Source organism: Sycon ciliatum, chromosome 8 (assembly GCF_964019385.1).
Source record: "Sycon ciliatum chromosome 8, ocSycCili1.1, whole genome shotgun sequence".
NCBI classification, from domain to species: Eukaryota; Metazoa; Porifera; class Calcarea; order Leucosolenida; family Sycettidae; genus Sycon; species Sycon ciliatum.
In genome coordinates, this window is record NC_088650.1 from 8669209 (window position 1) to 8881750 (window position 212542).

The following is a 212542-nucleotide window of genomic DNA, read 5'->3' on the forward strand; positions in this document are numbered from 1 at the left end:
TAACACTACTACAAGTAGAATACAAGTAATTGGAACACATTTCTCAGCCGACAGTTTTGCTTTTTCGTGTCCGAAGATAACTGCATGGCTATGCGGTTTTGTTGTTCTTATTATCAGCCTTTTCGCGTTGACATCGGAGAAGCTTGGCTACTTTGCTTAGGCCCGGCAAATGGAATAAAGAATGAGGAATTAGCAGGGTCAATGAGGTGCTAGTATGCATGCAACTGCAAAATAGGCAACAAAGAAATTAATATCAAAAGAGTCCAGAACAGAACAACAAGGACAATCAAGGCTTGTTTGGCAAGCCTGATGATCCCGAGAGCATGAAACTTGAAGTAGCGGCAAACAAGCCTTGATTGTCCTTGTTGTTCTGTTCTGTATTGCGCTCTGCCTTTGTGGTGTTGAGCACTGTCAGCACACTGGGTACATCCTCCGGGGTATCAAAAGAAAAACTATACTGCGCAAAATTATTCACTCCACAGGACAGTAAAAGTGAAGAAATTCATTGCAGTATGCTCCATATGCATACCTCTAGTGCACCTGCCTAATAACTTTATCCTTGTATGCACCCCAGGTAGCCCTTTCCCAAAGATGCCAAAATATTTCACAACTTATGCTTTTCGCAACCATGCCAAAACAAGCGAAAGTTGCTGATAAAGCATCCATATTTTCAGAAAAAGCTCGAAAGTTGCTTATATCGCAACTCAAAATGAGCGAGTTCTTGTGCATAATATCATAGCAGCTCAGTGCTTACTACAACCATCCACCATGTCCACGGTTGGCAGAGCCAGCTCAAATGGTCGCAAGACTGGGGCTCTGCCAACCGTGGATGGTTGTAGTAAGGTCACTGTTTCCAAACACAGTGGTCATCCGCCTTGGAACATGTTGTTGTTGTTGTTGTTGTTGTTGTTGTTGTTGTTGTTGTTGTTGTTGTTGTTGTTGTTTGAATTCTTTATTCTCACGATGTCACCATCGCCAATAAGAGATTTGTTGTTGTTGTTGTTGTTTTTGTTGTTGTTGTTGTTGTTGTTGTTGTTGTTGTTGTTGTTGTTGTTGTTGTTAAATGTTGTTGTTGTTGTTGTTGTTGACTTTTATTTTACTTCACCAATGGCACAGGCATGATTGCCTTCTCACCGTCCCATACGTCCGGTTCTCACAGAAAGATGAAGGATGCTGTCAACCAACAATGTACATGTACATGTATTATGTACATGTACATGTATTATGTACATTGTTGTATTTTTCTACAAAAAGTAAAGAGGACCAAGGAACTACAAGTTACACTATAATGTCCACTAACACCACCAGTTACTAAACAATCAGCTATACGATAACATTGCATGACCCTGACCGACGGTACTGACGTTCTACAACCAACTGGCTAACAGCTCTAGCACATGACTTTTGTCACATTTTTGTACATGTATAAGTATCATGTACATGTTCTTCGAGAAGTACACTTGTTATGATGATTTGATGCAATTTTCCAGCACTTCTTCTTGAAGCGGAGCATCACGGACACTTCAATGGTCTCCTCCAAGGCGCTTCTCTGCTCACGGTTGCGGAAAGTTGCGAAGTAGTTCGTGAAAATGAAGAAAGTTGCGAAAGTTGCGATCTCTTCCAAAACAACCAAAAGTTGCGAAAAAAGTGGCGAGCATCTTTGGGAAAGGGCTAACCCCAGCACAGCAAACAGCAAAGAAAACACTGCAACGCGCGCATGCGGCAAATTTGCACCGATCCAGGCACGGATACGGGGAACCAACCTTCGAATATCGCTGCAGGAATAGGCATTATGCACTATGGCTTGACATAGGCATATGCGGATAATGCCGGCAGAAAAATTGGCAGGATTCGGTACTTTTTCTGGTAAGTTTCATGCATGTTTGGTATGTGAATAAAGAAATGGAGCAGAATTCGAGGAATTGCCCGCCATAAGGTTTGTATGGTTCTGCCAATTTCACTGCTTTTCGAGAAGAATCTGCCAACTTTTCGAGCATTATCCGCACACCCCTAGCTTGACATGCCGATTCAGAAAATGTATACTTTTATATGATTGTCAAATTATTTGAAAGACCTGCACAGGAAACTGCGCGGAATGCGGAAGAATGGCTAAAAGTCACAAAAAAGTCACTGAAAAAATACACACAATCATACCACGACACGGAAAGAGTATGTCATCACCAGGACTAGGTAAATACCTCTCAAGCCTGTCCTCCTCTATAAGATACTCATTCTTGCTCGCCTCCTCCAACTCTCTGATATCATTTTGGAGTCTCCATCTCCAATGCAAGTGGTGTACATCACGCTGCGCTTCTCCATTGACCATTTCCAAACATCACTTGCTGCTTCACACTCCATGCCGGGTGCAGATGCTTTCATGTTTATCTTGCACAAGTGCTGCTCTTTCCACTTGCCGCATTCTTACTGACAAGGAATAGCATGCGTTCGTGATTAAAGGGGAAGTTAAGGCAAAAATTAAAATTTCACCAGTTGTAGTCTTCGGGGTGCTGAGTCGAATGGTCTTGGTCCGAGGAAGCTGAGACGCTCCCTTCCTACTTGAATCCCAATCGAACTCGCGCACTTCCACCGAAACTGGGTGACTGCGCCCTACGAGATGGGGATTTGTATGCAAAATGTCACTAAAAGCGCCATTTCGTTCTTATAAAAGCACGGATGACCGCGATTGGCCCATATGTTGTAGTCTTTTGGACGCTGAGTCGACTGGTTTTGGTCCGAAAAGGCTGCGATGCAGCGTTCCTCCTTTATTCCCAATCGAACATGGTTGAACAAGTGGTCACGTGCTCCTGGGTGCCCAAATCACCTGGTCACCACGCCAGCAGGTGACAACTTTCACACCAAGGTTCAACTCGAGTGACAGGACTGCACCCAAAAAAGGTCAAACAGGCTAGTAAGTTGTACCCTGCAGGCACGGTGACCAGGTGACTGGCGTACGCAGGAGCACGTGACCGCTTGTTCAACCATGTTCCATTGGGAATAAAGGCGGAACGCTGCATCGCAGCCTTTTCGGACCAAAACCAGTCGACTCAGCGTCCAAAAGACTACAACATATGGGCCAATCGCGGTCATCCGTGCTTTTATAAGAACGAAATGGCGCTTTTAGTGACATTTTGCATACAAATCCCCATCTCGTAGGGCGCAGTCACCCAGTTTCGGTGGAAGTGCGCGAGTTCGATTGGGATTCAAGTAGGAAGGGAGCGTCTCAGCTTCCTCGGACCAAGACCATTCGACTCAGCACCCCGAAGACTACAACTGGTGAAATTTTAATTTGTGCCTTAACTTCCCCTTTAATTACATGCATGCATTACCTCAACCCCTCAAGGACCAGGTGACCAATGGGGTAGCTTCGCTTTTTTAACGTTTTAGACTTTTAGCTCCGATCCAGGTCTCAAAATAATTTAATGCACATATAAAATAAGATTACAAAGGTTGCCCCAGCGTGTCTGCTGAGGGTGCTCGGGTACTGAGAAGGCAGAGCGTAGCACTCCGGCCATCGTCAGTTGTACTGTATGCAACAGCAGTACATGTACAAATGATTGGCGAATCGTTTGGGGCAAGATGTACCACGAAAGCCACTGGTGCATATATTGCATATAGTGGCGCATGGCCATGTTCCAGCAGGGCAGAAACGCCCGGGTAGCGAGGGGGGGGGGGGTAGCAGGGGCAGGACGCTTTGTGCGGCGTGTGTGTGGGGGGGGGGGCATAGGAGGATTGCTGTGGGAGTTGAATCTCAGATGAGGCAAAATGTTCAACATTTTTGCGTCACGTTAACATTTCTGATTGCAAAATAACGTTACTACTATGCTATTCCTGCTCTTCTCTACATTATGAAAAAGATGGGTGTGTGATGGCAGGGTCATTATTAGCTTTGGGCCTGCTAGGTGCATGTGAAACTTTGCAAATAATTAAACTCTCTAACTTTCACCTTTTATGGTCATGATTCGGTTTGATAAAAATGTTCAAATTCGTCTACTCAAGGGGTTCTGGGTTAGATAGTTCTGGCTTCTCAAAGGCAAATACATTGTAGCTGGTATCATAAATATCCAGAATTCGTTTCTGCATGGTTGTATTCAGCTGGTGGTAATACGAGAGCACACGGCTACGCGGCGAGGTGTGGTAGTACGTCTGCCGGCCCGGATACGCGACTCTGCCGCCGGCTTTCGCCTGCCGCAGGACATAATTAGACTCATCGGTCAGCTGCTCGTAGTGGCCAATAAAGTCATAGTCGACTAGGCACGGTTGGCACAGGTCCTCGTACGGTGCCCAGTGCTCATTGTACATGTAGCGCTTCGTGTCCGCCACGTAATTGACAAACTCTGGAAACGTCACGTCGTTGCCGCGCGTCTCCTTTTCTTCGGCCAACGACAGCGGCGGCTTACGGTACTTCTTCACGATGTACGTGCCGTAGTGTTTGTGAAATCCCTTGTCCTGGCCGTTTGGATGGAACTTGTCCAAGTAAGCCGAGACCAGGCGGTCGAGCGGGTCGCGCACGAACATGAACTTGTAGTAGGTCTTAAGACGGTGGAGTCTCTCCTCTTTGCTGTACGTGGAAAGCGGCACAACGTCACGTATGAAGCTAAATGGGTAGCAGCCTGGCCAGGCATCACGTTCGGACAGCACTTTCAGCACCTTCTTCCAATTGGTACAGCCGATCTTGGGCACGTAACAGTAGATCACTTTGTAGTTGTCGTTCACGAGCAAGTGCTGGAAGACGCTCTTTCTCTGCGTCTGCGTCAGCCTCGTGTCGGAGCCAGTTATTTTTGGGCTCTCGCAAACCTCATCCAGGCGTTCTTGTCTCCGCTTCTGTTCATCCTGCATGTATGGACGAGAGGAAAACAAAGGAAATCCCACGCTGCTTCTTTCCAGTAAAGTCAGGTAAATGTTGAAGCGCAGTCTTTTGCTATTTCAGGCGAGGTCTTCCCACTATGGGGATTTTCTTGACGCCTTTGTGCATCTTTTTTCTTCAAAAGCTGCTCACGTATGCCCGCCTACTCCATGGACAGAAACTTACGGACTAAACTTGGTTTTATCATTACAAAAGGCCGAAAGGTTTTGTCACTTGTTGTGGTGTTCAAGCTAGTGCCGTGGTTTGCTAACACCCTCTCTCTTTGTATTGGCCGGTGTTCTCACTGTGCTATGAAATGCTGTAATAAATAAATAAATAAATATTAAAAGTACTCGGTATCCGTTCACACATACATTTGACATACTCTTGGCAAGTATTGTACAGTCCAAGCACATACACTGTATTATACTGAGTGCTTCTGAAGGGTAGGGGGGGGGGGGGGGACAGTCCCATTCCAACGATCTGTCTTATGAGACCGGGCATTGCAGGACCCATACCATATCACCGCATACATTTCTGAACCTGTGTTGAGTGTTGAGAGGCCACCGGCCAATGACTCTGAGGACACTTCTACCACCTGCCACTGAGGACACTTCTACCGCCTGCCAATGAGGACACTTCTACCACCTGCCAATGAGGACACTTCTACCACCTGCCAATGAGGACACTTCTACCACCTGCCAATGAGGATACTTCTGCCACCTGCCAATGAGGACACTTGTCTGCAAAGACCGGTATTGTGTGCACCCTGGCCGGACTGGTCACATAACACAGGTTACACTGTACAGTAGCACACCGGCTGTAGTAAGTAGGTAGCACAGTGATTCACTTGTGTGCAGTCACTGGTGGATGAAGAATACGGGGATAAAACGTAACTCAGGACCGGTTTTATGAATATATTTACCAGACATTTCTTTAGGTACGCACGCCGCGCCTCTCCAGCCACCTCATTATATGAAAAACCTTCCTCACACCACTCTCAAATCAAGTGGTCTCAGTTTGCTGCAAATTACTAACATCTCAATCAAATGTTTGGCCAGGAGCCATCCAGACCACTTGATTTGAGAATGGTGCATGTAGGGTTGTTCATATTACAATATTACAACACAACACATAGTCGGTGTAGTCTTACAGCTATATTGGCGTCTTTGCTGTCGTCGTGAAAGTTGGGTACGATGTTGACATACGCCCGACGCAGCCGGTTGGCCTCCCAGTGTTTGCACGGTGCAAAACTCATATTGGGAAGTCTCATCAGCTCCAAGATCCTTTCCTCTGTGAATTCGGGGTCGCCTGAACAGTGGTACGGGAAGTGAAGTGTACCGACACACAGACAAACACACATACAGTGTACATTGTATTCCGCAAAAGCTTGATTTTTCATACAGGTCCAGATGGACATAAAGACACTCAGATGAGACAATCGTAGATAGGTGTACTGAAGACTGACAGACGGACAGACAGAGAGACAAACAGACAGACATACAGACAGACAGACATAGAGACAGACAGACATAGAGACAGGCAGACAGACATAGAGACAGACAGACTTAGAGACAGACAGACAGACAGACAGACATACAGACAGACAGACATAGAGACAGACAGACAGGCAGACAAACAGACAGACAGACAGACAGACAGACAGACAGACAGACAGACAGACAGACATAGAGACAGACAAACATAGAGACAGACAGACAGAGAGACGAACAGACAGCCAGACAACCAGGCATGGAGACAGACAGATAGTCAAACAGGCATATTGACAAGGAGGCGCAGGTGCGGAATGAGAGGAGGAATTTGCTCGCAATACAAAGCAGATGCACAGTGTAATACAGCATGCAGTGCCTATTTACTTTAGAACTCAGGCACGGTAGCACTCAGGCTCACTTGCATGGGCACTGGGGAAGTTGATCACGAATGGGGTCATGCTACTCAAGGCTAGGGTAAAACACCGCGACTTGTTCCAATTTATAGTGTGGTCATCCAATTTGTAGTGTGGTCGCAAGCAACTTAAGCATAGCGTTTTGAAAGCCACGGCTTAGCTGACACATGTCTCTGAGCATTTCAGGTATAAATTCCCCGTTGAGGAGGCTATGCCCAAGCCAACGCATAAGCCAAATGTAACCCACTAGACGGCATACAGTGAAGGATGCAAAAGAGAATGACCAGGTTGATTTCACGGATCTACATTTCAGTGTACATGTAATACTGAACTAATTATGCACATTGTTGTGAAAGTCCTGGCTCTTTATCTACTTGTGGTTCCATCCCCAGTATACATGTGCGTCGTGTGGCATCTGTTTCACCACATTACTATGAGTACGGCACAGAGCGGACACCCGAGTCTTCAGCAGACCCTTCCTGGTGTCAGAAACCGCCAGGTAATTGACTGTCAGGAAAAAGTAATTTACTTTTTGACTATACATGTAGTTTTATATGTACATGACTACATTGTAGTTTGAGGGAAATAAAAGACACAAACGGGAAAAGTCTGAAGAAAAAATTGACTGTCACCACCAGGACTCGAGCCAGGGACCCTCGCTTGTAGCTAGCGATGCTCTAACCACTGAGCTATGGTGTAGTCATCCCAGCAGATGTGTACATGAGTAGCAACAGTACTTGTATATAATTGTTGTCTTTTTGCTTTGCTTATAGCTTTCAATGTGACCACCGGTACATGTATAAAGTAGCTACCTGACTGCAGCTGTCCCATAAGCTTGTCAACTGCGAGCGTTCTTTTCTTTGGTCTCCTGCTCGTCTCGCCATTGTCTACGGAGAACAGAAGAGGGTCGTCCATGAGCCTCGGCTGACCTGGGGCGAAGGAGGGTAGACAAACAAATGTTGAGCGATTCTGAGACATCACCCGGTGCCGACTGGATATTTGCTGTCGACACACCAGATTTGCTGGAATAAACAAACTCGGACTTTTGGATTTTCTATCAATGCACTCAAAATTCGAGCACTTTTGCACCCCAAATACTGATTAAAAGGTTTGCAATTTGAATATCTAATCCCTAGCTTTACTTTGCGCTGCAACTCATATACATGTACAGTGCTGCTCAATGAAATCCAGCCGCATCACCCAAGTTTGCACCTTGCATCCGATGATTCCGCAGCCCAGTGTTTGCATGTCTAGGGCTGCACAGCACCCGGGGCGCGTACTTGGGTGATGCGACTGGATTTCATCGAGCAGATCCCTCCCCCACCTCCCCCCCCCCCTCGCTGCTCTCTCTCTCTACCGGGTTATTATATTCACGGGGTTGGATTTCACGTATCACCATTGTCCATAGTAATTATTTCAATTCTACTATAAAAGCCATATATATATATAACGAAGTGCTAACTCTAACAAGTTAACGAGGAGAAATCTGTCGTTAAAATAGAAATCGTTCTACAGAAATCGATACATATACTGTCCTATTGAGCGTTGAGAATGAGTGAGAATCGTTACCTTTGGTACACGTAAACCAGTCAATTTTGGGAAATCGTTACATATGCGCCTCGTTAGAATAATGGCTTTCACAGTATATGGACACTGCGCATGTCGAAGATGTGTGTGGTAACGTTACTTTAGACTTCAAAGAAATGCCAGTACAAAAGAACAGATGGCTGCAGCCCCACACCCTTTACATTATGGCAGGGGAAACCCTCTTGTAAGTCACACTAGCATTGTGTCACTGAAAAGTGGGTATCAATTGGGACAGCCGGAGGCAGTTTTTGGTTGGTCCGGTAGTATCTCTGAACATGGCCTTTCCTGCTTTGTGTATGATATGGCAGGTGCACATGCCCTCCTCAGCAGTAGACATGACTTGTGTTGATGGTCAAACACGTTGGTCCGGTGGTAACCTGACCAACCGGACCAGTTTTGACGGGTATGTTAATTAATGGTATTGATAGTGGGTGGCACTGGATGCATGTGATGCCCTGAGCAGCCACGGTGCTCTAATCCCGCATACTGCACTCAGTGAGAACTGAGGTAACGATTATCACTCATTCTCCACATTCATGGCTGAGCAGGGAGTGGTATTTTAGTACTCCCTGGTCCATGGTGCTGAGCAGGGAGTGGTATTTTAGTACTCCCTAGTGCTGAGTACGAGTGAACTGTTTTCTTCGCCATGCATGTTCAGGTGTTAAGGAAAACTGTGTGGCAAGGCTCCCCGGTGCACCTTTGCAGTTTACTCTAAAAGCCTTATAATTATATAACGAAGCGCCAAATCTAACAAGTTAATTGACGAGGAGAGATCTGTCGTTAAAATAGAAAATGTTACACAGAAATCGATACTTATACTGTTGGTGCTGAATGTGGAGAATGAGTGATAATCGTTACCTTTGGTCCACGTAGCCCTGTCAATTTTAGGAAATCGTTATATTTGCGGCTCGTTAGAATAATGGCTTTTACAGTATTGTGACTACATTTCCCGGAGCGCTGGCATCCAATACTTGAGGTACCCGCAAGTATGAACATGCTGAATGTTCACAACACACAGTGAAGCTTCAGTACAAAGTACCCCGGATATTACTGGGGCGGCGGCCACGCTATGGTCACTACGGTATTGACCGTACCACCTTTTGGCCCAATTAACCACCTTTTGGCCCAATTAACCACCTTTTGGCCCAATCACCCATTGAACCAACAAAATGCACCCATGTGGGCTCTGAATTTCCAAAATATTCGTCTCAGCCACCCTTCCCTCACGCGTAAATTGTATTTCACATGGCTGACCGTACCACACTAAATTACCTTCCGATGCCCCTGTAAATACATACTTTTCTCTTGCATTGGATATAAAGATTTTTTCTGAAGGCACTGCATATCCTTTTCCAGATATTTGAGCTTGGATAAAAAGTAGCTGGGATAAAAAGTACTGATTTTGCGTCATGGCTTGGAGGTACTATGTACGTTATACTGAAGTTTCTACGTGCATGTAGCCTGATTTAATATGGTGAAGAACATGAACCTCGGAGTTGCAACCAAGTAGCCTCCTCTCTCCTCCCCCCCCCCCCTCTCTCTCTCTCTCTCTCTCTCTCTAATGTGTACTAGTATTTGTGCACAGCGTAGACTACCCATCTATTTGGCTTACCCATGAAGTGGCTTGACAGCGATCCCTTCCAGAAGAATGGCAGGAGACCGAACAGCGCAGCCAATACGACAACACCAGCGGCACAGGCCCGTCTTCGTGGAGACTGTGTGGCAAAGCCAAGGCGCATCCTGCAGGTGTAGGTGACAAGCCCGCTACGCAGGGAGCAAGGCTCCTGAGCACCTGTTTTCCAATAAGGCTGATGTGTCGTGCAACGATGATGGCTGTTGGTAATGTCGGAGCGAGACACCTACGCTACAGAATAGCTTGTCGTCACCAGGCCAGTATGGAAATGCAACATTCAACTCCACCCTTGCGGCTTCGTTCCGGCCACACACTGCAGGCATGGAAAACTCGCCACCACCATGAGGTCGTCGGGCGGTAATATTTGAAGGAGCCGGACCTCGACGAGCGCTGTTTCAGTGTTTGTTCGGACGTAGATCTACGCAGATGTTAGTCTCTGCACAGGCCTGCGATTTGCTGCGCGTGTGTCGATCACTTCAGATTACGGTAGTGCAGGATCAACAACAGAGCACTTGTTCGCACACTTTGATCCGCTCAAGACAAGGTCACCGTTACTTGTTTGAGTCTTTGGGCCCGCTTGGCACTTCAGTCGGAGTAGGGGGTGACCAAAACATACTGTAGCACGGGTCCAAACTCTTCTCAGCGCCTCGACATTGGATCATCCCGTGATCCAAGCTGCAAGCGCCACCCGCCGGTACTGCGGTAAAGCCATATATGGAGTACGGTATGGTAAACATAACGTTTTCAGTTTTTACCCTCGTCCGATCCGCACAGCTAGTACAGCGAAGTCCTTAGAACGTAAAGTGGTTAGCGAAGAGATGGCTATGCTCACCTGGAAAGTAGACCACTTGATACATCCGAGTTCCAAACTATGAGTATGACTATGAGTCTATTCGAGTAAAAGCATCCGCATGGACCATCATACTTGTAAGTTGTAGTGATACTTTGCATCACGTCGAGTAGCAGAAATCCATGGTGGCACGAGATGTAGAGATATGGAGAAAGGCCGGCGTGATCATGGACACTTGGACTTTGAGGGTACTACTACTACATGTAGCAGTAGTGTTACTACTTCGCGTGCTGATAGATCTTCAGGGTACGAATGTGAAGATCGCAACATGGAATCCAGCTACAGTACCTAACTAGCGCTCTTACTTTCCTCGGTTCTGATACAAGACTGACCTTGCTAGCGCTGCCGGTTATGGCGCTCGGAAGTGAAAAGGCTGTACTGGGACCGCATGTGGGCCTGGGTCGGTGGCTCGCCTGATACCGCTGCGGCTCAGCACCGCCACTGCCAGACGCATCGCTTGCTGCTGCACAGAACACCTGTTCCGTGCTTCTTTCCCCTCGCGACACACGTGGTGGATGCATTGTCTCGCTGGGCATGGGGTGCGGAGTGGAAGATTAGGCTTGAGCCGTCCAAACACACAAGCCATTATCCCCCCCCCCCACCAACGCACATCATCGCCAGCCTTGGCAGCTCCCAGGAACAACTTTCTACATCACGCCATGCGCCCGGTAGTGAAAAAGCCACCTGAGGATCCGGGGGGCATCTTTCATTCCAAACTGACATCCCCCACTATAATTATTATTCAATCAAAAAGAGAGGACCAAGCGTTCACATAAACCTATCCGTTGTTTGTCCGACACTAACAATAATTATTATAATCAAGATACTGAAGCAGGATACTGGTGATTTAAAACGCGCAACAATTAGCAGGTTCTAATGTATGAAATAACGCAGGAAGGAGGAAGGTTGTCATTGATAACATTCTCAGTTCACTGTGCTGTTTTAATAACTTGTTTTCCTCTCCAGTGCGCTCACCTGCCCCGTTCCAACGTCATTTCATAACGTAGAAATGAACTTTTCTAAGTTGGAAGGCTGTGGGTATTACGCTCCTCGACATTCGTCTTGTTGAGCACTCTCGGTAGGCTGCTCTAGTTATGCTGCATTGCATTGCTCGCTACGTTTTGTAGTCAGAGCACTCGGGCGCTAGAGCGACGAGTTATTTTAATGTCAGTGGTGCCTCCTTTGCACCATGGCTGGAAGCTCGGCTTACTTAAAAACTCGCAGCTGTACTTATGAGGCGGGTATATGGACGAAATAGCTTTCCGTCTACAGCATTGTGTAGTATCTTGCCTATGATTGTTAGTAAGAAAGTGGTGGACATCACGCAACTGCATCATAAATAAAAGGGGGGTTGTCAATGTTAGTTGTCAATGTCAGTTGACAAACCCCCCTTTTTTATGATTGTTAGTGTTGGACAAACAACGATCAGATGACGTATCACCTTTCATTGGTCCTTTCTTTCTAATTTTACCTTGGCTCTCCATCCGAGCGTATTCAATCAATCCGCTCCAGAGCCCATCAACGTCTAAACTTCCTGCGGAAGGCCTCTATTGTTCTATCCCAATGGCCAGCTCCAAGCCTACATTGGGTTCGTCCGACCTGTGCTAGAATACTATCTTCTGGTTTGACTTGGTGCGCCACTTTCGCACTTGGCCTAGCTAGACCAGATAAAGCGACGATCCATAAACATCATCCGATCGGGCTCTTGGTTCTCCAGTCTCTCTCTCTCTCTCTCTCTCTCTCTCTCTCTTCTATCTCTCTCTCTCTCTCTGTCTCTCTGTCTCTCTCTCTCTCTCTCTCTCTCTCTCTCTCTCTCTCTCTCTCTCTCTCTCTCTCTCTCTCTCTCTCTCTCTCTCTCTCTCTCTCTCTCTCTCTCTCTCTCTCTGTGTCTCTCACTCTCCGTCTCGCTCTCTCTCTCTCTCTCTCTCTCTCTCTCTCTCTCTCTCTCTCTCTCTCTCTCTCTCTCTCTCCCGCTCTCTCTCTCTCCCGCTCTCTCTTTCTCTCTCTCTCTCTCTCTCTCTCTCTCTCTCTCTCTCTCTCTCTCTTTCTCTCTCTCTCTCTCTCTCTCTCTCTCTCTCTCTCTCATTATTGTATCCCCGGTCCTCGTCCAGCTAGCTGATGATATCTTCGGGGATCTGAACATCAAAGTAGCCACATCCGCCCGTTTCCTAGGAGGCTGTATCAGTGAACCTGACGGAATGAAATCGTTTGTACAGGGGAGAGTGGAGACGTGGGTGAGCAGTGTCAATTGCCTTGCCGCTGCTGCCAGGAAATATCCCCAGTCCGCGTATTGTGCGTTGAATCGATCTCTATCATGTGAGTGGTCATACCTTCAGCGTGTTCTCCAGGGTCTTGAAGAGGAGTTCGCTCCGCTTCGAGACGTCATCCTGGAGCAATTTGCCCCAGCCATCCTTGGGTGGGAGGTTCTTCCTCGGGAACACCAGCTCCTCACCTTGCCTGTCAAGTATGGTGGCTTGGCTTTGGCCGATCCTGTCCACTCAGCACCCCAGGCTTACCAGAACTCAAGAAGCGCAACTGACATCCTGCGCAACTCCATCCAATCTGGTAACCCCGTAAACATAATTAATGATCACAGCGCTCACTGCCGTCGCATCGCAAGCCAAATCAACAGGGAACGATGCTGATTTGGCGCTTCTTGTTGAAGCGGAGCATCACGAACATTTCAATGATCTCCTCCATACCTTTCTCTGCTCACGTTCCGGAAAAGTTGCGAAGTAGTTTGTGGAAATGAAGAAAGTTGCGTTGCGAAAGTTGCGATTTCTTCCAAAACAGCCAAAAGTCGCGAAAAAAGTGGCGAGCATCTTTGGGGAAAGGGCTAGCCGGAGGGTGATCGGACGGGGCAGCCTGCTCTTCGGGCAGATTGGCTTGCCCGGGGTGTGTGGGAGGATAACAGGGTGGCGTTTTTTGATAACCGCATCATTGATGCCAACGCACCCAGTTACTCCCATTCATCCTGGGAAGCTACTTCCAACCGCGCTGCCAACGCGAAGAAAAAGAAGTACCGTCTGGCCTCCGAGGACCTCCGTCGGTCTTTCACACCACTGGTGTGTTCCACGGATGCAGTGCTGCATCGTGAATACGCCAGCTATCAGAAGCGACTTGCTGGTCGCCTCGCCCTCAAGTGGGACAAGCCCTTTTCAATCATCATATCGTGGGTGCGAATTCGTACCCAATTTGCAGCGTTCCATGCAATCAACCTCCGGTTACGCGGGTCCAGAAGGCGCCTGACAGGCCTGTCGACGCAGGATGGTGCTGGGGTAGGCATCGGCCATTGAGAACTGAATTTCGTCTGTTATACGTGGGATTTCTTGGAGTTTTCCAACGTGTTGTACTGGAATAATATTCTATTTTACGTTTTCATGGTATCTCTATTTTCACATCTACATAACTTCATCGCGATAATTATCGTGCCCGTAAAAGAGGCCGTTACCCCGAAAAAAACTCGCTCTTCGTACTTTCGTACTCACCTTCTAGTCTTTACTGCTACCAAGAGAGTACCTATTTGTAGTACCTCCCGGGATCAGTATTTCCACTTGAAATAATATTCACCAAAATGCCTCATTCTTAGCATTCTTTAAATTATTCGCTTCCATGTAATTGGGCGTATTGCCCGTTTGGTATTGCGAATTCAAAAATAAAACAACAACAACAACAACAACAACAACAACAACAACAACAACAACAACAACAACAACAACAACAACAACAACAACAACAACAACAACAACAACAACAACAACAACAGCAACAACAACAACAACAACAACAACAACAACAACAGAGTACAATCAGTCATACATGTAACCCCCAAGCGTTATGTACTCTTGCTGCTACCGTGCCAGGCACTGACTGCCCTTGCCTTCCCCCTGGAGCGGACTATTGCAACGAAGAGCAGCACCGAACGGATGTCTTCAACAGCGTCTCTCCCGACCTGCAGCGGTGCATGGGGCTTGCGGCGGAGAAGGGCGCATCCAACTGGCTAACCTACCGGCCTTTGGCACGGTTTGGCTTTGCGCTCTCCAAGGCCGAGTTCCGGGATGCCCTCTGTCTGCGCTATGGCTGGCAGCCCAACAATCTCCCCACCAAGTGTATGTGCGGGCAGCAGTTCACAGTCACCCATGCTCTGTCTTGCCCCAACGGCGGCTTTCCCAGCATTCGGCACAACGAGATCAGGGATGTGTTTGCAGAGTGTTTGGTGAAAATCGCTCATGCAGTGGAGATCGAGCCACATCTAGAGCCCCTTAGTGGAGAGCACCTTCAGCCACGCACCGCGGTGAGAGGCGACCAAGCTCGATTGGATGTGGTGGCAAATGGCGTGTACGGCGGTCGTTTTGAGCGTTCATTTTGGATGTAAGGGTTTTCAACCCCTATGCTCGCTCCAATTCATCGTCGTCCATTGCCTCTGACTACCGCAAACACGAGCAGGAGAAGCGCCGCTTATACGAAGCACGTGTGCGAGAGGTGGAATGTGCCTCCTTCATCCCTGTCATCTACGCTACATCTGGTGGAGCAGGTGGAAGTGCTAATGCTTTGGTGAAGACGATCGCAAGTCTCATGGCAGAGTTGCAGCCCTACGCACAACTTATGGCTTGGCTGAGGTCGAAGATCAGCGTCTCTCTCGTCAGAGCCTCTATCCTATGCCTGCGCGGTTCAAGACGTCCTAGGGCACGCATCCATCTCAACCCAGACAATCTTGGTCTGGAGGTGGTTGGGGCTCGGCTTTCCTCATAGACGGACACGGATTCATCTTCTTTTGTGATCAGTGTGCAATTGAACTGTCTTTTCCGTCCTTTCTCATTGATTGTTATTTGCCACGGCATCATGGTAGGGATCGTATCATGCGTAGCACGACATGCACCTTTCTTTCTTTTCTAGGACTATTACCGGTATTAGATCTGTAGTGTTCGGTATAATCGTTTCACCCCTATAAAAGTGCCTGCGTGCACGGTACGGGATTTGCGTTTTAAAAGCGTTGTGCTTCGTTGTTGTTTTGTTCTTTGCTGAGTTGAGTGGTCGTTAACAACTGAAAAAAAACTGCCCTTGCCTTGACAGAGTCTGGTGCAGTGGCAGTGCGCCAGTGCAGCGTAGTCTACGTAGAATGCCTGGGATCAAAGGCAGTACCTGGGATCAAAGGCGGTACGTGGGATCAAAGGTGGTACATGTATGAAGTACTAGTATGCGACTGTGCTATACAGCGGGGAATATTGCCAATAATATTGGAGGGGAATTATTATCGGGCGCGTATTCCCCGCTGAGGAAGGCTACTGATAGTAATATAGGCGGAAACAGGGATCTCGTACCGCACTTCGGCATAAAAGTATCCCAATTTTTATCGTTTTTTATACTGGATTGTAGTCAACTGCATCGTATATACGCGTATGCCCCAAAAGCCAAGCCATGTATTTGAATTTGTAACTACATGTAGTGGCTGTGTCAGACTGTGGAATTGGATAGGTAGCATAGTAGATCTACTGAAGCGGGTCTTTTTCGTTCTCACAGAGTGTATTCAGTTATCTACGGCTCTTCATAATTATTGTCTTTAGTGATGGCAAGACGGCTTGACCTCGTCCAAAGGCCCTGCGGAAGCAATTCACTGCCCTCCTCGTCCATTCAGGGGCTGATTTTACAGATTTTACACAAATTTGCAACACACCCACCAGCATGTATACCGACGCTGCATGGAAAATGAAATTTATATACATGTACACCAAACTTTCTGGACAATTGATCTACGATAAACTGGCCCTCATTTTATTTGCCAACATCTATGTTTTGATACAGCCTTCAAACGACCCACGTGCCCTTTGCTAGGTTACGACCAATCAGCAGCCTCGGAGAGCGGGCTTTGATATTCCATCAAAGCCCGCTGCCATTGGCAACTGTACGACAAAACCATCAAAGCCCTGATCATGCCCAATCTCAGTCTTTTCAAGGTGATCTGGCTATAAGAACAAGAAACCGATAGGGGTGGTGGTCGGGGATGCGGTGGCTCTCAACTTGTGGAGTTGGAAATCTAGCTCCAGCACCGCAGAACTCTCAGCAGTATGCAGCGTGAGCAAGGCGTGTATGGTGGAAGTGAAAATATCACTGACATTACTTTGAGTTTCCCTTTGCTGTAATCTCTGTGTGAAACTAACTTGTGGAGTTGGAAATCTAGCTCCAGCACCGCAGAACTCTCAGCAGTATGCAGCGTGAGCAAGGCGTGTATGGTGGAAGTGAAAATATCACTGACATTACTTTGAGTTTCCCTTTGCTGTAATCTCTGTGTGAAACTTACGAACGGGACGAAAACGACATGCACTTTAGACTTCAGGCTGCTCTGAAATCCCAAAGGAAAGGCCGACATTGTCCACACTCGAGATCACCCAAAGAATGAAGCGAGTTTGATTAAAAAAAAAAAATGTTGGGGATCGTCTGAAGCATATTCAAGCGAGGTACAGTCGGGCTTGATGACTGATCAAGCCCTCTGTACCTCGCTTGATTATCTACATCCAGAGCAGAGAAACAACCAGAACAAAAGCAAATAATTTTACACATTTGTTAAAAATAGCCAAATCACCTCGTACTGGTACTCATGCGCGCACGTGTTTTCCTTTACCGTACACCATTCGTGCCCTTTGCTAGCCGGATATTTGTACTTTTTTTTTTTTTTTTTTTTTTTTACTGCCGCGGCTGATAAAGCCTCTTGTACGGGCAAAAGCGACACAATGATGAGAAACCAGGGTATGATAGGAAGATAATATTAAAAATACTACACAGGTGTGGACAATATGTCTCCGGAATGGCGAGAGTCACACTAAAACACAAATGGTTTTAGATCCGGCTTTCAACCACTGCCAGCTCCCTGAGCTCGTTAGCTGGACGATGGTATGCCGACCGAGACCCACGGACACACATGACAGCGGACCGGAGCAGCGCGAAAGACAGCCTGCAGCGCACATATGCAACATGGTGTGCATAGGGCATGCTGGAATCAGCCCTGGCAAGCAAGCCACAGAGGCGCTTAAGGAACCTTTCACATTCAGGGGCGGCAACACCAGAAGTTGACAACACCAGCGGGCTGAATGTGCCACGATCCACATTGACGATTCGCTCTCCGTACTGCAGCTTCTTCTGGCGCTCGTGCTGAAGCAGTAGGGCATCCAGTGGTTGGGCCGAGTAGGACGCCGCATCAGGATGGAAGACGCGTACATCAAAGAAAGCATCCTGTGCTCGGGTCCAGAAGCCACGGGCACGGACATCAGCGCGGGCATCCTCGGCGGTGTTTGTTGATGCAGCCATAAACACCTCTCCAGAGAGCGGGGCTAGCTGAGGCTCGATTGCCACTGCGTGGCAGACCTCCGTGAGTAGCTCCCCTACCATGTCACGGACTTCGTTATGGCGGATTGTAGGGAAGCCACCCCGGGGGCAACACATGGCATGAGCAGTGGAGAACAGAACTCCGCAGGCACACTTCGTGGGGACATCGAGGAGAGGCCAGTCATACCGCAATGCAAGGCCGTCCCTGAACTCCTGCTTCGAGAGGTGGAACCCATGTTCCTTGAGAGGAAGAGCAGTGAGCCAGGAAGAGGGGCCTTTGCGGGACAGCTCATCCATACGACGGGCCAAGGGGCGGTCCGCAGCTTCTCGGAGAGCAGCGAAAGAGGCAGCACTAGCTTTCTTGGAGGACTTGGCAGCAGATGCTCTCTCACGGCGGGCTAGCTGATCCACAAAGTCGCAGGAATGATGCTGCCACTCTCGATCGTGCTGGTAGATGATCTCGTCAACCTGGCTGCTCGTGATGACTTGGGAAGCCTGCAGTTGGGAGGTAGCAATTTCTTTGAAGTATGGCAAACCGATTCCACCGAGCCGGCAAGGTAGCCGTAGAAGAGAGAGGTCATCCGCCGTGAATGTGCGTTTCCCTGTCAGAGCCGGAAGGAAGTGCTCCGTGACCGTGTCATCCAGGCGCTGCAGCTGTTCAGCTGAGAACTCCAGTGTACGAAGGAGATATGTCCATCGACCACGCAATCCGTGTGTGAGGGCGGCATACGCCGCATGAGGTTCGGTAGTGGCAATCTCGGACAGTCGCATAAGCTCCTGCTGCCAGTCTTGTACTTTCCCAGCTGTATAGCCAGCGATGAAATCCGGTGTCCCTATAGCGGCACCCAGGTAGCGTGCTCCATCCGTGACCACTTCAATGCCAGTTCCTGCAAAGACACTGTGGGCCAGGTTGAGCAGGTCAGGCTTGACGAGGAGGAGAGTCTTCGAGGCGTTGACATGGTAACCGTAAGGTTTCCCGGTCTCGTCCACATCATCCCACCAGCGTCGAAGGGCCCGTAGCTTGCCTGCACCACTTGAATCATCGGCATACCACAATTGACGGATGTTGGCGTGGGTAGTGCGGAGGTGCCGTACGAATGGTAATGTAGCGAGGGCATAGAAAACCATCGACAGAGGGTCACCTTGTGTGGTACCCTCTGCGGAGGAAAGCTCACCACCGCCAGAAACGAAGAGGCGGGCATCATCTTGGTAGCAGTTCAGCAGTGTGGTAGCCAGGGAAGGACACAAGTGGCGAACATTGTGAAGAGCTGCTTGGCGGTTCAGGCAATTGAAGGCATTCTTCGCGTCAACTAGTAGGACTCCTTCAGTTGTGGCGTCCTCATACAAGCGCTTCATGGCGTGGACCGCTGCTTCTATCCCAGCTGGCAATCCAGAACACTTCTGGAGAAAACCACAGGCCTCCATTACATCGTCTGACGTTACTCGGAGAATGGATTTGGCTAGAATGCGACGGAGGACCTCAGACACCCCAATGGGCCTGACACCTGGGTTCTTGTCCAGGGCAATTAGACGACAGGCGGTGAAGGGGGTAAGAGAGTCTGGCGGCAAGGTTTGTGTTGCTAGCAAGCGGCCGAAGGACGCCATCGCCGAGCAAAGGTTGTTGGAGGCCCCTTTGTACGCCGAGCACATACGTCGCCATGCTGACGAGTCGAGACCAGAGGGACCGGATATTTGTACTCATTTTATTGGGTGTACCGGTAAAATTAATACACTACCACTTTCATAATTTCTCCATCCTAAATTTTCTAAAGGCACAAGGCCTTGTGCCTTTAGAAAATTTAGGATTATGTTCTTTGCAATTACCCGGGTATAAACATTGTATTCTGGGTAATTTTGTAATTTTCCTGTGGATTCCTGGTGGATTTTAGAATTGAGGTGCGGACGCATCATTCTGTAAATCATTCTGTATACAATTATTTGTGGTTTTTACCGAATAATAGGGGATTCACACACACGGGTAAAACTATGGTACTGGGGGAAGGGAAGAACCTCTCGGGAGGCAAAGCCGTGGCCGTGGGCCTCAGGGCGTTTGTCAAGGGAAAATCCCATGGCTAGAAGACGCGCATGCGTAGATATTGTCTTTGGCGAGAACTCTGAACGTGTGTAGTTGTACGAGTGCATCGCAACTTGCATTTTCAGACAGCGGCCATCGGAAAATCGTGCATGGCGAATGCAAGATACAGTAGAGAATGTACTACAAAAAAGCAGTACAGATTATTTTTTTAGTTGCCCCGCCACAAGTTCATGGCCAAACGTGCGGCCAAGGCAAAACTGACCACGGGTGTCACTCCGTTGAACTTCTGGGTCTGGACTTTTACCTTGTCCCGTTACCTCAGGTTTACCCGTACCGTGTGTATGAATCCCCTATAAAGCTTTGGGATAATAGTACCGTTTATTAATTAAGTCCGCTGCAAACGCCCACCCCATTTTTGCAAGATCTAAAGACATGTGCATGTGTGTCTCCAGTCTTGGGCCACTCTTGCCAGTCTTGGTGAGCTTTTCGCCTCCATAATTATTACTTGCCCCTTATTATTTCACGGAGAAGGCGGAGAGCCCGAACGTGCGCATTTATATTTTTATTATTTGCCATGGCGACCCCGTAAGCTCTCGTAACCAGTAACTGGCAGGGCCAGGGCAGGGCAGGGTTGGGTCTTTTTTTCTTTTTTCTTTGACATATCTACGTCTCGTTTTGTTCGCCCGTAAAAGAGGCTTTGGATATTGACCTGAAGAAAGAAAGAAAATTTGCAAGATATGCTGGTACATGGTCTGTACACACTGGGCCCATGCACTGTCACCCCTAATTGAACTGTCTTTTTCGTCCTTTTTCATTGATTGTTATTGGCCATGGCATCATGGTACAGTTTATGCACTCTTGATGGTACGGATAGTAAAAAAAAACTTCTTATGAGGCCAAACTAAAGAAGGTGTGTGGTTCGACTAACATGGACATTTTTTTTACGGGCGGGCGGGCGGATTTTTTTTTTAAATATATTTTTTAGTACATGTAAATACACTGTATACGCGTATCGAGTAGACTCTACTACCAGCACAAGGCAGCAGTCACTGCACTGCACTGCAGTACAACTACAAGTCAAGTCCAAAAGGAGCCGCCTGCGTCCGCAGACTCACGCCGCACAGCACGTAGACGTGGACGTGTTCAGTCCACGTACGTCAGTCACACGACAGCCCGCCGAAAAAAAGTTACGGTCGGGCTGAAATTGTACGGTCGGTCGGGTGAGTCGAACCACACACCTTCTTTAGTTTGGCCTGATTCTTTTCTTTTCTCTGTTTATTCTTTTTACCAGGCGCGCGTGGGCCATCCCCTACACGTAGGCCTAGGCCCTATCAAAATGGGTGCCTTATTATTTTCTGTTTTATTAGCTTGGTTTTTTTTTACACTTCTTTGTGCGAGTTTCGTACGTACGTGTGTGATCGTATCAGATTAAAAAACGTAACCACTGTGAAAAAAAACTGAAAAAAACTGTCACCCCTACTGTACGAAAGTGCATCTCACACCGTAGTGCGAAGACCGCTTTGCTACGGTAAACTATGTCCATTTTCTCGGTTTCAAAATCTCTTTGGGCACTTGCCACGAGCTACACTGTACATGTAGCTCGTTGTGATTTTGTGATGACGGTTGTTTTATTTCGCAAATCCAAACGGGAGTTTCTTCCGAATAACAAGGTAGCGAAGAACAGAGTATTACAGGAACCAAAATACTTCTGAAGGTGTTTAACCCATCATTTCCAAATCACACAACGCTCAAAGGCAAGTGTTTTTCTCGAGCACTTCAGAGTTTTCAACAAGTTAGCAGCGACTTAGTAGGTGTAGCTTCTGTGACATACCCTGTTCGACTTGCAACTGCAATACTGCGACCAGTCAAGTCGTTGAATGACGCTTCGTCAGAACAATCACTGTTCCGTTCTGAAAGCGCGACATCGTGGCACTGCAGAAATTTCATGAAAATCAGATGGATTCTACGGCATTATCACATGGAGAGTGAACTACCACAAAGACGACTCATTTATCGAATAAAAGGGAATCTCCACTACATCGAAGTTTTTTTTTCTTTGCAGCAAGATCATGACAATCGCTTTTGCAGAGCAAGAGCCTCCGGAGCTCCTGGTAAAGACGTACCAGTAGGCAGTTTTGTAAGCATTACAGCCGTTTTCGTACGCATTCGACCTTCATGCCAGTTTTCTACAACTATATTGACCTGAAAAAGACGAAAATAGTATGGACCCGCTGGGGGCATGGGGTGGGCGTTTGCAGCGAAGTGGGCGTTTGCAGCGAAGTGGGCGTTTGCAGCGAACTTTACGGTATCGGTACCGGTTTGTACGAGTACTCGTAGTGGCTTGGATCACTGGACAAAACTTCAAGTCGTCATGTGGATCTACCAGCTGCGTCCGTCCGTCCGAGCAAGCAGGAGTCATCGACATCTGGCTCTTTCAAAGCAAGCAGGAGTCATCGACATCTGGCTCCTTCAAATAATACCGCCCCAAGACCTCGCCGTGGTCGGGAGTTTTCCATGTCTGCAGTGTGTGGCCGGAACGAAGCCGCGAGGGTGGAGTTGAATGTTGCAGTTCCATCCTGGCCTGGTGACGACAAGCTATTCTGTAGTGTAGGTGTCTCGCTCCGACATTACCAGCAGTCATCATCGTTGCACGACACATCAGCCTTATTGGAAAACAGGTGCTCAGGAGCCTAGCGGACTTGTCACCTACACTTGCAGGATGCGCCTTGGCTTTGGCACACAGTCTCCACGAAGACGGGCCTGTACCGCTGGTGTTGTCGTATTGGCTGCGCTGTTCGGTCTCCTGCCATTCTTCTGGAAGGGATCGCTGTCAAGTCACTTCATGGGTAAGCCAAATAGACGCGGACCTTGTGCACAAATACACATTAGAGAGAGGGAGGGGGAGGCTACTTGGTTGCAACTCCGAGGTTCATGTTCTTCACAAATTAAATCAGGCTACATGCACGTAGAAACTTTAGTATAACGTACATAGTACCTCCAAGCCATGACGCAAAATCAGTACTTTTTATCCCAGGTACTTTTTATCCAAGCTCAAATATCTGGAAAAGGATATGCATGCAGTGCCTTCAGAAAAGTACTTTATATCCAATGCAAGAGAAAAGTATGAAATATCCGGTGTACTTTATACTGAAGTTTCACTGTCAATTACACATTAGAGAGGGGGTGGGTGCTTGGTTGCAACTCCGAGTTTCACGCTCTGCAGCTCTTCACGATAATCAGACTACATGCACATACCGTATTGACGCCCATACGAGGGCATGCACTTATTCGAATACAAGGGCACCTCCACGTATAAAGGCATGGAAAAAACTTTTAAACGACCCAAGAGTGTATTCTCGTGTAGAGCTCTTTCAAGGTTGTACCAACAGTCACTTTTTGGGGTCACGTGCAAAAAAATCTAATCGCTGGTGAACAGGCGAAGCCCGGTTCACGTTCACACTGTATGGGAATGGATGCGTGGAGGTGAAAGAAGCAGTTGAATGGCACTCCACTTGATGTCGACTGACTCATGTTGAATCAGAGCAGTTGCCAGGAAGCCCTTCCATGGCTTGGGCGAAAAAGAACAAGCTTCAGAATCGCTCCAAGCGCTGGTGGAGACGAACCTGTCACATTTCGTATGTACTTTTCAATGCATTTTGACTTTCGACCTGTCCACCACAATCTCAGATTGATCGCCGGGGCGGTGTGGGAAAGGCGTCCTTGAAAAAGCTCTATTGAAAGACATGCCCTTGTATCCAGAACATTTGTTTCCAGCGAAATGGGAAAAAACGCATTTTTCGCATTCAAGGACTTGTATATGGGGGGGGGGGGGGCATATAATTATAAAGTACATTTTACCTGCAAAATCAGTACCTAGTTATTATTACGAAGTAGTGGTTGCGACTTCGGCGATTATTTGTAAGAAAGGGTTTGCTCCCCACACTGGAGCTCGCGCTATTCCGCCGACTTTACTTGACACTGGACTGACTCACGACTGCCATCCAGAGCACACGAGAAGTCCATCGAACCTTCGACTCGGCAAACCTGCAAGAAAGCACCACTCCCTGCTCAATACACAGTGTTTCGGGGAATTCACCCCTCATCAGTTGAGCTTGAGCAATCTTCCTCAGCCTACTCAAGCTCAACTGATGAGGGGTGAATTCCCCGAAACACTGTGTATTGAGCAGGGAGTGGTGCTTTCTTGCAGGTTTGCCGAGTCGAAGGTTCGATGGACTTCTTGTGTGCTCTGGATGGCAGTCGTGAGTCAGTCCAGTGTCAAGTAAAGTCGGCGGAATAGCGCGAGCTCCAGTGTGGGGAGCAAACCCTTTCTAGTTATTATTATTATTAACTCGTATCCATATTTCCTTTTCCTTTCTACATTAATGTATGGCTCAACATCCGAGTTTCAAATTGCACACCTGATGAGCCGTCACGAACCATACAGCGAAACGTACGTCGTGTGAAACAACTTGTTTTGTAGTCAACTAGTCCATCACAATGTCATGCATGAGGAATACTGTAGGAGTTTGGCTTTCGACTTGTACAATTCGTTTTCGCAAAGCTTCCCCTTTCTTTACTTATCTTTGATATTTATGACCCACCCAAGTTGGGTGGTGTGCTGCTTTGCTGCTTCGAATTGTAGTTAGACCGCTTTGTCAAATATCGTACTGGTCTCGTCATCATCCAGTAACAATCGACATCTTTGTTCCGTTGGGACTGTAGCTTTTGCTCGTTTTCGTTGCGCTTGCCTTCTTCTCTTTGGTCTTTCCATAACCTTGAACCTTCCAAGTTGGAAGGCTGTCGGTTAGCGCTACGGAGATCTGTTGAAGCTAGGTGTCAGGACGTCGAATGTCTCAGTACTCTGTCAGTTTTGTGCCTAGTTATTGCACTTTCTGACTGTACAGTCAGTATCGCCTATAGCGTTGGTGTTTGATTTTAAGCATTTTATCACTATAAGCGATATATTACTATGACCGATACTGCATGCAATGCATGCGAGTGGGGTGTCAAACGACTCAGCGCGCCGTGCACATACGCACTACATACATGTACAATGTCATATCTGGCTGTAGCTCCTGACGCACAAAATCAGGATTTCCTCATGATGGAGGCATATTTTTGGCAACTTGTACAAGCAAAACTCACCAAACAACACTCACTGGACAAGTAACTTAGTTCTTCACGAAGAAGTAACACCCTGTTCTCCTCTGACATCGCTTTATTTTTCATCAATCACTATAACCGATGCAAAAATAGTGTAATAAAGGTCTTTTGAAATATGAATTTGATCACTATAGGCGATATATTACTATAGACGATTATTACTATACGCGATAACTGTGTATACTTAGTTATGGCAAATGAAAATGAATTTGAAGAATTGATCACTATATCCGGTATATTACTATAGCCGCCAACCTTATAGGCGATACGGACTGTATATAGTATCCAGTTACAGTGATGGAGAGTTACTCTTAACTCGTATCCATATTTCCTTTTCCTTTCTACATTATTATTATTATTATTATTATTCAAACAGTAGTTTGGAGGCGGTGGGAAAACAGTTTCGTAATAAGTATTCGCATGCAACGACGCAAATCCACACAATTCAGTAGACACTTCTTTTCTATCAAACGTTTTCTTTCCCTTCTCTTCAGGATAGTACAGGGAATGTTGGAAATTTGGAAAAACACATAACTATATAGAAAAATAGAGAAAAAGACCATCCCGAAAACCGCCCAATGTGACACCGGAGCTCACGGACACCGGAAGAGTTACCAGAAGCAAGGTGAAGAGACGAAGTACTGGAGATTTGAATACGTCGGTACTGGAAGTGACAACAACGATCAACAAGAGGAAACGAGGAAGACCGAGGAGTCAAACGAAAACGACCATGAATTCAAAGGACGTTGGAGGTGTCAACAAGCCCAACGGAAGAGAACAACGGCAAACGTCGAAGGTGACAGAGCTAAATGATCGGACATCGTCCATCAAGCGTCATTTGTCGGGAAGTGCTAATTGTCGTGAGTTGTATAGTGATGATGTCTTTTCGGTTTTAACTCGTGGAAGGTCTAAGTTACATCTTGCTGTGTTAGAAGCTCTGTATATTCGTAAACTAGATCCAGAACTATGTGTACAGAAGGAGAATGTGTTATCGTTGCAGTTGTTTGGTGTCACACCTCGTGAAAGTGTGACAAGTGCTTCTTGATGTGTTCAACGTGTTTGTCTACAACTTGCTGCTTTTGTTTTCGAGTTTTTTTTTTTTCACACTTTAGTCATTTTATCGCCTATGTTGAAGTGTTGACTTTTTCTCTATTTTTCTATATAGTTATGTGTTTTTCCAAATTTCCAACATTCCCTGTACTATCCTGAAGAGAAGGGAAAGAAAACGTTTGATAGAAAAGAAGTGTCTACTGAATTGTGTGGATTTGCGTCGTTGCATGCGAATACTTATTACGAAACTGATTATTATTATTATTTTTATTATAAAACTTTTGATAGGGCAATACCCACAGGCCTAAGGCCTTTTGACAGGTTTATCCAAGGTACGTTATATCCGAGCTCAAATGTCTGGACAAGAATATGCCATGTCCTCGAAAAAGTACTTTATATTATATTATCCAATTCAAGAGAAAAGTTTGTAATATCCGGGGTACTTTGTACTGAAGCTTCACTGTGTGTTGTGAACATTCAGCATGTGCATATTTGTGGGTACCTTAAGTATTGGATGCCATCGTTCCATGAAATGTAGTCCCGACTACTGTGCTGCTCACTGAAATCTAGTCGCGTCATTCGAGTTTTGCGCCTTGCATCATTTCGCAGTTAGCCCTTTCCCAAAGACGCCAACATTTTTCGCATCTTTAGCTTTTTGCAACCATGCCAAAACAACTGAAAGTTGCCGAAATCGCATCTATTATTTTCAGAAAAAGCTCATAAGTTGCTAATATCGCAACTCAAAATGAGCGAGTTCTTGTGCATAATGATGCCAAAAAGTCAAAGCAACCAATAAATGAGCGGAAATGGAAAACACTGTGGCGCAGCACAACTGCCTGAGTAAAGTCATGCCGATATGTATGCTAGATGCGGGGGGGGGGGGGGGTGGGGAGCCTGTACTGGTATTCCCACTACAGCACTTCATATACATGCTAAGTCTACCAAGGGATCAGGCAGGCACAATGGGTTGGTCAAAGACCATGATTGAGATACGAGAGGTACCCGGTTCAAGTCCTGCCTGGTAGCGGTTTTTCCAGCCGTGCTGCTACTCACAGTCAACTGGGAACTTGTGGCCAGGCACTAGGCCCAGACAGATCCTGCCGGCAATTCTTTCAGCAAAATATCGAAGAATAGAAAGAGCGGAAATTGCCGGCAAAATCAAAGCAAAATATCGAGATGTTTGGTAAAATCGATGCCTGATACATGTACTTGGATTTCCTTGTTTCTTACCCGTTCAGCAGGACACACTGCCCAGGACGAGATCATGTCACCGAAATATCACCGGGATTCACTGTGGATCGACTTGATTTTGGAAGATCTCAGGGACACGTGCGTGCAGCGTGGAAACCCGTGTTGAGAAATCGACCCTGCGATTTTTATGAAACATTGTACGGGATTGTACGGGAAGTGGATAAAATACACGTTTTTCCGGAGCAAAATGGAGCAAAATATCGAGTTTCTTGTTCCAGGTTCGGCAAAATATCGAAGATTTCGCAGCAACATTTTGCGGCAAAATATCGAGGCGAGCGGAGCAGAATCTGTCCGGGCCTACCAGGCACAAGGGGTACATGGATGCGGCTAATGGGGTTACTCGGCACTTCTACCAGTGGTTGTGAGACTTGTCCACTCACCCCATCATTAGGCGCTGCATCTGCCGCTAGGGTTTACCGGGTGTTAGCGGCCACCGTGAGTTCCCTTTGGGAACGGACACGATAATTTACTTACTTACTTACTTAGTTGCCAAGGGATCAAATGCTGATGGATGGAGTCCGGAGAAAAATAATTATAGCATTAGAATAAACGGCAGGGAGACAACAATCTTAGGGCCGCCGCGGTGAGGGGACGAGCTGAATTAGCATTTGGTTGCTTTATTCGACTTTTCCCGTTCCCGTTGGCGTCTTTCCCTCAAACCAGTGAATAAAATAATTAAAAAATAAAATTATTCAATACTTGCATGCAAAAGCAGTCGAATCGTGATTGCATCTACAGACTAGACAACAGTCGGAGTTTATTGATTGATTCCAGCACATCTACATGTACACTGTAGTGCCGATGGCAAGTATTCAGTCGCCTCCTCAGAATCACTCAGAATCGTTTTGCCTTGTCTGTAATCTCCATTGACCCAGGTCGGTTGAGGCACACGAGCGGCACGCTAGTGTACGTGCTGGACAATGCAGTTGACAAGATGAGGAGACCACTGCAGACAGGTAAAGTTTCTTTACACTAAAAGGGGTTTGTCAACTGACAACCACTCTATTTAGTTGCAATTCACTCTTGGCGCGTGCGCTGGATGACAATTCTTTTATTAATGTCGAAAAAATTATTGACGTTTCGGGCCAGTCACCCATCGTCAGAACTTTCTGAACGAACGTTACTAGTTTACACTTGACGTATTTTCAAACACTCCACCACTCCACACCGCGATCTTGGCCCACATTCACAACACCATATTCTATAGCAAGGAAAGAGTCGTTCTTGGGTAGATGTTGCATATCCTCCAGACAGCTGCAGCGCAGTGTGGAGGGTGGAGCGTTTCAAAAATTCCAAATGGCCAAGTTTGTCGCAGCTTCTACGCTATAAATGAAGTAGTGTATACCGTACTGGCAATATATGTTGCCGCGTAACGCAGGGGGGTGCGGCGTAACGCGCGACCAGGCTAGTGCGACACATTTTCGTTGAGTTCGTAACGCGCGTCCGGCGGGGTGCGGCGATCTTTTCATTGCAGTTTGCACTGCACAAGAAAAATGATGTGGCAAAAGCAAAAAAAATGATGCGGCAATAGCAAAAAAGTGATGCGGCAATAGCAAAAAAAGGACTGCGGCAATATAGAAACCTGTGTAACGGCTCCTGTGCGACTTTGCATGTAACGCCCTGCGTGCGGCAAACATGTGCCAATGTAACGCTTCATGGCCTCACTGCGGCAACATATATTGCCAGTACGGTAGTAATGTTTCTACTCGTGTGCCCATATATGACTCCCTCGATTTAGGCTGAGGCCTGTGGAGAATCCATAAAATACAAAATACAAAATATTACATGTATACATGTAGTCTATAATCCGGGGATGATCCGGACGCAAAGGGTTGTTGAAGGCTCGGACGTTTACTCTAGACACGTACCACAATCATGGCAAGAATGGTGAATTGAATGCTACGATGTATACAATGATGATGCTGGCTGTGTAGATATGCTGGCCCTGTGCTGGCCCGGGCAAAGCCTCCTCAGCGGAGTTTTTCACATGAAACGAGACTCATGTCAGCTACTGAGTTTCACTGCTATGCTTGCTCTCTTCCATGCCACAATCTGACATAGTACTTTTTTTTAAGATAAATGTTGAATCTTTCACCCAACACTGTATACAAATTGAAACCCATCTGGAGCATTTTTTGCCCTGCCGCTGAGCAAACTTTACCCCGTATTTCATATAGAATATGGGTATGCTTTGCTTTGTATTCCATACTATTATTCAACTTTCTCTCACTCCACGCCTGCCTGCTTTCTGTCCGTCACGGTTTTAGTCTGTCTGATCCTCTGTCTGCAGTACATGTATGTACGCGTGTATACATGTATCTGCATGTCTGTATGTACATCTGCCCAAGTCTCTATGTCGGTCTCGATCAGGAAATACCTGTCGAAGCGGGTTAACAAATATACAGCCATGTACGTCTGCATGTACATGTGTGTGTGCATGGATATTGTGGCTGGATCGAGCAGCACTTGTACATGCACGTCCATTGTGTGGAACCTCAAGCTTTTGCCGAATATGTCTGTCTGTCTGTTGGAAATATGTGTATCCCTGCATTATTCCCCTCTGCGTGTGACTACTCATCCAGGCGACCCCGAATTCACAGAGGAGAGAATCCAGGAGATGCTGAGACATCCCAATATAAGTTTTGAAGCGTGCGACAAATGGGACCCCGACAGGCTGCGCCGGGCGTATGTCAACATTGTTCCCGGCTTTCACGACGACAGCAAAGACGCCCAGATAGCTGTAAGGTGACAGGCTATATTTGTGTTGAACGTTTGAAGCAGTCTTTGTTCATAAAACCGGTCCTGAGTTATTTTATGCCCGTATTCTTCACCCACCAGTGATTGCACACAAGTGAATCACTGTGCTACCTACTTACTACAGCCGGTGTGCTACTGTACAGTGTAACCTGTGTTATGTGACCAGTCCGGCCAGGGTGCACACAATACCGGTCTTTGCAGACAAGTGTCCTCAATGGCAGGTGGTAGAAGTGTTCTCATTGGAAGGTGGTAGAAGTGTCCTCATTGGCAGGTGGTAGAAGTGTCCTCATTGGCAGGTGGTAGAAGTGTCCTCATTGGCAGGTGGTAGAAGTGTCCTCATTGGCAGGTGACCTCTCAACACAGCTATGTACTATTAATATAGGTGTGAAAGGATAGCAAAAATGAAAATAACTTTCGAAATGATAAAACCTGGCTGGAAGTCCACATTTTCTTGCCAGGGAGTAGGCATACATGAATCAGGGATTTTGAAGCAAATAAATAAAAGAGATGCCCAAAGGCGTCAAGAAAAAGTCCCCCATAGTAGAAAGACCTCGGGTGCGTTTGGTTGGTACGATCTAGAACAGGATCGAACAGCTGGTGCACATGGAGCAGCCTCATGCCAACCAAACGCTACTCCAGAAACAGAGCACATTTTTGTGGAAAAATGTGCTAAACTTGGTGCATTCTTCAAAATGTGTATGGATCACCATGGTCACTTTGTACGGTACGACGAGTCCAACCATTATTAACCCAAAAGCGTATGCACGTGATCATTTGGGAACAAAATCGATGTTCCCGCCAGGTTTCACTGTGAAAAAGTGAAACTGCTCGGTCTGCTCCGGCCTCGAGGCCGGAGCAAGCAGAACATGTTCTGGCCGACCCAGAACAGGTGCAGTCCCAACCAAACGCGCTGTTCTGGTGAATCCTGTTCTAGTTCGTACCAAACCAAACGCGCCCCTAGCCTGAAATGGCAAAACATTGCGAGTCAATCATTTGGCTTACTTTACTGGCAAGAAGCAGTGTGGGGTTTCCCCTGTTTTCCTCTCGTCCATGCCTACAGGATGAACAGAAGCGGAGACAAGCAAGTCTGACTGAGGCATGCGAGAGCCCAAATATCGCCGACTCCAACATGATGCTGTCGGAGGCGCAAAGAAGTACTATCTTCCAGCACTTGCTGGTGAACGACAACCACAAAATGATTTACTGTTCCATTCCGAAGATCGGCTGTACCAATTGGAAGAAGGTGCTGAAAGTGCTGTCTGAACGCGATGCCTGGCCAGGCTGCCACAAACTTGAGCATAGGATTGACGGTGTTCAACTTTCCACGTACAGCAAAGAGGAGAGAATCCACCGTCTTAAAACCTATTACAAGTTCATGTTCGTACGCGACCCACTTGACCGCCTGGTCTCAGCTTACTTGGACAAGTTTCATCCGAGTGGCCGGGGTTATGAGAAGGGCTTTCCCAAGCATTATGTCCCTCGCATCGTAAAGAAGTACCGTAAGTCACCACTGTCGGCGGAGCAAAGAAAGAAGGCACGTGGCGATGACGTGAAGTTTACCGAGTTTGCCAATTACGTGGCGGACACAAAGCGACATATGTACAATGAGCACTGGGCACCGTACGAGGACCTGTGCCAGCCGTGCCTAGTCGACTATGACTTTATCGGCCACTACGAGCAGCTGACCGAGGAGTCTAATTATGTCCTGCGGCAGGCGAAAGCCGGCGGCAGAGTCGCGTATCCGGGCCGGCAACAGTACTACCACACCTCGCCGCGCAGTCGCGTGCTCTCCTATTTCCACCAGCTGGATGCAACCATACAGAAAAGAATCCTGGATGTTTATAATACCAGCTACAACATGTTTGCCTTTGAGAGGCCAGAAGTATCCAGTCCAGAAAATACTCCCCATACGCTAGTGGGCCCACTCTTTTAGACCGTACCCCCACATAGCCATATTTTATGTTCAAAAAAAAAAAGGAAAGTTCACACGTCCGCGTTACCACCGGCTATACAGTTGTTGTATTGAGAAACACAACCAGCTTAGGAAGTTTCGCTTGTGCCAGGCCACCACCGTGTCTGTGATACCAGGGTGGCAGATGCAGCTCCTAACGGCGAGGGTGAGGTGGTAAGTCAATGCCCGACAAAGGGGGCTAACCTCGTTAGCTGCATCCAAACTACCCTCACTCTGAGCGGTGAGTACCCAGTTGACCGTGGGTGTCGGCGCAGTTCACGCATGCATCACCGCATTTGCTAGCACAGTGCACGCAACCCTGCTCCCAGCGCGGGTCTCGAACTCGGGACCTTGTGATTCGCAGGCAAGCCCACAACCACTCAGCCAAAGCGCTGGTTTCATGTATACGAAAAATTACACACACTTGAGAGGGACGAAAAGCGTTTCTTCTGTAACTCTGAGTTTCACGGTTTTAACCGATCATCAGACAGCAAAAGTTGCTGTCTGCTGATCGGTTAAAACCGTGAAACTCAGAGTTACAGAAGAAACGCTTTTCGTCCCTCTCAAGTGTGTGTACTAGGCTCTGCACCTTGGTGTATTGAGCACTCTCACGAGCAACCACAACTCCCTCCGAGTATACGAAAAATTATATAATAACCTGAGGCCACTACATTTATAATGCACAATATTGACCATCCTATTCCAAAAGAATAAGCATCTATTCTATTTTGCTTTCGGAGGTTTCTAAGGTGTGCAAGGCATAGGCATAGTGGTGGCCTGCGGAAGCGAAGGCTAGTTTGTGTGTTTCTGAACATTCAAGCGATGCCAACGCGAATCCCGCGAAATTTTTTTTCCGGAGGTTTTAAAATAAAGAAAAGAAACAAAAAAGGAGCAGTTTAATGGCAAAAAAGATATGATAGAACAAAAACACTTCCTCTCCTATTGTTCTAACGTCTCACCGCTGCTAAGAATACAACTTACTTTTTCGAGTTTGTTGCACTTACTGTTTCTCTACTTGACTACATTATATGTGAACGGGCTTGTAGGTAGAAATCAGGGAGTCGTAAAATACCGGTATTTTACGACTCCCTGGTAGAAATGGAGACTTCGGTACGCATTGTACTTTCGAGGTACAGGCTTTCGAAGCGTAGACTGTGTGCTGGAGGGGAATCCCCTAGTTGTGTTGAGTCCTGGGTTCAGTGCAGCACTCACAGCTCTGATTCTGTTCTAGTTGTACAACACTGTGGTGATTGATTTCTGATGAATGCCGCAAGAAAACATTTCAATCCTAACTCGACTGTTACTTTGTGACTGCCGATGAGCGCGTTTACATTCTTCATTTGAAATTTTCTATACTACGGTTTTTAATAGTTTTGTGGCTGACTTGTACCACCCCCAAGAGTGTGCAACTGCCTGCACAACCTCTATGCTGTGCTGCGACGGCAGAACTTCACATCACGTGACATGGCTCAAAAGGTTATGCTGGCAAACAGTGCAAAGTGACCACAAGAGAGTTGTACCCAAAGCTGGGCTGCGTACAACCCTGTATCTATCATGCACAGAGTGCAAATAATGTGTACGGGCTCATCACGTGATGTGAAGTTCTGCCGTCGCAGACCCCATAGCTGGAGTTGCACACTCTTGGGGGTTATGTACTCTTGACTATCTCTTAATTTGCTGGCCGAAAATCCTATATATAGGATTTGAAAATGTGTGCCTTTTATGCCGTTGTTATTGGTCATCACGACCAATAATAACGACATAATGGTTTTCATGGAAGGTATTAATATGTTCGAGGCATGAATGTTTACATTTTAGATTCATAGGGCGATAATATTTCTGATGAATACCCATTTTCAGCAATTGGAAATTTGAGCATAATTGTTCAGCTGCTGTCATGGAAAGGACTGAAGCAGTGAATGTGCAGACGAACATTGCAGGTGTGGCACGGGGTGGTTTCATGACGACATATCGCACATGCCGTCATCAAACTACCAGTTTTAAGGATAAAACAAGGTCCAATAAAATCTCAAATCCTATATATATAGGATTCGAAAAATAGGGCACAGGCCTTAGTAATATTGGGCAAGGAGATGAGCCTGAGATGGTAGTGTTTGAAAAAATTATCTTATTCAACTCTCGATATCTACTAAGGGCATGTTCGTTTGGTAGGATCGGGATCCAGATCCACTGGATTCGCACCCTTTCGATTGCTCGAATCCGGATCCTTCGGATTTGGATCCGGTCAACCCACCTCGGGGAGCAGGGTTGACCGGATCCAAATGTGACCTTTGTGCGTATATGGCGGGTAAAACTCGTTTTTGTACACATTATGGTACGCACACGTGGATCGAGATAGAGCTTGCTGACTTTTTGTACAACTGGCGCTGTGAGTACGACTTTTTATTACTTCGTCCACATGGCAACAGTCAAGGCTCAAAAAAGTGTCCAGTTGACTCTGAAGGATCCGACGGATCTGAGATCTGGATCCCGATCCCGATCCTTACCAATCGAACATACCCTAAGACCTAGCAAGGAAGAATTGGTCACATACTTTTTGCTATTCTCATGCCACACCCATTTTGAGTTGAAAAATATGACCAAAATCCTATATATAGGATTTAGCAAATTAAGAGATAGAGTACATAAACCAGAGTGTGCAACTCGGGATGGTTCCTGTGGGAGCGTAATTCATGCACTACGTCATTTCTGACAGCATGGTAAGCCACAGGTACGGTGAAAAGTTGCGTAACCAGTCGCGGTGGTGCAGGTCACTGAGTTTGTCCTGATTTCGGTTTTTTGATACGGATAGCCTGGTGACTTTACTTGTCGGTGGATGTACGCAGCGTACACAGTCACACAAAACACCGAAATACTGAAACTGGACGTCTAAAATCAAGCAAACTTGGCTGATTTCCGGGCTATGAAACATGAAAATTTGAGCTGTACGCAAGTCGCGGCTTGGCTGACCTCATCAGGGTGACGTAGTGCACCAACTGCGCTGTTTCAGATCTGATATGCAGAGTTGCACACTCTGGTTTATGTACTCTTGACTATACAAATAATGTGTTTCACTTTCATCATTCTTCACTCTGATGGTCTGTTTGATAACAGTGAAACCAGTCAGTCAAAAAATGAAACTTGTGTATGGAATACTCGTGTCGGAGATCTTCTCCATTCCCAAATATCTGAGAGCCCCTATAATTCTAGCAAACCACCTATATACAAATGTTAGCAGGTTCTGGAAGTGATCTGAGAACCTCAAAAAACTGCTTTTAATAAGCACTGGTCGCCTGTACTGGCTGGAGTCAACACGATAGACCACCCAAAAAACAATGGCACGGATCTGTCTCGAACGCGTTTGGGAATGGCGCAGACTGCAAGCCTAGCCCTGGCTGCACCGGCTGGCGTGCACACTCCAAAGGGTTGCTTTCCACTTTGGTGGCAGCAGGTGGCGTTGTACCAGCTGCAAAGCTGGCCGTGGGCATTTGTTGGTGGCAGTATGCGCCGTGCCAGCCAGCGATGCTGCACGGGGTTGAGCCACAGATGGGCAAAGCCAAAGATGGACAATGCAGCATGATCACCATAGACGGAGTGTGGACACACAGCAACCCAATGCACTGACCTGCTGCATGCAGTGAACGACCACGTACGAACGGGTCAACTTGCCGACGGGATGGTGGGCAGGAGTTCACACGGCATGCGCCGCAAGCGTGCGGGCAACTAGCAATCGCTTCCACGTCACAAGTGCTGTCGCGTCAGATTCTCGACTTTGCTCTGAAGCTCGCCGGGCACGAACACACCGTGCTCCGTAATTATACCGGTGATGAGCTCCGCGGGAGTGACGTCAAACGCGGGATTCCAGCAGTCGATGGCGTCCGGAGCAATGGCCACGCCGCGTATCGACTTCAGCTCCTGCGCCGGCCGCTCCTCAATGACGATGTCCTTGCCGGAGGAGAGAGACAGGTCGATGGTGGTGAGCGGCGCCGCAACGTAAAACCTCACGCCGTGATAGCGAGCAGCGACCGCCAGCTGGTAGGTGCCGATCTTGTTGGCCGTGTCGCCGTTGGCTGCCACGCGGTCAGCGCCCACCACGATGCCGGCCACGCTCCTGCTGGTCATGAGCGACGCGACGGCCGAGTCCGGGATCAGGGTGCCCGGCATGCCCTCCACGACGAGCTCGTAAGCAGTCAGTCGTGCACCCTGATATCGGGATAGTGACAGTAATGCAGACAGACAGACAGACAGACAGACAGACAGACAGACAGACAGACAGACAGACAAAATGCAACGGTAGATGGGCGGATTACACAACAGCAGCAAGACTAGACTGATTGATACCGGTATACGCATACAGCAGAGGCGAAAGGAGGCATTGCCACGTCTACACTTCACACATGGTTTTTCCCAATTCAGTGCTCTTGGGGCAAAACCTGGCCGAAATCCTATTCTTGATATGGCTTGCCTTTTGGAGAAATTGACTTCAGAAACATAACTGGAAGAGCATTCCATGGGGAAGGCCAACAAATTGTGAAAACCCCCCAAAATTTGACACATTTACCGCCAAAAGCTAGGATTATGGATATCATCTTTTTTTATGAATGGCCTGTAGTCGCTTATATTTCACTTGACGAGAAATTGTTTGAGTCCTCGAGTCCTAATGATGGTGGGGTAAAGAGTTTAAGTTGTGTACTTGTTCTCGCTGTGATAAGCTTCCTGTCTTCTAGAACGTTGTTCAATAGGTAACCAAATACACTAGTACACTACAGGTGGAATCCTGATAATTTGAAATTCGATTATGGCTTAATTAGAACATACCGTATTTTCCGGTTGTAAGTCGACCTCTTACGACTACAAATAGAAGGAGAAAGGGTGGGGGTCGACTTACAACCGGGAACTATCAGTATCTTACAAAAAAAACGACCGCAACTGCATGCACGAGTGCACCATCTGTACACATTTTTGCCAGTTTATTGGCCTTTTTCAAGGATTGGGACGTTATCCTCCACTAAGGAATGTTTACATGATTTGTTGTTGTGTTAGTAGAAGGGAGTGGTTAGTAGTGCTTCGTTGGGTGAAAGCTTTAAAACGCAGAATTAAGACCTCCGGATACGGGGTCGACCTATAACTGGGGTCGACTTACAACCGGTAAAATACGGTACTGCTCAATTAGAAGTTTCTTCTGGGACCGATTTCTATTTTCTATCAATACAATTTCCACATAAGGCCACCCTAGAATTAATTCGTTGTTTCGGGTCACTTCACTCATCCGTACCAGGGTCGGTCGGGTTTATTTTTTATTTTATTCTGTTTTTTTATTTCGGTTACTGCGGTGTGCATACATGATTATGCATATCCAATGGCTTTTGTCCATCAAGCCAGTCGATCAAATCTGACTGTACATTGTTGTAGACGATCCAGCACGCGCAGTCATTGTCCCATTACTACTGGCATTAGATCCAGGTCCCCTCCAGGACCAGATCTTTGCCACGCTGGCAAACGAGTCTGACGAGCAGCTCTCACCAAAAGTCCAAAACCTTTGTCAATGAGCGATGCGGTAGCGGAGCTGAAGCCATTTCAGGACCGATTGCGGATCAGAGATAATAGAAGACAACCTCGTCACCAAGCGCTGCATCCTGTCATTTGGCTGCTTCTGAGCATGAGGTCGATGTCTAGACTGCTATTATAGGATCGCGTGTGTGTGTGTAGTCGACTGTACTAGTCGTACATTTGCATGCACAATATTAAAGAAACATTTTGCGGTCGGGTGAAAAAAGACGGTCGGTCGGGTGACCCGAAACAACGAATTAATTCTGGGTGGCCTAACAATATTCTGATAATTCGAACCTCGAACTGGGTACATCCAGTTACTCAGTAATTGGAAGTCCCGCGGAATCCACTTACATAGAAAATGTGTGGGATTTGTGCTGATAATTCAAAGTTAGCAAAGCACAATTAGAAGTTCACTTTATGTTCACCTGATCAGTTTGGTTTGCATGCGCAGACAGTTCAGTGTCCACTAAATCTGTGCCTGACGTGCGTAGTGCAACTCTGCGTGTCAACGCGAGCATTTTGACATACATAATGTGTTGTGGGTACATGTTTGGATAATTAGAAGTTTTCCCCTGGAATTTTGGGGTTCGAATTATCAGGATTCCACCCGTATAAATAAAAAAAAATTAAAAAGCAGGAAACAGACTGGACATCTGCAATAGCCAGGTTTCGGAGCACCGCTGGTTGGCAACTAACCCCTCTTACTGCCCTCTCTGCATGACTTACCTGCAGATAGGGTCTAGTTTCCGTGCAGTAGCAACGCTCCAGTCGGCCCTGCTCGTGCAGAGAGCGCACCACTCCCAGTGCAGTGCCGTAGCCGGCACACGCCAGTGACCCGGTGTTGCAGTGCGTGACGACGGCCACTTTCGAATTCCCCGACGCCGCCGCCGCGCCGGCCAGAATGGCGCTTGCACCCCATCGGCCGATAGCCCTGTTGTCCTGGATGTCTTTCTCCAGCATGCCCTCGAGAGCCTCGATGATCGTCTGGATCATGACGCCGACGTCACCATCGCCGCTAGCCTCCAGCCGATCGGTCAGCGAGCGAACGACGTCGGCGGCGCGGAACAGATTGACGGCGGTCGGGCGGGACGTGCAGAGGTAGGTCCACGCGTCGTGCACCAGCGTGCGCACTGCACCGGTTGACGTCAGCGTTGCACGCTGCTCGTGCAGCTGTACGGCAAGGGTTAGCGCCGCCACAATGGCGATGGCCGGAGCACCGCGTACCTAGACACAAACACGAAAAGATTGAAAGTAAATTATTCCCTGTGACATTGTTTCCTTTTTAGGCCATCATTTTTTATAGCTATGTTTCGCGTCGTCCGCACGCATACGTTTTGATTTTTTTCGGAAAAAAATAAAAAAATCGAACATGCACAGTGAGTGTACGATCATGCGAGTCATCAGTGTGGACTGGTTGAATACGGCGAAGCTGGGATTCAGAAATGGCCTCTAGGCCAGCGTTGGTAAATCGTTTGTTCGGCATCTGGGAGCAATATTCTATGAGCTTACACCAGACCGCATTGATCGTCTCAAGCTGAGAGGATGCGTCGTTCCGGAGCTCTTTACACCGCTGCTGAAGTCTAAGTACAATAATCCAGCGAAGCATAGGCACCAATGGTTGCCTCCTCTGTCCAAAATGAATATTTACTCATGCTGATAACCCAGATGTTGTGCTTCGATGTACGATTTTTCTTTCAAATGTACACCATGCACGAGCTATTGTGCTATGTACAGTGCATACACCTCTGATGAGTCTTTTTATTATTTTGCAATTTATTATTTTTTTCCACCTCTCGCATATGATTCTGGAAGTTGAACTGACGCGAAACATAGATATAAAAAATGATGGCCTTATTACGTCATATGTATGCATTCATCTGGCCGGGCGCTGTCTGGCATGCCAGGTGTACTGAACACACTTTATCTGTGCCTGCCTGCTTGGCTTTCCTTCGATCTCTCTGTCGTTCTCTATGTTCACACACACACACACACACACACACACACACACACACACACACACACACACACACACTTGTTAGTTTTTTGTCGTCCCTGAAACGAACATAATTCGTTTGGGGGGGGGGGGGGGAGCCAAAATCGCAAGTCGACCGACACTGTACATGTGACATGTACATGCATGCGAGTTTCGTCGTCCAGCCTAGCAAGCTGTGTTCGTTTCAGAGGGAGGGGAGGGGGTCCGAGTACGAAATGAACGATGTTCGTTTCAGGGACGACAGAAAACTGTTGCGACGACCCCTTAGGGGCCGTCCAGACTTAACAATCTTTTACACGAAGAGAAAAAGCTTCGTATATGGGTGGGTGGGTCAAGGGGAGTTTCATTTTGAAAAATATTGATATGAGAGACATCCAGGCATTCTTGCTGTCAAGTCAATCTATATTTCGTTCAGGGGGGGGGTGTGTGGGTGGGTGGGGGAGGGTCCTAACTAAACTTTTTCGTTTCGTGAAAATTATCAATAATGCCGGATAGCCCCTTAGTTGTTGTAAACAAAGCTCGTCACAAGATGTTTTCGGTGCGTTTGTAGAACCACTATAACACATACTCACATATGCACATGCACACTCAAATATACGTGCCGCTACAAGAGCACACGGTTTATTCCCTAGTCGACTACATTAACCATGTGTACGGGAAGATAATGGTCATAAGCTTGCGGGGTTGAAGAGGGAACAAAGCCTGAAGAAAAAAAATTGACTGTCCCAGCCGGACTCGAACCAGGGACCTTCAACAGAATCTGAATATTCGTATCAGGTAATCCCAAAGAGTGGTGCTACAAATTACTCGCGATGTTCCATATCAGGGGTGTCGGAAGGTATTTTAGTGTGGTACGGTCAGCCATCTGAAGTACAATTTACTCGTGGGGGGAGGGATGGCTGAGCCGAAAATTTTGGAAATTTAGAGCCCAAATCAGTGTATTTTATTGATTCACGGGGTGCTTGGGGCAAATAGTGGTACGGTCAATACCGTAGTGACCGTACCGTGTGCGACGCCCCTGCATATTATTTGGGCACCCAAGTAGGGATGTCAGCGAACGCACTGCGCAGGCCTCTGCGCATGCATTGCGTCATCGATTTTTTGAACGTGATCGCGGCCGACAGAGAAAACATGGCCGCGGTCTGTTTGCACCGCTGGGAGTCGTAAAATTACTGTTCTTCTGTCCCCGCGACCATTCAAATCATACGCGATACTCGAGGACCCACGAACTCACCACGTTCTCCCCGGTCGATTTCTCTGAAAGTTTGCACATCGTGAAACACCAGTATGAGAGGTGTTCAGGCCAATTTTCAAGGAATTTCCCTGGTTGGATCGTTCCAAAATCGGACTTCCATTTCTCACTCGCGGCCATTTCTTGCGCGATGGAAGCGCCCTGCCCTGGTGAGTAACCAGGATCGCGCTTGGTAGAGAGTTGCTGCAATCAGCTCCCTGATGTCTTCGCTGCCATTGTCAGAAGCGATGGACCATGAATTTGTTTGAGAGTCTCTGGATGCTACTATTCCTCAGCCTAGTTTTCAGCCATTCCGTGCATCTTCTTCGCATGATTTATTTTGCAAAAAAATGAAAGTGCTCATGAGTTTTCTTGTCGGCCGCGCGTAGATGGGCCAGGCTGACCTGCACAGATGGGCTGCGCAGTGCGTTCGCTGATATCCCTAACCCAAGCACTCGGAGTGTGGAGTTGTACTGTCTGTAAGCGAATTGGGGGCGAATCTGCACCCACGCCGTCACAGTTGAAAAGTGCTTGTCCCACTTGATGCGAGGTGACCAGCAAGGCGCTTCTGGTAGCTTGCATACTCCCGATGCAGCACGGCGTCCATTTGATACACCAGTTGTGTGAAAGACCCACGGAGGTCCTCGGAGGCTTGACGGCATTTCTCCTTCTCTGCGTTGGCAGCGCGGCTGTACTGTCTACTGTAGTGCTTGCAGTCTAGTTGTGTTCAAGTAGGTTTCACTACTTGGCCAGTGAAAACTGTGCATGCATACAACAGGCCAAAGATTTGGGACAATAATCGTTAGCTTAAAGTTTAGGTCGCGAATAATCAGGGACACTAATCTTTAGGATTATCACCATGCAACGGCCCTATGCTACATTTAGTGCTGTACACTTTACCTTCATCTGCCGAATAGCTTGCCATCCGTCTTCGAGATTCTTTACGATTTCCCATTCCTCTTGGTGAGGCAGCAGCAGTTGGTTCAAAACCTCCAACCGTCCACGTTCATACTTCAGGGGAACAAGTGTTTGCGCCATATCAAGCCTGCAGAAGCTACTAGTACTACCACCTTTTTAGACAAGAACACGAAGTTCTAAGTAACTAACTTTACTGACCAGAGACTGATCGAAATACATGTACATGTATACATGTATACATGCAAACAAGCTAAAAAAAGCTATTTTTTGTTTTGTCTTTTCCTCAGCTAGCTAGCTGCAATCAATGTCAATGATTATGTCATGTACTGCTGCACGTGACCTCCGCCTTGGAATCGTCATTCTTTTCTTTTTAGTGATTGTGCAAGCAGTTTTGCATTCTTATTCCAGAGATAGAGACAGTGAGCCCTGGCCATGCAAGGAATCCCAGTTTTGGCAAGAATAGTCTGTGGGATTTTTATTTCCCCTATGCCTTTGATTCCGATCCCGCTTTGTTGATAGTCTTCCCAGCCTCCCCAATGTTGGTTTTCTGACACCAATGAAGACTGTACTGTGAAGTTTGAATTTGTCACAGTTTTCTGATATTTTCACCAAACACAATAATTATTAGATAATGGTTCTCGCTTTTCCAGCGGGAAAATTGGCCTATTTGGCCATAAAGCAGGTTTCTAAGCCAGTAGCGAAAGCAGTAGCGAGTGGAGCAAAACGCAGTGACTTCTTCAAGAACTATGTTTGCATCCCACCCGCACGCAGTAAGTTTGTGACCATAAAAATATTCTTTTTTTTTATAATGGGTGTGTATATGAATGAACGCAGTATGGTCATATGTAGGTCATGGGTAGATGAACTTTTCCTGATGAAATTACATAGTACTGTAACAATGTAGTACTGTAAATAGCGCCGGTCAAAAAGGAGACACTTGCATGGTCCCGAGCATTCACATCAAAGATACTGTAGAATCCCGCGGATAAGCCCACCTGTGTATAAGCCCATGCTCGCGCGTACGGTACGCCCAGGCCAAGTTTAATCAGCGCGAAGCTTCGTAGTACAAGCCCATGGGTAGGGAGTTCAGTCGAAAAACCAAATTCGTGAGTTTCGAAACGCTAGCTTTTCTAAACCGGGAAGATGTGAGAAACAACCTGTGAAAATTTGAACCCAAAATTCCAAGGCAAGTCGATTGAAGATCGGAAAATGGGGTGAAAATAGTCACAGAAGTAAATGCCAGTATGTATGTGAGCCGTGTGGTTTCCGTCCAGCACTGCACTATCTGGTGCATGCATATCGGTACAGGATGTGTGCATGCATGCAGTGTGCACGCATGCCGTGCGCGCCTACTTGCACAAGTCACACATTTTCACCGTCACTGCTTCTACAGTTCACTCGATTTTTTTTCGTCAACCAGGAAATCGCCGTGGGCTAGTTTCTTTGATCATTTTCCTTCTACCGCGATAAAGCGCGAGCCTAAATGTTCTAGAATCCTCTTGTTTTAGACTAATCCGAGGCACACAAAACTCGGGTGTTCCTCGCGGGGCCGAGTACGGATCTGGTCGAAATCAGTACTTCGAAGTGCATCCACGCAAAGCGCGGAGGCATTATTTTTGGAAGCATGGCATGTGTGGCACCATTGGAATGGTAGTGACCTCAGCTACCTAAAATAGCATCGACAAGGCCGCGGGGGAAGATACATGGGCCTCGAACTGCATCCCAAACTGCTGCCGCGAGGCGCCCATTCACTTTGTACAGGCGGGTTGTGACTGCATTTTTCCCTTTTCAGCAACCGGAACTGAACTCCCTACCATGGGCCTAGGTCGTACCAAGAGTTCACAAATTATGGACTCTTGGTCATACCATGTACAGTACATGTTGTTTTTTTGTACATTTCAACACAATTATCGGTTGTTTCTGTTTGCACAGTGGCTTTCAGCAATATGCTTCTCACTTCCTTGGTACTTTTCAATAGCACAATTTTGGTGTCAGCGTATAAGCCCATACCCGCGTATAAGCCCATGTTCTTGTGTAAGCCCACCGAAATGTCCTTGTGAAACAGATAAGCCCATGGGCTTATCTGCGGGATTCTAAGGTACTGAATACTCTTTATCCAGGGATGAATTTACTGTCAGGTTTTTGCATAGCAGTTTTTGCTATGCAAAATCTCAATTGTGGCGTAAGCTACAAAAAAGCATGGATAGCATGTACATGTATGTGTCACAGTTTTCTGCATGTCACTGTGATTTTTTGAGTAGCAGTAGGTCGATTTTGAGTAGCAAACTGCGATGCGATACCGGATAGATTCATCCCTGCTTTCTCACTGTGCATCACAGAACACATCAAACAATCACATGCACTATCAGTGCCTACAAAGCGTCTCATGCATGTATATACTATGCTGTTGGTTGGCAGCATGTGACAAGGTGGAGCTGTCAACCAACAACATATTTGAACAAAACAGGATCGAATGTGGCGTTGTCCACCATGTACCACAGGTTCAGGATACGTCTGATAATACGAGTTCCGTGCACATTACATCATAAAAATGACATCAACTTGAAAGTCTGTCGGGACAGCACCCGTAGTCGAGTTGCACACTCTTGGGGCGTTATGTACAGTCAGTCAAACCTCGCTTATCCGGATCCCTCGCCATCCGGAAGAAAATCGTTGGTTACCGATTTACAGCATTTGTCATGCATACATACAGTATATGTGTTCGATTATCTGGTTCCCTCGCCTAATCCGGACATTTTTGTGGAAAACAGATGTGTGCGGTTAAGCGAGGTCTGATTATGCTCTTACTACCAGCTATGCGCCATGTCTCTTTGCAAGCGGTGTACTACTCGTATCTTTGTGCGTGTGCAAGCTTTCGCCCGCCTGGTCACTCACGCTGATCATAAAGATGTCTGTTGGGTGCAATGGCATCTTTCCCTCAAACCAATGAGTATATTTGATTCTGCTATTCCTCTTCACACATGCAGTCTACAACTGGTCGCAGACGCAGATCAAGATGCGCTTTCTGGGCTCGACGGGGAAAGTGAAGGTGCGGGAACTCAGCGAGGACGTGGCTGTCGAACTCGGTGCTCAACTTATCGGCGAGACGACGATCTTCGCCGTTGCCGCTGGCACTCTCATATTCGAGTACACGCGGAATGTGAACGCAAGCGAGCGCAAGGAAGCCGCCAAGGCAGCCGAGATGCAGCAGCTGCATGACCAGATCGGTGAGATGGGTCTGCAGCTGGAGCAGCAGAGTGCGGAGCTGCGAGAGTTACGCCGCTATCAGGGCACACTGCACACCGCACTAGGAAAGAAAGGCGTCAAGGATTTGCCCAGCCTTGACGAGCAAACTAGACTTTGAGACTGTGCTGGGCACATGCTCCCATTTTAGAAACTGTTTTAGGAGCCCGTTTGGGCTTTTCCAGTCTTCGGTCCAACTGGAAAGTCTCATCACACATTACTTCTTGTTTGGCTGGTCCAATTCAAAACAAATTCAGCCTTTTATACAATGTGCGTCAACAGATTTCCCTTGCAAGTACATAGTAGTTATAACTTATAATTCAGGAGCTGATTCGCAGAATTCTGTGAGCCGGTGGTTATAGATTGCGCCGATTCTGCTGTATCTCAAATTTGCAACATGACATACACGCAACTACTGATGTCGCTGACGGGTAGAATGATATTATGCAGTACGATACCACACACTTGTCGTCCGGCTAGCCGGCTGAGTAAACTAAAAACTAATTCTGAATGAAAGGTTTTGTACAATGGCAGGTGGTGCATACTCGTTCTTGAATTTGGATGACCTCCAATGGTTTGGAGAGAAACGTCTATATTGCGCACAAGAAAGAGGCGACTTTTGTAGCCAGAGTACTTTTTTTGTGGTGTTGCTACAGCCTACAGGCGATAAGCCTGACACTTCCCAGCCCAAATGGCATGTTGCCATATTTTGCATTTTCGCAAGCCTTACGCATGCTTTCATTGGAGACATGCCTTTATCGGAGACTGCTTTTACCGACGTATACCGGTAATTTCAAGCCCACTTTGCCATGCATGTTCCTGTTCGAAACTCTCTGAAAAGTTCGAGTGCTGTTTCATGTCCTCTCTGAATTTTAGGAGGCTCTCCAAGCTTCAGATGTGGTTGAAACTAGGAGATTCCCACGGTATGGGATCAACTTCTACGAGAATCTAAAATTCTAAACTCTCCCTCCAGGAATCCGCGGCCGCGGTAAAATTCGCGGAATTCATGTTTTTTTATCCCGCGGAATTCACAGTTTTCACCGCAGAATCGTGAAAAATCACGGTTTGGGGGGCAATGCGAGCATGCGCTTCATATTCATGCACATGAACAGTGCAGTGTCCTGTCGCTATTTTTGTTGCATTCAAAGTCGAGGGAGTTGTCTTCGTTACTGTATTAAGCCTATCGTGTGTTTTCGACCGCTAATTTTTTTATTGATACTTGTACATAGCATATAGCCATGTCTTTTCGCTGGTGCAGCGCAGAATTCACGCTATCCGCCTCATAATGTAGCGATTTGTGCCGCAGAATTTCAACTTTCTGTCCGCGGATTCCTGGAGGGACAGTCTAAAGAATATAATATAATAACAGAACACCTTTAGACGTGTTTCGTTGGATAAAATGCAGTGACTACCGTCATGTACATACTCAATGACCCAGTCTCAATCTGCACTTCCTGGCTGCAAAGGCTTACAGTAGAGCCTGTGCCCCGTGAATTCCGCGGCAGAATATCAAAAATTCCGCGCAGAAAACAGTAAATGCTGTGCTAATTCTGCAAGGGAAATGAGTATAAAACCAGATTAAATTTCCGCAACCCAATGCTTTACCTCCCAAATTATAGAGTGTTCAGGCTCAGCTCAAGGAGGGATCCAAACCATCTTCAGCAACCTACAACAGGTCGATCACCTGGTACTTTTGGACACCACCTGGTCACTTGCAGATCAGAGAAATGCCAAACCAGCTACGTGCTCATGCACCAAACAATGGGAAGCCCAGAGGGGCAAGTCCCAGTTATGGCATGGGACAGATGTAGCAAGATTTGTGTTTATACAGTAGAGTCACACGAAGAACACGGGAAAAACTGCAATGCAGCCGACATGGTCTGATGATGAAATCCCTTGCATTGAAGCTTACAATATTCCCCACGCAAGATTTTAGAACCACCTTCCATTCTTTAGAGGGAAATCATTCGGGGCTGACCTTTTGATCTTCGTAGGGTGACTCTATTGTAGTACAAACAAGCTAAGACACATCAACTGGACTACAGCAGAGAACAGAGTATCTTTTCAGCCATTTATTTCCCAAATCTGTGAACAAGAGGCTACACCAGGTGGGCGGTTAAAGTAAAAAACGTGTGAGCACACAGCGTCAATCTCTATGGTCTGATGATGTCCCTTGCATTGAAGCTTACAATATTCCCCACGCAAGATTTTAGAACCACCTTCCATTCTTTAGAGGGAAATCATTCGGGGCTGACCTTTTGATCTTCGTAGGGTGACTCTACTGTAGTACAAACAAGCTAAGACACATCAACTGGACTACAGCAGAGAACAGAGTATCTTTTCAGCCATTTATTTCCCAAATCTGTGAACAAGAGGCTACACCAGGTGGGCGGTTAAAGTAAAAAACGTGTGAGCACACAGCGTCAATCTCTAAGCGGTAGTGGCAGCAGGTGCACCGAAGCTGCCAGCTGGTGCGCCGCCGAAGCTGCCAGTTGCAGCGGGGGCGCCTGTTGCGGCACCAGGTCCCGAGCGCTGCTGTTGCTGGTCACGGGGAGGACGCGGAGCATCATCACGCTGCAAAACAAACGAAGAAAAGGACATACACAAGCACAGTCATGATCGAGACGACAAGTGACACACAAAATGCCAATAGCCACGCACTATGGACAAGTGTACAATAATATAGCATACCAAGCCTTGCAATGGTAGTTAGCTATAAACTTCTCCACAAAAGGAAATGTTGCACGATAGTTTAATGGGTATCCAGGCACGTGGATGCCTCCACTTAAGTGATCTGTGACGGTATTGACTCATTCAAGCCACTCGCATGTGGAACGCAGCCCTATGTCTCCGCCACTGACATAACACATTACAAACCGGCTGAACACCCATCGCAAGCAGGGTCTGATTCATACATAAGACCTCAGTAGCAGCAACCACAGTACACTAATTGCATAATGGAATAAAGAGCCTACCTTAGGACGGAAGTTGGGTGGAGGTGTGCGGTCACGACGAGCCTCACGAGAGCGGTTACGCACGACCTTGCTGTGGATGGCGCAGCTCACACAGTAGTGGAGTTTGGCATACAGCTTGGGCAGGGCAAACTGGCCTACACACAAGGACCAACAAAGACGGAACATACGGACATACAAACAGAAAAGAGGATTAATACAGTGCTCGCCTGGAGCAAATTGTAAGCATGGTGTTGCATTTGTGTTTCAAAACTACATCGGAACGATACGGGAAATGCTACATGGTGACTGTGCACTTGACTACATCAGCATGTCTGGATTCTCGAGGCCAAACAATCAACGGCTATCCGTTGATGCAAAAGGCCAAAATATGAAATGGACTGGGCACATTCCACAGGGATCAAATTCAGCATAGACCGCCACAGATACTCCACTCCGCTTTCGATGAATGTGGCAGTGGCCACTAGATGGATGCACTGACATCCATTCTGCAACCAGAATTCGCGATTTTATCAATCGCATAATTTTTCGCAATTATTCAATTTAACCTCCAGAACATCTCCATTCTCCGCCAGAAGGCTCCAGATCAATGCGCCCACTGCTGTGGCCATCAAGGCAAATACTACTTAGGAACAAGCAATGTGACAGTCCTGACTGACTGAACTTCCATCGAGCTGTCTGCAGAGATCCACGATCTAAGAGCTAGCTAGAAAGACATAACACAGTAATATCAAATTCTCCAGACACAGCGCTGATACTCCACACATACACATACACATCAAGCAAAATATTTCGCTCATCCTTACCCTTCTCTTGGGCATACACGCTGGCCTCAGTTATGTCACGAACAGCTGCGGACTCCACAATGTTCCTGATCACAAACTTTTTGATAGATTTGTCCTTTGGGACGCATCTGGCGCAGTTTGTGCAGCGAACTGCACGAACATGGCCACGGCCGTGCTTGTTTCGTCCGTTGTTCCGTCTCTTTTGCGTCTGCAGAATGGCAAAAGGCCAGAGTCAGCGACAGCACATGGCAAACAAAAAAAACAAGGCCACTCACCATGGTGGATCGGGAAAGAAGGGAAGAGGAAAGACTGTGCGCATGCGTTTCAACCCTCAAGCCCAGGCCACGTAAACTTTTCGTAAAATTTTTCGATTTTGGTGACGTTTTTCGATGAAAAGTAGTGTTTTCGCAAAGAAATAGCACTCATGCCAGCTTTCTTTTTTCCCTCACGCGCTTTCCCCACGTCAAATGACTCGCTTTTCGCTTTTTCGGCATTTTCTTGAGACGTGATTGTGCATCATGATTTTTGTAGGTCTGCAAAGACGAAGTGAATTTTACTTTTTTCACATGAGATCGAGAAGACAACACGGCATGCTCTTCAATCCGGTGGTAATCAGGAAATAGGTTGGATAAAATTGATACTGGAGCTGAATGGAGAAGCTGGCCGTCAATCTGAAATGACTATAAAGTGCAAGGAAATTAATGATATCCTACAATTGGTTTCCTTCGGATGTTGAGTTTTGATGGTGATGTCCTTGAGACCTTCTTCATGCATACCGGTATGTGAATCTTCCCGTGGACATTACATGGGACATCGTGATGAAGGGACCTTGCCAGTACATGTACTTGGTTACCGTGGGATCCAGTCGTAGCTGTCCATACGGAATAGCTGAAGTCAGCAGTCACATTGCACACGACGGTGTAACAGTATTATAATAATTATACAATGTCTGAGACTGGCTAGTTGTGAGTGGAGAATCCTGCATTCCTGGTCATGAAGTACATGTATTTGTGAAGACAGATTTACTAGCACAGTTACATGAGCACGTCGACTCTTCCCAGCACCACAGTCTTGACTCCAGAGTCCGCATCTACAATGTATCTCGCTAATGGCGAGTCGGGTTTGGCCAAAGATACCAGACCCCGCCCCAGTACATGTATAGAGCACGGCACCATCACGGGCTGAAAACTAGACCTCTTTTCTTCTTGTGACTTTGTACCACCATCCCCGATTACGGGGAGTAAGAAATCTGGAGTGCCACTACGCTAACGGTCCCAGCGTTACGATGCAGCATTTTTCATTTCTGAAACCACAGCAATTACTGCAACGTACATAACCTTACCCTAGGATAGAGTGTGGTGGTTAGGAATTACGGAATTACTCACAGCTGGATGATGTAGATCAGGATTATTTAACTAAGCACTACCCAATGGTAATTGTCGATGGGAGGTTTACAGTCTGGGAGCTATAACTCAAAATCGCCCCTGGGACTCTAAGTGCTGCATGTATGTCGACCAACATCCGATGCATAAAACGCACGTATGGCGACATTCAACTACGAACTGCATCATGTGCTATAATCGATCCTCGCACTGGTGGGAAGTTCCTACATCGTAGTAGTTCGGAGTGAAGGACAAACTAAGAAATGTTTGGTCAAACTTCAGGCCTGCTTCTCAATGTGTATTTCTGACTATTTCAGGTTTGAGCCGCCGATAATGCCTTCATAGGTACTGGTGCCTAATAAGTTAATTTGATCTGATATTTGTTGAAGTGGAATGTTGAGTTTTGATTGATGGCCAAAAGAGTCACTGTTGAAGTCTGATGTGTGTCTTATGCTCCGAATGTCAACGAAAACACGAATTTTGGGCCTGAAAGGGGTTGCAGCATAGACCCCGGTGCACCGGTGCGGCGAATACCCCAGGAAACACGGTATTGTCTCTCTGCACTGGTACTGGAGTGATTGGAGCTTATCAGTCACGGTGTTAGGCCACGGCCAATGTATTCGCCGTCTCTCGTCACTTACACAAAAAGGAATAACGACAGGCGGGAAATACATGTTAACAAGTTGCATAAAGAAAACATCCGCCCTGCCCGTCAGAACTGGATGAGGAATGTTGAAAAGCAACATGGAAAACAATGAATGAGCACTGCTGTGTACAGCCAAAAGGGATGCTCTGTGACCACCGGCAGCGCATCTGCTCGCCTCGGGATCTTGTTCAACTTCTTACTTGTATAAAGTAAGACCGTCGGATTGTACCAAGCCTATACATATTGTAAGCTAAGTTTGCAGTTGTAGCTCTCCATTATTGCAATAAGCTGTATACATATTGTAAGCTAAGTTTGCAGTTGTAGCTCTCCATTATTGCAATAAGGCCATGATATGATTACAATGTTGATAATGTCAAGGGCTGTTTACAGACCAGGTTCTGTGAGTTCAGAATTGGTATCGTACCGGTAGTAGAACGAAAGGTGGCACCCTTAACAGTGCGGTACACTCGCGACGTTCTAGTTTTGCTGTCATCTGGGTAACTTTCATTATGTGCTTCACCAGGTACATGCATCCATGGCCATATGCACGTCTGTAGGGCTTACACTATCAGGGGCGCCGGGCGTCGGACACGGTACGGTCACTACGGTATTGACCGTACCACTTTTTTTGCCCCCGCCAGGTACCCTGTGAATCAATAAAATACACTGATCTGGGATCTAAATTTCCAAAAAATTCTCGGCTCAGCCACCACTCCCCCACGAGTAAATTGTACTTCAGATGGCTGACCATACCACACTAAAATACCTTCTGACGCCCCTGGGTCTATAGTCTACAGCACTCGATGCAAATACACGTATCCATGAATGCCCCAAGTACGTGTCCAGTCATGTACAAGGAACAACCAGAGTACTTGCTATATTACCTACATACAGTGCATTTCAAAACTATAGACGCGTAGGGTTTTTGAAATATTTCAAATTTGGCTGGACCTTTTTGAGAATAGTTTTCGGAATATTGCTCAGGATCGCTCCACAATTACTCTCATATAGTTTCTAAAGGATTGGATAACAGACGCACAATTTGGAAAAATTTATGCACAAAGTGATCACAGATTTTATGTGGTATAGATGCTGGCATAACGGTTTTTGCCTAGGTACGCGTCTATAGTTTTGAAATGGACTGTAGTAAGTATTATACAGCTTACCTACAAGTAACGTTACCTACTGCCAAGCTCCTCATTTCCAGACCAAGAGGCGCCCACCCCCACAGAACACTGACTGTGCCACGCTCGGTCCAAGTATGTGTGTGTGTGTATGTATGTGCGTGATTTAAGCCACCCAAACTATAATATTAGTAGCAAGTATACCCCAAGTACATGTATGTACAAGGAACAACAAAACCTTCACTGGGGTCAGGGGTAAAATACTAAATGCAGTTGGATCTCGAGACGGACACCCTGATGCCATCAATCCTCTTTCTGCACCTTGTCCTCAACCACCTACTGAGGTGCGGTGAGCCCACAAGTGGGATCATTTCCAAGTCCACCCAGAGTTTGGTGATTTCAGGGGGTGTCGGCCACTGGGCAGTTCAATATCAAATTGAGTCATCTTCAAGTTCCAAGATTGAATCTCTCCCCCTCTCCCGGGGAGACCCACGTGACTAGTTTTGGCAGTGAGCAACTGTGTGTGTGTGCGTGGCCATAGCAAGCAAGCAAGCACGATGCCGACACTGTACAACATAATCCACCAAGAGCTCGACAGGGGCACACCACCCTGTACGGTGACGAGGGCTTTTCACAAAATAAGGGTGAGCTAGACGGAAGGCAGACAATGGCAAACAAAACGGATAAAAGCCTAGGATGAAGAACGGAGTAAGTGGGGACAAAGCAGTTTGTTGCAGAAGAGAAAAGCAGGCACGCGGAGGCTAGGCAAGGCGGCCAAGCCAACATAGTCGCGATAGACAGAGGACACTCGAGCACAAGCATGAACACAGTGCACGACCAACTGCGCACTCTCTACACGCAGTCCTGGAGCGGTCTGGGAAAAAAATTAGCTTAGCAACCCATCACCACACACAATTCAGGAATCAATAAAAGAAGCAGTAATTCCCTAAATCAGTTGCACACTGTGATAGTGTGGAGTGATGTGATGCGCTCACTCTACTCAATAAAAAGAGAGGGGTCTGTCAAGAAAGTCACCACAGATGCGTAACTCAAATCAACCTATGTTTCAATATCCGTAAAAAAAAGAAGGTGAAGTGGGAAAATGGAGAGGGTTGCGGAGAAGCACCGCTGTTCCGCGAAATATAAAAAAGAGGCAGATGATCCGCAACCTTAGTACGCCCACTCGCGCTCGCACACACACGTGCACACACCTGTGCACACATGCACGTCCACATATACACACACACACGCACACACACACACACACACACACACACACACACACACACACACACACACACACACACACACACACACCTGTCACCATGTGGAGTAGGAGAAGGGTAAGCAGCCACCCATGACTCCATCAGGCACGATGTCCCACCAGCACAACTGGAGTTGTGCAGGCATCAATGTTACTAGGAACTCTCAGGATCCGGCGAGAGACCAATACTGTGTGGCTGCAACGAACTACACACGAGTGCTCTGCTGGAGCTGTACGTTCCAGGTCAAAGAAGCACCAGCACACACTTAAATACACACGGAACAGAATCGTGTCCCTGAGCAGTGGACAACAGATATTGCGGAGAATGTTTCAGTAGAGACCGGTGGCTACCTGCAATTGGCAGTGTGTTTCGTGAGGAAGCGGACGGTCACGGATACTGAGCCACTATACGATGGCTGTTCCGCTGCAGTCCCATTGGTGAACCCCATGGTCCGGGTCTGCAGTACTGGGATAGGAATTAGAGCGTGAAAGCCGACATGCCATGCAGGGCAGCCGCACATTGGGGATGTGTGCTGTAGGCCAAAGCACGCCGCAACACTACTACTAGTGGTCAAGTCTCACTCTCATTGCTACTGGATGCGCCTTCCTGCTCCATGTCGAAACTATCCTGCTTGGACTGTATCAGCTTCTCGATACGCAGCCGCTTCATCTCGTAGTTCTTCTTGATGATGCTGACGTACTTTTCCTCCTCGATGTTGAGCATTTTCAGAAAGTTTCCCAGCTCCGTGTAGGTGAACCGGTCCCAGTGTATCAGCGTGTCCATACGCTTGCGCCCACTGCTGACGAGCTGTAGCGAGAGCGAGTGCATCGGACAGGGGCCCCACAGCAGCACCAGCAGCAGCGGTTCCTCCTTGCTGTCCATGCGCCGGCCACCCGGCCCACCTCGCCGGCCCTCGCACTCAAACAGTCCGAAGTTGGAGATGTTGTCGACGACACGGTACTTCTCCATCAGGCCCTCGATGATGCTCTTGGCAGTCGTGTGGCAGTCAATCACCATCTTAGTGGTCATATCATTGAGGTAGATCACAGACTTCTCCGCGCCCTTAGCGCCCCCACTGTAGCCAGGCGTAAGATTGCCGCGGTTTCCCGCCGAACTATGATTCGTCGACTGGTGTATAGATATCGGGTGCACCAGGTTCAAGTGGATTTCCACAAAGCCGGTGAAGCCCGTCTTGTCATCCTTCATCGACATTGGCAAATTGCCTCGCGCCGCATTGAACGCGTTGACCATCTTGACAACATCAAACAAGTGCACTTCCGACACGTCTCCAGTGGCCGAATCTCCCACCACCGGCGACTTGGATTTCTGGCTCGGCTTGAATTTCTCCTGGGCCTCGACTGGTGGGATCCCACAGAAGTATACGGTTAACTTTGCGGAGTCTTTTCTCTTCAGGGGTCCACGTGTCTTGTCCAGGACAAGGCCATAACGGATCCCATCACTCCGACTGCCCGATTGTCCTACATTCAGTACGCCTTTCTCCACTGGCCCATCTGAAGATGCCTGTTTACTGGGATGGCGAATGGGAGCTAGGGTCGTTGCAGGTGATGTAGCGCCATCGAAACTAACCAGTGCCGAGGTGTTCGTGAGACGCACAGCCCTGGTCCGTTTAAAGTTCACACTGATGGAAGAATCAGACTGGGAACCTGTTGCATGAGCTGGAGTGTCCGAGGGCACATTGCCCATCGTAAATACATGTACCTCAGCCTGAAGACCTCATCCACAAGAGCAGAAGCCAGGACAAGGGGCTGAAGACAGAGCAGCCAAGGTCGTGACAATCCCACAGATGCGACGATCAACTGCTATTTCAGCACTCCTGGGGAAGGTCAAATCTTCAGCCACCAGCACTAGACTCTGAAATTACTTCGGAAAATGACAAACTTCGAATGTCACATTTGAACAAACAAAATACAATGTACTACACAAATGAATCGGCTCTCGCGGATGGGAATAATTCTGGTTCTCGATCGAACGAGTGAATTATGAGTTGACGATCAGTCTTGCTGGAAACCAGAGGAGCTCATCTCCAGAATTCCTTGATCGAGAAGCGACGGAAGCCATAACTGGAAATCTACAGCACAATTTCTGCACTCTAGCTGTGAAGGCTGTCACAGAAGCCAAAACCGTCACCACGAAGTTTGTCAACTAACTGGAAAGCATGCAGCAGTGCATATGCAGAGACCTGGTGACAGAAGTGATGGCCTGATATGGACTGATCTTCAAAAAAGAGAGCTCACACACCTGCTCGCCTCCGCGGCGCAGGTCATTTCCCTGCTGGCGTTCTTGGTTTGGTTCACATAGTCATTGATGTGTCCCACTTTCATTTTCAAATCTGCAAGCTGAGCAAAGAGATCACTTTTAGTTTTGCCAATCTCTGCGATCGCTTCACAAAAGAAAGTGAGACCGAGTGAGTGGAGGTGGCGTGGGGGCGATTTCAACTCCCTGGTATCAAGAGTAGATCCTGCATTATCGTGACTTGTAAAATCTACTCTTACTGGTAGATCTACATACTCCCGACTGTAACCCTCAACTAATTACTTCTCAAGTGAACTGTCCGTTCGAGTATGGGCCCCACACCACGAACATCGAGACCAGGGCCAGGCCCAGCCGGGGGCTAGCCCGCTACAGCTCTGCGTGTAGATCTACCCTTGTTGTAGGCCCTGTGCATGCACAGGATCTAGGAGTAGGAGTCTTTACTTGCTTCCCTTGTGACCAGCGTAGAGCCGTGTTTGTGATTATGAGCGTAGTACAAACTCCGTGTCTTGCTGAAACCAGGCGCACAGATCCTGACGACCTGAACGCACGCGCAATTGCAAGCACCTGCCATCTGAAAGGCCGGAAGGCTTCCCGATCCGCAACGGATGCTCTCCTCTCGCGTAGCTGTAAAAGTGGTAAGTGATGAAATGGTGCGGATGATACAACGATAGTACGTTGTTGCTCTGTTTGAATTCATTTTTTTGTGGTTGTGCCATAAGACAGTATACTGTTATGATACGTAGTGCACTATAATCATGGCTTCACACCAGGGAGTCGTCAGATACATATTTGGCGACGCCGCAAAAATGAATTTGCGGTATCAGTACCACAATCCAGCCAAGGCCAAGGCCGGCTTTCATCATCACGCGGTATCCTTCCTTTCTTCGTGCGTTCAGTAAGTACAGGATAAAGATGGGAAGCACTCTATGATGCAATGTACTGCCGTGGACATGGACATCCAGTCGGCGGTTAAGCGGCCATGCAGCCGTAAGTACGCATGCGATCAACATGTGCACGGTGCATGCAACGTTCTGTACGCACTGAGCACGAGGGCACCGGCTCCAGTCATTCGGCCGGATTTCCATGTCCACGACAGACTGGTCAGTAGTAGTACCAGCCAGGGTGGGGCTGTTGTCGGTTGGTTACCTCATGTCCACAACTTCGACTTCCCAGGCCAGGGTGGGTCTAAAGTAAAGAGCTCCCAGGCCCCTGTTTCTGTGCGAGATTGTGACATCGAAATTCAAGGACTGGAGTCGCACAAAAAAAGAAGCTTCCTTGTTTCCTAGTGTGCATTTCACACCTGGTTGAGTTTTGTCCTTTCTCACAGCGATTATGAATACAGAGAAATAGTCATTGTATGAAGTACAGGCACCCTGAGTATAACTTACTTACTTTTCTCTGCATTGGATAGGAATACATGTACTTCTTTGAGGACCCGGCGCGTCGCCCAGGGGGGGGGGGGACGGGGGCATATGTACCCCCCCCCCCCCGAATCTTTTGACCTTCGTTCGGCATGTGCAAGTATCCCCAAGGATTGCAGTTCAGTGCGTCCTGTGAAGCCAGAATTGAGTGCCAGTGCGCAAAGTCCACTCGCAATTAATGCTATAGAATAATGATGATTTACGAATTTAATGTACAAATGTGCAATATACTGGTACGCTGCAATTTCAATTACAAACCTACTGCTTGAACTGCTTCAAGAATAATTTTGACCGTGCATACTGCACACTGCTTGAATTTTATGGCAAGCTTATCGCATTCCTGACGTGTAGTGTATATTGTGTACAATCATGTACGAGTAATCAGTGTGTGTTTCCACTACAACTTCACCTATAGAGGTTATGCAAATGACATCATGGGGTGAGTTAGTGGAACCACTTAAGGACGCTAAGTACACAGTGGAACTGCTTATGTGCACTATGTATGCAGTGTGAATCGCTAGAACATCGCTGTCCTGCGACTTTGTCAAAGCATCTCAACTGAAGGTGTAATCGCATAACCTCTATAATTTGGCGTCTGCCTGGGTGCCTGCAATGTTCGGATTCAGTCCCTGTCTAGACTAGAGGACTGCCTTTACCAGGTTCCCACGGCACACCCACCAAATCACATTGGAGAACTTTATCGTGTTCTCACCAAAATTACCCGGTATATTGCACCGTAGCTCTTAGGGCCGCAACGGGTAGGGGTTTGGTCGGGTAACGAGTTCGGGTATTTCTATCCGGGTAGCACGGGTACCGTACCCCACTGACCGATGACACCCCTAGTAAAACTCCGGGCATTCACAACATGGCCAGATTGAGAAAACCGAAACTTCACCGACTTGGTATGCATAGCTGGAGCATTTCAAAGCATGAACTACATGTAGTACCTCCTTTATGAACAAAGGAAAATAACATATATAATATATCGGACAGATAAGAAATCAATCAATCAATAAGAGAAGAAAAGCGGAAGTTGACAAACTAAGTTTTATGGATAATACTGAATGTGAAAGATCATCATCACTTCATCAGGGCTGTCCAGGACCACCCATCGTCGACTACGTGCACTCGCAGTGTGTGTGTTTCATCTACTACATTGTGTGTTAGGTCGATGTGCTTATGTGCGGAATGTATGTTTTACGTCATGACATGCATGGTAAAGGCAGGATCTGTCAGAGATATGAGATCTAGAAAGGAGCTTTCCCTACAGTAGCTGTGGTGTCCAGCGGGGCCATCTGCAACCCCCTGCAGACCTTAGTTACACCCGTTCATGTAGACAACGTGGTCAAAATCAACTGTCTCCGTATGTTTCCAAGTATACATATATTGGCCAGCGGTTCTAGAACCACCGGGCCACATGAATACGTTGTCAACGGTTTACTGTCACTGGTGCAGAGCAATGGGTCTCAACCGGTACAAAAGTCCCACTTTAAAATGTGTTCCGATATGACTGCCCCGTGGGCTGCGTTTCTTACACATAGTCGTCGGACTTTGTCACATCGGCGTTGTCTTCACCACCGTCGTCACTGACTTCTTTCAGATCCTCCAGCATTTCGCCAGCCGCGCGTAAGCCTTCACTTTGAACGGTGACATCATCAGCGGCAGCCATGTCATTGCTCATGAAGGATTTCACCGACAGGTGCTTGCTGATTTCTCGCCCAACCCCCGGGTGCTTCCGTCTTTGTAGCTTTTCTTGTGCAGGAGTGGCAGCGGCCGCAGCTGTGGCTGGTTCTTCGGGCTGTGGCTCCTGTGTGTTGGACACGGAGGCGGTGTTCGGTGGGAATGCTTCTTGCTTGGACCTGGACCGCATGCTGCCCTCGGTGGCAGGTGCCCGTTCCGACTCCTCCGCCGGGCTGCCAAGCGATACAATGGAGGTGATGGTGTCGTGCCGCACAGGTGGCCCTGCAATACAAATACGTATGCGCGTGCACACACACGCACACACATGCACGCACACACGTACACACACACACACACACACACACACACACACACACACACACACACACACACACACACAAGAGCAACTTGGAGGTATGATTACACATTGCACATTCAGCCAGGCTTGTCTGCTATAATGATGGTACCTACGATGATGACAGATAGTCACCAGCGACAGTAGAACAATGTAGAAAGAAATGCCAAGATCGGTTGTAGGCCATTTGCGCTTAGCCCACAACATATCTACTAGAAGTACATGTACAGTAAAGCCTGTCAAGGCCACCACTCGGATAAGGCGACCATCTGTCCTAAAAGACCACTGAAACCAGGACCAAGAGATGCTATTTCCAGTCAAATGACACTGGATAAGGAGACCACTTGGTAACAGGGACCATGTGTTGAAGGTCCCTCGAGCGGTCGTTTTGGACAAGTTTCACTGTACGTGTTTGCTGGAGACCAGCGCCCTGCTAACGCAACTAAGCATGAAAATGTGACTGGCCAAGGTTCGTATGTGCACCGGAAAAAGAACTCGCCTCCACGCATTGCCCTGTTCTCCACTACGTCATTCTCCCTCGAGAGCGTGTGTACAGGCAATGTAGCCTCCAACATGCAAGGGGTTTGTCACAACATCAGTGATAGGGACGCATTTGCTTGCGCGCGGGAGTGCCATTAAACCAGATTCTTTCTCACCATTACGCCTGCATGCTCGTAAGTACACGCGCAGCCTGGTGTGCTTACTGCAACAGCATTAATATAGCTACACGGGGGGGGGGGGGGGGGGCAACAGATAAGGTCGCCTTCAGTCGGCAACGGCAGGTTTCACAAATGCTAGCAGAACAGAGTCCAGCACACAGAAATATCTCAACTCATCCACACAGAACAGGACCGGCGGAAGCAGTTTTTGATTCGTCCGGCCATACCCCAGCCAGCCTTTCATACTTTCTGTAGGACAGGGAGGGTATACACATGACCTCCTCGGCACTAAACACACATTGGAGACTGAAGCGTGTTTTCGGTCATGGCCTGATCAACCAGACCGGTTCCGCCGGGCCACACAGACGTCATTTCCTGTCAAACATTTCATTGGTCTTGGCATTAGCGGTACTCGTATCATGCCTCACCTGGCCGCGTGGGTGAGTTTGCGTTCAGAACGGACGAGTGGCCTTTTTTAGGGCTGCGCCGCTTTCCCGGCCGTGGAGGCTCATTGGCCTCCGGTATAGCGGCGACATTCTCTTCGTTCAGCAGGGACGAATCGGCCACCTTGAAGCTGCGCTGCTTTGCGAGGCGCCCGGTGAGGGTGGTAAGCGAGTGTATGGACGATGGCCGACGGTGGTTGACCGGGGCGGTGCTCCTGCCTTGCGACGCTTTCCCGCCGTTCTCTGCTGCGCACGAGAAAACGACAAAGCAGCAACGTGACCAATGTGACATCACGTGACTAGGTGCTGGCTGGCATGCTTGGTTTGCCGCTTAACCATTTGACTGCTGCAGGGTGGTGGATCAGGGCTTTATAAGGACCAGCAAAATGGGTTATTTTCTACTGAAAACACCACACGTAAAAAGCTGCTATGCAAATGAAAGTATGGACTTTTTTAAGGCTATTGCAAGGTGTTTCCACATGACCTACAATGCATGTAGTATCGTCGTGCCTGAACGTACATTCATTATTCATTATAATTATTTCATTTGATCGGTTTTCCGAAGACAAAATAGATGCCTATCACGGAAATCTCAAGGGGGTTTAAAAAAGATTCCACTCCCAATAAGCCCGCCACCTTGAAGTCAACCACTTACGACAAGTCAACGCAACCCTCCGCACCTACTGTAGTATACACAGTACTGGTACCTGTACACGGCCAGCACCACCATTCATCATTACCAGTCAACACACACACAAACAACTCGGAGCATCCTGCACTGGCTCCGAACGGATGCCTCACAATATCAGCACATCCATAATCGGGCCTCACAATCAGCTCATCCAGAATCATGCCTCCAATATCAGCTCATCCAGAATCATGCCTCACAATATCAGCTCATCCAGAATCATGCCTCCAATATCAGCTCATCCAGAATCATGCCTCACAATATCAGCAAATCCAGAATTATGCCTCACAATATCAGCAAATCCAGAATCATGCCTCACAATAACAGCTCACCCATAATCGTGCCTCACAACATCAGCTCATCCAGAATCATACCTAACAATATCAGCTCATCCAGAATTATGTCTCACCATATCAGCAAATCCAGAATCATGCCTCACAATATCAGCTCATCCAGAATTATGCCTCACAATATCAGTACATCCATAAACACAGCAAGTCTCCCTTCTCTTTTTGGTTGTTGTTGTTGTTGTTGTTGTTGTTTTTGTGATAATCGTTGTTGTAGTAGTCGTGGTTGGCTTAAACCCCACTTGCTCGCCAAATCATTACGGCCATCGGGCTCTTTATGCAATGGGTTTGCATGCAGTTAATATAGAAAGAGCAGTATCTTTACTGTACTGCTTATAGGCATGGACGTGTCCGTTCACGTACCTGGCGACTTTGCCTGGTGCGTTGCTGATGGAGTGGTTGGTGGTGTCGTGGGCGAACTCACTGACGTACGCCGCTGGGTCGTCGGGCCGCTGCCCGAGTGAGAAACAGCGCCGGCGCTGCGAGTCTCGTTCAGTGGCACCAACGGCATTGACCCCGGCAACAGGGTCGGCGGTGACTTGACCGGCGCCAGGGGAGTGCGTGACGACGTTCGCGACGTCAGCGGCTTTCTGCCCTGAGCAGTCGCCGGGGGAGATGTTGCCGCGGGGCCGACGTAGCTCGTCGGCACATTCTGCATGGTGGCTATACTGCTGTCATTGCCCACTACTACAGCTGCTTGCCCGTCCGGTATTGCACTCGGGTCAAAGCTGGTCTCGGCTTCGCTAGTGTTTGTAAACACCGTATCGTTGGAATCCATGCGAGATCGTGACGCCGTTCGCAGAAAATCGCCCCAGTTGCTACTTTGCGACGCCCTTCTGCCTGTGCTGACCAGGCTTACGTTCGTGGCCCGGCGGCCTTTTTGGGAGAGAATGTCCTTCCGCTTGCGCTGCTCTGCCAGCAGATGGCACTCCTTCTGGTGGATCGCCTCCCATTGCTCTTGCTGACAGTCGGGGCTGCAGTAGCCGCGCGCGCCGCACGTGGTGCACTCGAACTGAGCCACCTTGCCGCAGGTGCAGAAGTGACGCATCAGCCCCTGCTGGCCTTCCTTGCTCAGCATCTCCGGCACCATCTTCCTGATGAACACGGTATCCTCGTAGACGGTGCTGACGAACTTGCTCTGCTCCAGGCCGGGCTCGATGTCGGTTAAGTCGCGCGTCAGGAAGTAGAACGTGCTGGGTACGCACTGGAAGCTGTCGTTAAGATCGATGCGCAGCTTGCGCAGGCGCGTCGTCGGCAGTGCACTGATAATGCCAATCTTATGCCGTACACTGTGCTCGTCCAGCATGATCACGCTCATCTCCGCGCCGCTCTCCGACTGGAAGGCTGCCGTCTTGGGACGGTTGCGCACCTCGGTCAGGACAACGTGTTCGACGCTCTTCTCGTTGTTGATGGGGAGCGCAGCAGAGTCGCCGATGACCCGCGACTTCCACTTCTTCTTGCTGTGTAGGAAATACAGCAGCGCGAGGATGAGCAGTATGCAAATAATTGCCCCGATGACGGCGCCGACTATCGTCCCGGTATCGTCCGTTGACGTATTTTCTCCAGGCGTCGGACCGGTAGGTGGTTGGCTGGCACTGCTCGTGGGCTCGACAGTGGTGGCCAGCGTCGTGGCTGCTGCCGTGGTCACCGTTGTCGTGGGGACGATGGATGGCGTCGGCGTCGTCGGGGGCGACGGAGTGGTCGGCAGCGGCACCGGGATGCGGATCACTGCGAACTGCGTCAGATGGTTGTGCTGGCAAACAGCAAACGCCTGAGCACCGTCCTGCACAATCTCCGGCAGCTGCACACTGCTGCCAATCGACCATTGCGAGTCCTGCGGAAACACACAGGGAGAAAGAAAACAATGACTCTCCACTACCGAGTCTTCAGTTAGCGATACCAAAACACGGTGAAACAATCACTCGTTGCTGAATCTTTAATTGGCAATACCGCCGATCTAGGCCATTCAACTAGCCGTCGAGCACGTGAGCTATGGGAGTGTGTTCACCTGCACATCACTAACAGTGCATGTACTTTTCAACAAGGATACAGCTCACTTGCACACACACACACACACAGACAGACAGGCCTGATTCAACAAGGATACAGCTCACTTGCACACACAGACAGACAGGCATGATTCAACAAGGATACAGCTCACTTGCACACACAGAGACAGACAGGCATGATTCAACAATGCACATCATGTATGTGTGGTTAGTGTACTCGATAATGACCATCGTAACCGAAACCAATTTGTATTTTCTCTTATCCACGATTCATATCGGCTCTCCATCCGAGTTCAACCTATCATTTTGTCATCTCTTACCTGCAGTGCACGATACGCACAGGTGAAATTGGTCCCCGGCTCAAGTGCACCACCGTTGGGTAGAGGCAGTCGCACTTGGATCGGCTGCGATTGATTCTGCACGCGGAACGCGTGTCCACTGACGGGGTGCATGATGGACACGCTCAGCTGGCGCTGGCTGAGCACGGACACCGTCGACAGGTCTCGGCCGGGAAACTGCCGGTCCAGCATGGACCGAGCCGCCGGGTCGAGAGCTGTGCTGCTCGCTTGCTGGCTGTACTCTGCACGAACAACGCACGCTCCCTGGCATGCGCTGCCGTCCGTACGGCCACAGCCCCAGTTGGCTAGCACCGAGCTGAGCTGGGTACCGAAGTCGACGCAGCTGGAATCCGTGCAGAACTTGCCACGCGGGATGGTGACTTCAGCAGTTACTTTGGCGCCAGGGACGTTGATCATCTCCGCTTGTTCATCGAGCGCCAACTCTGTACACATCGCTGAAGCGACCTGCTGGGTTGCCTTCCGAAGAAGGTCGATTGACTGTGACTGCCGGCTGCGTGGCGCCCGCTCCACTATCTGTGACAGGCTCCTCAAAACTGAGGTGCTGTCATCATTCGAGAGAATTGGCTCGGATTTGAGCATCAGAGACGGGTTGGTGGGTACCAGCACGCTTGTGGTGTGGGGTAACTCCACTAAGCCTGCCTTGAGCGGGACTGCAGCTGTTAGTAGGGTGTCGATGGAACGCAGCAAGAAGTCAGTCGTCCCTTCACTCAAGATGCTCGTTGCTTCTGTGAATGTAACCGCAGTACGCTGTGCCTGCTGCAGTGCTGACAAGTGTGTGGGAAGAGAGGACACGATGTTAGAAAGCAGCTGTGCGCCGTCGTTGGTGACTTGCTCTGTCAGGCTACCTGCACGCCCTGTTGCCTCTAGCGACATGACGGTGAGTTCTCGCAGGGCACTGGACCAATCACGGCGCTCCGTAAAGTCCTGCATGGCGCGGCTGTACGCAGCATTCGTCAGGACGTCGGTTGCGGTTGCCGTTCTGGAAACGGCGACCGGGAATGATGCAGACGCAGTCGCGGCGGTGCTGGCCCTGCTGCGGATCTCTAAACTAATCGGATAGTTCCCATGTGGTAGCCGGGTGCTCACTTCTCGCCTAACCGTCCAACCTGTCAACCAATTGCGGGTACCCGTTTGCAGCTCAACCCCAAAGCGATACTCCAGGTCACTGCCATGTACCTCGTCTTGCCAGTTGGCCGCTTGCAACACGAACACGGTCTCCTCGTTACCCGATGCGGGAGAGGCGATGAGGGTTCCGCCGGTAGCTGGCGGCAAGACTCGGAACTGGATGTTTGATGACAATGTAGCGGCGCTGCCATCGAAGATACTGATATTGACGGAGTACTTTCTGTTTGTGGACAGCACGGCAGGAGCGACGATCAGCACCACTTCCGCTTCCAGCTGCGGAGCAATGGAGAGCGAGTGTGTCAGCGAGGTTACTGAGCTGTTGCTGGTGAACTGCTGTTGGCGGTGACTTGGTGACATCAAGGTTGCGCGGCTGTCGGACAGGTTGAATACGGTCAAACCTGCAAGGCAACACCACCGTTGAACAACACATGTGCTGGGTCAGCAAACAGTATATACAAACATTATGCAATAACGTACAGAAGCTGTAAGCTTCAAAGTTACAAAACTGGCAAGTAAGGAATAAGTTTCATACAGGCATAAGTCAAACGACGTTTGCTAGACACAGCTGTGGAGTAGTACAGCTGTGGAGTAGTACAGTCGTGACACAGCTGTGGAGTAGTACAGCTGTGGAGTAGTACAGTCGTGACACAGCTGTGGAGTAGTACAGTCGTGGCCAAAGAAATCCGACACGCGAGGCAGAAGCAGCGCCACGTTTCCATTTCAATTACGTCTTGCACGGTCCAAACCCCCAGCCGAGGGCCACAACGAGGGGCGCAAGGGGGGGGGGGCACGACCGTGGTGCTGCTTTCGGCTCATGGGTCGGATTCCTTTTCCCACGGCTGCTACTCTCTAGTCACAGTTTTACCGAGCCAGACCAGTACCGTATAGCCGGGAATTTTCGGTGCTGTACAATTTTCGGTATTTCCCAAAAATCAACGGTTCGGTAGAGCGGACATTTCGGCAAACCAGTTTTCCAGATCCAAAAATGCATTTTGCACACTGTGTGGCATGTCATGGTTGAATTTTAGGTAGCGTTTTATTTTAGGTAAAAATTGCCCATAGCAAAGTTATCGAAAATATATCTCCACGAAAATTTCCGTTTTTAGAGTAACACGCCACACACAACTTACCTGCTCCGCCGATTGATGTCCAAGTGACGTTCAGCGGCAACTGGCTGGACGTAGTAATCCACGCTCGCAGCGCTACCTTCTGTCCAGCATACACCACGGGCACCTGGCTAGATAGTACTCGAATACGCGTGCCCGGCTGTGTGGCGTGCGTTTTGATCAGGGAAGTGGCGCTCGCGCTGCTACGGTCTCCGGCGCGGACCGTGACGCTGAACTTGTATAATTGATTCGGCGACAGTTTGCCCGCTGGTATAGACAGATGTGCACTTGCTGGCAGAGGTAGCGGCGCATTGACGCCGCGACTCGACTCACACGCGATGCCCTGCCCGTCAACGCACTGCCACCGGTACTGGGGCGAGGTGAACTGCTCGCCTTCTCGTTGCGCGAGCAGAACGGCCGAGAGCGAAATGTCCTCTTGCGAGGACACGTCCCGATCACCGCCCTGGATCACAACAGCCAGGTCAGATTGACGCACCGACACTGCCTTGGTCGCTACAGTGTTCACAGAAACACTACCAGTTTTTGTGTTGTACCATACAGTGGAAGTTGCCACCGCCGAGAATTGTCCAGTGCCGATTGATGAAGTGCTTAGCAGGAATGTGCTCAATGGCTGAGAAGATGACGACACTAGCGTGTCGGGCACCAAATTATTGCCAGAAAGTCTCCATAGCTGCCACAGCGTGTTCGACTTTGTCACAACTGTACACGCCGAATGCCACAGCTGCGTGCCCAGCACGACAGAGTCCGCCGCAGCTGTCAGGGACAGTTCGGGCGGGCCAGTGATGCGCACATCAACTTCGCTGCTACTCACATTTGGTTTCAGGACGGGATGTCGAGCCGGACTGGACGGCATGTCGAGAGCGTTGACAACGGTCAAGTGCACATAGTACCGGACGTCGGGCTGAAAGAAGCTGGCATTGAGAGACAGAGTGCTGCTCAACGGCGATTGCGCACTGGCCATCTGCTGCAGAGCTGAGAAGCCAGGCGTTTCGGCATCCTCCGTGGCCACGCTCCACTGGTACAGCACAGATCTGTACCCGACCGAGCCAGTCGCGTAGCCCCGCACGACAATGGATCCACAGCGGGGGACTTCCGCAGGGCCGACGATTGATGCGGTCGCACTGGGCGCCTCGCGGAAGGGAGCGGTCACAACTATCTGATCCCCCACAGAGGCCCGAGGGTGGGCTTGGGAACGAGCACGGATGCTGTTATCTACGGTGTGCAGGCGCGACGCAAGCGACACACTGCCTGCACTGCTGAGCGTGACCACCACTGCCTGTTGGCTGTCAGACTCCCAGGCGCAGCGTGCCAAGCCGTCGCCGAGCAGTGCCGCTGCGTCCTTGAAGACCTGCGCACAGTTGGTCAAGTCGCCAGAGTCCAGGGTGATGGCTCGGTCCCAGCGCACTCTCAGCGTGGTCAGGCCGTTGGAGAACTGCGCGGTCTGCATCGCCGGGGCACTCCGCTCGTAGGTGAACAATGTTGGCATACCAACCGATGTACGCAGTATGCCCGAATGCTGCCCATCAATACTAATGTACATCTCTACACGGCACGACTGCGCCACCTCTGGCAGCTGACAGGTAACGTGCGTTACGTTCATGGACGTTGGCACTATGCTGTAATAGCCGTCAACGTCAAGCTGCTTGCCGGCCAGCGCTCCGCATCGTGTTACGTTTCCCAGCAGACAGCGCACGTCGGCACTGGGCACAAAGTTCTTTCCGGTCACTGTGACTCGAGGCGATGATTCGGTGAGCGACCTGTCGGGCTCAATGGCATCCACGACCATGTTGGCGGTGTCGAGGAACACGAACCTCGCGTTAATGTCTTCCAGGTCGTTGTAGCGGTCATCGGGCCGCACGCTGAGCTTGAACGAACCAGGCGCCAACGACAGTGGTGCGATGCAGCTCATGGAGCTCTGGTCCAGCATGTACGCCTTGGGACTCAGCTGTGTGCCGGTGCTGCCCGTGAACAAGCAGCGCGGGTTGACCGTCACCTGCGAGTTCGTCTCCACGACGCCACCGCACGACGGGATGAAGTTTCCGTTGGCGTCGAACGCGGACGACCCGGAGCTGTTGACAAAGAACCCAGCGCCCTGCACAGAAATGCGGGTGCCGCCCGACGCCGGTCCGCTCCGCGGCTGAAGATCGTAAATCCTCAGGCAGCCGCAGTTGTGACCGTTGCAGTGGCCGCAGCGATCACGCACCTTGCCGCTGGCCGGCTGGCCGTCGCAACCGTTGCAGGTCGTGCTGCTGCCACCACACACACCGCAGTTGTCCAGCGTTGCGTTGGCGTGCGCCGTGCTGTTGTAGCACACGCCGCACGCGTCCCGGAGAGCCGCGCCGAAGCACGTTCCCTCGCAGTCGCGGTACTCCAGCGGCACTCCGGGCGTGCTGACGTTGCGGCATACGCCGCAGTGCGCGTCCTGCTTGAACGGCCCGCCGCACACACCCGTGCAGTCCAGGCGATAGTTCCTCGGGAAGAGTGCCGTCCCGCCAGTGCAGTCACCGCAGTCGTCAATGCTGGCATTCCCGTGACACACTCCAGCACAGTCCCTGCATGTCAGCAGAACCAAGACACAGTCACACAAGTACACTGTATGCACACCATCACACACGGGGACACGTGTGAAGTACAGGTAGTCTGGCTGTTCTACAAGGCACTACCTACATGTACACAGTGGCATTCACTAGAGATGAGAATGATAACACTTTCACTGATCATGTGATGTATTGTTACATTGTAGTGTGCCAATGCTGGCAAGTTATTCTAAATACGATCTGCTACATGTGTCAAGGTTATGCGATTACAATGATCAGTGAGTGGTATCGCACATATAGCTTGCCACTCAGTACAAAATACCTTTGATAAACCCCTATCCTGTTCATTCCCTCCCTCCCTCTCTCCCCTCTCTCTCTCTCTCTCTCTCTCTCTCTCTCTCTCTCTCTCTCTCTCTCTCTCTCTCTCTCTCTCTCTCTCTCTCTCTCTCTCTCTCTCTCTCTCTCTCTCTCTCTCTCTCCGTCAACACAGCCAATCATGTTGTAAAGCACTGGCCTTACCTGACAGAGTTGTACTGTCGTGATGTGCCTCCCTCCACGCACTGCCCGCAGTCGTCAATCACGGCCGAGCCGAAGCATGTGCCGTGGCAGTCACGGCTTGTGTTCCGTCCGCGGCACACACCACAGTCATCACTGCCATGTCCGCTGAACGGCACTGAGTCGCAGGCCAGGCATGAGGAGCCGTCGCCACCGCACGAACCGCAAGAATCCCGAACCTGAAAGGCAACAAACATACAGAACTTGATCAGGTACTCGAATATAGATGTACAGTTGAAACCTGGTTTCGATGACCGCCTATACACTTATGGCAAGTGCATTGTGATCAGATTCTGCAAACACACGCAGTCTCGTCTCTCAAACCAGGATGACAATTGCACGCTGTCCATGTTTGGTGACAAGGAATAGTGGCCCGACATACCAGGCAGCTGCTGCGGAAACCAGGCAGACATTTGCACAGGTTTCGCCTTTTCTTACATCCAGCTGCATGTAAGTGATGCGCAACAGGCCACCGTTCCCTACCTTCTCCTATGGAGGGGTTTCACAAGTTTGCCATGTGCCATGTGACCCAATCTGTGCAGAACATGATCATGGCATGTGGACAGTGGAACCAACATGGCCGACCGCCCATCATGACTGTGCCCATAGATGCAAGGATTGAATGGAGTTGGAACCAACATGGCTGTTCTGTATGGTCATGTGATAGATGTGAAACCACTCTATTCATTGTAACCAAGTTCACTGCTCCGGGTCTCTCACCTTGTTAGAAGCCGACACTCCATCGCAGCCAATGCAGCTCGACCCGGTTCCGGCGCACACACAGCAGCTGTCATGCACGTTAGCCGATCCGGCCACTCCATCGCAGCCTAGCCGCGATGCGAGAATGCTGACCGTGCTCTTGCTGAATGCTTGACACGGTGGTGCGTCGCTTGCGTTTGTCAGGGTGGTGTAGCAGTCTGTGTTCACATTCATCTGACCTGTGAGTAGTGGAATGTGGACAGAGAGACAGACAGACATGCACGCACGCACACACACACATACACACACACACACACACACACGCACACACACACACACACAAACACACACACACACACACTATGATGCCAGGAAATGAAGCCACACAATAAGAATTTTCCATCCTACCAAGACCACCGTTTTAATAAACACACACGCCAGTCAGTGACACAGGTGCCACGACAAGCTCCCAATGATGACTTTGCTCCGGTAGAACTACTCACCTGACTTGCCTCCGAGGACTACGTCCCAGAACTTGACACGCAGAGAAGGCCCATTAGTCGGACCAGTGACCCAGTAGTAATCAGGGTTTGGACTGAAGCGCACTCGATCGTACGGCCGTAGCAGATGCGCACGCTGTTCAGAAAGCGACGTCGGGAAGGTCAGCCATCGGGACGTCCGGGAAACGTTCAGCGAGCGAGCGTGCTCGAGCAGCTTCTGCGTATTGGAAGCCACTGCTCGCACGTCACCGACGGTGATGCTGTTGAACACGACGTCCTCCTGCAAGAGATACTGCCAGGTGCCACGCTGCTGGCTCTGCGTACCCGTGACTGCAATTCCGATCGGTGTGCCGTCCAAGTCACTCGCTGCTTGCTCGGCTAGATCGCCGACCAGAGTACCGTAGTTGAAATCACCGCTGCTGCCGCCGGCACTGGAGGGTTGACAACCAGCCCCCTTTCCAAAGTATGCATCTGCAGAGCAATAGGGTACACACACCAACATAATGTCATCAGTTGTGACACATGTGGGGCACACGTCCCATGAGGTATTTGCAATTCATCCACAGTCAACTTGGCTTATATTGACTGCAGATATAACGACAATTCGCGAATAACGACAGAATTTCCATGCCCAGAGCAAAGTCCCATCTAATTGTGATACATATAATGAGACTTCGGGTATACGGACACTTTGCGAATAAGGACACTTTTCTGATGCCCCCACCGAGTGTCGTATATAGTTGACTGTACGTGTACATGTCTGCGCTGTGCAGTGTAGAGTGTACCCAGTACTTTGCCCTTTTCACGTGCTGCAGCATCGGGATACTGGTCGCAAGGGCAGGCGCGTGACCCGTATGGGTTCCTGGGTGCCCAGAACCCCCCTTTTTTGCTCAAAATGCAGGATTTTGCTTCATTTTTTGAAAATTTTCACGGGGGAGGCCCCCCCGGAACCCCGCCTTGAATGGCACCGGCGCACGCGCCTGCATGGGCGCATACCCACTTTGATTCGGCTCCACGGTCTACACATTTTACACGTGGAAATATGGACCAGTTGCTCACTGTAGTTTACCTACCTTTTAGTAGCACTTTGTGTTCGAAACATGTGCACATACAGAACGTTCCAGCACCTTGAAATATGCTGCAGTCACCCCTCGTTGACCCAGCTTTATGTGCTCTGGATGGCAGTCGTGAGTCAGTCAAGTGAGAATTCAAGTCGGCAGGAAAAGCGCGAGCTCCCACGTAGGGAGCAACACACGATTCTTTATGAACCAGCAGCTCCAATAGACCATCAGAACTTTCAGTAATCAACATGTCCCATTTATGTCCACTGCACCAATACATCAGATTTGTTAACCCAGCCCCCTGCCCAATTCAGCACAGTGTCCATAGCACACATAGTGCTGGGTTATAAAGGGACTACTGCACATGGATCACAATGGATGGCGGCAGATAATCTGAAGGAGTCGCCACAACTGCCGGATATTGACATACTGTAAATATACAAAATTTCGGCGCTGCACAATTTCGGCACTTCACGATTTTTGACATTTCGGCGGCGATTTATTTTCGGCGTGAGGTAGAGTGCATGGTATAGTGCAACAGATGCTGTGAAAAATTTCATCGGTGTTTTAATTTAGGCGTTTTGGGTCGGTGCCGAATATAGCCGAAATTAAATAGCTGCCGAAAATTTGTATATTTTACAGTACATAATATCGGACAAAGCTAGAGAACAGCAGCGGAAGCATGTATAGCACGGCTGTGCATGTTGTACGCGTATCTGTGTTATTATTATTATTACTGCACATGAGGAACTATTCTAGTGTAAAATGAATCTTCAGAGACCCCTCGTATTATACGCTTGACACGTGTGTGCATGTGCCTGTGGAAAAGATATTACCATCGCGGATGACATCAATGTGGTATCCCAGCGATGCTAGCACGGACTTCCTGGTTGTTACAAGCATCTGAACCTGCGGCAGTGTGAGGGCATTGCCCGCGACGCTGAAGAGGATCTCGGAGCTGCAAACAACACACCAAAACCACGGCAAGAGACATGCATGTATGAGCCGCGTGCTATGTCAAGCAATATCCTGTCCATCGCATCACAAACTAATGAAGTCAGCACGATCGATTGTAGAGGTTATGTGAATGACATCATGATACTGATACAATGACATCATGATAATCATGATGATGTCATTGTATATTGTATACTTTGTATGGAGTGGCAACATGCCACTGCATATACACTGTGGTATCTCAAATAACTGTACTCGCATAACCTCTGCTGCAAGCCTGTAAGCAGTATTCTGAGTTGTTCGTTTGATCATGATGATGACCTAGGCGAAGAAGAAAAGGAGGGTCCTGGGCTGCCGTAGCTTTCTCGGTATTATTAATTTTCATCGTATCTCACTTGACTGTTTGTGGCATAGACCGACCCAATCAACACTCTTCCAGTTTGAACCAGTAGTGCATTGCTGCACAGAATTTGACCTTTGAACTGATGTAGTAGCAATACTCTCAATTTGACCTTTGAAATGATGTAGTAGCAATCCTCTCAATTTGACCTTTGAACCGACCCCATATCCATGTACATCTATCCAAGTACATCAGGTCCCGGTGACTGTGATAAGTACATCAGGTCCCGGTGACTGTGATAAGTACATCAGGTCCCCGGTGACTGTGATAAGTACATCAGGTCCCCGGTGACTGTGATAAGTACATCAGGTCCCGGTGACTGTGATAAGTACATCAGGTCCACTGTGATAAGTACATCAGGTCCACTGTGATAAGTACATCAGGTCCACTGTGATAAGTACATCAGGTCCACTGTGATAAGTACATCAGGTCCACTGTGATAAGTACATCAGGTCCACTGTGATAAGTACATCAGGTCCACTGTGATAAGTACATCAGGTCCACTGTGATCAGTACATCAGGTCCACTGTGATAAGTACATCAGGTCCCCGGTGACTGTGATAAGTACATCAGGTCCCGGTGACTGTGATAAGTACATCAGGTCCCGGTGACTGTGATAAGTACATCAGGTCCACTGTGATAAGTACATCAGGTCCACTGTGATAAGTACATCAGATCCACTGTGATAAGTACATCAGGTCCCGGTGACTGTGATAACGTTAATTGACTTATAGAGCCACACAGGGTATACAGGGTATGCTAGTATTCGCAAGAGGCCGGTCAAGTACTGTCCGTGTGACAGGCACGCAAGATACGATTAATGAAACTTTGCCCTGCACGTGTGCAGTAATGGTTCCAATATCTGACAGAGTGCTGGTGGTGTTCCCGTAGATGTGGGCCAGCACTGCGTGCACCCGTGCAAGGGCAATATTACGGTAATTATTTTCATAAACACATGTATGGACTCGGTCCTTGGTCCTTTTCCTTTTCTATAAAACACATATGTACTATGCGTTCATGCAGTCAAACACCATTCAACCTCCTTGTCTTACCGTGTTGTGTTGACGGGTTCGATGCGCAGGACACTGATGCTGTGCAATAGCGCTACGAACATGTGCTGCTTGAAACTATCGTTGCTTTGACGCAAGTCGCTTGCTGAGCGCTCCACGACTGCAGTGAAGACATGGTCATACTCGTAGCGAATGCGGTACGGAATCGGCTTCAAACCGGCAGTTGGCTGTGTTCTTGTCGCCCTGTCCTCGCTGTTCAGCACCTCAAACTCGACCGTCCGAGCGGCAGACGAGACGCTCGTTGATGCGACCACCGAGGTGAGTGAGCGTTGGGCGGCTGCTCGAATGGGCACAACGCCCTCGGCAGCGGTCGTGACACCATCCCATGCGAGCACGGTGACGGGATCGGGGCGACCGTAGAAGTTAGCTTGTGGCAAGAACCGGAGCCGTGCCCGTTGATCGACAAACACGCTTACGTTACCCGTGGTGCCGGGAAGCACCCGGTCAATATAGTACCACGTGGAGAGCGTACCGTGCGGGGAAATCTGCCAACGACCGCTTTCATCCGGTAACTGAAAGGTGACAACTAGGCCTGGTTGATAGCCAGCCTGTGCGGACATCAAACGACTGGCAATGATCGAGTTGACACGCCGCACCTGATCAAAGTAGTCAGAGAGGTTCCCGGCACTGACCAACAGCTGGTCAACACCGACGGGCAGGTACGGGATGTGGGAGTCATTCCCGCGCTGTGTCCAGCGCTTCAGGATGGGACCGGTAAGAAGTGTTGCCATTGGCGTTCCGTCATTCAGGTAGGCAGGTGTATCCTCTACGAGATCAACCAATGTCAGCGAGGAGTTGAACAAGGACGGGAACTCAATGGCCGGTTGAATGATGGCGATGATGAATGCAGTGCCAGCACTGAAAGCACTGGCGCCACCCGTAGTTAGTGGATCCACGGTTACGACTTGACCTGTGCTCGCCAAACTGCCATTGCCTACTGGATGCTGCAGCCCAGCCATGCTGCCGTCGTACGCGTACGCCTTGAACCAGACGGCGCCGATGGCGGCGGTACTGGCTACGGGTCGTATGCGAGTCATGGGACCGAGCAGCAGTGCATGTCGTGTAGATACGTGCTGTGGTATGTCCATCCATGCCGACGGACGGCAGTCGGATGGCTCTAGCGGAGAGGAAACACACTCGGCGTACTGCCAGCCAGTCTCATTGTCAGCACCTGTCCCTACCACTGCTAGGCCAAGAATATCTGAATCGCTGTCGTTGGCAAACGGTTGGCCATTGAAGCCGTTGGCAAGTAACTCGGACACCCAGACACCTTCGTTTAGCAACAGCTGCGAAATCAGGTCTGCGTAATCGTCCCTGCGCACTTCCCCGACGTACAGCAGGTCTGTGTTGAGGACGGGCGATGAGTTTGGTGTCGGTGTGACGGACGGCGGCTCGGTCGTCATCAGCACGCACGGCACGGACGCGTTGATGCACGAGCGTGTGTAGTTGCAGTACACCAGTGCAGTGCTGTCACAGCATTCGCCCATGTCCAGCGTACAAACCCCGGTCTTGGGGCACTCCAGCAGCGGAGCGCGGCACTGCACGCACGGATCGGGCACGTTGACGTTGATACAGCGGTCACGCAGTGAGCAGAATACCATGCTGGCGGCGGTGCACGATCGGCCGACCGACGACATCAGGACTGCGGCATTCCTGCACGTACGCACGCCGCCGTCCGCTTCGACGAGAGCCTGGTCGACGAGGCACGTCGTTGCGGATGACGAGTTGTCACACGTCGTGTGCGTGTCCAGGGGCAGACAGCGCGCGGTGGGCTGGCACAGCGAGTGCGTCGTGTGACAGCGCGTCTGTTCGCACGGCTGCTCGAGCGGCATGCACGTACCGTTGGTGGAGTTAGCCGCAGCACACACCCAGTGGGTTGACTGCGAAGAGCAGTAGAGATACGCGCATGCCTTGCCGCTGAGAATCGGCAGCCACCCGGCAGAACATGCTCCGCACTGTCCTGGCGATGATGTAGTCATATTGTCTGAAGTCGCATTGTCGTACTGCGAACAGTCTGCGGCCGGCTGTGTCAGGTAGCAGAGGTGGGGCAAGCAGAAGTTCCCGCTGAAGTCGAAATTGACGTCAACAAGTGCGTACGTGACCAGCTGTCCGTCAGACGCGGCGATCGTGACGTTGTAGCGGGTGTTGGCATCCAGTCCTGGTTGTGCAGTGACAGACACATGTCCCGTTACGGCGTCGATACTCAACAACCCATCGTCATTGCCGGCCGAAATGCTATACATTACATTGCCATAGAATTCATCAGCGTCAGAGGCGTTCACCATGGCAACCACATAGCCAGCGGGCAGGTAGCGACTCATGTTGAGTGTTTCAGGTACGGCAATGAACCAGGGATAATTGTCGTTTTCGTCCACCACCTCAATGCGGATGCGCTGGCGAGTGGATCGCCGATGAACATACCCATGATCCAGCGCGAACACCTCGATATCATAGCTTGTGGCAATCTCATGGTCCAGCGACTCCTGCAGGATTAGCTCGCCACTGGTGGCGTTTACCAGGAATAAGTCCTGGCCGTTCGGTGCCAGTGCGTTGCGTGAGATGGCGTAGCTCAGGTATGCTGTGTCCGGGTCACGGGCCACCAGGCGTGTCACGACGCTGCCAACCGCGGCGAGTTCGGGCACGAAGAACGTGTAGTTGGTCTTTTCGAACACCGGGTTGTGGTTGTTCTCGTCGGCAATGCGCAGAGTGATCACTGCGGTGGAGTGGAGTCTGGGACTGCCGCGGTCAGTGGCCGTGATACTAACATTAACAGATTGTACATCGCTGTAGCTTAGCTGCTGGGTGAGGATCAACGCACCGGACAGTTCGTCCACGGTAAGGCTGGAGAGAACATGCGCCGGCGCGGCTAACGCGTAGCGTATCAGGGCGTCACTGCCGTCGGCGTCGGTGGCCGCGAACACTCCCAACACCGCCGGGGTGGCGATGGTCTCGCTTACATCAACGGTGAACAGCGACTGCGAAAACTCCGGCGCATTACGGTTAACCGGCACGATAGTGATGTAGACGGCAGCGGATGCTATCTGCGAGGCTGGAGTTCCGTAGTCTCCGGCTACGACTGTCAGTACGACGGAACTGACGGAAGACGCGTTAAGATCGGCAGTGGTTGTAATGGCACCGGTTGACGTATTAACAGCGAACAAGCCTGGAGCGCTGGTGTGCTTCACAGCATAGAATATCATACCGTTGTAGCCACTGTCCGGGTCAGTGTTGTTGGTCATCAGTACGCGGTGGCCAATCGGAACGTCTTCGTGCACGGACACGTGATACCTGGCGGACGGGAACGACGGTGAGTTGTCATTGGTATCGGCAATGGCAATGTCTACAGTTGTGAACGTCATCAAGGGCTTGCTGCTCGCATAGTTTGTGGCTGAAACATTCAGCACAACATTGCTTGCCATTTCATGGTCAACAAGAGTATACGTGGACAGCTTGCCGCTACGCTGATCGATGGTGAACCAGTTGAGGTGGTTTCCGGACACAATGCTGTACGCCACTGACGATTCCGTTGCAGAGAGATCCCCGTCGTGACTTTCCAGTGTCAACACGGACCGGCCTGGGAACGACAGTTCCGAGACTGATACCCGATACTGGCTGGCCACGAACGTTGGTGCAAACTCATTGACGTCGCGCACCTGAACTCGGACAGCCACACTCGCCAGTTCGCCTTGGTTGGAGTCCAGAGCAGCAACAATCAGGATATGAACCTGCTGTGCTTCGTAGTCCAAGCTACCGCCAAGCATGATATCGCCTGACGAGGAAATCGCGAACAACTGCTTGTCATTTCCATGCTGTACAGAGTAGCCTGCAGCGGACGGCATCCGCACTGTCCCGACGGCACCGGTTGGGACTGCATCCTCGTCCACCGAGAACGTATACGAGGGCAGATCGAACGCGAGTGATTGACTAGACACTATGCTTAAGTGGACGAGTTGACAGGTGCTGAGCTCCCCATCGGACGCGCAGACTCCAGCAGTGAGTATTGTGTCGGCAACGTTGACTAACAATGCGCTTACGGACAGTGCGCCGGTACGCGAGTCTGCGGACAACAACGATGGCACAGTGCTGTTGGAGAGCGTCGGGTCGAGGCTGTACGCCAAGCCTGGCGAGGCACCGGCTGGAAAGTCACTGTCCTCCGCGGCCGCAAACGCCACTTGTGCACCTACGATGGTGGACGCGTACACCGACACGGACTGCGTTGCAGTGACGAACCGTGGCCGATTGGTGTTTGGGTGTCGAACGGTCACAGTCAACACGGCTCGGTCAGATTGCGTTGGCACACCCCCATCTTGCACACCAATGCTGAGCTGGAAGAGGCGATCCATGTCAGTCAGAGCGCGTGTAGTACTTACCACCCCGGACTGTGGGTCGATGGTGAACAGTGCCCATGCATTGCCAGTCAGTATAGAAAACTGCAGCTGTGCATTTACACCGGTGTCCAAGTCCTGCGCCGTGACGGTCGAGACGACCGAACTCGCCGTGGCATTGCTGAGCAGTGTCACCCGCAGACCGGCCACTCCTTGGCTGATGACTGGCCGTTCGTCATTGACGTCGGTGACCGATAGTCTCACGACTTGACTGGCAGTGTTGGATGGGACACCGGAGTCCTCGGCAGTGACCGTAAGTTCGTAGACGGCCTGCCGCTCTCTATCCAGCAAGGATACCAGCGACAATGTACCTGTCTGCTCGTTGATGGAGAAATGTCCTTTAGAGTTTCCAGCGGAAAGGTAGAACCGCAGCCGGGCATTGGTTGTCGAGTCGGCATCCGTAGCATGGATATTTGTTATCGTTGCGTAGAGTGGCGTGGTCTCCGGAACGGTGACATTGATCTGAGACGCAGCAAATACGGGCGAATTGTCGTTCAAGTCGACGACGGTGACGACTAGGAATGCCGTAGCACTGCGCGTCACTGCTCCCATGTCTTCCACCAGCACGGTCACGTTGTAGCGCTGCGTTCTCTCGTAGTCCAGTGCATTCCGTACGGTGACAAGACCCGTCGTGTTGTCTATGTGGAAGTCGCCGCCGGTGTTTCCGGCCGCGAGGGTGTACTCGAGCCGGGCATTGTGCGTACTATCGGCATCCGATGCCAGGATTTGCAACGACCATCCACTTAGCGTGTTCTCATCGATCACGGCCGTGTAGCCGCTTGGCGAGTCAAATCGCGGCGTGTTGTCGTTGACATCGGCGATTGTGATGTTGACGGACGCAGTCTGTGACAGCGACGGCGATCCAGCGTCATGCACGATGACCTCGAGATGGTATTCAGCCTGTGTCTCATAGTCCACCCGCACCCACAGTGAGATCTGGCCGGCTGTCGTGTTGATTTCAAACGCAGCGGAGTCATTGCTTGGAATCAGGGCGTAGCTGAGCACAGCATTGCTTCCGTCGTCCTTATCGACGGCCTCCACCCTAAACACATCAGATCCGATGGGCAGGCTTTCAGGGATAGTTTGATTGTAGAACTCGGGTCTGACAAAGCTTGGCCGTTCGTCGTTCTCGTCCAGGATTGTCACGACGACGACTGCTGACGAGAGCGGTGATCTCAACGGCAGACCGTCCTCGGCCACGATGTGCAGCTCGTGAAGACCGCTGACTTCACGATCCAGCGGGCGCAGTGTGGTAATGTTGCCAGTGTGCTTGTTGATGGCAAAGCCGTCCGCACTGCTGTCGTTGTGCAGGCTGAACGTAACGTTGTTCAGATCCAGATCAGTAGCCTCCACTTGCCCGACTGCAGACCCCGCTGGCAGGTTCTCGCCAACTGAGAACCCATACTCCGGTTGCCTGAAGATCGGGTAGTGATCATTCTCATCCAGAACGTATACCGTCACGTTCGCACGGCCCCGGAGACTGGGACTGCCTCCGTCCGTTGCTACCACCATGAAGTCGAACACGGCCTGCGTCTCTCGGTCAAGGGCCCGAGAGAGCGAGACGAGTCCCGACGTGGAGTTGATGATGAACGGAGAGACGCCCGACGCGTCAATACTCAACCTGACCTGATTGTTTGGTAACGTGATATCGCCGTCGGTGGCCGTGATTCGGAACACGGACCGATTGCCCAGGCCGCCTTCCTTGACGGAAAACTGAAACAGCGGGGACGTAAAGACCGGATTCACATCATTTACGTCAACCACCATGATCGTGAGCTGGGTGACCGTGGACAGGCGATCCTCCGGTTTCACTGCGTCGTCGGTTGCCGTGACGTTCACGACATACATGTGCTGTATCTCGGCATTGAGCATACTGGTAAGGTAGACTGTACCATTGTCCGCCGCAATGCTGAACGGCGACGACGAGGTGACACCGGACGCGAAGGAGAAGTGGAAAATCCCGTTGGATCCCACGTCGGCGTCGGTCACCATGAAGCGCAGCAGGGCGAGGCCGAGCGGTGCGTCTTCGCGGACATGCACCACGTGTGTTGCGTTGCTGAACGCCGGAGAGTTGTCATTGACGTCCGTGACGGTGACGGTGACGATTGCGGTCGACGAGAGCCGCGGCGTGCCCAAGTCGTTTGCAACAACAACAAAGCTGTAGTGTTGCTGCCTCTCGCGGTCCAGGGCGCCAGAAATGAGAACGCTTCCATCAGCTGTGACATTGAATAGCGAACTGGAGCTGCTGTTCAGCGCATACCGGGCCTGGGCGTTCAACCCAATGTCCCTGTCGGTTGTCATCAACTGGAGGATGTCGGACCCGACTGCAACGTCTTCTGGCAGCGTCACGTTGTACTGCGTGGTGGTACTGGAACCGAGCACAAACTGCGGATGGTTGTCGTTTGCATCAGTGATGTTGACTGCCACGGGCACCGTAAAAGCTCGCGGTGGAACGCCTTTGTCAGTGGCAGTGACCGTGAACTGCCACAGGTCCGATATCTCTCGATCGAAGACGGCGGCAGAGGAGATTGTGCCACTGTCCGGGTCAACACTAAAAAGAGCTCCCGCTCCCGTGGTACTCAGTGAGTACACGAGCTCTGAGTTCAGCCCGATATCTTTGTCTGTGGCTGTCACTGTCATTATCGACTGCCCTGCCGCAAGGTTCTCACAGATCTCCCCTCCGTAATTTGCTTGACCGAACGCTGGTGTCTCGTCGTTCACATCACCGAGTGTGATGGACAGGCAAGTGGTTCCGTTACGTCGCGGACCGTCTGCACTGCTGTCCGTTGCCACGACTACAAGAACGTAGACTGGCACTGACTCACGATCCAGTAAAGCAGTGCTCGCGACGATTGCCGTAAGCGGATCGACCGAGAAATGCGATGCGCTCTGCCGTGCTACGATGCTGAACTGCATGTGGCACTGCACCGCCTTCGCCGCACACAGTTGCAGACACTCGGTCAAGTTCTGCGGACTGACGAGCGCATAGATTAGGTTCGCGTTGGCCCCGGCGTCGGCGTCAGAAGCCAGCACGGTCACGACAGGCGTGGAAACACTCGCATCCTCCGGCACTGACGCGTTGACATCGGCGCTGGGAAACACGGGTGAATTGTCGTTGTAGTCCAGCACTGTTACGATGGCCAGTGTGTCCGCTGATTTGCCACCCCCGTCCGTGGCTCGCACAGTAAAGACGTAGCGCGAGTAGCGTTCCCGATCCAGACTGCCTATCAAGAACACCGCCCCGGTGGTGGTATTCACGGAAAACTTGCTGGCCGCATCGTCAGACCCGGAAAAGATCGGCTGATAGGAGAGTACATTGCCATTTGACGTAGAGTCGGCGTCTGTGGCTGTCACCACAAACATGGCCGAGTTGATTGGCCAGGTCTCGATGACCGAGATGGTGTACGAGGCGTTCGCGAACACGGGCGCGTTGTCGTTTACATCCAGCAGGTGTATGCTGACCAGCGTGCTGGCGTTGAGCCGATATCCCGGTGGTGCCATGTCTTGGGCCAGAACTGTCAGGTTGTAAGACTTGACCGTCTCAAAGTCCAGACTTTGGTTGACCACTATGGCGCCGGTCAGCGGACCAATGCGGAAGTGACCGAGCGCGTTGCCGGACTGGATTGAGTAGGAGGCGGTGGCGTTTTCGGCTAAGTCGCGGTCAGTCGTGTTTACCCGCAGCACCTGGAAACCAATTCCACTGGACTCAGGGATGGACACAGTATACGGTACACCTACAAACACAGGCGCAAACTCATTGACGTCCAGCAGCTCGACACTGACCGTGACGTTCTGCACCTGGCGGGGAATTCCCTGATCAAATGCCTCGACGATGAGGTCGTAACGAGTCATGAGCTCGCGGTCCAAGGAGCTACTGGTCGTGATCCACCCGGAGGTGACGTTGACAGAGAAGACCGTGCCTGGATTGCCACCAACGATTGCGTACTTGACATCGCGATGAGGGAAATGCACGTCAATATCCATGGCCGTCACGTGAACAATGGGCGTGCCTATTGGCGCATCCTCACTCACGTTGGCTCTGTAGCTCGACTGCCCAAACATCGGTCGGTTGTCGTTGTTGTCCAGGACGGTCACGTAAACTCTGACATCAGTGTGCAGACCTCCACCGTCGGTGGCGCGAACAACAATTTCATATCCTGAGCGCGTCTCGACGTCCAGCTTCCGGAGCAGGGTAATCTCGCCGCTCGTGTTACACATTCCAAAATGTCCGTCTAGATCAGTGCTGATAATGCCGTACGTCACGTAACCGTTCAGGATGGTGGAGCGTTGGTTGGCAGGGTCCGCGCTCAGATCAATCTGGTCCAGGTCAGTCGCGTGCACGGTTACAAGCGTGGAGCCTAGCGTAGCGTTCTCGTGCACGCTCACGGCGTACGAGGGCCTTTCGAATACTGGATAGTTGTCGTTGATGTCGATGACTCTGATGCTGAGGCTAGCCGTGGCTTGCATGCCGGGATTACCACCGTCCTGCGCAACAATCCTGAGAAAGTACTCCCGGTGCTGTTCCCAGTCTAGGCTGCCCGCCTGAAACACTTGACCAGACTTGCTATCGATCCGGAAAGTGTGATAGTCAAAGTTACCTCCGCCGGCTGCCCGATCATCGATCAGGCCGTACGTCAGGTGGCCGCTGCTGCCAACGTCCGCGTCGGTTGCGACTGCCGTCACAATAGGCGCCGTAAGAGATAGAGTGTTGTTCTCTAACAACGACACAGCGTACGCACTGGGCGCGAATATCGGCTGATTGTCATTAGCCTCTGTTAGTATGAATGTGAGTGTGGCTGTATCGGACTTGATGGTGCGCCCGCCATAATTCGATGCGGTGAGGTCCAGCGAGTAGTTTTTCGCTCCAGTGTCGTAGTCTAATGACGTTCCCAAACGCACGTCGCCGGCGAAGTCGATAACAAATATGTTCTGTTGCGGTTTGGGCGCCTCCCACGCGACAATGTTGTTGGCGGAGACCGTGTCTCGATCCTCCGCTCTCATCTTAGTAATGAATGTTTGGTGACGCTCGGCAATTTCGGCGGCAATGGTGGACGCGCCCAGGACCGGCGCGTAATGGTTCACGTCGTTCGACACCGTTATCCTCACCTGTGTGTACTGCGTGACCTGCGTTGCCGTGTCGACCAGGCGCAGCACAATGTGGTAGTAGGACTGGCGCCTGACGTCCAGTCCACCGTTGACAACCACTTGTTTGCTGGACGTCACCGCCTGGAAGTCAGTGACGCCGGCAGTGTCGATTGCCAGGGCGTAGCTGCCGGAGCCCGAAATCGAGATCGGCGCGGCCCTGGTCGTCGTTGTCTCTGGAATGGTGGACGTGATGTCGATGGCGTCGAACCGCGGCCCGCTGGACAGATTTTGCACGAAGAATGTGACCGAGGCCGTTGCGGTGTGCAGGCCATCACTGACGCTGAGCTGCAGAGTCAGGGTCTGACCAAGCAGCGTGCTGGCGTCCACCGATAGAAGCAGGCGAGCAACGCCACCCACCTGGGTCAGTGTCATGGATGAGGCCGCAGTGCCACCCGTGACCGTGTAGTGCAACTGCGAGCTGGCGTCAGCGTCCACCGCCTTGACGATGAACGCATCGTCGCCCTGCGTGCGCACCGACTGGATTGTCTGGCGGTACGTCTGCGGGCTGAACACGGGCGGGTTGTCGTTGGCATCCTGCACCATGAGGTACAGAGAACCGCTGCCACTGAGCGCCGGACTGCCACCATCATACATGTGAATATACACGCTGTACAGATCTCTCGTCTCGGCGTCGACATTGCCCTGCAGTAGTATGGCGCCGGTACTCGATTCCACCCTGAACAGCCCCTCGTCGTTACCGCCGGCAATAGAAAAGGTGACACGTCCATTAGGTCCCTTGTCGCCGTCTACGTACGGCACATACCCGACGATGTCACCCACCGTCAGAGTCTCGTTGATGTGTACGGTTGGCAACACACTCGGCAAATGCGGCCGGTTGTCGTTCAGATCCAGAACGGCAATGGTCACGATGACAGTGTCTGTAGCCGGCGCTGAGGACGCACTATTGTTAGCCACAACGGTCAGGCGGTACACCTCCTGCTGTTCTCGGTCGAGCGCCTTGACGGTGTGCACAACACCACTCGACGCGCTCACGGCAAACCGGCCAGCGCTGTTCCCGGCCGTGATACTATACGTCACCAAACTGTTGTCGCCGATGTCGGGATCCACAGCGTGGACACGCGCCACCACCGTTCCCCCTGCCGTGTTTTCCGTAATGGTGGCGTTGTACGACGCGTTCACAAACTTCGGCGGCGAGTCGTTGACGTCGGCGATGGTGACCTCGAGGCGAGACACTGTGCTCAGCGGAGGCACGCCACTATCGGTGATAGTCACGGTCAGATTGTAGATATCCACGGTCTCTCGGTCCAGAATGCCGTTAACGCTCACCAGGCCCGACTTGGGGTCGACCGAGAACGGGGCTGGGTCGGTCGCCGTCGCTATCAGTGCGAACGTCAACTCGCCGTTACTAGTAGCGTCCAGGTCGGTGGCGTTCAGCTGTACGACGCCGGAGTTGTTCTTGGCGTCCTCGGGCACGGTGACCGTGTACACTGGACTGCTGAACACCGGGTGATTGTCGTTGACGTCGATCACCTTCAGTGTAGCGTTGGTGGTGCTGGACAGCGGCGGAATGCCGCGGTCTTCGGCACGCACCACAATGTAGTAGGTGTGCTGCACCTCGTAGTCGAGCGCGCGCATGAGCGTGATCTCGCCGGTGCGCGGGTCGATGCGAACGGCGTGGCGAGTGTCGTCGTCGACGATACTGTACCAGACGGTGCTGTTGTGCAGGTCGGGATCCGTGGCGTTCACGTACCCGGCGCTGTTGCCCTGCATGCCGGCCTCGGCAATGCTCACCACATGAGGCCCGGGGCCAAAGTCGGGCGGCGAGTCATTCACATCGTCGAGCGTGATTACGACGCTCGCCGTGCCGGTTAGGCTGGGCGAGGCCGTGTTGATGGCACCAACCGTCAGATTCACAACGGCCAGCGTCTCGCGGTCCAGCGGCCGCTTGTTGCGCAGGCTTCCTGTGAGCGGGTCGATTGCAAACCAGTCGCGCGCGTCGCCGGCCAGGATCTGGTAGCGCAGCACTCGGTGGGCGACATCAACATCGGCATCGCTGGCCGTGACCGTCAGTATGGTGGTGTTGACGGGCACGTCCTCGCTCACAGTTGCACTGTACTGTGACTGGTTGAACATGGGCACCAGGTCATTGTAGTCACGTACGTCGACTTGCAGGGTGGCGTTGCTGGTGAACACGCCATCGCTCACCCACACGACGGCACGCAGACCGGGCAGAGTCTCGCGGTCGAGCCGTCGTACCAGCGTTACGTTCCCAGTGGCCGGTGACAGGTGGAGGTACCCTAGAGCCGCCGCACCACCACCACCGTTTGGTGTCTCCGTCATGTTGTACGTTAGAGTGTTGCCAACGTCAGCATCAGTGGCTGACAGACGGAATAAAACCGAATTCACCTGCAGAAGAAATACAGAAAAACATGCAGAACCGCTCTTACAAAATGGGGGGGGGGGGAGCAAACGTTTGCCTATAGAACGGTTCTTGCAAGAAATTTTCATTCGTTGAAATTAAAGTTTTAATTACATATATACATTGACTAGAGGTCTGAGACGTGTGTGAGAGGTGAAGGCAGTGAACTCAAGGTTTTGCGGAATTTTCGTGATTTTTGCTTCAGGAAAGGCAAGGAAGGAAAGGGCAAACAACCATTCAGAATTCAGACAAGCTTTTTAAGATCCCTGTCTACAGCTCGTGTCACATGTTCAGTAGAACTCCCCCTATCCGGGCAGGTTGAGACCGGGCACGGGCCGTAACTAGAAATTGCCCGCAACTCAGATCATATACTTTGTGTATGCAATAGGGTATCAACGAACACTTGTTTATGCCTATCAAAACTATTTGGTGCCAGAAAAGCCCAGTTTTATGACTACTGCTGTGTCGAAGAAAGGTGACAGGCGCACGGGAGTGCCCGGATCAGGGGAGTGCCCGGATCAGGGGAGTGCCCGGATCAGGGGAGTGCCCGGATCAGGGGAGTCCGGATTGGGGGGAGGTTTACTGTACTGTCTTTAGGACTAACACCAGAGGACAGTGGTATTTGTTTGCAAAACGGGAGTTCTTCATATCCATATTAATTGTTATACCCAATGAGCACACAGTGCCTGCTCATGTATATCCTGTCATACTGTATAATGCATGGCAAAATTTCAAGCGAATCCATCCTGACAACTCTCAGCTGGATAAGCACATCAGTGCCACTTCCACGTCCTTCCCAAACTCTCCCATCATGCCTTCGAACACCAGATTTATCCAATAGAGTTATGAATACTAGTTCTAGTTTTTCAAAAGCGAAAGTTTCTCATATCAGTGTTCTTGTTGTAACAATGTTTCACTCTATGTGCATCCCGGAGGCTGGCTGCTTACCAGTGTGGCCTCGGACACATTGTACACCAGCAGAGAGCTGCTGAACAGAGGTGCATTGTCGTTGATGTCCACAACGCTGACAGCAGCCCAAACCGTCGCAGTGAAGCCCGCAGCATCCGTCGCTTCCACCGCCAGCAGATACGCGGCAGTCATTTCTCGATCAAGCGCAGCAGCCACCCTGATATCACCACTGTTTGTGTCGACACTGAAATGTCCTTGTGCATTGCCAGCTACAAATCTGAAGAGCATACAGAAAGGTAGGAATACAGGAAGAGTCGTTGAGTCAGTTTGACGCATTCCAAAAATCACATCAAATACCTCAAGGGTGCGTTGGCCTGTCAGTGTCTGTGTGTGTGTGTGTGTGTGTGTGTGTTTGTTTGTTTTTGTTTTTTTTACAATGATCACAGCTCACAGGCAAAGACAAAAAATTGCATAGTGGGAGCATAGTGATGGTGAGGCTTTTTGCCCTCAGCCGACCTGAGGTCTCGACGTCATGGGGACATAAAACGCACCAAAAAAGAAGAAAAATGAAAGGAGTGACAGGTACATGATACGAAATGTTAGGAGGAGAGACAGTACATTAGAAGGAGGGGAATGATAAGAAAGACAGTGCTAGGAGAAGAAGGAGAGAAAAGAAGAACAGACGTTATTGGGAATAGTATGTGGAGCGGAATTTGGAAGTCATGGGGTGAGGCAGATATGATGCTGATGATCAGAGATGGTCATGTGCCCACGACCAGTCGTTGGTCTTCAAATAGCGGTTGGCTGCAACTTTGAAGTGTTGCAAGTTCTTGGTGCAGAAAGGACCAGAGAAGACTCCGGCGGGCAGCTGGTTCCAGACGGGGAGTGTGTGTGTGTGTGTGTGTGTGTGTGTGTGTGTGTGTGTGTGTGTGTGTGTGTGTGTGTGTGTGTGGGTGTGTGGGTGTGTGTGTGTGTTAACCATGGACTGCTTCTGGCTAGATTAACCCTTGTGTAATCAATGGTGCTAGTGAAGCTTACATGTATATCAGATCCACTCTGATTTAGCCACCCACACTAGTACCAAGTATTACCTTCACTGGGGGCAGGGGTACCTGCAGTTGGATCCCGGGACAGATACCCTGATGCCGTCAATCCTTTTTCTGCACCTTGTCCTTACCCACTTACTGAGGTGTGGTGAGCCCATAAGTGGGATCATTTCAAGTCCACCCTAGTTTGGGGATTTCAGGGGGTGTCGGCCGTTGAGTGGTTCAATGGCTAATTGAGTCATCTTTCCAAGATTCCTTTTGAGTCTCTCTCCCCTCTCCCGGGGAGACCCACGTGACCAGTTTTGGCAGTGAGCAAGTACAAGTACAAGTGTGTGTGTGTGTGTGTGTGTGTGTGTGTGTATGTGTGTGTGTGTGTGTGTGTATGCATGCGTGCGTGCACACGCGTGCATGTATGCGTATACAATGGATCCTGATAGAATGCTCCTGCTTAGTTGCCATCAGGTCACGTTGACCTGTACGAGTACGTACCGATATGTGGAGACAGCGTTGTCACCAACATCATCATCCAGTGCAGACACAGTCAGCACAAGCATGCCTAGACTGGCGTTCTCCATGATCGACGCGGTGTAGTTGGCGGTGAAGTATGGCGCCTGGTCGTTGATGTCCGTGACGTACAGAGTGAGATTGGCGCGGCCGGTCAGGCTCGGCACGCCTTGATCCGTGGCAGCTACGGTGATGGTGTATACCGCCTGTGCCTCGCGGTCCAGACCCTGATGAACCGATATCACACCTGACATGCATTGATGCATGAGAGGGATGAGCAGAAGAATGACACGGGAGCTGAATTAGGAATACACCGTACAGCGTAAAGATACCGACTGCATCAGTTGTATTTGTCGTTGAATGCCTGTACCGGCCATGCAATGAGTGCGTTCTATTCATTGAGGAGTTGCGGGGTGAACAGTGAGAAGAGTCACACACGGCACGGAGAACAACAAGATTTTCTCAGTGAAACAAACAAATACAGTGTCTGAAGACTTGATTTCCTCAGTGAAACAAACAAATACAGTGTCTGAAGACTTGATTTCCTCAGTGAAACAAACAAATACAGTGTCTGAAGACTTGATTTGCTCCGTGAAACAAACAAATACAGTGTCTGAAGACTTGATTTCCTCAGTGAAACAAACAAATACAGTGTCTGAAGACTTGATTTCCTCAGTGAAACAAACACAATACAGTGTCTGAAGACTTGATTTGCTCCGTGTTATGTGTACACTTCCTTCCGGGTGGGGATGGTGGCCGGGGTTTGGGATGGCTAGAATTTTCCGGCTAAATTTTCCGGCTATGCAGAGTTCAGCCAGTGTTGTTTGTCGTTTCGACAATCTAAAAATGGCTAGAATTTCCGGCTTGTTTTTTAAGATGTTCAAATTCCACTTGCTCACCGGTCAGTGGGTCGATGCTGAACAGACTCGATGGCCAATCGCCCGCATCCAACGCATAGGTAAAGCTGCCTCCGGCGCCAAGGTCAGGGTCCGTCGCATTGACCTGCATGGCACATGAGCAGAGCGGCACAAGGCACGAGAGTGTGAAACACTGCGGACGACGTGTACTCCGACACCGTTTCAAGTTCTGACGCCAGCATCAAGTAAGGTAAGGTATTGGCCAGAGAAATCCAACCTCATGAATAAAATAGTCCCGGGCGCTGGGCAGCACCAGCACTGCACATACTGCTCTGCCGGGCGCTACACAGTCCTAGCACTGCACATACTGCTCCTAGCACTGCACATACTGCTCTGCGCGCTCGAATGCGGCACTACTATGTTCATGAGGTTGGATTTCTCTGGCCAGAACTGTACATGTGCAGAGGTCAGGGAGAACGTATCGTGTCATTGCATCAACAACACATATGTTAGCAGTTGAAATACTGCTAACAGAGTCATCGATGCAAGACATAGAAAACGGAACATTCTCTAACACTGCTTGTAGATGTGAATAACCTACTAGTGGTGTGCGCATTGTGTGATCCTTATCACCAAGTCCATACTACCTCCAGGTCAGGTATTGCAGTCAACACTAATATAGACGGTCATTCGTTCCAGCGGGAAGAATTGCCACAATGCAGTTGACGACATTGCCACAATGCAGGACATGATCGCACACGTGTGTATGTTGCCAGATTCTCTTCAGTGTAGGTATGGGCCGCTCTAGGCGGGTCATCATACCTGGTAAATGGTCCGTGGCAATACGCTGCTCAGGTGCTCCTGCAGGTGAGTTGCCATGTTTGACGGAAACACCGGCGCTACGTCATTGACATCTGTCACCATCACGGTCAGGTTGGCCAGGGACGTCTTGGGAGGGAAGCCGCCGTCCTTTGCAACCACCCAGAACACATGCTGTGATCTGAGACAACGCAAAGCAAGGGTGTTATTCGCAAGAAGCAAGGAACAAAATACCGGGGTAAGCAGCATTCGGCCCAGCAAGGAAAAGACAGTGACACAAACTGCTTAAAAATCTGCACGGTTTTGCAATTGTGTGATGCCACTGTTCAATGGAATGAAACCCAGCGAAAATTAATTCCACTCTACTTCAAGGTAGTACAAATATCTGAAGGAAACTTCAAGAGCACACATTAAATGTTATATGACCGTACCTCACCATTGCAGTGTCCATACCATGCCTGCACATCCTTACCTGACATCTCTGTCCAGTGAAGTGGCCACAGACACAACTCCTGTCACACTGTCCACATCAAAGCTGCCTCCCAGCCGGAACAAGTCCGGATCTCCTCGTTGGATCTCATACCTTATCTCACCAATCTGCGAGTACCAGTAGAGACAAACAGAGAGGACACCCCATCAAGAACTATCTCCGTTGCTCACTCACTTTGCATTTAAATTATGCTGAACGGCCCGACAAAATGAACCGTTAGTCTGTCTGCATAATCAGCAGCCAGCCACTTGCCAACTGCATGACATTCTAGCGAACTGTCTTGCTACAGGTAACCAACTACACAGATAACATACCTGCCTGGAGTCTGCATCAGTGGCAGTGACTTGCAGTACTACACAGATAACATACCTGCCTGGAGTCTGCATCAGTGGCAGTGACTTGCAGTACTACACAGATAACATACCTGCCTGGAGTCTGCATCAGTGGCAGTGACTTGCAGTACTACACAGATAACATACCTGCCTGGAGTCTGCATCAGTGGCAGTGACTTGCAGTACTACACAGATAACATACCTGCCTGGAGTCTGCATCAGTGGCAGTGACTTGCAGTACGCTCGTTCCTATGGGCAGAGACTCGTTGACGGTGGCCGAGTAGACGACGGGACTGAACACGGGCGCGTTGGGATTCAGCTCGTGAACTTCCACGACCACTTTCACCGTAGTAGCCCTGCAAGCATTAACAGGAGGGGAAGATTTACACGGACAATGAGTTGGCCAAGTGTGTCAGGATCCTTACCGGATTTCGACGAGCACTCCAGTTTGATACAGAACCAAATTGAGCACTACACACACTTCCCCTTCATGCAGGACTATTCTGATGGCTAAGATAACATCCGTAGAGTGACGGGCAAGTTCTAACTTATAAGACATCACAGTACCATACACACGTGCGTGGTCACAAGAGCAAAGGAAGTTGACGGGTGCGTGTTTACAGCAATCCACCAAAGACGCATACACCGCCTAGCCCGGTGGAGTGCCTGGTTGAGAACATCCGCTTTCAAATTACCCCGCATCGTAGTACTTCATCACACCTTTTATTTAAAAAATAATAATCAATGCATACTTGGCGCAATACTGTTACTTCGAAGTATTTGTTGTCATAGTACACTGCATGCAGTAGCACATGTCCGTCCGCAGGTACAACTGAAGTCTGTTACAGCTCTACCAAACATTATTTCAAGCAGGGTCTGAAAAATGCACTACCGCAGCACAAGTTACCTCTTCACAAGTGCTCCTTGGTCTTCAGCACGTGCCGTGAAGTTGTAGAAGCGCTTCGTAGCGTAGTCCGCTGCTTGCAACCCTTCGTACGTTACGGTACCCGTGGCGGAGTCGACTGCGAAGGACGAACTGTCGCCGCCGAGAATGCTGTACTGAATGCGCGCATTGTCACCCTCGTCAGCATCGGTTGCATTCAGCTGGAGAGCGTCTTTCCCGCGGACCTGGCCGTCCAGGATATTGCCGACGAACGGGCTCGTGACGAAGCGAGGTGAGTTGTCGTTGGAGTCGGACACAACAATGGTGACGTTGACGGACGACGATTGCTGCTTGCCGATCACATCCTGGTCACTGGCGACCACCACTAGGTGATACTCTGCAGTTGTCTCTCGGTCCAGGGTGGTCAACAACTGGAACACACCGGTAACTGGATCAATGGAGAATGCACCGCCGGCATCGTTACCAGGCGCAAAGCTGTACCGCACTACACTGCCATTCCCAGGTCCGTCCGGGTCTACAGCCGAGACAGATAGGATGTTGGTGCTGCCCGGCGATTCGCTCTCCGAAACGGGTGCGAGGTACGACGGCAACAGGAAGCTGGGAGCATTGTCGTTGACGTCCTCGACGATGACCGTTATGCGCACTGTGCTCTGGCGCATGGGGCTACCTTCGTCCTGTGCTGCCAAGTCTAGATGGATTATCGGCGAGCGCTCGTAGTCCAACATGGAGACCAGTACGATACGGCCGGTGGTGCGGTTGACAGCGAATTCCCCGTTTGCATTACCGGCGACCAGTGCGAACGCAACCTCAGCGTTACTGCCAAAGTCGGTGTCGTTGGCATAGGCATGTGAGAGGATGACTACGCCCGGTGCAGTCGCTTCCGATATCGTCACGTTGAACGGAAGTGGCTCAAATATGACCGGGGAGTTGTCGTTGGCGTCTCCGACGCGTATCGTCAGGTCGGCCGTGTCGTGGAGGCCGTCCGGATCGGTTGCATTGATGACCAGAGTGAACTGCTGCCGTGCATCCAGCAGAAGACTGCTGTTCACAGTGACCACGCCGGTATCCTGGTTGATAGAAAACTTGCCGGCATCATTTCCTAAACACAACCAACACCGCAACAGCCACAGGTAAAGAAATCAGCAAAGAGGCAGAGTTACTTTGAAGTGCCCTATTTGCAGGAACACTGACGAACATTGATATAAAGTTATGAACATTGATATGAGCATTGATATGAACATTTACATGAACATTGATATGAACATTTACATGAACATTGATATGCACAATGATATGAACTATGATGTGAAGTAGCAATGAGCAACTAAAGGACAGAAGGCGTTTAAAAATCATTGACCCACCCTGCATGTGCATGCAATCCCTATCCCCTATCCTCTATCCCCATATCCACTCCACGTACTCCCGTCAAGCACACACTTCCCGTAGGCTACGCCAAGTCAGGCTACAACTCACCGCTCGCAATACTGTAGAACACTCGTCCATTGGAGATTGTGTAGACGTAGACGATTGTGTCCAGGCCGTTTGCATCCTTTACCGTGCGTTGCTCTCGCGCCACCTGACGAGGGCAATAACACAAGTCGAACGTGCACACATACGTGCGAGCACACACTTACGGGATTAGTGATCCCAGTGGCTGCTTTTCTCAGAGCCCCTTTCAGGAGAAAGTTCTATTCAAAAATGTTGACAGTTCGCCTGAGACCCACAGACTGTTTCCCCGTCCGCAGGAACACCACCACCCCAGCTCGAGGGCTTTAAAAATCAACGGAGGCTATGCATAGAGAGTGAAACAAAAGCTATAATTATTGTGGTGGTTCAGTGTTTCATGTTGAGTGGACTATTACCGCCGAAGTCGCAACTTCTAAGTTCAATACGTTGCTGCTATACCTAATATGGTGCTGCAGTAAGGTATTGTAGGCCTGCAGGCTAGCAGTGCATCTGGCCATTGAACTGAAAATAGCTCTCTCCGATGTGATTTCACTGGCATGAACTGTTTAAGAGTAGAGCCCACACGCTCTCTACCATTAACACTGCAAAAGTCAAACTCATTTCACAATAAATTATTCCAACGTTTCGAAAATAATGAACTGTTTGCCAATTCTAAAATACTGACACTAATTATTATTAGTAATGACAGTACTTACTTCGTCCGGATCCGACGCGTTGGCTTGAAAGATGAAATCACCCACGGCTGCATCTTCCAGCACGACCACGCTCGACAGTCGCACGCTGAACTTCGGCGAATTGTCATTCACATCTCTCAAGCTCACCTGCACGCTGTGGGTCTTCGAGTCCCCGGCGGTGTTTCGAGCACGAAGCGTGCATTTGTAGACCGTTCTCGTCTCTCTATCCAAGCGTTCGGATGTCGTCTGCAGCTCGCCATTCTGCAGAACATTGAAATACTTGTAGTCGTCAACTTGATCAACGGACAAAGTTACTGGCCGTGCCAGGGTGTCCCTCGTTGAATACGTTGCCACCAGGGAACCGCTAGGGAGCTCCTCATTGATGGTGACCTGCTGTGGGCCGCTGAACAGGATTTGGCCAACACAACATGTCGTGCTTAGGCCCAGGACTAAGCTGACCGCGATGACTGCCGCTCCTGCTACGGTCATGACTGGCTGGGAGCGATGGGCGAAGACAAGCTACAGCCTGTGTGGTGCGCGTGCACGCACACACACGCACGCACCACATACACACACGCACACACACACCACACACGCACATACACACACGCACACACACACACACACACGGAGAAGAATAACACAGACCATGAAGATCAAGACAAGAAGGGTGTGAACGGATCAGCTGGGGCTGATACACCAGTAATCACCATGATCACGCCGCCCATGACCTAACGATCTGGTTATGCCCAAATGCAACTCACCCAATGGGCCAATGGTATTCCTAAAATCGAGAAGCAATGAAAGCTTCCGTCGTCACGATTCGGATCGCGTTGTTGTCCGCTCAGCTATCCAGAGTGGGTAGCCGACGAGGTCGTCAAATAGCAGAAACGGCTACCACCGCTTCATACAGATGGGAATACTTGAAGCATGTGGGCTTCTCGTCCATACAATGATGAGTGTAGCGACGTTGATACCCACAGATGCAAAGGCTCGGATTGTGGCGCTGTTTCCGAGAGAGGTTGAATTAGACGAGTATCTTTTCTCGCCCAGAAAGCTAACCAGCCACTACTCAATCGTCTCCGCTGGACGTTCAATCTACGGCTTTTCTCATCGAGATTTTAGCACGGAAGTTAGCATCAGTGTCGATTTCCCGAAGACCTACGTTCGATGAGCAAGTGCAGGTGTCGGACTTCTTGCACACTGTACTTCAATCTTCATACACAGCTCTTGCAGCAGTGACCCTGACGCCGGTCAATTGAACTCTATTTCTCACTCTGTGAAACACAGTTGTTCACGGTCGTCGTCGATCCTACCGATCAGCAGCTCGTGTCTCATCGAAGCCAGCCGCTGGCACGGGTTTGACTGAGACTGTTCGTCAAGGAGTTTTGCAGGACAAGTCGACTGTTGACTGAGTCCGTTGCAGCCAACGACAAGAAATGTTCAAAACCACACCACTCACCAGTGCACACGAGCTGTCCTGCATCTACTCCGTACATCGGAATGCTAAACCTAACCGAAGTCTGACCTCACACCACCCAGTCCGCACACACACACCCAAAACAGGCACAGGCAGATGAGTAGATCGAGTGCTTCATCAGGTGCATTGGCGCAGCATGCATTGTAGACTGATCTACATACATGTAACATGACTTGTCGACTATAGTCCATCTACTGATAGTGATACATGTACATATTAATTACCTCCCGAATATCATCCCGACTGCGTAGCAGGCCGAAGGGATGATATGGGTACGGTATTACCCAACAGCGTCTACGCACTTTGGGCTTCGACGCAACTACTGTACAATGCATCCTGAATACAATCAAGAGTACATAACCCCCAGGGGGTTGTGTACTCTTGATGCAACTACAGTACCAAGGCTCGTACAGCCATACCAAAACAAGATGCTGCCTTTCTTTACAATCCAGTCAAGGTTTGAGAGCGATGGAGACAAGACTAGTTGCATTTGAGCTGTAAATAATAATAATAATCTTTATTTCAGGATTGCCCAAAGGCTATAGGCTAACGCCTATCTGGGGGATCTCCTATTTCAATATTTGTGGACTGAAGTATGTGTGTAGTTGGCCTAGAGCATAAAAGACGAAGGTTGCATTGTTTTAAAATTAATTAATGTAGTATTGACGTCACTGTGATGATACATTGATTTGGTTCAATGTACAATTTAGGTTACTTCATGCCGAGGTACAACGTCATCATGCCTGGATGCTGGTGCTGACTTCCTTATCATTAGATGGGCGTGGAACTACTACTTTCAACGGTTTGGGACCCTTGCTGTACACTTTCCGTGCAGGCAGTAATTACATTGTACCTCGTCGGATATTGGCACCAGTGAGTAAAATGCCTTTCATCACTCTCGGCCACTATGCAATCAGAAAAACGTTGACCTTGTTATAGGCTAACTTTAGTCGATCTCATGTAATAAGGCAACACTGCCTGTTTGTTATTCGACGTTAAATAAACCAATCCAATCCAATAGGCATACCGGATTTGTAGTAGCATCTACGTTTTAGATTGCTCTTGTGTGGTAATCGTACTAGACGCAATGGCATGATAATCACTGCAGGTAGCATATTGCATGTGGATTTCTACACACTATCTAAAAGTTACATCACACATGCATTGCTGAGCTCTTCTTTCACACAATATTCTGTGCAAGATTTTTCCTCTCACTTTCACGTCTTAGTACTTTTTGTGTTACGGTATCTCCCGGCCCCTTGCACTAGCAATTAGTAATTTTCAATCGGACGGCTATACTTTGCGTAGTTTCGACTGAGTTTAGAAACAGTGAATGAGAATTGATGCACTTCGAAGTCTCCTGTGTGTAGCAGTGTTGAGTTGAATAGTGACTGGAGTTCGTCACAGTGTTTGTTTGTGTGGAATGATGGAATCTGGTTTTGGACGTAGTCGCCGCGGGAGGTAAGTAAGTAGTTCTCTCAGCTCAGGTGCGTGCTGCACTTTTAGTAGGGAGGTTTAGTCCCACGTAATCCGTGGGTACTTTACGTGGGTGTACCACGTGATACTCAGTGACCCACGTACAGACGTTTTCTGATTCACGACATGCCGTGTATGGAGGCTCACCCACGTTCCGCCAGAACGTGGGTGAAAATCAGAATGGAGCGCATTGTGCAAGCTGTGAGGGTGCTCAGCTGAAGAAGTTTCCGAAGCACGAAATCAAAATATTCGATGAGCTTCTTAGGCCCGGGTAGCTTCGTCTTTGACCAGGTTTGGGCCTTTCGCTTTATGCTTTTGTTTGTTCCGTGTGACTAAACACAACATTGCAACGTGGGTGCCCTTCATCCACTTTACGTGGATCACCCACGTACGCGTTTTCGTTACGTGGGAACTAAACCTCCCTACTATCCAGGGCCACGGTGCAGCGGGTGCACCCTTTCACGGTTCTGTGTAGTGCATTTTGTCGATCGAAAGGAAGCCACTGAGATGCATTGCATCGAATCGAGAGGGAGTCGGTCAGGGTGCACCGCAGGTACGGGAAGAGAGCATAAAAGCCAAGCAGTACAATACATGTAGTAGTATTGATTATTTGACTAGGGGAGTCCCAACAGGCATGGCCTTGTTACAGGGAACCCTAGCCTAGGTGAATCTTTGTGAGGTGAGCAAAGGTACCAGCAGATTGTGCCTGACGACAGTTTGGAGGAAGAGTGTTCCACCGACCTGCCGCCAGAAAAGAAACTGAGCGCAGTCCATACCCAATGTACAGTAGGTAATACTCTTTAAGCAGCTGTATCCTGGCCACGAGTACTTCGAAGTACGAGCATTTGTGTGCGGGCCAACTGAACGCAGGAGAAACAGTGACTGAAGGAGGGGGCTGAGCAATTGATGACAAGCAGCGATAGACCAAAACATTATAGTTTCAAATTAACTCTTTGCTCAAACGAATACAGATGACACCGTTGTAAAACTAATGCAGTTGGGGTCATTCTATCTAAACCAAATGCCTTCTTCATCGCAATATGGCTGACCGTTACAAGCCTGTTATATAGGGTAGTTTTCAAACAGTGCACATACGCATTACTTGCATATTCTAGAGTAGACTGTATAATTGACAAGAAGAAAGTTCTCCGAGCTGTAGCTGATAAATTGCGACAGCCATGAGCAAAACAGTCTAGTTTAGCGAAGACCGCTGAACACACCTTTTCTACTTGTGGGCGGAACGTTAGATGCTCATCGATTAGTATACCGAGGTATTTCACAATAGAGACAGGGGAAATGACACAATACCTTTAAAGGTCAGGTACAGGGCTGGGCTCAGTGCAGGCAGGGCAGGACGCCGTATCAACATGAACTGTGTCTTTAGTGGGGTTGAGCAGAAGGCCTTTCTCATCAAGATATTGCTCTAGCAACCGCATACCATCCTGCAAGCGTAGCATAATTGTAGCCACATCAGAGCCGAATACGTAGAACGCAATTATAAATTGTATACCGTCTATCGTCCCGATTCCCTTCGCAGGAAGTAGGCAGCAGGGAGTACAACTCTCTCTCTCTCGTTTTGCCTTGCCACTAGCACTGTATCTAGACTAGAGTCATCTAACCCTCTTCTTCGACTTCCAGTCGCCTCAGAAGAAACGAGTACCTTTGTGATCAGCAGACAACCACAAAACAAAGCGAGGCAAAGAGGGCCTAGCGCCTGGCAGTCGCGGCCAGTCAGTTCCCGCAATCGTTATTTTGTCAAGCTCGCTAATGGTCTCCGCTGTGAAGAGGCTTAGCATTAAATTGCTTACGATAATTGTTGCGTTGACTAGCCTGCCTCCTGGCTCTCCTTGCCCACCCACCCTACCACTCCTATAATACTCACTCGCGTCCTCTGTCAGATCTTTTCTTTTGTAATAATCTCATTCTACAGCCTGGACACATTCCTTTCCGTACATTTCTAAATTCAGCTTGTCCATTCGCCTTTATATCATCGCAAAATGGCAGATTCAGGCTTCTCGAAAAGCATAGAACTTTGCATCACCATACAAAGCGTATTTGCGGACAGTTCCTCGACTTCCGCTCCTCTTCTTTATTCATAATTATACCAAACTTAACATGCTTGGAAGTTGAAACATATCAGAAAGGTCTTTGCCTGCCTCCAGTTCGCTCCCTGCCTCATGTTATGGGGGTCGTTTGGTGATTCAGAATCGCCACCAACTAGCTATGCCCACGGGAAAATGATTGAATAGGGAGCTTGAGCTCCCACAAGTACTCGAAGTATATTGTCCTTGACACGCATGCGGATGATGCTTCTTTATTGCAACTGCTCTGTGCTCGGATTTCTATAACTTAGAACCTTCCAAGTTGGAAGGCTGTTGGAGTGCGCATCCAAGATATGCTAGTGCTCTGTGCTTTTAATTTTTTTCAATAATGTAGCTGGACTACTCATGCCTTTCTCTGCCGGGCGCGCCCAAGGGATTCAACTACTACTGGTGTATGTATCCCAATAGGACGTTTTACCTGGATCGGCGTTTGGGACAACCAACGGCTGTTCTTGGATACTACAGTGCAGTACTAGTATTCAGTTTGTGTTCATCTCTCTCTTGATATGTACGTCAGCAGAAGACATTAGTGGATCGAAAGTGTTCACGAACTTCGCGTGTGCGCGCGCGTGTGTGGGTATGTGTGTGTCCGCCATGCAAACAATTTGATTAGCACCCAGAACACTGACTGCAGGTTTGCCGAGTCGAAGGTTCGAATGGACTTCTCGTAGGCTCTGGATGGCAGTCGTGAGTCACTCAAGTGAGAATTCAAGTCGGCAGGAAAACCGCGAGCTCCCATGTAGGGAGCAACACACAGTTCCTCAGAACACTGACTATCGACTATTACTATTATAAAAAAATTCACGGTTCGCGTCAGATTCGGCTAGAGACCGAGTTTTCCGCATCCGTAGGAACGCCACCGCTCTTCAAGGGTCGAGGCGCAGGGAGGTGAGGAGATCAGACCCACCAAAGACTAGTGGTCAAAGACCGAAATCCCATTCACTGCATCCATGCTTCCCTCGTGCCAGGCCACGAGTTCCCAATTAAAAGTGGGTCGCAGCACGGCTGGAAAAAACCTTCCACTTCCAAGCAGGACTTGCCACCTGTTGCCCCCTGTTTCTCAATCATGGTCTTAGACCATTGGCATCCCACTATGCCTGCCTTTACTGTTATGGAGTGAGTTCATTTTGAGGTGCAAAAGTTATAAACACGAGTGTGGGATACGAAAAGAATGCCAAAATGAAGATACATGTGCGACTATGTACAATAATCGTGCTGATGTGCGGATATTGCCTTCAAATTCATAAAGACTACATTACAAACCTAACCGATTTTAAAAGTCGTTTTACACAAACACATGATTGAAGCTTCCGGCAACATAGTCCGGCCACGAGGGTGTGGGATAACGGTCACGCTACTAGTACCAAGAGTACGTGTACATAGCCCCTAGTGCATAGTGGGTTCTGTACTCTTGCTAGTACTGTACTTCTACTGATCTTTATGATTTTAGTCACGACACCACTGTGCACATGTGCTGCACTGCGCTTGCCTAGTTGTTCTTATACTGCGACACGTTCTAACAATAATTGAGATTTATATTGTTAGAAAAGATTATTAATTTTTACTATTATCATGACGCCACAAGCATTATTGTGGCATACATGTACATGTACATGTACATACGTGTCATCAAGACAAGAGTCCATAATCATTACGGGCGTCTTGGTGTCATGTACTTGTGCTTGTCATGTTGACTGGCTGAGTACAGGCGACCCATACTGCCACGGCATAGCTAAATGTACGTGTACATGTAGCTATCCGGACATGACAGTGCCCTCAAGTGGGCATGCACGACGACTGATGACCATGCAGGACTGCAAGAGCTACAGATACTGAGATAGGCGATACCTGACAAAACTGCTGGCACAGCGTCGTTGTTAGGTTGGTGATCGCCAAGGATACTATCGACATGACATGTCATTACTGATCCAGACATGTCATGACTATTGTGATCACCAGTGCCTGGGCCAGTCCAGTGATCAAGGTCTTGTGCCTGTACAGACTCAGTACTGTGACAGGAATCTACACTAGCTAGCCCACCACTAGGCACTAGGGCAGGGCGAAAGTAGGAGAATGTGGAGGAGGGGGAGGGGAGTGCAGCAAGTCCACTTTCTCCCTTTCAGTTTCACCCTTCCACGAAACTCCGCGGTGAGTAGCCATCAGGGAGTGGTATTTTTACTATTCCCTAGTATCCATTCACTTTTGGAGAATATAATTATTATTATGATCATAATCATGATTACTAAAAGTCTTCATTCATTCATGCATTAGGCCATCATTTTTTATATCTATGTTTCGCGTCAGTTCAACTTCCAGAATCATATGCGAGAGGTGGAAAGAAATAAAAAGTTGCAAAATAATAAAAAGGATCATCAGATCAGGTGTATAGCACTGTACATACTACATAGCCTATTGACTATTGTCAATACTATTTGACAATAGCTCGTGCATGGTGTACATTCGAAAGAAAAATCGTACATCGAAGCACAAAATCTGGGTTATCAGCAAGAGTAAATATTAACTGTGTGCCATGTGTTTCGCGCGGCTTGAATGTTGCCATGGACAAATGCGGAAAATGCGAAAAAATATTTCAAAAAGTCCTACGGAGGACCCAACGTAGGAAAGAGCTTTCCTACGGAAATCCGTAGAGAGATTTACGTATGAAAGTTGCCCTCGCTCCCCGGCGCGTACGATATACGGATTTTCATACGTAATTACGTAGAGCGAAACCTCCCTACTGATGACTCGCACGATCGTACACTCACTGTGCATGTTCGATTTTTTTTATTTTTTCCGAAAAAAATCAAAACGTATGCGTGCGGACGACGCGAAACATAGATATAAAAAATGATGGCCTTACAAATAATTAACAATACATAATCATAATTATTATGCAATGCATGCATGAATGAAGGAATGAATGAAGACTTTTAGTAATACAGTTATGTATATGTAAGTAGAACAACTCCATGTACATGTACATCCCTCCAGGCAGCCTCTACCACGGAACATGTTCAGACTCATACTACTGACAAGAAGTGTCCACGCAACACACACACACACATGCGCGAACACACACACACACACACACACACACACAAACACACGCGCGCGCGCTCGTACGCCCATGCAGAATACTTGTACATGTGCTGTGTTTGTTTTGCCGGTGACTGTGTAGTGTGCCATCCACTCTGCTCTAAGCGATAGAGCTTTATTGAAAGTTTATTCGCACAAATTTTGCAGCGAAGGCCACAGGCAGTCTTTATGTTTCCACCGAAGTCTGCATGGGGCATGCCGCCACATCATGCATCTGCCCATAGATTACTCTAAGAAAACGAAAAAGGAGCACCCGTAGACAGTAAGGTAATGCTTTAGCCTTTAGACAGAAAGCCTTTCCAATACAAGTCATGTACATGTAATCACATGACTAATACACACCAGGGAATACAACCGTTCTTAAGTACACACCAGGGAGAACCAAAATTTTCACCAGTTGTAGGCTTCGAGGTGCTGAGTCGAATGGTCTCAGTCCGAGGAGGCTGAGATGCTCCCTTCCTCCTTTAATCCCAATCGAACTCACGCACTTCCACCGAAACTGGGTGACTGTGCCCTACTAGATGGGGATTTGTATGCAAAATGTCACTAAAAGCGCCATTTCGTTCTGATAAAAGCACGGATGACCACGGTTGGCTCATATGTTGTAGTCTTTTGGACGCTGAGTCGACTGGTTTTGGTCCGAGAATGCTGCGATGCAGCGTTCCTCCTTTATTCCCAATCGAACATGGTTGAACAAGTGTTCACGTGCTCCTGCGTGCCCAGGTCACCTGGTCACCGCGCCAGCAGGCGACAACTAACGTGTTACTTTCACACCAAGGTTCAACTCGAGTTCAACTCGAGTGACAGGCCTGCACCCAAAAAAGGTCAAACAGGCTGTAAGTTGTACCCTGCAGGCATGGTGACCAGGTGACGCGAGTTCCATTGGGATTATTAATATTAGGAGGAAGGGAGCATCTCAGCTTCCTCGGACCACGACCATTCGCCTCAGCACCCGGAAGACAAAAACTGGTGAAAATTTGATTTTAGGCTTAACTTCCCCTGTAATTAAAACTGGTTTTTACTTATATTAGTCCCTGGTATACACGAAAAGAGGAAGAAACTCGGAGTTCCTGCAGTAACTCTGAGTTTCACGCGTTAGCGATCATCAGATTCACACAGTGCTGACTGTATCCGGGTATCTGATGATCGCTAACGCGTGAAGCTCAGAGTTACTGCAGTACCTCGTTGCTTCCGTGTCTCTATTCACGCAAGTATAAGGCTCTGCACCTGACTGCATGCAAACGTCAGGGGCATCGAGCACTAGCCTAGGATTGCAAACGACAAGGGGCATCGAGTTGCCGCAACTCTCCCTGTGTGTACATGTCGAACTACTACTAATTCTCAAATTGCTAGCTCGCCGCCGCAGAGAGGCATCCGACCGGGGTCGGAGACACCGTCGCTAAATACAATTTGCATGCTGGCACCAAGCCCCGCAGGGACTATACAGAGAAGCGCAATACAACAAGCTTTAGAATTGAGCCGGTCACATACCCTGGATCGTGTACAACGTACCAAGAACTAAACGTTCTGTCGATCGGTCGTTGCTTCCTCCCTGCACGCTCGTGTCTTGTTGTGGTGTCTCAGTTCCTCTCTCCTCTCCTTCTTCTTCCCAAGACGTAGCGCTAGTAACTTGGTCTGGCCAGTTATTCACTTTCATCACGACTAACGTCACGGCTATCAAAGGCTCCCCCGAAGGAAGACTATCGGGAATGTATCTCCGTGATAACAAACAACAACTTTCAGTTGCCCTACTCTATAATTTCCTTCTTTTATTTTACTGCCGATCTCACATTTGTTCTTTCTAATCCTAGCCTGTGTCTTTCTGCCACTGAGTCGTGAGCAGTCGTGTAGTAGCCAACGGCGTGTGATCGTGGAGCTGGAGTAGCAGCGACTTTCTTTTTCACATGCACGGTGTGGGCTCGCTAGCTGATTCAGAATCGCAACCATGAGCCCACAGCGCACAAGCATTGCGCCCGCAGAATGTTGAGTGATTGTGGAGATCGATTGCGTACCAACCAGATATTTTAATTTTTTTGCCACGCCTCATGCACCTGCGCAAAGTGTGCTTCGGTTTTCAATAAATCCGGTGGACAGTCGCTGTCTTTCTAGGCCAGGCGCAGCCATACCCGCTCAGCTTTCCCGTGTAACATATTCTCAGGGTCGGCCCACATCGCCGGCCGGATGCAGGGTCAAAACTGGAAGCAAACAAGAAAAAGCGCCGCTACCCAGGTTACATGCTTCTAGCGTTGTTCCAGCGTCTGGATCAAGTGCACCGTCGACGAGGATCTAGGAAGGCTCTTTCGTGTGATGCTAGGCGTAGGCAAGTACTAAGTGAAGTAGTAGTGCCGCACACGCAACTACAATTATGTAGGCAGCTGGACTGGCGCCAGTACACATTACAAGTCATGAATCATGTTGAACTGAGCCTCAGTGAAAAATTCATGTCCAGCTACATGTAGCTGCTGTGTCTTGTGCATGGTCGTATCCGGACCCCAGGCTGGCCATGGCGGCCAATCACGCGCAAAGAAGAACGAAACGATTTTTTTTTAAAGTATGTTTCAGGAGACGAAACGAAACGAAACGGAACGAAAACGGGCTGGCCTCGAATCGTTTTCAAACCGTAACGAGAACGGCAAATCGTTTTGAACCGTTCACACGAAAACGGAAAACGGGCGATCAGGCTGGTTAGCACTTGCTGGCTTGCCGCAAGGGCGGGAAGTAACACGTTAGTTGGAGTTGGTACGCGCTGGTGGTCGCAAAGGTCAGGTATTTCCCGCGAAATATAGTCCCGCGCGGAATGGTTTCCATGACCGCGCTCCGTTTCCAATCGTTTTCACTGTTTTCACCGTTTACACGAGAACGAAAACGTTTTGAAAACGTTTTGAAAACGTTTCAAAACACTTTGAAGTGCGTTTCCATTTCGTTCCGTTTAGGTATCGTTTTCGGGCGTTGCCGTGTAAACGATAGTAGTAAACGCAACGATTTCGTTCCGTTTAGGTCCTACTTCGTTGTCGTGTAAACGCAAATCGTTTTCAATCGTTGTCGTGTAAACGCAGCCTCAAGCAGCGATCGCCACTAGACTACTACCGTTATAGGCGATTCACACGACAGGCAAATCCACGTTTACAGGAAAGTCACCATGGAGATATTCCTGCGGGTGACCAAAATTTGCCCGCGGGAATCAAAAGTGTCCATGGCCTTTTTGCCCGCGGATGCACTCATCTGCGGGAACTTTTACAGTTATGAGGCTGTGAGGTCATACTATCGTACGGTAGTCTTGAGCCCTGGTTGTTTGGCCTTTGTCTTTGGGTACTCATTCCAAATCACCACAGTAACGCCGTATACTCACCGGATACTCGCGGGAGCTCTGGCCGCCACCCGCCGCCGTGTGAACTGCAGCCTCACGTTTCACTTCCTGCGGGCACCTGACAAACGTGGATTTGCCTGTCGTGTGAATCGCCTATAAAGTACCGCCAGAGCGCCCCGTCTCGCCACAGGATCCGTGAAATAAAAATCAATCAAAATCGCGAGAGCGCCCCACCTTGATTTTACAGCCAGAGAAAGGAAAATCGTATGGCAGAGTGCAACGAAGTAAGATTAGTTTGTACGATGTTTTTGGGGGAATGATGTTATTCTCAAGAAAAAAATCTAAAAATATTCAAAGAATCACCCAGCATGCACTGCCGCCTGTGCCGGGCGTACATGTATTTCGAGACTGACAAGAGTCAGGTTACGTCAGGTGCGGGGCAAGGTCAAGTCTTGCCAGCAGAAGAAAAATGCCTGTAGGCTAACTGAGTAACTGCAAGTGTTAGCTAAACTTAGTTTAGCTTAGGGCCTGGTCAGACTGCGGCAAAATCGAAATAATCCTAGGATTATAATCCGAATCTCCATAGTAACTTGCCGCCAGAGCGGCAAAAGCGAGAGTTGACGCTCCAAAAAAAAAGCAAGAACGGACCACGCTTTTCCGCTCCAAACAGGATTTGACGCTGATACGCCATTGACGCTGATAATCACTGATTTTTTCATCTCGATATCGAGGAGCTAATTGGCCACGGACAACAACAAAACTCACAAGGATGGTTGCAAGGATTGCATTGAAGGTGTTGGCAATCCCCAAGGTGAAGGAATTTGACGTCGTTCGTGGAGATTACCACTTGACGCTCGAAATGAAGTTTGAATTTTCACTCTCCCCACATGTGTAGTGTGATCGCGATTCAAATTCTGGACGCTGTTCTGTTTTCGTCAGGCAACCAAAATTTGCCGCAGTCTGACCAGGCCCTTAGGGCCTGGTCAGACTGCGGCAAAATCGAAATAATCCTAGGATTATAATCCGAATCTCCATAGTAACTTGCCGCCAGAGCGGCAAAAGCGAGAGTTGACGCTCCAAAAAAAAAGCAAGAACGGGCCACGCTTTTCCGCTCCAAACAGGATTTGACGCTGATACGCCATTGACGCTGATAATCACTGATTTTTTCATCTCGATATCGAGGAGCTAATTGGCCACGGACAACAACAAAACTCATAAGGATGGTTGCAAGGATTGCACTGAAGGTGTTGGCGATCCCAAGGTGAAGGAATTTGACGTCGTTCGTGGAGATTACCACTTGACGCTCGAAATGAAGTTTGAATTTTCATTCTCCCCACATGTGTAGTGTGATCGCGATTCAAATTCTGGACGCTGTTCTTTTTTCGTCAGGCAACCAAAAGTTGCCGCAGTCTGACCAGGCCCGGTAACACTTGCAAAACTTGTTATTTTTGAAGAAAATCTGGCAAAAATCACGCAAACGTTGTTTTTGAAAATCTGGCAAAATCACGAAAGATGCATTTTTACAACGGGGATTCATTTTTACCCCCAAGATGCAAAAATTATGCCAAACATAATGTGGAAAAGCCTACCAACCGGTAACCATAAACCTCGTCTGCGAGTTTAGGCGAGGTATTAGGGAGGTTCTGCTATACGTGAAACGTAGAGAAATCACGTAGAGAGCAGGTGTCTGGGTTAGAGTCTACGGCTTCGCGTGTTTTGGCTCCAGATTTCTACGCGGAGATGGGGTTCTCTACGTTGTGGCACACGCAGAGAAAATGCGTACGGATTTGCTGGGTATCGATCAGCTGCATGCAGAAAACTGCCAAATATGGAAGGGGAAATTCCCAGTACACATTCCACGTGACTTCTCTAGGTGAAACGTAGAGCAGAACAGCATTTCTTTACGTTACGGGAACGCGAAGAAAGTTCGCGTGATTCTTTGCGTCGCGTTCCCAAAACGTAGAGCAGAACCTCCCTACTACGTGAAAGTAATGTGAAACAGAAAGTAAAGGAGAAAGGTCTGGCCGGACTACCGGCTACTAGGCTAGCTCCCGCCACTGACAGCATTTTTCTTTTGTTTTTGTTTTGTTTTGACAGCAACAAGACATGCACAGAAGGCTTGACTTGTGACTAGCGCTTGGCGAATACATGTAAGGCCAAAACAAATAATGACCTTGTTTCCGGTCGCCCGACCGGGCCACTTTTTCCCAAATTCTGAAACTTTTTTTTGGTCCCAAATGTATACAAACGGTGACAATGCCATGTGTGCAAGTGCACTCAACGAGTCATAATTCAGTCAAATCTCAAACGAAGTCCACAATCGAAACACCTACAAGGTAGCAGAGATTCTCAGCTGTCGGCTCGAAAAACTCCGGGGTCGACACGAGCTAGAATAACGGAGCTGGAAGGACTCGAACTGTTTGCTTGATTTCTCAGGATGTACGAAAACAGGAATACACCACATGCTGTCCAAGAACAGTGAGTCAGTCAACTTTGACATTGATCCTTGCCATGATATATGTACAATGTACATATGTACGTGCTCTTGTCCATCAATACCACAACGATTGAGGAACCAAAAAAAAGTATCCAAAAAAAGTTTCATTCCGGCCGACCGAGTCTCCTTTTTGAGGGGTTGCCGACCGGAAACAAGCCTATTTTTTGTTTTGGCCTAAGTACTCGAAAAAAATGGCAGATCCTGCTCGAAAAGCAATGCAACTGGCAGAACCATACAAGCCTTATGGCAGGAAGGTCCTTGAAGTCTGCTTCATTTCTTTATCCACATACCAAACATGCATGAAACAGTACGAAATAGTTCGGCGATGATTGTTAGGAGAGGGTTTGCTCCCCGCATGAAACATACCAGAAAGGCACCAAATCCTGCCAATTTTCCTGCAGGCATTCATCCTCCCAGGGCTACGTGTGACGGGTGACTGCGAGAACGTTGCTTTTTAAGTTTTCGAGAGGTAAATCTACCGGTACATTTTCGTTGTTCTCGCTCTTGTCTGCCTTCATCATCTCCCGCAAGCTTCTCTCTCAGCCTTATTCAGGTGTATCAATGTATTATTATTATTATTATTATGAAATGACCCAAAGGCAATGTGCCTATCGAGGGGTTCATTTGATTGAAAGAACCAGGGAGTAGTACAATACTACTCCCTGGAAAGAACAGTAGATATTACTAGTAGTAGTACCACTACATTGTAGTATGTACAAAGACAAGTACATGTAGGCTTGATGTAGAGTGGAGTCTGGAGAGCGCTTTGTGGGGTTGGAGTAGTAAGCTGAGGTGTGAGCGAGGACGCCAGACGGATCAACCGATACTTTGCTCGTGCAAGCGTGGTTCTTGCGCTTCAAATTCCACACTTCCATAGTTCCTCGACTAACAGACGTCAGATTATCCGATCAAGACACGTTCTAGGAAGCAGGCCGCTAAAATGTGGCAATAGCACCCTCAGAAGAGTCAGAAGCAGTGGATATGCCGCACAGATACAGTGATGGTTCTCACCTTCACCCATCAAATTAATATTATTTATTGCATGCATTTCACACCGCTCTCTCATGCAGACAGTAACGTTACTCACACGTGCCTTCCTTCTCACTAGTTACTTGACACTTCGGTTCTTCTCATATTCTCATTGGTGTTCTCTCTATCACCTTGTGTTATTAAACAAGACTCTTCTCGGTTGAGAGGGTGTGCTATTTCCTAGCTACTAATGCAATTTATTACAGATACCCTAGAAAACATCATGAAAGGGAGGTGCAAGCAAGAAGAAGAAAATCAATAGCAGCCCCCCAGCCCCTCAATAAAACTTGAGCCACAAACATCACAATGATGAAGTCCCGCAACATTCAGTCAATCGGAAGAGACAAAACGATGACTACAACATGCGCATTGTACTTGTACGGAAGACTTCAAGTGGTATCAGCATGCCAGGAAAGAAGAGTCCGAGACAATGCACCTATAGTCTAGAGACAAAACATATTACCAAGAGTACATAAACCCAAAAGGTTTATGTACTCTTGATATTACAAGTACAATGTAGTTACTATTACTACTAAAGTAAAGTTTGCACGTCCGCGTTACCACCGGCTATACAATTGCGTTGAGAAACACAACCAGCTTTGGAAGGTTCGCATGTGCCAGGCCACCACCATGCCTGTGATACCAGGGTGGCAGATGCAGCGCCTAACGGCGAGGGTGAGGTGGTAACTTACTAAGTCTCACAACCAATGCCCGACAAGGCCAAGGGGGCTAACCTCGTTAGCTGCATCCATGTAACTGTTACCCTCACTCCGCGTAGTGAGTACCCAGTTGACCGTGGGTGTCGGCGCAGTTCACTGCATGTAAAGTGGTTCACGCATGCATCACCGCATTTGCTAGCACAGACAGTACACGCCCTGCTCCCAGCGCGGGTCTCGAACTCGGGACCTTGTAATATTCGCAGGCAAGCCCACAACCACTTGGCCAAAGGCTAGCGCTGGGACTAGTAGTACTAGTAGTACGAGCTTGTTTTGTTGAACATGTTGTTGGTTGACAGCATGTAACAAGGCGGAGACCACCGGCAGGCGCGGCCGTAGTTACTTTTATTGAAGTTTTAAGTGCGTGGAACACTTGTACTTGTAGGCCAGGCACACCATGTACCAGGCGATTTTCGCGCGGATGTCGAGGATTTTTCGTACGATTCCATGTCATGTTTTCGATAGCATGTTACAAGGCGAGGACGTATAGTGCTCCTGCAACCATAACCCGTTGGCAGAGTAGCACTATGCGTCCTCGCCTTGTATTATTAACATGCTGTCGAAATTGAAAACATGTTAGACCATCAAGCAAGGCTTCTATAAATTAAATTATAGATTCCATACATGTAGGAATAAAAATCGGCCTACAAGTAGTACATTGGAAAGGCTTTGGAAAGGCTTCCTGTCTGAAGCCTTTCCATACTGGTACTCGATGTTCCAGTTTTGTGACACGAGAATGGCACGAGAATTAGTGTACCGCTGAGTGTACCGCTATACACGTGGTCGACACGTAGTCGACACCTTGTTGATACTTTTTTGACACGTGACCCCGTCAACGGTCTGCTTTGTGCCAATGCCACTCGGTAAACGCCGATGTCGCGTACGACAAAGACGACTATCCCGTACGCGAAATAGTTGAGAATTGCATGACGTGGACCTGACGGCAAGGACAACTGCGAGGAGGCCCCTTTCGGCACCCCTGACGGGAAGGAGAACTGCAGAAGTCGACGAAGTCGAACGAGGAGGCCCCTTTTCCGTACCCCATACTGCAAAGTGCCATTGATGGATACCTTTTGCACCTGGAACGACCCCTTAAACGCTGTCGCGGCGACTATCCCGTACGCGAAATAGTTGAGAACTGCTGACGTGGACCTTTTGCACCTCGGCCCCGTAAACGCTGTCGTGTCGGCGGAGTGAATGTGCAGGGTACTACCAAGAGTACATAACCCCCCAGAGTGTGCAACGCCTGATCCAGCTCTGTGTAGGGTCTTGGTCGAGCGGAATCGGGTCTTTGCGTCATAATACCGTACACATCTGAGGGGAACCCGGGGAGTCGCGGGTACTCTTGGATCAAAAACAATGGTGCCCTGCCTCGAGACCGGCCTTGCGCTGGTGTGAAGTGTACGCATGACATCAGAAGATCCGATTCCGCTCGACCAAGACCCTACACAGAGCTGGATCAGGCGTTGCACACTCTGGGGGGTTATGTACTCTTGGTACTACCAAGAGTAGATAAACACTGTTTATCTACTCTTGGTACTACTACTAGGGTGAAAAGAATTGCTGCAAAGACGTCCCCTCTACTAGGCTCTTGGCCTTTGCCTTTGGAGACATGGCGAACTGAATGCGCAGGGCGAAAAGAATTGCTGCAAAGACGTCCGCTCTAGGCCTTTGGAGACATCGTGGGAACTCCTTCCGGTACTATACAAACTGCTGACGTGGCCGTGGACATGTACATGGAGAGTCATGGTGGGACTTCATGTACATGTGGGAATTCCTTCCGGCACCCCCGTACCGCAAAGCCAACGGTGGGGAAGGAGAAGTGCAGACGTGCAGGAAGACGAACGAGGAGGAACCAGGACGAGCGAGCAATGGCAGGACTAGCTGGACCGTAAGTAATAGCTGAATTGTGCATGACAACTTGACATCCATGCGGCACTCGCCACTTGCCACTGCATATTTCTTGTCCACTAACAATGTCTCTCCTCTGCCCCCTGTGTGTCCACGGCCCTGTTGCTGAATTGGCCCGATGAATCGAATGTCTTCCGCAACTGGAACGGCCCCGTGAACGCTGTCGCGTCGGCGACTGAATGCGCAGGAGGGAAAATATTGCTGCGAAGACGTCTCCTCTAGACGACGGTAAGGCACCCCATTGATATGTTGCCAGTGTGTGCCAGGGTATCGCGCGATGGTGAATGAGGAATGATGAAGGGTACGGTGGGACTGTAGACCTGTTACCTTCTACTAAGGCTGTGTTTACATGAAGCGTTTCAACCCGGGTTGAGTTCGACCCGGGTCAGATTTCAACCCGCCATGTGCACAAAATGAATGGCGCGTTCACATGACGCATTGCGCTTGACCCGGGTTGAAATTTCGCCCCGGGTTGATTTCAACCCTCCCCCCAAGGGGAGGGTTGAAATCAACCCGGGTCAAGAAAATCGTACAAACGTACTTCTGTGCGTATCTCGCGCCAGGTTTGAACGGCACTGCAGATGCAAATTTCGCGCGAACGGATTCACGTGACCATACAGGACTGTAGAAGTGGACTTTTGGCGGCATATAAGTATTTGACCCGGGTCAACTGTCTTCATGTAAACACTCACCTCTTTTGTCTATCGTACAGACTTTCAACCCGGGCTGAACTCGACCCGGGTTGAAATTTCTCATGTAAACACAGCCTAACACGTTATCAGGTGGAGAGTGTCTTGTACTCACGTTATCAGGTCGAGAGCGTATTGTAGTCACTCTCTCTATTCCTGTACTTCATTACGTTTAAGGTGTACGTATAACTTCTCAAAAAAATTTAATGGTCTACAGTCGTGTCGGAAGGGTACGGTGGGACTGTAGACATGTTACCTTCTAACACGTTATCAGGTGGAGAGTGTCTTGTACTCACGTTATCACTATATCAGGTCGAGAGCGTATTGTAGTCACTCTCTCTATTCCTGTACTTCATTACGTTTCAGGTGTACGTATAACTTTTCCAAAAAACTTAATGGTTCACGTCTTCAGATAGAGAGCGTATTGCACCCACTGTCTAGTCTCTGTAGTGCATTGAGATTTTGTTGATCGAACATGAAATGGATACACAGACAAAGCCAGGCCAAGTACATGGCGAGATGTCGCCAGAAGAACGTCTTCAGGTAGAGCGCGTATTGCACCCACTGTCTAGTCGATTTTGTGGATCGCACATGAAATGGATACACAGACAAAGCAGGCCAAGTACATGAGAGAGTGGACGATGTGCAGATCGACACGGCCTGCGGGTACTTCATTAAAGTTACCCGTGACACAAGGATAAAAGTTAATCACTGCAAAAACATTGCCAAGGATGTGAGCACTTTGGACTTGACAGAAGAGTGCACGGGCGACGTTGACAAAACATACTGCGGTGACTGTCACTATCATGACAGCAGGGCACATCGCACGCAGCATCGCAGATCGTGTCGAATTGCGCATCATAATATTGCAAAATTGCTCCTGTGCATGCAAGTGGATTTCATTGCACTTCTCAGTTTGGGAAATGCTCGATTATGACAATTCTCTGTGTGAGTGCACTAGCCCTGAACAGACATGTAGGTGAACCGTTTGTGGTGTCTCATAGCCTACCTCACGACCTTCTGCTTTCTTTCTTCATCACTTGTATCTTGCAGGTATATCATCCCGTGACGCCCACATTAAAGTCTGAATTTGAAGTGTGAAGATGCTTAAGCAACCACATCGTACTTTTCCATTGCTTTCATTGTGCTTCTACTGTGCATGTGTGTAACTTGTGGGGTAAACATGTGATGACATTGTATGCTGGCGACACGGTCAGATGTTCATGCGTCTAACGTACACCTGCATGTTATGCATTGAAAAGGGTTTTTCACTTGCGATCCTGGGACGAGTATCAGGTCCGCTTTGTCCTGTGTGGGCTGTATCAGATTGCTGCTCACTTCTCTATCTGTTGGATATGTGACTTTCTGCAAGTTTCTGGTGTATGATGGCCACGTCCTTGCTTGTCACTTTGTATGATATTACATTCTGTATTCGCTGCTTCCATGGCATGGTCTGCAAACTGCAATCATTGGGCAAATGTCATGTTTGCTATGTTGTGCTTTGGCCGTCAGCTTGTCTACACGCTGTAGTTGAATTATTTTTGTTTCACAACTGACTTCCTCAAGTACGGTGGCCACTGCTTTGCATGGCATTATACATGAAGAATTTCCTGTTTGTGTCGTGTGCATGTGCGTATGTGTGCGTGGCCACGTGTGTGTGCCGTGTGCATACACATGTTTGTGTATCTGTGTGCGGGGTAGCGAGGCGGGGAGGGCTGGTATGTATCAGTGTGTTATTGCAGTCGCATGGCTACATACAGTACATCGCGCGTGTGGTCATCATGTTTACCTTCGGGGTTGGGGTGGGGAGGGAACGGAAAAAGAGCTGAAATTATCCATATAAAAATCGCTCTGTGAGCGGTTCTGAAAAACCTTTACTGGTACTGCCCCGTCGTAAAAGTAAGAAATTAGAACTGGCCCATTGTCCCCCCAAATGCGAACTGATCCACCTAAATCGCGAATGACGGGACCCGAACGCACCAGTAGCACGAGGTTCCTACCTGTGGATGCAGATGGGGACGTTGGTCCGGACCATAGGCCATGTACTGTACTAGCGGTAGGCTTCCCTATCAAAATAATAAATTCTACTGCTACTACTGGTGTTACCCTATGATAATTGCCGTGATCCTGTGCCCTCCCGACCTCGTGCTACTGGTGCGTTCGGGTCCCGTCATTCGCGATTTAGGTGGATCAGTTCGCATTTGGGGGGACAATGGGCCAGTTCTAATTTCTTACTTTTACGACGGGGCAGTACCAGTAAAGGTTTTTCAGAACCGCTCACAGAGCGATTTTTATATGGATATTATACATACAGTCATGTATAGTGCAGACAAGGCATAAGACCAGGTGAAAAAGAAGAAGACTTGCCACCAGGGAGTCGTACCCAACTCTCTGCTTGCCACCCACCGGTGCACCCCCCCCCCCCCCCCCCCCAGGCAAGGCAGCATAGCAGAAGAGAACATGTTCTCCCATTTCAACTGCAAAACCCGCCCAAATGTGTGAATCTGTGTCCCTGCGAATTCCATGGTAGGATGAGAAAGCTCCAAAGTCCATGTAGAATTCAGCATGGAAAATGAGCACACAAAGAATTTGGCTGCGGAACACACATGTACAGATCTCCAGAAAAAGCATTTTCTCGTCCTTTTCCGCTATACCCGTAGAATTTTCTATACAATTTAATTCTGCGGACACTACCCGTACAGGATTCTGGGGAAAATTCACAGTCGAGGACATATGAATATGCCTAGCGCCATGCCAAGCACTCCGCATTCCGCCCCAACAAAACAACAAGACATTTCTGTTGATCAATGTACAGCACAGTTCTACATGTCAGCCAGGAGACAAATCATCCAAATGCTTACAAACCTATGACAACAAGTCTCAAGTCAAGTCCAAACCTGCAGGCGGTATTGGCTCAAACAAAAGAAGCGGGAGAAGAAGAAGAAGAAACAAAAACACGCAGTGAAGAGAGAGAGAAGAACATCGTCGCAGAGCAACACAACGCACATTGCAATGAAAAAAAAGGGGAAACAAGGGTGATAAAAACTAGAAAATTCACTGGAAAATGGAAACGCAGCACAGAGATACGAAGGGAAGAGGCTACTCGTGCGCGCCCAATAAAAGAGGACAAACTATTCATATGGTATTCAAAGCAGGCCAGGAGGACAAGGAGCCGCAGGGGAAATCAATGGAAAAAAAAGAACTGGAAGAAGCATTTATTGGCAGCCGATACAGCTGGCACTGCGGTCAACTCCGAGCATCAACGGAGTCTGGTTAAATGCTGTTTGGTAAACAGGAACATACGCGCCCCATCAGGCGGCAGCTACGCGCAAACGGAGCTATGGAGTCTGCGGCGAAGAGTATCAGCGGCAAATTCGAATAGTGCAACGGCCAGGGAAACGCAGCATCGCATCTCGCTGGCAGCCACGTCAGCCGCACCGAGCCAGAAGACCCTGGTTATGAAGAGACTAAGCGGGAGTGCGGGGACAATGGGGACCATGGGGCACAGTGTAATAAGGAGAGCAAGTACAGAATGGATAATAGGATTATGTCGGACAGATGCTGGCTGGAAACGGTTAAGACATGTTTTAAGTTCCAATCAAAGATACAAATAACGCCCTTCTAGCGAAAGACTATTGAAAAACTACCGAGGAGAAATGGCTCGTATGTCACGGGAGCTGATCGCGCCATAACTCTCGAGCGTCTTAGAAAACACAGGACTACAAAATAAGGAGAACGCATAGCCATCCGCCGAAGCAACCGAACGGCTTGCCAGGCAAGATTACCATAACTACGCGGCCACGGTACACATGGCAGGTTTCTATAACACTAGCACGGAGCCACAGGTCAGGCCCACAGCGAACAGGTGCTTGTCCAATGTCGTCTCCAGGACAGTGTCGTTTCTAGGCTAAGGCACTCGGTGGGAGAACGCTCTGCTGGCCTGGCCAGCAGAGACCCAGACTGAGCCGATCCTGCCGTCGTCTTGGGATACGGGCGCCGGGCAACACATAAACTATCACTAAGAAGGTACAGGCTATGAAGCGATGGCTCGGGCTACACCCGAAGTGAGCTACAAGTCACGGTGGCTACTACTTGGAATTAAATACGTCGTCCGTTGAACAAACACCAACGCCTAAGCGTTACGAGGCACGCACCGCACCGGTGTCAAAATTATACGCGCAGACAGTGGCCCCGAATGGCAATGAAGACATGGGCTGTCTACTGTCTACTGCATGAATTAGTTGTTGTGACCGGCATGGCGCGCTTACAAACCTCGGTACGGTCCCTGTGTGCGCAAGAACTGAATGATGCCGGAGGGACCGGCCTCCACATACTGGGGTGGCAGGTGCCGCAGTGGGCACCCTTCAATGCTCATCAGCGCTAGCCGACGGCAGAGAGCCAGCTCAAACGGCAACATCTGCAAGTCGCAGTTGTCATTCAAGTACAGCTCTTCCAGAGACTCCAATGTACCTGTAGACAGAGCAAAGCACGAAACAAACTGTATCAGACACCAGCCAAATGGAGCATACTGATATAGTGCGACACAAAAACACAAACATAATAAAATGGCATGTGGAGACAAGGGGAGCAGAGATGAGTGCAATGCACATGTATTGCAACAAGAGGTCATGCATTTTACTGTTGTTGTTTCTGCTCCCCCCCCCCCTTATTCTCTAATATTTCATTTTCTATCACCTTTTGCCTTGAACAAGAAGGCATTGCTTGCGAGTAGCCTAAAGTTCAATTTTGATAAGTGAGAGCATAAACTACTCATACACTGTAAATCTCTGTAGCCGCAACCAAAACGACGACACAGTGGAGAAACAGAGGAAGAGGAGGGAGCTGTGAAGAAGGGGTGTGCACACATCCATTAAAAAAGCTGATACATGGATTTCCCCCCATAGAGAGGGGAGAGAGATTCACAAGAAATCCTGGAAAGATGACTCAATTGATGATTGAAGCAGCCGACAACCCCCCCCCCCCCCCAAGACAGACACGGCAACTCACCGATTTCTTCTGGTAGGTACTGCAGCTCGTTCTCCCCGGCACTGAACTGGCGCAGGTTGATGAGATGACCAATACCACGCGGCAGTTGCCTGATGCAGTTGGACTGGATGTTCAGTTTTTCCAGCATGGTCAGGAAACCAATCTCAGCTGGCAGTGAGTCAAGCTTGTTGCCTTCCAGGTCGAGCTGAGTGAGGTTTCGCAGGAAGCCAATTCCCTTGGGCAGATGCTACAGCAAGAAAGCACCAAGATACACATCATATCGGTGCTTAGTACAATAGCACGTGTCCTCAGGAGCAGCACATAACAGGTCCAGACAATTTTCCAAACCGAGTCAAGAGCCACAACGACAAGCAGCAAAGCAAGCCAACACAATAGCCCCATGTGACACAGTAACACGGCAAGACCCCCTTCCCACAGCACTACAATTTAAAACCAGTGTTGCCACATCATTTTAGCCAAATATCAGTAGGATAAAGAAATAAAATGCATCATCCGGGGGGGGGCTTGCCCCGGACCCTATCTTAGTAACCATGGTATACACACGCACACATAGGGCACTCTTTTTAAAAGAAAAAATCGACAGTTCTGCGTGAAACTCCGATCGAGTTTTCCTATTTCTCCCGAGACTGATGATGATTTCGCTTAGCACCCTAGGAAACAGCTACCCATGAAACACTCATGATGACCAGTAACAGCCAACATCTGGATCATGACTAGCTAGTCTTCTAATCTAAACAAAGTAGAAGGGCAAAATTGGACATTTCATGGCTGTTGTCGGCAGGTCGTGATATAATGGATACGGACTATAGATCTAGAGAGGCATTATATAAGATGTTCGACACCAAAACAGCAGGACAGGTGTATTTTCAAGGGGTAAGTGAAAACCAAATGAACAATGTCTGACGGGGCACGAATGGCAGGAGTGCAGAGAGGAACAGGTGATTGGATTCCGCAAACAATGACTCACCCGAATGGAGTTCTGCGCCAATACCAGGACCTGCAGCTGAGTCAGACATTTGATGTCCTCGGGAAGCTTGGCAAGCTGATTGGATGCCAGGTTTAACTCCAGAACGTACTTCCACTCACCAAAGTCTCTCGGTAATGAGGGAATCTGATTGCCGGCAAAATTTACTTTAGTCTGCGGGGAAAGGGGAGAAAAGAAAGGCACGATTGAAGAGAGAGAGAGAGAGAGAGAGAGAGAGAGAAAGATTACCGTAATGTCTCATCACCGGCCATATATTCAGTACACTATACATGTTGTTACTTTCAATCTGTCTGGCCCAGCAAACTAGTGGTCAGACCCTGCGGATCCACTGACTTGAACGGGGTAGTGTTCCATAGTAATAGACACCCGTAGCAAAAAACGGTAACGCTATTTTTTACGGTACTCGTACCTTGATCACCCAAATAGCGTTGAAGCTGCAGCGTAAAAACGTTACAGGGGCTGATTTATCGTTGTGACCAACGGTGCGTTTTTGGCCAAATATTGCATAGTCCGTACGCAGTTCACCTTGTATCGCGTATATGGTAAAAATAAATGGTTGTACCGTGCGAACTAAAAGCTATTCTCATGGCAACAGCGTACTAAAAATAGCGTGCATCTTGCTAAAGGTCGAGCCCAAATCACGGTATTTCCCCCCTTACGGTAATACCGTTACAACATAACGTTGTTTGCTAAGGGTGTCTAATATCTAACAATTCATTGCACTCCCAACTCATCACAACCACGCGCTCTTCAGCCGAACCATTCAGACACCAGCAAGTGTCCTTGCTGGTGTCTGAATGGTTCAGCTGAAGAGCGCGTGGTTGTGATGAGTTGGGAGTGCAATGAATTGAAAATATGGCCGAAAGCTCTGTCGCAATATTTAGTTCTAATATCTAACAAGACCGATATATTTGAATGTCAAGCAATGTTTCGCCGCATAGTGCAGAGGATGTTACAGCCATGTGAGAATTCGTGACCGGGATTCGGACATGATGTATGCGACAAATGGGATTCGGCATGCGTGTACTGGCTGCAAGACTTGTGTGCCCTCGCCCCTAATGTTAGCGATCTGCGATCAGTCGCTAGGATTCAGTAGAATGAGGTGTTAGTGGTCCAGCCTAAGTGAAATCACGGGCTTGATGCACATGGATCACTGGATGAGTACGACTCGCGTAAGGTTGGGGACACTCAACATCGCACAGCCTATACAATGCACTGCCATATACTGTAAAGCGATAAACATTTACGGCGCGCAAATTTGGCGTTTTCCAGAATCGAGCTGGTTCACGATGAGAAACTTTCGCGATTTGATCTCTTCAGGTGGATTTTGTACTGTCTGTAATCAATGCACAGAGCAGTTTGCGGCGATTTATATTCGCGAATGTGTGATGGTCACGAAAATAGCGAAATTGTTCTCTAGCGAAAGTTTCTCACTTAACAGTAGCAGTTCTGCTGGATAAGGCCACCCTTTCTTTTTTCGTTGTTTAACGTCCGCGCCCGCGTACCTTTTTGCCTCCGACCGGAAAAAAACAAGAAAGTAGTAGTACCAATAATATGCGAAGTTGTAAATACATGATTGTGTAGTTTCACAGTGTGCCGATGATGACCTTAACCCTTTATGTACCAGCCATCTAATGTATGTAAGGGGCTATCGCAGCCAAAGAAGCAACCATGGTATGAAATCTAGACAACTTTTGTATATGCAAGTTGTGTTTTCCTGACTCCATATGTATCACTGCACCCAGGTAAGCATGGATATTGGTACAGCATGCAGTAGTATATGAAGGCCATAGGTGGAATACCAAAGATACGCGCCAATTGTGCATATTTCTGACCAACCAGGGTATCACAAACAAATAGACTGAGAATTAGTTTGTGCTCTTGTACTGGGAACATAGGGACAAAACAACCTCATAAGCGTTGTCTCAGTGCATGAAGAGTAACAACATACCAGGGAAATGGTCATATTTTCACACATTTGAGGTAAAACAATTGGTTCAAAATTGCAAATTTTGAATTCTTGTCTCACATTCGAAATCTGTATTTTTCTTCATCTACACACATCCAGCGTCAGGTAAGTGAAAGAGAAGACAAGAAGCAGTCGCTGGCTGGTGAATTACGCCTGCCTTGACGATTTTAGGCCATCGCTGCCCTCTCTCTCGCTCCTGTTTTGAGAGCGAATACTGCGATGGGATCAGCGATACAAATTTTCAATTTCGAGTCGCATTCCGCGATGATATCGCCACAGCCGATCTCTCCAATCGTCCACCACGTCTAGAAGACGTCGACATGACCTAGACCAAGCTACATCTTCGCTACAAGCAGAGAAACTGAGCGAGAACACGATCGAAACAGCGACAATTGTTTGCGCTGAAAAGCATACTTTTGAACGCGTTCGTTCTCCATACTTTCAAATGGCAACCTACCCATGTCATACATCAAAATTTTCAGTGGGATCTCAGCTGTCAAGCGCAAAAAACCGCGGGTCGATCGGAGCTACGGCGGCGGGGAACGGCGCGCTTGATTGGAGTGCAGCGAACCGTACCATATGGTACGGTTCGAGATGGGGCTGGTACACAAAGGGTTAACCCTTTCACGGTCTCAGAATCCAGTCGAAATGAGGCTATTTACAGAATTCAACAATTTCGTACCTTCATTCATCCATAACTTCAGTTTCCCTTCGCTGATTTTCATGATCTTGGGCTCTCTGGAAAGCTCTGGACACGAGCAACACGCCGAGCTACAATTCGACACCAAGCGTGCCGTGGATCCAGCGCTGCAGCGCAGCGACATCGCCCCAGTGCTTGATTCACGACGAGAAACAAGATTCAACAGCCATTTCCCTCTCCTTGCTCACACCGAGCTCACATTTTTTGTGAGGAGTGCTGCGAGTCCATACTCTCATTTGAATCCGTGTCTCTATGGCGACAGCTAGCTGCAAAGGGAAAAACCCGTCCTCAAGACCCAGCTCGCCCACTCAAATCGCAAATGAGCCGTGACGCAGATCGCGAGCTTCGTAGCATCGCAGCCGTTCACTCTATCGCTTCGGCGATTGTTCCTACGGATAGCCTGGAGCTTTCTCTTCAACCTAGATATTTAGATGTTCGAATTTGCTCAAATATTGACTGAGTTACGATAGTTTGAAAAAATCGATCACCGGTGATCGATTTTCAAATGTGAGACCGTAAAAGGGTTAAACTTATAATCTTGCCTCCCGGGCATGCCTTTGTCTTGTGTTCTTTTTCTTTTTTTGTTGGCTTTTAAATATCGTACGGTGTGTGCCCTAGGGCGCGTTTGGTTGGTAAGAACTAGAACAGGATTCACCAGAACAGCGCGTTTGGTTGGGACTGCACCTGTTCTGGGTCGGCCAGAACATGTTCTGGTTGCTCCGGCCTCAAGGCCGGAGCAGACCGAGCAGTTTCACTTTTTCACAGTGAAACCTGGCGGGAACATCGATTTTGGTCCCAAATGATCACGTGCATACGCTTTTGGGTTGGACTCGTTGTACCGTACAAGTGACCATGGTGACCCATACACATTTTGAAGAATGCACCAAGTTTGGCACATTTTTCCACAAAAATGTGCTCTGTTTCTGGAGTACCGTTTGGTTGGCATGAGGCTGCTCCATGTGCACCAGCTGTTCGATCCTGTTCTAGATCGTACCAACCAAACGCACCCCTAGTAAAAATCCAGATGTAATGAATTCATGACATGCTAACTCCATGCTATGTACCTGTTTTGTTGGATTCATCAGGCATGTGCTCCAATGTACCATCAAAGAGTGTTGTTCTATGCCTGCAAGTGCCGTTAGACCCAGAAATATTTGTATATTATATCACATGCTTTACTGGTCAAAATGTTTGATTGGGGTTTCCAGTTTTTGGAATGGGCTTTTGTTTTTTTTCCGCCCTCCCGCGTACCTTTTCGCGAAAAAAGGACGTTAACCCATTGACTGCTGAGCCCGAATATATTCGGGATTCAGGATGACGTCAGGGCGCTGAGCCCGAATATACTCGGGCTGACAGGCTATCCTACCGTACTAAGCTCCGTGTTCCAGAGTAGGGTTGCAAGAGACCCCAGAGTCGAGCGGTACATTTCCTGCATTCGGTACGAGAGGTGGCGGGTACGAATCCCGCTTGGATACTTTTTTTCTTCTTTTTCGTCCGGTGATTCAACTCAAATTGGCGACTTTTTCGTATTTTACGCAATTTGGATGAACTTACGTGTCATATAGCATTTTGTTCCCCTTTCTAGGAACTATATCGAGTTGGTCAGCGTGATGATTATAGCCTTGGTCAACATTTCACAAGAGTTCAACAACCTAGTTGCCTAGACTATGAAGTTGTGGAGCTTTACATTGGCCATATTTTTAGCATTTTCTTCAGAGCCTCAGATGAAAGGCCCTGTAGCCCTCAATGGGTTAAACAATGAATTAACAAAGGGTGGCCTAAGATAGAGATATGTATATGCTTGAACTGACAGTAGTAGCAGCTTATAAACTGGTAGTAGAGAGCAATGTCTTACCAAGTATTTCGCTGTCAGGAGCATGCCTTCCGGAATATCTGTAATTTTGTTGTGGTCGCAGTTGAGGGCCTAAGCAGAGGACGACAACATTCACAAAGGCCGTTGTGAAATACACGAGCAGTAACGACTGTCTGGGTTTAGTAACACAGGGATAACCACTGCGTGGCTAACAGTGGTTTTCAGCGTGAGAGCAAAACAGAATGAGGAGCCAGCACCATGGATCACAGAACACAGCAGTCAGGGGCGGTTCATTCACGTGTCGCACTATCCCTGAACCAGTAGTGCACCAAACACTGCCTACCTGGACATCCTCAAACATAGATGGCGGGCCTGGTGGCACTGCCGTGAACTGGTTCCGCGATAGCTGTACAATCTCGACTTTCTTCAGATGAGACAGCAGGTCATTCTGTAAAAGAAAACAGCATACAAACACAAGTAGCGTAAGTAACTTTTTAGATTTTCGGTTAACAGTTTGATTTTTTCACACAGAGGACGGGCACTGCCTGAAAGCTGTGAGAAGACCAAAACATTCTCGGCAAAGAGTGATAAAGTGGTACCAATTGCTGCGACTCAGCGAGATGGACCATTCGGAAGTTAATTTTTCGGCCAGGTCTAACAATGGATAAGTGTGAAGACATGCAGGTCCAAACCCATTTCAGGAAGATTTAGAACACGGTGTGGTGAGCCTAATTCGGTCTAAATCGGATTTGAGAAAGTCCAGAGATTAATAATTATGTGTGAATGGACTGGAAACGGCTGCATTGGAGCGTGCAGATTTACAGAAAAAGAAGAAGAAAGGTAGGTAAATATCAATACAAGCTGAGAAATGTGTGCCCTGACAGCACACCACCCAAGCACAGAAATCTGACATCGTGCAACTTACCGGCAGCTCAACCATCTTGTTCTGCTCGGTGTTGAATTCCTCCAACAGCGTGCAGTTCTGAATGGAAGCGGGCACTCCGATCAGCTTGTTATATCTGAACGTTCAAAAACAGTAAGAACTCAGATGATGAGCCAAGGAAACAATTATTGCACCATGGAAAAATGTGGGCACAAGTTATGCGATCGAGTTCACCGGCTAAACCAGATTTTGAACAATGCACGTTTGACTGTTCAAAATCGGGCTTAGTTGGTGGACTCTATCTCATAACATGTGCCCACATTTTCCACGTCACAATTGTTCAAATACATGGAAGGAAAAAAGCATGAGTCACGAAGGAAACTAGTAGTCCTTGAACTAGTATTGGCCAAAGAAAGGGACATGGTTTGCTAATGTAGCACTGCAGTCCTCACAGGGTTCAACCTTCGACGTCCAGTACCACCACATGAAAAGGACAACTGCAATAGGCATTCTTGACCAAATTCAGTGGACATAAAACATCGCTCATACTACTGACCACACTCTCTTGGCCGTAAGTTATGCACCCAAATTTGCTGCAGACCGCGGAATAGTGTTTTCACAGGAAATGCAAAAATTAAGTGCGACCTAAATGCAGCTGCAATCCATGGCAACTACCAGCATGACCCCAAAATGTAGCTAAAGGTTTCGACAAAAGCCAAGCCTGCTTCTAAACGCCGATGCAGCGTATCGAAAGTTGGGAGTGACCAGATAGAACGGAGCAATGGCAGATAAAGAGCATGCGTTCCATACCTCATTCCCAAACGCTTGAGCTGTGTGCAGTTGCCGATCGATTCTGGGATGGTCTCCAGCTCGTTGTGCTGCAGTTCCAGAGTAGCGAGCTTGACACAGTTACCGATGCCTAAAACAAACGCAAACGAGAGAGGCCAAGCGCAAGGTCAACTCCTGAGGAATTGGGCACACTTCACCACCATGAGTATAAGCCAAGAAACCCCATATAAATATTACGAGGTGATTTGTAATAATTTTACACGAAAGTAAAAAAGGCTATCATTCCTAGCCCTGTCGAGTTTTGAAGTGTGCATGGTCTCATTCTGTCACTATGTATGTCCTCTATCCATGTATGGACTTCTTGATCGAACACCACAAACATGAGAGACACAGTGTGGGGTTGCTTTGCATGCATTTTTTCACCCAGAAAAAGTGTGTACAAAATTTTACAAGTCAGTAAAATAGGGTCTAACATCAACAAATATGACCTGAATGTGTCAACAACCTTGCAATGGGAAATCAAAATACATCTGAAGCAAGTCACATGCAGAGAAAGCAGACTGGTTTTGCAGGTTGCCCTACGTATTGGTTTCTGTACGTCGTCAACTGCGGTTCCAAACGGTAGGGTATCTTTGACCGCTTGCCGGCATTGTAGAGCATGAGCACGCAGACCTTATCTTGCTGCTCCATTTCTTTCAACTTGCAGTGCATCCTCAGGCGTGAAATAACCACACGAAGCAAAGATACCATCCATGATGCGCGCCAGCCGTCCCACGACAGGGTGCCTTCGTGCATCTGGACCACAGTGCATTTAACCGGCGCATACTGACAATGTCGGGGCTTCCATACTCTCCAAGACAAGTGCAGTGACTCCTTCACCTGATTCATATACTTCTGTGTTGGAAGAAGACTGCAGACCACCCTCAATGGGTGCTCCGCCGTCAACACCCAACATACATTCATGCCGCATTTCCTGCATTTGCACTTTGCCATCGTGAATCTCTACCAGCACTTCTGAGGTAGCAAGCTGAGTTTCATACGTAGATTTACTGAACAGCTAATTATTTACCTGTATGCCATAAGCATCAGCAGCTTCGGACTTGGATTTGAATCACCTTTCATGATAGGTGAGTGAAAGACACCTTTTGCCAAAATTGCAGTTTCTGACCATCACCTTTTTGGCTAATCTCTTCTTCAGCCCTGCTACTTTGACGGTGTGACAGACTCAATGCTGGCATCGGTGACCAGCCTAGGGTTTCCACCTGCCGTAGAATATGCTCGCTGGCTCTTGGACGTCCTTCAAGCATCCATTGAGGGATATTACCTCATTGACCACAAATTCACGAATTACGATCCATGATTGATATCTCACAAGGCCGTGGAAGAAACAAAATCCGCTATACTCTGCTGATGCTTACAAACTACAATATAATGGCAACTCACTTGTCTGTCGAACTAACAAAAACACTTCACGGGAAGAATGCAATCGCTCTCAACAATGATATTTTACTCGATTTGTAAAATAATATGCCATGTAATTTTTTTACAAATCACCTCGTAGTGGCCTCAATTACTGAGTCGTAGAGCAAAGCAAAGGCACAGCAAATGCATACAACGGATGGGGAGCTATGGGCCAGACCAGCCTCACTCACAACTGGGCATGAAGTTAGCAGAGCATGACCAGAACAAGAATATCATAATTATAATACAATAAAGTACAGATTGTAGAACCATAGAAGGGAAAGGCAACGATACAATGTAACCAAATCACGCACGCACGCGCGTGAACACACACATGCATACACGCACGCACACACACAGGGGAAGTCCTTACTTTCCGGTACTGACTCCAGCTGGTTATGACTGACGTCGAGTGTGACCAGGTTTCGCAATCCGCCTACAGTGCACACAGGCCGGCCGCACACAACCCACCAGCATCATTAGTTGAAGCTAATGACTACCATGCCAGCATATGTGCTAAGAAGTCTTCAAACACAACAAATACTACAACAAAAAGAAGAAGACAAGAAGACACTAAGAAATTCGTGGAAAATGGATTATAGAAGATGGGGGAGGGGTATCAATTGACAACCGCTCTATCCAGTTGCCGTTCACTCTGCGCTGAACTATTGAAAATTAGGTTTATTGACAATGTAAAAATAATTGGCGTTTCGGGCCAGTCAACCCAGCAAGAAAAGACAACATGCAGTAAAAGCATAGTTGTCGAGGATCGCGTCAAGAAGTTCTCGCAGGGCAAAACAAGTTGAAGAAATCCAATCACAGGAGAAAATACGAGTCATAGTTTAATGGTGGTGCGACAATAGTGTAAGACCAAGTGCTCACCGATTCCTTCTGGAAGCTCCTTGATACGGTTCTCGCGTAGACTTAACGTTGTCAAGCTCTCCAGCTGCTGGATCGTGGAAGACATAGAGACTATCCGGTTGTAGCGGAGAAAGAGAGTCTGCAACGCCTTCAGTTCATACACTACCGCGGGAACCTAAAAGAGTGGATCCGAGCAAAGAAAGAACAGCATAAACATGGATGGGTTCGCAATCAGCTAGTAGAAACTCAATGAGTGATCAGTGATGAGAAACGCAAAGAGAAGCTCAGTACAGGATCATTGAAGAGGGTTACCATGCACAAGAATACTGTAATGTCGAGTATTAAAGCCGGGCTTATTCCCGTAGCTATGCAAAAGACGTTACTGAAGTAACGTCTGGCGCCAGCAGGGTCCAAACAACTTTAATTTCTGTAGAAGCCAATGCCAGTGCTAGGCATCTATTCAAGTCGGGCTTGTATTCGAACCAGGTATTTCCATGTATGTCAACACTAAAACCAAGCTCATGAGAAGACAATGAATTTTGAAAATCAGGCTGGTATTCAAAACAGGCTTCTATACCAGACAGGCTGTAATACCAGACACTACAGTCGGTGCCATGAGGTGGAAGTTCCACGTCGCCAGGATTGCCTGCAGTATGACAAGCTGATCTACACAATGTGCCAGTTTCTACTTGTAATGCCGAGACATGAAGACAACAGTAGCAGCGTATGCACCGACAATTCTCACCTCTCTTAGCTTGTTATGCCGACAGTCAAGAACATGCAGGTTGGTCAAATTCTTCATTTCAGCTGCACACAATATAACAGGAGAACAGTTCATGAGAAGTGGAGAACATATAATGGGTACTTTGAAGGGCAACCGATCCGGGGGTATCAGAAACCAGCAGGCAGAAAAATGAAGGCATTCTTGATAAATCCCGAGTCCTCCTGAGGAAAAAAGCATAGCCTCACAAAAAAGGAACTGAGAACACACACACACCACAGAGAGGGAGAGAGAGAGAGAGGGAGAGAGAGAGAGGGAGAGAGAGAGAGAGAGAGAGAGAGAGCGAGTCAGAGAGAGCGAGTCAGAGAGAGCGAGTCAGAGAGAGCGAGTCAGAGAGAGCGAGTCAGAGAGAGCGAGTCAGAGAGAGCGAGTCAGAGAGAGCGAGTCAGAGAGAGCGAGTCAGAGAGAGCGAGTCAGAGAGAGCGAGTCAGAGAGAGAGAGAGAGAGAGAGAGAGAGAGAGAGAGAGAGAGAGAGAGAGAGAGAGAGAGAGAGAGAGAGAGAGAGAGAGAGAGAGAGAGAGAGAGAGGACCACAGACAAACACTGCGCATCAACAAACGAGCAGCTCACATGGCAGGGTGGTCAGGTTATTCTCATTGATCCCAAGCATTCGCAGGTTCTTGAGATTTCCGATCTCCGGCGGCAAAATGGCAATTCGGTTGCCATAGCAGTACAACTCCTCCAAATGGTGCAACTAAAGCAAAGGTTAAAGAATGGATAGTTAGAAAATTAGACAACTTTGGTGGCACAAAATAATGAACAATAGGTGAAAATAATAACATTTAGAACACCCACACATATCCATCCACTAAGATTCCGCAGTTTTAATAGGGCAATAGAGAGGTTCCGGGGTACGATTTTCCGTGCCAAAATCCGTGTGGGCGCTACGGATTTTTTCCAGGCGAGCTCCATACGATTTTTCGGCACGGAGAATCCGTGTGGACTGGCTTTCACACGAACCATGTTTCGTATGGAGATTTTGCGTCATCGGGTGCAGAAAGATTTTTCGCGTACAAATTTGGTACGAGAAACATGGGTTTTCCGCGGGAAGTTTTGATTTCGGTACAAATTTTCAAAATAAAAAGGCATAGCGCGGGAATGTGACGTGTTTGCGATCGTAACCTAGGCAATGACGGCAAACACATAAGTTCCGTACTCCGGAACATTTCACTGCTCGAAAACGACGTATAAAAAATCCGTAGCGCCTCTACGGATTTTGGCACGAAAAATCGTACTCCGGAACCTCCCTATTAAATGCTGAAATGGTTGTGTTGTGTAGCAAGGCATCATGATAACTTCTCACACTATTTCTTATGTGGAATGGTCCCTTGGATTGCGCCACTTTGGCGAATATTATTATAGTGTGCAGTGCCTGTTTTGATTCTGGTAGACCGTCCCAATATCCTGTATATCACTACAACCAATTACATGTATTGGGCACTTTAGATTACACATTCTGGACCCAGGTCTTATAATTCTCGACTGAACAGAATGAACGGATCGCGGCCATGTAAACGCCTACACGTAAGAATCGTAAAGGAAATATGTATCAGCGAACGTACTCATTGGCTATAGACTTATTGATACTTAGAATAAAGCAATTCCACCTGCACCACATGCGCTCTCTGGCTGACTTCATCACACCACTTGGAAATAGGAGTCATGTTCCTGCTGAGATGAGGTCGGCCAGGGAGGGTTTTGCTTTTGATATTTTGCTCTGTGGCGGGTTTAGGGGGGTGCACAGGGGCCTCAAAAGTTTCAACCTAGGTTTCGAAAAATAAAAGGCAGGGCTGGGGGCGCGAGCGAGGCCTGAAACGATCGTCCAAAAGCGTTTGCACGGTATGGTGCTCGAGCTGGTGTTGATTGAACACACTACAGAGTACCAGTGATCATGCCTGGCTACAGAAACACGGTGACCTGACTGTGTACACTGTTGTCCAGTGTGATCCCTGCTGGGACGCGCTCGGCGAGTCTTGAGACTTCTTTCCGCAACAATTTGTTCGTGGTGTATGAGATTTACGGCTCCTTGACATCGGTTTTCAAAATGGCTGACCTGGGACAGTAGCATGATGTCATCCACCCCCACCCCATCCCGGCCGCAACCCCCCCCCCCCCCCCCCAGCCAAATCCTGGACACGCCACTGGATATATCTTCACAACCGGTCCCTCTATAGTCGATGCAGACTGCACGTACTATGTGACTTCCATTGTATAGCACATTTGTGAGGACCATGGGTGCCCTTTTCCCAGTGTTTTGACCTCGGCTACAATGTGCAGATGTCAGGACCCGTCGAGGTGGGTTTTACTGAAGCTTCAGTATGCCCTGTCCAGTCTGCATAGCACAGCTGGGGATATGAAGCATAGTTATGCAGCTGTCAGCGGTGACCAATAACCAATAAATCGCTAGGCTGTACACTGTCACCACAGCTGAGGGCTACTTACATCTTTGATGTTAGACGGCAAGACTGTCACCTACAGCGACAAAAAAGTGACCAAAAAGAAGAAGATCAGTTTTCCTCCATGCCTATAACTAACGGGATGGGCAGCTTCAGACATGTGTTACAGGTGCTTCTGAAAAATTCAAAATAGACGGCCCCTCGCACACTTCAATAAAGCGATCTCGAAGTGCAACTGACAGACAAAGAAGGAAATTACCTGGATTCGGTTTTTCTTTACGAGAAGATTATACAATAATCTTCGACGTACTCAAAAAAGTAAAGGCCCCTGGCCAGAACATCATGGATCAGGTGATGCAAGAATGGCACCTGCTGGCTTATGGTTATGCTCATGAGCTGTGCATTCAACTCAATGTAGAAGCACTTCAGAACGTGCAAAATGAGCCCAAGGATCCCTTTCAGTCCTATTACAGCTGGTAACTCATGAGCGAGCAAGGGTACATGTCAACGCAAATGAAGGATGCACAGCTTGAATACTAGTTCTTGAAGAACCTACTGGCTTCAGAAATCAACTCCACGAACGATAGGAATTGGGCATTGGTGTTGGGGGATCGTGATATGGTACACGCAGAAGCAATACTGAATAGCCAGGTCAGATCCGAACGTAAGTCGATCATAACAGAACGACCAAACGGTCACTAAATCCAAGTCAACGTGACAATACACGCCATCGTTTTCTACAGCAGTTGTGCAGCAGGAGAGGTGAACGTCGACACGGTTCGAACCACCAGATGCTGCCTCCTGCTCTCCTCCACAAGTGACCAATGTCGGTGTAGACAATCACCACGACACGTAAGTCCTTCAATTACCATCACACAAGCGTAAACAAATTTAAAAAGTTGGTGCGGCATGTCGCTGGCAACCAACTGCTGCAATCACGGAACGAAGAAGCTGTGAAGAAAATCAGGTTTCCACAAAGCAAAACAAATAAATCTCCCAAATTGTATAATAGAATTACCTCCTGACGCGAGACATCAACACGTTTCAATTTGTCATCCTTCGCTTTTTTGAACGTTTTGGTCAAATCCTGTGGCAAAAGATAAAGTAGAACAGAAATGAATACTGGCGAGAGACGAGAATCATAGAGTAAAATTCAATATGACGGGTACGCAGGCTCAATGGGTAAGCAACAGAGAACAAGAACGGATTTCCTAGGCAGTGACAGTAAAATGTAGCATGTTGCGCGATCCGAAACATAACAGGAACAATGAAGTCATCAGTGATCGTCAGCACTTACCACTCCACCAGTGGCTTTTGTACTCTCTTTCTTGCCCTTTCCTTTCGTGCCCTGGTGAGATTCTTCGGGCACGACCACCACGACACCCCTCGTCTTTCCTCGGCCGCTTCCAGGGCTAACAGCATCACACAAGAGAGAACCGGGTAAGAGAATCTCCGTAGTCCTCCCTAAATAAAGTAGGACTTACCTTCTCCCCTCTGAGTCGCCCATCACAGCTCGGACTGTCCAAAGAAGCGGCACGCAGGTGAGCTGATACCTTTTTCAGTACGACTATAAAATACAGCAACAGCTAGGAAAGTCGTTCTCCAAGTCAGGCTGCCACAATAAGTGTTCACCACCAAAGAAAATCAAGAGGAAGAAGTGTCGACTATGTAACAAGAAATGCGCCACGATCACTTCGAGCTTCCCTCTGTGCTGATCAGTCAGCGAACAACAGGATCACACTGTGAGTGTGTGTCGACTACGTGAGTAGACCAGTCTATTCAACCATGGTCAACCATGGTCAACACTGGTCAACCGTCTTATCTCTCCTCGGGCATGCATAATCAGGAGAAAATGCGCTGCATGCAGGTCTGTCTCAGCAGCGTGCAAATGCATGCTGAGAAAAAGGAGTACTTTTTTGTTGTAGTACTTGTAGATCTACCGCGATGCGGGGTACTAAAAAACGGTTTTTGGTACTAAAAAACGGTTTTTTAGTACTCCGTGCACTAACCGGCGCTAGGCTAGCCGGCTGCACATGCAGGATCCTATCATCGACCTATGCATGCTGAAACTGGTCATCTCATCTGGCTTTCACCTCCAAACATTTCCTACTCACAAAGTGCTACATGTATACAGTACACACTGTATACAGTCTCTTTTGTTCGACGTTTACCTCTACAAAAATGTAGTTAGCTATCACGGTGTCAGCTGCTCGTTGTCAAAATTATGTCAAAGCTCTGTTGGCAGCAGCAGAGAGAGAGAGAGACAATCACGCTCAGCAGTGCGGTGCATACATCGATACATCTCCGGCTCCTCTCTTTTTTTCGTATTACAGCGTACCAATTCGAATTCGAAAATGAGTACACATGAGACTTCTTTCTCGTGGAATTCTGTTTTCGATTGGCTCCGATCTGTTTACGATTCCGGTTGGCTCATCTTTCGTGTGCTTTTTAGTCGTGTCAGAGGGCTAATGTCATCAACGGAGAAAATCGTCCTGAACGTGGGGTCAGGCAGTGATGCCGATCCCTCTTCAAAACATAGACCCGCTGAGGTCGTCGCCTCAGATATGCAGAGATTCATGTTGAACCTGAAGGGCTCTTTCATGCAAGATGACGGTCGTGGCGTAGATTATGCCTCCATCAAACGAAGTGATGACTTCGCTGAGTTCCGGGAGAAATGCAAGGAGTTGCGGGGTGTTGATGTTTCCCTGCTTGACGAGGACAACAAGAAAGCATTCTTTCTGAGTAAGTGTTTATTTAGAAATAAAACATCAAGAGTCTGGGAAAACGCGTTTTGAAAATTCTAGACTGTAGCCAACTAATTACCTGCTTTTACACTTTTACACCAGATCAGGATTGTTTCAATCTATTATGTTCTGCTCCTCTGACGCACAAGTATTCTTGAGTAATCACCCATGGAATGGTACAGAGTATCTTGTCACAGAAAATTATAGGGGATGTATGGTCCAAAATCAAATGTTCACTACTCGTAGTCTTCAGGGTGCCGGGTCGAATGGTCTTGGTCCGAGGAAGCTGAGACGCTCCCTTCCTCCTTTATTCCCAATCGAACTTGCCACTTCCACTGAAACTGGGTGACTGCGCCCTACTAGATGGGGATTTGTATGCAAAATGCCACTAAGAGCGCCATTTTGTTCTTATACAGATGAACGAGATTGGCCCAGATGTTGTAGTCTTTTGGATGCTGAGTCGACTGGTTTTGGTCCGAGAAGGCTGCGATGCAGCGTCCGGCCCTTATTCCCAATCGAACACGGTTGAGTAAGCGGTCACGTGCTGATGCGTGCACCAGTCACCTGGTCACCGTGCCTGCATGCTACAACTTTCACACCAAGGTTCAACTCGAGTGACAGGAAAGCGCCCTAAACAGGCTGTAAGTAATTACAGTAGTTGTAGCATGCAGGCACGGTGACCAGGTGACTGGTGTACGCATCAGCACGTGACCACTTACTCAACCATGTTCGATTGGGAATAAGGGCCGGATGCTGCATTGCAGCCTTCTCGGACCAAAACCAGTTGAATCAGCGTTCAAAAGACAACATATGGGCCAATCTCGTTCATCTGTGCTTTTAGAAGAACGAGATGGCGCTTTTGGTGACATTTTGCATACAAATCCCCATCTACAATGTTGCTCGATGAAATCCAGTCGCACCACTCACGTACGTGCCGGGCGTTGCGCAGCCCTAGACCTGCGAACACTGGGCTGCGAAATGGTGCAAGGTGCAGACTTGAACGACGCGGCTGGATTTCATTGAGCAGGACTGTAGTAGGGCACAGTCACCCAGCTTCGGTGATAGTGGCGAGTTCGATTGGGAATAAAGGAGGAAGGGAGCGTCTTAGCTTCCTCAGACCAAGACCATTTGACTCAGCACCCTGAAGACTACGATTAGTGAAAAATTGACCCTTTCCCTGCCAAGCCTTGACCCGGGGTGCTGGCCACGTAATGGTGAACGCAAACTTACAATGCACTCACCTGCATGCTCAGGTTCAGAACTAAATGTAATGTATTAGATTGTCACTTCACATTGATGGATTTTCACGATCTATGGCTTGTTGGAAAGATCTGGATTTGACAAAGACGCCACGATAGTTTCCAGCTCAAAATACATGCCAGGAAGACTGCTATATTGGCAACAGTCTGCAGCATCACCATCCAGTCCCTCTAACTCTGTGATATCAGGATCCGGAAGAGTTTAACCGTTCCATCCATATTCCAAGCATGTGTCAGAATACCCACAAGAGAGTTGAGTGTTATTATGCAGAGAACCCCTTTGATACCAAGCCAGGAACGTACTTCAGAAGTAACTAACTCACACACACACACTCTTTCTCTCTCTCCCATTGTGCGTGTGCGGACTTTGCTCTCTGCGTACCCGTGGCTTGTCTAGATGTTTACAATGCTCTGACTGTGCATGGCCTGGCTAACATGGAGAGCCTGCCATCCAGTGTGCTGGAGGCACAGGACTTCTGGAGCAGAACGTGCTATGACATTGGTGGCCATGTGTACTCGCTGGATGACATTGAACATGGTATCCTGAGAGGTGAGCATTCAAGTCTTTGAAACTCCCCAGATCTTCATCATTTTGCAAGAACTGTGGCAATAAGCCCAGCGATAAGGCAGATTTTGCCTGTGCTTCTGGTGAAGTAAAATAAAGCTAAACACAAACAGATACGCTGTATTCCTGCACTGTGCCATAGAATTCTTGCGCCGCAGTTTCATGCAGCAGGGCGAAGGGTGAAACTCGCGTTGCAATGGAGTTTCCTCCACCCTGCCGGTGGATGTTGCGCACTTCCTGGGCACTGGAGTTGGAAAGCCCTGCTGATGTAGGTTTAGAATGTGGCGTGTACAGAGCACTATACCCTTCATCCTCTTTTCCCGCAGTTTTGTTTGCTTTTGTAACTGCAGTTCCCCGTACTTTCTATGTATGTGCTGCAGCAAATCGACCGCATCCGGCCAAGAAACAGCCGTGCTTTGCAGAGGACGATCCTCGCCTGTCGCTCGCCATGGACAAGGTCGATCCCAGAATTCACTTTGCACTTGTTTGTGGAGCGAAGGTGAGCGCTGCTTCCAACAGGTTGGCCTATGAATACTACAAATCAGGTTTCAATATACATGTATGTATAAGTCTCCACGGGCCATAAGAAGCTGTGCTTGGTACGTATATGTACATGTAGAGTCAGAGGTCAGATGACTAAAAGAGCATGGACGGGATCCTCAAAAAGAAATTTTGTCTACATGTATATTAAAATCAGCAAATAACTTATGCTATTGTAGATTGTAGGGGTCAAACGGTTGTACAGGTAAAACCTGCTCCAAAGACCACCTGGACTCAGCGGCCACCTGCTGTGGACGACCGTATTTGTCTGGCACCGTCCGTTTCACGGGCATTCTGACTCGCATTCAGCGACCACTCGCTCGACGCGACCAGCGACCGGCTTACAACTGGTACCGATCGCCAGTTCAACGACCACTTCATGTACTACAGTAATAAAAAATAAATAAAATAAAAAAACTTCACGACTTGAGTATAGGGGCGCGCGGATTATGCTCGCACGCACCCGATATTATGCTTTCGGGCATTTCCCGCGGAACTTCGAAAGTTCTCTCCCAAAACATCGAAAAAATTCTCAAGAATTCCCCCCCCCCCCCCCCCCAAAAAGAACCCCAGCACGAACCGTGCCTTGCGCATGCTCTTTAGTATGCAAAATGGACGGTCAGGCACGTGATCACTGCATGCAGGATCTACACGTACATGTACTGACTGTACACAGCTACTATGTACTCAGGCTGCGTCCATGGATGCGCGCTTGTTCTCTGTTCTCTGGGCCTCTGGCCGGTCAAACTTGACAGAATTCCCCCAAAACTCTTCTGAAGGTCAATGGATCTGGCAAAAGATCGATAGAATTCCCGTAAAATTCCCAAAATTTTCTCATCGATAGTATTCCCAAATTATTCCGGGAATAATCCGCCCACCCCTACTTGAACACTCGATCTGAAAATCGTTTTCCGAAGTTTTGCGACCACGCCGTTTTTTTTGTTGTGGTACGGTGCATGTACAAAGCACAAAGGTCAAATCGTTCTGGTTTCTTGTGCTGTCTCTCAGTGCCACCACATGCATGGCTTGTACACTACAAGTAGTACAGTGCACTACAATGTATCAGTACTTCACTATATCACTCCCCTTTTAAGTTACGCACTTCACCAATGCACAGCACGAAGTGCGAGGATTCATTTGATACCCATATCACCATATAGGGAGATCACCTGCTTTGAAAGACCACCTGTTTATAAGACCACTTTGGGCTGGAACCATGCGTGGTCGCTGAAACCAGGTTTTACCTGTACCTTTAACTAACGAACGGGTAATTTTCTTAACGGGCGGGTTAGCGGGTATTCTTTGGCAGCCATGTTTATTTTGCGCATTTCTCACATAAATCATGATTTAAAATACTAGATTGGGCGTCACTTTTGTGGTAGGTCTGATCTCCTCGCCTCCCACTGTTTTAGGAGTTGCATCTCCGCCTTAATCATTGAGGGTGGTGGTGTTCTTACGGATGCGGGAAATCAGGCTAACTGGCTCTGACGCGAACCGTAATTTGTTCTACATAATTATAACTGGGCGCAGAAGAGAAGTGCTGTGAGAAGTGCTGTGCGCCTTTTCAGGGCATGACAGTATATGTATGAACTACATGTACAATATAGGCTTCTCACAAGTGCTTATACCGGCTGCGTTTGGCATAGGACTAAGTGAGACAGGCCCCCCTCCCCTCACGATTTGAGTCCCTGTGAGTGAGACTGCATCCTGCCCCCGAGTTTCAACCCCTGTGCGTGGTAATGCCTCGCCTGATTTCGAACCCTGATTACATGTCTTGTGGTGTGCTGACACTGCCCTGCTGCTGTCTGTTTGGTGTTTCGTTGTTGTATTTCAGTCCTGTCCTCCCATCAATGTGTACTCGGCAAAGAACCTCAACTTTGGCCTGGAAGCAGCGACGCGGAACTTCTGTGACGGTGAAGTTCGAGTCCAGGATAGCAAGGTTAGTTGCTCGGTCCACTTAGAAAATGTGTGGGATTCCTGCTGGTGATTCAAAGTTAGAAAGGCAACTACAGTTGTACGGACTCCAGTTAACAGTTGTATCTAAGATGTAATTTCAGGTGGACTAAAATTTCGGTGTCAGGGACCTGCCAGGTTTCAGGTGTAATGTAGAATTAGGTGACCAGCCTACCCCACGGCTGTTTTTTTGTGCGATTTCACGCCACTTAACAATATGGCCGCCGAAAGTCTCGATTGGGCTTCAATGGCAAGAAAATTTGAATTTTCAAATCGTCAGAACACGAGTAGGCCATGGTTTCCCCTGGATTTTGGAGACTAGTCAGCCCGGACAGCCCGGGGAACACGCTGATCATCTGCGTCTTGTTTCAAGCTTTCCGCTCGTACCTCACATGACTGCCTTTCCTCAAAGAAACATTTGTTCTGTGTCGTGCGACTTTGGCTTCGTTCTGGAATACTCCTTGTGTCGTCGCTGACAAACTCGGCTCCGAGAAGCCCTTCCCGATTTTTTCCCAGCTTAGGTCGATTTTTTCCCAGGTAGAGGACTATCCTCTGGTTGTCTTCCCCAAGTGTCATTAGAATACGCGCGTGAACTTCTAAATACGCGCGACGAGTCAGGAGCCTGTTTTCTCTTGATTTGGAAGACAAAATGGTGTGGCCCTTTAGTTGCTGTTGAGTGTAGAATGCTGCTTCCTGCTGTAAATTGCTTAGTCGGCATGTGGGATATTGTAGAAGAAGACAGCAGCCGGCCAAGTGAGCTTGAAATTGTGATATCTACCCTATTGTGCGTTGAACGATTACGAAATGTCTAACTTGAATGTTGTACACGCGAGCACGCCAAGCAGAGGCTGACAATCACTGGCGAGATCAATCTCCAGACTGCCAGGAGTACTTCGAGCAAGTTTGAAGCGGAAAGACAGCTAACTGGGCAGGCCAGGATGCCTTTCCACCCTCTTTCTCTCTCAAATTGCCGAAAAGTCGAGTATCTCGCTCGAGCGCTTTCAAAACTTTTCTCTTGGTTTCGCATCCCAAATCGTGGAACCACGCGAGGATCGACATGAGTTTCTTGCAAAAACGCAAACTCATCGCGTATTTGTACTATTCGCACAATGTTACATAAATCGCACCGAACGACGCCATATTGATAAGTGCCTGCACGTGAACAGCCGTGACCCTTCATATACAGTGCATACTCTAGCGCCTTTTAGGGGTAATCTAAATTTAGGTGCCTGGTTTCTCTACCGAAATTAAAGTTACACCAAAATTAGCATGTTATGCAGTGCTTCAATGTGAGTATCGTATCTATGTGTGACAACGGGAATGTTTTTTCAGGTTGTGGGCACATGTTTGGATAGTTAGAATGTCCAGATATTACATTAGAAGTTTCCCCCCGGAATTTGGGGTTGGAATTATCAGGATTCCACCTGTAGTTACGTCATACATCTTTGGCACACCATCCGATTCGGGAGTACAAATTTCACTGTGCTCGGTATTTATGTGTCTCTCCCTTCTTTGCTGCTACAACTTTAGGTTTCTATGTCCAAGATCTTCCTATGGTATGGTTGTGATTTCGGAGAATCGGACGCCGAGAAACTCCGGTAAGTAACCTTTTTCCTCGCTGTGCTTGCTTCAACCGTGGTAGGGGGTCTCAGCTCTGCATGAGGAGAACACAGCAGATTTCTTTCAAATAATAATTGTTGCGCTATTTTTGGGTTTTCTTGGTCCCATTTGTATCTATGCAGAAATCGTGAACCGGAGCATGTGAAACCACTTGACTAAGGGGTCGTCACAAAGGGTTTTTTGTCGTCCCTGAGACGAACATCATTCATTCGGGGAAGAGGGGGTGCGAGCCAAAATCGCAAGTCAACCGACACTGTACATATGTGATGTACCGGGTACATGCGTGTGATTTTTGTCGTCCAGCATAGCAAGCTGTGTTCGTTTCAGAGGGAGGGGAGGGGGTCTGCGTCTCTGCAACGGCAGAACTTCTCATCACGTGATGAACCCGTACACACTTTTTGCACTCTGTGCACGATAGGGTTGGTTCACATAAGCCAAGTCGGCGCCGGGAAGCACCGGCGCCGGCGGTGAGCCAGCTCCCGATCCATCCCGCATATGGTTCGAGTACCAAATCTACTACAAAGTCACTGAGCACGGAATGTGTCCGAATGCTACGGCAGGTTTGCCAATTGCAGCTTGAATTTTTCTTCTTCAGTAGTTCAAGGTCTTTCGGTGATGGCCACTCGGTGCTATCTTTTACTGGAGATCATGAAACTACTTCTACACCTTTTATTGCAGTCTAGTAGCGATGGTGTCGAAATTATGCATGCAAACGTTGATGAAGTCACAAGAACTTGCCAATGTATACTTCGTATTTTTTATTTGTTTCAATTGTATTTGTCTCATAAGTCGCAAAATAGTCAAGGAGATCATCCGAAGAGGACGGATTGGTATGCTGACTTAATTTTGCCACCTTGAAGCGACTGCAAGAATGGCGACCGGACCTCATCTTTAGCTTCAATTTAGGAAAATTTAGGACGAGTCTTGGTTTGAAATTTTGACAAAGTCTAGGTCCCGGCACCGGCCCGAAAGGTTCACAAACCACTTTTGGTCAAAATTCTACGGGATCGGTGCCGGGGCAGATCGCAAGAGTTGGGCACTGCGATTATTTACCGTATGATTTTGTTACGACTGCGTTGGTTCACATAATCGCAATGCGCCAGGTGTGGTTGCAAGAGGCCCACCACCGGTGACTCCCGGCGCGTACCGGCAATATGTGAACCAACCCATAAATACAGGGCTATACGCAACCCAGCTTTGGCTTCAACTCTCTTGTGGTCACTTTGCGCTGTTTGCTAGCGTAACCTTTTGAACCATGTCACGTGATGTGAAGTTCTGCCGTCGCAGCACTGCATAGAGGCTGTGCAGGCAGTTGCACACGTTTGGGGGTTATAATATAACTTGATTATATTCTTGATCAGAGCAATCGTCAGTAAACGTATGCGTAGGTAGGTTCATGCTGCACAATGCATGTCGTGCATCGCCTATGCTGCTCAAGTACGACATCACTAACCTGGGGTCGCGTTGCAGAAAACCACGGAGCGGTCTTCCATCCGCCCCACCTCACGGAAGGGTTTGAAGCTCTCTGGCGGGAGTTTCTATGACCCTACACTTGTAGTATTTATTTTTTTGTACCCCCCCCCCCCCCACGTGTCACTTTGGAACACTTTGTCTAGCCTGTGTGACTTCTGTGCTGGTTTTGTTCAATGCCAGGTGGTGCCTGCCATATCTGAAAGAAGACAACTCGGCCGAGGTCACGCGTCTTCTAGATGCTGCTGGGGACGGTTCGCTGGGCTTTCTGTCTTACCACGCGTACAACTGGCAGCTGAACGGCAAGGCGGACAAGGAGAGCTGATGTGTCTACTTCTTGAAATCATCTCCTCGAGCTGGTGCTCGTTGAACGCTGCACACACGCGCGCGCGTCCTTCTACACCGGGTGCGTGTTGTGCTTTTTCGGTGCATGTTGTTCCACCTTGGCACCTTAAACATTCATTGTATATTCTGCACGGCTGGCCCTGCAGTTTTATATTTTTAGTTGCAGTATTTACACTATCCATGCAAGTTGTTGAATCGTGTGGCTCGTCGAGCCAGACACTGCAATACGCTGGTCACTGGCAAAGTCCCCATCTGCTTTTATTCTGGTACTTTATCTGAAATCTACCTACTGAGTCATCGGAATATTTCTTATATGTTTGTACACATACCGGGTGTGCTATTTTCAGCACAGCTCTTCACATTCCATAGGGTGGCTCATTGGTTGGGTTCTCCCCAGGAGAACAACAAGATACGACTCCAGTTGATGTCCAGTCATCGTGACCTTGTTTGGGCGAAACATAATCATTGCCACATTGGTCACCAGAGGCACTGTTCCTACCAGGGAGTAGTAAAATTATACTAAAATACCTTCACTACTTCCTGGTTCCTATGCCTATGACCAAGAGTAGATAAGCAAGAGTGTGCAACTCCGGATCTCTCCTGCACAATCTGCAGATACCCCCGCCCGCGGCGGAATTTTTTGTTGACGTCACCTTTTTTCAGAGAAACGCGGATTTTGCCGCAGAGCAGTGTGAGAGCACGTGCTGGGCACCGACCTTGTAGTGTAAAGCCAACCCATCCGCGAGCCGCACACTCTTGTTTATCTACTCTTGCTATGACTAAGCACGGCAAAGTGAGTTGTACCTAAATCGATAATAATTATCGTCTCAATCTGCGGACAGAACTGTTCCGTCCTTTGTGGAGTCATCAGTGCATCATGGAGAAAATGAGGCCGAACCTGATACAGTAGCAATGAAAAAAATTAATAATTAATTATCGACTTTAGGTACTGTACAGGCAGAAAATTTCGTCGGTCAATAATTTCGTCCTACTCCGAAGAAAAGGAGTTCGTCCGGTTGAAAATTTAGTCCATGGACCATAAGAGTGTATTGAAAAGCTAGACAAATCTACATTCGTCCTGCATTTAATTTAGTCCAAAAGCTCCTTGGACGAAAAAGACGAAATTAATTTCCAGACGAATATTTCTGCTTGTACAGTATACGAAATGCGGTATTCATCAGGTTGACGGGAATCGCGAATGGGAAAAGTCTGAAGAAAAAATTGACTGTCACCAACAGGACTCAAACCAGGGACCCTTGCTTAGCGGTGCTCTACCACTAAAGTAGAGTCACGCGCCGTAGAACGCCCAGCCTCAAATGCCAAGAACGCCACGGCCTCAACTTTAGTCAAGACCAGGGATTCAGTACGAATTGTTTCTAAGAAGAAAGAACGTCCCAGGCTAACCCCTTGCAGACAAAGTTATTGGGCGCATGACTCGACTGTAAGCCATGGTGTAGTCGTCATCCAAGCAGCGACTGTTCAGTATTTTCTTCGAATATGAGTTTGTATTATTACCGTAAAGTACCGCCAGAGCGCCCCACCATCTCGTCCTTTCGTGGCCGCCTTGTGGAGGTGGATTCCTGTCTGTAGGTCATACGACACGGACTTTGTACGAACATTGCACATTGTGCAGTCAATCCGTACCAAGTTTACCTTCGAGCGCGACATAAAAGCATACCAAGTGTGACCTTAGTACACGAAGGTTCTCACATCGTGCAAACTTATAGTAGCATCCTGCCATACGATTTTCTTCTCTTGGCTGTAAAATCAAGGTGGGGCGCTCTGGCGGTACTTTACGGTACAGTAAAACCTGTCAAGGCGACCACCTGTCCTAGAAGACCGCCACAACCAAGGGAAATAACCCTGGATAAGGAGACCACCTGGTATCAGAGACCACATTCTGAAGGGCCCTTGATCATTGAGCAGTCGTCTTAGACAGGTTTCACTGTAATGGTGTGTACATCACTAATTCAGAGCACAGTCTGACGTGGCTACTGTGTGCAGTTCACTCTTAGTCTCTCACTGATATGTCGTGCATTCAGTTCTAATTTTAGGACAAAATTGCATGACTTAGCGAGGGTGCGGGACTCATGGATACTGCAGCACGAGCAAACTGTGCCGGGGGCCGGGGAGCACCGCATATTGCATGGTGTGAACTGCATGCTCCATAGTCAAGTTCAGCCATGCACTCCTAGATCCTGGGGGGGGCAACAACACCATAGAGTGTACTCTCCATGATGATCATAGTCATCAGACTCATCACTCAACAGATCAGCTTGACTGTCTGCGGCGCTTTGAATTCGATAGAATGCAGCAGTTAAAGTTAGGCTCAAAAATGGCATGGTCATGCCAACGCAAGGAAAAGGAAACATCAAATCTGAAAAGCATACGGTCGAAAACCTACAGGTAAATGGCCTTTACAAAGTACTTACTGCTCCGGAGTATCATTATTGATAGGAACTCCGAATGAAATACTGTGACACTAAACTCTGCTACTAACAATAAATAATAATACTAATAATTAATAGGTTATCTAACGAGCTGACAGCGTGGGGATCATGCCAATAAATAATCCTTTCTATCTATGCCATCCAAAAACACTATAGTGGAATGTGTACAGTCAAGGATACTCGGGCTGACAGTATATTTGCTTGGTCAGGTTTCCCACGGAAAGGGTCGATAGTACCGGTACTTGTGGAGAGAAACAGGATCACCATTGCAAGCTCTGCAGTAGAAAAAGCGCTCAAAACGTTCCGTTTATCTTACTTCAGAGCGTCCACTTCTTGAGCCATTTGTGTCATGACACAGAACGGACAGCAAATGGTGGAGAGGAAGTCCGTAAACGCATTTCCGTCAATGCCGTTGGCCTCGCGCACGTTGCCTCTCAAGATGCACATGGCAAAGCAGCTCACGGCTGGCACGAGGGTCAGGAAGCCGCACAGGCAGCAGCTCTGATCCAACTTCTCCGCAGTCTTGCCAACTGTGTAGCATGGCACAAAGTAGGTCAGCAAACATATGGTGCAGTCATCGCAGCATCCGCACAAACCATGCTGGAAGTCGGTCATCTTGACGGTGGAAAAGTGGTTTTAGTTCAAATGCCAGAGGGAGGAAGACGAGCAGTGTTAGGACAGAACGAAAAGTAGGCTTAGCTTCAGAACTGCCTGACTCAACAACTGAAGCTGGAAGGTCTTCTTGCTCAAAAACAACTGTGTGTACGATAATGTACAATCATTATGCCATGCATTGCAGTTTGCTTGCGGGGATGCAGGTACTAGGTGTGTGTCTAGTCTGTGCAGCTGCGGTGCATGCGCATTTCCGGTGGCTTTGTTCTGTTGTATACGTGTAGGTTGTACTTGCCATTTTTGGAGTACAAATGACGCAGATCTACCATATATGCATATGCTGTGCGCGCCTACCATATCCAGGCCATGCCATGTGTGCACATGTGACACCTTACATGACTACAATCATGTCACTCATGATGCTGGCGCATGCCATATTCAGCCTTTCAGGAGGCCGAGGGCTACATCGACATGGTCATAGTCATGGCCCAAATTTGCTCGGCCTACTTCGATATTTTGCCGCACAATTCAAAGTTGCCACAATTTTTTTCGATATTCTGCTTGGCATTTCCTTTCTCCGTCGGTATTTTGCTTTGGTTTTGCTCGAGATGAAATGAGTTCAATGGAAAACTCAACGATAATTGTCGCTGATGACGACGATATTTTCGATTGAGCTCCTGCTGCTTCTCAACTTTCCACTGAAATGTAGCCATGAGTCTGTTTTCTAAACTGTTGTGCTTGTTTTCAACCTTGGTGACTGATTGTGTCGAGGAAGTCCCTAAGAAGCCTTGGATTTTTCGAAAAGCCCACCAAAACTCGATATTTTGCCGGCTCAAAACTTGCCGGAAACTTGCACATCCGATATTTTGCTCAAAGAATTGCTAGCAAATTTGGGCTATGACTACCGAGGGCACCCCCGGGTCCTACGATCTGTGCAGTGTACTCAAGCGAGGTACAGCAGCTAGGGCTTGATGGCTGATCAAAGCCCGAGGGCTTTGATCAGTCATCAAGCCCGACTGTACCTCGCTTGAATATGCTTCAGACGATCCCCAACAATTTTTTTGATTCAATTGCTTTATTCTTTGGGTAATCTCGAATGTGGACCGTGAATGTCGGCCTTTCTTTTGGGATTTCAGAGCAGCCTGAACTAGCCCTGAAGTCTAAAGTCACCTTGAAAAGACTGCGATTGGGCATGATCGATCAGGGCTTTGATGGTTTTCGCGGGTTGCCCCTGACAGCGGGCTTTGATGGAATATCAAAGCCCGCTCTCCGAGGCTGCTGATTGGTCGTAACCTAGCAAAGGGCACGTGGGTCGTTTCAAGTGAAAAAGAGATCCTGGAGGGATGGACTCGTAATGCAATGGTACATTAAACTTTTTAATAGCAATTAGAACGAGGTCAATCCCGTTGCCTAGGAGCTGACCAATCAGCAACTTTCCCGCCGCGGGCCTTATCAGAGTTTAAGGTGGCAGTCTGGGTTCAGAGGGTCAAAAAACAAAGTTTCGATTTTCTGTATTTTTTCACTGGCAGCGTCTTGTGTATGGTCCAAAGGGTTTATCCTGAAAATTTGAGCGTAATCGGGTGCTTCCTTCCGGAGATATAGCCGCGCAAAGTCTGCACAATTGTTTTTGAAATACTGAAATATCAGCAAATTTCTACAAAATTTAGGTTTGCACACTATTCCGATTTTTACCGTCAATCTTTGAGCGATTTCATTAAAATTTTCTGGAGCGACTCCTGGTACTCCTCTGCGCTGCAGACTGACAGCCGCGCACGATCTTTGTCACCATGGCAACCAAGATAACTTTTGCGCATGCGCAAATTCAAAAAAATTCAAATTTCGACTCTCATGATCTCAGCTGATCGCTCTGCTGTTGAAACTAGTTACTTTTGGAGTAATTGTTTTGGAGTAATTGTTTCTTGGAGCTAACCCCTTCGTTGGCTACTATGGGGAAGTCTAGAGCCAAGGGAAAGCCCGGACGATCTAAGAAAAGGAAAAGAACGTTCTATGGAGTGTCTCAGGCGCCGAAGGCTCCCTCTGGTGAAATTTCGCCTGCAAAACAAATTCCTGACTTGCCACTGTCTGATGACGACCTTGAAGTGTCAGCTGAAGCCACGTCTTCAAACAGCGATAGTGATGGAAGTGGCGGTGAAGTCGACAGCAGTTCCTCCGACAGTGACTTGGATGAAGAGTGTGAGGAAGGGGCGCATGGATTTCGCCTGATTGATCTCGAGTGCCTTCAGCAGCTTTTGTCAGCTGCAGTTTGTTGCAGTGGCTGTAATGGCGCAGTCACGATCAGCGAATCGCAACGGGGAGGCCTTGCATCATGCCTGGAGCTTTCCTGTGTTAACTGCGGCGACATAGCAAGCGAATTTATGTCCAAGAAGTTCAATCGGGTCTGGGAGGTGAACAGACGAGCAGTATTCGGAATGCGACTGATTGGCCGTGGACGTCAATCAATGGTAAAGCTGGCGGGTGCACTGAATATGCCATCACCTATGAGTCGGTCGACATTTTACAGCCATGCTAAAGGCCTGCATTCCGCGTCCAAGAGCGTCGCTGAGCGTAGCATGACTGAGGCAGCTGAGAAAGCAGTGTCCGCAGCAGATGGGGGTAGCGATATCGCTGCTTCCTATGACGGTACCTGGATGCGCCGAGGATTCGCATCGCTCTTCGGAGCCTTCACTATAATTGCATATGATGTCGGCAAAGTGGTGGACTGCGAAGTGCTTTCAAAGTTTTGCCACAAGTGCACGCACTTGGCGTCTAGAAAAGAGAAGGGAGAGCTAACCAAAGATGACTATGATCGACAGATTGCCGAACACGATTGCTCAGTCAACACCACTGTATCAGCTCCTGCCATGGAGAGTGCAGCCGCCAAGACTCTGTGGGCCAGGTCCTTTGAGAGCCGCAAGCTGAGGTACACCACCTACATTGGTGATGGAGATACCAAGAGTTTTAAGGCTGTGCGTGACGCTTGTCCGTATGGGCCCGAGGTGCCTGTAGTCAAGGAGGAATGTGTCGGCCACGTTCAAAAACGCATCGGTACCAGCCTAAGAAAGCTGAAGAAAAACCTTGCGGGCAAGAAGCTTGCTGATGGGCGCACTATAGGCGGACGTGGTCGCCTCACGGATGCCATGATCGACAAGCTGCAAGCCTACTATGGCATGGCTGTGCGGAACAACAGCGGAGACTTGCAAGCCATGGCCAGGGCCATATGGGCATCCCTCATGCATCGTGCATCCAGCGACAGTAAACCTCAGCACCAGTATTGTCCGCCTGGAATTAACAGCTGGTGTAGATGGCAGCAGCAACAGGCAGGTGGTGATGTCTACGCCCACCACAATATCCTGCCAGAGGCAGTATGGAAGGAACTGAAGCCGGTCTACATTCGGTTGTCCGACCGGAGTTTGCTCGAGCGCTGCCAGAAGGGTGCTACGCAGAATCGCAACGAAGCGTTCAATGGACTCGTGTGGCAGTTGTGTCCAAAGACAGGCTTTGCATCCGCTCCCACTGTCCAGATGTGCGTCTACCTGGCCGTGGCCTGGTTCAATGATGGAGGTGTGGCAGTGAAACGCGTTCTGGACGAGATGGGCCTCCCTACTGGACACCATACGACACGTCTCATCAAGCTGCTAGACCGTGAGAGACAGGCACATGCTGCCAGAAAGAAGTCAGAAGAAGGGAAGAGGTCACGAAAGAAGCGAAGGAGGATCAGGAAAGGCATCCAGGATGAGCAGCAAGAGGAAGAAGGTTTGACATATGAAGCTGGTGGCTTCGACTAAGTTCTAGTAAGTTCTAGTTGGACAGACATACCTCCATCTGTACTTGCACAGAGCACTTTTTTTCTCCATTTTCCACTGAGTCCCGTACCTCTTAGACAGCGTAGCGAAGAACCTGTAAGTCACAGACCCCATAAACCATACATTTTTGGAAACTGTGAGCATTTATCAAGGTGCTAAGTGTCATGGATTTTTATATTTGTCTAGTAGCTTTGAGTAAAGTGCTACTGATCGAGGACCTAAATTTTGCGCGATTGCATGATTTTTGTTTGACAGCTTGAGTACTTTGTTCTGAATATGATTTCAAAATTCCGCTCCACTTAGCACCTAGGTATATGTGAAGGAAATCCTGTGGAGCACTCAGTTTCTACCCAGCTTCTTTCTGCGTTTGCATATTGCGTCTAAGGTATTGGTGGTACGGCATAATCGCAGATTTGACTATTGTGTCTGCGGATTCCCATGTGTGAGCTTGATTTATACTTCATTGGACTTAGTGAAATACACTGGGTATGTGGTCAAGATTTGAGCAAAATTCATCAATTATTATGGAAGTTACGGCTGTGTTCATGCGGTCGGGCCGCGAACCCAGACTGCCACCTTAAAGCCCGCTCACTTGTAATTTTACTACTCTTTGATAATGAAAACTGCTTTATGGTCACATTCTAGGCCTGGACATGTCCAAGGCGTTTGATACGATTAACTGTATGTTTGCAATAGAACGTTTGCACGATGTCAAGCCAACCACACAGCCATTTAGAGATAATTATTATATTGCGGTGATGCAACCATGGATAATATGGGGCGCAACGGACAGTTCGGTTTATGTATTTTTGGTAGCCCATAGAGACGTGGCCGGACGGAACCAATGGGCCGCATTTTGAAGAACTCTTCCTCCGATATCTGTTTACTTTTGGCACTGTATTTTGTTCTCGTAACACATCATTGAATGTATATTTGATCATTGTTCAGCATGGTTACTCTTCAGTCACGACTTTCCACTAATGAATGTGACAAGAAAATTAATTCTGGTAAACTTTCATGACTTCGTTGTAGTGTGGCGATGACTGCAGAATTTGTTCTCTTTATTGCTATTATAAAATTGTTGTCTCCACGTCGATTATTTGATTATTATTATTATGGAAGCTTTCTAGAAAAAGTTATTGTGGTCTAGTCCAGGACCTTCTGTTATAATTATAATGTCTTAGTGACTGAAAAGTGATGTATCTATTCAATTCTGAACATCTCCATGCGTTCCAGGAGATCACTGGCACAGGAGAACCCTGGCCGACCGTAGACCGCTCTTGCCCCACAACAACATGTACACGGTTTTGTGCTACATGGAGCCGATCGGTCTGGGCCTGAGTCCTGGGCTGAACACAACTGACCCATACATGTACAGGAGATCCGGCATGATAGCTAGTAGCTGCCTTGAAAAACAGCACATCATGTGACATGACTTTCGTGTCCGCCGCAGGGTACCAATTTTCTCAGCGGCTTTCGTGATCAGTGGCATTGTTGTTGTTGTTGTAGAAGTTTATTTAACGTCGCACCACAAACAGGCGATTTCGCCTCCTTTGATACATGTGGACGACAGAAGGAATGAGAGAGAGGGGGGACAGAAGTATGGAGAGAGGAAGGGTAGAAATAAATAAGCAATCAACCTCAGGGCTACACCAAAGCAAAAACGGAATGGGAACATACTATAATTATACAAAATAGCTTCATACATATATTGCAAAACACGTTTACTATTCTTCAGTCCGCTATACCACAGAAACACACTAGCCGAAAAGCATTTAAACGGAGCCATGATGCGCTTTTAGCAGGGCACAGAACTGAAGGTGGCTGGGCTCGGAACGGAGATCAGGCGGGAGCTGGTTCCACAGGACTGCGCCGATGAACTGCATGGTCGCTCGACCCGCAGGACCGGGCCAAAATGGTACTCGAACGAGGTGATGTGCTGCTCCCCGAGTGCGGTCACCAGTAACTCTCACGAAGAAGCTGGTGAAGAGGGAGCTAGCTCGGGAGAACAGGCATTCAGTGGTCGCATCCACCTGAGGCTGCCATGACATGCTGACAACCAAGATGATGCCAATGTATAGCGCCATTAGCGGGCACTGGACTGGTGACGCTTGGCAAGCTCGTCAGTAGTTTACTTGTAAGATCGACACCAGAATGGAGAAGTTTCTGGGGAATCTGGGGAAATCAGCGGCTGACAAGTCAAAAAATAAGGCTCGCGTCGAGTGTTGTCCGAGGATGGAGGAAAGCTATCTTGCAAGCTCCTGTCATATGAGGAAGTTGAACACAGTCGCGAACGAGTACAGTGAAGCACATGTTCTGTTTTGTCCATTTCTCCGCAAGTTTCTGGAGGGACAAACCCTTGGTCGCGTTGAGGATGAGCCCACGGGAGGCTAGCCAGTGAGCTAGGCTAGAGACGGCTGTTGTGAGCTCAGACGAAACGAGGTCAGCGCTTCGGCGGCCGGGAGTCAAGGCTATTGTCGTCTGCAAACTGGAGTGACATGCCAGTAGTCGGGGATGTAACAGTCGGTACGTCTCTAGTCTAGTGTAGATGCTGAAGAGCAGCGGCCCCAGGACCGAAACCGGCGGAACACAGCAGGTGCATGTACAATGTAACAAGCCTGCTGAGTCCGGAGCCAGGGCGCACTTGCTGTTGGCGACTTGGCAGGTAATGTTTGAACCAAGTCAGTGCTCCTCCAGTGATACCAATGTCAAAAGGTCCTGGATAAGAATGCTGTCTTTGACTTTATCGAAGGCTTTCGACATACATGTATCTAGTAGGTAGGTTGCGACAACTATAAAACGTCATCTCGCCCATGCAGTGTTGACTCTGTCTAGGCATCGGCGGCTAATGCTCGTTTATTTTACCAATAATGCTTTTATACTCATAAAAAGGACACACTTCAGGCTCATTACAAACATCTTGAAAGTTCCTGTTCCTTTGTTCCTGTTCCTTTTCCCTTGCCTGTATTTCACCTGATGAGAAGGCTTGAAAGTATACTTGTGAAGACAAAAACTTTCAAGATGTTTGTAATGAGCCTGAAGTGTGTCCTTTTTATGAGTATTATCGCATTTTTGTCTCAGAGGAAACTGAATAATGCTTTTAGCACTATTTAACTCGGATGGTGAACCAATTAAACTATTGTGAAAAGAAGAAGGACAAAATGTTACGAGTTATGACTAACTGTCCACCAACGTAACCAGATCTTACCGTGGCACGGTCAGCGAGTGCGACAAAATGGCACAAAACTGACAAGGAGTACTGAGACACTCGCTGACTGTATAAGATCTGGTTACGTTGGTGGACAGTTAGTCATAACGCGTAACATTTTGTCCTTCCGAGTTACCGAAGGATGTAGATCTACCCAGAGTGCTGACAGTGGTCAACACCACAAAGGCAGAGCGTAATACACGAAACTTAAAGTAGCAGCAAACAAGCCTTGATTGTTCTTGTTGTTCTGTTGTCCTTCCGAGCATTATATTTGGCATTACCGTATTATCTCTAATATAAGCACAGTCTCCAATAATAGCACGTCTCCAATAATAGAACACCTTGGGGCGGCATTCAAAAAATAAAGTGCTCAGTCTCCATTATAACTAATATAAGCACACTGTGTAAATTCATTATCTGTACCGGCGAAAACCCCCTGAAATGTGTGTGTCTGACATGAATTTGGCATGGCAACATGCCTCTGAAATGAGGTTGAAATAATAATGGAACAGTCTCCAATAAAGGAACGTCTCCATTAACTTAATAGCACGGGGCGGAGGTACATTACTGAAACAATAAAGGACCGTGCTTATAAAAGGGATAATACGGTATACGACTATCCGGGAAAATCCGAGTATCAGAGCATTATGGAGCATTTAATAGAAAGGAACAAAATGAGCATTATGTTAGGTTGTTGTTTGTATTCTTTATTTAGAGTGGGAAGTCCAAAACAGGCCCTAGCCTAATAACAATGGTCCCACTAGTGAGGGAATGCTGTACATCTGTGCATAAGTATCAGTGAGTGTAACAGCAACTAGCAGGGAAAGAAAAAGAGAGAAGAAAAACAACTCAAAACAGGAGTTGCGACTTGCATAGGGAGAAAATAACGTAAAGAGCAGTGCATACAGCATTTGTAAAAAGGCTTATTTATCTGGTAAGCAAAAAGGCAAGAGCCATTGACTTAAAGCGATTGCGTTTTCTTTCTTGCCTGACCGCAGCGGGGAGCTGGTTCCATAAGATGGTCCCAGCATAGGTAACACGTTTGGCAAGATATGCAGTTGGGCTGGCTGACACAATCAGTAAATTGCTGTGCCCACCACGAGGTTTGAGCGTTTGAGCGTTGAGGTTTGAGCGGCATAACGAGTTTCATACTGTGGATAATATCGGGAAATCCCAGGTTTTTGGCAACAATCGGCTACAATCTTGATCATGAGAATGTTGTCTGATGATTGGTTTTTGCCATGAAACTCTGAGTAACAACGAAACAGCCCAATTTTACTCCTTTTGTGTACCTCTTGCGTACTACGCTCCGCCCATTCCGGGCATTTGAGCACTATGCATTGTACCGGCGCATGACTTTGTGATTAGACACTTAACACCTTTAGCGCTAACGCTACATAACTATTGCTACTAAAAAGTTAAAACGTTACGATTGTAGCGATGTGGTCAGGTAAATGTCGCAGGCAATGCAAATACCTAACTAGAAAGAAACGGTCGACATACTTCCAAGAACAACTTGTCTGCCACAGAGGCCACCCAAGAGAACAGTGGGGTATTATAAACAATCTACTTGGCAGAGCTAAAGCAAATCAGGAACCTGCTGCTAATGTCTCCGACATCACAAAGACATTTGCGAAAGTCGTGAACGATCCCTCGATTTCTGATAGTGCACCTTGTATGCCCCACGGCCCTCTACCTGAATACTCATTAGCTCAGTTTTCATCAGTCAGTGTTCCGGAAGTGCAATACTACATCCAACGCATGAAAAGCCGTAAAGCCACCGGACCAGACAATGTTCCAGTTGCTGCTTACAAGTTAATCAACGATGAGATCGCTCCCTCACTATCCAAGTTGTTATCTGAAATTTGATAATAATAATAATAATAATAATAATAATAATAATAATAATAATCCAATCCAACTCATTGGGTTTTGTAGTTTCCATCATGAGTTTGATTCCATCGTGAGTTTGATTCCATCGTGAGTTTTGATTCTATTTGCTATTTTTCGTTCCATTTTTGAGCTCATATTTTATTTTCCTGATTTCTTCTCCAGTGTATGTTGTATTGCATTTTAATACATTGTGTTAATTTTTGCCCGTAAAAGAGGCTTGCACTTTAAAAAAAAAAAAAAAAAAAAATTAATAATAATAATAATAATAATAATAATAATAATAATCTGAATCTCTGACGTCTGGTGAATTCCCAGCTCCGTACAAGTCAGCCCATGTTCGCCCCATCCACAAGCGCGGTGATAGGTCGGTCTCCTCCAACTACAGACCAATATCACTGCTCCCCCATATGTCAAAGTTACTTGAGCACATAGTGCATGATCAACTCATACGCTACATCCAGAATGCACCACCCGCACTGCAACATCTCCCTGCAGAGCAATTCGCCTACCGCAGAGGCCACTCCTGCGAAGACTTGCTGACTTGTGTTACCAACGATTGGATGCTTGCCTTGGACAAGGGTGACTACGTAGTGGCTGCCTTCCTTATGTCAAAGGCCTTTGACACTGTCAACCACAACATGTTACTTCAAGAACTACTTGAGATTGGTATTGGCGGAGTCGCTCTGCAATGGTTTCACAGCTACCTTACAAACAGACAACAGTGCGTGGTCACTAAGACTCAACAAGGGCAACCATACACAAGCAACAGAGGCGTTCCACAAGGCTCTGTTTTAGGGCCGTTTCTATTTAACTTGTCCGTGAGGAAACTCCCCGCTGTGCCCAAACACTGCAAAGCCCGTCAATACGCAGATGATGTGTCTTTATACAGGGCGGGGAAGAATGTCCAGAACTTATGCAAAGACCTCACAGAGGACATCATCAAAGTAAAGGAATTCTTGGCAACGAGAGGTCTTATGTTGAACTCCTCGAAAACCCAGCTTGTTGTGTTCAGGCCAAAGTCGAAACCTCTTGACCTCGATGTCAACGTTCAGATTGAAGATGTCACCATCACCCCTAGTGCACACGTGAAATACCTCGGTATAGTTCTTGACGAACATCTCTCCTTTGGAGTTCACATTGCACAATTAGAACGTAAAATAGGCTGTAAATTAGGAATGTTTAGAAAGGTCCGAGACCATTTAACGATCGATGCTAAGAGGGCTTTCTACATCTGTTTCATTCAGTCCATACTTGAGTATGGGTCTAATTCCTTTGCTCACTGCCTTTCTGCCTCCCTCCATGACCGTGTTGTCCGACTTAGTAATAGAGCGCTGCGTATTGTATTTTGCATGCCCCGCCTATCTGATGTCTCCCTTGTTCTTGCCCGCTACCATATCATTCCCTTGTCTGTCAGGTACCAATTCAAGCTGTACGTTCTAACGTACCGTGCGCTTCATGATCTGGCTAGTGTCTTTGTTGCTAACTGTTTCTGTCTCCGCTCTAATTCTACCTGCACTAGTTCTCGCACCCGCTCTCAAGTGTCCTCTTCCCTTGCTCTTCCGACAGCCAAACGACGCTATGGTTTATTTTCTGTCACTTTCCTTGGCTCTGACCGCTGGAATGCCCTCCCAGCGGAGGTCCGCTCAAGTTCTTCCTTGCATACCTTCCGTAATTCTGTTCTTCATTTTTTAGGGTACCCTGTCAAAAGGCCTTAGGCCTGTGGGGATTGCCCTATCAAAAATTTAATAATAATAATAATAATACGAAGTAGTGGTTGCGACTTCGGCGATAATTTGTAAGAAAGAGTTTGCTCCCCACACCGGAGCTCGCGCTATTCCGCCGACTTTACTTGACACTTGACTGACTCACGACTGCCATCCAGAGCACACGAGAAGTCCATCGAACCTTCGACTCGGCAAACCTGCAAGAAAGCACCACTCCCTGCTCAATACACAGTGTTTCGGGGAATTCACCCCTCATCAGTTGAGCTTGAGTAGGCTGAGGAAGATTGTGCCTGAAGAGCACCACTTATATAGTGCTCTCCAGGCACAAACATCACCAGGGATACAAACTTACAGAGACGCTCCGTTTCCAGCGCGACAAACACCTCGTGAACACCAGATAGCAGCGTGAGTCAGTGTCGCTCCTGGACGGTGAGACAGACGTCGAGGACCCTCGGTCATTCGCAACGCTGTCACCTCCAAACCAACTAGTCGCAAGCCCGCGCTGGGCACAACAGTACGAAGTAGTGGTTGCGACTTCGGCGATAATTTGTAAGAAAGAGTTTGCTCCCCACACCGGAGCTCTTCAGGCACAATCTTCCTCAGTCTACTCAAGCTCAACTGATGAGGGGTGAATTCCCCGAAACACTGTGTATTGAGCAGGGAGTGGTGCTTTCTTGCAGGTTTGCCGAGTCGAAGGTTCGATGGACTTCTCGTGTGCTCTGGATGGCAGTCGTGAGTCAGTCAAGTGTCAAGTAAAGTCGGCGGAATAGCGCGAGCTCCGGTGTGGGGAGCAAACTCTTTCTTACAAATTATCAAAGAGTTGGTGGACAAGCCGTTGATTATTCACTCTCATTGTAATATCAAAAAGTATTCTTTCTAGACCAAAGAGTGGTATATTTGATAACATTTAATAACGATAGAAATTTTTACGATACTTCTCCAGACGTTTCGTTGTTCTGAACAACATCGTCAGTGGATAAAGAATGGAGGGCTTTGGGTGGTGGCACGGGTTAATAGGGAGTGATGGTGGTGAGATGAGGTGAGGTGAGAAGGTGAAGGTGGGAAATACATGTATCTAAGTTAATGGTGAAGGTTAGGTGCGGGTCGATACAGGTGGGAAGGGGTACACCCTTCGGGTAGAAGTGTAGGTTGGTAGAAGGTGTTGGTGTGCGTAGAAGGTGGAGTGGCGTAATGGAAGTGTCGGGTTGATAAATGTGGGAGAGAGTCTAGGTAGGGTGTGGATCAGCAATAGGTGTTGGTGTATGTGGTGGGTAGAATTGGCAAGAGGTGTGTGTGTGTGTGTGTGTGTGTGTGTGTGTGTGCGTGCGAAAAAGAGTAAGGTAGTGAGTATTGGTATGCGTGGAAGGAAGATGTGACAGAAGGTGTGCGCTTTAGGCAAGGGGTGCAGGAATATTCTGAGGTGGTGGGTGGGACTAAAACAGGAGGTTGTGATTCATCTAGTGATATATAATAATATCAGCAATAGCAGCAGTATATACAAAGAGGTGTGTGTGTGTGTATGCGTGTGCGTTTGCAAGCTTTTTGGTAGTGTAGTGTGTTGGGGGGGGGGGGAGAGCACCGGGTGCGGGTGTTCTTCTTCTATTGCGATCATTTTTGGATGGGTTGGCAGATAGTGGATGGTGGTAGGCAAGTTATGCCAAGACTCCAGTTCCCATATCTTCTTTTCTTCTGTTGATAGTTGGTTTCTTGTCGCGAATGGCATATGCCTCACGGATCCGGAGCCTCAGCTCATCCCTCTCCGTGAGCTGAGCAATCTCGTACATAATCTCTGGGGTGGCGTTCGGGTGTTCCCTAGCGTAGTGCACACCGAATGCAGACTTCTTGTCATGAGATTTTGCAGCATTTGTGTGCTCTTGGGCCCGGGTGTGCACTTGCCTCCCAGTAGAGCCGACGTATCTCTCGTGACAAAGGTGGCATGTAGCTTCGTACACGGCAAATCTAGCTGCAGGTGCATTTCTTCCTGAACATAGGGCATTCGCGCATTCTGCATTTTTCCGGTTCTCCTTTTTTCTTCGTGAGTTCTTGGATGGTTGGGGGTCGAGGGTTAACGAGGCGTGCCGTTTTTCTTAAGTGCCTGTCGTACTTGGCCGTTAACCTTGTCGGAGATGTACGGTATTCTAAATACCAGTTGTTTCCCTTTTGTTTGTTTACTTGTGTTTCTTCTTCGGGCTCGCGCTTTGATGATGTGTTCTGCAGAATAGCCGTTCCCTGCAAGTTTATCTGAGATGAGGCGTCTGGCTTCCTCCGCAAACTCAGGCGTGCTGTTGTCTTGTGCTCGTTTGTATTCATTGTTAATGACCGCCATCTTAACCGCCGTTGGATGGTGGGAATCTGCGTGTAGTGTTATCCCTTTGTTTGCTTCTTTTACGTAGAGCTTGTGTGTGACTTTGCCGTCAGGAAGAATCTTTAGTCTGATATCCAGGATTGGTAGGAAACCATCTTTGTCCGGCAACTCCAGTTCAAACTTGATTGTCGGGTGTTTTCCGTTGAGTTTGGTCAGTAGAGATTGTGCTTCCGCAGGAGTGTCAACTGCGGTTCCCGAGTCGTCTACATAGCGAACGAACACTGGCAATGGCGGCGAGATGTTTCTGTAAATGTGGCGCTGTTCAAAGCGGTCCATGACGATGATAGCTATTGTGCCGCTGAGTCTGCTGCCCATCGCCAATCCCCTTGTCTGTTTGAATGTTCCAAGGGTTGGGTGTTGGAACACGTTGTTATATAGAATCAGCCCGAGTAGATCTTTTAGGTCGACCGGTGTGAGGGAGTAGGTATTGATTTTGAAGCGGTTCGCGTATTCGAGGACGGTGCTGATTCCTTCTTCAATGCCAATGTTTGTGTACAGCGAGATCACGTCGAATGAGATGGGGATTTTCTTCTTCAGTTTGCTTTCGTTGCTCGTAAATTGGGCTATTAGGTCCCGCGTGCTGCTGATGTGGGCGCTCACGTTAAGCAGCAATGGCTTGAAGATGAAATGGAGGATCCAACCGAGTCTTTCGAAAATGCCGCCTGATCCCGAGACGATTGGGCGAATCTTGAGAGATTTCTTGTGTGTTTTCGGCAGTGCGTAGAACCGTTGCGTTCTTGCGCAGGGTGGCGTATTGAGTCGTCTGATGATGATCTTGGGGAAATCTCTGCTTCTGAGAATTTTCTCTAGAGCTTTGTTGATGGTGAGGCGCAGTGTCGGTGTTGGATCTTTCTGAAGCTTGCAATATGTTGTTGAGTCGGCGAGGTGCTCCCTGCACAGTTCCTGCATGTCCTCCGCCTTCATGATCACCATCTCGCCTCCTTTATCACTTCGAGTGACCACGATGTCCTCACGTTCTCGTAGTTCTTTAAGCGCATGCCGGTCTGCGTGGGAGATGTTGGGTTTAGGATTCTGCCATTTCCCCGCCGTTCTCATAATGCGCTCCATGTCCGTGATGAAACCTTTGATGGATCGCTCGGCTGGGTCTATGTCCCGTGGCGGTGCTTTTCTCCTGATCTTGAACGGACATTCTGATTTGATAGGGTCGAAGGTTCCACCAATACCGATTCCGGTTCTCTCCCCAGCGGCTTTCCATCGAATGCCGTATGCGAGTACAGCGATCTCCGTCTGTAACTTCTGTTGCAGTCCTTTCTTGGTGAATTTCGGTGTGATGGCGAATTTTGGGCCTTTTGCTAGAAGCGACACTGCCTGTTCGGATACACTGATATCTCCCAGTATACTGACTCTCTGTGTTAGGTTCCTGTGTCTCTCAGTGACGTTGTCTGGCATCGAGGTCTGAGGGCTGTTTGGCACGCAGCCGGGTCCCAGTAGTAGTGTACCGTCTGGTTGTTCTCGGGATTCTGTTAGTCTCTTGAATTTCTGCTTCAAGGATGCTTCAAGGATGATTTCCATTTTGTCTTGCTGGCATGGGCTGCTTGTATTGTACTACTCCCTGGTTGAAGCCTTGCGACCGATGACGTAGAACGCGATGTCGTCCGCAAACAGGAGAGCACGGCAATGTTGAAATTTCTGAGGGGTATGGCGGATATAAATGCAGAAAAGTAAGGGGCCTAACACGGAGCCTTGTGGTACACCACGTGAGCAGGGCTCTGTACTGCCTCGGGCATCGCCGACAACGACCTGCTGGGTTCTCCCAGTAAGGTAGTCTGCGAACCAACGCAATGCCACACCTCCGACGCCAACTGAAGCCAGTTCCTGCACGAGCTTGCTATGCTGAGCGCGGTCAAAGGCCTTGCTCATGTCCACAAACATGGCTGGGAGATGAAGACATTATTCACAGAGTGGACGCAGTGACAGCTTGTCTGCAGGCAGGAATACTATTTGCCAAGATTAACTTCATCCCAACAATGAATGACTACCTTCAATAATGGTTTCATCTCTCACTACATGGATAATTAGGGGAGGGATTTGGTACACCGACTATTCTGCCACAACCCTGCATCAAAGTTGGAATGGATAGCAATCAATGGAGAAGCGACCATGTCTTATAGTGCTAAGAAGTGGTGGAGCTCGTGAGAGATAAGGTGGCAACTTCAGACGCAGATCGACGATATGCATAATTTCCTGGAAGTTTGACAATGTGCAGACTTTCTTCCATTTTTGTCCCAAACCAAGAGCATTATATCCCTTGCTGAAGCATTATAATCAGCATTATAAGGCAGTTTTTGGAGCATTATGGTTAGCATTATACGAACATTTTCGGAGCATTATCCGCTGGACCCTATCCACAGCACCCACTGTGACGGGTGGAAAGGACACTAAGGAATGCCCTGCAGGGGGTCCCGGAGGCAGGAGTAGTTCGGATGGCTGGGCTATGTCCGTGACAACAGTCTCGAAAACAGAAGTAATCGCCTCCACACCACACGATGGCGCCTGATGTTTCCGCTTTCGACTGGTAATGGAGCGTATGACCGACCATAGCTGACAGGGGTTCCCTTGTATTGCTCTCCGCGCACTTGTTGCTTGATCACACACACCATGAAGACCTGAGTCATCAAATACATGTACCATGGTTGCGGTCTCACCACCTTCTTTTGCAACACACCAACTCCCTGGTCACCAGGTTACCGTTTGCGGTCGATCCGCTGCGCTGCGGACCCACGTAGTGACGTACACGTACGAACTTGGAAGAGGTGGCTTTAACGTTTCATTTGTTCATCACCAGAAAACCGTAGCAAAATCAGACGAAGCTTGTCCTTGGCGAATTCGTCCAAAACTCAGTACCAAAGTGAGGCAGAGAAGCAGCTGGCCGAAGCAGCTACAATCCCCACAGCATCGGGTATTGCACTCCTCGACATTTGCCTTGTTGAGCACTCACGGACCTTGAGTCACGGTACGCTGCTTTTATAATGCTGCTGCGTTATGCATCGTCCGCTAGTACCGCTACTGTTTGTGGTTCGAGCACTCTGGCGCCGATAGTTCTGCTTCTCCCCAATGCTGCAGATAGCTCTGAGCTGTTTCGGCTATCTATGCCTCATCAGTACAGCATCTCTATTGGATGATGTCTGTCTGTGTTTGTTCGGCCATTTACAATTTAGGTATGAAAGATATGGAAGTAACAAAAGAAATACACCGAGGATTTGTGAAATCACAGTAACCGGTCACCCCATGTAATGCATAAATTTGTCTGGAACACCCTGAACACATACCCTTGCAGCTTGTATAGAGTGTGCACCCAGTGTGCTGAGACTGTGCTCAACTGCTGCTTGAGGATTCAGTGAATGCATGTACATGTATGTAGTGATAGTCGAGATTGGAAGGAATACGAGTACATGTATGCGCGTGTTTTTGAAATCCCCGCTCTCCTGGCGTGATGGGTGGCCGCACCATAAATGGGCATAATAGAGAGGTTGTGCATAACGAAAATTCGTAACTTAGACGTAGTCTGGGCACGAGTAACGAAAAAGGAAAGGAACTTTCGCGAGGAGGACCGTGAAACTAATTACTTGAAGATCTTACGTTTTGAACTTTCGCTTCTTTCTCAGAATCTGTATGTATACATATGTACATGTAGCTGTGTTGAATGATGCACGTGGTGTCAAGATTTTTCGCCATGGCCTTTTCAAGTCGTTCTGCGAGTTCTTCCTCCTCGGCATCCTGTGGAGCTGATGGATCTCTTTCCCGCTCTCTCAACGATCCTCTGTCACCTGGACCATGTGGACAGCGCTCGGCTAGTTCTGTCAGTTGTGTCAGATCTGGAAGTCCTGTCAGTGCTCGCCCTGTGACAAATTATTCTGCTGACTCCCCGCTGCCACTTCGGCGTCTTCGTCTTCCCCTGCGACGTCTCAGCGAAGGACATTTTGATCTCGCGATGGACCTGGCCCTTCTCACAGTCAGGCAGCTTCGTTCTCACGACCAACCGTTTCGACGAGGGTCTCCAGCCATGGAGACCGTTGCCTGTGAGCTGGAAAACTTGAGCCCAACTCAGTTCGGTGGTGTGACGAAGAAAGCTATTCGCGACAGAGTGATGAAGCTGCTGGAGCTGTTCGCGCAAACATGAACAGCGGAAAAAGTACTCGAAAGGGTCACCATGGTCACACTACGTTTTTCGTTGAGCACAACAGATTTTCTTTACGAATTTTCGTCACTACCAGACGGCTCAGATTCCGAAAGATCTTTACGAATTTTCGTTATGCACAACCTCTCTCTAATAACAGTTACTAAGTTACTATAGTAAGTATAATGCGTGATCGCTAAACACAGCTGCTAGCTGTGCCCGGCCCCGTGTCGGCATGGCGAACTCAGCTGATCAGACACGCCACGTCTGCTTCTGTTGTGGCCCAGTGCACCCATTCCACGACCAGTCGCCAGTGTTGGTCCTCTAGCGAATAAGCATAACCAGCCGCTACGCTGGTATATCCCTGTATGAAGTGCAGGCGGGAGCAAGCTCCAGGCCAGGGCGAAGTAACTAATGTTAGTTGTGCTGTGATGTCCACGCCTCGGAGCAGGGTGCATCCACTTACCTGCCACCCGGATCCCTCATCATGAAGGCCCATTAGTGGCATTACCAAGGCTGAGCTCCGCGATGCGGTGCAACTCCGCTGTGGCTGGCGTCCGGGACGCATTTCAGCATCCTGTGTCTTTGGTCCGTTTGGACAGCAGATCATCATCACCATCAGCAATGCCCTCTCCTGCCCCAGCATGACCCATCCGAACTCCACTCTCCAGACAGCAGCATGCTACTTACTAAATACTAGTAAATCGATCTGGTGTGCTCTGGTCCGTCTGGACGACAGTCTAGTCGTGAGTCAGTCAAGTAGTTACCGTAGTTTCGAGTCAAGTCGGCAGGAACAGAGCGAGCTTCTCGTGACGCAAGAGCAACCCACAATTCCTCTATAGCCGAAGTCGTTACCTGTGATTTGTACTGTTGTCCCCTGTGCGGGCTTGCGACTACAGGTAGATCTACTAGTACTAGTAGTATACAGTAGTTGGTGTGGAGGCAACAGCTGTGACTGGCCAACGGCCCCCACTGGCCCTAGCGCTTGTAACTTGTTCTTCAACGGTGCTCGTGGTTTATTTCCGGTCTGCACAGTTTCCTAGTCCACGGCCACGCTCCTGGAAACTCCTTTTGTACACATTCCGATTCGGATGATTTTCGTTACGGTGTAGAAGCACCAGCAGAACTGCAGATATGGCAAGGAAGCCCATTTGGCTTTTACTGTTTTAGAAGTAGAGGAACGAACCGGTATTCTAATTGACATAACATGCCGAAGACATTTGAAATGGAAGGACTGATATTGTGATAGCGATTGTTTTCATTGGGACACTTCACCCCAGCTCTTCCTTGAGAAGTAACACGTTAGTTGACGATGACGATTCGAAGGATCGTAGACGTACAAGTAACAAGTAGTTAGTTGCCCAGTTTAGTTCCGCTCCTCAAATATTCGAATGTCATCACTGGACAGACGAGGTCAGTATTCCAGGAATCTGAGTCCTGTCCATGTCATGATGTGTAGTTTGATTCTGTTCCCGAAGTAACGTCCTGTGGTTCTACCGCGCGTGTCATAACGATGCAGCGCCTTCCGAAGGCAGGGGTGCCGAGAAGCAAACACCTACTGTTACTTTGCTGGGTCCTGAACTTCTGATTCGATGTACTCATGTAGTCTGCGTGGCAGATCTACGTGTTGACAACGGTTACGTAACGACGTGAGGGTCGGTGAGCGAGCTAGCTGCATGCATCGGGTCTGACACGTGATGGTCTCCGTGTGCAAGGTTGCCTAGTTACTAGTAGACAGTACTCGGTATGGGACCGGTGTTAGCCACAGTCCTGTCGTGGTGGATATGCCTTGGGAGATTCAAGCGAATTATTTGTCGGCAAAGGCAACCCGCAGCATCCGCAGTAGGATCAACAGCGGTACCAAATGCCGACGGTACAACATTGAAAATGAAGGCCTTCTTCTGGCGATGATGCGATGGTGCCTATTGAAACTCGGCTAGTAAGTACGCATTACGCTGATATGGAACTGTCAAGCATCATTACCGTATACGGTATATGCATGCACCACTATCTGTGCCAAATGCGACCGTGATCAATAGGCAACAGTCACAGCAGCATTTGGCCATACAATACAAATTACAATAGAGAGGAAATGTTTTCCGACTGTCGCAAGTTCATTTTGGAGGTTTTGGATTTCAGTTCGCAAACTATTTTGCAATCCGAAAAGTGATTTTCAATGGCTTCTCTGTTCTCATTACAGAACTGGCACCATGCACTAGCAGTCCTAGCACCACAATCAACACTGACCGTGCACACTTGATGCGAGTGGCCTTTATTCATGTTGTATTTCTCTGACCAGAACTGTACATATTTCCTTTTTTTCCCCTGGCCAAATGTCAGGTGCGGCGGTGCTCACAACTACTTTGCAGAATACCATGATACCCGGTGGCAAGCGTACATAGCCGAGCGTGTGAAAACTCCATAATTGTATTGGGGTGCATCTAGCTGCGATGGACTCACTGACGGCGGAATCTTTTATTGCGTCTTTTGTTGGCAGAAGGATGATCCAGTGTGTATGCTGTCACCATGGTCACGCGCCTAGCTTCTGGACTCGGTGCCAGTTAATCAGGTTCAGGATGCATGGGTAGTGGATACTACTGACCGTTCTGCTTCGACTGCCGTAGCTGTGAGCTACTGTAAGACCAGATATTGTAATGTCAATTAAAGTTAACGATCTCCGGATTTTTGTGGGTTAGTGAGGTGAAATTCTAACGAATTCTGTCTCAAAACCGGCAAATGACTATACATGTACATATCGTTTTTGCACATGACGACTTCAAATGTTAACGATTCTTTCAAATCCATCAACTCGTTAGAATTAAATGTTCGTTAACATTACTGGTCTTACAGTACAGTTTGATGTCTAGTCTGGCTATTCATGGTGACATCAGTGAGCCCAATGGCCGTGAAAGACTGATGTCATAACACATATTCCATGGGAATATGGCTGCATGGGTGCATTGCATGTGAACCGTCCCCACTACGCATGTGTGGACATTGTTTTCTGGCTGTGATGTGCGGCCGGCTCAGGTACATAGTGAATGGACGGACCGGTGCATTAGCCTGACTCGTCCCGGTGTATTACCTTCACCGGGGGCGTTATACTGGGTTGGCGTTAATATGGGCTTTTACGGTATCACGTACAGAGTACGATTTTTGGCAAAAAGGAATCCGGTGGATCTGGCCAACCCTGCTCACGGAGTAGGGTTGATCAGATCCGGATTTGTTGAAATGAAGGTGCTCATATCGAGTGGATCCGATTGATCTGGATCCAGAATCCAGATCCAACCGATCGAACATGCCCTAAGTTATACTACAGTACCGTACATGCACATGGAGCTGTGCATGCACTGCACCTGTGCTTTCCGCCCATGGACGTTCACACGGAGGTGGGCTAGAAACTGGGACAAGAGTGTGGACACGCGGCGACTGGGGTATAGGTTGTGGGCGCTACACTGGGTGGTCACGAGTCGCATTTACGGGCTTTTACGGTGGTGGGATGGTCAAGGACCATGATTGAGGAACAGAGGGTACCAGGTTCAAGTCTTGCTTGGACGCGGAAGGATATTGTTTCAGCCTTGCTGCGAACCACAGTTGGCGGGGGAACTCGTGGTCTGGCACTAGGGAAACATAGATGCAGTGAATGTGATTTTCGGTCTTTGACCACTTTGGTGGTTCTGATCTACTCACCTCCCACTGCTTCAGGAGCTGCATCTGCGTCTTTCGTCTTTGCAGGGTGGTGGCGTTCCTACGGACGCTGAAAACTCACTCTAACTGAGTCTCGAGCAAGCCATGCATAAATGATGGACAGCTCCTTGTTATGTAGTAGCCACTACTTACACCAGGATAACTGCCGCCAATAAAACCTAAATACAATGTAGCTCTCAGACTGACGTGTTAGTTGGCTGTAGAAAAGTGTATAATGTACTGTACTTCAAGGTCATGCACAGAGGTCTACAATCATGTACTCCTACCACCAACCCGCAGCGGGACCAGCACTAGTACTAGCAAGAGTCCATAACCCAAGAGTGTGCAACTGTGATTATGGGTGCATGCGTGGCGCGCTGCCTTCATTACGTAACTTGCCTTCATCCCGCTCTGAAAGCATGCATTCAAACTCTCAATTTCTCGCACGAGCCCATCCGGTTTTGCTCGATTCGTTCCAGTACCTACACAATCTCTGAATTCTGGCACGTGAACTCCAGTTCCGTACGAAAGTTCATTTCAAACTGGAGGGAAAGTGCGGTGTTTGATTTTCCGCAGTGCGCGGACTGCAGCTGAATGATGTAATGAAGGCAGCGCGCCGTGCATCTGGCCCATAGAAAAGAGATCACAGTTGCATACTCTTGGGTTATGGACTCTTGCCGTCTTGGTACTAGTAGTAGTAGTACTAGTAGCTGAGGACCATGATGTGAATGGCTATGTACATGTACATGTAGATAGTGACGGATGTACACAACCATTACTTGCATGCCACTGCCACTGTGACTTGTGAGCAAGCCCAACCAACGCACACCATGAATCCCAAATATTAATTACTTCAAAGTAAATACAATGTGGTACTTTTTCTATGTGGTACAGTCAGACCTCGCTTATCCGGTCCTCTTTTATCCAGATCCGTCGCCATCCGGAAGAAAATAGCTGGTTACAGATTTACAGCATACGTGATGCATCCAACATACTAGTAACTGGTGTTCGGTTATCCGGTTCCCAAGTACTTGTGTGCGGTTAATTAAAGGGGAAGTCCGGTGAAAAATTTAAATTTCAGGGTCGGTAGAGTTTCGGGCGCTGAGTCGAATGGTGTTGGTCCCACGTGTCTCCGACAAAGCGTTATCAAGATATTTCCGTTTGAAAAACTGAGTTTCGGGGGCTGCGCCATGACGTCATGCGGCCGCGCCACACCCTCTGCAACGTCATAGCGTGCAGCTAGGTCAAAAGGAGTGCGTGAAAGCAATAGTGTCAGTGCTATTTCAAAATGATTTGGCGACTGATATTAGGTGGTGCAAGCGACCCCGAAGACCTGTAACTCCTTGTGAGAGTGAGGATGCAGCATGGCTGACCTTCATGAGTTCGGTCTGGGGCTGAGAACCTCGGTATTCAGCTGAAGAAATGGCCGCGCGGGCCCGTCAAGAGTGAGCGCTACTGAGTTTCCGACTGATGAAGAAGCAGCAGCTATTGCAGACGAGGCTGCTGTAATTATCAGATCGCTGGAGAGCAGGGTCGCCAAAATGGAGAAGAGTGATGCGAGTGCTCTAAATGTTGTTCCATACCGATTCGATTCGCTTAGACTCCAGTAGCCTGCCACATGGTGATGTTTTGGTGCGAACTTGGAATATTTCGGACTACTCAATTGGAGAACAGTGCAGGCTCTTTGAACCACGGGCACGACTCTTCGCTCGCAACGCTATGGAATCTGGAAGTTCTAGGTCCGGGAGCTGTTCCCTGTTTTGTCACTTGTCACGGTTGTGCACTCATCGCTGTAGCATAGAATAATGAGGCGGGAGCGGAAAACTAAAATTTTCTTTCTCAAAGCACAATCACCGGCACCGGCAAGGAGAAACGCACGTTCTCTGACTACATGACTGTACAATACGACTGATACGAGTGTAGTACATGACAAGTCCGTGTGTTGACTAGTTTTCTGAGTCTTGACTCTTGTGTCAGTTGTGACTCGAGTCTTGTTGTAGAGACTACCCCAGCACGGCAGTGCGGGAGTAGTTCCGTCTGTGATGAGTTTGTTGACTAAACCACAGCTAGATAACACACTGCATGCACGCAGCGCACAGCGCGGAGAGGCTGACGGAAAAAGTCCAACTCGGAAACGGCTAAAATACGGTATAACCTCGAGGTTTACCGAGCTGAAAATCACAGGGTACGTAGTGTTTGTAACACTGAATCGAATGGTCTAGGTCCGAAGAAGCTGCGACAAACAGTTCCCCAATCGAACGCGCTCCGAATATGGCCATTTATGTACACAACTAGATGGTGTGGCTACCGGGCTGCACGCTGTGACGTCATCACCTGGATCTGGGTGATGCGCGCTCAAATTCGCACATGTTCGATTGGGCGTATCTGACGAACCATAAGCCGCAGCCTCCTCGGACAAAGACCATTCGACTCAGCGACCCGAACTCTACGGACTGTGAAATTTAAATTGTTCACCGGACTTCCCCTTTAAGCGAGGTCTGACTGTAGTTGGCTGTGGAGCCTGGAGGAGTATACATGTGTACCTGTGGCTGTAGACTAGTGTGTGGTGTAAGCAAGCACGGGTAAAGGGTACGGACTAATCTTGGCTTACTGCAGCGCAGTACTCAGGATGTTATCCTCATGAGTCATGTTGCAGCTTGCATCATCCTGGGTAACTCTGGGCCCCCGAAGCTGATTGAGCAATCATTCTGATGGCATACAAACTAATGTAAAAACAACTTGGACAAGATCATGTACAATCATGTACCTTGTAATAGGTACATGTACGTGTAGTGTCACTTCAAGGTCATGCACAGTCAGTACTCAGTGTCAGTAGGTATACACGTAGGACTCCTACCAACCAGCAAGTATTGGCACCCCAGTTCTCCCTGCATGCAGTCGACATGGTCAAGGACTACATTATTACATAGCAGGTCCTTGCGGATGACTAATGACGTAGATCTACACAACTATTGCTTGCATGTCACTGAGTCTGTGTGTTGTGAGCAAGCCCAACGCACACGATAATGCATTGGTACAGCCAAGCTCCATTGCAGTGGGCTGAGTTGGGTAAGGCAATGACTATGTATGATGTGCAGCTTGGAATTTAACAAACACACTTACTTTGACGGTAACAGATGTCCCCCTGCTGACAGGTCTCAAAGGAGACTCCTGGAAAGAGTCACCAGGAGCACTTCATGTCGTGGACAGTACCACAGGGAGATTACACTTCCCCTTGCAGCCCAACTGTGCACGTACTACATGTAGTAGACCTACCTGCTTCTGTAGTGCGGAGTTGTACAATGCCAATGGACCTTATGGCACCATTCCCTTCCACTACAACTAAGTACAAGTCCTAGTATTACATCGTGTTCACCAAGACTGGCCACACCAAAAATGTACTCTTTAGAAACGACTGTTACGTCTGGAACATGGATCAGTCACTGAGTCAGTGAGAGAGAGAGGGAGAGAGCCAGTTGACAGAGCTGGAGCGCGAGATCGACAGGCATGACCAGGCATTTCAAGCTTGCATAGGACAAAGGAAATCAGGCCTTGACCAAATTTGAAACAACACGTGCCAAATGCACTACAAAAACATAAAAAAGGCTACGTAACACGTGCTTGATCGTAGCAGGCATGACATCATCCCTGTCACAAAAATACCGTATAAGCGAAGGCCAACCGCCAGGCGCCATGCGGCAGCGATTGAAATCTCTGCCTCGTCTTCTTCTTCTTCCGATACCCACTCTTGGGTGCTAACAAAAAGGCTAGGCATTTTAGAAAGGCAATGTAGTTGAATAATCTTCTTGAACAGGGCACAGCCGAAGAACTTTCTTGAGAAATCCGAATCCGAAATTATACTTTTTCTTACAGCTAGAGTAGATTTTCCTCTATTTTAGTATTTATTGAATTTATTTATTCCGAACGCTGCAAAACCATGATGAGTGCTATTGAAACAGACCAGCAACAGTTGGGTACTATAGAAGACACAGAGGCGCTGGTGCCCTTGACTCTGGATGTGGACGATGAACCACCTGGGCCTGGGCCGCCGGATGGATCCACAAAGTCCGAGTGGCAAGATACTCATCCCAAGGCTTCCAGAAGGCCTTCGTGGCTGCGAGCGTCTCATTCACAGATGGGAATCGTCAAGGAGATAGCTAAGCTAGCCGTCCCTGTGGTACGCAGCATGGCTGTTTTCTTCTACTACTCGAATAAGCCAGCAGCATGCTTCTGTTGACCATGAATTATTTTAGTGGTAAATATTTTTTTCAGCTAAATGCACATGCACATTATAAAATTGCCTAAGACCCAAATCCTCTGCATGCGCCACCAAAAACCACAACAGGGATCGATGGCCTGGGAGATCTTCGCACTAGTGATGCAGCCAGTAACAGGTGTTCAACAAGTCCGAACTAAAAATTGGTTGTAACATGTGAGACCCAACAGAACCGCTTACAGAAATTCAAAAACAGAGAGAAACTATTTTGTAGCTGTAGATTTTGAGCATGCGATTGCAATTTGCAAAGGTAAAGTCCTTTCAATATGTGTAATGCATCGTGAATTAATCCAAAATTTCAACCTAATTCAATAAGATGGAGTACAGTAGAGTCGCGCGCTGAAGAACCTGGAGCCCAAGAACGTCCAGCCTGAAATACTAAGAACGCCACAGCCTAAAGTTAAGAACGGCGGTGTTGGTTTTGTGGCAGCTTGTCGGATACGTATGATCCAGTACGGATTGTTTCTAAGAACGTGCTATGAGAACGCAGCCAGATACTTGAATAATAAGAACGTTGCAGGCTAACCCCTTGGGAACAACGTTCTTGGGCGCGCGACTCTGCCGTATGTACCCGTGTATCACATAATTATTTGTGTTCACGTTCTGTGCTCTTGCGACACTTGTCGGTTGGCAGGGACTTAGCCTACTGGTGTCGAACATGCTGAACTTCCAGACGGTCTTGTTCTGCGGCCATGCACCGTCGGCCAATAACAGTGCCAACGAGACCAGGGAACTGCTGGATGCGGCTGGTGAGTGGGCGTTTAGTAGAGTTTGATGCGTTGCCATGGTTTCCTGAATGTGCTCGTATATATCACGAGCAAGCCCGAAAACGTTCACGTATTCCGAGCTCTAAAAAGATCGGTGGAGTTACTTTCACCTTGTGTTAGCGAGATACAGAAGCTTTTGCAGTGGCGCACGTGTTTTCTTCCTTGCTGATCTTGCGTGTGTATGTGTGTGTGTGTGTGTGTGTGTGTGTGTGTGTGTGTGTGTGTGTGTATGTGTGTGTGTGTGTGTTTTGGTTTGTTTCTGTCCTGCATTCTGCATTATGATTCATCATGGCATCCAGCGCTTTCAACATCTGTAAGTGTTGTCAGCGGTACCTGTGAGTAGTCAGTGATGTATCAGATGATTCTGGTTGTTTCTTTTAAATGTTATGAGATGCATTTACATGTGTGCACGTGCCTTACAGACGTATTTTCTGACTATGTCCGGCTGTTGAAGACTTGCTGATTGTGCATGTGTATGTGTGTGTATGCGTGTTTGTGCCTGTGTGTGTGTGTGTGTGTGTGTGTGTGTGTGTGTGTGTGCGTGCGTGCCCATTTTGTGTGTTGCAGTTTGCCAATGTCACTGGCATGGCTGTGTTGATTGGTGCGGCCACGGCATGCGACACCCTGTTTGCACAGGTGAGTTTCCCCTCCCATGTACACTGGACTTACACTGATCCTCACATCAGCTCAGGTACGGTAACTTTCGTTGAGCCGGTCTTGCACAAATCCCATGCATATCAATACCATGGGGCTGCTGGAATTTGTTTCCCTTGTATGCAGTTTGTCTTATCCACACTTCATGATGAATGAGTCTGTATTGGAAGTTGGAACTATGTACTACTTCGAAGTAGCTAAGGAGTAACTCTCTCAGCTGGTGAATAAAGGAGGTGCAAGTAATCTTTCCTGTGAGAATCCTTTCAACACTGCACTGCTGTGATGCACTTCGCCTTCATTGCGAGTGCAATCGTGGAGCTAGTTTTCATCGTTGCTTTATGTTGACTGTGTGTGTGTGTGTCTGTGTGTGTGCGTGCATGCGCGCGCGCGTGTGTGTGTGTATGTGCGTGCCTTGTTCTTCAGGCCTATGGCGGACGGAACAAGAAAGCTCTCGGTATCATTGTCCAGCAAAGTGAGTTTGGCGGATGTGTGTGCTGCTTTCGCCTGCTGCCCGCTGCACATTGCTGATTCAATGTTGTAGCAGTGCTGCGGCTACTAGCCTCACCTTGGCTGTTTGCTGTTCCTTTCAATGTCCATACCGCTTGCTATAGCATGGCTGTCAGGCAGAGAAAGTTTCCCTGGGTGGGGATTTGGCAGTCTCTCTCTGCTCCTTGCAGCGTTGTGTAGCATTTTTAGATTAAAGGTGATGCTCAGGAAGGAGCCTGATGAGACAGCACGCAACGTTCTTGTGAAGTGCTACTGTAAGACATGTTATTATAACGAGTCGCAAATTTAACGACTGTCCAAAATTCATAGGTTAACGAGAAGATATGTTAACGATCTTGCAATATTCTGCCATATCCACACACAGCATTTATGAAGCAGTACCGCCTCAACGGATCTTATTATAACGAAGAAATGTCATCCGTTAAAACGTTAGATTTGCTTCCTCGTTATATATACATGTCTTACAGTATTCGCCGAGAGAGCGTGGCGTGTATAGTAGTGGTGAGTGTGGATGGCACTACTTGCTCTTTGACGTTTTCTTCTCGGGGTTCGGAAAACTGGTGCAATCAACGCTGCAGTGACCATGCTGTGTGTTGGTGTGCTTGCAATGCACTGTTGGTGGTAACTTATAACTGTAACAGTAATTCTTTCTATCTCTTTCTGTGTGTGTGTGTGTGTGTGTGTGTGTGTGTGTGTGTGTGTGTGTGTGTGTGTGTGTGTGTGTGTCTCTCTCTCTCTCTCTCTCTCTCTCTCTCTCTCTCTCTCTCTCTCTCTCTCTCTCTCTCTCTCTCTCTCTCTCTCTCTCTCTCTCTCTCTCTTCTGCTTCTGCAGGTATGCTAATACTGTCACTCGTGTGTGTCGGCATAGCTGGTCTATGGCTGAACTCAGAAGCAATATTGTTGGCTATTGGGCAGGATCCTGGTGTTGCTAGGTATGGGATCACATGTACTTGCTGCACATTCCACTGCCATGTCTTTCCATCTAGTGCCTGACCATATAGTACACTGTAGCTGGAACTCTTGTTTCCAAACTTTCCCTGGACTTTGCTTTGCCTTCTGTTATTGTGTAATGTAGAACGGCAGCCCAATATAGCGGTGTTACATGTATTTTTTGATTTTTGTGCCTCTGTCTGGCTCTCTCTGTCTCTGTCTGTCTCTGTCTGTCTCTGTCTATCTGTCTGTCTCTCTCTCTGTGTCTCTGTCTCTTTCTTTCTTTCTCTCTTTCTCTCTTTCTTTCTTTCTTTCTTTCTTTCTTTCTCACCCACCCCACACGCACACACACACACACACACACACACACACACACACACACACACACACACACACACACACACGCACACACACGTACACACACGTACACACACACACACATACACACACACATCCTAACCCCCTCTCTCTGCTTCTACAACTGTCTCTTTTCTACAGACTGTCAGGTGAATACATGGACATCATGATCGTTGGCTTACCTGTGAGTTCAACTGTACAGGAATTACACGCACCGCTTTTTACAACTGATAAAATCAATCTCGTCCTACATAATTCTTCTCCTATTTTAGTATATTATGCTGAAATACTGACAACGTTTCACCGGCTCGCATGGACGGGAGAATTTAGCTCCCAATGTGCATGCGTGCTTAGAACAGACTTGGCACGATCGGTCAAGAACTAGTCTGCTTTCGCTGACAGAGGAATGTTGTGTGCAAGAATTTAGGCTGCTGGTGGAGTTTACTGTTTGTGACCAAAACTGTCAGGTGTGCGTGTGTGTGTGTGTGTGCGTGTGTGTGTGCGTGCGTGTGTGTTGTGTTGTGCAGGGCACTCTGGGAATGATCTTGGCAGCGCGATATCTACAGAGTCAGGTGGGTTAGTGTTGTTTGCGTCTTGCGCTTGCATGGAATGCGGTGATCCATGCAACTTGTCTGGTACATGTATACTGACAGTGTTTTAGGCAAGGAAGGGTGTTCGTTAAGTTTGTCTTGTGCCGGGAGCCTTTGCTATCTGATTCGCAGCACATCATTCTCCGGCGGGTTTTAGTCTTCTACCTTATTTTGAACACGAGGTGCCTATCACCTTCTGCCTCCTGCGATCAGAATTAACTATGTGCTGCCTTTCACCCTACATTTTCCTTCTAAATGTAGATACATTTACTGTAAAACCGGGAATTTTCGGTGGTGTAGTATTTTCGGTATTTCCCAACATCAACGGTTCAGTAGCACGACAATTTCGGTAAACCAGTTTTCCAGATCCGAAAAATGCATTTTGCCCGATGTGTGGCATGGCATTCTTGAATTTTTAATATGTCGCGTTTTATTTTCGCCTTTTTCGGTAAAAATTACCTGTACCGAAGTTACCGGGAATAAATCCCCCCTGAAATTTTCCGATTTTACCGTATACCGTATGGCAAGGTTTCGGGTGGACCGAGCGCACTTCAGTCAGTCGTACTGAATGCAGTCAAATCGAACATCATGCTTGACATGTGCAAGGTGTCAAGCAAACTCTGCACCCACAGGGGGCACTGCGTCACAAGTAACAAGCGTCACAAAACGTATGTTATGTGTTCTGTGACCGCTGGGACGTGTGATAACGGTTTCTTACACTGGCTTGGGATTATGAGTGGTGGTGATGATGGGGGGGGTCTTCTGTGTGTGTGTGCGTGCGTGTGTTGTAGTTCAAAGGAGGTAGGAGAGCTTTGCTTTCCGAGCATCGGGTTTGCTAGCAAGGAGAGACGTGTCCGAGGGGGGGGGGGCAGATTGACGACTTCTGTGGGTAGGAATGCGACCTGATGAAGCTGTGATGTGCCACTTGTGGCAGGTGGCATCCGTCTGCAGTACATTTGCTTAGCAGAGTTTCTGTTGACATGCTTTGTGCAACCATCAAAGATACCTGTTGTCGGCGGTGGTGTAGGATGGACCGACGTGAGCGGAACTCAGAGAAGACGGTCAACTCGTCATTCTTACATGAAAATAAATACCATTTTTCAACATAGAGTTCTGATGTTGACCAGGACATATTCCGGCAAAGTTCAGAGGACTTCTACTCATCAAGATGCCGCGGTGCATGCTCTTTTAGCACGTGATGTACTTTTCCGTTCATCGGCCGGCGTAGGCCTCTTTCTTTCGGGTCTACGCTGCTGCACTTGCACATTGGAGCAAGAATTGTCGACATCTCTGATGAGATGACATCAAGAAGGACGACACCTGCGCATTGTGCGCGCCTGCTGTCGCTCCCAGGTTCCGCTCATCTGTGCTTGACTTTGCCTTTTCCAACATAGTTGCGGGCGGCGGAATGCCAGTGGTGTTTTTCTCCAAGCATGCTCCCATCTCCGAGGCTGCGGAAGTGGATGCATCATTGTCCCTGCCAAAGGAACCCCCGATATCCACCGTGGTGAAAGCATAGCTGGCGTCACACTTTGCCATTAGGACAAGACTGTGGAAGCCTTTATAGTTGTACTAGTTGATATCACCGAGTTTGGGGCGTTCCATGGCAACATGTTTCCTTGTGTTGCTGTCGACGAGAGAGGGAGAGAGAGAGATGCTGATGTCATGGCCAACCGTCTATCCATCACGCGGCAATTGTCGACATTTTTGATCTGATGGCATCATGATGGCGCCAGAACCTCGTGCAGAAGGTGTGTGGAATATCCCAACATTAGACAGACAATCAGGACAAGGACATCACAAGACAAACCAACGGGCGGTGTGGACATAGACAGGACCACGACGAGGGAACACATGATGAGGACGACGATTGGGTGGCGGGCCAGTCCAGTTGCGGTAAGGCGCGTGGCGTGGCATGGTTGGCAAGGCAAGTCGGTGGGGTGGCAGAACGTCGGCGTCGAAGTAGCGGTGTCGAGTAGGGCGTATCGGTCGTGGTCGTGGTTGCGGGCGTGGTCGTAGTTGTCGGCGGTTGTGTGGAATGTGTCGTCGCGGTGGTTGAAAGTTTCGAAGTGTCAAACGTTGGCGGATTGCCGTTACAAGTTCCTCCGCCGAGGGAGGCCGTGGATATACATACATACATAGAGCTCTGATGTTGACCAGGACATATTCCGGCAAAGTTCAGAGGACTTCTACTCATCAAGATGCCGCTGTGGATGCTCTTTTAGCACGTGATGTACTTTTCCGTTCATCGGCCGGCGCAGGCCTCTTTCTTTCGGGTCTACGCTGCACTTGCACATTGGAGCAAGAATTGTCGACATCTCTGATGAGATGACATCAAGAAGGACGACACCTGCGCATTGTACGCGCCTGCTGTCGCTTCCGGCTTCCGCTCATCTGCGCTTGACGTTGCCTTTTCCAACATGGTTGCGGGCGGTGGAATGCCAGTGGTGTTATCCTCCAAGCATGCTCCCTTCTCCGAGGCTGCGAAAACGGATGCATCATTGTCCCTGCCATAGGAACCCCCGATATCCACCTTGGTGAAAGCATAGCTGGCATCACACATTGCCATTAGGACAAGACTGTGGAAGCCTTTATAGTTGTACTAGTTGATATCACCGAGTTTGGGGCGTTCCATGGCAACATGTTTCCTTGTTGTGTTGCTGTGGACGAGAGAGGGAGAGACGCTGATGGCATGGCCAACCGTCTATCCATCACGCGGCAATTGTCGACATTTTTGATCTGATGACATCATGATGGCGCCAGAACCTGGTGCAGAAGGTGTGTGGAATATCCCAACTTCGAGGATGCTTTCTAGTTTCACGATCACCAGGAAACAATTGTCGACATCTCTGAATAGATGACATCATAGAAATGGTATCGGCAACAGTTCATGGAGTTTCTAATGTTGAGACTTTGAGACTGCCATAGTTCCATACACACAACGAACCACGGACGAGTTAGGTCAGGGAAGACATTTATTAGGGGAGACGACGACGAGGGGAGACGGAGAGACGAAAGACTATAATTATGGTGATGGCAAGCGATGGAGAGGGAAAGAGGGTGACGAGAGGACGACTGGGACGATCTGACATGATGGATGAGGATGAAAGGTCGTGGATTGAAGACAGGGTCAAGTCGGGCATCAATGTTGAATCATCATGTGCTATCATTCCAAACACACAGGGAACAGGGAAACGGATAGGTGACGGCATTTATTATGGTGACGGAGAGAAAGACGATCGACTACATTATGAAAAGGAGAGAGAGTTTGAGAGAACGAGTGCAAGAGAAAGGCATGGTAGCTATGGCAAATGGACGCGCAAGCAGCTACCCAGGCCAACGGAACGAAAGGCGTCGTACGGCAAGCTACGGTGCTCAGGTCAGCTCGGGAAAGGAGGTACGAGGAAGTATGTATGGTAGATATTAAAGGGCCAAATACTGAGTTCATAGCTGCACAGTTACCTGTTGACATCTCTGACGAGATGGAATCGTTCTCTCTGTGAGTAACATGCAGTCTCATCGTGCCGGTTTTGTAGCGTTTTTCGAGCTTCCTTGCTACTGTTATGATCCTTGACGGCACCATGCTACAATTGTCGACATCTCTGATCCGATGACATCATGCCACAGGCCTTCAGGAGAGCCTTGCTGTGTATTTTACTAGTGTACAGGAACGGGAGCCTTGCTGTGTGCTTTACTAGTGTGGAGCAGCTGCTGTCGTACAGGCAACCTCAATAGCCCAACTCACTGTGTGTAGGCGTGCTCCTCAGGAGCCTTGATCACGTTCACCGACTTTGCCACCTACGTTCCAGCTTTCTCTCTGAATGGGGATGTTACGTAGGGGTGTTTGCCAGGGTTATTAGAGACCTTTTGCATTCCGAATTTCGGAATATTTTTCAGAACCTGACTTTGACAGTCAAAAATGTAGGCGAACTTTCGGAAGTTTGGTGGCGAAAGTTCTATTCTGGTTGAAAGGGTTCAAGTTGTTCAGAGCTTGAAAGGGAGCTTGTTGTCTCTCCATACAAAGCCGTTTTATTAGTAAATTATTACCAAGGCGTGGAGAAGCTTAATTAAAGTCGCCTTCTTATGTACATGTATAGGCCCTGTAGTTGTTTCATTGTTCCTTCATTTTCAGCTCTTTGTATGCTTTACAAGCCTTGCACATTCATTTCCTCTGTGTGTACGTACATGCGTGCGCATGTGTGTGTGTGTGTGTGTGCGTGTGTGTGTGCGTGCGCATGCGCGTGGTCCCTTGTCGGTGCTATGCGTGCACAGTCGATAACATTGCCAGCCATTGTAGTGGGCATTATAAGCAATGTTGTTCTCGGTGTGGTCGACTACATTTTGGTGTTCCGCTTAGGCATGGGTCTGCGGTGAGTGTGGAGATGATGATAATGCTGATGAATGTTTAATTTTTTTTCACACAATTCAGTGGTTTCCCGACTATATTGACATATTGATTGATGAATATCCATTCAGTTTTCTCTTGATTGCCCGTAGAGGAGGTCCTTCTCCATGATGATGTTGATGGACTTTGTGATGGGCTTGTCTGCCAGGTGTCCTTTTCTTGTTGATTGTTGTTGTGTTCCCCTCCCTCTATTTGATAATTCCTCTCCCTCTATTTCTCTCTCTCTATTTCTCTCTCTCTATTCTCTCTCTCTCTCTCTCTCTCTCTCTCTCTCTCTCTCTCTCTCTCTCTCTCTCTCTCTCTCTCTCTCTCTCTCTCTCTCTCTCTCAATGTTGGCAAGTGAGTGGGTGTATATGATGGTTACGAAAATTTTAATGGCTGACATATCCTGCGTGTTCTTTGTAGAGGTGCAGCTATCGGTTTTGTCCTTGGCATGTCGACGCAGCCAATTGCCACCATTGTCTACATCCGCTGGAGAAAACTTCACCATCTAACATGGCCAGGCAAGTCACACTAGGTCTCCCTGAAGTGTTTGCTGATTTTGATGTGTCTACTACCACTGTAGCATTTCCCATGTAGCTGTTTCCTATTTCCTCTGTTACCTCTCATGACAGTCTTCCATGGTCTCTCGCTCTCGCTCTCGCTCTCTCTCTCTCCCTCTCCCTCTCCCCCCCTCTCTCTCTCTCTCTCTCTCTCTCTCTCTCTCTCTCTCTCGCTCTCTCTCTCGCTCTCTCTCTCCCCATCTGCGCATAAAATCTAGACTGACAACCTGCTAGTTAAATCATGCACCTGCTTTCAGGCGTAAAAACCCTGTTGTAGAGGTCTCAGTCCTCATTTGTTAGACTTACCTGTCTTTATAAATGTAACTTACTCTCTCTCTCTCTCTCTCTCTCTCTCTCTCTCTCTCTCTCTCTCTCTCTCTCTCTCTCTCTCTCTCTCTCTCTCTCTCTCTCTCTCTCTCTCTCTCTCATCCTGGCATGTAGTAGTTAACCAAGTTCCCATTGTCTTCTTTGCTGCAGGCTGGTCGTTCAAATGCTTAGACAACTGGATGGTCTTCACTCGCTTGGCACTGGCTGGTGGCATTATGGTCTGCTTAGAGTGGTGGGCCTTTGAGATATTGCTTTTCGTGGCAGGTATGTCTTACAGCAGCAGAATCAACGAGTGCGTTAAAAGTATTGCCGCTTGTTTAGTCTACGTGGCTGTGTTTCATTTTGTAGTGACTATCCTCGTGCTGCGCTGAGTGCTCAGTATCCAGGGAGATTGAGGGAATAATATCTATACTGTTTGCCTGGTTATGTTGAGTTTAGTAAGGGTGATTCTAGTAGGGGTGGAACGAATAAGGGATACACTCGTACCTTGTTCATCCGGGCGGTTCGGGACTGGACGCTGCCCGTAACTTTGACATGTCCGCAACTTCACAAACATAATTGGAAGAGCATTTGACGGAGGAAAACAATTGTGAAATAAACTCAAATTTTGACCGATATGTGGCCAAAAGCTTAGGTATCATCTTTTTATGAATGGACTGTAGCTGCCGACATGGATATTGTCCTGTCACTCAGCTGCTCGCATTGTGGCGTATGCTGTTGCAGGTACTATGGGTGTTGTCCCTCTGGCGGTGACAGGTATTGTCTTCCGCTTAACCACCTTCCTGTTTATGGTTAGTTGATGGTTCCGCGACGCTACAACTGTGATCTTTGCTATGGTGTGTCTGTGTCGACATGGTGCTTGATCTGGGCGTGTTTGCGTGTTCTCTCTCTCTCTCTCTCTCTCCCTCTCTCTCTCTCCCTCTCTCTCTTCTCCTCACTCTTTTGTTGTTTGATTGCTGCATTGCCTGGCTGCCACTGACACTTTTCCGTCACTTGCCATTCTAAGGTCACTTGGGTCAGGTGCCCCTGGCAGTTACTGCCGTCATGTATCAAGCTGTCTACATAACCGGCATGGTCAGTCTGAGTGTGTGTGTGAGATAGCTGTTCTTTTCTCCTACTTTCTGCATCCGCCTCTCTCTCTCTCTCTCTCTCTCTCTCTCTCTCTCTCTCTCTCTCTCTCTCTCTCTCTCTCTCTCTCTCTCTCTCTCTCTCCCTGTGCTGCCACTTCACTTCGCTGCTTCCATTTCACTAAAAAAAACTAATTTGTTGATGTGATCACTCTTGAAACCTTGAAATCTTAATCTTAAACACATTTATCCCACTGGGAAATTCATCCTTATGGTCAACCACTGCAAAGCACTGGTTAAGCCATCACCCGCATGACTTTGTAGTCAATAACACTGTGAGGCCTGTGCCATGCCCTCTGCCACTTCATCCATTGCTTAACACAGACTGCAACGGTGGTCAAGTACGCTAACACTAATTCTTCTAATCTCTATGGGGACATGTGTTGAATGATGTGCACTGAGCAATTATGTATTGCAACAAGGGGCCTGTATAACGACGATAATAATAGTGATATCCTCATGTATGCCTGTTGGCTTGCACACACGCAGACCTGCTGTCTTTACTGACTTCTCTCCATGCCCACCATGCAGGACGGTGGCCCTGTCTGGCATTCACTTTGAAATTTGATGAGCCAATTAGGTGCGTTTGTACTTGTACTAGTACATAATTTGTGTGTGTGTGTGTGTGTGTGTGTGTGTGTGTTCGTGCGCGTTCGTGTGTCACAGGTTGCCATTGGCTTGATGATTGCTGTCAACATTTTGGTCGGTAATGCACTCGGGGCTGGCGACTGGAAGAAGGCAAAGTCATGTTTCCGTGTTGCACTGGTCATGAATGGTACGAATTGAGTTGCTTTATCTCAGTTCCTTCGCCTCTCTGGCTATCTGTGATAGATGGTATGCATGATTGTTTGCTTCTGTTTGCATAGTAACGCTTTAGAAGGTAGGTCACGACCTCTTTGGAGTTGAAAGACATTTACAGAAGAAATGCTGTTTTATCTGTTCTAGGTTCTCTAGTACCGGTATGCATAGACCCGTCACCGGAAATGATATTCGTATGGGGGATACTTAAAGGGGAAGTATACCCTAAAATCAAATTTTCACCAGTTGTAGTCTTCGGGGTGCTGAGTCGAATGGTCTTGGTCCGAGGAAGCTGAGACGCTCCCTTCCTACTTGAATCCCAATCGAACTCGCGCACTTCCACCGAAACTGGGTGACTGCGCCCTGCTGGATGGGGATTTGTATGCAAAATGTCACTAAAAGCGCCATTTCGTTCTTATAAAATCACGGATGACCGTGATTGGCCCATATGTTGTAGTCTTTTGGACGCTGAGTCGAGTGGTTTTGGTCCGAAAACGCTGCGATGCAGCGTTCCTCCTTTATTCCCAATCGAACATGGTTGAACAAGTGGTCACGTGCTCCTGCGTACACCAGTCACCTGGTCACCGTGCCTGCAGGGTACAACTTACTAGCCTGTTTGACCTTTTTTGGGTGCAGTCCTGTCACTCGAGTTGAACTCGAGTTGAACCTTGGTGTGAAAGTTGTCGCCTGCTGGCGCGGTGACCAGGTGATTTGGGCACCCAGGAGCACTTGACCGCTTGTTCAACCATGTTCGATTGGGAATAAAGGAGGAACGCTGCATCGCAGCCTTTTCGGACCAAAACCAGTCGACTCAGCGTCCAAAAGACTACAACATAGGGGCCAATCGCGGTCATCCGTGCTTTTATAAGAACGAAATGGCGCTTTTAGTGACATTTTGCATACAAATCCCCATCTAGTAGGGCGCAGTCACCCAGTTTCGGTGGAAGTGCGCGAGTTCGATTGGGATTCAAGTAGGAAGGGAGCGTCGCAGCTTCCTCGGACCAAGACCATTCGACTCAGCACCCAGAAGACAACAACTGGTGAAAATTTGATTTTAGGGTATACTTCCCCTTTAACCCTGTGCTTTTCTTACTTTCAAGTGGTCACACGTACCATGGCCTGCTTTTTCCTATTAATAATACTTCGAAGTACTGTGATGCTTGTTTTGTATGCTGGCTGAGTTAACTCTGCTTTTCCTGCTTGCTTGTTGGCTACTCTCCATACAGGGACCAGTGGTATCATCATGTGTGGGCTCTTCCTCAGCTTGCGCAACGAGCTTGGCAAGATCTTCACTGACGATCCGTACGTTTGCGTGTGTTTGCCTTGGTGTATCTTCACCACTCAGCTTGCATGCATGTGCAGTACTGCTGTTTATTCACTTCCAAAATGCAACACTTGCATGCCGGAAGGAAACGAAAGAAATTCATCGGTCACACCTGTAGCCTCTGTGATGTTCGAACGAAACTCGTGTGCCATTGCGGCTGATGAGTTTTGTCGAAAATGCTCTTTGTGCTCTTCGCATATTGACGATGACCTAAGCGTATAATGATCGGCACAAGCAGCATTCAGGGACTGTGGACTTTGGTTACAGGAGTGCTGCTTGTCTTGTCATTTGCACAGTGATTTGCTGTGGAGTTTTGCCAGGCAGAGAAACTTGGCCAGAAATGCACATGGTTTGCTACGATAGTGATGACACGTGTAACTGTACAATAGTGATAGCACCATGTTCCCATGCGAGAGCTATTCTGTTCATTCGTTGGCTGATACAGTTTGCACTCGTGTGAATAGAAATTGAAAGGCGGAAGCCATGATGCAGTACAAGCTGGCCTAAAATGCTTGCATGCGGGTGACTTTGTGTTTGTTTGTTTGTTTTTGTGCACACATGTGTAACATTCTGGATGTTGCACTACAGAGAGGTTATACATGGTGTAGCTGAGGTGGTTCCATACCTGGCATCGCTAGAGCTCGCTGACTACATCCAGGTGTGTACAACAGTGAAAAGCCATGTGTAGTCAGCATTCATTGTACTACAGTGTAGCTTGTCTACGTTGACCGCTCAGGGAACCTTACAAAACCTGGTTTCCGTGTACAAGGCATTGGTGCTGCTTCTTATCCAGGGTCATTTGACTGGAAATGGCATCCCCCGGTCCTGGTTGTAGTGGTCCTCTAGGGTAGACGGTCAGCTAAGCAGAGTGATTGCCTTGACAGGTTTTACTGTACAGTGAGTGTATAGAATATACCCGTGCCCGTGATCCACCTGTTGATCACAATGATCTGTACTAGGAGTCATTTATTTTATCTTAAATAATGTCTTGTTTCCTCACTCCGTGCATGCATGCATGCTTAGCATAGCAGTTCAGGTTTCAAAGCTTGATTGTTACTCAGAAATAGTGATTAGTACTGATTACATACTGGCCTGCCTTGCAGAATCCATCGCCTGCAGCCAGCTGATGTGTGTGACTGCATGTTGTGGTGTGGTTTGTTGTTCCCTGTAGTGTGCCTGTGCCGGTGTGATTCGAGGTGCTGGCCGCCAGTCGGTTGGCGCTGTCAGTAACATCTTTGCCTACTACGCCATTGCTCTCCCCGTTGGCGTGCCGCTGGCTCTCAGAACCACGATGGGCGTGCGAGGTGAGCTGCCCTCTGTTGTATTATGCATGCTGGTACCGTAGTTTAGAAGCTTGTATTAAATACAAGCCTGAATATACACGGGTGGTATATAAGCTTGGTTTTAGTGTTAACATACACAGAAATATGTGGTTTGTATAGAGCCAAGCACTGACATCGGCTTCTACAGGAAAAAAAGCCCGTGATATATTATGTCTTGTTCGTACACTTACCAGGTACCCATGGGCAGGTTACGATGAACGCGTTTGGCTGTGAGAACTCTTTGTCTCCTGCTTTACACAAGCCGGCATGCCTCATCAGATTTCTTTCCATTCTTTCCTTTCCTGCTGTCAAGGCTCCGCTGTTTAGCTGACAGTGCGAAACCTGGGTTTTTGGCCCAGTAGTTTGTCAAACAATGTGGAGACTACAGTGCTGGCAACTGAAATCCGACCCCCTGGGCGGTGCGTTCACTTTCTAGCGGCCTCTATTTCGTAGTGTTACGATGTGAGCAGCACTGCTCAGGGGGTCGGATTTCAGTTGCCAGCACTGTAGTAAAGTACTTGGCAAAGCTAAGGGGTATCTTGTTTGTTGTTACAGGGCTTTGGCTGGGCATGGGCATCGGTCTTGTTTTTCAGGTGAGTCGTAGTTACCTGTGTGTGTGTGTTTGTGTGTGTGTGTGTGTGTGCGTGTGTATGTGCGTGCGTGTGCGTGCGTGCAGGCAGGCATACATGCATGGGTGTGGGTGTGTGCGTGGTGTTGTGCTTGTGTCATGTGTTCTGTATGGCGTGGCTTTGAAAAGTCATTCTTCATTGCCATTGAGTTTTGACCTAATGTGCCTTCTCCGTGCTTTTGAGTGCACAGATGCCTACACCATACCAGAGCTATCCCCAGATTGGGTAACGTGCTGTCCCCCGTGAATTCCGCGGCAGAATATCAGAAATTCCGTGCAGAATTCTGCGGCTGAAAACAGTAAATTCTGCGCTAATTATGCAAATCCTTCTATATTCTGCGGCAATTCTGCAAGGAAAATGAGCGCAAAAACAGATAGACTTTCCGCAACCCCACCGAAGTTTGTTGTCCCCATAAATTCTGAACCAAAATATGCGAAATCCTGGTGAAAAAAATTGAAAACTCCAAAATATACTGCAAGTTGATTTTGAAAGTCACAGGCAGGTTGATTTGGCTGTAACTAAAAACACATCAAAATTCTCCAGAAAAAGCAGTTTTTCTCTCTTTTCTGCAATATTTTGCGGGATTTTCTGAATTCTGCGGACACTACTGGATTCCGCGGAAATCCTGCAATCCGCGGAATTCACGAGGGACAGAATGTGCGGACTGGCCCTATTCAGTCACCTTTTTAGCGCAAAAACTTTGGGTAAACCTCAGGTATTCTGGTTTAGCCTGCCTGATCTGCAGGTTTGCCTTTAATGTCGTCATTTTGGTAGCTTCAAGTACTAGTAGAATTATTTGGAGGTCTGCTAGCAGAAACTGTTGGTGGCCACCCAGTTATGATGTCTGCACGCTCAATCACTCTTCATGTATGGATAATAGATATGTATGTGTGTTTGCTTGTTTTCATGCGCGTGTTCCGCATCGACAGGCTACCATGTACCTGATCATCATATCGCGTATCGACTGGGAGAAAGAATCAATTGCTGTAAGCTACTGGTGTTTTCCTTTGCAATTCTCTGCTGCACCATTCCATTGCCAGTTATCTATCCTCTGTTGTCTGGTGTTGAAATCATGGCCATAACGTTAGTCATAAAGTCGTTCATTTAGCTCTGCTTTCGTCATACAGCAGCACCAGCTAGTGTCTGAGGCGACAGTGGGGGGGGGGGATGGCTTGGCAATACCATGGCAGTCAACACCAGGTCAAAAGCGCTTGTTGCTGCTGGTGGTGGTGGTGGTGGCGGCGGTGGTGGTGGCGGCGGTGGTGGTGGTGGTGTTGTCATCGTTGTTGTCATCGTTGTTGCAACTGCAGTAGCAGGACTGTACTCTTTGGCCAGTGTTGTTTCAACTGGTGACGTTGTATGCCGTATCACTGGCCTTTCCCCATCAGAATTTATGTGATTTGGAGTTTTTTTCGGGGGGGGGGGGGGGTTTGAACTTGCGACCGGCAGTACCCGCCCTGTCCTGGACTTCACGGATAAAGGTGGTGCGGGTGTACTTGTATCACTTTTGAATGTATCTCCCTTGTGTGTGTTTGTCCAGGCCCAGCAGAGAGTGAAGGACGCAGCTGGAGACAAAGTAGACGACGACGACTCTAACGAAGGTGAGATTGTGCTGCATGGTTTGAAAATATACTCGGCATCCGATTTGTGATGCACTGTAATAAGCAGGGAGTAGTAAAATACAGGGAGGTGACACGCCACTAATCGTGATTTTTGATGGGTGCCTCGCGCTTGTTTTTTTTTCTTTCGCAAAAAAGATGATCTGCTGAATCAATCTTGAGTATTTGTCGAAGAACTAATTCCATGAAAAGGTCTATCCATCTCATGGAACAGCATTTGTTTTGCTCTTGTGATACATCTGTGCCATCGCCATATGGGAAGTCGAAAAATCTCTAGGACACCACACGATCGGCACTAATTTCTCCTCAGTTGTGATCAACCAGTACTTCTCTACCTTCTTTGTGATGATGAGCATTTCATATTATGGTATGCTAGAGATTCGGGAGTTCACTTTTCGGAATGAAATGTTCCTAAGTTTGTCAAGGATTGAAATGCGGGCTACGTCGTCGTAAACAGCTTGTATCGACACAGGAAAAATCTACGGCACGCAGGGATATCTCCCAAAGTGATACCACTCTTGCTGGACTTCTATCCTGACATAGTGGTAGTTTGGTCGACTACCAAACTTTGTGAAGGCAGACGGTTGTTGGAAATTCTCAGCGCTGAGTTTCTACGGGCTGCAGTAGGAGTCTCTTTGGCGGTAGGTATTTTACTACTCCCTGATCGAGAGAATCCTGATCCGCGCGCGTGTCTACACACTTCGGTATCCATAGTACCCCAATCTCACCCGCCGGGTGAAAACGGTGCTGAGGCAATCGTCAAACTGGCCGTACATGCTCGTGTCACCTCCCTGTATTTTACTACTCCCTGGTAATAAGAGTTGAAACTCTAACGGGCACAAAGTAACGTTTTATGAGGAGCACGAGTACTCTTGATTTTCCTGCACATTCACCGTTTGCTCGCATTCTCGATGGATATTGTAGTCAACTCTCATCTACTCCCATGATGCATTGTGCTCGCCCCCGTGGCGCAATGGATTAGCGCATTGGACTTCTAATCGGGCTAGCTGCTTGACGGCATTCAAAGGTTGTGGGTTCGAATCCCACCGGGGGTGCTTGCCTTTTCTTTTTTCTTTTTTTTTCTGCTGGGTGTGGAGCAGGGAATATGTTGGCACGAATCACAACAAACCGCACTCATTTATTTTCTGTTGTATAATAGTTTGTTCATCCTTTCCTTTGTGTACCTCCTGTGTATCCTCTGCTGATTGCAGGCATTGGGCACTCTAGCAGGTTGAGGTGCGCTGCCTCTGTGCGTGTGATAGAGTTGTTCAGTGTTGGTGTTTATTTCCGTCTCTGTGTGTAGTTGCAACGGATAGCTCCAGTCCAGTGGAGCTTGTTGCTGTCATGGCAACTGGCGAGAACGGCGATGTGCAGTGCCGCATCGCAAAGAAGAGCGACGCCACCAATGGAGATGTCATGGGTGAACATGGTCGGGAGATGAGCGAGTCGCCGTCGGACGATGCGCCGTCGGACATGGACTCCTTGCTGCCCGGGCAGGAGGGTGTCGCGCGGCAGGACAGCTACACGGATGTCCTGTTCAGCGCCCAGCTCACGCCGGAAAGGAAGCGGCGGCTGATCATCCGCCGCCTGCTTGTGTCCATGGTACCGGTCGCTGTTCTCTTTGTATGCGCCATGATCAGACTGACACATCATATACATCGACCGGATGTGGAGGATGGCGGCGAAATCGACCACGCATTCGACCTCAATATTACTGCCAACGCCACCACTGTACTTCCATCAACAGCTGCTGCACACTCTGTAGTGAGTTCAATGTCTTAGGTAATCGTCAGGTGTAAGTTATGCCGTTGTCCCGTCATTTACTATCACGTGTTGGTAGCCTAGCCCCCGAGCAGCATCTGTCAAGGATTTACGCTTACGAATCAATCCACATTCCTGTTTTCACAGGCACAATGACACAAAACTTTTTTTAGTATTATTTACGTTGGCCTACCATCCCGATTATTTAAAAAAATCCAGACCCATCTTATTATTTTATTTGAAAAGCCCTTATTACAGCTCATGGTCCGTACCGAAAGGATTCTCTACATATAGAGAGACTTATTATTTCTAAAAAATGGGTTGTGAGCAACACTGGCTCACAACCCATTTTTTACTTATGAAGCTGCGTGATGCGTCCTACAAGATTTTATTATTTCTATTTTACTTTTAGTATCAGCCAAGCATTCTGGAAGTGCTAGCCTTCAAGCTGAACTAACTTAACCTTGCCTTGCGGTGCGATGCAAAATCACAAAGTGTGCATGCGCACGACCCTTCTTTCTATCAACGAAATCAAGAGTATACTCTTGACGAGAAACTATGCGGCGACGCTGTAGTATTTGGTGTGGGCCGTGTGTGTGTGTGTGTGTGTGTGTGTGCATGTGTGTGTGCGTGTGTGTGTGTGCGTGCGTGCGTGCGCGTGCGAGCGTGTGGAAAGTATTCGCTCGCTCTTCTGGCTACTGAACCCCCTGGATATAGATAGGGCTGGTGCATTTGACTGTGCAGTCTGGTGCTTATTGTACTCGGACCCGGCCGGGCAGTGCCCAGGTGGCACGCTAACGGGAATGAAGTAATAGTTCAATCACATGCCAGCACGTGTACTGTGCACCGAGACCACCAAGCATGGCCAAATCGATACCGTGAAATGAAGGCTGGGCCGCTGTGGATGGGTCACGGGTTAGAGTGCCGAAAGGATGTGTAGTTGTACTTTCCTCAGGGAGTCGTACAAGTAGGGTAGACTCCCTGGTTTAGCACCTTATCATAATCGTTATACAAGAGTAAAAATAATAAGCTCGGAGGTCATGTTCATGTACAAAGTCAATGTTCTCTTGAAATGCGCGACCACTGAGTCTGTAACCACTGACCAGTGTGCTGCATGCTATCAAGACTAGAGTCCATAAACTGTTTACATGGTTTATGCACTCTTGATGCTATGCGCTGGGGGATTGCTGGCCCAGCAATCCCCCAGCATAGCATCAAGAGTGCATAAAAAACACCCAGCATTCAATGCTGGGTGTTTTTTATCACGTGACTAAATCACGAGGCTATAATGACGTAATGCTTCTGCCCGGGACCGGGAACTTTGAGATTTTTGAAGATTTGAAACCTGTACCCTGTGTCATGTAGCTGTGTCGTAGATTTTACTGATGCAGGAAAGATAATAATTGGCAGCTCAATTCCCTGTCTTGCTCAAGTCAACAGTCCGAGGGAAAGTAGTAGGAGCGCGGACTGGACTGAAGCAACCTCGCAGTGTTGATATTGGGTATTTACACGCATCGCATTTTGGTCTCGTCTTGAAATTTGGACCCCTCATTTCCTCTCGTAAACATGGCGAGCCTGTCGAATGCAGCTGCGCCGCCCGGTCGTGGCGAGGTAACGCGTTGTGAGCGTCAGTGTACCTGGGTGACGTGCTCTGAAGAAGACGCAGCAGCTTCAGATGAGGTACACTGTGCCACTGTTCAGCTAGGATTTAGTATGAGGCCCGTTCACAGTTTGTGTTTTGAGAAACGTGAATGTGTTATAAGTAGACCTGGCATACCAAGGGGTAGTGTGAGCTCCGAACAAATACAAATCCACTGTTGTCACGATACACCCCACCAGAGCTGAAATGTACAATGTTTTTTTCTTGCATTGTGCATGCCGTCTACAGTCATACCCCCACACACACCCACATACTCCCCATGAGTAAGCAGTGACGTTGACTGACTGGCTTATGGCATGCCTGGCAACAGGTATTATATCTGTTGCCGAAACAGTGCCATACTGCTGTGGACTGATAGTATAACCAGGCATGAAGAGAGCAGATAGCCGGGAGTCACATTTTAAATTCATGCCGGGCCTTGTGCTGCAACCACACTAGGTACAAAATCACATACAAACGGCATTACAGTAGAAATCGTCATGGCGACCCGCCCGAAATACAAAATGCGCTTTGTAGGTTTTCAGCAACCGGTGCACCCCTGTAGAAAGCCACGTTTGTCGTTTTCGCGCTCCATCTCCTGTGTGCAACTTTTTTTGTACCTGGTCGTCGTACGTCAGCATCAGCATCAGCATTGTTTTTGAATTTCCCGGTCTTTTCCAGCGCATGGCACACGCTTTGGTACGGCAACGTCACATGCTGGTTGCGTGAAAACATCATCTATGCAGACCGAAAAGTGTAGTGTGGTTGTGTACCGACTTGTACTGAGATATGCATGACAATTTGTACTGTGATTTTTACGTAGTGTGGTTGCGGCCTTACGCCCCTGGTAAATCACATGTATGCACATCAGACCTGTGTTGTTGTACAAGGGCCGTGCTGAAGAGCTGGTGCTACTGTAAATCAAATAGTTCTTTCGCTTGTTTGACTTCGTATATTTCGTATGCCAGGCTGCACATGAAATTAAAACGCATGCCTTCTAAGCCCATCTGTATGTGCGGAATGTATATAGGGTATAGTGGCATTGGTTGGAACTGGAAACTGAAAAAAACGAGTAGGGTGGTGAGCTACATGTTTCAGAATAGGAGGCGCTGCACCCCCCCCCCCCCCCCCGCCCCCTGGCTGGAGCCTTGCGTTGTTCCTGTGACGTATTACTATTATTAGTGCAATGCATGTACCGTATTTGCCGGCGTATAAAGTGTACACCCTTTTTTGACCAACGTTTTGGCTATTCAAGGTATATCTGGAGTATAATGCGCAGCCGAAATGTGAGAAAATTATGGCATTATAATATAAAGACAGTGTTATGATGTGACCATTGACAAAGTTATCATAAAATTATCAAGAATGGACTCGGATGGAGAGCCAAGGATTAATTTATAGAAAAGAAAAAGGACCAAGGAACTACAGGTTAGTTAGTTGTAGAACGTCAGTACCGTCGGTCAGTGCCGTGCGATGTTATCGTATGAGCTGATTGTTTAGTAACTGGTGGTGTTAGTGGACATTATAGCGTAATTTGTAGTTCCTTGGTCCTTTTTCTTTTCTATAAATAGAATTATCAACTTGTACATTAATTTTGTATAATGCATGTGCTACCTATGGGGACTCGTACCCATCTTGCACTAGCAGTGTGGCTGGCACAAGACACCACTAATGCATGACTATGGCTTGTGCAGGGTCAGAAACTCAGAGGTGGCAAATTTCGCATCACTTTGATACATTGCACTTCTTTTTGAAGTGCACGCATTCTCATATGTTCCGAGCTGCTATTCTATGGAACTGTTTACCCCCCAGTCTAACATCGGAATGCTCGCTCTATAAGTTCAAGCTGTCCTCAGGAAATTTACAGCTAACCACGCTTATTCAATCAACGGAATTCCGCCACCTTGCAGTTGATTTTCCCCGTTTCTCTCCTCATCAATCCCTGTACATACCAGTAGTAGTACTGTTCTTTCAATCAAATGAACCCCTCGATAGGCATATTGCCTTTGGGTTATTTCATAATAATAATAATAATATTCGGAGTACATGTATAGCGCGCACCTGCGATTTGGGGCCTGAAATAGCGCACCTAAAGTGTACACTATTCCTGCAAATACGATAGTCGGTTGCAGCAATTAACTCACGTTGCCGATGACTGTATTTGCTTATGTGTATGCTAGTACGGCCCACTAGACATCCAGGTGGAAGTAGGGGAATCCCCCCTGTTTGAGCATTCGTCCGACGCCCTGTTCCTGCCGACTGAGGATGTGAACATCGCCAAGAAATCCTTCAATGCGTGGTAAGGTTGGATGTTTCGGATAATGGCCGAAAAAAGGATTCATTTTATGTGCGGTCGGTATCTAAATCCGAATTTGGGTTCCAGTTTTGAAATGGTTCTAGTCAGATTTTGAATGTGAAATTTTGCCTGCTTGTGCCTCTCGACCTTTTTGATTTAAAACATTTTTTCAAATTTGGCGTTTATCGGGTTTTGCATCTCAGCTCTTCATATAGCGTGCGTGTTATCAAGAGTCCATACACAAGAGTGCGCAACGCGCGATAGGGTCTGGTCACGACTCGTTTCCAACGTTACGTCATTTTCATGTACATTTTCATGTAGCGAATGTCGCGGCCGGCCTGCATGCGCAGCTACATGAAAATGACGTAATGTTGAACACGAGTCGTGACAGACATCTATGTGGCGTTGCACACTCTTGTTTATGGACTCTTGGTGTTATGAGATATAAAGTACGAGATAGTGTAACGACTTTGGCGATGATTTCACAGGGAAGTTGGTTGCTCTCCACACCAGAGCTCGTGCTTTTCCGTCAGGAGTCAGTCAAGCCAAGGCGGCGGAAAAGCGCGAGCTTCAGTGTGGAGAGCAACCAACTTTCTTATGAGATCTATTAAAAGTACAATATTTGAGGAGAGAAATGGTGGTAGGACATACACCTGGTGAAATGGCGATAAACACACACCTGCCCAAACAACACTCTCTAAGCTGCGAAGTCTATATCAAGCTCCATCTGAAGAGGTCCAAGGTTGCCTGATGAATCCTGGGGGACGAAATGAATGTCGCAATCTGAGCCTACAATATTATACAGGCGCGTGCTCGGCGATGGGCACGGGGGGCACGTGCACCCCCCCCCCCAAAAAATTTTCAATCTGATCCAAGGCAATTGTAATGTATGCAAATATGCTCTAAAATTCAAGAAAGGTTGCAAACAAATTGCAGAAAATTGCCGGGGGGCTCCCCTCGGCTCCCGTGCACCCCCCTAGTTGGGGGGCCGAGCACGCCCCTGTATTATAGTTGTCGCCTTGCCACAGTCTTTGACTATGTGTCATGCGCTAACTGATGTACCAGCCAGGTATGTATGTCAATATCACCAGCCATGTATCAATAGGGCGCCGGCGCGCCATGCACAGCTGATGATGGCGGTGAGGGAATTTGCGCTCTTTGCCAGAACTTAGCAGCTTAGAGAGCGGTGTATGGGCAGGCGTGTATTTACTGCCATTTTGCCAGGTGTGATTTAACCACCATTTCTCTACCATTATGATGCTGCATCGGAGTCTTCACATCATTCTACTATTAATTTTTTGAGGACCCTGTCTACTAGCAGACCATTCAGGACCGCTGGAAGCTATCGTAGTTTTGTGACCTTTTATACTTTGTGTATGCTATGGCACCGCGGGTGTGGATGCCCTTCACAGTAGAAAACACGTGTCGGTGGCTATAAAGTTGGTCCGGTACCTGACCAACCAGATCGGTTCTGGCAGGCCTGCCCTTGGATATAGAGTACTGGTTTTACGGAGCCTGGAGGCGTGTTAGACTGTAGTTTCACTGTACTTTGAAGTACCTGATTGCTACGCATACTGCTATCCTCTCAGTCTGCTATCTCTCCTTCTCTCTCTCTCTCTCTCTCTCTCTCTCTCTCTCTCTCTCTCTCTCTCTCTCTCTCTCTCTCTCTCTCTCTCTCCCCCCCCCCCCCTTCTCACCATTTTTTGAGTGGTAGTGGCTACTTTTGACATTGGGCAAGTGTGTGTTCGTGCCCCCGAAAAAGAGGTGTGTGTGTGTGTTTGTGTGTGTGTTTGTGTGTGTGTGTGTGTTTGTGTGTGTGTCTGTGTGTGTGTGTGTGTGTGTATGTATGTACTTTGTTGTGTTGTAGGTATAATTCTGGTGTACTGGCTGCGCTGGATACGCTAGCGGAGCACAAAGTTGACGGTGAGGAAAACCGGGTACAATGCTTGGCAATGTTGTTTTTAATCACTTGAATTTCATCTATAATGGAGCGCAAGTACTTCGAAGTAGTCATTAGGATTTCATCCGTATTGCAGTGCATTGTGTGTAGTAATGGTCACATGATGTTTCGTGTAGCATGCATTTTTAAATTGTACGTTTCTTCGTCACCTCGTGCACAGGTCAGGTATCATGGCCGTCGAAGATGTCAGTACTGCTGCTGGGTGCAGCGCGTTCGTTCTCCGCCCTGCATAGCTCCTTCTATCCACATCTACTGGTGAGTACCGATAGTACTGCTGGAGTACTAGTAGCGGGAACTGTTCAGTCTGGTTGCATGCTATTACCAGTACAGCGGAGCCCCGATATACAAGGCATGTGTGATGACATCATCACAGTCGGTGTGATGATGTCATCGCATAAGTTGTACAGACCGGATGCACAGGATGTGTTCTAAGTTCTAACCTGTGGGTGTAGGACGGGATGGCCGTTGAACTGTTTCATTTAGATTTGAAAAGCACCAGAGGTGGCCTGAAAGTGCCCATTTCGTCATCAAAATGTGTGCGGGTGGCATCACAATGGCACTGCTGAGCACACGGTCTGTCTTGTGGACACACATCTGTTCTGTTTGTCTGGTCAGATGCACAGGTGCATTCTTTCTAACCTTGATTGTTCTGCTGAGAACTTACGACTGACCAAAATTAACAAGAACAAACTTTCCTGACCAGAAGTGCCTGTCACCCTGAAAATTGTCTACTTTTTCTGCCATAAAGTCTGTGTTGACAATGCGCTCCATTTGGAACAGTGCTGTAAGCTATTCAGGGAGTCAGTGGTACAACTCTCCAATCAAACTTCCATTCATTCGAGCAATTGCCGCTTGCTGGCAACACGCTTGCTTAGATGTGCTCGACCGACGTGGAATTGATGTGTGTGTGTGTGTGTGTGTGTGTGTGTGTGTGTGTGTGTGTGTGTGTATGTGCATGTGCACGTATGGTACACTGCTGATTGTACTTGTAATACAGATGTCCGGTGAGGAGCTACTAGCCCAGTTCTCCGGTGCCAGTCACTGGTAAGTCTGCATGTGCACAGCCAATGTAACCACTGCCGCACTGCCGCACTGCCGCACTGCCGATGTTGCTGATAATGGTGGTGGTGTTGGTGGTGGAGGTCTTATTGGCGGAGGTCTCAAAGAACTTTATTGAAAATTCCATGGTTGTCCGGAAAAGTGAATGGAACAATCCAAAGTTAGTGCATACCATGCAACCTACATGTACAGGCAAATATTATATTCATCACAGTCACTACTAGAAAAGCAGATCATTGTTATGCCAGAGTACAGCTTAATGTGGTGGTGGTGGTAGTGGTGGTGGTGGTGGTGGTGGTGGTGGTGTTGGTGTTGCTGGTGTTGTTGCTGATGATGGTGGTAGTGGTGGTGTTTGTTCCCCTGCCCCTCGTCCAAACAACATGCTAGCTGTTTTCTACATTCTGTGTGTGTGTGTGTGTGTGTGTGTGTGTTTCTACGTTTGTAGGGCAACATGTCCGGTGCGTGCAATGGAGTGGCATCCACACGCATCCCGACTAGCAGTTGCAAGAAAGGTACAGTGACTGACAGTTTCCTTCCGCTCTGCGCTCTGCTTACCGTATTTCACCCAGTATAACTTAAGTTGCACTCAATTATAAGTTGCATCCTCACTTTCAGGTCTGAGCCATATTGTTTCAGTATATCCACACCAGCAGGATGTTACATTCGATTTTAAGTCGCACCCCCTTCTTTGCTCTTGAAGTTTAGTGCAAAAGATGCGACTTATATTCGGGGAAATACAGTATATTCTGTTGATCGGGGGGGGGGGGGGGGGGGGGGGAGGGGGAGAAGGGGGGGGGGAGGGGAGAAGGAGGGGGGGGGCACACACAGGCTGACCAACATTGTAACACTGGAACCACCATATGTGCGTGCGTTTATGTGTGTGTGCGTTTGCGCTTGTGTGTGTGTGTGTGTGTGTGTGTGTGTGTGTGTGTGTATGTCTGGGCGTGTGTGTGTGTGTGCGTGTCTTTTACAGGACAACCTTGTTCAAGTGTATCAGATGCAGACTACTGCAACATCCAGGTTAGACTGAAGTATATTTCCTATTTTTGCAGTTCCTTGGTCCTTTTTATTTTCTATAAATTAATCCTTGGCTCTCCACCCGAGTCTATATTTCCAAAGCGTTTGATTCATGGTCAAACCATATTGCATGTATCAGGTGTCTGGGAAAGGTGTCCTCTGACTTTGGGTGAAGAGTATTTTACAGCTCTGAGTATAATGTGTAGGCCCTGCTTGTCAGATCACAGCTCTGTGTAGAGACTAGGGCTCAAACGGTCACGGTTTTACCCCTGACGGTTAACTGCTAAGCTAACGGTCGGTTAACCGGTTATAACATATAAGCCACGGCAATCCTGCGGACTCTTTTTTGACCGTATATTTGACTATACTTATTCAAAAATGTACCCTATTCAGTACAACGCACACTTGTACATTCTCTTGCATGCTCATTCATACATACTCTCACACCAAGAGACCAGATATGACCGAGTTGACAGCCCAGAAATTGCGTACGCGTGCGACAGCCCGCGAAAGTGCACACTTTGCAACGACCTGATACTTGAAAAATTGACTGAAAAGTTACTGCGTAACCGTTATCTTTATCGGTTAACCGTTAATTCTTCGTAACGGGTCTGCAACCGGTTAATCGGACTAACTGTTTGAGCCCTAGTAGAGACCACTTGAAAACATAGCCATAGATGTGTTTTAGAATGTACAGCGCTCCTCTATGAAATCCAGTCGCGTCACTCAAGTTTGCGCCTTGCACCATTTCGCAGCCCAGTGTTCGCAGGTAGGGCTAGTCCTGCGCAACGCCCGGCACATACTTGAGTGACGCGACTGGATTTCTTTGAGCAGCACTGTACATTCCGAGATGGTGTTTGAGATCAGGTGTTGATCCTTTACTCATTCATTACCCAGTGGAAATCAGCCATCATTCACAAGTCAATTAGCTACCAGAATGTCTCAGTACACCTTGTCAGTTTTGTGCCATGTTGTCGCACTAGCTGACTGTATATGATCTGGTTACATTGGTGGACAGTTAGTCATATCTCGTAACATTTTTGTTCTTCCTTTTTTCCATGATTACATTACCTCAACAGCCAAGTTCAAGCTACTAGTTGTTAATCTTTTAAGCCATGCAGTCGCTGGACCAAGCATCTCCCCATTTTGGAGTGGGAATCTGTCCTCGTTTGGCTTTGTATGCGTGCATGTCTCTATTTGTTTGTTTGTGTGTGTGTGTGTGTTTTGTGTGTGTGTGTGTGTGTGTGTATGTGTATGTGTGTGTGTATGTGTGTGTGTGTGCGTGTGTGTGTATGTGTATGTGTGTGTGTGTGCGTGTGTGTGTGTGTGTGTGTATGTGTGTATGTGTGTATGTGTGCATGCGTGTGCGCATGCATGTATATGTATGTTTGTCTGCTATATGCAGTTGTCCACATTTCAGCACTGGGAGGATGCAGCAGCTGAAGCACCCGGAGCAGAAGAGAATCTCGTCGCTAGCGTGGAAGTGAGGCTCTTCTTCTCCATACTTTGCACAATCTCATTTTACACTACTTTGGCCACACCACCAGCAGGCCACCACTTGAAATTCTTTATGAATCAGATGTACATGTACATGTACCAGTTCAAACCGATACGTCTTGCGAATGATCATTCGTTTAACACCCTGAGCCACACTTTGAGTAATTGAGTTCGTGAGAACCAAATAAAAGTTTGGTCCATGGCTGTTTTAAATCCTGGATTCCCAGTATACACCTCTCACCCAGTTTACAAAACAGACGCAACCTTCACGACGCTGGTCCTCTTCGGCTTGTTGGTTTTAGAGGTCGCGCAGCCGATTCTATGGTGGTTCTGTACAACAACGTACATGGTATTACCCAATACTAGTTCAAAAACTAGTATTAGATAAACCTTGTTATAGTTCACGCATATTGTTAGATTGACAGCATGAAGCAAGGTGGAGGACACTGTGTTCGGAAACAGTAAACCTTACTACAACCTTCCACGGTTCCGAACACAGTGTCCTCCACCTTGTTTCATGCTGTCAATCTAACAATAAACAACGCACATATAGACCTTATTCGATAAACGTCACAATCACGTGAACCGGGGTCCCGGGAACCAGGGAGTGGCAAGAGATCTGCGCTCAGTGCACAGTGGACTCTGTGTGCGAACATAGGAGTAGATAAATACCGGTATTTTACTACTCTTTTGTACGAACTGGGCCTTTCTTGCCACTCGTTTCTCGTACGCGTGCCCTAGCTTATGACAAATCCCTGGAGGCGAGTCCAAAAATCACGTTATCGAATAAGGTCTATACCTGTTGTTGGTTGACAGCATGTAACAAGGTGGAGGACATGCTGCCAACCAACAACACATTTGAACAGGCAAGGTTTATCTAATACCATGACAACGTACCTGTATCAATGACAGTTTTCCATGCGACTCGTATTGTACACTGTCAGCATATGGTGGGGTTGCGCACAATGTTCGTCCAAACCTGGAGAGTTTGTCCTGCGATCCTCAGTTGTGTTGTTTTCTTCTTCAGCGCAAACTAGCTTGTATCCGCTGGTAGAACATTGTTTCTTGCCTGTGAGTTTTGCAATATAGAGATAAATAAAGCTGAATGCGCAGTCATAAGAAGATTTTTGTCTCTTTGTGGACTTTTTGTGAGTTTTTTCCATTCATTTTTCCCTCTTTTTCCGTGTTCTATACATGAGATGGTGTTCTTTGTGCTGTGTTCTCTGCTCCCTGTGCAGACCGTATTCTGGCAGTGTACTGGCGGTGGGTTGTCAGACTGGCGTTGTCGTGTGGCAGGTTCGATCTCATCCTGGCGCCCCTCGGTACGTGATGAGTCACTGCTGAGACTCCAACTTGCTGGGAGTAAATATGTCTCCCCTCGGTGCATGGCACCTCCAGGAAGAAAACTCTGAACACACACACGCACACACACATGCGCGCGCACGCACACACACACACACACACACACTACTGATTCAGGCTCAGGTTTTGATCACCTGTCTGCATTTATGCTCTGCACGTGCTGTCTCTCTATCACTCCAGACCTCATCCCCAGCACCTGTGCTCAAATGGACATTCACCAGTGACGTCCGTGGCCTGGAGTAGTGACGGTCGTCTTCTCGCTTCAGCCAGTCCGGCAGATACGTCATTAATGGTGAGTTCTCTCTATATGCTACCCCCGGAAGTACAGTAAAGCTACCGTAGTGTCTCATAATTAAAAAAAGCCTGTCTCATATAGAAGCCTGTTTTGAATACAAGCCTGATTTTCAAGATACACTGTCGACACATAAGCCTGGTTTTAGTGTCGACATACATAGAAATACCTGGTGTGAATAGAAGCCTAGCCCTGACATCAGCTTCTACAGGAATAAGCCCGGCTTTAATACGCGACATCTTAACGCTGTGTTCTGTGCTAGCTCTCCTGTTACTAATAGCAGCATTTCAGTAGGCTTCTACGGGTAACTAAATCAGTCGGAGCTCCCTCTTCTGAAATTTCAATCTTCCATCCCCCATGTCAACAATGATAACTCCTGGAGAGTTGGTTTATTCGCATTATTTTCGTCGCGAGGATCATGTGTCTGCTGAAATACCATAGCCACTGCGATTGTCAAGTATTTGTGGAGGCCCTTGCTACCCTGCTGGTGTCTTGTACAAATGTTGTTACGCCATCATTCACTGCTTGCAGATATGGGATGTGACGTCTCCGGATTGTACGGGTACACCGATCACGCGTCATGGCGGCGGTGGTGTGTCATTACTAGCCTGGTCATCGGCTATATCGGATACGGGCATGTCCCGACTACTGACGGCCACTCCGTCACCGCTGTTCAGAGTCTGGGAGACGCGCTGCTTCACGTGCGAACGCTGGTCTAACCTCGCTGGTCGTGTGACGGTGAGCTTCCCTCTGTGTGTGTGTGTGGGGGGAGGGGGGGGGGGGGGGGGTGAGGTTGTGTGTGTAGGTATCGGGGGGGGGGGGGGGGGGGGGAGTGTCGGTGTTTATGTGTGTGTTTGGGGGGGGGGGGTGTCCGTGTACGGTTAGTATGACTATTGTGTATGTGTTGGGGGGAGGGGGGGGGTCACGTGTGTGCATGTGTGCTCAGATTTTTTGTGCCTTTGCCTGTTGCACCAGACTGCGTCGAGTCTTCATTCTTGTTCCTGTTGTTTCATGTTACTGTGACTTGCAGGCCGCATGCTGGAGTCCCGATGGCAATGTACTGGTGTTTGCCATGGCTGATGATCCAGCACTCTACTACCTCACATTCTTTGTTAGTAAAACAGGTGAGAGAGAGAGACAGAGACAGAGAGAGACACAGAGAGAGAGACAGAGAGAGAGAGACAGAGAGAGAGACAGAGAGAAAGACAGAGAGAGAGAGACAGAGAGAGACAGAGAGAGAGAGACAGAGAGAGACAGACAGAGAGAGACAGAGACAGAGACAGAGAGAGTGAGAGAGAGAGAGAGAGAGAGAGAGAGAGAGCGCAATCGGTCTTCCGCTATCAGACCGTCGGGTGGCGGGGATGCTGCTGTCTACCCATTATCACTCATGTGTTAGGTCGGTTTTTTGTTTTTGTTTTGAGGTTAAATCCGTAATGAAGTTTACTTTTCGGCCGGGTTTGTTTGATTTTAGTTCAGGTTTGTGAGTTTTTCTTTTTCTTTAGCATTGATTAATGTACAGACACCCTGGTTCAAAGCCCGTGCCTGACTGAATTATCAGGTTTGAACCTAAATCAGACTGGGCTGAATTGGGTTTGAAAAGGCTAGAGGTCAAGTAATATTTATAGGACACTTTCTCCATTACCTTTAGCTCAAAAGTGAGTTTTCCTTCTTGTTTGACACAGAGTCGGCAGATGAGTCAACGAGACGTGTTGGTGGAGCAGACACTGCTATCAAGTGTGTCGATCTGACACCTGTCGAGATGGCTGCTGCCAATGACATGGACGAGCCCGTAACGTAAGTATGGTGGAGTACGATGTTTGTGCTGTAGTTCCTAGAATGTCTGCGCATGACCGTTTAGTACAGTACAACATCTACTAGGTTTTCCCCATAATATCATTTGAAGTACGATCAATGTAATAGTGGATCCCTGATACTCACACACTAGTCTTTTCAGGCACGTGCTCCAAGAACACATCCTGACTGATTGACGGCATGCTTGTGAAGCAGCTAATTCGGCAAGTCTTGTAGGGGAAACATGGATGCAGCGAATGGGATTTTCGGTCTTTGACAACCACGTTGTGGCGAGTCTGACCTTTAGGAGCTGTATCCCCGCCTTGATCCTCGAGAGAGTGCTGGTGTTCATATGGGATGCGGAAGGCTTATCACTGGGTCTTACGCAAATCGTAAACAGATTGTTATGAATACAATGCTCTGCTGCTGCGGGTCAGCCATACCTAGTACATGTATAAACTTGGCAGGTTGGAGATCACTTGGAATGCACCCCAGTCTATTCCCCTGTGAGACTGTGCTCCGAGGTTGTAGGTTGGACATGTACCTTGCGTTGAAAGACCCCACCTGTGTTTTGTGAAGACCAATTTCAGCACCGCCATTGCACGGGTTGTGTTGCTTAGCTCACGTTTTGCTCTTTGTCTTTGAATTGCTCTTGCGTCATGCTGCTGCTGCTGCTGCCGTTGTTTCCAGTGTTGGCGGTTGTGTCCAGTCTCTGGCGTGGGATGCATCGGGAGAGCGACTTGCAGCCACCTTCACAGGTACTGTCTTTCCTCTCGTTGTGTTGTTCTGATTCCTAGTGCATAGTTGTTGTGCTGTGAATGATCATAGGCAGTGTCTGCTTCAGGTCTGCTTCTTGATGTATCCCACACCTGTGATAGGCTGACAACTGTCCTATGATGCACCAGTACATAATAGTGAGTGCAGCTCTTGCCAACACATCTCGAATGTTGTTACCGGTACCGTAGTGTCGTGTATTAAAGCTGGGCTTAGTCCTGTAGAAGTCATTGTCTGTGCTAGGCTTCTATTCAAACCCGATATTTCTATGCATGTCAACACTAAAACCAGGCTTATGTGCCGACAGTGCATCTTGAAAATCAGGCTTGTAGTCAAAACAGGTTTCTATACGAGACAGGCTTTTAATATACAATACCCTGTGGTGTCTGTTGTTCTTGTGTGTAGAGCTCTTGGGGATGCATCTTGAATTTTGTTTTTGTTCTTGTGAGTGCAGCTGATTCTCCAGGACGAGACCTTGTGGCAATATTCACCACCACAAGCCAGCCAGTCATGGAGGTGCTACCTTGGTAAGGCATGCTGTGGGCACATTCATACACTTACAGTGGATTTATTCACAAGTTTCCCTCTATAGGAAACTGTTTGCTCTCCACACTGGAGCTCGTGCTCGCGCTCGTGAGTCAGTCAAGTGTCAAGTCGGCGGAAAAGCGCGAGCTCCAGTGTGGGAAGCACTTTTTCCTACGAAATTATCACCGAAGTCGCTATCACTTTCTAGCTTTGCCTTTCCCATTTCGAAGTACCGGTATTCATTTCAAATCCTCAAACTTATGGATGGCGTTTTTTTGTCTGCACTTCATTGCAAATAATAGATTAGCCAATACAGGTACGGTTTGTTGTGGGTGCTCCTGGCAATGAAAACACCTTCCACGTCTAGCATGTTTCTGCTTGGCATAGTATACTTCCATTGTGTTTCCTGTGCACCTTTGAGTTAACTGCCGTTGCCTGAGAGGGTACCCTACTCACAAGATGCAGACCGACAGGCGATGATCCACTTCTTGCGCTTTGACGTATTCAAGGTGATCAGTTTTCCGAGTGACCCAGGCCAGATGGCGTGTAGTGAATCCGTGACTATGCTGGATGTAGTGCAGCAACCAGAGGCACTATCTTGCCATGCCAGGCTATCCGGTTTCGTGTGTAGCTGCACAAGTACCTGAGTTGTGTATCAAGTAACTTTCCCCAAGACCTGCACACATTCTCTACTGCCATCATCCAGTTATTCCTCCCTGACTTGCACACATTCTTTAGTCTTTACTGCCATCTTCACTGACTTGCATGCACACTGTACCACCACCATCCAGTTATTCCTCCCGGACTTGCGCATATTCTTTAGTCTTTACTGCCATCTTCACTGACTTGCATACACACTGTACCACCACCATCCAGTTTGTCTTCACTGTATGCTTTGTGTTGTGTTTGCACGCTCACTTGTGCTTACCAACAGTGGCTTTGTCCGGGGTCGAACCGGTGAGACACCCGAGGTGGTTACCTTCCAGAATGATGTCGAAAGTGGGGCGCTCCTGTCGGTGGTAAGTTCTGACGTTCTTCTTGTCCTTCTGCCCGCTGCTGCAATGGTTGTGTTGGCCTGCTGTGACTGTGAAGTGTGTGTGCGTGTGTGCATGTGTGTGTGCGTGTGTGCATGTGTGTGTGCGTGTGTGTGTGGGGGCATATGTGTGTGTGTGGTGGTGGTGGTGGTGTGTGTGTGTGTGTGTGTGTGTGTGTGTGTGTGTGTGTGTGTGTGTGTGTGTGTGTGTGTGTCTGCATGCGGGCGGGCGCTCGTGTGAGGTTGTTGGCATGTCTATTGGTGCTGGGGTTCCCAGTGCTCAGTTGCCGAGGCCGGTTGGTAAAGTAACTCCCATTTCACTTCAAGGTGCCATTGCATCTAGTGTCTGCTTCTAGCAAAGCAGCGTGCTGTCTATACTGGTTACCCCAGCAAGCGTAGGGTGTGCATAGGTGACTGTCTTGGCTGTCCTATTCCGATGTGCTCCAAGTGGTGTAGACCAGGTGTGCGTTGGGGGTTAATTCTCATGGCTGTGTCAGTTATGTGGATTAGGGGTTAATTCACATGGCTGTGTCAGTAATGTGGATTGGGGGGTTAATGCACATGGCTGTGTCAGTAATGTGGATCGGGCAGTTATCTCGGTGCTTGATCTGTTTCATTCAGATCTTGTCTGATATCGGTGCTATAAGAGAAACATCTGCGGGTGTACAACAATTGTACATGCAATGCTTTTGCAAAGTTGAAAGCTTCTCTCGCGTTCGGCGTACATGGGGCATGTGTGTGTGCATGCGCGTGCGTTGGTATGTTGCTGTGCAGGCATGGTCTTCAGGGCGCATTGCGTTTGTTCCCCTGTTGTACAACACACCGCACAGTCTGGATTCAGCCAGCACTGTTGACACTCTTGAGAAAGCTCAGCACTCGGTCAGCAGCATCGGCACAGCGTTCAATTCCCCAGTGGCACCTCCGCTCACTGCACGGCAAGAAGCTCTCCATAAGCACGGGTTTGGTGCGGCATGGCCTGAACAATCTCCCGTGCCACGTACACCATGGTAGGACGATGTGCAGCGCCATGCCATGCCATGTGTGTGTATGTACGGTGCGTGTGTGTGCGAATGAAAGTAAGTGTAAGCGTGTGTGTGTGTGTGTGTGTGTGTATGCAAGTGTGTGTGTGTGTGCGTGTGAGTGTGTGTAAGCGTGTACGTACGTGCCACTGCTGACAGCTGTCCCGTGTTAGATGTCCTATTTTTCTTTTTTTACTCTGGTGGCGATTCCGCCATCCTCCTCCTACACCAGTGGCAATTCTTGGCTTGTTCCCATATTTTGAGCCCACCCCGTATATATGTCCTCTTTATAGTTGCTAACGTCACTGCTAACCTCTAGAGATACCATACAACTCTACTGCTAGTGTCTGCATTGCCCTCAGTACTGCACTGCTAGTGTCTGCATTGCCCTGAACACTGCCCTGCTAGTGTCTGCATTGCCCTGATCACTGCACTGTTGGTTCACCTGAGAAGTCATTTCTGGTAAGAATCATGATTTCCAGTGAAGCGAGTTGGGACATGTGCATGTTCAGTATCAACTCGATAGTGACATCATCATCTTAACAGGCATTACTGAATACTGAGACAGTTCGCCGTCCACGGGGAGTATGCTGTTAGCCTGCTGGTACAGTGGCGCAGCGTGAAGAGTAAGTCTTAGGCTAGCTGTGCTTTGCCGTGGACAGGCTGGGCGAGCGAGTGAGTGTAGTGATAAAGAATGCAGGTGTAGTTCCACCAAGCTGCTCTCCATGGGTTATGTACATCTTGCACAGCAGTTCACCAGTTCACCAGCTGCTTCATGGCTCATGAACTTGTGTTCGGATGCAGCATTCAAGGCAATTGAGAGAGATTAATGCCCCCCAGGCCAGCTAGGCAGATGCATGGACCTCAACTATTATTTTATACAAGCTGCATGCGAGCTGGGTATGCATTATTATTATTATTAGTAAGAGTATGGGTGAAATCTGAATGAAGCGCATCATGGCTGAGCTAAATACGACTCTCGTACTCCATTTCATATTGTGTCACTCTGTACTGTAAGAACGAACACCATTCTGTTCTCTATTAGGCAAAGATCGGTACAATGAAGCATGTTCACCTTAACCAACTAGTCGACTCCGGTTTAACATTAAATACTTGTCTAAGTGCTACTTCCAAGTACCAAAGAGACTGTGTAGTGTGAACAAATACTTCAATAGAAATCAAGACTACGGGGTACTCATTTTGTGTGTTAGCCAAGTTTGAGCGTAACGGAAGCAACTTGAACTATCGCTACGAGGAGCATGTGAGCGTGCTGCTGTTACGCTCCGCTCTAGCTTCAGCTTCAGGGTGAGCTAGTCTGACGGAGCCGTGCGATTGCGGCGAGCTTATCCTGAACGCTTGGATGGATGTATCCGTTGGCCGCTGCCAGGATATGGTGCCGATACAGCTGGATGACACGATTGTGCTCCTCGTCTTGATTCTGCCACCCAGTCGACAACACGGATAGCAGAAATCACAGAAATCAGCACGTGCAGACGCACACATAGCATACACCACCACACACATAGCATACACCACCACACACATAGCATACGCCAACACACAAACACAGTCTGAGTTACATGCACATCCACGCACACACCGACGTCAATCTAAGCAAATGTCTTGAACACTCAACACAGTTTGAAAGCTAATAAAACTGCACAAGGCATTCCACAGCTCAGTGCAGCACACCCTGTGCTGTGTTCTGTTTTGAGATTCCGGTTGATAGAGTGTTTCATGGCGAATGTCAGGCTGGTTACAACACAATGTTCCCTTCAAGCTTACTCGCTTTCCACTGGACTTATTGTATTGAATAGATTCTTGGTTGGATGGAAGCAAACCAACACACGAAGCACAGAGGCCATACTTATAGTTTCGACTAGGCCTTCCGTACCATAACTTTCATCAGGACTTGCTTGCTGTGACGTTAATCACCATTGTATTCGACTTGAAAAGTAATGGTACGAAAGGCATAGTTGAAACTATTTGGCTTCTGTGCTTCGTGTGCTGACCTATTGTATTGTTTTGACACACTAGTCTGGCAGCACACTGGTAACCCGTGGCAGCACACTGGTAACCCGTGGCAGCACACTGGAAACCGTGGTGACTAGGAGTACCAGTGCTGCTCAGTGAGCTCTGATCACACGAGTCATCGCCACGCCACGTGCTGTGCTGCCCCTGGACCTGCTGCAAACACTTGAGATGCAAACTGGCGCGGGGTGCAAGCTTGAGATCGTATATCATCGCGCAGCACTGTAGTGCAGGGGTGCCTTTATAATGCGGCGCCAATTGTGCTAGGGAAATTCTGCTGGATTAGGGAGGGTACGGGATTAACAAATCTGAATGTGCATGAAAAGGAGAGCACTTTGGTTGCTGAAAGTTATACTGGTTTATAGAGGGTGCTGGTTTATAAAGACACGTGCTGGATTAAAGAGGGACGGCTGTACCAGTATACGTAGATGCAGCCTGAACTCCTTACCGACAGCTTGTCTCGGAGTGATGTGATCTCGGCCTCCAGTATCGGCGAAGAAGCAGCATTTTCACGCTCGCGTTCCTGATGCATACAGAATGGAGACGAAAGGATCAGGGGTTTTTAGGTGTTGAGAAATCGGAAATGGAACGGACCAACGTTTTTTTCAGAAATAAACAGCATCGCGTGCGAAGGGAAATGATACCCAATGGGCTGTGAGTGCATCCAACATCCCCCGGGTGCCAGCTTGTCTGAATTGAACCCATGTACATTCCTTCTATCCTTCTTTCATTTCTTGCCTGGATGATGGTTGGTGGCTATCAACCCTCTCGTGCTATGTTTGCCAATTGGTCATGGAGCACGAGTGGAGTGAAAGAAATGCTTGAAGTAAACATAAGCACCCAGAACTGATTTTTAAGGGGAGGGTCAATAATATCCAGAAAAATGTTACCACAGGTTACGTTTGGCTTGCGTTACTAACTACTTAGTGAAATTGTAATGCACGACTCTTCTTCTACAAGTCAGCACTACGATAGCTAGCATTTTTAATTTTTAATACACCAGCACAAGCAGTACCTCAAGCTCCTGTCGTGCTGCAGCTAGTTGCTTCTGGACATTACTGAGGATCTCTTCCTGCGACTCCTTCAGGTTCTGATAGGCTGCTAGTGGCACAGTGGGCACAGCCTGGCTCTCCGTATCCGAATCGTCCAGTTTATCAGCCAAGACCGACTTCTCGTACTGAAGCTACACACAGTCCGTGAACAGACCAACCAATGCAACATGCATGCACACACACACGCACGCACACGCACACACACACACACACCATACTGGCCAACCCTCCAGTTTTTCCCGGGAAAATCCCGGAAAATCAACACTCCTCCCGGGGTCCCGGGGATTTTAAGCGAACTCCCGGAAAAACCACAGTTTTTCTGATACAGGATTTTCCTGAAAACTCCATGGTTTCTCCCCGAATGTCCCGGTTTTTTGAACTTTTTTCAAATGTATGTACGGTGCTCACTCGCACTTCAAACTGTGCACAGCACTTTCAAGACCTGGCCATTACATGCCTAGCCTGCAAGACCTGCACTGACAAAGTGACAGACAGGCGCCGACTGATCAAACTGCACTACAGGGTCGAACTGTGCTGTACGCAGATCTGCAGATCTGCAGAGTCGAACGTTTTTTGGGCGAGAAAAGCTGTTTTTCACTTGTTTTCGTGCCATCCAGGGATTTTGAGAGAAATCCAGGGATTCTGCATGTCTTGTCAAGGGATTGAGATTGTGGTGGTTGGTCAGTATGACACACACAGAGTCACCAGTCAATACTGCGCACAAGCACAGATCCCGATTCACGTCCAAAGTGTCGTCTCGGAAGGTTGAGAACGAACTGCCTCTTCTATCCTCGCCACGCCACACCTCAAAACAAACTAGTCAGTGGTTTTTCTCTAGAGCTAGAGAGAGAGCTTTTCATAGTTTACTTCAAGCGGCGACGGAAGAACTCATAATGGAGAACTAACACTGACAACGAATGACTAACGACTGTCAACAAACGTCTGACTCTGACAACGAACGTCGGACAACTGACGACGAACGTCGGACAACTGACTCTGACAACGAACGTCTGACAACTGACTCTGACAACTGACGACGACATGGCAAAAGGAAAACATGATATCAGAAATTGGTGCCCTCGTCAGCACAAAAGGTGGTGTACTCAGCACAAAAAGGTGCACGTGTCAACAACAAAGCAGCGCAGCAGCATGTACGGGTCAGCAACAAAGCAGCGCAGCAGCATGTACGGGTCAGCAGCACAGAGACACAAATACAGCAGCAGCTACGACGAAGAGACAACACGTGCAACCACATGTACACACAGAGACACAAATACAGCAGCAGCTACGACGAAGAGATAACACGTGCAGGCGCAGGTACAACACTATCCCCTACCAAAAAAAGACATCCACTCCTGTGGATGGAAGCAAAAGTGAAGTGTATAAAAAACGGAAGGAGACAGACCGGAGAAGAAGACAGAAAGACAGGGGAAATGAAATATGAAGCAACATAAACAGGCGACAATAAAACACAAAAGAGGTGGGCCACAACTGTTGAACGCATGACGAGTAGGCCAGGAGGGTTAACACCAGTCGGGAGCCCCACAAAACTGTGCACCATCAACGGAACCTGCAAGCAACAGATTTTTGCAGAGGACCCCGGCTGGCGAGCTGTTCGACCTGTGTTTGTCCCTTTGGATCTTTTATTCTTAGAACAGAACCAACCTAGTGCGCCACCCATCCACCAGTCATGACAAAACAAAAGTACAAATGCATGAGAAAACAGGTTATGCCGACGGACCCAGCGACGCTTCCAGGAGCGGCGAGACCGACAGTACGCACCGACCGAGAAGAAGACTGGGGCAGCAGGACGCACACTGGCCGGCTGTCCGAAAACCGATGGCGCTACAGAAACTCCGAGAATCACAGGACACACACAGAAAGAGAGAAGGACTGACGCAAACATCTCAGCCATCACCAAAAATCAGAAAAGCACACGAAGGAAGGGAAGAACAGCCAGGAAGAACACGTCGACTGAAACAGGAGCAATTAATCAGTGAGGACACCATTGAGGACACACAAACAAATCGGTTACCAATACGCAAAAGATAATGAAGAAAAACCACAGGGCGCTACCCTGCAAAAACCCACAGGGATCGAACCTGAAAAACCGCAGGGATTGAACCTGAAAAAACCGCAGGGATTGAACCTGAAAAAACCGCAGGGATTGAACCTGAAAAAACCGGAACTTATAGTATATCCGCTCGCAAAACCAAAAAACTGAAGAAAAGAAACTGTCAGGGACCGATTGCGACGCACAAGGGCCAACCAGCAACACCCGGAAACCATAACACCCGCAAGGCAAACCGATACAAAAAAACGCAGGATTCCTGCAGACCACCAAGCAGACCGTGGCTCACCATGATCAGAAGCCCACCCAGACGAACTAGAGAAACCCACATGCCGAAACACAATTATTACAAAACCACACGCTCACAAAAAAAATTCAACCTGGATCAAGAACGAGAATCCTACATGAAGTTCACACCTCCCACCAAACCGGAAGCCAACAGCTTTCCTACTTTGTTGACAGTGCATGACCGAGCCTGACAACGCTCTACACCATGTACACAGAACATGGAGAAACTACTACTAAAACGGTAAAAACACGAAACAAAACAATATGGATCGACTCCATACGAGGCAGCACCTCGAGAACGTTCAGGTGGACATCTAAACAAATCACGCGACACAGTCACACTATCGGAGCAGTCCGACGGCAACTCCGTGACAAGCACAAGTGCACAACACAAGACGAGATCAAAGCTAACCATGCTGAATGCACGACGAACATGCAAACACAAGTTCCAGATTCGAACGAGTAGCGCACGAACAGAAGTTTGAAATTTTCATACACAACAGTACAGTACAGGGTAGTCAGAGCACAACTAACACAACGGGGCGAACTTCCAACGAGCAGCAAGACTACACTTGTACGAGTACACACTCGAACACAAGAGAACAAGGTTCCACGGAATTCCTGCAGGGACCCGAGTCACCCGACGCAAAACAATTATTTGAAAATTCGAAATCGAATACAAGGTACGGCAACATTGCAACACATTACGCAGAGCAGACAATTACAAAGGCATGCTCACCTGAGTAGGAGCTCCGAGGATCTAGGAAAGGGTTGAACAGACGCAGCAAAGCGGAGCCATGGCGAGAACGCGAAGAGGAAAACGAAAAACACCGGCCGGAGAGCGACGAGCTTCAGGGTCGTGGGTTCGATTAGTTGGGCGCCAAATGTCGTCTCGGAAGGTTGAGAACGAACTGCCTCTTCTATCCTCGCCACGCCACACCTCAAAACAAACTAGTCAGTGGTTTTTCTCTAGAGCTAGAGAGAGAGCTTTTCATAGTTTACTTCAAGCGGCGATGGAAGAACTCATAATGGAGAACTAACACTGACAACGAATGACTAACGACTGTCAACAAACGTCTGACTCTGACAACGAACGTCGGACAACTGACGACGAACGTCGGACAACTGACCCTGACAACGAACGTCTGACAACTGACTCTGACAACTGACGACGACATGGCAAAAGGAAAACATGATATCAGAAATTGGTGCCCTCGTCAGCACAAAAGGTGGTGTACTCAGCACAAAAAGGTGCACGTGTCAACAACAAAGCAGCGCAGCAGCATGTACGGGTCAGCAACAAAGCAGCGCAGCAGCATGTACGGGTCAGCAGCACAGAGACACAAATACAGCAGCAGCTACGACGAAGAGACAACACGTGCAACCACATGTACACACAGAGACACAAATACAGCAGCAGCTACGACGAAGAGATAACACGTGCAGCCGCAGGTACAACAAAAGCGTCGTTTATTTTCATTCCTATTATTAATTAAAGGAGTGGGAATCAACAATGGAGTGGACATCAAATTTTCTTTCGCACTTTGTACTTTTGGTGGGTACACCACAGGCTAGAGACCTGACATCTTTGGCCGGGAGACCCAAAAAACACCTTGCCAGCACTGTGGATTAGTTGGCAGCCACCACAGTTAACTAACTGTTTTGCCATGGCGTTTCTTTTGTTTCCTTACCAGTCCAGGGTAGTGTAAGAATGTGCCATTCGTTAGAGGATAACATAAAAGACACCGTAAACCATGTGCTTGGCAGTCACGCCATGGCCATGGGCAAGAGAAAACAAAGTGTCCTTTCTACAAGACATGCGAGATTACTCAATCTGCGGACAGAACTGTTTCGTCCTTCGTGGACTTATCAGCGCAGCACAGAGAAAATGAGGCCGAACCTGATAGCAATGAAAACCAATTTTCCAAAACCAGATTTAAACCAGGCCCGAGATATGTGAGATTATAGGTATTTAGCAAGTCATCTCTAACTGGAGCCTGTAGGGCTCCTAAGCTGGTACTACTGTAAAAGCCATTATTCTAACAAGGCGCATATATAACGATTTCCCAAAATTGACTAGTTTACGTGTACCAAAGGTAACGATTCTCACTCATTCTCAACGCTCAATAGGACAGTACTATATCGATTTCTATTTTAACGACAGATTTCTCCTCGTTAATTCGTTAGAGTTAGCACTTCGTTAAATATATGGCTTTTACAGTACCTCATTTCCTTGAATTCATGTCCGAGTTCAATACGTTACACGTCTGTACAATAACCCCTGAAGGTCAATTTCAACCAGTGCTGCAATTCCTACCTGCTTGACCTCTGCCCTCAGCGACTGCACCTCTTGGGAGGAATCCTGCTCGCCTTTGGCCGCGTCGAGTTCTTCACGTAGCTGTTTGATCATCTGCTGTGCTTTGATGAGACCTGTGTATTTACAGGTAGACGTAGCAGCAATGAAAACAATCTCAAGCTGCACAATATTCGAGTTACTCATTTCATTTGCCACTCCTGAAAACATCTTCAGCTTTGGTAGCTCGATGCCGGGGAATGGCAACATTTTAAATTCCTATCCAAAAAAATAGCACTCGCACACTGATAAATAATTATTATGACAAGCCAGCCATCAGGATGGATGGACACCAGAAACATAAGCCTCACCGATACTCTACGGTTCAACAGCTGGCCTCTAGGCTCTAAATGCATACAGCTTGGCATGGTCCAATAGGACATGGTGCACATGAGCACAGTGAAGTGAATGACTCCCAGCACTACTCAGCCCAGCCAGTGATACCGCGAGGAGGCATTCACTGCTAGATGTGCATGCAATCCCAACACACAATCAGATCAAGATCAAAGTATGTGTATAATACGAACGTACCGAATGCACCAGCGCCGTCCGCTTTCCTTGCTCCACCGACATCTGCAGGCACACAGGAAAACAACACAACGTAGCCTCAGCAGTGGTACATGTACTACTGCTTACTAACTGTTACTACTAGTGGCCTAGATTGTTCATGATGTATGCATGGTGTTGCATGATGTATGCATGGTGTATGCATGGTGTATGCATGATGTATGCATGGTGTATGCACGATGTATGCACGATGTATGCATGATGTATGCATGATGTATGCATGGTGTATGCATGATGTATGCATGGTGTATGCATGATGTATGCATGGTGTATGCATGGTGTATGCATGGTGTATGCATGATGTATGCATGATGTATGCATGATGTATGCATGATGTATGCATGATGTACTTCCTCCACGTCATCGAAATTGTCGCAGTTTGCCTAGTGACTTGTCACTTGTTACTGACAACTCCATAAGCCAAGCCATTCAAAACTTATTACACAGTATGATAGTCTGAAGACTAGAGTAACGTTCCAGGACAGTTGGACTGAGAGATTTCATGCAGAGGTGAAGTCCTCGTCGTCGCTGATGTCAATGGACGCAAAAATATCGTTCCGAAATATTTCAAGGAAGGTTGAAAGTTGGTCGCGCCTCATCTCAAACGCTTTGACTTTCTCCACAGGACAAGAGCTGCTATGCTTGTCGTCTGCTAGCTCTGGATGATTTCTACTTCACCACCAACGAAGCCTAGTAAGAATACACGATCGTTGCGAGGTCGGTTGATTACCGGCTCGATCTTGAAATGAACTTTTTTTTAGCCGTGGCATGCCCATTTATTTTAGCTGTTTGGTCACAGCTCATGCAGCTCAGGTAAGTGTACTATCGCGTCCAGCGCGCCCTGTTTTTTCAGCATCACTGGTAGATCTACACCATGGTACGGCACCTGCGCTTGCATCACTACTACACTAGCACTACGTGTAGAGTCTACACGGCTCTTGCAGGTACAGTCATGTACTGAGTGTCTCAGCCAGACCAACAAATTTTATCGCTGTTGCCGGCATTTAGTTTGCTGACCCCTCGATGTTTCTCCAAGCGCTGCCACTTGTTCCACGAAGTCATTCTCACCCCAGCTAAGGTAAAACAGTGATGAGGCTTGAGTGAATGGCCATAAGCACGAGAAATGTGCAGGCTGCAACGCCTGACTGATCTCCGCGAGTCGAAACTACCATCGCAGCGACATCAGCGAAGAAATTGCGTCTAGTTCAAAAATTCCAGCTTCCAATAACAGAAAATAGAACTTTACCGTCACCCTATACTGATGACTATCGCCTTTATCCCATTCCCTGACTCTGGTACGAGTGCTGGTGAGTAAATACCCCGTTTTATATCAAAAGTCAAACTGCGACAATTTCGATGACGCGGAGGAAGTATGCATGATGTATGCATGGTGTATGCATGGTGTATGCATGGTATAGTCTAGATAATATCAAGGCACTGCTAGGCATATAGGATGATGCCTTCGAGATCATTGCTCAGCCAGCCTGCCCCCCCCCCCTTCTCATAATATTTTATGATAGTTTTCTAAGGATGGACTCCCAACTACTCTAAGCGATTGGATAACAAAAACCCAAATTCGGATGTTTTGTGCACAAAGTGATCCCAGATTTTATGTGGTATAGATACTGGCCTAACGTTTTTTTAAACAGACGACTGTACTTTTGAAACGCCCTGCAGTCTGCAAACTCACCTGGCAATGTGTCTTCTTCATTATCGTCTGAGAAGTCCAACTCACTGTCCTTCTGTTTCTCATCGCTGTCCTCTGCCTGCATGCGATGATATCAACCACGTGGGAACACAGGCAGACAGACACACACATACGCACACACACACAGACAGACAGGCAGACAGACAGGCAGACAGACACACACACGTAATGCTTCTTTGCTGCAAGTCCATTGCTAGCCTGGTCAGTACCTGGAGCCAGAACACCGTACTTTTTTGGCTAGAAGTTGACCTTTCGGGGGGACCTGAAGCCGAATTTGAAAAAAAGTAGTCAACTTACACCCAGTGTTTAACCACT

At 48.3% G+C, this 212542-nt stretch overlaps 15 protein-coding genes, 2 long non-coding RNA genes and 1 other non-coding gene across 24 annotated transcripts in view; 7 read left to right on the forward strand and 11 right to left on the reverse strand.

The window, feature by feature from the left end:
• Positions 1–3404: 3404 nt before the first annotated feature.
• Positions 3405–10498, reverse strand: LOC135822873 (carbohydrate sulfotransferase 14-like). The gene is made up of 4 exons (XM_065335710.1): positions 9949–10498; positions 7562–7678; positions 5997–6154; positions 3405–4830 (listed from the first exon to the last, which is right to left on the reverse strand). Exons 1-4 carry the CDS (start codon positions 10073–10075, stop codon positions 3988–3990), a joined length of 1245 nt encoding a protein of 414 aa, XP_065191782.1. The 5' UTR covers positions 10076–10498; the 3' UTR covers positions 3405–3987.
• A 7155-nt stretch (positions 10499–17653) lies between these two features.
• Positions 17654–19744, reverse strand: LOC135823529 (uncharacterized). Its single transcript, XM_065336372.1, has one exon. The coding sequence runs from the start codon at positions 19742–19744 to the stop codon at positions 17654–17656; it is 2091 nt and encodes a 696-aa protein (XP_065192444.1).
• A 2834-nt stretch (positions 19745–22578) lies between these two features.
• LOC135823106 (carbohydrate sulfotransferase 14-like) lies at positions 22579–32736 on the forward strand. Its single transcript, XM_065335941.1, has 4 exons — positions 22579–23020; positions 28514–28594; positions 30221–30378; positions 31456–32736. The coding sequence occupies exons 1-4, from the start codon at positions 22894–22896 to the stop codon at positions 32326–32328; spliced, it is 1239 nt and encodes a 412-aa protein (XP_065192013.1). The 5' UTR covers positions 22579–22893; the 3' UTR covers positions 32329–32736.
• Positions 32737–35389: 2653 nt separating this feature from the next.
• Positions 35390–42264, reverse strand: LOC135823222 (methylthioribose-1-phosphate isomerase-like). The gene is made up of 3 exons (XM_065336068.1): positions 42024–42264; positions 38626–39123; positions 35390–36549 (listed from the first exon to the last, which is right to left on the reverse strand). The coding sequence occupies exons 1-3, from the start codon at positions 42159–42161 to the stop codon at positions 36088–36090; spliced, it is 1098 nt and encodes a 365-aa protein (XP_065192140.1). The 5' UTR covers positions 42162–42264; the 3' UTR covers positions 35390–36087.
• Positions 42265–42460: 196 nt separating this feature from the next.
• Positions 42461–45815, forward strand: LOC135823221 (optic atrophy 3 protein homolog). The gene is made up of 2 exons (XM_065336067.1): positions 42461–42811; positions 45029–45815. Exons 1-2 carry the CDS (start codon positions 42673–42675, stop codon positions 45403–45405), a joined length of 516 nt encoding a protein of 171 aa, XP_065192139.1. The 5' UTR covers positions 42461–42672; the 3' UTR covers positions 45406–45815.
• Positions 45816–47618: 1803 nt separating this feature from the next.
• Positions 47619–49382, reverse strand: LOC135823223 (small ribosomal subunit protein eS26-like). Its single transcript, XM_065336069.1, has 4 exons — positions 49317–49382; positions 49063–49249; positions 48260–48393; positions 47619–47858 (listed from the first exon to the last, which is right to left on the reverse strand). The coding sequence occupies exons 1-4, from the start codon at positions 49317–49319 to the stop codon at positions 47715–47717; spliced, it is 468 nt and encodes a 155-aa protein (XP_065192141.1). The 5' UTR covers positions 49320–49382; the 3' UTR covers positions 47619–47714.
• Positions 49383–52642: 3260 nt separating this feature from the next.
• LOC135823226 (ras association domain-containing protein 1-like) lies at positions 52643–56035 on the reverse strand. Its single transcript, XM_065336071.1, has one exon. The coding sequence runs from the start codon at positions 55160–55162 to the stop codon at positions 54029–54031; it is 1134 nt and encodes a 377-aa protein (XP_065192143.1). The 5' UTR covers positions 55163–56035; the 3' UTR covers positions 52643–54028.
• A 1992-nt stretch (positions 56036–58027) lies between these two features.
• LOC135823227 (uncharacterized) lies at positions 58028–95046 on the reverse strand. Of its 2 annotated transcripts, none has more exons than XM_065336073.1 (20): positions 94401–95046; positions 93658–94162; positions 92969–93071; positions 91499–92594; positions 90794–90947; positions 90242–90366; positions 89773–89950; positions 88993–89095; positions 88079–88340; positions 86583–86820; positions 73707–85621; positions 72134–72255; positions 70240–70707; positions 69758–69975; positions 69002–69216; positions 65949–68497; positions 63655–65216; positions 61689–63159; positions 60276–60533; positions 58028–59115 (listed from the first exon to the last, which is right to left on the reverse strand). In XM_065336073.1, exons 2-20 carry the CDS (start codon positions 94123–94125, stop codon positions 58685–58687), a joined length of 21936 nt encoding a protein of 7311 aa, XP_065192145.1. In that variant the 5' UTR covers positions 94126–94162; positions 94401–95046; the 3' UTR covers positions 58028–58684. The 2 variants fall into 2 exon arrangements, with proteins under 2 accessions (XP_065192145.1, XP_065192144.1); XM_065336072.1 differs by having other exon boundaries at positions 60276–60536.
• A 15847-nt stretch (positions 95047–110893) lies between these two features.
• LOC135822969 (uncharacterized) lies at positions 110894–113536 on the forward strand. Its single transcript, XR_010554578.1, has 2 exons — positions 110894–111478; positions 112993–113536. It is a non-coding gene; the product is annotated as an uncharacterized LOC135822969 (long non-coding RNA).
• A 1207-nt stretch (positions 113537–114743) lies between these two features.
• LOC135823228 (leucine-rich repeat protein SHOC-2-like) lies at positions 114744–131323 on the reverse strand. The gene is made up of 15 exons (XM_065336074.1): positions 131068–131323; positions 130881–130995; positions 130602–130670; positions 129630–129659; positions 127758–127881; positions 127153–127214; positions 126429–126582; positions 125920–125982; positions 124107–124215; positions 123339–123432; positions 122757–122861; positions 122456–122524; positions 117914–118084; positions 116947–117172; positions 114744–116409 (listed from the first exon to the last, which is right to left on the reverse strand). Exons 1-15 carry the CDS (start codon positions 131088–131090, stop codon positions 116204–116206), a joined length of 1620 nt encoding a protein of 539 aa, XP_065192146.1. The 5' UTR covers positions 131091–131323; the 3' UTR covers positions 114744–116203.
• A 502-nt stretch (positions 131324–131825) lies between these two features.
• LOC135823229 (uncharacterized) lies at positions 131826–140489 on the forward strand. Its single transcript, XM_065336076.1, has 6 exons — positions 131826–132325; positions 133984–134136; positions 134532–134650; positions 136526–136630; positions 138175–138242; positions 139918–140489. Exons 1-6 carry the CDS (start codon positions 131938–131940, stop codon positions 140057–140059), a joined length of 975 nt encoding a protein of 324 aa, XP_065192148.1. The 5' UTR covers positions 131826–131937; the 3' UTR covers positions 140060–140489.
• Positions 140490–142841: 2352 nt separating this feature from the next.
• Positions 142842–143144, reverse strand: LOC135823530 (uncharacterized). Its single transcript, XM_065336374.1, has one exon. It carries the CDS (start codon positions 143142–143144, stop codon positions 142842–142844), a length of 303 nt encoding a protein of 100 aa, XP_065192446.1.
• A 12690-nt stretch (positions 143145–155834) lies between these two features.
• LOC135823531 (uncharacterized) lies at positions 155835–157667 on the reverse strand. Its single transcript, XM_065336375.1, has one exon. It carries the CDS (start codon positions 157665–157667, stop codon positions 155835–155837), a length of 1833 nt encoding a protein of 610 aa, XP_065192447.1.
• Positions 157668–167651: 9984 nt separating this feature from the next.
• On the forward strand, positions 167652–186449 carry LOC135823232 (multidrug and toxin extrusion protein 1-like). 3 transcript variants are annotated; one of them, XM_065336080.1, is made up of 20 exons: positions 167652–168136; positions 168870–168984; positions 169302–169315; positions 169570–169638; positions 170080–170128; positions 170995–171094; positions 171591–171633; positions 171977–172021; positions 176312–176409; positions 176850–176947; positions 177464–177577; positions 178037–178104; positions 179107–179215; positions 180465–180540; positions 181151–181220; positions 181734–181866; positions 182440–182477; positions 183443–183499; positions 184054–184114; positions 185436–186449. In XM_065336080.1, the coding sequence occupies exons 1-20, from the start codon at positions 167897–167899 to the stop codon at positions 185912–185914; spliced, it is 2076 nt and encodes a 691-aa protein (XP_065192152.1). In that variant the 5' UTR covers positions 167652–167896; the 3' UTR covers positions 185915–186449. The 3 variants fall into 3 exon arrangements, with proteins under 3 accessions (XP_065192152.1, XP_065192151.1, XP_065192153.1); XM_065336079.1 differs by lacking the exon at positions 178037–178104 and adding an exon at positions 178320–178387 and having other exon boundaries at positions 167653–168136; XM_065336081.1 differs by lacking the exons at positions 167652–168136; positions 169302–169315; positions 178037–178104 and adding an exon at positions 178320–178387 and having other exon boundaries at positions 168869–168984.
• On the forward strand, positions 185092–185187 carry Trnar-ucu (transfer RNA arginine (anticodon UCU)). Its single transcript has 2 exons — positions 185092–185129; positions 185152–185187. It is a non-coding gene; the product is annotated as a tRNA-Arg (tRNA).
• Positions 186450–187253: 804 nt separating the features above from the next.
• LOC135823236 (aladin-like) lies at positions 187254–202736 on the forward strand. Its single transcript, XM_065336089.1, has 17 exons — positions 187254–187573; positions 189713–189831; positions 191696–191751; positions 191949–192043; positions 192786–192832; positions 193293–193359; positions 193821–193867; positions 195270–195347; positions 196600–196683; positions 196904–197015; positions 197547–197753; positions 198046–198139; positions 198698–198809; positions 199497–199564; positions 200035–200107; positions 201040–201124; positions 201913–202736. The coding sequence occupies exons 1-17, from the start codon at positions 187460–187462 to the stop codon at positions 202147–202149; spliced, it is 1695 nt and encodes a 564-aa protein (XP_065192161.1). The 5' UTR covers positions 187254–187459; the 3' UTR covers positions 202150–202736.
• Positions 202737–202945: 209 nt separating this feature from the next.
• LOC135823235 (ankycorbin-like) overlaps positions 202946–212542 on the reverse strand; it is a 24151-nt gene continuing 14554 nt past the window's right edge. For all 4 annotated transcript variants that reach the window (XM_065336088.1, XM_065336087.1, XM_065336086.1 and 1 more), the window contains 6 exons: positions 212210–212285; positions 210484–210525; positions 209917–210029; positions 205204–205371; positions 204637–204711; positions 202946–203595 (listed from right to left, as the gene is read on the reverse strand). In XM_065336088.1, coding sequence (XP_065192160.1) covers positions 203458–203595; positions 204637–204711; positions 205204–205371; positions 209917–210029; positions 210484–210525; positions 212210–212285 — 612 coding nt within the window. In that variant the 3' untranslated portion in view covers positions 202946–203457. The remainder of the gene's footprint in view (positions 203596–204636; positions 204712–205203; positions 205372–209916; positions 210030–210483; positions 210526–212209; positions 212286–212542) is intronic.
• Positions 206291–208591, reverse strand: LOC135823237 (uncharacterized). Its single transcript, XR_010554632.1, has 2 exons — positions 208339–208591; positions 206291–207094 (listed from the first exon to the last, which is right to left on the reverse strand). It is a non-coding gene; the product is annotated as an uncharacterized LOC135823237 (long non-coding RNA).

Excerpts from the sequence above, each read along its gene's own strand:
- LOC135823222 (XM_065336068.1), bottom strand. The coding sequence starts at position 42,161 with ATGGCGCAAACACTTGTTCCCCTGAAGTATGAACGTGGACGGTTGGAG. Across the intron at positions 39,124-42,023 it reads AAGCTATTCGGCAGATGAAG|GTACGCGGTGCTCCGGCCAT; the intron begins GTAAAGTGTACA and ends GTTTGTGTCTAG. Across the intron at positions 36,550-38,625 it reads AAACTAGACCCTATCTGCAG|GGTGCACGACTGACTGCTTA; the intron begins GTAAGTCATGCA and ends TCCCGATATCAG.
- LOC135823529 (XM_065336372.1), bottom strand. The coding sequence starts at position 19,744 with ATGGCGTCCTTCGGCCGCTTGCTAGCAACACAAACCTTGCCGCCAGAC.
- LOC135823229 (XM_065336076.1), top strand. The coding sequence starts at position 131,938 with ATGAGTACACATGAGACTTCTTTCTCGTGGAATTCTGTTTTCGATTGG. Across the intron at positions 132,326-133,983 it reads CAAGAAAGCATTCTTTCTGA|ATGTTTACAATGCTCTGACT; the intron begins GTAAGTGTTTAT and ends TGGCTTGTCTAG. Across the intron at positions 136,631-138,174 it reads TTCGAGTCCAGGATAGCAAG|GTTTCTATGTCCAAGATCTT; the intron begins GTTAGTTGCTCG and ends CTACAACTTTAG.
- LOC135823228 (XM_065336074.1), bottom strand. The coding sequence starts at position 131,090 with ATGGGCGACTCAGAGGGGAGAAG. Across the intron at positions 125,983-126,428 it reads GGAGCTTCCAGAAGGAATCG|GCGGATTGCGAAACCTGGTC; the intron begins GTGAGCACTTGG and ends TGTGCACTGTAG. Across the intron at positions 123,433-124,106 it reads CTCAAGCGTTTGGGAATGAG|ATATAACAAGCTGATCGGAG; the intron begins GTATGGAACGCA and ends TTGAACGTTCAG.
- LOC135823106 (XM_065335941.1), top strand. The coding sequence starts at position 22,894 with ATGCGCCTTGGCTTTGGCACACAGTCTCCACGAAGACGGGCCTGTACC. Across the intron at positions 23,021-28,513 it reads GCTGTCAAGTCACTTCATGG|GTCGGTTGAGGCACACGAGC; the intron begins GTAAGCCAAATA and ends CCATTGACCCAG. Across the intron at positions 30,379-31,455 it reads GCAAAGACGCCCAGATAGCT|GATGAACAGAAGCGGAGACA; the intron begins GTAAGGTGACAG and ends CCATGCCTACAG.
- LOC135823232 (XM_065336080.1), top strand. The coding sequence starts at position 167,897 with ATGATGAGTGCTATTGAAACAGACCAGCAACAGTTGGGTACTATAGAA. Across the intron at positions 179,216-180,464 it reads TGTTGCACTGGTCATGAATG|GGACCAGTGGTATCATCATG; the intron begins GTACGAATTGAG and ends CTCTCCATACAG. Across the intron at positions 180,541-181,150 it reads AAGATCTTCACTGACGATCC|AGAGGTTATACATGGTGTAG; the intron begins GTACGTTTGCGT and ends GTTGCACTACAG.
- LOC135823221 (XM_065336067.1), top strand. The coding sequence starts at position 42,673 with ATGGTTCTCGCTTTTCCAGCGGGAAAATTGGCCTATTTGGCCATAAAG. Across the intron at positions 42,812-45,028 it reads TTGCATCCCACCCGCACGCA|TCTACAACTGGTCGCAGACG; the intron begins GTAAGTTTGTGA and ends TCACACATGCAG.
- LOC135823531 (XM_065336375.1), bottom strand. The coding sequence starts at position 157,667 with ATGGAAATCATCCTTGAAGCATCCTTGAAGCAGAAATTCAAGAGACTA.
- LOC135823530 (XM_065336374.1), bottom strand. The coding sequence starts at position 143,144 with ATGACCGACTTCCAGCATGGTTTGTGCGGATGCTGCGATGACTGCACC.
- LOC135823227 (XM_065336072.1), bottom strand. The coding sequence starts at position 94,125 with ATGACCGTAGCAGGAGCGGCAGTCATCGCGGTCAGCTTAGTCCTGGGC. Across the intron at positions 90,367-90,793 it reads CTGATGCAGACTCCAGGCAG|ATTGGTGAGATAAGGTATGA; the intron begins GTATGTTATCTG and ends TGGTACTCGCAG. Across the intron at positions 63,160-63,654 it reads GTGCGTATCGTGCACTGCAG|GACTCGCAATGGTCGATTGG; the intron begins GTAAGAGATGAC and ends GTGTTTCCGCAG.
- LOC135823226 (XM_065336071.1), bottom strand. The coding sequence starts at position 55,162 with ATGGGCAATGTGCCCTCGGACACTCCAGCTCATGCAACAGGTTCCCAG.
- LOC135822873 (XM_065335710.1), bottom strand. The coding sequence starts at position 10,075 with ATGCGCCTTGGCTTTGCCACACAGTCTCCACGAAGACGGGCCTGTGCC. Across the intron at positions 6,155-7,561 it reads TATGGGACAGCTGCAGTCAG|GCGACCCCGAATTCACAGAG; the intron begins GTAGCTACTTTA and ends ACCACTGTTCAG. Across the intron at positions 4,831-5,996 it reads GCAAAGACGCCAATATAGCT|GATGAACAGAAGCGGAGACA; the intron begins GTAAGACTACAC and ends CCATACATGCAG.
- LOC135823236 (XM_065336089.1), top strand. The coding sequence starts at position 187,460 with ATGGCGAGCCTGTCGAATGCAGCTGCGCCGCCCGGTCGTGGCGAGGTA. Across the intron at positions 193,868-195,269 it reads CAGACTACTGCAACATCCAG|TTGTCCACATTTCAGCACTG; the intron begins GTTAGACTGAAG and ends TGCTATATGCAG. Across the intron at positions 197,754-198,045 it reads ACCTCGCTGGTCGTGTGACG|GCCGCATGCTGGAGTCCCGA; the intron begins GTGAGCTTCCCT and ends TGTGACTTGCAG.
- LOC135823223 (XM_065336069.1), bottom strand. Across the intron at positions 48,394-49,062 it reads CGTGTATGCCCAAGAGAAGG|GCCAGTTTGCCCTGCCCAAG; the intron begins GTAAGGATGAGC and ends CCTTGTGTGTAG. Across the intron at positions 47,859-48,259 it reads CACCCAACTTCCGTCCTAAG|CGTGATGATGCTCCGCGTCC; the intron begins GTAGGCTCTTTA and ends TTTGTTTTGCAG.